Source organism: Phacochoerus africanus, chromosome 5 (genome assembly GCF_016906955.1).
Source record: "Phacochoerus africanus isolate WHEZ1 chromosome 5, ROS_Pafr_v1, whole genome shotgun sequence".
NCBI classification, from domain to species: domain Eukaryota; kingdom Metazoa; phylum Chordata; class Mammalia; order Artiodactyla; family Suidae; genus Phacochoerus; species Phacochoerus africanus.
In genome coordinates, this window is record NC_062548.1 from 131782182 (window position 1) to 132067821 (window position 285640).

Here is a 285640-nt window from a genome sequence, read left to right on the forward strand (position 1 = left end):
CCTGACAAGCTTTGTAGTTAATACACCCCCCTCCTCTGGCCACAAATAAATTACTGTTTTTTTTTTTTTTTAATGATACAAATCCAATTAAACTACTGTTTTAATCATTTCTTTCTCTTTTTTTTTTTGTTATTCTGTTAGACTGAAATCCTTCTCTTTGGGTCCCTGGTACATTCCAGTAGTCACCAATTCCACTAATCCTCTTAGCTGTGATTTTACGGATGGTATCTCTTGTATTAATAGCCCAGATGTATTATTTCTTAGAGCAGTGCTGTCCAGTAGGATTTCTGCGATGATGAAAATGCCCTCTCTGCTCTGTCCAGTACTCCAGCCACGAACCACATGTGGCTCCTGAGCCCTTAAAATGTGGCCAGTGCAACAGAATTTTTAATAGAGCTGAATCTTTAGTTTTGTTTAATTTTACTTAATTTAAATGTAAGCGGCCACATGTAGCTGATGGCTAGCATTTTGGCCAGTGCTGTCGTTTGGATCCTCTGTCTGTGCCGGGGAGAGACATAGGGTAGAAGCTGTGTCAATGAGGTGGAGCCACGGTGACTCCCGTTAGGTGTAAAGAAAGCATTGCTGATCACCAAGTATCTCTTTAAAAGGTATCAGGGTGGAGTTCCTGCTCTGGTGCAGTGGAAACGAATCTGACTAGGAACCCTGAGGTTGCGGGTTCAATCCCTGGCCTCGCTCAGTCGGTTAAGGATCTGGCATTGCCATGAGCGTGGTATAGGTTGCAGATGAGGATGGGATGTCATGTCATGATGCTGTGGCTGTGGTGTAGGTTGGCAGCTGTAGCTCCGATTAGACCCTGAGCCTGGCAGCCTCTATATGCCTCGGGCGGCCCTAAAAGCAAAACAAACAAAAAAACACATCATGCTGAATATTTCTCTGATGTGCTATCTGTGCAATTTTTAATAGCAAGCAAATAGATAAATTATGCTACATTACGGCGGAAAAGTACTATTAAATACTGTAGATGAAGCTACTTAGTGGAAAGGCTAATATCAAACACTCAAATGGGAAGTGTGGAAAGATGCACTTTAAATAATGATGGAAACATTAGACCTCATTTCCAGGGATACTGAATTTTGATCAACTCTGATGTAAATTGGCTTTCCCATGTTCCAGGGGAAAAAGCCAAATGTGAAAAATAAAAAAATGCATGTAACTGAAGTCCCTGCTATGTCCTATGGCCCATCTTGCAGGGCGGAGGGGCTGGCCTCCACTTGGTAAGGTTACAGCACAGGCGCCTCAGGGCTCACCAAGAGCCCCTCGTGCCTGGAAACGGGAGCATCCGCATCGTCCTTCTCTTTCCAGTATTGCTGTGTCCTTCGGATGCGTATCAGAGACTCAAGTAGTGGACCGTCCACATAAAGATCATGTGGGAAGTCCAGCTGAGACACACGGTGTTTGGAAGGGCCTCGCTCGCCAAGGTTCTCCACGCTTTATCCCAATCAAGTCACGTCTCTAGAAAGTGTGGACTCAACTCGTATCCACCTTCTTCACAGAAGAAAACTTCCTGTTATGCCTCAGCTTTGATCACAAGGCCCTGTAAGAAACAGACAGAAACAGAAGTTCTTATGGGATCACTGGGAAGACGCGGTCCAGAGTGTTACCTGTGATGTCTGCCAACTGGAGAAGTTCGGCTCAGGTGCCAGAGCCAGAAAATGCTCGTTTTGTGATGCACTGGAATGTTTCGTTTTGAAAGGCAATAAAGGAGTTCCCGTCGTGGCGCAGTGGTTAACGAATCCGACTAGGAACCATGCGCTTGCGGGTTCGGTCCCTGCCCTTGCTCAGTGGGTTAACGATCCGGCGTTGCCGTGAGCTGTGGTGTAGGTTGCAGACGCGGCTCGGATCCCGCGCTGCTGTGGCTCTGGCGTAGGCCGGTGGCTGCAGCTCCGATTGGACCCCTAGCCTGGGAACCTCCATATGCCGCGGGAGCGGCCCAAGAAATAGCAACAACAACAACAACAAAAAGACAAAAGACCAAAAAAAAAAAAAAAGAAAGGCAATAAAAATATGATGGGTTTCCCTCCCTGTCTCCCTCCCCAATAAACTCAGAGCTGGTTTTGTGCTTATTTGTAGTAGATTTTCTCAGCCTAAGACTTCTATTATAATTTTTTTCTTATTTTCCCTCACTCATACTTGGCCATTTGATTTTTGATGTTACCTGAATGCTTTTCTTATAGTTGTACTCTTCGTGATGCTCGGCACCGGATCCAGTTTGGCAGAGGTGACAGAGATTTTTCTCCTTGAGCAAACTCCTCCTGCAATCCTGAACTGTTTGAACAGGCTCAACTTTTCGACTTCTGTGTTTATTTCTCTTTTATCCAGTCTTGGCAAGAATCCTGCCAGGTCAGTTTAGAAAGAACCCCCATCCTCCACATATGATCAGATACCTAATTAGGCTTCTCATCCTCAACCCCTCCGCTACGCCCAGGTGATGCCTCATCCCCCCAGGCCCGCCTCCTGCATGAATCATGAATCCCGCCGGGTCGGTTTAGCCAGAATCTCCTCTGGATCCTAATGTTCCCTTTCAGTAGTTTTCCATCCGCTGACCCCTGCCCTCCGCCTTCACCATGAATTCCCACCTGCCTGTGCAGTATTCAGAACTGAGCACAGTTCTGGACTGAGGTTTCTTTCCCCCACTGCAATAGTCTTGAATAAAATCTGTTACTATTGTTTTAAACACTACAGCCCTGGGTTGTCCTTGACACAGGGTGGAATGTAAATATTCATTCATTATACAGATTCATTTCCCTTCTTTGGCCCCTCAAAAAATGGGGACACCTTCTCAGAGTTACTATTCTGAAACTCTGAGTTCACTACCAAGAGTCCATTCGGGATTTAAGGGCCAGTTGCCAAACTCCTCTTGCAAGGTGCTCCATCCGACAGCTGGCAGGTCTGTTCCCCATCACAGCGTCACTGTGGCTCATGACTCACCGGCAGAAACATTTGTCTGTGTCTTTCCAGTATTTCTCCTTGCAGGAAATAGCCCTGGAGCCCCTATCATTTGAAATGGAAACAAGGGTTCTGTAGCCCAGTTTTAGAAATTCTTCTGTTTCTTGCGTAGCTCTCCACGGTATCGGCTGAAATTCCTTTCGTACCAGAAGCCTTCATCAGAAGTTTTGGTTTCAGTAAGTATTCTTCCTTCTAGCAAACTTCAGAAGAAAAAACTTCTATGTTGGCTGAGGGTATATTTTGCTAGATTAAGTGGAAGGTAAATTTCAATATCATGCTGTTTTCTTTTCTTTTTTTTTTGTCTTTTTGCCTTTTCCAGGGCCACTCCCACTGCGTATGGAGGTTCCCAGGCTAAGGGTCCAGTCGGAGCTGTAGCTGCCAGCCTACACCACAGCCACAGCAACGAGGGATCCAAGCAGCATCTGTGACCTATACCACAGTTCATGGTAACGTCAGATCCTTAACCCACTGAATGAGGCCAGGGATCAAACCTGCAACCTCATGGTTCCTAGTTGGATTTGTTAACCACTGCGCCACGGTGGGAACTCCATGCTGCTTTATTTTCTTAGTATATATTAACTATAAACATTTCAAAAGTATAACTTAAAATACAGCAAAAAGCGTTCTCCAAAAAACATTTAGATCTGACGAAGCCCACAGATGAATCCAGGTCCCCCTGCCCCAGCCTCGTACCTCTACTCTCCAGCATTCTTACTTTGCTTAATTAATTAAATGTGAAATGTAATCTGCCTTCTAGATGATACAAAGAAAGCTTTCAACCCAAGGGTTTTAAAATTAAAATCTTTTCAGGGAGTTTAGTTTTGCAAAATGAAAGACAGCTTATGTTGCTGGCTCCCACTGGGACAATTTTCTGGATATCGTAGGAGAATCTGGTTCATAAAGTGTGGGAGAATGTTCGTCTGGTTTATTAAAGACAAATCTTAGGGGACAGAGGTGAGTATGTTTGTGCTCCCTTTAAAAATGTAGGCATTCCTTAGGAAAAACCTACCTGCCTTTCCTATGGATTTTTGAACACTTACTTGCTTTTTCATTTAATTGAAAAATAATGTACATTTTTTCTCTTTTCCATGCGCATGTTAAGTTTTTCATTTGAGGGCACTGTTATTTGATCTATACCGTAACGATATGTCTGTTGCAAGTCATATGCATACAAGGTAAGTAAAATGCTTTATTCTGTTTATATTTCAAGAAACACAGACCATATAGCCACAGGTTTTGGAGTGAGGTGACAGTCACTGGTGAAAAGTGCAGGCATCTAGAGATAGTAACACCACTTATGGTGAGCTGTCACTGTCATGCAAAGATCAGAGTTAGTGAAATCAACTACTCCCTGACAAAGCACCATGAAGACGGTTTTCTCATGTCAAGGGGAAATGCCGAAAAGAACCCTCATAAAGTTCATTCACTGATAAGAACTCTTTTACCTGCTGCCTGAAGAGTAGTCATACTGGTTTTGCAACTCAGAAGGATGATTCTTGCAGCCTCAGCAGCCAGAGGATCAACATTTGTCTCTCGGGGGTCAACAGGACCAACAAAAATGCTCACTCCAAGTTCCTTTCCTTTGACGGCTCCCGAGACGGGAGGGCGCGGACCTTGTGTGTACACACGGGTAAAGGGCAGCGTTGCGTCCGGAGCCAGCCCCACTCCTGGGACAGTCTGGGGACATCCGCAGCCATCCATTTCAGAGTTGGGGAATAACTGAGAGACCCTCTAGGCACTTCCTCATTTTACAGATGAGGAAGTGAGACCCAGGAGCGACTTCCTGGAGGTCGGTCACGCAGGTAACTCGAGACGAGGATTCCTCTTGCCTCCGCACTTTGCTCAAAGCCAAATTAACTGTAACCAGGGAATATAAAAGATGACACCACCAAGTCACCAAGGCAGAGGCCGCAAGTAAACCACAGCCGTCGAAGCCATTACTTCCAAGGCTGACGGGGAGTGTTGTTAACTCTGGTGGGGAGACTGTTAACACGTGAACCTATTTTAGTGGCACTTTATGTCTCCTCGTGCAGTATGAGTGGAATTAAGTGTTACCACCTATGAACCATTCTTGCCCCCCCCCATCAAACCTGAGTCTGATAAAGGCTCTAGATGGAACTGCCAGTTGCCGGGAAATCCAGAGGGTAGAGGAATAAGTTAAACCATCGCAGGGATGCCACTGGCCAAATCCAGAGGGGAGAATTCTAGTAGATGGTCCAGTTTCTTCAACAGTGACAAAAGAAATGAAAATAGGAAAGAAAGAAGTCAGAAAAGAGAGGAGTGTTTTTATCCACTAAACGAGACTAAGAGATATTAATCAAATGTAACACATGGACCTTGACCATCTCTTGGTTCAAACAAACAAAAGGGCTTAAAACTTTTGTAGGACAATCAAGGAAATTGGATCACTGGCAGATACTAGATGCTATTAAGGTTCTATTTTTTTTTCTTTTATGACTGTACCTGTGGCATATAGAAGTTCCCAGTTTAGGGAGCTGGAGCTGCAGCTGCAGGCCTACACCACACCCATGGCAACACCAGATCTGAGGTGCATCTGTAACCTACACCGCAGCTTTCAGCAATGCTGGATCCTTAACCCACTGAGCGAGGCCAGAGATTGAACCCACATCTTCTTGGAGACTATTTCAGGTTCTTAACCTGCTGAGCCACAGCAGGAACTCTCTAAGGTTCTACTCTTAATAATTTTAGGTGTGTGTTTTTTAGAGCTGCAAATAGGAGTATTTATGAATTAAATGATACGCCTGGGATTTGCTTTAAAAAGTCCATGTGGGGACAGGGAAGTGGATGCATAAATGAAAGATGTGACCCACGTTGATAGCTATTGAAGCTGATGGGTATCCATTGTGGTATTCTTTCTACTTGTGTGTATGTTTGAAAAATCTCCAAAATAAGAAGACTAGAAAGAAAATAAAACCAAGATAAAGAGAACATGTATAATAGACTCTACGTGTATATTATGTTGCCAAAAGATTTTATAGGATTTAAAGCATGTTTCAATCTATGATATTTCTATTTACAAGTTATCTTCCTGCATCTTTGCTGAACAGCATCCCAACACTGCCGGACAGGGCCATCTCTGTCACGTCTCTATTCTGTGCTTCTTCTTAGAACAATCCATTAGTGTGTCTGTCTCTCCCTCTGTGAGTTCCTTGAGGGCAGAGGCTATATCTTTTTTTTTTTTTTTTTTTCCTCTGGCCATACCAAGGCAGAGCATGCATAAATTCCTGGGCCAGGGATCAAACCTGCACCACAATAGTAACAACACCGGATCCTTAACCAACTGAGCTACCAGGGAACTCCTTTTAAAATTTTCTTCCCTCCTTCCCTCCTTCCTTCCTTCTTCCCCCCATCCTTCCTTCCTTCTCTTCTTTCTTTCTGCTAGATTTTTTTATATTCCTGTCCATGGTTCATAGCACAGTATTGGATTGGTACCAAATAAATAAATGAATTTTCTGGAAAAAAAAGTTTTTCTCTTTTGCCACTTTAATCAGTATTTTTATTTTATTATTTAATCAAGCTTTTATTTTTTTATGTTGAAATGCAAATATTTGTTGCTAGTGTTATTATTCTGCTGTTACTGAAAATGGGAAACGATGTTAAAAAGACTGAAAAAGGAGTTCTCTTGTGGCACAGCAGGTTAAGGATATGGTGTCGCAGCACTGGCATGAGTTCCATCCCTGGCCCAGGAACTTTCACATGCTGTGAGTGTGGCCAAAAAAAAAAGAAAAAGAAAAAATCAAAAAAGAGTAATAAAATCCCATCGATAGCTCCCACCTTCTGCCCCCATCCTTCGATTTTCTAAGCTCTCTTTATGAATTATTACTTTAAAAGAATCATTCTTGTGCATCTGCCGTGGAGATTTTCCAGATCCTCAACCTCACTTAAGCTGAGATGATTTTAAATTTCAAGATACGGGTACAAATTTTTCTAGTAACTTTTGAATATTACTTTTCATCTTTTATAAGCAAAAGTTTCCTTCACTATAGGGAACAAGAATTTATCGACCATTTATTTATCTCACTGTTCAAATAAAAGTCACATAAGACTTTGCCACACAGCTTTCTGAAACTCCGTTTCTTCCTTTCCGTGATAGAATTCAAAGCCTACTAACTTACGTCGAGAAATTGAAAGGGATGTGGCTGGTCCTCTTCCAAGATGGTCACCAGCCCTCTTCCCACCCTCTACACGCTGCTGCTCTTTCCATCAAGAGGTGGAGTCATCTCCCCTGCCACTGAAACTCCACCAGCCTTATGGCTTATATTCATCAATTAAATGTGATGAAAATGACCCGATGCCAGTTCTAGGCCACAGCCTTAAAAGGCCTGGCATCTTTTGCTTTCACCTCCCTGGAGCCTTGGACTGCAGTGTGCAATATGCTTGACTTGAGTCGAGCTCTCCTGATGAGAGAGAAGCCACGTGGGGGCCACTGGTGCCCAGGCGATGGGCAGCACCAAGGTCACGAGCGTGGCCATCTTGGATTCTTTAGCCTTTCCTGAGTCTAGCTCACACTAAGTGGATCGGAGATGAGAGATTTCCATTGAGCTGCAACTGAAGATCCACAGAATGACTTCTTTTTTTTTAATGTCTTGGCCATGACCGCAGTGTGTGGTGGTTCCAGGGCCAGGGGTCAAACCTGTACCACAGCAGCAATCTAAGCTCCAGCAGTAATAATGCCAGATCCTTAACCCACTGCACCACCTGGAAACTCCCAGAAAGGCTGTTTTAAGTGACTCATTTTAGGTGTAATTTGTGACATAGCTGTAGAAAACTGATACAAGGAGGGAAGGTGAAGTCCTTTTTCTGTGTTCAGTATTGTCTGTGTTTGAACTTGAAATGCTAGTTTCTCTGCCTATCAAAATTCTGCCCATCCGCAGAAGCTGCCCAGAGGTTCAAGTACAGGCTGTTTCCAGGTTGTTTCCTCCCCCAGGGCTAGGTTTAAAATGGGCCTGGAACACATTTGTTCCAGAAATTCGTTCATATGCCAGAAAGTAAGGAAGTGTTCAAAAAAAACGATAGGGGCACAGCCCAAGGGAACAGGTGCCAGCTTGAAGGCTCCTGATGGCCCAATCTGGGACAATTTCTCTCCAAATAATGAAAAGCAATAATAAACAATGTAAAAATAGGAAATTGGAGTTTCCCTTGTGTCTCAGCACATCACACAGCCTGACTAGTGTCCATGAGGATATGGGTTCGATTCCTGGCCTCACTCAGTGGGTTAAGGATCTGGAGTTGCCATGAGCTGTGGTGCAGGTCACAGCTGTGGCTCGGATGCTGCATTGCTGTGGCTGTGGTGTAGGCCAGCAGCTGCAGGTCCAATTTGACCCCTAGCCTGGGAACCTCCATATGCCGAGGGTGCGGCCCTAGAAAGACAAAAGACATAAATAAATAAATAAATAAATAAATAAATAGTGCAAATTATGAAGCAAATGGGGGTGAATGTTAACAGTAAGTGGATCTGAATCTGGATGAGGGTGTACAAGGGTTTCTTGAGCTGTTTTTAATTTTTGTAATTGTTTTAAGGCTAAAATTATTTCCAGATGACAAGGCTAAAATTACTTCCAGGTAACATGTTAGAAAAAGTCCTGCTAAGATATCGTGCATGAATCTACTTTTTAGTCCTCAAAGCTACCTCCCTTCTCTGAATGCCTGTGGCACTTTACTGTTGTTTTTTTAAATTATGTACAGCCTGGTATTGTTAGGGAGTTCGTTTCGGGTTGTTCTGGGCATCGAAGGCTGTACCTCCCCTTCTCAATCGCATGTCAGGGCCTCGGTATGTTCTCTTCAGCCCCCTCGTGTCCCCTGTAGAGCGCAGGCCCGGAGGAGGCTCTGCCTCGTCTGGAAAGGGCTCTCGAAGGGAAGATTTGGCTTGAAGTCTTTGCCACTCGACTGCTCTGTGAACTTGAGCAAATTAGGACATGTCTCTGTGCCTCAGGTCTCCGTGTGTGAACCGGGTGGGCTCTAGGGGATTCCTTGCTCTAAAGAACGGTTAAATATTTGGCTACATTGAAGCAGTTTTTTAAATAAATTGTTTATGATAGTCGATTTACAATAGTCCATCAATTTCTGCTGTACAGCATACACATTCTTTGTCTCACATTATCCTCCGTCATGTTCCATCATAAGTGATTGGATAGAGTTCCCTGGGTGACTGACGCAATTTTATATTCTAGAACTACCTTGTAAAAAATGAGGAATTTGAATATGAGTTTCTGTATATTAAAAAATGCTTACTAGCCTATCAGGCTGCAGCTATTAAATACAATTCATTCATTTTGGCAGTCCACAAATCTTAAAAGGGATGTTTTGAGCAAATCTCTTGAACCACACATAGATCCTTCTCTGTGTTCCATTTGGCAGTGTTTTTTCTCTGCTGTGAACACTGTGACCATTGTGGACTGAAGCCCTGAGAAAGCCGATTGCCCTGATCCCACCCACTTGAGTTGTGTTTTTCAGCAGTTGAGTTGGTTTCATGGCAATCTATCCACACTCTACTGAGCTTCCCTGTGGCTCTTGAATCACACTTGCAAGGTACACAGTTGAGGTGATTGAGCATGCCTGAGGTCCTGGGCAGTTTGGTGTTCACTTAATAATTCTTCATTTCTGACTTTAATATTGACACTGACGATTCTGAGCAAACGCCCCAAAGAAGAGTTTCAGTCTTTCTCCCTTCCTCTCGGGGCTAAAAATTGCTCCGTTTTTGGACTGAAACTATAAGAAGGCTCATTCAAATATGTATTTTGTTACTGAAAGATTAAAATGATGGACATTAAAGGAGTACCTCTTTTATTGATTAAAATAACTGGTCTCAGAGTTCCTTTCGTGGCACAGTGGAAACGAATCCAACTAGAAACCATGAGGTTGCGGGTTCGATCCCTGGCCTCGCTCAGTGGGTTAAGGATCTGGCGTTGCCGTGAGCTGTGGTGTAGGGTGCAGGCACGGCTTGGATCTGTTGTTGCTGTGGCTGTGGTGTAGGCTGTCAGCTGTAGCTCCCATTGGACCCCTAGCCTGGGAATCTCCATATGCTGTGGGTGTGGCCCTAAAAAGCAAAAAACAAAAACAAAAACAAAAAACAAAAACTTTGCCTGTTTCATATCTACCTAATCTACCATCATATTAGAGTTTCAAAAGGTATCAACTCTTTTTGAAAAAAATGACCCACTGATATAGTAACAAAATATACTCCCAAGTTTTATTTATATCTACAAGCAAAATTTAGCTAATAAAAAGTCATTGAGGAGTTCCCGTCGTGGCTCAGTGGTTAACGAATCCGACTAGGAACCATGAGGTTGCGGGTTCGGTCCCTGCCCTTGCTCAGTGGGTTAACGATCCGGCGTTGCCGTGAGCTGTGGTGTAGGTCGCAGACGCGGCTCGGATCCCGCGTTGCTGTGGCTCTGGCGTAGGCCGGTGGCTGCAGCTCCGATTGCACCCCTAGCCTGGGAACCTCCATATGCCGCGGGAGCGGCCCAAGAAATAACAAAAAGACAAAAAAAAAAAAAGTCATTGAGAAAAACAAAACAAAACAAAGGTAAAAAGTTACTGGATTGAGCATCACTCTTTCCAACTGTCAGAGCTCCTATAATGTATATGAGAATTAAGGTAAAGTGCTCAGGTCACTGAGCTAGACTCGAACGCAGTCCGGGAGGTTTGCCCTTCACAGAAACCCTGCAGGGATCTCTCTGTTATCTCTTCAGTAAACGCAAATATTTTGAGTGACTGAAGAAACACATAATAATTAACACTTAAGGAAATATTAATTTCATACACTTCATATGATTTTTTTTTCCTTCTTAGAGCTGCACCTGTGGCCTGTGGAAGTTCCCAAGCTATGGTTTGAATCAGAACTACAGCCGCCGGCCTACACCACAGCCACAGCAAAATGGGATCCGAGCTGCGTCTGCAACCTACACCACAGCTCATGGCAACGCCCGGCCCTTAACCCACTGAGCGAGGCCAGAGATCAGACCTGCGTCCTCAGGGATACTAGTCGGGCTCATTACTGCTGAGCCATAACGGAAACTTCCTTCATATGAATTTTTTTAATGGTCTTAAAAAAACTCAGTGAGCTGTTCAGTTATATAGGTAAGTTGGTTTCATCTTAATCTTGTCATCTATGGGCGTTCCTGTCCTGGCTCAGTAGTTAAGGAACCTGACTAGGATGCATGAGGCCGTGGGTTTGATCCTTGGCCTTGCTCAGTGGGTTGGGGATCCGGCGTTGCCATGAGCTGTGGTGTGGGTCACAGAGGTGGTTCAGATCTGAGTTGCTGTGGCTGTGGTGTAGGCCACACAGCTCTGATTTCACCCCTAGCTTGGGAGCCTCCATATGCCACGGGTGCAGCCCTACAAAGACAAAAGACAAACAAACAACCTTGTCATCTATGGACATTTTAAAGGCAAGAGCAGAGTTTCTAAAATTTCTAATACTGTGATCACTAATGCTGATTTTGCTCATCCATTCAGGTTGAATCAGATTTATTTAATTCTCCAAGTGGGGACGAGCGCAGTCAGTCAGAAAAGCTATGACCTCATGAGGAATATCCTTCTTTTGTGTAATTCTGTGTCACCTCTGAGCCCTAGTTTTCCTCTACTCATCACTGCCTTTCCGCTTTATATTAGTTATTTTAACTTACATGGGGTTAATGGAAAATGTCCCATGATTGACTTTGCTTTATCGTTGCTTCTTTAAGGTTGATGAGAATTTTATCTTGTGCCATAAGCACTTACAGACGCCAGAATGGCCACAGGTGAAGATACTGTTGAGAATTTCTACCTTGTTAGCAGCAGAGTGATGGCTCACTTGACTCTGTCATGGTTACTTCTCTAAATAAAAGTATAATTTCTGACTTTGTGAGTGTGATACCTTGGGGAATACATGCTTATTGAGAGCCAAATAGATTACACAGGCCATCAAATGAGACCACTACCCAAGGTCACCTTCTGCAGCAATACCATTACGGAGGAAAAGTAATATTGTGTGACATTTATATCTGTGTTATAACCCAGCGCCCACATCTTCAGAAGCAGTATTGGTTTTCTGAAACTAGTGGATTTTCAGTATGTTGGTGAGTTTATAACCCACGATTCTCCTTTTAAATCAGATGTTTATTCTCTCTAGAAATCCAAGATGTACTTCAACTTGGAAGTCCAGGGGCTTTTTATGACATTGCATACATTTTAAGGTGAAGGTCCAATTTTTTTCACGGAATTGTTTGTCTAACAAAATCTTTAGACCCCAAATCTTGACACATATTTTTATTCAGGATAGGTTTAACTTCCATAATTAATAGGCAGAAATTTGGCATTGGAAATGCTATTATATGTTTGTATAATTCAGTACTTAATTATAAGAAAGGCTTGATGACATAAATGTAACTTAGGAACAGTAAGCTTGGTTTACAACTTTAAACATTGTTCATGTATAATATGAAGTATTTTAGATTATAAAGATGCATGTGTGTTTGTTTTCTTTTTTCTGTCTTTCTTTTTTTTCTTTTTCTTTTTTTTTTTTTTTGTCTTTTGTCTGTTGTCTTTTTAGGGCCACACCAACAGCATATGGAGGTTCCCAGCCTAGGGGTTTAATCAGAGCTGTAGCTGCCAGCCTATACCACAGCCACAGCAATGCTGGATCTGAGCCACCTCTGCAACCCACACCACAGCTCATGGTAACGCCGGATCCTTAACCCACTGAGCAAGGCCAGGGATCAAACCCGAAACCTCATGGTTCCTAGTTGGATTCGTCTCTGTTGCACCACGATGGGAACTCCTTTCTTTCTTACTCTCTTTTTCTTTCCTTTTGCTTTTTAGGGCCACACCTGCAGCATATGGAAGTTCCCAGGCTAAGGGTCAAATTGGAGCTAGAGCCGCTGGCCTGTGACAAACCACGTGGGATCCGAGCCTCATCTGCGACCTATGCCACAGTTCATGGCAACACCGGGCCCTTAACCCACTGAGCGAGGCCAGGGATTGAACCTGCATCCTCATGGATACTAGTAAGGTTTATCCACCTGCTGAGCCACCACAGGAACTCCCTCATTTTTCTTTTCTAAATAAACTCATTCTTCATATGTATAAAATATAAATTTGGGGTTAGGCGTTGGGAAACTATTGGTGGATGAATTCATATTCTTATATCTTGTATGTAAATGTGGCTGATGTGATGAGCATTCAGTTGAGAACATGGTTCAAAACAATACATTAATATGCATAGGTTTTCCTCTAAGTGATGTTTATTCGATGTTCTTTATTACTCATGCTATTTACTGTAGTTGAGTCAGACTCTCCCTGTGAGTCTAGTGAAATCCAAGACTTCAGCATTACCTGCTCAGCAGGCTCTAAGAATTAAGTCTGCTTTTTCACTTTGGAAACATTAAATGTTTAAAGTCAATAAATATGCTATTATGAGTCTAGCACTGGTATTGTGAAAATAAGAAACATGAGGTAGGCCTCATATTTCTTAATGCTCTCACTTCTATTTCATAAGTCGTTGGTTTAGTAATTATATAAACAATAAAGCCCAGTCAGCTAGTTGATGGGTGCACCTTTGCACATTTATGCGGGTGTGTTCAGAATGCTTGTTGTCCTAATTCCCTTTCTTCTAACCGGGAATTTTTAAAACGTATATAACATATTTCACTGTTATCTCATTTTGTTTCTTTTATTCATTACGAGAATTTTCAATGAGGGAAATGTATATAATTTTGTTAATGATTTAATGGAAAATATTGGAAGAAAAAGATGTAAATTAGGAGAAAGCTGAAAGATAAAGTCGAGAAAGTCTTATGCAAGAAAAGTCAAAAAACTGGAAAACAGAAAAAACAAAATTAGATCAATCTAGGAAGTCCAGTATTTTCCAAATAAGAATTCCACAAAGAGAGAGAAGAGAGACAATGAAGGGGAGAAAATATCAAAGAAACAATAAAATTTTCCTGAATTAGAGCTCATGTGTTTCTAGAATGAAAGGGCCCACAAAATATCCAGCACAATGAATGGAAAAGCCCACTCTAAGACACACTGCTACAATTTCAGAATATCAAAGGGAAGAGAATATGAAGAAGCTGCCAGGGGTGGAAGGGAAAAAAAAATCGGTCATATACAAAGAAATAGGAATTAAAGTGGCATTTCTATCCTTTTTTTTTTTTTTTTAATTTTAGACCATACCAGCGACATATGGGAGTTCCCAGGCTAGGGGTCAAATTGGAGCTGTAGCCGCCGGCCTAAGCCATAGCCACAGCAATGCCAGATTTGAGCTGTCTCTGACCTACACTGCAGCTCACAGTGATGCCAGATCCTTAATCCACTGAGCAAGGCCAGGGATCGAACCCTCATCCTCATGGATACTAGTTGTGTTTATTACTTCTGCTGAGCCACAATAGTGGCATTTTGTTTTTGTTTTTGTTTTTTTGCCCTTTCTTGGGCCGCTCCCACGACATATGGAGGTTCCCAGGCTAGGGGTCGAATGGGAGCTGTAGCCACCAGCCTACGCCAGAGCCACAGCAATGCGGGATCCGAACCGCGTCTGCAACCTACACCACAGCTCACGGCAACACCGGATCCTTCACCCACTGAGCAAGGGCAGGGACCGAACCCGCAACCTCATGGTTCCTAGTCGGATTCGTTAGCCACTTCGCCAGGACGGGAACTCCAAAAGTGGCATTTCTTAATAGCATCATTGGAACTTATAAGAAGGTGGAACGATGGCTTCAAAATTCTAGGTGCAAAAGGGTCTCGATCAAAAATTCTAGACCCAGTTTTGGCAGGTGATACAGGTTGGTGCACTCATCACCCACTCCCCTCTCCTAACAGCATCCTCTGCCTTCGGCACAAGAAAGCTGAAGACCGTGTTTCCCAGGCTCTCCTGCAGTAGCAGTTCTGCAGGTTACCAAGGACCTGTCAAGCAAACTGACCTGGAAGAGATTTGGAAGATGGAGATGTGTGAAGTGGCAGCTACCTGGGGTAGGAGAGAAGTGAAAGAAATCCTTCCATGACCCCCCAACAAGAGAAAAAAAAATCTCAGGTGGCGGGCTTGCTTTCGAGTTTAGAGAGCAGCCAATCCAGAAGGCAATAGGAGACAGCAGGGTTCTAGGACATCTGGAAAGTCATAGAACTGATAGCTTAGACAATGCAAATCCCCACAGTGACAGGAGTCTTAGAGTTGTGTGGTAGGATTTCGAAAGGAATTAGTGATAGTTACCTAGAAAACTGAATGAAGAAAATGAAAAGGCAGATGTTAACTCCAGGAAACACACAAAGTAGTAGAGAAATGGAAACACAATCATAATAGACTATGTGGCTTATCTTTGAACAATATGAGGTCATAATAATGGAGACTGAATATTTATTTAACCCTAAGTAGTGACACAGTCATATTGGGCGGGTAGCATTGTAGGGAGGATGGGAAAAGAGCTGTATTCTCATCCATAGTAAGGAGGTCAATACATAATATCTAAGATAAGAAAATCGTGAAAGACCAATGTAAACGTGTTTTTTAAAGAAAATGTAGAGGACACAGCATCAAAAGAGACAGTTGTAAGAGTTGAAAATGTTGCCTATGGGAAGCAAAACAGGTGTGGAGAGAGGTGGGACATACAGTGCTCTTTGACCTTTTTCCCCCCTTTTAGGGCTGCACCTGAGGCATATGCAAGTTCCTAGCCTAGGGGTCAAATCAGAGCTGCAGCTGAGGCCCACACCACAGCCACAGCAACCCAGGATCTGAGCTGCATCTGTGATCTACCCTGCAGCTTGTGGCAATGCTGGATCCTCAATCCACTGAGCGAGGCCAGGGGTTAGACCCACATCCTCATGGAGACAACATTGGGTCCTTAACCCATTGAGCTGCAGTGGGAACTCCAGTGCTATTCGACTTTTTAACTTTTCTATGTGTGTTATTTTAAGAAAAATACAAATGAAGTGAAATTCAAAAAATAAAAGCAAGAGAAAAAGAGACTGCACTGTTCCAAGACCTCTTAATTGCTTTTTTTTTTTTCATTTTCTCCCTGGATAATTTGGTTAATATTTGTCAATAAGTACTTTTCCCCCCCATAGAACACCTTAGATACACCATTCCTTGGCAAAGACTTTACGAATGCACATTTTTTATAGGTCTAGATCTAGGTGAGCCTCTTAAAAACTGGACACTTGTCAGTGAAATCGCTTTTTTGCAAATTCTCTTCTTGGTCCAAATGTTCGATCAATTGAATGGTGTATTGGCCAATGCTGCCTCTCAAATGCAAGGCCTCATAGTTGGCAGACTTTTGATGATTGTAAGAAAACACAGTTATTAGAAACACAGGAATATTTCTATCTTTGTCTTTATGGTGCATATACAAACAACTAGAATTTACTTTGAGTATTTCATTTCAATTTCATCTGAATAACAAAATAAGTCTAGTAATGTTATTTGTCATAGTTATTAGTATTAATTAGTATTGATGAATTTAGTTAACATTTTGACATAGGAAAAGGGTTATGGATTTATTATTTGTAAATTGGAAAGACTCTCACTAAACCTAGTTAAATTACTTGTCCTGGTATAAGAGTCAGCACCTGTCAATTATTCCTGAATTTGCTTAATTAAAATGAAGTTCTTGGAGTTCCCATCGTGGGACAGCAGAAACGAATCCAACTAGGAACAATGAGGTTGGGGGTTTGATCCCTGGCCTTGCTCAGTGGGTTAAGGATCTAGTGTTGCCAGGAGCTGTGGTGTAGGTTGCAGGCATGGCTCATATCTGGCGTGGCTGTAGCTGTGGTGTAGGCGGGCAGCTGTAGCTCCAATTCGACCCCTAGCTTGGGAACCTCCATGTGCCACAGGTGGGGCCCTAAAACGCAAAAAAAAAAAAAAAAAGTTCTTAAGAAAATAAGTACCCAGAGCAATTTTTTTTTTTTTGGTCTTTATTTTTTTTTCTATGGCTGCACCTGTGGCATATGGAGGTTTCCAGACTAAGTCAAATTGGAGCTGCAGCTGCTGGCCTATGCCTCAACATAGCAACACTGGGTCCGAGTTGCATCTGTGACCTGTGCCACAGCTTGTGGCAATACTGGATCCTTAACTCACTGATGGAGGCCAGGGATCAAACCCGAGTCCTCATGGACAGACACTATGTGGTATTCTTTACTCACTGAGCCACAGTGGGAACTCCAAGAAATGGTTTTTAAATGTCAGTGTGTGCTTAAGAATTGCACATTGGTAGTGTAGTGCCTTGACCTAGAATTTATAGGGTTTTTAAAAAAATTCTGTTCGTGTTTGGGATTGTGCGGGAATCTGGACTGTAAGCAGGCGTCCTGGGCGACTGTGATTCTGGTGGACCTGTGGAAGCCACTGAGACACTGACTTGTCACGTGGTGTCAGATATACTGGAGTTGATTTTATTTTTCTTTAAATTTATTTCTCAGTGACACTTAAGCAACTCCAAAGGGAATGATTTAAACTGCTCTCTCAGCCAAGTATCTAGGGAGCAGCATCTGAATATATTTTACACAAAGAGGAATGGAGTAGCTTTATGCAATAAGATGAAGGTCTGGCTCCTGTCCTAGAATAAGGGAAGATCATTTCATTGGTTATCAGCTGGACGCTCAGAAAAAGATAAACATTTGCGGATTCAGAGATGGTATTTAAAGAAACACTGTATGGAAGTATAGAGTCTAATGCTACCTGGAATTTTCAAAATCATCAGAATAATCATATTTAAACGTGTCACAAAGCAATGTGCCACCTTATAAATTATACATTCATTTGCTTGGTTCTTATCCATGAAATTCTTAGGTAAATTACTGTTTGTCTTCCCCCCCCCCCCCCCGCATCCTTTTCCTGCTGTGTAGGTTGTAAAGTCTCAGAATAGATGCTGACAGTTGAAAAAACAAAATCATATAACTTACCATAATATATTCCAGCATGTAAGAGGAACAAAAAGTTTAAACCTAGTTCTCGTTTATTTCTGTCAGTATAAATCTCTGTTAATGCTTTCAGGTGAGACAGGCCAGGACTCTCATAAATCATTGACATTAATGCCCTCTTGAGGCTCCAGATCTTAGCCCTTGGTGTTTTTGTTTTTTTCTTTGGCTGGTTGTTTTTTTTCCTTCTTAGTTTGGAGGGAGAAGCTAAACCTCCTTTGTTGCTAATCTACACTTCTGCTTCGTACCTGTGGGAAAAGTGCCTGAGCCCACACAGTCCTCTAATAAAGCTGAGGAGGAGGAGGATGCTGATGGATGCTGGCTAGTGCTTACTGAGAGCTTACCGTCTCACAAGCACCAAGTGCTTTATGCGCATTGAGTTATTTCAATGGCACAAATCAGTATTATTCCCATTTTCTAGATGAGAAGATTGAGGGCCAGTGAGGTTAAATACCTTGCCCCCAAATCAGTCCAGTAACAGGTGGTCTCCAGACTCAGGCAGTCTGGTTCCAGGGCCCCACTTCTTTACCTGGTACTTTCTATAATCCTGCGTTTCCAGGCATCATATTTCAAATGAAGAATTTAAGAAAGGGGCTTCTGTTGGTAGTTATTTCCACCCGATCTGCCCCCTCAGTTTGGAAGTAGTAACACATTATTTATAAATTTAGTAATACTGGTTTAAGCTAATGTGGGAACATGTGTATCGCTTTCACTATAGTTTTCCCCTTAATTTTAATGTGTTATGATTTCCATAAGAACTGTCTTGGGATATACAGTATTTTGAGCCTAGGTCAGAATTTACCTACAAAAGCCCATATAAGAGAGAATAACTATTGGAGTTCCCACTGTGGCTCAGAGGTAACGAACCTGACTGGTATCCATGAGGATGTGGGTTTGATCCCTGGCCTTGTTCAGTGGGGTTACGTATCTGGCGTTGCTGTGGCTGTGGCCAGCAGCTGCAGCTCCCATTTGACACCCTGGCCTGGGAACTTCCATAGCCCAGGGTGCGGCCCTAAAAGCAAAAAAAAAAAAAAAAAGGAGAGCAAAAGCAAGAGACAATTACTAGTGGCTTTCAAATGGAAAATAAAAGATAATTTGATGAAATCGAAACCAGGCCATTATCTGCTTATAAGGACATTCCTTAGCAGGTACCTCGTGTTTAACCAGAAGAGTCGCCTGTCCAGGATAGTGAGAACTAGGTTAGATGCGGTGATGACAGACTTCATATGCAGAAACGATTCTCTTTCCTAATTCGTCACTGCTTAGGGCTGTAGCGTTGGTGTTGTAATTTGTGGGGCAAGGCCCAGTGTTTAAAATGGTAGTAACATGGGGAGGGTTTAGGCAGAAAATACCTACAGCGAAATATTTGACACATTTACCCATGAGGAGGAGAATTTGCTTAAAGTGACAGGCTTCTGAGGAACTACACGGAATTCTCGGTGGGCTGGAGACTCCCCCAAGGCTTTCTTTTGGCTTCACAACCGGCAGTGGAAGAGGTGGGGGTATAACGTCTCAGCAGCCAGACTAGACGGTTTAGAAGAGCAGCAGTATACTGAAGGAGGGGAACTCATACTTAGCGATAAGCTGGGATAACACAAATCATTCGGCAAAACTGAGCCAGGAGGCCTTCCCACACCGTGTGGTACCCTGAGTGGATGCACTGGTGCTGCCAGCGGTGTTGGTGATTATGGTGAAAACTGCAGTGCATGTTTTGGCTTACATTTAAGGTATTCCATTCTTTGGACACAAATGCCATTAGGAAAACCTAAGGAAGTGTGAGCATTTGTGCTTTGTTTTTCTATACCTAAGGGTCAGAGGGCTTCAGACGGTGTACGTATAATCAGTAAGTTCCAAGGGGGTGCTCTTTGAATTGAGATGCAAACGCCAGATACAGGAGGAAAATGCTCTTTCCCCAAGAGGCACAGACACGACACACAAACCATCACAGGTCACTGAGAATAAGAGACATTTTTGAGAAGAAAGTTGATCAGAGACGTAAGAACAGGTAGTTCTGACACCAGGGAGCACTTGGAAAGCCAGTGCACTTCTCATATTGATGAATACAAATTAGGGTTGTTTGCATCTCTTAGTCCAATAAACCTAGACTGACTATAGGCTTAGAGAGACAGGAAAAAAGTTCTAGAAGTTCTTGGGGATCCTATACTTTTAGAGGAAGAAGGCACCATTTAGTTTTTTAATCTAATGCATAGACAATGAAACGGAATATAAGTGGTGTTTGTCGTTCCGGGTCAGTCTTGGAGCCAGGACTTCAGCTGCTCCAGGCAAGTCCTATGTGTACGTTTCTTGTGTTTGTCACCTTTCGTTCAGTTTACTTTGTGATGGCCTAACTCAAGTGTGTTAGGTCTTAAAGGGTGATTTTCTGAGTTTTGTTTTCTCCGTCGCAGGCTCGGGTTAGCTTGTATGTGCTTAAAGATGCCAGCCCGTTACCAGGAGGTTGTATCATGTACACGGTGCAATGCCCTTCATCATCCACGTTCTCCCGAGATACAAGGGCACAGACTAGGCAAAATAATTGCCCCGAGAGCTCTAACTTCACAACATGTAGCCATTTTTCTGAAACAAAAGCAGCTTGGCAGATTATTCATTTCTCCTGAGTGGTGTATACAAAGTTAAAAATGAGTTGGGCAGGGGCATTTTCTCTTTGGCAGTCTTTATGCACCGTGGCCCCTCGAGGAGGGGAGACCTTGGGCACCAGGGTGAGAACAAGGACAGACAGTCGTTTTCCTATGTGTGAGCTCTGCTTAGTGCTCCTATGATTTGGTCTGGTTACAACGTGGTTGCTATGTTGAAATCTCTTTCCTGCTAGTCCCTGGCTCTAATGTTATCGTTACTAACATTAAAAAAAAATTTAGCCTATTACTAAGTCATGCGCATAGTCATTCGGTGATGCAAGATGAGCAGCTGTCATTATTTCTATTGAACAACAAGCAACTGAAGGGACAGGAAAGTTCGGCAGGTTTCTCAAGTTCACAGTTATTTGGGGGAAAGGTCAGCACGAAAATTCACGTCTTTTGACTTCCAGCCAAGTTTCTTTCTCCTGGATATATTCTCTTTAACATTTTATTTTATTTATTTATTTATTTATTTATTTATTTATTTATTTATTTATTTATTTATTTTTGTCTTTTTGCCTTTTCTAGGGCCACTTCCTGTGGCACATGGAGGTTCCCAGGCTAGGGGTTGCAATGGGAGCTGCAGCCGCTGGCCTACACCACGGGCACAGCAACTCGGGATTTGAGCCAAGTCTGCGACCTACACCACAGCTCACGGCAACGCCGGATCCCCAACCCACTGAACGAGGCCAGGGATCGAACCTGCAACCTCTCGGTTCCTAGTCGGATTCGTTAACCACTGAGCCACGACGGGAACTCCTATTCTCTTTAACATTTTAAAAAAGGCTCTCATTTGGTACTTTTCTCCGAACACTTCCCTCTCTGTTCTGTGTATACATGTTCCTATTTATTCTTTTGATTATAAGCATCATTTGCTCTTTATAGAGTGCCCTACCCCCACAGTTTGTGGCTATAGCAAGGTCTCAGTTAATGTTTGTTTTTAAGCATCAAGAACATGAGAATCACTTTTATAGGATGGATGGATGGTATCTGAGGTAGGACAGTCAGGCAACATATATAATTAATTCAGTGCTTCCCCCTTCATCACAGTTTAAGAGCTTCTGGTCTAATGAGCAGATACTGGTCAGAAGGCCTTTATCCAAACATAGGCTGTTGCCACTGAGTTATTAGCTTAACATATGGGCCTCAGTTTCTTTATTAAAAACATGAAGATGCAGTATTTTTAGTATAAGAAAAATAGTCTCCATTTTCAGAATCACATTACATTTCTTGGATGGTGATGAATATTTCCTAAGTCTTACCATATACCAAGCACAGCTCTGAGCTCTTAGGTGACTTAGGTAACATAACTCACAGAGTTGGTGCTATTATTATGTTCATTTTTACGCATGAGGAAACCGAGGTTTAGAGAGGTTAAGTAACTTGACCACAATCTTGCAGCTAATAAAAGGCAGAGACAGCCAAAAACCTAGATCTGTGTATCTCTAAAATCTGTTATTATTAATGCACTATATTTTACCTATAGCTTTACAATTCTGATGCAACTAAATTTTTCGGATGGCTGAAATCTTTCCCATTTGTAGATACTCATTTCATGCAGTCACCCCGAATCATGTATTCTATCAAGCACTATTAAAATAAAAAACCAGGAGTTCCCTGGTGGCTCGGTGGGTTAAAGATCCAGTGTTGTCACTGCTGTGGCTCAGGTCACTATTGTGGCTTGGGTTCAGTCCCTGGCTGGAAAACTTCTGCTTGCCGTCAGTTCAGCCAAAAAAAAACCCAAAAAAAAACAAAAAAGAAAAAAAAATCAGTCTTATCAAACTCATTTTTGCAGGCAATGTTTGTTCTAGACCCGAGATTGTATTTTTATGCTACTCTAGGTTGCACAATGTTCCCAACACCCACTTTTTAAGTTTTTAAAATGGCATTTTAGATTTTCCCTCGGTTTGTACACCTAATCACCTGCACGCTTTCTCTACCCATCCCCAAAGTGGAGGAAAGGGAAGAAAAGATTTTCCGACGTTATGTTAATAGAAGGCTCCAGAATACTGGGGTACTGTGTTTTAAAGAGCGGCCCACCGAGCAGGTTCCAGCTCTAATTGATTACAACTCCCATGGGCTCACTACCCCCACGGAGAATGAAGATCCTGGCTTTTTGATTCTTCTCTTATTCAGTTTGCTTGTTGGGATTACGTTAACCAAAGCACGTTAGGCAGGGAGGGATTGAACCGGTTAGTTCAACTACCTGCTTTTCAGAGAGACAACTGAGGTCCAGGGGAGGGAGGGACTGCTCAAACCTGTGCTGTCTCAGCGTCAGGAGCCTGCAGTGGGAATCGGGTAAAGGGCATGTCTCGGAGCGGATGAGGATTTCTGGACTGAGTTTAAGTGGGAGGAAGAAGAGGGCCTGGAGTTTTGAGAGGTAAACTCTTTGGCACACTCTTTGGACCCCAACCCCATCTCTGCTATTTATTAGCTGTGCTCTCTCAGGCAAGTTACTTCCCTGTTACCGCATTTCTTCAGTTGAGGGCCGTAACAGGACCCCACCCTCACCGTAATGAGTTGTTAGACCTTTAAAGCATTAAAGCTTGAGGCGAAAGTCTCCTTGACGACCATTTATTTCTACCCCAGATTTCAGACTCTTAAACCCTTGAATTTTTAGCTCGCTGGATGCTCTCCTCCAGTATTTCTGTTTGAAAACTAAACGAAGCTGACACGTGCATTTTCGAGGACCTCAATGGTTTATTTTTATGAAGTCTGGGCAAACGGATTAGACCGACACCTAACACACTACTAGACACTGAAGGTAGGTAGCAACAGCACAACTGAAGACTCTGGGAGAGCAGACGACTCAACGGTGAAGAGATGCTGAGAAACAGCGTTCGTCCTGAGTAAAGCGGGCCCCTGGTTGCAGGTGCCGGGCGGTTAAGGACACTGGCCACAGGTACAGGTGAGAACTGCCTCCCTCCCCGCGGCTGAGAGCAATCGTGGTGTGGTGTCGAGTCGGACCAGAGTGTCAGCCCTGCCAGGCCCAGGGGGGCTTGACCGAGACCGAAAGGCACAGCCGGAACTGGCCTCCAGTGTGGGCTTTTACAAGCAATCCTGAAGACAAAAGGACTTCTTATCTAGGTCACTTTCTTGGTTCGTTGCCCTCCTTCTCCCAGCACCCGGCTTTGTCTCCAACTTCCCCCAGCACTGGCTCGACGGCGCCCCGCACGTCGCCCCTTTGTCTGGCAGTCCCCTCACTCCCCTTTGTTGTCCACCGTTCCTCCCAGAGAGGGGTGGGCTGGCCACCGAGCTCCGGGAAGGAGGAGCAATAACGAGGTGAGGAGTCGCAGACCCGCACACCCGCACACCCGCACCTGGCTGGGCCGCCCGCTAGGCGCCCGCCGGACGCAGCCAGACAGGCCCTCCGCCCCTGGGCCGGGGCCCGGGCTGGGGCGGGGCGGGGCGCGGCCGGCGCCGTCTGATTGGCTGCGGGCGTCGGGGCGCCGCGCCGCGATTGGGCCGTGGGGCTGTCTGGCGCGAGGGCGCGCGAGGTGGGGAGGGGGCGGCTGGAAGCTGCTGGAAGTCAGGGGGCGGGGCGGGCGCAGGCGGTCGGGGGCGCGGGCGCGGGCGCGGGCCGGACGCGGGGGCGCGGGCGCGGAGGGAGGGCCGAGCGGGTCACCGCCCCCGGCCCCTCCCCGGCCCCGCCCCGCGCGCTCCGACCGCGGGCGGCCAGGGGGCAGGCGAGCCGGCTGCATCCCCATCCTCGGCGTCGCCGGGCTCAGGCGCGGGTGAGCGGCGCGGGCGGGCGGAGCGCCAGGCCGGCCATGGCCACCACCAGCACTACGGGCTCCACCCTGCTGCAGCCCCTCAGCAACGCCGTGCAGCTGCCCATCGACCAGGTACCCGAGGCGACCCCGCTGGCATCGTGCCCTCGCCACCCCCTCGGCGGCTGTGTGCCATCCGCGCGGAAGCCGGCACCCGGGGCGCTGACTGGGGCGGGGGCCCCGAAGGGAGGGGGCGACCCACTTGTTATTGTCCGTCCGCCGCTTTGGGCTGGCTGCCCCTCCCCAGCTGCCCACCCAGCCCCCACCCTGCGCGGCCAGCCCGGGGGGGGGGGGGCTTTGGGCACCGACGTGCGCGCGTGCATGCTTGGCCCTGCTCCCTGCCACAGCAGCGCCTGACCCGGGTAGTCGGCGATCGGAGTCCCGAAGCCGCTTCCAGTGTGTGTGGGCACTGGTGTAGACAGTGCGTGGAAGGGCTGTGCTTTGGGGGAGTCCGGGTGTCTGCACCCTGCGCGCAGGGCACCAGATGCTCCCCGGGGAGAGGAGGGATGTGCTCAGGTGGAGAGTGCGCCGGACACGCGTGTGTGGCGTGGAGGAGGCCAGCTCAGGTGGCCGACGACAGTTCCTTGGGACAGTTTGCGTTGAAGTGTGGCTTATTCTAGCGAGAGAGGCAACAGTTTGGGGGAAGGCAGAGGTTGTGAAGAAAAGTCAAAGTGAGTGGATGATCCCAGGGTTTCTACCGGAGAAAGCGGCCACCGTTTAGATGGAAGAACCCTTTTACCCGCACCCCGCCAACCAAAAGAAAAAAAAAAAAGTATTTGACACGCTATAGGGAAGAGTGGGGCATTTAAGTCCTCACTTGGAGTTGGTATGAAAGGCCTAGGGGTTGTTGAGAGGTAAACAGTATTGTGATGGGAAAAGCAGCGCCATTTTTATTCAGAAAAGAAAGTTTGGGAGTATTTTGCCCGAGTGACATTTAGGGTGGCTGTTGGTTGGGGGGGGGAGAGAATTGCTTTAGCCCCAGGCTAGAGGTCGTTCGCTGGAGATTTTGCGTAAAATTATTTCCCCCGGACTTGCTCTGGGAGTGTTTGCACGTTCCGAGGGATCCTGGTTCGCTGTGCTCTCCAACGGGTTGCTGTCCTGATGTCATCAGGGATTTCGCGCATAACCCAGGGTTCCTCTGCGTTCAGACTCTGTTTCAAAGCAGGAAGGTGGAAATGACTTCTGTACCTAACAGTATGGCACCGACTGCGTTGTGCTTCGCTATTAAGAGAGCAAAACCAAACCAAACCAAACAGACCCAAGAATGTCCAGTGAGTGTTAAAAAAGTCTGCCTCTGTTCAAATCCGAATTTCTCATATTTCAGTCATGAACTGCTCCTTCTTCGTAAATACCTTACCCCATACATTTTGAACAGTGGATGTCATGTGAATCAAGCCAATAGGTTCAAGGGCCAGTGGTGAAAGTAATTGTGCCTTATAAGAAAGCAGTCTTCTCTGTTTATGAATAAACTGATCAGAACGTAGGGTTTTTTGTCTTCTGAGCCCCTTGGACAATTCTCACCTTTCTAAGTGAAGCAATATTTGACCTTTTAGTATATTGCAGCCCTCTTTGACTTAAGTAGGTTGTTGCCAGGGGATCAGCAAATGCAGGGTAGGTACCTGTTTAAAAAAATGTTTTCTCTCTTTTTTTTTTTTTTTTTTTTTTGCTGATGAGAGCAAGGGAGGTAGGCCTGTAACTTTTCACTAACTTTAGGCAACAGGAATATGCTTTCTTCTTTCTGTTTCTTTCTCTCTTTCCCTGTCATGAAATATTTTCTCCACTGTGTAAATACCTTTTAATTTATCTAATGCTTACAACTTTAAAAGTGCTTGAGTACTGGAGTTCCTGCGGTGGCTCAGCGATGAACACACCCCACCAGCATCCATGAGGACGTGGGTTCCATCCCTGCGGGTTAAGGATGCAGCGTTGCCGTGAGCTGTGGTGTAGGTCTCAGACACAGCTCGGATCCTGCATTGCTGTGGCTCTGGAGTAGGCCAGCGGCTACAGCTCTGATTGGACCCCTAGCCTGGGATCCTTCATGTGTCGAGGGTGCAGCCCTAAAAAGACAAAAAAAAAAAAAAAGTGATTGAATACCAGTGAACCCATTTAAAAATCTCAGCCATCCAGAGCAAGTTATTTTCTGTGCTGACGTGAGCAGGAGGATCAAGGGAAGGTGACAGAACCTAAAATCTCAACTTTCCTCCTTTCCTGTCTACAGGTTTTGACTTGGTACCTGGCACCCTTCATTCTCTTGGGACTTCTCCGAATTTGCACGGCCATTTGTGCTTTGGTTGTTTTCTCTAAGCAAGTCTCAAGAATATTGCGTTAATACCACATGAGCCGTCACTTTTTATGGTGATCGTAAACTATTTCTCTAAAGCACCAGTGAATTGACTTTTTTGCTGATAAAGCTCTTGGAATAACCAAAACACATCCAGTCGAGCTGGATGTATAAGTAGTCATTGAGCCATTATTTTGAAGTTGAGCAAAATAGAAAATAATTTTGGTAACATATAAATAATTGAGTCCAAGTTGAGAGAAAGCCTAAGAATGAGTCGTAATCAAATAGTGTGATTCAACAGGAAAAAGACAAATGAGGAAATGAGAAGCGTAAAAATACCACTTGTTCGTGTGTTAATTTGGTATGTGCTAATTAACAATGTTTTGAAAATTTAGGAAATGATAAAAGCAGTTGTTTGATGTCAGAGGAAGAGAAGGATCTCAGGGCCAGGAAATGGTTTAGCTTTTTTACTAGAGTGAGTGCGGAATTTATGAGGTGAGAGAAATGATTGGTGTGTATCGAATAAAAAATGTACGTTGCAGGGTCAGGTAGGCGAGACAGGAGGAAATATTTTGCAAGAGGGCCAGGCAGGCAAAGGAGGAGCAGATCTTGCTCGCCTTAGACTCCTGGTTCTGTTCATCTCCCTGGAGAATTCCAGAGTGACCTTGAGGCCACCCTAGTATTTGTTCAGCAGGCCTCCCATTTAGATGAAATATAAAATCTGGCATTGAGTGAGGTTAAGTGTTGCTTTAAGATGGGAAACCACTTACCAGCTGCCGTTTCCCTTTCTAGGCCTTGCGTTCCAGGTGGCTGTATTTCCGGGCTGCTAGTTATCATTAATGGGATATAATTAATGCCAGGATTTGGGCTAAAGAAGCGGAGGGCCAGCGACAAGGGCCGGGTGTGTTACCAAGAAGACATCAGCTGTCATTGCATCGAATTGTATGCTTTATTAGTTGCCGAAGTGGTGAATTTTTGAAAGACCTTCCCCACTGAGTACCAAATAAGAGAGAATAATTCTATGTCCCAGATCAACCTGGCGTTTGTTTTTGTTTTCAAACCTCAACATACATGCTCTGTTGCATTTGACTTTCCCAACCCTCTGAGTTATCAGGCGGAGGGCCCCCCCCCCCCCCCGCCCGCCGTCCTCTTCTTCCTCCATCTCTTTACACTTCCTTTCCTCACAAACCCCTTTTCCTTCCTTATTTCCCATGATGCCATAATCACTCTGACCCTGGAGTAGGTTGCCGTGGCTGGCATGATTCCAGGATGGCCCACTTGGCACAGAGTCAGTGAGGCATAAGCCTGGCCTGAGCCAACAGGTCTGTGTGGGGACAGAGACCTAGTTTTAGAGATGATGTTCAGAACTTTGGGGACGAGGAGAGGGGCAAGAGGGGGACTGGAGATGCTTTGAAAAGCTTGGATGTGGGAGGAAGAGGGACCAGCTGTTGTAACAGATCCTGCAAAGTCAGCTAATAACGGACGGGTGACGCCTTCCAGTTTACAGGTGTCTTTCACGTAAGTTCTATGATTTTACTGAATCCTTACGACACCTTATGAAGTCAGGTAAAATTCAAGGCCCCCAGTATTTTAGCTTCAGGTATTAGGCATTTGAGTGAAAGGTCAATTTTAATTTATATTCTCTCTTCCTCCCCCCCCCCTTTTTTGTATTTTTAGGGCCACACGCATGGAAGTTCCCAGGCTAGGGGTCGAATTGGAGCTGCAGCTGCTGGCCTACACCACAGCCACACCAGATTCGATCCACGTCTGTGACCTACTCCCCAGCTCACGGCAACGCTGGATCCTTCACCCACTGAGCAAGGCCAGGAATCAGACTTGTACCCTCATGGATTCTCGTCGGGTTCATTACTGCTGAGCCACAATGGGAACTCCGAGTTTATGTTTTCAGTAGAGCATTGTTTTAGGCCTGGGGGGTGGGGGCCGTGTGGTTTCGGAGGACTTCGGGGGCTGGAAGGCGGAGTGGAAGAACTTGCCCCGTGCCGAGGTGTTGGTTCTCGTGGTTGGGGTGGGGAACGCCTTGTGTGTACGTTAGCCAGAGAGAAATGCAGAGGCTTATCCAATCCCGTTTCCATCTTTTTGGTCCTCTTGTTGATTCAGTTTCGGAATGTGCTCCCCCACCCCGTGCCATGTAACCAGCCAAAGAAAAGAAGGAACACATCAGGGAAGAGAGTCGTTGAAAACGTCACCTGCTTTATTCCTCGTAGAGTTGTGCCCGGGGCGAACCCCGCTTTAGCGATGAGGAAGTGGGTGCCATTCTCGGTTGTGACTTCCGGGAGAAGACGCTGAATGGCAGCAGAAGGAGCACGGCAGAGATCGGTTTTGTTGGAAAGTTGCCGTTTGAATGCTTTACATTTGGGACGTAAATATTTAACTCGTCTGTCCTTCCATCTCCTGCTACGCCCATAAGGCGCGCGGGTCCTCTGCGCGAGAGCCGTGCCGTCGAGGGGGTCGGCCGTGGAGGGTCCGTCCCTCGGGAAGGCTGTGGGCCTGAGCATCCTGCCTCCGTGTCTCAGGCGCTGTCGTTAACTCGCGTGCGATCTGGCGCTTTACATTCGTGAGTTTCCTCCTGTGTAAAATGGGGTTGCCCTGAGTTTTAAAATTCCGTGATTCTGTGTTTGCTTCCTCAAGGCGCCCCCAATTCTTTTTGGACCGAGTTGGAGAGACTCTAAGTAAGACCCCCACGCAAGGGGACATGGACTGATGCATCTTGAAGTTTCCAGCAGTAAATTGAAACGGCCTCTCTGGTTAATCGAGCATTGAGGCAGAGGACCATGTGCCCTAAATTGCTGTTGGTGTGGTTTCCCTTCACTGACAGAAGGAGCAGCACCGGGGTGGAGTGGAGAGGGCGCGGTTGGTTTCACCCAGGTTCTGCCAGCCTGGTGCTCGTTGGCAAATTACTGTCTTTTTCTTCAAGCCCCAGTTTCCTCATCCGTCAAACAAAGATAGTAAGTCGTAGCCCTTTGGGGATTATCCCGGAGGTGGTAGCAAAGTGCCTGACTCCTGCTGCCGCTGCACCGCCCGCGCCTTTCCTCCTCACGAGTGTGGAATATTGGGAACTGGTCTTCTGTTTTTCTTTTGGAGAGTGAACATCTGTTCATGTATATTCCATCTTGAATCTCCAGGACTTCCTTTTTAGGAAGGGAAATATCAGGTTCCGCCGTGTATCCCTACACGGTGATTAGACGAGGATTCAAAGCTCGTTTTGAATTTGGAGTCAAAAGTGGTTTTTCTGCTTCCTTACTGTTCACGAGTTCTTTGTCCTCTGCCTTAAAAATGCTTCCTACGTTATTACTTCCTCGATAGGTACAGAGAGCTCCCGTCTTTGTTTACTGGGGCCCATCAGGGCAGACTTTCCAGGGAAATAATCAAAACAGCTCACACACAGCTTTTGTCGGCAGTCAATTTAACAGGTGGATTCTACGATGATAGGACTTGGCAGGATTTCTTTAAAATAAAACCAGCCATAAACAGGGCCCTCAAAAGAGTGATCACGGGTCCTGTTTTGGCAAATACGCAGGGTGTGGAAAAGGGGATGGATCACTGATTGGTGAAAGCCAGAATTCGACTTCAGGAGATCTGAGCAGGCGGTGATCATGTGCTCCCCTTCTTTGCTCATCAGAATCCTCACTCTTCTTCCAAGCCGCATCCCATGCACCTTGCCTATGAATCTTTCCCTGACTCCCAGCTGATGTGACTGCAGTCTTATTTGAACCACGGAAGCATTTTGGGTTTGGCACAGTCCTGGCATGGCCATTCTGCTTAGTGTTGCCTGTAACCCTTGCGTCTCTGGGAGGAGACAGATGGAGCGAGATAACCAAGGAGACCTTAAGAACCGTTTCCCAAGATCTGGGCAGGTTTAGGGAAGTCAGCGAGGACCAGGATGGTCTCGCAGGGCCAGCGCCTCTAGGCCTGGAGCGGCAAGAGGAAGGACGGGCAGAGCCCTAAGGGGGGAGTCAGAGCCCGGTGAGGGGGGCCGTGGGGGTGCCTGCTGGAGGAGCTGTGGCCTGCGGTGAGGGACCCAGCCAGCCCGCAGTGGCCTTGAGGGAGCCAGTGACGGAGAGGGGGCATCCCCCTGCCTCCCAGCCTCTCGTTCCTGCTGGGGTCCCCTTCCCAGGGGAGGGTGATGCTGGGAGCACAGAGTCAAGTAGCCAGTGGCTCTGGAGGGTGCTCAGATCCCGAGCAGGGTGTCATGATTCCCTCGGCCTTTGCAGGGGTACTTACCCTACCTACGGCGCGCAGAGAAAACCCTGCTGTGGGGCCCCCGATGCACAGCTCATCCTGTCTCTTCTCAGCCACACGTTGGAAAAAAGGAGTTGATCCTTGCTTTTTCCATTTTCCTAATTTCTGTTCACTCTTACAACCATTGCCATCAGGGGTCTGCCTCCAATACTAGTAGCCACACGCGGAGGCAGCCTTGGAAACCTGGGATGCTCATTGGTCACTTGCTTGAAACTCCTCATGGCTTCCACCTGCCTATTGCAGTGCTTCTTAAAGTGTGGCTGTGAGTCCACTTGTATCAAAAATCATGTGGTTTTGTTGTTAAAAAAACACATTCCCAGGCTCCTCCCAGACTCACCCAAAGAGGGCCAGGGAACCTGTACTTTTGACCAGGCTCATTCTTACTGTCAGAGGCCAACAGCCTCCTGACCTCGTTGTTTCCAGGTTCTCCCTGTTATTAAAAGGTTATAAAAGTGTGGTGCATTTTAAAAAATATTTGCTTGTAACCACTTAACACATAATCTCCAAAATCGAATCCAGGGTAATTGTGCTGTTGATGAGATGGTCACAATATCTGGGAAAGAATAAAATTCAGAGTGCACGTTAGGCAGTGTGGCCCTGGGTTTCTAGTGAGGGGTGTACACGCCTCCTTGGTCCTGTCATTGCATCTCTAGGGACCCTGTGCGTGAGGTCGGGTGTAGGAAGTGTCTCAAGTCTAGGGTGAGTGAGGTCCTTCGGGAATGACGGAGGCCGGTCCTGTGCCCTGGCCTGGAGGGGGGGGGCTTAGACCCCTCGCTGCCCGCTCCTCTTCTGCGGTCCAGACCCCGCCCCCACCCTGGCCGCCCTCACACACCCACAGGCTCTCCCAGCGGGAGCAGAGAATTTCCAGAAGCCACCACGCGTGCGGAAGTGACCGGGCTGCAGTTAGTTCTGGTCTGCTGCCCCAAGTACCTGCAGAACCAGTTACTCTGAGTCCCTGCAGTAGCCGTTCCCATCTTCTAACCCCAGGGCTTTGACCAAGTGGTTTCCTCGGTCTGAAACCCCCCGCGCGCTCTTTTGGGCTGGCAGACCCGTGTTTTGCAGTATTCCGCTGAAGCCTCTACCTCCTTGGTGAGGCTTTGAAAGTTCTGTCCCTTCCTTTCTGCCACTTGGCACTCCCTTCTGGGCCCCTTGTGTGTCTAACACACGCACATACCAGGGGTCTAAGGCTGCGGGTGTCTCAGGCGAAGCCCCTTCGAGGAGCTGTTTCTCGAAGCTCTGCAGCGGTTCTGCAGTGAGGCCAGAAGGCCGCTCGGAGAGAAGACAGACAGACAGCGCTGTCCTGCTCCACCCCTGTCCTTCGCTCTGGGCTCCCCCAGCCCCTCCCGGGTCTGAAGCCAAAGTCCAGCATCCCCGGGGTCTCGTGTTCTCAGAAGGATGTGAGGGCACCTGTTGGGGGTCTGTCCGCGGGCTGCGTGGCCCCCGCGTGGATCCTCCTCGCCCTCGGAAGTAGGGGTACGAGACCTCCCCTTTGCCCTCAGTGCCCTGGCCGCCCCTGCCCCTCCCTGCCTGCCCTGCTCGGACCACACTCGCCTCCCGCCAGGCTTGCGAACTCCGGGAGCACAGGGCCTCCTGCTCCTCAGGCCTGCGACCCTCCCGCCCTGGGCCTTCGCCTTCGCTGGCGTCTGCAGCGAGCACCTGAGGGCCAGGGGTGCGGCCTGGCTCAGGGTTTGATCATCGAGTCACGCGGGGCGGGCGGGAGGCTGCCCATGGGGCCGCCTTCAGGGGCGCGAGGCCGAGCTCAGTCCTCAGCTGCGCGGCTGCTTTCCAGGGCTTGTGCAGGTGCCTTGTGCACGTCCCTCGGGGCCTTCACGTTTGCAGTGACCCATTTTACTCTGGAGTGTCTGCTGTGTCCCACGCAAGGTGCTGGATGCTCAGGATTCAAAGAAGAAAGTGGCTGGCGTTCGAGGCCATGATTCGCCCACTTTTCAAGAAGCAGCTGCAGGAGGCCGGCCCGGGCATGCTTCCTAGCGGCCTGCGCCGGGCGCCTCCGCAGGGAGCCTTTGCCTGGGACCGCTTCGCTTCTTCAGCATCTTTCATTGGCACCCACATCCTCCCAGGCTGGAAGGCAGATCCTGGGGCTGAGAAAGCAGTGGGGAGCCTTCACTGGCTGGGGTGCTCCATTGCCTTTGCAGCTCTGTCGGCCCCCAGCTCCAAGCCCCCAGACTGGGTTCCCATCACAGTGACTCCGTCTCCTGCCTCTCTCTGGTCCCCACTGTGCTTCTTGCCGGCTGTGCCGCCCGGAGGGTTGCGGTGCCTGGGCCGTGAGCTCTGTGCACAGGGCCCCACAGTGCATCTCCGTGTGTTAGAAGGAATCTCCGTAAACCTCTTCGGCTGACTTTTATTTACTTGAAAGGAGATTTGAAGAATTTCGGAGGAATGGGACTGATGATTCACGGGAGAATGAAGGTAACTGAGAGGTCCCAGCACCCTCAGCTGCGTGATGACACCGTCGTTACAGCCGCGGTGATAAGGGGCCATTGGAAAGAAGCTCCCTCAGCATCGTTCTCAAGCGGTTCAGAAAAAAGAAGCCTTCAGCACGTGGAACCGTGTCTTTATCCAGAAAGAACAAAGGGGCTGTGCTTTTAGTGCCTCGCCTCCTCCCCTGACAGCGGGGGCCTCCAGGTGGGCACCTTGCAGACGCTAGCCCACGCTCTCCAACCAGCCAATCCAGGCAGCCTGGCTTTTGGCCTGTAGCCGGTGTCACCAGTGGATCCTCCCTGGGTGGCCAGTGTCCTTGCGGAGAGAGGAAGCCAGGGGCTAGCCCAGATGGACCTCGCTCTTTTTTTTTTTTAATGTCCCTTTAATTAATTATAATTTAAAAAATTGGGGGGAGGGAGCATTCCCATTTTGGCTCTGGGTTGAGAATCCGACTAGTATCCATGAGGATTCAGGTTCAATCCCTGGCCTCACTCAGTGGTTTAAGGATCCTGTGCTGTTGTGGCTGTGGTGTAGGGCGGCAGCTACAGCTCCGATTTGATCCCTAGCCTGGGACCCTCCATATGCCGTGGGTATGGCCCTGAAAAGACAAAAAAAAAAAAAAAGTTTTTTTTTTCTTTTGGCCACACTTGTGGCATGTGGACGTTCTCATGCCAGGAATCGAACCCGTGCCACAGGAGTAACCAGAGCCACAGCAGTGACAATGCTGGATCCTCAACCCCTGAGCCACCAGGGCACTCTGGCCTCACTCTTCTAGGAAAAGCCAGACCGTAGCAGCTTGCCTTGCTCCTGTCTCCGTGTTGGACAAAGATGTCACATACTTTGCGTTTTAATCCACATCTCGGAGAAACTTTTTCAGTTTTTAGAGGTTTTCCGTGCCAAATTAGGGGTGTGTGGGAGGTCAGGGTTGTACATAACATGTACTTTTAGCTATAGTTAAGCTACTCAGTTACATGTATATTACAGTAGGTAGCTCTCCACTTAAACAAGATGCTGAATCCTTTCACTTTCTTTTTGAAGGTAAATGAGAAGTAAAACGACAACTAGGAAAGGCATTCAGGTGATTCTTACCTTGTTAAAACCAAGGCAAAAGGAGTGGTTTCAAAAGCACTCGTCCTCTGGGCGCTCATCAGCAAGTGGTGATTGAGTTGAGGGTGTCTGGCTTGTCTGGCTTAACGGTGTGGAAGTTCAGAGATGAATGGAAAGATTTGCAGTGATGGTCTCGTGATTAACCGTGTAGAAGAAGAATTGCCCAAGACCGGCAGGACATCTTGTGAATAAACTCTGGGAGTGCTTGTCTGTGGTCGGATGCCGTCACCTGGCGAGGTCACGGCCAGGTGAAGCAGTGAAGGACGGCATGGGCTCCAAGTGCCTGTGTCTGGAAGGCGCCAGGCAAGGAAACTAACCAAGTGAACGTAAGTGCAAGATGCAGCTTTCTGGTAACCATCTGATTTCTCTTTTTCTTTCTTTTTTTGTCTTTTAGGGCCAAACCCATGGCATATGGAGATTCCCAGGCTAGGGATGGAATTGGAGCTGTAGCTTCGACCTACCCCACAGCTCACAGCAATGCCAGATCCTTAGCCCACTGAGCAAGGCCAGGGATCCAACCTGCGTCTTCATGGATACTGGTCAGATTCGTTTCCTCTGAGCCGCAACGGGAACTCAACCATCTGATTTTTCAAGGGAAGCTGGAATCCTGGATTTGTTTTTGTGTGTGTGTGTTAAAATTCGTGGTTTTTAAAAATTTGGCCGAAACGTTTTTAAGTTTTCTTTCTTTGAGCTCAAACAACACAGCAATACCAGGTTTAGCTTATTGGCCATTAGGAGGTAGGCCCTTTCTGTTACAGTTGATGCAGTCGGTCCGGACTGAAGGATGCTGTCCTGTTCCGAGACATCAAAGGAGCCTCAACCAACCAGATTCTAACCATGGCAGGACCGCCAGGACTGTGAAGGCTTGGCGACCATGTCATGGGAGAGTTGAAGAGGTCATTCTTAAACTTCACCCCCTAGTAATTTCATCCTTAAATCGGCGCACCAAACTTCAGGTTCAATTTTGTCTGCCTGCCTCGTATCCTGTGGAGAGGATTGTATCTCCGAAATAATCTTGAACATTAATGTCCCACTCAGGTGGGGAGGTTGCATTTTCACACTACTTGCATTTTATTCTTTTTGCAGACCCAGTATTACAATTGCTGACAGGCCTAAGTGGTCCAGCCTACTCTATGGGGTGGGACATTAAAAAAAAAAGTTTAGCTGTGGTGGAGAATAAAGTCATACTTGGAAAGGTCTTGATTACCTAATAAGCTCCTACCATATTTTTCACTTTTTTTTTTAAGTGTACGTTGAGTTTTGGCCAGCATATTTTCTCTTGAGACAACTCTTGGGGCTTTGAAGTTTAAGCTTAATCTACAGTGAGTTTCACCGTGAGTGTCAGCATGCCTTTTCTAATACTGGGACTGGCACAGCTGTTCGTGTTAGCTGCTTACCAAGAATAGAAGTGACAAAGATTTTTAGTGTCTGCATAGAGCCGAGAGGACAGAGGCAGAGGGCAGGGCAGAGGTACCCTTGGCTGGTATCCAGGGTCTTTGGGGGTGGTTGAGGGTGTGAGATAATCCTCCTGGTGTGAAATGTGGTCCCTGAACCATCCCCACAGTATGAGGCTGTTACGTCTTCTCCTTTTGCTCCTGGAAAATATTTTTAAAGCCACACAGGAAAGGAAAATCTTGGTGTGTTTGGCATCACAACAGTAAGCTTCAGCCTTTCATGAGATTTGAATGGAAATTCTGATAAACTAATCAAGAGTGAAGCTTAGAACTTTGGGTATTGAACTGTGTATTTGTGACAATTTTCCGTATGGACGGGAAGGATTTGTTTCTAAAGGGTTAGGTGTCTTTTTTTAAGGCCTAAGACATATAAATTAATGGAGAAATAGGTATGCTGTTCCAAGAAGGCTGTTGGCATAGACTCAGGATGAGCACGTAGGAGCATGAAATAATTTATAAAGGCGCTTTGTTAGGAATGTGGCATTTGGTAGGAAACACATGAGTCAATCAAAAACAACAACAACAACAACAACAACAACAACAACAACAACCACCCCTGCTTGGACTATTAAAGACAAAAGGATGTTGGGACCATTTCAGCAACGACAAAGTAAATTAGAATAATGCCAGAAGGATGGTCTTGGAGTGTTTTCCTTTTTGTACGGAAAAGCAAACATTTTATTGAAAGCAAGAACTTCTGGAAAATGATGAACCTATTCCCCATTCTGCCCCCCCCTCAGATTTGGTAAATGTACGATAGTGGTGTTTCAGCTGCTGTAAAACGAAGGAGAGTGGCAGTGCAGGCTGGTGCCCTGGCCAGGCTGGTGACGTGGGCTAGCAGGTGGCTGGGTTGTCTTTGTGGTGTACGGGAACCGTGTGCAGCGGGCAGGGCGCAGCAAGGGGGAACCACATGTGTTGTGTCTTTGGTGTAAGTTGTATGTCGGGGAAGGTGCGTTAGATCAAAATTAAGAACCTTCTGTGGAACTGGGACCCGAGTAAACTGGGTAGTAGCAGTGTGGAGACGGGCCTGTGACAGGCAGAATTGGAGAGCTTTAGTCTATGGTGAGTGTTGTTCCTTTTTTTTTTTTTTAGAGTTGCACCTGCAGCATATGGAGGTTCCCAGGCTAGGGATCGAATTGGAGCTGCAGCTGCCGGCCTACACCACAGCCACAGCCATGCCAGATCCGAGCTGCGTCTGCAGCCTACGCCTCCGCTTGTGGCAACACCGGATCCTTAACCCACTGAGCGAGGCCAGGGATCAAACCGCATCCTGATGGACCCTTGTTGGGTCCTTAACCTGCTGAGCCACAACGGGAACTCCGAGTGTTGTTACTTGTAGAATATTTCTGTAAAAGGAAGTCGCTGGGTTGTTGGTATGGATTTTGATGTCAGGAATTTCCATCTTGGCAGGAAAGATGGAAAAGGGTAAGAGGCATCATTGTCCCTCCAGCACGCGATACAGGCCAGGGGATTCCTTAGGCGCTGAGAGATGCAGAGATGAGCTGGTCTGGCTCCTGAACTTCTGGTCTCGTGGCAGGAGACAGTGTGGTGAGCCTGTGCGGTGTGTCGAGGCTGCCAGAAGAGAGATGCTGGACTGCGTTTGGGTGAGGCTTCTGCAGGTGTCCCGACACCAACCCAGGGGCTCTGCGATCGTAGAAGACCCGTTTTCTCACCCAACAGGTCTGACATAAATGGTCCGGGTTGGTGGATAGTTCGCTCCACCTGGTCGTCCGGAGACCAGAGTCCCTTCCAACAAGTCAGTTCTGCCGCCGGGGCCTCGCGGCCTGATCAGGGGGAGGCTGGTTTGCCGAGGGCAGTGGTCCTTAGACATGAGTTTGCGTGAGAACCCCTGCGGCGGTGGCTAAAAGCCGCATTGCAGGGCCCTGCAGCCAGAGTTTCTGATTCCGAAGGCCAAGTTTGCAAGGGCGACAGCTTCAGAGTTTGCCGCAGTTCCTGCTGCTGGTCTGGCGACTGTACCTTGAGAACTCGGAGGGTTCCAGTCGCCCATCAGACCAGGAGGGGAAGGAGCCCCAGACGCAGGCCACAGTATGGGCCGGAGGCGGTCAGATACGCATCCCTTTGACTCCCGTTCCTCTTGCTCGAGCTCTGTCACGTGCCCCAGGTCCCAGCCAGGAGATGGGTGGGGGGGGGCTAGTAAATGTCCCCCACCTGGGGGACAGCAGGGCTGGCGCCACCACCCCGGAATCGCTTAGGGAACAACAAGTGCAACTCAGGGTTGGCCTGGTCGGGGCGAGGTCACATTGGAGCCCAAATCTTGAAGGATAAATTTTCCTGGCATCCCAGAGCAAAGTGCAGCTTGTTGTTAAGGAAACAGTGTTTGCGGCGGAAAGCAGGGCAGGCTCACCCGTTGATTGACGGGCAGGCTTTGTGCGAGGCCTCCAGTTGGAGATTAGTGTCTAGATGGGCAAGGCCTGGTGATGCAGCTGGCTAAGAATCGAGCAGTTAAGACCTTGGGCTCATGGAGTGTCCTGGTGGTTCAGTGGGTCAAGGGTCTGGCGTTATCAGTGTTGAGGCGCTGGTTACGGCTGTGGTGCGGGTTCAATCCCTGGCCCAGGAACTTCCACGTGCCAAGGGTGTGGCCGCAAAGAAATGGTTAAAAAGGACTGTGGGTTCGGGAGTCAGCTTAGGCGCTGTGAGCGGCTGGCGCCTGCTTTGTGTGCCGTGCAGGGCCTGGTGCCGAGGAAGCCCCGTAAACAGCAGCCGTCGTGGTGCGGGCACCCCGGGGAAACAGCTCGTGTGAACCGGAATCTTCTCCGGGAGGCTCTGGTGAGGGCTTTTCTGGCGTCTGTGAACATCCGGGCGATGGAGAGCTTGCTCCCTGTCTGGGGCAGTGGGTTCGGTCCCCGGACCGCCGTCCCGGTTAGAGAGTTTGTCATCTTGGGGCTCGTGGACAGAGTCTGGAATGAGCCACCTCTTCACGGCCACCTTCTGGAGCGTCGAGACGTTTCCTCCCGCCTCCCTGTGGCTGGCCCCTGAACAAGGGCGCTGTGGTCAATCTGGTGTGCAGTCCCCTTCTGCTGTGGAACCCGGGGGCCCGGGAGGGAACGTTCTGGCTCTCCTGGGATGGGTAGGCCTGCCCCTGAAAGCCCTCTGGCCCAGCTGGCCCTCTTCAGCGGGCTGCAGCGCTGGCATGCTTGTCTGCAGGTTTCTGGCTTTTGTGCCTCTGTTACTTGCTGGTATGTATGAAAAGTCAGAATAAACTTGCTGACTTAGTAATAAGCATGTTCGTTGAGACCCTGATAAAGGCACCAAACCTTCTTTCCACTCTGGGCACGCGTTGTGCGCCTGGCTGCTGGTGTTCAGGTGTGAGAAAAAGAGCGTCGCTGAGGAAGGTGGAGGAAGTGCTGGGGTGCCTGAGCTAAGGTTGCCTTGAAGTGGGGTCCCTCACGTCACAATTTTGGTTGATGCCTGATGGCTGTTTTTGGTTTTTTGGTTTGTTTGTTGTCTTTTTGCTATTTCTTGGGCCGCTCCCGCGGCATATGGAGGTTCCCAGGCTAGGGGTTGAACCGGAGCTGCAGCCACCGGCCTACGCCAGAGCCACAGCAACGCGGGATCCGAGCCACGTCTGCAACCTACACCACAGCTCCCGGCAACGCCGGATCCTTAACCCACTGAGCAAGGGCAGGGACCGAACCCGCAACCTCATGGTTCCTAGTCGGATTCGTTAACCACTGCGCCACGAGGGGAACTCTTTTTTTTTTTTTTTTTTTGCTTTTTAAGGCCACACCCTCGGCATGTGGAAGTTTCCGGGTTAGGGATTGAATTGGAGCTGCAGCCGCAGGCCTGCATCACGGCCACAGCCACGCGGGATCCGAACCACATCTGTGACCTACACCACAGCTCGTGGCAACACCGGATCCTTGACCACTGAGCGAGGCCAGGGATCAAACCTGTGCTCTTATGGATGCCAGTCAGATTCGTTTCTGCTGAGCCGCAACAGCAACTTCTGGCTGACTGTTAAAAATCAACAGTGAATTAAAGCTGAATACTACCCAGGCAGATCTCAAAAATGTCTTTGTCTTCAGCTCTTGAAACTGGTTGATGGTGTCCTGTAGTCATTTCTGCAAACATTTGTTCCCTCTGTAGACTCAAAACTATAGGAGTTCTCAAAACATTCTTATAAAGACTGTGGATTTTACAGTTAATCCGTGAGAAGAAAGCACGTTTTGGAAAACCCGGTTCTCTGACACTTGCCTTTCCTTCCACGTCCCTTATATAAATATATCCCTTATTTATTATGTATTTATGATTCGTTATGGGTGTTACTGTGTGTGAGTTCAGGGTTCTTTCTCCTTGTAAAATTGAGATGGTAGAGCTGCTTATTCTGGGTTTAATTCATTTGTGCACGATGTTTAGACTTCCCAAATAGAGCTTTTTCATTAAAAAAGGTCTTTTTCATGATTTAAAAGGAACTAGATAACTAAAACTCAAATACAGATCTTAAAGTTTATTTTGTTTTGTTAGCATACTAAACAATTTTACAAATACTAGAATTATAAAATAATCTCTTATTGACTTCTAAAAAAATTCTAAACACTTTCCTCAAAGGATGTAGTGTTCTTTAAGTTGTCGTGTAAGTGAACTTTTTCTCACACTCACATGAGCTCGTTGCTTTCCTGTTCACCGTCTTCATAGTCCTACCAGCATTTTACTCTTGTGATAACAAGCGTGGATTTCTATCTCGACTGATCGAATATGAATCCGTAAGCCGCATAATACGATTTGACAGCAAGTTAAATGTCGAGGGTTTATCTATATATGTTTGAAAGTTAATGTTCATCAGTGGACAGTAAATATGAGCGACATGCACTGTTGATATTTTTGGTGTCATTTTGCTGGTTAGAAATGACAGTAGGGTGGAAGACCAAAATGTAAGACTGGAAACCATAAAACTCCAAGAGAAAACAGAGGCAGAACATTCTTTGACATAAATTATCACAATCTTTGTTTGAATATGTCTCCCAAGGCAAAGGAAACAAAAGCAACGATAATCAAATGGGACCTAATTAAACTTAAAAGCTTTTGCACAGCAAACTATCAACAAAACGAAAAGACAACCCATTGCATGAGAGAGAATATTTGCAAATGATATGACAAATAGGGAATTAATATCAAAATATATAAACAGCTCATACATCTCATTATATAAAACCCCCAATCAACCCAAATAAAAAAGGAACAGAGACCTGAATAGACATTTTCCCAAAGACAACATACAGACGGCCAGCAGGCACATGAAAAGATGCTCAGCCTCTCTCATCATTGGAGAATACAGGTGTCATCACTTCACACCTGTCAGAATGGCCATCATGAAAAGGACCGCAAATAATAACAAGTGTTGGTGAGGATATGGAGAAAGGGGAACGCTCTTACCCTGTTGGTGGGAATGTAAATCGGTGCGCCCACTATGGAAGCCAGGATGGTGGTTCCTCAGAATCTGAAAGTAGAACTACCTCATGACCCAGCAATTCCATTCCTTCATATATATGTACACAGAAAACAGATACACTAATTTGAAAAGATATGTGCACCCCTATGTTCACAGCAGCATTATTTAGTAATTTGAAGAGACACGTGCACCTCAGTGTTCAGTAGCAGCTTTATGGAAGCAACCTAGGTGTCCATCAACAGGTGGATGGATAAAGAAGAGGATACACACACACACACACACACACACACAGGACTATTACTCTGTCATAAAAAAGAATGGAATTTCTGCCATTTGCAACAACACAGATGGACTTGGAGGGTGTTATGCTTGGTGGAATAAAACAGAAAGACAAATACTATATATTACCACTTGTGTGTGGAATCTGAAAGATGAAACAAACATATGAACATAACGACACAGCACCAAACTTACCAAAAACAAACTAGTGATTACCAGTGGGGGGAGGGGAGCGGGAAGGGACAGGAGAGGGTCCGAGTTAAGAGGTACGAACTGCTATGTATACAGTGAATGAGCTGCAAGGAGGTATTGCACAGCACAGGGAATAGAGCCAACATTGTATAGTAACCTTAGAGTATAACCCATAAAAGTACTGAGTCATTGTGTTTTATACCTGAAAGTAACATTGTAAGTTAACGATAATAATAAAAAAGAAGTGACAAGTTAGTCTGTGTTGCATGATGAAATTGAGGTGATGACAAATACAAGGATGCCAGAAATGGCCAGGAAAAAGGCATTAGGCCTTTTGTTTTTTACTGACCAGTGTCAAAAGCAAAGCAAAACGGTGGATTTGGGCCAAATAATAGGATGTAAGCAAACTTGAGTTCATCTGTAACTTGAAAAATAGGTGAAATTAGGTAATTCTTTTTTGCCTCCCGTCTTTGGGAGCTGACTCTTCTCCTTTTATAACATGTGTATGTGTTTCCAGTGTCATAGGTGTTTTCACTGATGTATTATGGACCTTAATAGGGAATTGAATTTAGTGTGTGTTTTCTATCCAAATGAAAAAATGTTACATACTCATGATATAAAATGTATAAAATACAAAAAGGTATGAGATGAAAATTGAAAAATCACTCATTATTCTTCAAATCAGAAGAATAACACCCCCCCACTAAGGTTTTTTTTTTTTTTGTCTTTTGTCCTTTTTAGGGCCACACCTGCAGCATGTGGAGGTTCCCAGGCTAGGGGTCAAATTGGAGCTGTAGCCACCAGTCTATGCCAGAGCCACAGCAATGCCAGATCCGAGCCACATCTGCGACCTACATCACAGCTCACAGCAACTCCGTATCCTTAACCCACTGATCGAGGCCAGGGATTGAACCTGCAACCTCGTGGTTCCTAGTCGGATTTGTTTCTGCTGCGCCACAAGGGGCACTCCCCCCCCCCCTTTTTTTTTTTAGTGTGTGTGTATTTAAACACAATTAGGTGCATAGTGAATATAAGATTTTTGTAACATTTTGTTTTACTTCTGAGTTTATTAAATTGATTTCCAAAACCTATATAATGTTCCATCATTTGGACCTGTCATAGTTAATTATTCCTCTATTGTGTACAATTTTGGTGCTGTCATGATTTTGCAATAAGCTTCTGGCACGTTTTCTTTGGGAAAAGAAGTTTCTTGAGTGTGAAACAGTATATCCACAATCACTGGTTTTGAAGCAGTTGTTAAAACTTCTGCTTTTGCCCTTGAATTATTCCAGTTTATTTTCTCCTTTAATATTTTCAATTGCTTCTGCTCTGTGTTTCTTCATACTTGCATGCTTTAGAAGTTACATGGGCTCGTTCTTCAGGGCTCGGATGTTTTATGTGTCGCAAAGTCACGGGTACCCCCCCAGCTTGGCTGGGCGTCAGCTCGGGACCAGTGGATGTGCTTGCTCTCCCGCCTTTAGCAAATGCTGGAAGGATGACGAACATGCCATCCTGACCAGGCAGAGCCTCCTTTTATCCCTGCCTCTGGCTGTGGCTGCGTGAAGGCCCTTCTGCATTATTTCCCCAGTTAGAGACTGCTCTTCCGTCGCAAGCATCTGTTGGATGTTTGCATTGCATAGGAGTTTATGATGATTATGTTTCTAACTCTAAGAAAAATGATACTAAATTAATTTTAAGCCTCCACACCATTGGGAAGCCTGCCAGCGGTTTTGTGTGAAACAAATCAATTACTTAAAAGCACTTCTGGAATTTCACTGTTAGGTGCACCCTCCTCAGAGCATTTGTTCTCCTGGCAGCCTTGTTTCGCGGTTCCGGTGGGTACGTGAAGGGGGTTAGGCTCACCGTTAGGGATGCTGGAGGCTTGGCATCTGCCACCTACACACGCTGAGGGGGCTCTCCACCTGCCCGCCTCGTGCTCCGAGGTCACCCGAGCCACTGCCAGGGTCACAGTTGATGGAGCAGACACTCCCATTTTCCCTTCCTCCTTTCGAAGCCCTTCTGTGGGTCCCTGAGAATGACAGGGACGCGCCACTCCCCCAATCTCTCTGCTTGTCGGTGAGGGAGAAACCAAAAATCGTCACGTGACTTTAGGAAATACGTTGACTAGGAGGTGACGGCAGGCATCCCGAGCAGGTCACCTGTCAGAGCCCCGCTCGGGGGCCTCTGGGGCCTTCTCTCCTCACTTCGAGTGGCCCGCAAGTCCTGCCATGATTCGGCCCTGCCGACCCCTCTACCCTCACTTCCTGCAGCGTTTTCTCCTCTACTTTGTCTGCAGGGCCTCCTCGCCCCTGCGGCCTTTGCGCGAGTCCCCGCTTCCCGGATGCCTGTCTCCTCCGCCCCTCGGCCCAGCTCCCTGCTCAGGGCCCGCTAAGGAGGCCTGCTCGGCTCTCCCCAGCCCAGAGGAGACCCTCCTCTCATCTTGCTTTCTGTCCGTCTGAATTTTTAAAATATTCACCTTACATTCTTTTATACATTTTGACATTTTTAAATTTAGTGTTACCTCTTGCGCTCACCAAACCGTCATCTCCATGAGAGCAGGGACTTTAATTTTTCCCAGTGATTAATGCCTGGTACTTGGAACAGTGCCTGGCACATAGCAGGTACTCAGTACGTATTTGTCTGTTGTATTGATGAACCATCAACCTGATGATTACAGGTATTTTATTTATTTGGTTTTGCTTTTTAGGACTGCATTTGTGGCATATGGAGGTTCCCAGGCTAGGGATCGAATTGGAGCTGTCGCTGCCAGCCTCGGCCAGAGCTACAGCAACGCCAGATCCGAGCTGCATCTGCAACCTACACCACAGGTCCCAGCAACGCCGGATCCTTAACCCACTGAGCGAGGCCAGGGATCGAACCCACAACCTCACCGTTCCTGAGCCACGACGGGAACTCCGATTATAGGTATTTTTTAGATTTCATTTCCTAAAGCTAACTGAATACAATTTACGCAGCAAATGACAGGACAAATGTCCTGTTTCTGTGTCCTTTTTGGAACGTCAGTTTAATACAATATCAGTTGGGGAACTTCTTTTTCTCTTCTTGGGAGACAGTAGTTTCAAAGGATGAGTGCGCCACGCTTTAGGGAGGAACCCTGGAACTAGTCACTGACCCTTGCCTCTCTCCGCCAAGGCTGACTGTGGCTCGAGAGGATTTTTCATGACGAGAACCCTGAACCTCCGATGTGACCATTGTCGCTGTTCTATGCATGAGGGAGCAGAGGCTTCTCCAGCTCAGAGAGATTAAAAAGTAAAGACTGGGAGTTCCCGTCGTGGCGCAGTGGTTAACGAATCCGACTAGGAACCATGAGGTTGCGGGTTCGGTCCCTGCCCTTGCTCAGTGGATTAACGATCCGGCGTTGCCCTGAGCTGTGGTGCAGATTGCAGACGTGGCTCGGATCCTGCGTTGCTGTGGCTCTGGCGTAGGCTGGTGGCTACGGCTCCGATTCGACCCCTGGCCTGGGAACCTCCATATGCCGCGGGAGCTGCCCAAGAAATGGCAAAAAGACAAAAAAAAAAAAAAAAAAGACTGGGGAAATTGCCATTGAAAATACAGGGGAGTCGCTTTCTTGACATGGCTGAGTATGAGCAGCAAGGGAATGTTTTAGGGCAGCGTGTGTGCATGGTCACAGAATTTCAGGAGCGCGGCAGGTGTCACGAGAAGCAGTCGTGGCTGTTTCCTGTCTACCTGCCCCGTTCGGCGTGCTGGAATCCAGGTTCCTTGTCATCCTCAGCGTTGGGTTGGTTTGAGCCGTTGCTCTGCCCTGACAGCGCGGTCACATACTCTTCTGCCTGCGTGTGGTGACAAGGCGAAGCTTGTAATGACATCGGGGGCTCCTTTCCGCGCTGGCAGATCCTCCCTCTTTCAACTCGGACAGCGACAGCCTGTCTCCTCCTTTACCCTGGGGCTTCCCTGGGCTTCGCTTGCTGGTGGAAACGTCATCTGGCAAGTTCTGAAGGTCGGGTTTGGTCGCCACATCCTGGGGGGAGCCAGTGCGGCCTCCCATGGGCGGAGGTGGGGATGGGGGGTGGCCAGCCCAGAGGTCCCCTGCCTCCCCGCGAGGGACGGCCACCAGAGCACGTGCCAGCGGACCCAGGACTCCGTCTTGGGGTCCAGAGTTAGCACTTGTGTCTTGGAACATATGAAGGTTCTGAACTCCCACTTCCTCGTTTTTCCATCGGGATGACAGTGGCTGTTTTCCAGGTTACCGAGCATTATTCGGTGCATGGCGGATTTAAGACACCTGGCACATTCTCACTGCTCAACAAGGGCATTTCGGAGCTCGGCCAGATTGTGTGACACCCCCTCCAGGTGGCGAGCGCCCTCCCTGTGCCGGGCACCTCCGTTCCTCCTCGTCGCTTGCGTCCGCTGCTCCTCCTGAGCGCACCCGGGAGCCCTGGCTGCAGTCGGGCTGCCCGGTGCCTCCAGGGCCTCCCAGCCGGTGGGCGGCTGGACGTGGACGAGAACTCAGAGCTGGTGACGCCTGTGCGTGTGGTCCTCCCCTCGGCGTGCGCACGTGCAGATGCGTGCCCTTGCTAGGCAGTTACTTCGGAGATGGAGGGGGATTAACCATGCCCAGCACTGTCTGTGAAATAGATGAGCAGCAAGGACCTCCTGAATAGCACAGGGAACTGTTCTCAATATTTGGTAGTAACCTATAAGGAAAAAGTCTGGAATATATATATATACACATATGTATGTATGTATATAAAGCTGAATCACTGTGCTGTACATCTGAAGCGTGCACAATACTGGAAATCAACTGTACTTCAATAAAACTGTAAACAAAAGTATATTATGGAAAGGGTTTTTTTTGTGGATTTACCTGTTAGAAGGTAACTTTTTTAGAAGTATGCATTTGTTTGGCAAATCACTTCTACTGGGACGCAGGATGGAACCCTTCAAAACTGGTCATTTTCACTGGCAGTTAAATAGGGAAGAGAAAAATTTTCTTTGTTTTGTAGGCTGGGGAGCACAAGATTTTCATGGTCACTGTTGCTCTTTTGGGAGGAAAACACTTCCAAAGACTTAGTTTTAGGCAGAGAAATAGTCAACTTTTAAGACTGTTTACAAAAAAAAAATTTTTTTGTCCTTTAAATTTGCTATTACCAATTTTTCTTTAAACTTTTTTATCACTAAAATTCACAATACTTGCCCATTGTGGAAATTTGGAAAGTGTATTGCTAACTTAAAATTTGAATTCCCTGTCCTGAGGGACAGCGTCTGCCTTTGGAGAATTTCTTTCTCTCCTGGGTCAGGGTCTCCGGAGCCGCCTCCTTTCTGTCTCCAGTTGGCGTCACTGCGGAGTTTTCCTTCCGCAGCTTCCTCTCACTGCATCTCTAGCCAAGTGCATTGTTTCTTGAATCCTTGGCATCTTTCTTGGTGTAGACTTTTTGCTGAAGCACATCTCCAGGTAACTTCTAAGAAAGCGGACCTGGGAAAAGTGAGTTTTCTGTGTCTTCATGTATTTGACATTATCTTCATACAACTTTAGGTTGAAAACAACTTTCCCTTATAACTTGGCAGGCATCGTGTATTCTTTCTCAGCGCTCAGTGATGTTGATGCGAAGCCTGATGCTGGCCTAGTTCTTGTAACCATGACGTTGACTGATTTTCTTGACGATTCGCAGGAGCTTCCATTTTCCCAGTTCGCATTATCTCTGTGTGGCTACTTGGTAAGTCTCTTCACAGCACGACTCCTGTTCTCTAGTTCTGAGAGTCCCTCTGGAATTACCTCTTAAATAACTTCTTCCCAAACTTTTCTTGTTGCTGTCATCATTTTCCTTTTGGGACTCCTTTTAAAAAATTATTTATTTATTTATTTATCTTTTTACAGCTGCAGGGCTGCATGAGCGGCATATGGAAGTTCCCAGGTTAGGTGTCAAATCAGAGCTGTAGCCGCCCGCCCACACCACAGCCACAGCAATGGCAGATCTGAGCCCCATCTGTGACCTGTGCCACAGCTCACGGCAACGCCAGATCCTTAAGCCAATGAGCGAGGCCAGGGATTGAACCTGCATCCTGGTGGAGACTCTGTTGGGTCCTTAGCCTGTTGAGCCACAAGGGGAACTCCCTTTCTGGAACTCTCACTTGTTAGATGTTGGCATCTTGGATGAGTTCTGTCTCTCTTGCTACCTGTGTCTTTGGAGACGTCCCTCACCTTTTTATTCCAACCTGTGATGGATTTTATTTTCCAGAGATGGTCACAGCATTCTGGTACCTGTCACTCCCTATCACGAGATGGAATTAGTTCCCTTCCCCTTGCACTGGACAGGTTTGCGAGTGCTCCAGCCCGCAGTCTAGTGGAAGTGGTCCTGTGTGCTCCTGGGGCTTAGGGCACTAAAGGGCTGCGGCTCCCATTGCTGTGGGCGTGCGTGGCTCTCCTCCTGTCTCTCAGAATGCTTGTCCTTGGAACCCAGTTGCCACGTGAGGAAGCCGATGGCACACAGGCCATGTGACGGTGTCTTGGGCTGCAGCCCCAGCCAGTTTGAGAGCGAGTGGGCCATTAGCTATTTACAGTTTCTGGCCGATGCCAAGCCGAGCAGAGAGGACCTCCCTGGCCCGTCAAGCTCAAATTGCAGATTCAAGAGCAAAAGACGTGTTAGTGTTTTAAGTCACCAAGTTCAAGGGTAGTTTTTATGTCATCACCTTTCTCACTTTGGCGGCCCTGTCTTTTAAGATGTTTGCAGAAGTATAACTTAAACACCCGGGTCTGAACTGTACGGTGGGATCGGTTTTGGCGAATGGTCTGCACTTCATCAGGGCGTGAGGGGCCCTTGCGGGTGGTCTCGTAGCCAGAGTGGCGGGTGTTGGGTCGAAAGAGATGGGCAGACATTCAGTGGCAATAGAAATAGGATAGGAAGCCATTGAATTTTTTAAGAAGAACTTTTAATTTCACAGCAGCATTAATTTCCGGAGTTGTGAGACTAGTGCGGAAAGTTTCCACATAACTCCCGTTGGGTTTTTCCTGTCGGTAGCGTGTTACGTGGGTGTGGCCCGTTATCACCGTGAGCAGCCGGTGTTGAGACTTCAGTGTGAACTAAACTCTTTGTTTAGTGGTTTACACTACTCTTCAGTGTAAACCAAACGCTTTGTTTGGATGTCCTTAGTTTTACTCAGGTGTAAGGTCTGTGTTAATTGACTCGGCTGCAGAACAAAATACTGGAGCCTGAGTGACTTTAACAGCATTTATTTCTCAAGGTTCTGGAGGCTGAAGTTCAAGATGAGGGTGCCAGCGTGGTCTGGTTCTGGCGCGGCCCCTCTCTTTGGCTGGCAGATGGCCGACCTTTTGCTGTGTGTTCTTAGGATCTTTCCTTGGGGTGTGCGTGCGTGTGCGTGTGCGTGTGTGTGTGTGTGTGTCTGGGGATGGAGGCGGAGGGCGTAGAGAGCGGGCAGGAGCTTCCTCTGTGGTCTCTTTTCTTATAAGGGCACCAGTCCCATCTTGGGGGTTCCACCCTCCTGCCTTGCTAACCTCCCAAGGCTCCGTCTCCAAATGCCATCACGTTAGGGCTTGGGGCTTCGGCAGTGAACTGGGGGATGGGCGTCCCTGACAAGGGCCTTCTTGGGACCGAGGATCCTGTGTGGGATGTTCCCTGTCACGTCGTGTTCCCCGGGGCTCCTCCAGCCTGACGGTTCCTCCTCTTGCCCCGCTTTGGATGAGCTGAGCGCTGTGAGAGCGTCCGGGTCTTGGCAGGCCTTGCAGGGGGTTTGTCTGATGTCCTCCGGGTGAGTCCGCCGGCGGGGATCTGGGAGGAAGAGCGCAGGGGCCCCGTGTCGTTTCCATCACATTGTGCCCGGGGCCCGCACTTTGCACCTGACTGGTCCCGGTGGATGTCAGCCCGGTGACCCGGCCGAGGCGTTGCCTGGCCTGCGGGGGCCTCTCCACGAGGTGCTCGAAGGCGGCCGTCTGACAGATGCACAGAGGAAGGAGCTCGTCTGGTCGCCTCTTAGGAAGGGCTTGTTGGTATGTGGAGGCCGAGAGGAGAGCCCGGAGGAGCGGAGCACGGTGGCGACACTGCGGTGGGGATGAGAGCACCGGCTCTGCCCAGCTCTGCTGCGGTGACCTCCCGAGGGACCGAGAGGGAGGAGTGGGTGCGGCGTCCCGCGTGGGTGGCCTGAGCAGCGGCGAAGATGCTGCAGGCGCCGGGGGAGACGTGGCTTTGGGAGCGAGGGAAGGAAGGGCTGAGCGGTGCCTCTGGCCGAGTGAGTCCGGGGAGCCGGTTAGACTTGAGGAGAAGCGCGGAGTCGGCGTGGATGGCGGGTCTGGAGCTCAGGAGGCAGGGCAGGGCTCGGGATTCCATCAAGAATTCCCTTGTGCTTTCAGACCGAGCATTGGGTTTGATGGAATAAAGAGCCCCTGGTAGTCTCATCAAAGTGATGAGAAAAAAGAAGAGCAAACACATGGCCTTTCTGAGAGGACTGGGAATGAAAAGAAGAAAACAGGTGATTTTGGTCCGCATCTGGGACCCTGGGGCCCCGCGGGTACAGCCAGCTCCGCAGGGGAAAGTCACAGTTTGATTGGGACGTCTTGCAGCTATTGGAGAAAGACCTGGGGAGCTTTTTGAGTGTTTTCCCTGAGAAACTGTGTACATATATTTTGGGGGGCCTCAAAGACAGCCAGCGTGTCAGTGCATTGCATTTTCTCCTTCTCGGAGGGGGGGCCAGCCCGGAGGGGGAGGCTCCCGCAGGCTGGATTTCCATGTGGCTGCCGCCGTGGCGCCTGATCTCTCCGGCAGGACGCCGGCCCTGGTGCCCTTCCGCCTCCTCCTGCTCGCGCTCCCTCCTCTGTGGCCGGCAGGGGTGATGGGCACACCTGCCCTGGTTCCCCTCCGGGGGATGGTGGCAGGGGTGATGGGCACACCTGCCCTGGTTCCCCTCCGGGGGATGGTGGCGGGGGTGATGGGCACACCTGCCCTGGTTCCCCTCCGGGGGATGGTGGTGAGAGGGCGGCAGAGGGATTTACATTATTCAGCGCTGTAACAGGACTTTGTAAAGATGTTTGACAGTCACACAGTACATTATGTTACACTTGGCCCGTGGGATTGATGACGTAAGTTGACGTGGTCCTAGAACTTGGTGCATTATCTGAGAAGATGGAGTAAGGAAGAAATATTGGGGGGTTTATTGTTGCTTCTTTCCTCTCCAGTGTTCTTGTTTTAGAGCCTTTTTGTACCAGGACCTCTGCCCTTCTCGGGGCGGCAGGGGGGCGGTTTATACAGATTAGATTGGCAGGATGTGGGAGCCCTCACACACTCTTCCAGCTTCAGGAGACCCTTGCCAAGCCCCTGGGTGCCCCCTGAAAACTCGTCCGGGAGAGGAGTGGTGTCTGGAAAAGTGGCTTTATCATTTCCTTTCTTTTCTTCATAGTGTTTTATTCACAGATGCATGTGTCTGCCACAGTTTAGCTTTGCTCAGTTTTTGACTTTTTTTTTTTGTTTTTTAGGGCCACACCTGTGGCATATGGACGTTCCCAGGCTAGGGGTCGAATCGGAGCTGTAGCCGCCGGCCTATACCACAGCCACAGCAACACGGGATCTGAGCCACATCTGTGACCTACACCACAGCTCCCAGCAACGTTGGATCCTTAACCCACTGAGTGAGACCAGGGATCAAACCCACTTCCTCATGGATACTAGTTGGGTTTGTTAGCTGCTGAGCTACAATGGGAATTCCTGTTTTGACTTTGGACCTTTATTGAAACGATTCATGCAGTATGTTTTCTTCTGAGTCCTGCCTTTCCATCAGGATCATGTTTGGCAGGTGTAGTTATTCATGTGGCCGTAGCTGCAGTTCTTACGTTTTCCCTCTTTCTTGTGTGAATACGCTGTAAGTTGTTTGTGTTCTGTCTGAGGAGGTTTGCGTGGTTTCTGGGTTTTTACTGTGTAAACAGTGATACAGTGAAGTTCTCGTTCACATGTCCTTGTCACGTATGCAAGAGTTTATATCAGTTTGTCCCTAGGGGTGGAATTACAGTCTCGGAGAACAAATCTTTAACTCACTAAGTAATGCCAAGCTGTCTGTAAAGTGGTGGCACCACTGCGCCCTCCCACCAGCGTGGTTTAAGGTTCTTTTATTCCTCGTCCTCACGGGCATCCGGTTCCCACGGTTACCAGGCTGATAACGTCTGGCCAGTTTCATGACATGAAAAGGTGTTTTGTGATTTTAACCCTCATTTTTCCTGAGCGGACGAGGTGAGTGTGTTTTCACATAGCTCCTGGCTGTTTGTATCTCCGCTTCTGTGAAATCCTTAGTCCTGTCTTTTGCCTATTTTAAAATGGAGGAGTTTGTCTTTCTTACCTTGATTTTTTGGAGGTTCTCTCTCTCTGGGATTTGAATTCTTTCTCCGTTATCTGTGTTGTCAAATCTCTTCTCCCAGTGTCTAGCTGGAGTTTCCATTTTCTTTGTGGTATCTTTTGATCAAAAAACTTCTTGATGATTTATTTATTTTAAAAAGTAACTTTAGGGAGTTGCCTGTTGTGGCACAGAGGAAGCGAATCTGACTAGCATCCATGAGGACGCAGGTTCCACCCCTGGCCTCGCTCAGTGGGTTAAGGATCCAGCATTGCCTTGAGCTGTGGTGTAGGGCACAGACATGGCTCAGATCCCGCATTGTTGTGGCTGTGGTGTGGGCGGGCAGATGCAGCTCTGATTTAACCCTAGCCTGTGAACTTCCATGTGCTGCAACTACGGCTCTAAAAAGCAAAATAAATAAATAAAAATGAAAAGTAATTTCAGAAGTTCTATTGTGGCTCAGTGGTAATGAACCAGCTAGCGTCCATGAGGACTCAGGCTGGATCCCTGGCCTCGCGCCGTGGGTCAGGGTTCTGGCGTTGCTCTGAGCTGCTGTGTGGGTCTCAGACGTGGCTCCGATCCCGCTTTGTTGTGGCTGTGGTGTGGGCGGGCAGCTGCAGATCCGATTTGACCCCGAGCCTGGGAACCTCCATTTGCTACACATATGGCCCTAAACAGACAAACAAAAAGGAATTTAAAAAATTTCAAAAAGTTGTGATAACACACGCAATTTACCACGTTAACCACTTCAAAGTGTGTGGCGCAGCAGCGTTAAATGTACTCCCATGCTCATCTCCACGGCTTCTCATCTCCTAGAGTGAGGACCGTGTGTATGAAGCAGCTATTTCTGCTCTCCCCCAGCTCCTGGTAACCACTGTCTTATTCTCTGTTTCCATGAGTTTGACTGTTCTAGAGACTTCGAGTAAGTGGAGCTCCCAGGTGGGCAGACCCAACCAGCTAAAGGATCAAAAGTGTGTCCAGTGTGGTTCGTTTTGGGGGGTACAGTTCATCATCTAGACGTGTAGACGGAGGTGATTCTTATTTTCACGTTGAGAAACGATGGCACACCGGGGTCTCGCGTGCCAGAGGTCAGTGGGTCTGGCCTGGAGCAGGTGTTGTGCGTGGGGTCAGTAGGTAAGAAGGAGCCGCTTCCTTCGGGTCCGCAGCTGTCAGTTCTCATGTGCTCGGTCCATTCGCGGGAGCTGGGCCTGTTTCCGGGCGCTCTGTTGTGTGTGGTTCTCAGCCGACTGGTTGCATCTCTGCTGCTTTTCTCTTTGGGGGGGATGCCTTTATCACAGTCCTTCTCGAACGTGACGAGTTTAACTTTTATTCGTAAAAACGTACATGTGCCCCACCTCAAGACAGACCTCTTTGCTGTGAGTCATAATTGCCGCTTCGACGGCTTAATTATGGTGACTTTCTTTATCAGCCGTGCAGTGCTGCCTAGGCTCTACCTCGGAGTGGGTGTAAATATTTGATAATCTGCGAGGTACAGATGGCCTTCCAGCTGTGGCCTCCTTCCTTGCCTGAGAGCAGAAGCTCATTAGGAGTTTGCTGGGGGAGCCAGTGCGTCAGGGTGGCAGGGAGTCTGACCTCCGAGGATACCCCCGAGACAGGGCCCACGTGCATCTCTCGTGATTGGCCGACCACGTGTCACCATAGAGTTTGGAGGTCAGATACTTGCTGTGATTTAGATCCGAGAATTACTTTTGAGGTCACCCTTAAAATTAAAATGACATGAAGCAGTAGGAAGAAGAGATGACACATAAATTTAGAATAATATGGTGATTGAAATAAGATAAAACAAAATATGGGCTTCCCATACTTTGGTGGCTTAGTGGGTTAAGAGTCCAGCTGGTATCCATTAGGACGCAGGTTTGATCCCTGTCCTTGCTCAGTGGGTTAAGGATCCAGCATTGCTGAGAGCAGATGCGGTTCGGATCCAGCATTTCCGTGGCTGTGGTGTAGACCTGCAGCTGCAGCTCTGACTCGACCCCCAGCCTGGGGCCTTCTATATGCTGCGGGCCCTTGAGATAATGTGGTGTTTAAATGCTGCTGGCGAAGTATTCCAGCAGCAAGGTGTGCAGATCCCAAGCTAATTGTTGAAGGTTAATACTGGTTTTTGTTGACATGGTCCTTATTGAAAAGTGTACTAATTTTGGTGGGAGGCAATATAATTTCAAAATTAAATCAACATGTTTGTAGTTAGTATTGAACTGAAATCTTATGATAGTGAGGCAGCCCAGGAGAAAAGTGAATTTTTTTGCATCATTTGTATAGTTAATAGAATGGCTGAAATTGACTTTTTTTTTTTTTTTTTTAGAGTGAGTGCTTTTTATCCAGTAGCACCTAGGCCCCTGAATATGAATGCTTTCAAGTTAAATCACTCTTCTTTTTTTTTTCTTTTTTTCTTTTTATGGCTGTACCTGCAGCACATGGAAGTTCCTGGGCTAGGGGTCAAATTGGAGCTGCAGCGGCAGGCCTATGCCACAGCCATGGCAACACTGGATCCAAGCTGCATCTGCGACCTACCTTGCAGCTTGTGGCAACGCCAGCTCCTTAACCTACTGAGCGAGGCCAGGGATTGAACCCGCATCCTCCCAGACACTACGTTGGATTCTTAACCCGCTGAGCCACAATGGGAACTCCTAAACCACTCTTCTTATTTGGACTAAAGCTTCTGACAGTCATAACAGAAATGAGTGAACAAATGAGTGAGTGATCATTAGCAAATATACTGAGTAAGTAAACAGACTTACAAGGTGGTTTTAGACCGTGCTGAGTACTGTCAAGTCAGTGAGATGAGGATGCTGCTTCGGCGTGTGAGAGGGGCTGCTTCGCTTTGGAGGTTGGGCTGTCTGGGTTCTGATGTGGCGGGAGGAGTCTGCCTTTTGCGCATCCCAGGTGTGGCGGTGGGGCCTTGAGGTGAGTCTGGTGCGTGAGTGGAGGTCACTGGGGTTGAAAGGTCGTCCGTGAGAGGAAGAGCCGTAGATGAAGCGAGACAGGGGGCCTGGGTCTGAGGGCAGAGGAAGGAGTTAAGACTTTATGTTACTCATGATGGGCGGCCTGCTAGGGCGTCGCAGGGCTAAGGACTGGGGCCGCAGGACGGACTGGGGCGTGCGGCTCAGCTTGGAGAGGCAGCGGCGGGAAGCAGGGGCCCTCGCCGGCTTGGCCGTCCAGGCAGGAAGAGGCGGCTGCAGGGGAGATGGAGACTGGGCCGTGCGTGGCACGTGTGATGTGGAGACGGAGCTCCCAGGACGTAGGAATGGATTCCCCGTGGAAGCCAAGAGGTGGGTGGTTGCTGGGTGTTGGCTTGAGCACCTGAGTTCCTGCTGGTGCATCTGCAGTTTGAGGGGGAAGCTGGTGGTGGGGGGAGCCTTGGGGCTGCGGGGAGTTTCAGATCCTCACTGCTCGGGGAGGGGGTGGACGGGGCAGTTGAATAAAGGCGTCTGAAGCTCAGTGGAAGGCCGAGAGACTCTAACTACAAGTCTGGTGTCAGCCGCCTGGACAGGAACTCCTGGGAGATGGCGGAGCCTTCAGTTTGTCCTTTCGTTGGGGAAGTTGGACGGGTTGAGCTTTCCTCCTCTCCGAACAGCAGGCATTTACTGAGCACAGAAGCTGTCTGTGAGAAACTGGAAGTGATGGCAGTTTTCGCTCAAATTCTTTTAGCCTTTAGACCATGAAAGTGATGGATGGGAGGAGATAGAGGCGGTTAAGTGCCCACATCGTATTCCTTCCGCAGTGACTCGTCAGGTGCTGCTCCACACGGCAGGATGTGCAACTGAAAGGAAATATCCTTCCAGAAGTAAAGATAAGCTCAGTCAGCTTGTAAGGTTTTCATTAAAATGATGATGGCCGAACGATGGTCAGTGTGAGTTTATTTTTATTTAAAAAAATGTAAACAGCTTTATCGAGGTACAGTTGGCACACAATGCACTGCCCATTTTAAAAGTGTAGACTTGGATGCTTTGACCATCTGTCCAAAGAACTACTACTGCGGTAAAGACGGGGCGCTTGGCCCTGACCCCGAGAGGCCCCTGGTGTCCCCTAGTAGCGCCTCCTTCTGGCCCCTCCCGGCCCCGCACCCCCAGGCAACCACTGATGTGCTTTTTGTCACTATGGGTTAGTTTGCATTTTCTAGAAATTTATATAAATAGAATTGTACTCTTTTTGTCTGAGTTCTTTTACGCAGTTTCATTATTTTGAGATTCATCTATGGTGTGTGTGTCACCATCGTTCATTCCTTTTTCTTGCTGAGTAACGAACGTCCTGTTGTGTGGCCAGAGGAGGATTTGTTTATTCAGTCATTGTGAGTTTAGGCTCCTCTGGCTTTTTCCTTTCAGCTAGTGTCCTGATGTGCTAGTGTTATTGGTAACCGCCTAGGAGATAAACACTGAGGTACACACACACACACACACACACACACACTCACTCTAAATGCTAAGAGGGGCGGGGGTCCATCGCTTTTATCTTTATACCCTCTTTATGCCGTTTGGGGATCAGTTCCTTGTCATTTGTCAGAGTGCATGTGACAGCGGTATGGGTAGGAAGCAGACCAGCCCCCCTTTTTTGTGTCTGTGCTCTGGCTGATATTTGTGTGTGGTGAGTTTATTTTATCTGGATTAAACGTATTTCCGGAGACTGCCGTTACTTGAGCTTCGTAATTTAGCAGCTGTGGGTGCAGTTGATGGAGCCCCCTTTACCCTCACAGGCCAAGAGAAATAAAGTCCTTCCTGGTTCCTGGGCGGCGTAGAGAGACGGCAAAGCCTGAAATGGACTGGGCGCCCGTCAGCCTGGAGGGTGGGCGAAACGTGCTTTCAGTGCCCTGACGTCCCGAGGAAGTGACTCTGCTTCTGTGTCGGTGCCTTTGAACAGGGACTGCCTGGGGGTTTGTGTGCACGATCCGAGAACACCCTTCAGGATCTGTCCGTTACAAAAGCCCCGGGAGTCTGGCCGTTTTCGAGGACCTTAAATTTGGCACAGAGTAGGAGGGTTTGGGACACCTGGGTGCCTGCCTTGGGCTCCCTGTGCTGTTGTCTGTTATTTTAAGCTTGAAAGCGTTGCTTGTGGCAGTGGCCGAATCACATTTGAAAATGCTTGCATCCTTTGAGACCTGGGTGCCACTTTCTGAAATTTAGTGGGATGCAGCCAGCAACGCAGATTCCGTGTAGGGAGGTGAGGTAATTTATAGGCTTTAATTCTGGTGCTCGGTTTTTGGTTTGGAAACTGGAAAAGAAGCATGAATTACTTTTAAAACCTTTGTTTGGGGGATAGATGATAAAGGTCCATGTGCAAAAGAAAAAGCTGGTCGGGGGTGTGCAGTGACGGGGCGCACGTCTCCGTCCCTGTTACCGGGGTGGCCTTCCGGAGACCCGTGCACGACCCTTCCCCAAAGCCAGTTTTTTCCTGTGCTGGCGCCCAGCCCCCGCACTTCCCGGCCAGCCGGCAGCGTGCCCTGGGGCGCTTCACTAGGTCTCCCTGGGAGCATGAGCGACTGGGAGCCGTGTCCCATTTTCAAGCGAGGGCTCTTTAGAAACAAGAGTGCCTTTTCCCTGTGCCCCTGTTTCCTTCCAGACGGCCGGCTGCAGTCATGACGGGGTTCTGGATGGTGACCCCTGCAAATGAATGGAGCCAGCACCCCTAAATCACCCGCCCAGGAAGGCTGCCCACTGACCACAATATCTGCCCTGGACTACTCCCAAACCCTGGTTTTGTGGGGGCCATTACATATTTTTTTGTGTGTCTGTTTATTACAGCACCTAGTCTTACCACAGTATTATATGCAGTTTAACAAAATATTGAAAAGCTGGAATTTCTGCCCTCGCACAGTGGGTTAAGAACCCAACTGCAGTGGCTTGGGTTGCTGTGGAGGTGCGGGTTTGATCCCTGGCCCAGGGCAGTGGGTTAAAGGATCTGGCGTGGCTGCAGCTGTGATGTAGGTTGCAGCTGCAGTTCAGATTCCATCCCTGGCCCAGGAACTTCCACATGCCGAGGGCGTGGCCATAAAAAAATAAAATAGAAGCCAACATCTCTCTAAGCACCCAGAGCAAGACACAGATCACAGCCAGCCCCCCCCCCCCCCCCGCCCCCGAGCCCCCAGCTGCCCCTCGTGGTAGCGGGTCCCTTCCTTCCTCGCGACGGCTGTGCCGACCGCCATGGTCAGCGTTTCACGTCCTCAGCAGTTTTCCCTCTCCGCAGCATCCCCAGCCGAAACGGTTTCCTGCCTGCTCTGCTCGGGGGAGCTTTTTAGGAACATAGGTGTATACGCTCTGCGTGCTCTTCTGCAGGAATTCACGCGGTGGCTTCTTTATACAGCGCGCTGCGTTGAGTTTAATCCGTGTGTTGTAAGAAGCTGTGATGTGTCATTTCGTCGTTCCGGGTAGCTTCCTGTTGGAGGAATCCATCCCAGCATCTTTTACCACTTTCCCAGGAATGACGGGCTTTTCCCCAGCATTTGGTTTCTATAAACAACGCCGTCCTGAACATTCTTGTGTGTCCCCTGGTCCCAGGTTCGCCTCCCTGGAGTGGAGGGACCGTTCCCAGGGTGCGAGCATCTTTCGTCCTGTAAGAAAACGCAGCGCCGTTTCCCCACGTGCCTGTGTCCGCGCGTTCGCGAGGTCCCCTGGCTCCACAGCCGTGTTCACCTCGGTGCTGTCAGACCTCAGAAATGCTGGCAGTCCGGCGGCTGTGTGATGGTACCGGACATGGATTTAACGGGTATTAGCTCCCAAAGATGTAAAGCGTGACTCTTTGCCTTGCCTTTGGGCCCCTTTATATCTACTTGACTTGAGGTTGGTTGACGAGGACGCATTTCCCAAACATAGAACCTGGGAGTTTGGCCTGGGGAATTAAAAAGAAAAAAAAAAAAAAGAGAATCCAAGGTCCTGTTTCAGACCAAGGGACTAAACGTTCTGGACTAGTATCCAAGACTCCATTTCTGAGCATCTGTGCAGGTGGCTGTTCCCCAGTCGGGCTCACCCAGGTGGGGTCCAGCACGGTGCTGAGGTGGCTGAAGCTGGTTGTATCTGTGGGGCCTTGAGAACCCCTTTGATCCTTGACCACAGGGCGGGCCACGTGTCTCTTTCCCCAGCCCCAACTCCCAGAGGCCCCCCAAAGGCTGCCTCCTTCCCTGGGGAGCTGCTGGCCAGGAAGGTAAATATGCTATCCAGAAGCCACTTATACCAGTTGAAAAGTAACATTAGACATAATTTTTACTCCATCGCTAGAGATATGGAGGCAGCAGTTGATTTCGGGGGTGCTTCTGTTAATTTGTTGAGCATCTCACTTCGTCTTGAGCTGCTTTGAGATTTAAGGGTTTTTTTTTTTGTTTAATCTAAACTTATTATAAGTCAACTGTTGGCTTATGATAGATGGCTTAGTTCTGATGCAGAGGTAATGAACCAGCTGTTAAATGGCCTGGGTGGCAGCATTTACTTAATTTTTTTCCTAAGAGGTGCAGCTGTTGATCTGGAGTGTCTGCAGGAGATGAGCTGAGAGTTCCTCCTTAAAAGCTTTCGCAAATTTATGTTGTAGTTATTCATAATTTCTTTGCATATCCTTAAAAATAAGTGCATCTTAGAGTTCCCGTTGTGGCTCAGTGGTTAATGAACCCAACTAGCATCCATGAGGATGCAGGTTCCATCCCTGGCCTCGCTCAGTGGGTTAAGGATCTGGCGTTGTCGTGAGCTGTGGTGTAAGTGGCAGATGCGGCTTGGCTCCCACGTTGCTGTGGCTGTGGCGTAGGCCGGCAGCTGCAGCTCAGATTCCACCCCTGGCCTGGGAACCTCCATGGGCCATGGTTGCGACCCTAAAAAGACAAAAAAATGAATAAATAAAGTGCATCTTGTGGCTGTTTCTTGGGAGGGGCATAAACGCCCGAGTGGTAGGCTTTCAACCTGAGCATCTGGGCACTGGCTTAACTGTGAGATTGACCACATTATATGGTGCTGAAAATGCTTCTCTCACCACCTCATGTTAAATGTACTCCTGAAAGCACCCTCTGGTGTGTCTACAGTTGGTTTTATAGGTACTTGTATGTGCAGCTTTTCCGAAAAGGCTGCTTTTGTGTAAGACGAGATGTGTACTAGGTGAGCCTTAAATTAGCTGAGGGTGTTCACCCTTGCTTCTTTCTCCCTCCTCCGCCTCGCCTGCTCTCCCACCCCTCCCCTCCCACATTGCTGGGGGCTGTTTCTTTGAAGGCACCTCAGGTCATAGGTACAGCTGTCTGTTCAACAAAACTGTGTTAAAAAAAAAAAGCATCAAGATGTTGGTCTAAATTTCTTTCCTTTTAGAAGAAAGCTTGACCTGTAACACGTGAAAACAAATGCGTATTTTTTTGTGTGTCTTAGGTATGGGAAGTAGCTATTGACGTTTAGTTAAATAGGATGGTGTATTTTGCAGACGGAAAATTCTCTGTATAGCCTTGTGGTAGCCATCAGGTTGGACCTTCAGACATTTTCTGGAAGTAGGGAGGCAGCTATTGAACAGCCTGGCATCAGATGTGGGTTTGAGGCTCAGGCCTCAGTGTTCTTGTCAGGGACCTGGAGGAGGTTGAGTCCTGGGGCAGGTAGCACCTTGACTGCAGGGTTAGAGCAGAGAAGCCCTGTGAGGCCGTGCAGTTACCTGGCGCAGGGTGGGGGGCCTCGCCTTGCAGCTCTGTTTCTTCTTTCTGGCTCCCCTCCCTCTCAGGTCTTCACGTGCCTCCCCCACCCTCCCCCACCCATGGAAGAATGACCGAACTGCGGTTTCAGTTTGGGCAGGTGTTACTTTTAAGACCCCTCAAAGCGGTCACTTGAGCATCTGGGTGTGGATGCATATTCTGTCCCCTGTGCAAAGGAGCAGGGGGATTCCCACCTGGAGGTCCTGCAGATTTTTTGCTTAATATGAAACGTGCTGCTCCCTCCTCCTAGCGTTCTCGCCCTTGTCCGACCACCCGAAGCCTTCTCCTTTGTGGCCCAGGTACCGGGGGTGCCTTCAGGTGCCCCCCGCCCACCGCCCCGGGTTGGGGTGATTAATTACACTCTGCTCCCCGGCTCCTCTGCAGGCACCGCAGTTGTGCTGCGTGCGCTCCTGCATCTGTGTGTCCCCTGCACGGCCACGAGCGGGCATTCGTCTCCGGCTGTGTTAATTTGGTCCCCTGGGCACTGGGCCTCAGCCTCGTCTGTAAAACGTGGCTCTCCGCCCCGGACGGGGCTCCTCAGCTGTTCTCGCCAAGCTCGCTCATAAAGGTGCAGTTGCCACGTTAGGTAGTTGGTTTTGGACCTTGTGCCCTCTGACCCAACAGTGACCGTGGCCTTCAGAGCCTCCTCGTGCCCCACTCGCCTACCGTATACCCATTCTTGCTGCTGTCACTTGGCCCGGACGTGACTTGCAGTCTGGAGGATTCCGCCCCAGCCGGCCTGTCCCCCCCGTGCATCACTCACAGAGGCACCAAAGCCCCACTGCCCCCCAGACGGCTTCTGCGTCTTCGCATCTGTGCCCTGGGCGCTGAAACCAGCCGCTTCACGGAGGGGTCCCCCTCTCCGGGGCCCCCAGTGATTGCTGTCACCATCCCCGCACGACCTGTGGCCTTTGCCGCCTTCCCATGCCCTCATCCAGTGGCCAGTCTGGACGGTTCAAAGACTGGGTCCTTTGCTCTCGGTACCCCTGTACCTCCAGGCCCCCTTTCTCAAGGCCTGTGGGGCAGCAGCCCCCAGCCTCCTTGTTCTGATTCATCCTTTGCTGAAGCAAAGGGTCGCGTCACTTCCTCCTGTTAAAATCCTTGGGTGTTTTCTCATTGAGACCACCTGGGACCCTGTAGGGCCCCCAAAGCCCGTCTGTGTCCCCACGTCTTGCCTGTAGGAATGAGGCCTCCTTCAGCCCTGAGCTCCATCCAAAGGTCGAGAGCAGACCGTCGCTGATCCGGGAAGGGAGGGGAGCAGAGACCTGGGGAGCCGGCAGGAACGATGGTGCAGCTTTGGGGCAGGGGCCTGGCTCCGCCTCGAGGGATGCCCATAAGGGTGTCTTTGAGCCCTTCTGCGGCACCGAAAGCCTCAGCACATGGAAACTGCTAAGTATTTGAGGAAGGCTTTTCATTCCAGAGAGGGAAGGTCCCCGTGTGACAGTCTCAAGGAGCACCCGAGCCCGTCCTGGGGCCACAGAAGGCCAGCTTTGAAGAAGGATGCAAACTTCCACCTCCCTTGAGCCTGATGTGTGGCCCTGTTTCCTAAGACCCCTCCCCGTCCTCCTCCAGGAAGGCGCAGGCTCTAGGGCATTGGCCCGCTGCGGCCGCCTTTGCCTGGCAGAACCACGGAAGCATCTCCTTTCTGCTTCGCCCCAAAGTAGCAACGTCCGCCTTTCTGTCGGCAGCGGCGGCCAGAGGCCTAGTGTTGGCAACATCCTCACTTGCGGCCCGACTCTAAATGCCTCAGCAGAACAGAGGAAGCCCCCCCAACCCGGCCTCACCTCCCCAGGCCCCCCCACCCCCACCCCCCGGCTGCTTTGCATTTTCAAGCCTCAGTGCGTCCTTCACATTGGCTTGTTTTTGGTTTTGTTTTCATGTTGCTTAAAATGCCTTTGCTCTGATTTTCCAACAGTGTGGTTCTCATACCTTGGGGATTGTTGGGCCTGAGTGTGTTTGGATCATCGAGCGTGGCGCAGTCCTCAAGGTTTTGGTGCAGTGCCTGGCGTGAGATCTGGTCTCCTTTTCTTTATCTGTAAAATGACGACTTTGAAATGGATGTTTTCAAAGATCCAAAATTCTCTTTGTTGGTGGTTCTAGAATGCTCCTTCTTCATCTTCTCTCTCTCTCTCTCTTTTTTTTTTTTTTTGCTTTTTAGGACTGCACCTGCAGCATGTGGATGTTCCCAGGGTAGGGGTCAAATTGGAGCTATAGCTGCTGGCCTGCCCCACAGCCGCAGCAACACCAGATCCGAGCCACATCTGTGACCTACACCACAGCTCACGACAACACCAGATCCTTAACCCGCTGTTCGAAGCCGGGGATTGAACCCACACCCTCATGGATGCTCGTTGGATTTGTTTCCACAGAGCCACAGAGGGAACTCCCTAGAATGCTTCTACAGTAACTCATGCTTTGTTTGCGTTTAGACAGATGTGGGGGGGGGGGCGCCTCCTCAGATTGTTGTGGAGATCAGCTGCCATTAGGAGTTTTCTGTCACCTGCTCTGTGACCGGCACCCCTTCCTGCTCTTTCCTTGGGGGCATCCTCAAGGCCCTGTCCGTATAGCCTTTAGAAACTGAGTTGAAGTGCCTTGTGTATGTGTTTGATTTTTTTTTTCATTAGACTTTAAAATCATGCAGAGCTAGCACAGATCTAGTGCCTCTTGATTTTCCATGTTTCGCCCAGAGTGGATGTCCCATACAGTTTTTTAAAGAGATATTTGAAAGAAGCCTTTTAGGCGATGAGAAGCTTTGTAGGTATGTGTAGTTATTAATATCGGTATGCGTCTTTCTGATATGTGTAACTTTCTGCTTAATCAAGAAAGTATTGCTGCACCCCTTTAGGAGAGAAAAAGTGCTCAGAACCTGTTCGAATGACGCTTTGCTTGCATCGAGTCTAACCGTTTCTAAGCACAATGGTCTCTCAGACAATGTACAACAATGTTCAGCTGTTTTTCTCCTTGTGGAGCAAGAAAAAGCACGCAGTTGTCTGTGTCTTAGGCAGAGATATCTCTGTGGATCTGTGGCAGCCTCGACATGTAGATGGCGTGATTTGTTCATAATTTCGGTGCCTGAAACAGTGTTGTTGTTGGTGGGTGTTTCTTACAAGTTCCTAAAGTCCAATGGATTTTTCTTTTATTTGTGGATTTTGAAGACGTATGTTCCTTAACACTCTCTAAGAAACTGCTTCATAAGAGATGGACGTGGCAATTTTTCTTGAGTCTTGAGAGACCATGGGAGTCTTATTCGTAGTCTTTTATCACTTTGGGAGGGCCCAGGAATGTCGAGGGAGAGACAGAGCAGCAGCACTGTTACCAGCCAGCCAGCCCTTCCTGCGAAGCGAGAGTGGTGGCGAGTCCTGGGGACATTTAAGAATGGCCGGGGTGGGGGGGGGGGCGGGGGCAGGGGGGTGGGCATGGGGGGCTGCTTGGCTGAATGCCTTCCCTTGAGGCTTTCTGGAAGCTGCTTTCTCCCATTTATCCGCTGGCCTCTGGGTCCAGTCCTTGAGGCCCCAGAGCTGAGACCTTAGGTGCCCACGTTCAGTGATGGCTTTAGACCAGCAGCAGCCCCGTGACTCCCCACGGGGGTCGGCTCCAGAACTCCAGAGCGAAGAGGGTGTGTTCCACAGACTCCCGGGGATCTTTTTTCTTTTTCTTTCTTTTTTCTTTTTTGGCCTCCTCGAGGCATATGGAGCTCCTGGGCCAGGGATCAGTTCCAAGCCACAGTGGCAGCAATGCCCTATCCTTTAACCCACTGTGCTGGTCTGGGGCTCGAACCTACGTCCTGGCTCTACAGAGCTGCTGCCGATCCTGTTGCGCCACAGCGGGAGCTCCCATTCTCAGGGGTCTTGACCACACCTGGATTCAAGGATTTCTGGAGAAATGCGGAGCTCTTTGTTCTACCAGTTACAGGGTCTTCCTGGTCATTAAAATAAGTTCTCTTTCCCTCCATCCACAGGGTTCCTGTGGGCTTGCCCTTTCCGTGTCTGCATCCCTGTGTCTTCCAGACTCTTCCAGGGGCCTCTCCAGGCCTCTTCCCACGCTGGGCACCAGCCTCCCTGCCAAGTGTAGCCCTAGCATGGGCCTTTGCATTGGCCCTTCACTTTGGACTTGAACTTGTCGTCCCTGGGAAGAGGCCCTCCCGAGTTTCGTTTTTGTCTCTTTAGTAAACTGGAAGATCTTAATTTTGCATAATCTTGGCGTTTTTGTCCTGAGAACGTAAATGTGACATCAAATGAAAAAGTCAAGTCTGGGAGTTCCCGTCGTGGTTCAGTTGTTAATGAACCTGACTAGCATCCATGAGGATGCAGGTTCGATTCCTGGCCTCACTCAGTGAGTTAAGGATCCGGCGTTGCCGTGAGCTGTGGTGTAGGTCGAAGAGGTGGCTCGGATCCCGAGTTGCTGCGGCTGTGGTGTAGGCCGGCAGCTACAACTCTGATTCGATCCCTAGCTTGGGAACCTCCATATGCCGCAGGTGCAGCCCTAAAAAGACAAAAGGCAAAAAAATTTAAAAAAAGAGAAAAAGTCAAGTCTGTGTCGCTAATATGAAATTTTAATTTTTCTTTACAGGTCAACTTTGTAGTGTGCCAACTCTTTGCCTTGCTAGCAGCCATTTGGTTTCGAACTTACCTACATTCAAGCAAAACTAGCTCTTGTATAAGACATGTCGTTGCTACCCTTCTGGGCCTTTATCTTGCACTTTTTTGCTTTGGATGGTAAGTAATTATTTTGATCATGTTATTTAATGAAGACTTTGGTCGTCTTTGTGAATTGACGTGTAGAAAGATCCATTATGTAGGGTGGTGTTCTTCTATTTACCTGTAAAGTTGTGTATTTTTTAGCTTTGGCAGAAAAAATAGTGGAGAGTGGGTTCTGTCTCTTCAGTCTGGGCTCAGAGGGCAACTTCCTATTTCGAAGTTATGAAGAAGGACAGATGAAGGAAAAAGACATAGAGACATTTTATTCCCTCGTGAGAAACTCTTCTGCATATTTTGAGAATCTTTTATGCCAAGACAAAACAACCAAACCAACACTGACAATAGTTTTCTTCCTTCTATGCAAGTGGCTCTTAAGAGTCTCGTAAAGCCCATTAATAGAACTCTGTCACCCATTTTTAGGTTTGTCATTAGCCAAAAGAGGCTTTTTGTTTGGTTGGTTTTGGTGGGGAGGAACTGATGGTAGAAGGCCTGTATTTATGGTCCTTCAGATGCTCTGTGCGTGTGTGTTCCCTTCACTTTCTTACTTGGAAGGACTCTGGGTGGAGACAGGAACATGGAGCTTCCTGTCCGCCCCAGGTGACACTGGTCGTGTGTGACGGAGGAAACCAGGAGAGGAACGCAGAGCCTTGGTGGAGCAGCACTCCGTGGAAGAGAGTCCCTGTGATTTTTCCTGAATTTGCCTTCTTTTTTATTTTTATCGTTTTTTTTTTTTTTGCTTTTTAGGGCTGCACCTGCAGCATATGGAAGTTCCCAGGCTAGGGTCTAATCAGAGCTACAGCTGCTGGCTTATATCACAGGCACAGCAACACGGGAGCTGAGCCGTATCTGCGATCTACACCAGAGCTCACGGCAATGCCAAATCCCTGACCCACTGAGCGAGGCCAGGGATCGAACCTGCATCCTCATGGATGCTAGGCGGATCTGTTTTGGCTGAGCCGCAGAGGGAACTCCCTGAATTTTCCTTCGTAAATGAGAGCCTGTGCTGCTTGCTCGTTTGCTGTATGTTTACACACACGCTTTCTAGGTTTGCTCTTCTGCAGGCTTGTTTGAGATGAAAATTCTCTTCAAGGATGGAGGTGCAGTCACTTGATCTGCGGTTTCGTTGTTTTTGTTGTGGGTTGTAGACTGCTGGACTTCGATAATGCCTCTGTGTTTGTTCTAGGAGGTGTTTTTAATTCCTGGGAGGGTTGAAAGACACGGCTATTTCTTAGTAGAGTTTTCGCCTCTGGCCGTTGCCCCTGTTTCGTAGAAACTCATGAAAAATCAGCGAGGGATAATTTACTCAGTGTCTGTGACCAGTCCCTCTGCGAGGCGCTGCCCGTGGAAGGTGTGTGCAGTTCTGAGGTTGAGACGTGCTCTCTCACGTCAGGCGTCATGGCTGTTCCACTTCCTTGATCGCGTCCAATTTATGTCAGCAAAGTTTCTTAGGTTTCTCAGCTGATCCTACTTAAACTTCTGGTAAATCCTGCATGGGGGTAGTGTGTGTGTGTGTGTGTGTGTGTGTGTGTGTGTGTGTGTTTACATTATGGAACTTTTATGATATAAAAATACAGAAAATAATATAATGGGCTCTCCCATATATGTTATCCAGTCTCAACAGTGATTAAAATTTCACTGATCTGATTTTATTCTTTCCCCAACTTATTTTTCTGGGGTATTTTCAGGCCTGTCCTGGTCTGCACGTTTCATCATGAAACTCAGTGTTCCATGTGCATCTCAGCAGCATGTTTTAAGGAGGGGCCGGGGGAAGCTTGTCCTTCAGAGTGGCCAACTCCAGGGACGTGCCTGGCATCGCGGTGCATGTGCGCAGCCTGGAGGGTTGGGATGTGAGTGGCGGTGCCCGGCCCTGGACGCGGAGCCCCGCAGAGCCGAGGTCTTTACTGAGAGCTGCTTTCTTGCTGTGAAACCTGCTCGGATGCTTTGTAACATTGTCCCCAGGAACTGACCTTAATGTTAGGCGGTCCTAAGTATTTCAGAATACATGTGATGACCAAGATGTTTGTAAAAAACAGAGTTCTCTATTTCTTCTTCTTTTTTTTTTTGTCTTTTTAGGTCCGCACCTGTAGCATACGGAAGTTCCCAGGCAAGGGGTTGAATCGGAGCTGTAGCCACAACACCTACACCACAGCTCGTGGCAACGCTGGATCCTTCACCCACTGAACAGAGCCTCATGGACGAAGGTTTGTTATTCCTTTCGTTGGGAAAAGAGATTGAGCCTGGGTGCCAGGTGAGAGAGGACTCCCGGCAGATCGGAATAAGGGCGGGAGTAGAGTAGCCTTCGGGTTTGCATTTTAGCCCTTTGCTTTTTTAGGCTCAGGGGCAGCCCTGCCTCCTGGATTTCGATGCTGTCTCTTTTGGAGGACGTATGAGTTAGTGAGTTGTCTAAGTATAATTGAGTATTTTACCTCCTGGTATGGGGATCTCAGCTTTTTTCTGGAATCATCATCTGTGAGCCTCTTTTAACTGAGAATTAGTTGACACTTTCAGTTACTCATTTAGCTCTTTGACAGCCGTGCAGGGTCATGGCCCGGAGCTTTGACTCTGACGTCAGACAGACCTGGCTGCTTCTGTGGGTGACGTGCCGCTCAGGCTCTGTCCGTCCCTTTTCTCATCTGTAAAATGGAGCCCATGGGGGTCGTGGTGACCGAGAGACGCCACACCGCAGCCGCCGCCAGCTCCGGGTGAGCACGGAAAGCTAGTTACTCGGGGTCAAAACCAGTATCATGTTCATGGTCTGTCGTTGCCATCAACCAGCCGGTGGTCCAGATTAGAGGGTTTTATGTGGACCCTGTGTCTCTTCCTCAGTTTATCAGACAGAATTAGTCTCTTCAGGTGCAGGTCTTTGCCTCGACAGCTGGAAGTTCTCTGAGGACAGAGACGGTGTCCAGTGTAGGGTCTTTCAGAAAGTGGACGTGCAGAAAAGACAGTGAAACCATCGAGGACGTGTTTCTCAACCTTTTTAAAGCTCTTTTTGGCTAGAAATAGCTTTTATACCTGCCTCTAGGGATTCGAAGTTCAAAATACGTAACAGGTGATTATCTAAAATCAAACTGAGGTCTGGGGAGTGAGGGGTTGCTTTGTGTTCAGTGCGTGCAGGCAGCTTGAGAGGTTGAGACGCAGGGTCCGGGGTGTCGCCCCATCCCACCCAGGAAGAACCAGCCCGGGGATAAGTTGCCTGGAAGGAAGCACTTGAGTTTCAAGGTCACTCAGGGTACTAACTGGGTGTGTGACTTTAGGGCTTCGTTTCCCCAGCTCTAAAATGATGAGGGTTGAATGACCACAGACATTTCAGATAACTTCTTGCTTGCATTTTTGCTTCGCTAATAATACTTAGTATTCGAGAGCTTACTGTGCGCCAGGTAACCCCATCAACACTTTGCACATATTATCTTTGAATCCTAAAAAATACAAGGTGACTACCATGTATTTATTATGCTCCTTTGACCAATAAGGGTGAGTCGGTAGCTGCTTACACGCAGTAATGAGGAAACCCATCCGTGCTGATGGGACATCAAGCCCCTTGCCGTGTGTCGTGGACAGGTCACGGGGACCGAGGGGAGTGCAGGCTACCTGTACGGATAAGCTGTCATATCATCGCAAGAGCAAAGGCTTGTGGCCAGTTGCAGCGTGGCATGTCATACTTGGAAGCTTGCTAAGCTTGTCGTCTGAAGGCGACGCCTGCAGGGGGCATTTCAAGGGGATCCGAGGAACCGCATCTCTGTTGGGAACAGAAGTCGCTCGTGTTCCAAGGAAATCTGCTCAGTAGGAAAGGAAAGCTATTTCCCCAAGAATCTTCACACTTGCTTTGTTCATTCAAGATGGGTATCTTTAATGAGTTCTCCCGTCAATTAATAAAACTCATACAGGTGTCTGGCCGTCTGCTGCAGCATTTTTACTTGGTCTGTTCGTGCTGGCAGCACATAGGACGTGGGTAATTCCCTTAAAAAGTGTGTGTTTTCACCACACTTTCTTAGCTTCTTTCTGTTTCAGTTTGTACTCATATGTGTTTTTCTGCTTCCTCCTGGCCCTCTGGTTATGTCGTAGTATTCCTGGATGAAGTCGTTTCCCTGTGTGTGTGTGTGTGTGTGTGTGTATTACAGGAAGAGACAGACAGACGGACTGACAGTGGCCTCTATACAGTGGGTGAAATGAGTTTCTTCTGTGGGCCTGCCTCGGAGCCTGCTTCTTTTTTGTAATATTTTGAAGGAAATTTAAAAAAATTTAAGTAACTTTTCCAGAGAGGAGGTGCCTGTTATCCTTGATGATTAGGTTAAAAAGTAATTGTAATTATAGCTTAAATTGTATACAATGATTGAAAATTTTTTTCATAAATTATTCATGCCAATCAAAAGAAAGAAAACAGAAAGTGTGTGTGCACGTGTGTGCGTGCATGCCTGTGTGTGTGTGTGCGTGTGTGTGTGCCTGCACGTGTGTGTAATCTTAGGGACAATTTGGATTGATTTTAAAATCAGAATCCGAGTCATGTTTTGCCTGAATTTTGTGAAATGAATGACACATCAGTTCTCTTGTTTAATGGTGGATTTCTACGTTAGAACATTAGAAGATGCTGTATCATCATGGTGAGAATGCTTGGTAGGCAGATTACTGCAAGTTCAGGGTTGACTCGACTTGTATAAGAAAGCTTATTATTTATTTATTTATTTATTTGTCTTTTTAGGGCCACACCTGTGGCATATGGAGGTTCCCAGGCTAGGGGTCTAACCGGAGCTGCAGCTGCCGGCCCACACCACAGCCACAGCAATGCCGGATCCGAGCCATATCTTGGACCACACCACGGCTATGGCAAGGCCGGATCCTCAACCCACTGAGCGAGGCCAGGGATCGAACCCGCAACTTCACGGTTCCTAGTCGGATTCGTTTCCGCTGCGCCACGACGGGAACTCCAGGAAGCTTATTTGACTTGAGCCATCATGTTTTCCGAATAAATAAATTTGGGTGTGTCCTCTCTAGTTAACTCTAGTGTTTCGTGGGTTTGGTTGTTGCGTAAGTGGTGCTTGACGTGATGAAGCCAGATAGAAAGCTGTACTGGAGAAGGTTTTTGGGTAAACAAACAACTAACGGTCTGTCAGGACTGTTCTGAAATCCAGGCTTATTTCCCCTTCCACCCTGGCGCCTAAGTTACAGAGAAAGCTGTGATTCCCGAGCCTCCGAAGCCCACGGAGCTTTTGTTAGAGCCGGGAAATGTGGTTCCTGGGCGCCAAGTGTGGCTTGTGGGGTTTTGTCTTATTTTTTCCAGCTCTTAAGGGGCCAGTGGCTGCGACTCCCTCTCCGGGGTATGGCAGAACTGTAGACACTGGAGGTTTGGTTCCTCGTTTGTATCTGGGGATGCTGTGCGTTTGGCAGCAGCCCTTTCCAGCCTCAGCTGCTCCGGCCTGATGTTTGTGAGCGGCCTCCCTAACGGTGCTCTTCTTTTCACAGGTATGCCTTACACTTTCTTGTACAAAGTGGAATTTCCTACTGTATCATGATCATCATAGGCGTGGAGAACATGCACACGTAAGTGTTCCCGGTCCTCGCGCGGAGTGTGCGTGCCAGCACAAGAGCGTCGGGTCCACGTAGAATTTTGTTACGTTAAGACTTTCGCCACACGATGATCCTTTTTTCCAAGAACTGTCACACACACAGGTTGCATCGTCGTCTTTTTCCCCAGAGCAGCGTTTCTCAGCCTCAGCACCGCTGACCTTTCAGGCTGGGTCATTCTTTGGCGCGCGGGACAGTCCTGCGCTGTAGGGCGTTGAGCGGCGTCCCTGGCCGCCGCCCACTCGATGCTAGTGGAGCCTCCTCCCCAAGTTGGGACAACCATGGATGCTTCCAGACCTTGTCATATGTCCTGGGGGGAGGGCAGCGTGGAGCCACAGCTCCAGGTAAGGCCCACGGGCTTTGTCCCAGCGGGGCAGCGTGGAGAGGTGGAGAGAGGCAAAGAGGCGGGAGCGAGACGTCGAGGCAGTTTGGAAGGACTCTGTGACCGACGGGAGTGCGAGTGGAGGAAAGGCGTCAAGGGCGACTCCAGGTCCCTGCTTTGAGCCGTCAGGTGCACGGAGGCACCCTTTCCTGAGCGGGGAGCCCTGCGGGTGGGGAGCATGCGTAGGTGGGGAGCATTTCAGGCAGGTGTATGTTCCCCTGAAGCCGCGCTTGTGATGTGGCAGACCGAGTGCTGTCTGAGCGAGCGCATGTGGACGTCAGGGGATCTGTGAGACGTTTGCTGGATGTTGGGGAGCTGGCGTCGAGGTCGGGGCCAGAGGTAGACACGGGGAGGTAGAGGTGTGATGCTTACTTGGCTGCACCCCCAGGGCCGGGGTGGACCCCCAGGTCCCACTGGGGGTATTCTCTAGTGTCTGTGATGGAACACGTGCTGGGTGTCTGAATTCTGACGTATGTGTGGCTGTGAGAGTTCTGCATAAGGAATTCTGACCCTGTGGTTGATGGATGAGCTTTTTTTCCAAATCTCCTTCTGTTTTGCATCTTCAGGGTTTAACTCTTTGGTCATCCTCTCTGTTTGATGCGCTGTCTTCCTTCAATTTCTTTCTTTTTTTTTTTTGGCTACCCCCGTAGCATATGGAAGTTCACAGGCCGAGGACTGAATCAGAGCCTCAGCTGTGACCTGTGCTGCAGCTGCAGCAACACTGGGGCCTTAACCCACTGTGCTGGGCTGGGGGTCAAACCTACACCACTGCAGAGACAAGGCCAGATCCTTAAGCCACTGTGCCACTGCCGGAACCATTTCCCTAAGTCTCTGTGTGTGCCACCTGCGCTGGTTTTCCCTCCGTCTGTACCCCGACACTCCAGGGTCTTGGTGTTTGATTTTAATTGGTATAAGGGGCGTAAGATATTTTGAGGGTGTTGCATTCGATGCAGTTTTTATACCATCATGACCCTGTTTATAAAATCTTAACAGATGACAGGTTCAAAGCGATACTGTATTTAGTATCTGAAAAAAGAGAGTTATATGTTTTGAATCTGGATAAAAGAAGGAAAACCTGGTTAGATTGCAGAAAACAGGGGACTTGTCTATCACTGCGTAAACCAAAGTCCTATCCTGCTTTTAAGTGCGCAGGAGAGTAAATTCGTATTTCGTCAGAGGAAATTGTCTCTTTTTCTGAGAGGCAGTGGCAGTCTGTGAAGTTCACTTTTAAAACTCGAGCTGCTGGCCAGTACGGAGCCCTTAGCCCCGTGGGGCGGGTCGGTTTAAGGTAACGTCTAAGCGCAGTTGTTCAGTCTCTCCGCCACGTTGCACCTGCTCGCCAGCCTCGGGCGGCCAGTGGCCGCTGTACTGACAGTGCAGCCCGAGACCGTTCTGTCGTTACCCAGAGTTCTGTTGGATCGTGCAGCTTTGGGGACACAGAGCCGGATGTGGGTAGCTTGGGTACCCGTTTACAGTAAGTGACCAGGAGGAAGAGGCTGCTTGCATACATGCTGCTGCTATTTCGAGTCTGACCCTCTGGCCAGAGCAGGCCAGGATAATGGGTTTGCCATGTCAGTTGCTGGTGTTGGCAATAAAGAGGGAGGGGAGTGATTAATTCAGAAAGTGCTATTTTAATCTCTTTTGGCGCTCTTCAATTTCACTTTATACCCGTATATGTTCTTCTGTTTTGACTTTTTTCTTTCTTGCGGGTTTTTTGTTTTGTTCTTGTTTTTTTAGCCTTGTTGTTATTCGTATATGCTGTTTTCCCTTTTCACTTAGGCTTTTACGTTATTTAAAATGTTTAATGGGTCTGAACTTAAGAATTTCATTCAAACCTACTGGATGGGGCTTACAGTGTTCCTGTGCCGTCTAAAGTTAGATACAGTTCTGTTTATTTCTTTCAGTCTAGTTTAGCATGATATGTATGATAAGTTTCTTTGGACAACAAGAGTTTAAATTTTTTTTTTTTTTTTGCTTTATAGGGCTGCACCCGAGGCATGTGGAGGTTTCCAGGCTAGGGGTCCAATCAGAGCTGTAGCCACCGGCCTACACCATAGCCAAGCAATGTAGGATCCAAGCCACGTCTGCCACCTACACCACGGCTCATGGCAATGCTGGATCCTTAACCCACTGAGCAAGGCCAGGATTCAACCCTCAATCTCTTGGGAACTCCAAGAGTTTAAATCTTTTAAATGAAGGATTTGCACTCCCTGAACACTTAACGGTTTAAAAATTCTTTAATATCTTTGTTTTACAACCTTCGTAAGCTGTTCCTAATGCGGTTTTTGTACTCCCTGTAACATCTTCTTTTATAAATTACAATATTTTAATATAAACTTCATTTTGTAACCTCCTTTATTGAACAGTTATATGTATGCTGTGTGATTTTGATCCATACTTGGATAATTTAGTGCTTTTCTAGTCTATGTTTTCACATAAGCTTTGAGGAAGTTTTTGAGGGAAAAAATGGAAAACTTTAAGTGATCCGGACAAAAAGAAAAAGTGTATTTAAGGATAGAATGTCCTCTGCAGCACCATATACAACAGCCAAGACGTGGGAACAACCTAAATGTCCATCGACAGAGGAGTGGCTCAAGAAGATGTGGTCCATACACACAATGGAATATTACTCAGCCACTAAAAAGAACGAAGTAACGGCATTCGCAGCAATGTGGATGGGCCTAGAAATTGTCATGCTAAGTGAAGTCAGTCAGACAGTGAGACACCAACATCATATGCTATTACTTAGAATCTAAAAAAAGGACACAGTGAACTTCTTTGCAGAGCAGATACTGACCCACAGACTTTGAAAAACTTACGGCTTCCAAATGAGATGGGTTGGGGGTATGGGGATGGGCTGGGGGTTTGGGATGGAAATGCTGTAAATCTGGGTCGTGAGGATCGTTGTACAACTATAAATGTACTAAAATTCATTGAGTAATAAACAAAAGCATAGCATGTCCTATATATTAGGATACTGATCTGCTTTCATTGACATGGGGAGAATTTAGCTTCCGCAGGTTTGCCCAGTGTTTCTGAGAGCAGGGGCTGGCCAAGTGTCTGTGAAGGACCAGAGAGCGAGTATGTAAGACTCTGCAGGACACTGAGTCTCTGCCACCGCTTTTCTCAGCTTTGTCCTTGTGCTCATGGACAGTGTGTGCTTCCATCAGACTTCATTCACCAGAAAAGCTGGGGTACCAAGCACCCTCCTGCCACAGGGACTGCAAAGGAGTATACACACTTCGTAGAAGTTTCAGAAGTAAGTGAAGGTTTGCCGCGTGGTGATTGGAACCTGCTGTCGCTCAGATGATGGATTGTGTGGGCCTTGCTTATTAATGATTTTCTGTGGATTGTTCCGAAGCGGGTAGTTTCTACAAAGCTGGTTGAAGTGTTTGCCTTCTTGGCGTGGTTTTGCATGAAAGGGAAGTGAGGTGCTGCTCAGCATTTAATGTGATGCTGAAACCTGTCTTACTCAAAAAATTATAAAGGGGACCGTAAAATCACAGGATAGAAGAACAGTTATACAAAAGTTAGTTTGCTTTCTCTGTGTGAGAAATGAGCAGTCAAAAAGTGAAATTTTTAAAAATCCATTTACAGTGCATCAGAAAAGGATAATGTGCTTAGGAATAAATTTCTTAAAAGAAGTGCAAGGCGTCTAAACGGAAACTAAAAATCTTTGCTGACAAAAATGAGAGAGGAGCTGAGGCACGGAGAGAGACAGCACTTCTATGGGCTGGAAGACTCAGTGCCGTTGGGCCGGCTGTTCTGCCCAGAGCTGGGAGCCAGGGCCGCGTCTGTCACACTGTGGCAGGCTTTTGGTTGCAGACTGACTGTAGGTAGGCATCCACTAAAACTCATTCGGTTGTACACGGAAATGAGGGGGTTTTATGGCATGTACGTTTTACTTCACTGCAACAACTGAAAAGATAAAGCCATAAAGGGAAGCGTGAGAACGAAGATCCATCATAAAGTAGCAGCTTTTTTGTTGGTTGGTTGGTTGGTTTGTTTTGTCTTTTTGCCTTTTCCAGGGCCACTCCCGGTGCATATGGTTCCCAGGCTAGGGGTCTCATTGGAGCTGTAGCAGCTGGCCTACACCACAGCCACAGCCACATGGGAGCCGAGCCACATCTGCGACCTATACCACAGCTCACGGCAATGCCGGATCCTCAACCCACTGAGCGAGGCCAGGGATCGAACTTGCAACCTCATAGTTCCTGGTCGGATTCATTAACCGATGAGCCACGACAGGAACTCCCAAAGTAGCAGCTTTTTGAAAGTAGATTCCAGGGTTTCGTATGGTTTCTCATTTAGGCAAATTTATAGATGTTCGGATGCGCCCATGCTTTTGAGTTTAGTTCTGGTAATGAAGGGTCCAAAGGAACATGGAACACGTACGGTGCCCTCACAGGAGGCACGTCGGGGTGTTGGGGGGAGACGTGAGGCTGTCCTTAAACACAGAGGGGGGTGTCTGTGCTGCTCTTTGGAGTCCTGAGATGGAGCTGGTACCCGGGAAGTGAAATAAGAAGATGCACACCTTTGGCCCAAGGAAGGATGTCTCGGTTATAGTGAGAGGCTGAGGGATGTCCTGTCCTTTGACCTCACGGGCCGCGCATCCAGCGACAGCAGGCATGTCTTGCCTGTTTTGTTTTCTGCATGTGGGACTTGACCTTGGAGGTAGTTTGTGCCCAGCAAATCTCTGCCGAGTGGTGAAGGAGTGGGCACCCAGCTTCTTCAGGGCGCCGAGCAGCCCCCAGGGGTCTTGCCTCCGGGTCTCCTTTGCCTTCTGTGGGTGTCCCCTCGGGGCTGCCCTGGCAGAGTTTGGGGATCGGCCACTGGAGCGGCCCTGTTCTCTCAACTAAGCATCCACTGGGCTTTGCCTGCATCTCTGTTCCCAGGGGGAGGGGGCTGTGGGGGGACAGAGGGTGTGGGAAGGGTGGGGATGTGAGCGCCGTGCCCACTTACGTTGGAAGGGGAGGGAGGGAGAGGTGTGTTTCAGGCACAGCCGGCTGGGATTGGGAAGGCGGGTCCCCCGCAGAAGGTGGCAGTGAGGCCGGGCTCTGCTCTTCTGATGGCCTCAATAGGCTTTTGTGGACCAGCATGGGAACCCAAGCGTCCTTCGCGTTTGTTTGTTAACTTTTCTCTGGGAAAACTTGTTTCGAGTTCCAAAAAACAGTCCCAGAGTTTGGAATACAGCACAGGGTGCTGCCCGTATTTAAATATAAACAGCAGAAGCGAGGGATGGTTAACTGGTTAACATGTGAAAGCCGTTCGCCTGAAGTTAAGCCAAAGTGTTTGTTTATAACCTGGCCAGTAATTTTTAAGGAAACAGGTGACCTAAAGAAACAAGTAAAGAGGTAGATATTTACAGGATGACTGCCTTTGTCTAAAGGGTTGCCCAGCTCTGTATGGGATTTTATTGTAAAAACTATAGGAAAGTGATTTGAAGCCTGTCGCCACATGGCTTAACTCCCTACCAATTTGAACAAACGTTTCTCGTGTGCCGGAGTGTTTCCAGAAACTCAGAGACGGTGGAGGGGTGTGGGCCTTACCCTCTGAAGCGCACTCCTTGTCAGAGACCTTAAGACAGTCAGTCGTGCAACAGGTATCTGTTACATGATGCTGGGATCCAGTGATGGGTCCTAAGCCGTGTCTGTCTCTGCAGGACACTTGGCAACCAGGTACCAATCGCGCTGGGATCGCTGTTACAAAAGAGGCTGCACTCAGGGCTGAGGGAGCACAAGGCAGGAGCGACCAGCTCAGAAAGGAGTGAAAAAGAAAGTGTGTCCACGTGAGCCATTTTAACGAGGTGCTCTGCAGAATGAAACAGCTGAAAACCGACTGCAGATGTTTGGTGTTAAGTAGAATTATGCTACAATAGATTTTTAAATATTGGGAAATACTAAAAACCATTTTCTTCCGAATCTTCTTGTATGGGTGATAAAAGTGAACAGCAGGCCTAGGGCCCGAGAAAAGATCAAATTCAAACTCCAGCTTCCCTGCCCCCAAGTGGCCTTCGTGATTGATGGGATGTGGTTTGGGGGCAGATGTCTTTGGGCTGGAATTCAGGTTCTGCTCAATTTTCCTTAGCTTTGGGACCGTAGCCAGGTCCCTTTACCTTTTGGAGGCTAAGCTGCATTAAAGCCAGTGACTCAGCTGCAGAGCCTGGGGGTGCCCAGGTAAGCTTTTGTTTGCATAAAGGGTTCGGCTTCCAAGAAGAGATGTTAGGGGTGAAATGCCCTCAAAAGTTCTTCTTAGTCACCAGGTATTTTGCTGGGTTTCGCTGCACCGCTGGTGTCACGTCAGAGCATGCGGGAGGTGCTCGTGCGGTGGCTGTAATGCATTTTGTCTCCTCTCCAGACCGTGAACCCCTCGGCAGGGTCACGCCTTATTTTCCAGTCTCCTTGTCGAGCGCAGAGCCTAGCGGCTCAGGAAGAGAGGCCTCTGTTCTGTTGCCTTTTTGGGGCTCTGGTTGGGTTGGGCGTTTCCGAGCAGATGGTGGTCCTTTGTGCACCGGGCCTTGAATGGCACGCTTGATGGGTTGACTGGCAGCCTGTGGTGTTTCCTGCCTCCCTGCCTGCTTGTCATCCCCGGAGGCTTGCTGTAGCGCAGCGGCCCTGGGGACTGGGGGGAGGTTGGGGAGGGACAGGGTGGTTTTAGCTGATGTGACTTTATCTCCGCCCTTCGTGACCTTGAGGACCTGGTAGGACCAGGATCCGTCCTCGCCTGTTACCTGCTGGTACGAGCAGGACTCCTGCCACGTGGATTCCTAGCTAGAAAGATCCCGAGGAATGGCTTGAACTCTGCCAGGAAGGAGCGGTCACCTTGGAGATGGCACGTGGCAGGCAGAAGCCTCACATCGCTTAAAGATTTGTCCTAGTGACGTTCCTTGGCAGTGGTCAGCGGCTCAGCAGGAGCTCTGCGGGGGAACCTCAGTGGGGGCAGCCCCTGAGCCCAAGGGAGGGAACAAAACATGGCAAGAGGGAGACTGGACTCTTCCATCTTTTTCCTTTTCTGCTCTCGATGGACCTTGCTTGAAAGCCTTGCAGTGACTAAGAGTGAAGGCACAAGCCCTTTGGGTATTGCTCTGCTCTGCTGAGCTAAAAATTGCATTTCAACTGGAAAACCGTAAGTAGTGCTAAGATGGATTGTTTACATTATCTTCTCCTTGTGACAGTTTTTTTTAATTACTCAATGAATTTTCTTACATTTACTGTTGTACAACGATCATGACACCCCAATTTTATAGCATTTCCATCCCAAATCCCCAGCGCATCCCCCTCCCCACACTCCCACCTGTCTCATTTGGAAACCGTAAGTTTTTCAAAGTCTCTGAGTCAGTATGTCCTGCAAAGAAGCTCATTGTGTCCTTTTTTTTAGATTCTACATGTAAGCGATAGCTTTTGATGTTGGTGTCTCAGCATCTAACTTCACTTAGCATGATAATTCCTAGGTCAATCCATGTTGCTGCAAATGCAGTTATTTCTTCCCTTTTAATGGCTGAGTAACATTCCATCGTGTATATGTGCCACATCTTCTTTATCCACTCCCCTGCCAATGGACATTTAGGTTGTTTCCATGTCTTGACTATTGTGTATAGTGCTGCAGTGAACATTGGAGTACATCTGTTTTTTCAAGTCATGGTTTTCTCTGGATAGATGTCCAGGGGTGGGATTGCTGGATCAAATGGTAGTTCTCTATTTAGTTTTCTGAGGCATCTCCGTACTGTTTTCCACAGTGGTTGCACCAATTTACATTCCCACCAACAGTGTAATAGGGTTCCTCTTTCTCCACAGCCTCGCCAGCATCTGTTGTTTGTAGACTTTTTGATGATGGCCATTCTGGCCAGTGTAAGGTGGTACCTTGCCGGCGTCCAGCCCCAGCAGCCAGGAGACGACGAACAGGAGGAAGGGCTACAAAAGGCACGGAAAGAATTGGAGCCAACTCCTCAGCTACGTGCTGAGATGAGCCGATGTATTAAGTGACGAGCATCAGCTTTTATACCGTTTTACAAACAAGTCTTATGTAAGATTTGACATTAATGCTTGATTTAAAGCCCCTACTGTTCCCTCCACCCGAGATGAAAAAAGAGATTAGTCAGAACATGTTCCTTCAGTTTCAGATTTTTCTTTAAGATTACAAACTTAAAATTTCACATTGTATTTTTCTTAATAGGTCAGTAACAGTTAGTAAGCTATTCTATTCTATATTAAGAACAAAGCTGTAATAGGTGATAGACTGTGGTACCTAACATTCTTTAGCTAAAGGCATATGTGGTTATCAGAAACGCATGAGAGCCTTAGTCTCATGACATTCTTGGGGCTGCGGTTTATTTGGCGCCAGCAAGCTAAGCATGTAACCTATGGTCCTGGTTTACGTAAGCTCTTTATATAAGCTATTTGTCTAAACCACCAATTCCAATAGGGAGGAGTATTATTCCTAAGAATTGCCAAGTGCCCCCCCCCTCAAGGGATGATAAAAATTACAGGTGACACTGTTATTTAATAGAAAATATATCTGTTGTAGGGAAGGGCAATTTGTAGGCCACGTACAGCACTTATACCAGCCCCGGGCTTCTTCCCAATGTGAAGGGACTGAAGTCGTAAAAGTTTCCCTTGTATGCTTTTATAAAATAGGTGCCATAAATTATTACTCCAAAACAAAGGATTTTTCCAATACACTGTTTTAGTGACTTCACTCTGTTTTGGTCCTGGTGTTTACGTACCCAGGGCAAATCCCTAGCTATAAAGAAACTGTGAATCAAAGATGGAAAGAGAAGGGTAAGCAGAGAGAAGTAAATCAACATGTTTTTAGGGGGTATCATTTTTCTCTTCCAGGAAACTGATGTTTTTCAGGGAATTGCTCTGCAGTTCTTCTTCCTTCTTCAGCCTGTCTGTAGCTCTGCTAACCAGACAAGCTTCACGCAGGTGCTGACTGTGGCTTTGCTTTCTTTGCTGGAGCAGCCTTGTGGCTCCCGACAGTACCTCATCGTGGTTTTGATATGCATTTCTCTAATAATGAGTGATATTGAATATCTTTCATGTGTTTTTTGGCCATCTGTATGTCTTCTTTGGAGAATTGTCTGTTTAGATCTTCTGGCCACTCTTTGATGGGCTTGTTTGTTTTTCTGGTATTGAGCTATAGGAGGTGTTTATAAATTTTGGAGATCAATCGCTCATCAGTCGCTTCATTTGCAAAGATTTTCTCCCATTCTGTGGGTTGTCTTTTCATTTTGTTTAGGGTTTCCTTTGCTGTGCAGAAACTCCTAAGTTTAATTAAGCTCTTGGATTGGAAGAGTCAATATTATCAAAATGACCATGCTACCCAAGGCGATCTATAGATTCAATGCAATCCCTATCAAATTACCAAGGACATTTTTCACAAAACTCGAACAAAATATTTTGAAGTTTGTTTGGAAGCACAAAAGACCCAGAAGAGAGCTAAAGCCATCCTGAGAAAGAAATATGGAGCTGAAGGAATCAGGCTCCCTGACTTCAGACTATACTACAAAGCTGCAGTCATCAAAACCCTACAGCACTGGCACAAAGACAGAGCTAAATATCAGTGGAACAGGATAGAAAGCCCAGAATTAAGCCCACGCACCTGCAGTCAACTAATCTATGACAAAGGTGACAAGAATATACAATGGAGAAAAGACAGCCCCTTCAGTAAGTGCCACTGGGAAAACTGGACTGCCGCATGTAAAAGAATAAAGTTAGAACACTTCCTAACACCATACATAAAAATAAATTCAAAATGGATTAGAGACCTAAATATAAGACCAGATACTATAAAAACTCTTAGAGGAAAACATAGGCCAAACATTCTCTGACATAAACCACAGTAATACCTTCTCAAATTCACCTCTTAGAGTAATGACAATAAAGACAAAAATAAACAAATGTCAAGCTTATCCTTATGACAGCTAATGTCTCAGTAATTATTGCATACCTGTCATTGTGCAGAGCTTATGGGTTGTCATGAAATCCTAGCAGCAGCCCTGGAGGTGGATCTGGTCGATCTGTGACCCCAGAGGCAGGTTAGTGAAGTGGTGGATCTGGGGGTATAACCGGGTGTGTCTGATTGCACCCAGTGGCTAAGCTTTTTGTTTCTGCCCTTTACTACTTCTCAGCACTAAGTTGCTATGATTATGAGAACGAGTCATTAAAAAGAAAAACCCTAAATTGATTGAGGAGAGGTAATAGGAGCCGACAGGGTCCTGACTGAACAAAGGCAAGGGTTTGTATGTGTTGGTTACTCTTCCTTAGAGCAAAGATGCTGATATTTTGATCCAAAAGGATGTAGCGGGCCTTTAGACATATTGTGCTTAGGGCCTGACGTTTTAAAATATTCTCAGTTACCATAGGAAGGAAAGCCTGTTGCTTGGTGAAAGGTGGTAAGACGCCCAGGCCTGTTGGATTCTGAAGAATCTTCGGGGCATAGCATCCATCGAATCCTGCCCTCGGGGAAGGGTCCCATTCAGATGCCTTTACACTGTCACGTCACTGTCATGTCTCTTTGGGAGGCATCTGAAGTCTACATTTTGTTTCCACTCGTAAACCGAAGCTCTGTTAAGGATCCATGAGCAAGTCAGGGGAGCCCTTTCCCCTTGGATGAAGGGTTTCCATAGGAAGTAGGAAGCTCACCTTCATGTGGGGCTGTGACAGCGTGAACGCACATCCCTCGGTGAGTAGAGCTGTCACTTGGGGAGTTGCTGTCATGTCTGAATGTGTTCAAGTAAGCGGAGATTTGCACAGGGGACTCGGGTGCTGGGGTTCTGCCAGGTCAGGTCTGTCTGAAATGCCGATTTCACAGCTAATTCTCCAAATGACTCAATTAAAAACCAGAAGGGAGTTTTGAAGATATTGTCCAATTAGATGATATGTCTTTCTTGTTTTGAAAATAGCAATTCATATATTAATAATGATAACCAGATCGTTGCAGGAATGAACAAGAAGTCATTTGCAGATTTGCAGAAATCCTTCTCACTGGCAAAGCACAAGGACTCATCTTTTTGTTTTGGGCGCCTCTGGAAGCTCATCTTTTACAAGATCCTAGTCCCTGATAGGGTGTCGAAAGAAACCTTGAGAACGCGGGCAACCTTCGTTAGAGCGCGGAACCAAATCATTCCATCATGTGTCATAACAGCGTGCTGTTCCGCAAAACGTGTGGTCCATGCTGAAGTTTGGTGAGAGAAAACTCTCGCATGAATGGACTTTTTTTTGACGTTTAGGTAGGAAATGCGGAAATTGCTTTGGAACACGAGCGCTTGCCCAATGCTGCATGTGGTGCATTGTAGTAAATATGTAGACCCGACATGGGCAAGTTTTTGGTTTTGTTTTGCTTTTTAGGGCTGCACCTGCGGTATGTGAACGTTCCCAGCTAGGAGTCGAATCGGACCTGCGGCTGCTGGCCTGCACTGCAACCGCAGCAACGCAGGATTCAGGCACAGCTGTCTGCAATGCCGGATCCTTAACCCACTGAGCGAGGCCAGGGGTCGAACCTGAATCCTCGTGGATCCTAGTCAGGTTCAGTACCACTGAGCCATGACGGGAACTCCAGTGACACGGCATGGGCAGGTTTTGTCTTTATCGTGTCAGAAACAGTGCGATTTAAGTGTTTGCACTTGGACTTTGGAATTGAAGTGGTGGAGTGACTTCCGTGTGCTGTCACTTTTTTGCTTGCTCTTGATAAGTATCCCATTTGACTGTCCCTGCAACCCCGTGTAGGGGTGTCATTATCCACCGTACGGAGGAGGAAACAGAAACAGTCGTTCCGAAAGATGAAGTCACATGAACAAGGTCACACAGCCAGGAATGACCTGCCCTGGAAGCCAGTGACTTTCATTTCTGTTGTCATTGCTGACTTACTGAGATTCTTTATGTATTTTTTTTTTTTAATTGGAGAAACAGAAAGAGATTCTCGCCTGCTGACCAGAGAGCATAGACAGCCTGGTTTGTTTTTTGGAAGATTAGCAAGCACGATGGAGACATATTGTGACTGGCTTTTTCTTAGTCTTCATTAGAATGCAGTGTTGGGATCTTTGAAAAAGCTTCTCCCCTTTAGAGGAACATCTGAATAATAGTGGTTTTTGTCTCTAATCTTCCTTTATTTGAAATTATTCAGACTTTAACAAGTTTCATGCTTGAGGTTGATGTTTATTAAAATACATAATAAATAGAGGTTTTAAAGTCCTATTTTAATATCACTTGACTAAAAAGAGAATTTTAAAAATTCTTTTTGATAATTTGTGTAGGGGAAAAAATACTGACTCGTCCTCCTTGCTGTTGCTGGCTTGTTAAGCAGTCCTTATGTACAGCCGGGCACTTTGCTGAAGAAATATCAGAGCAGGTGAGCCTCGGCATCTGTTCTCACAGTGAAAATTGAGCTTTTGTTCATACTTAATGAAGTCCAGAAGAAAGATGGAATCGCCAGTGTTTTCTTGGCTTGGAAATGAAATTGACCTTGGGGTACGACAGCGTACATGCCTCAGCATGACTAGTTTAGGAGGAAGATAGCAGGCAGGACTGGGATGGGCGGGCACTATTTGCCTTTCAAAGTTTTCAAAAGTCCTGTATAGAACTCATATGCTTGCAGCACAGTTTCCTTTCAAAACATGAGTGATTAGAGAGCTATTATTTAGAATAGCATGCAGAACTTTTTTCCTTAAACAGAAGAGCTTTAAAATGTTTAGAGAACACGGAGTTCCCTCATGGATCAGTGGGTTAAGGATCCAGTTTTGTCACTGCTGTGGTTCTGGTTACAGTGGTAGCGTGGGTTCGATCCCTGGCCCGGGAACTTCCACGTGCTGCGAGAGTAGCCTAAAAATAAATAAATAAATAAAATGTTTAAAGAGCAGACTTAAGGACTTGAAAATTAAATCCAACAAGAGAAAACGATAAAAGTTAAGAAATGAATAGGGTAAAACCTTAATGAATTTTGAATTTATTCAAAATTCAAGTTGAATAGACAACTTGAATTAGAAATAGATTAGATTTAATAGCTAAATGGCCAGTAGTGGTTAACATTTATTAAAGACAAATTCTGTGTCAAATACACGTTCAAAGCTGAAGTGTGTCCACATTTGATCCTTCCAGCTGCCTGTGCTGTAACACTGCACCTCAGCCTTGCACTAGATAAAAGGAGACCCAGCGACCTGGATGCGTTTCTCAGGTTTATACAGCTGGTCCTCAGCAGGCTCAGAGTTTGAAACCGCATCTGTTCAGTGCCAGAGCCTTTGCAGCAGCCACTGAACTCGCCCCCCCCCCAGCCTTACCAACATGTGGCTTTTCAGTAGAAGTGTTGTGTCCCATCCATTTTATTTTAGGCTTGCTTCTTTCATTGTTAATTGGTGTGTATGCAAGTAATATAAATTAATATTTTCATTTCTAAATTTTTTTACAGTGAATATAAATTAATCTTAGTTTGAATGTTGAATTGGAAGGCTGAAGTTCTTAATTCTGATTCTTGGGCTAGTTTCTTAATTTATCTAGACGTCACTTGGTACCTCCTGTTAAATGTAAGAACCAAAAGTTAATCAGTGATTCCTAACCATTTTTCCTACCCCCAACACACCCAATAGTACATACTGTTTATTAGCAATAGTATATATCTATATCTATCTATATATATATACACACACAATTTTTTTTTTTTTTTTGACTGAACCTGTGACATAGGGAAGTTCCCAGGCCAGGGATTGAATCCAAGTCATGGCTGCAACCTATGCCACAGCTGCAGCAACGCCAGATCCTTAACCCACTGTGCGGGGCTGGGGATTGAACCCGCATCTCAGCCGTGCCCTGAGCTGCTGCAGAGACCACATTGGATCCGTAACCTGTTGTGCCGCAGCAGGAACTCCAGTAATAGTGTTCTCTAGAGCAGTAATTCTTGCTTTCAGGTAAAGGGTTATATCAGAATTTGGGGGAACGGAGTAGTGACTCTGATAAATGATAAAGAAAACCAAAACAGAAAGCGTGCACTTGGCGCATTTGGTATCTTATATTTAATGTTTGTGCCTGCTAATGTGTCAGGTGGAAGTTCTCCTGCCTGCCCAGACTTCTTTTCCAATCTTGGCCTCTCTGGCTTCTGTCTCTTGTCCCTCCAAAGTGCCATCAGCTACCATCCTGTACCTCAGCAGTTTGCGCAGTATGGTCCAGAGACACTGGGAGTTCCTGAGGGCCCTTTAAGAGGCGGTCAAAGCAAAACCATTTTCATAATAACGCTTAGATATGATTTGCCTTTTTCATTTTCCTTCTCTCGTGGGTGCACAGTGGGGCTTTCCAGAGGCTATGTGATGTGTGGTATTGCAGTAGAATTTGAGAATTCAGCTGTCTTCGTCAAAGTCAGACATTAAAGGATTTGCAAAAGCATAGAAATAGTGTCACTCTTCTCAGGAATTGTTTTGGTTTTGGCAGACATACTTATTTTTCACAAAAATGTTTCATAAAAACCTAAGGTAGCAGGCTTCTTGTTGTTTTTCCTGAATTGACAAATATTTTTTAAATTCTCAATTTTGTTCTCACATGGTGAATATGCAGGGCTCTTCTTTAAGTGGGCCAGGCGTCTTTGGTTTCGTCAGTAATTTTGAAGCCCATAGAGCATCCTGGCTCCAGAGCCTTGAGGACAGCTGGTCTGGAATTCTCTCCCGGCTTTTGTAGCTAACTTTTTGGACCACCCAGCCAGCCCTGTCATCAGGGCTTATGCTTGTGCCCTCGTTGACCTCGTCTGCTGCCGCTCTGCCTCTGAAATCTACCAGCAGGGCCCGCAGCCTTCTGTCCCTGAGCCTCCTGCCCCCTCCGTGCACGACTGGGTGGCTGCCGGGTGGTTCAGTGAACGCTGGGCTGAGAGCCTGGAACCCGTGCTCGCAGGGATTTGACTTCCAGGGTCGCTGTGCCTCCGTCTCCTGGTCCGTGTCTTCCTGACCTCGCTCTTCTGCGGCCCATCGTCCCGCCCTTCTCGCCCACACTCTCAGGCAGGTGTCCAGGCTGCGCTGGACACAGGTCCCTCCTGTGCTTGGGCAGCTGAGCGTGGGGGAAGTGCCACGTGGTGGGTCTGGGCTACTGCCGATTCACAGACGCCTTCGCTGAAGCCGTCAGCTCTCTTGAAAATGAGTTTAGTTGACGTTTTCAAACGCCTTTTCCCATTCTTTGCAAAGAGAGTGTAAATCTTAGCTGCTTGTAAATCCACTCGGCGAATCTGGAGACACTTTGCAGATGATACACATTCGTCGTTATGAGTTTAGGATGAAGATAAAGATGCTTCTTGGGAGGTGATCCTTCAGGATGCAGGGTAAGGTGTTTGGAGGTGACACAAAGGAGCCAGAGGAGGAGGGGCAGCTCCCCTGGCAGCAGGAGACGCCAGGCGCGGTCCGAACTGTCCACCCCCGCAGGGATGGTGCTGCCCCTTCTCGGTCCTGCCTGATGCCACCGGGGCCCGCGTGTCCAACGCCAGGAGCATCCTGGGCCTCCGACCTCGTCCTCTCCCCTGCCCCACCTAAACCGCAGAGCCGGGTCACTGGCCAAATCCTCCCCCCTCCCGTCTTCTCGCCTGAACTGGCCGTCCCTGGGTCCCTCAGGACCTGCCTGCTTTAGGCCTCTTGGGTTGTTTGTGGCTTAGACATCTGGAAGGCGTTTTAAACTGTGCCTGTCCGAAAGAGAAAGACAGACACCGTATGGTATCACTTACCTGTGGAATCTAAAATAGGGCGCAGATGCACTTCCCTACGAAACAGAAACAGGCGCTCAGACGTAGAAGAGAGACTTGTGGCTGCCGGGGGCAGGCGGGGGGCGGGGGGAGAGAAGGCCTGAGAGTTTGGGATTAGCAGATGCAGACGAGTATATAGGATGGACAGACAGGAAGGCCCCATGCCTACGGAGCACAGGGAACTGTGTTCAGTATCCTGTGATTAAACCATAATGGAAAAGCACATAAAAATGTGTATGTAGGTCTCTCTGAGGCACTTGGTTGTGGAGCAGAAATGAACACAACATTGTAAATCATAAAATTAAACAAACAAATAAAAACCACCCCGCGCCTGCTCTGCCAAGCACGCAGCCGCAGTGATGGTCAGCTGGCACTGCTTCCGACGGCCTGTTTAATCCGATGACGTCGTGAACTGCAACCCATAGATCTCACATCTTGGTGTCAACTCTGCAAGGCTTTGCATTGTGAAGGAGAAAATAATCTTAATACCCACAGCCGCTCCTCAATTTTACTTGTATGTTGGAGTCCACTTTGGAAATTTGCTTTAAAAAGCATAGTTAAGTGACTTCATGATGGTGCAGAGCTGGGCGTGGGAGCAGAATGAGAATTGTTATAGACGGAACAATAGCAGGGCGGTGTGGGGGGTGTCTTTTCTGTTATCTGTAAACTGAGTGAGACCGGGAAAGAATTGAGTGGCTTTGTGTATCCATGTCGCTGTGTCTGTGTCTGGTCGGGTGAGTACAGCTAAGCTCCTTTCCCTTTCTCCATGAATAAGGCTTTGTTAACGCGGCAAACACAGCCCCCCACGACTCCTTCTTTGTGTGGCTGGGAGACCTCTTTGTTCCAGCAGAGAGAGCAAGCACCTGGCTGGAGCGCCAGGGTGGAAACCCAGGGACCTGCCTTTGGAGAGGGGCACTTTGATTGCAGAACAGAGACTACCTGCAGGCCTCTAGGAGGAGACTGAGAGTGTGTGCTGGGCGCCAGACACCAGAATCTGGTGTCTCTCTGTCCAGGGAACCGCCCAAGGTGGCATCCTGGGGAGGTGGCTGTTGACCCCACAGACAGGAGCAGCACAGCGGTGATGGGGAATAAAAGGGGGGCCTCTGGATCTTGTAGGAAGATGGCATGGCTGTCTTTGGCTGGTGCCACAGCTGGCATTTTTTGTTTGTTTTCCTTTTCAGGGCTGCGCCTGTGGCGTATGGACGTTCCCTGGCTGGGGTCCAATGGGAGCTACAGCTTTCGGCCTGCACCACAGCCACAGCCACGCCAGATCCGAGCCACGTCTGCAACCTACACCAAAGCTCACGGCACCGCCGGGTCCTTAACCCACTGAGCAAGGCCAGGGAGCGAACCCACATCCTCATGGATACTAGTCAAGTTCTTAACCTGCTGAGACACAATGGGAACTCCTAAAGCAGCTGGTTTTTAAGAAGGGTTTTAAGATTCTTCTGTGAGAGCAACAAACCCAGAGCTGGTTCTGGATCTCTTCTAGAACTCTAATTTACCTCCTACAGAGATCATCTTCTCTGCCGGCCTGCAGAAGCCGCTTTTAATGGACGCAACTTGCCGCTTTTGAGTATGAAAAGGTCCCCAGATTCTCCCCCCAGACCAGCGATAAAACTGGACCAACTGGTCAAGACCATTTTAGGGCTCTGGAAATTGACCAGCAGCAAACAACAGTTAGGGAGGCATTCATCCCGAAGGAAACGGGTGACCATGGAGTGAGAACATGCGGGATCTTTGTGGTCCTGCCTGGGTCTCCTCCACTCCTCGTTCCCTGGCAGGGCAGCTCTGCTGGGGCAGGGCTGTTCGGCAACCAGCAGCTTTGAGTGACTCGATTGGAGGGAAGGGCAGAAAACCCAGAACGCCCCCGGCTCTGCTGTCCTGAGGACGTGGTCTGTCCACCAGCAGCGACATCCTGAGGGCCAGAGCCCTGTAAAGGGGCTCGAGTCAACCTCGACCCACCCCTGGCCGACTGGAGACTCAGCGGAGGCCTGAGGGGGCGGGGAAGCCCGACGGGCGTGGAAACTGCTGGACAGTTGACTGAGCTCCCGGCCCCACACATACAGCCCTTGGCAGAGGGCAGAAGCCTTCCTGGCTGGAGGTGTTTGAGCACAAGCTCTGCCTCGCCCTTGGCTGACCCCTGAGGTTACGGGCACAGGGGTGACTCCCAGAGGGAGGCTGAAAAGTAGAACCAAGAGTTTAAAAAACCAAGCGGAGAGGCCAGCTGCCGTCTGCCGTGGGTGAGTTGTCCCTGATAAACACACAGCACAGCCATGCTCAAGAGAAGACAGCCAAAGTGAGTATTACTTAACACGTCTGGTTTTAAACAAAAAAATATGAGAAATGGGGAAAAAAAACAATCAATTGAAAATGGACTCTCAATGGATCCTGATGTTGAATTCGCTAATGACCTCAAAGCAGCTACTACAAATATACTCGAAGAATTAAAAGAAGATAGGAAATATCAATAAAGAAATAGAAACTGGAGCTCCCGTCGTGGCTCAGCGGTCACAAACCTGACTGGTATCCATGAGGATGCGGGTTCAGTCCCTCGCCCAGCTCAGTGGGTTAAGGATCCAGCGTTGCTGTGAGCTACAGTGTAGGTTGCAGACGTGGCTGGGATCTGGCATGGCTGTGGCTGTGGTGCAGGCTGGCAACTGTAGTTCTGATTTGACCCCTAGCCTGGGAACCTCCAGACGCTATGGGTATGGCCAAAAAGAACCAGCGAAAGTCGTCCATTGGAAAAGTAGAGAACCAGAAAGATCGACTAGGTTAGTTATTGCTGTTAGGTATTGGTGGTGGCCAAAGAAAGAATCCTTGAACTTCAGCAGCTATTAGTCTGTAGAACAGATGTAAGAAATAGCAAAGAAAGACACGCCTCAAAGACCCGTGGGATGACACCAGGTACAGCGACCTGTGGGTGACGGACGAGGAGAGCTCCAGAGAAGTCGAGAGAAAGGGACGGAAAAGGTACTCAAAAAACGATGGCCAGTAAAACCCCACATCTGATGAGAAACATTCATCTCGAGGCCCACCAAGCCCAACAGACCCCACGAAGGATAGACAAACAGGTGGTCTTTGACATACGTAGTAGTCGATTTATTGAAAGAAAGCAAAGATAATGAGAAGATCTTTTTTCTCTCTTTTTTTTTTTTCCCTGTCTTTTTAGGGCCGGACCCACAGCATATGGAGGTTCCCAGGCTAGGGGTTTATTTGGAGATGCAGCTGCCGGCCTACATACACCACAGCCACAGCAACGCCTGATCCGAGCCACATCTGTGACCTACATCACAGCTCACGGCAACGCCAGATCCTTAACCTACTGAGTGAGGCCAGGGATCGAACCCACAACTTCAGGGTTCCTAGTCGGATTTGCTTCTGCTGCGCCACGATGGGAATTCCCATCTTTTTTTTTAAATTAAAAAAAAACTTTTTTTTGTCTTTTTAGGGCCGCACCTGTGGCACATGGAAGTTCCCAGGCTAGAGGTCGAATCAGAGCTATAGCTGCCAGCCTACACCACAGCCACAGCAATGCTGGATCCAAGCCACGTCTGTGACCTACACCACAGCTCATGGCAACGCCAGATCCTGAACCCACTGAGCAAGGCCAGGGATCGAACCTACGTCCTCAAGGGTACTAGTCAGATTCGTTTCTGCTGAGCCATGGTGGCAACTCTTTAATTTATTATAGTTGATTTACAGTGTTCTGCCAATTTCTGCTATACCACAGAGTGACCCAGTTATACGAATATATACATTCTTTTTCTCACATTTGCCCCCATCACGTTCCATCACGAGGTGATTAGATACAGTTCCCTGTGCTGTACGGCAGGAGACAATGAGACCATCTCAAAGGCAGAAAGGGAAAAACAGCCCATTGCCGGAGAGGGAGGCCAGAGCGGTCATCACCAGAAACAGTGGAGGCCAGTGGAAAGCAGAATCAGAACGCGGAAGGAGAGAATGTTCCACCGCAAGCTCTGCCTAGCAGAGTTAGCCTTCAGGAATGAAGGTGACGTAAAGGCGCTGCTGGGTAAACAAAGACCAGCCGTGTCGGGAAGTCTAAAGGAAGTCCTTTGGGTCGAGGGTAGGGCACACCAGATGGGAACTTGAATCCAGAGGCAGGAATGAAGAGCTCCAGGAATGGTAAATACGGGGCAAATATAAAAAGTGGTGTACGCATGTATTTTCTCTTTTCTAAATTTATTTAAAGGACAGATGGCTGCATAAGGTAATAATTATAACACTAACGTATGAGGATTATAACGTACAGATGTCAAACCTATGATAATGACAGCACAAGGGATGAGGGAGAAGGTAGAGCTGTATTGGATCGAACTTGCTACATTTGATCAGAATTAAGTCCGCATCAATCTGAAAGAGATGCATGTGGTAATCCCTAGAGCAAGCACTGGGAAAATAACTAAAAATATGTATGTAGAGTGAAGAAAATCGACAGAGGAATTAAAATAGCACACTGCCAGGTTGTTGTTTTTTTTAATATGAAAGAAAGCAGTAAAGGAGGGACAAAAAGACTTGAGACGTACCTGAAACAAAGAGCAGAGTAGCAGGTGTACATTTAACCCTCCGTAATTACATACGTGTGGATATATAAAAGGTCTAACCATGTGCTTTCTATAAGAGGCACTCTTTATTGTTTTTTTTAATTTTAATTTTTAATTTTTTATTTGTGAAGCCTTTATATTGTTACTTTGGCAGTTCTTCCTAAACTGAGCTTTTTTTGGTGGGAGTTGACAAGCCTATCTTAAATCTATATGAATATACCAAGGACCATTAATAACCAAAACAGCTTTGAAAAAGAACAACAAAGTTGGCTTTATACTCTCCTCTTGTGCTGCAGTAATAAAGATGCTGTGGTAATGACATAAGGACACACGTAAATCATTTAGACAAAATGAGAGTCTAGAAATAAACCTTACGCTGTGGTCGCTTGATTTTTGACCAAAGTGCCAAAGCCATTCAGCTGGAAGGCTGGCCTTTCCAGCAGGTGGTGCAGGGCCATTGGTTTGTGTGAAGAAATGAGCCTCAACCTTACCTCACACCACGCACAACCCAAGCCCAATGTGTATCGTAGACATAAGTGTGACAGCTAAAACTCTGAAACTTTGGACGAAAACAGGAGAGATTGTTTATGGAAGAATTTTTAAAGACTTAGGCAAAGACTTCTTAGATATGACGCCCAAAGAATGGTCCATAAAGAATAAATGGATTAGTTGTATTTCATCAGAATTTAAAACCTTTGTTCTTCAAAAGCCATTAAGAAATGAAAAGGCATTAGCAATGGGGTCCTGCCGTGTAGCACTGGGAACTGTCTAATCACTAATGATGGAGCATGATAATGTGAGAAAAAAGAATGTGTGCATGTTTGTGTAACTAGGTCACCATGCTGTACAGTAGGAAAAAAATTGTATTGGGGAAATAACAATTAAAAAATAAAAGAACAACAACAGCAACAAAAAGATGCAAAAAAAAAGAAAGAAAAGAAAAGGCGCTCCTCTGGGCGAAGACATTTGCAGAACATGTATTTGATGCAGGACTTGTATCTGGAATATGTAAAGAAATTGTATAATTTAATAATAAGCCAGGCAACCCAGTTTAAAAACGGGGAATGTGGGGCTTTGCTCAGCAAGTGCTCGTTCAGTCCCCAAGTACCTTCTCTGAGCCACGGTCCGGTCTAGGTTGGGGGGGAGTGCCGTGAACAAGACTGAAGGGCTGCCTTCCTGGAGTTCAAGTCCATGTGGGGGGAGACAGGCGATAGACAGGGCAACAGAATATTCATGACAATTTCAGACAGTGAGATGAAAGAGCACCGTGCAGTTTTAGATGAGTTGACAATTAAATGATGCAGATGAGCCAGTTATTCTTGAACCAGAGGGAGACCCGGGGAGGCAGATGGCAGAGCCTGGGCCAGGCTCCCAGGAGTCGGTGTTGGGTGTGTTCAGAGCCAGGAGAGCTCCGGTCTTGCTGTGCCTGGGGGCCCTGGTCTCCAGTGGGGCAGGATGACCTCGGGGAGGCTGGGCCTGGTTGTAGCTGGAGGTGCGGTGGGTGCCCATTTTGTGACAGCGGGACCCTGAGCGCCGTGTGTGGGTAGGATGGTGAGAGGGTAGGACGTCCCAGTCCTGCCGCCACATCAGACGGGAGAGGTGGGGAGCCGGGAGGGGAGCAGTGGGGACGGGGAGGTGGTGGGTGCGGGGTCTGTTTGGCAGGAAGATTGGTGGTGGAGCGTGGCCTGAGCCGAGGAGTCGTGTCCTGGCGGGAGCAGCTGCTGGGCTGGGTTAGGTATGAGACGGGGCCGGGGAGACGCTCACACCGAGTGCTTGCTTTGCTGGATGCAGCTTGAGAGGCCTCAGTGGGTGTTCGTGTTGGGCGGGCAGTCAGACCAGTCTGGTGTTCAGGCTCGCGAGCCTTAGAGTTAAATGAAGTCATCTCAGAAAAAACCATAAATGTAAAGACAAGAGGCCGGAGGCTCCGACTTACAACTTTCCAGGATCACCAGCCAGTAAGAGGCCCAGCCAGCTCTCCAGCCCGGGCAGTGCTCCACCCCAGCATCCGCGTCTGTGTTTCCTTGATACACGTATTGACAAACCTGAAGGTTTTTTTCCCCCGCCCAAGGCACGCAGAAGTTCCTCGGCCAGGGATTGAACCCGTGCCACAGCAGCGACCTGAGGTGTTGCAGTGACAGTGCTGGATCCTTAACCCTCTGCAGCACAGGGAACTCCTACAAACCTGACTTTTTCTTCTTAGTTCCTGTCATCAGTGTGTTATGAGAGATTTGCTTAGTTTCTCCTTGGAAGTCCTAGCACTTCGTTTGTCTCTGCTGTCTGAGCTCAGAAGGGCCTTCCTCCTGCTGGGTCCCTGCTCTTCTGACCCGCAGCGCTTCTCTTTTACCATCCGTCACATGCCGGGACTAGTCTTTAGTATTTGCCTGAGAACCATTTCATCGTCATACTCTCTGCTTCAAAGTCTTTGCATGCCTCCAGGAGAATAGCCAGAATACCCATTCCAGAACCTCCTGGCCCTTTAGAATACTTTGGACCAGATTTTACCAGCTGGGCTCCTTTCCTGTTGTTTCTCCCAGTTTTCGCTTGGTAGGTGGCATGCTGGCCACTCTGGGCATTCAGCCTGACTGTGAGGTGGCATCTTCTCTGTGTCACCCCTGTTTCGTGTTTACGGCTACATCAACGGTGCTGTCGTCCTGGAAGGAGCCCGTGGTAACCACCCCCGCTCCCCACCCCTGGGCCTGTGACGTGACCTCTCACCCTGCTTCTGTTCTGCCACTTTACAGAACGCCGTCTCGTGGTCAAGCTCAGTGCCAGGCTCTGATACTCAGATGCCTGGACTCTTCAAGGAGCTCGGTCTGGTGCCGGCTGCGGACAGCGAAGGGAACAGTTTTTACAAAAGGAGATAAAGATGCTCTAAATAGGCCTCGTGAGACGGTGGCTGGCATTTCGATAGCTAGTCCTGAACTCCCAGCCTTGTCACTCATGATTGGCTGCCAGACGGTGTGACTAACATGCCTGGCTTGATGTCAGGTTCTTAAAACGGAGGAGCTGTATCTTACTGTTCTTTCTGTTCCCTCTAAAAAAGGCAAGTCTGTTGAGTCAAAGTGACATCTTTAGCAAACCAACTCTAGGAAGAGATGAGACACGTGATCTTAAAATGTGAAGGATGTGGCTGCATGGAATTGTTAGGGCGTGTTTATAAGAGGGTGTGTTTATAAATGGGGTAATTGTGGAAGGAACCTCTAAACTTGGTTCTTTTTTGTTTTGTTTAGGCCGCGCCCACGGCAGACGGACGTTCCCGGGCCAGGGATTGGAACCTATGCCACGGCAGTGACCCAAGCTGCCACATCAACAATGCCACTGCGCCGCAAGAGAACTCCTAAACTTGGGTCTTAAAGATGTCACGTGACTAGATAGTCGATAGTCACCTATTGATTTCCTGAGAACAAACCTAACCTTTAGTTGTGATACTTTAGCAGAAACAGTATATCTTAGAATGTGTTACAGTATACAAAGTAAAAAGAACAAGAAATATTAAGTATTACATGTATTAAAACTCCATTAAATTTATAACCAGACTATTAGAATAAGATTCAGATACTATCAAAGAGATTTTAGAAAACTGGTGTTTTGGTGATGGTTGTAAAACTAAGTTTTGAGACTTCAGGTAATTGTAGCAGATTAAACACACATGTGAGAGTTCCCGTTGCGGATCAGCAGTAATGAACCCAACTAGTATCCATGAGGATGTGGGTTCAATCTCTGGCTTCGCTCATTGGGTCAAGGATCTGGTGTTGCCGTGAGCTGGTGGTATAGGTTGCAGACGTGACTCAGATCCCACGTTGCTGTGGCTGTGGTGTAGACCTGTGGCTGCAGCTCCGATTTGACCCCTAGCCTGGGAACTTCCATATGCCGCAGTTACAGCCCTAAAAAGACAAACAAACGCAAAAACCCATTTGTATCTGAAACTCCACTAAAATGGCAGTGAAACGTCAGAGAGGTGTAAGCTCAAGGAGGGGACCAGAGTGTCAGCAGAAGTGGAAACTAAGTGCCCTCAAGGCTGGCACTGCGGAGGACAAGTCTGTCTGACCTGGGAGCTGAGGCCTGAAGGCCTCGGGGGAGCAGAGCCCGTGGGGAGCTGGGGGGCTGCAGACAGTTCTGTCGCGGTGACCCGTGTCGGACCCTCGGACTTTAAAACTCTGTGCACGTGTTCCTTTGAGCCGAGCGCGCTTTGGGGCGCTCGCCTCCCAGTAACCGCCTGCGCTCCTAGGGCGCCTCCTCCTCCTGCAGATGCCGTCCTGTAGAAAATAAATTCTGTTCGCACATTAGGTTGCCACTTAATGAAAACTGGCAGACTTGATCAACCGTAAATTTTTAAATAGGAAACCTGGGTAATTTTTAGGCGGTCGTCGTTCCAGGTCTTTGCTGACGTCATCAGATCTAAGGTCCTGAAAGACACCCAGAAATAGCGCATTCATGTTCCTTTCACTTCATCCACTCCTAGGTCAGCAGACTCTCATTATGCCTGATAATGGTGTTCGCGTTCACTTGACTCTTGTGTTCTTAGTGCAGAAAGTTTTCCCGTGTTCATATATAGCATTTTAGCCAAATGTGATCAGTTAATGTATCTGATTAGGTAATGTGAGTATTTTGTAGTTCTCTGGTTGTTGTCAAGATCTCTTTTTAAGAGCCCATAAATTATTTATTAAATACTTTTCAAACTATGTTTCTCATTAGTGCCATCTTTGGAGTTAAATCTAATGTTCACCCCTCTCCAAATATTTACTGCTTATTGTAATGCTCGGCTTATATTTATTGCTATTTAAATAGATTAAAACAGAAATGGCTATGACTAAGTGAATTATAGTTTTGATTATTTAATTTGAAATAGTATATTCTAGAAGTGGAAATGTCTATTTGTGGTAGAAATTTGCAATAGATTTTAAAAGGAATGAGTGCAGAGAAGAAGTGTTTGCTTAGAGATGTTTGTTTTTTATTATTTATTTATTTATTTACTTATTTTGCTTTTTAGGGCCGTGCCCGCAGCATATGGAGGTTCCCAGGCGGGGTCGAATCGGAGCTGTAGCCGCCAGCCTACACCACAGCCACAGCACCGCAGGATCTGAGCCGCGTCTGCGACCCACACCACAGCTCATGGCAACACCGGACCCTTAACCCACCGAGCAAGGCCAGGGATTGAACCCTCCACGTCATGGTTCCTAGTCGGATTCGTTTCTGCTGCGCCACGATGGGAACTCCCAAGATGTTTGTTTCTCAAACTGAGTGGAGTCTCTCGTCAAAACTACGGAGTAAAACCTGTGACGGGCAGGATGATGTGCCAAGAAGTGGAGATAAGGTCTGGAGATGGCAACTTGAAGAAAACTTGACCCCTGACTTAAAGGCTGTAGTGACCCCCCCGTCGGTTTTCACCCGCGCTTACCTTCTGTCTCTCAGCTTTGAGGTTTCCACTTAGCTGTGCCGAAGACAGAGGGAGGGGAGCCAGGGAAGACCCACGCCGGGTTGGCAGAAATGCTTATAAAAGGACACAGTGACCTTTGAAGTGAAACGGAGCCCATTTCAGCAAACCCTGAGCAGCCTGGGGCGACGCGGGTGGCGACGAACGCGTCCTCCCCCAAACGGCTGGAATTGCCGTGATCAGCCGTGTGCAGGTGGGATGGGTGATCTCCACGCTGCCAGGTTTACCCAAGCTCTAGCACCGGTCTCGTTCTTTTGGGGTTTTTTGTTCTTCTTTTTTGGAGTTCCCGGGCCAGGCATCTGATCTGAGCCGCAGTTGCGACGCACACCACCGCTGTGCAACACTGCATCCTTAACCCCCTGTGTGCCAGGCAGGGGACTGAACCTGCGTCCCAGCACTCCAGAGAGGCTGCCGATCCCATTGCGCCACGGCGGGAACTCCTGTCGTGTTCTAGTTTTATCCATCTTAAATAATTATTTATTTCTCAAGTCATCACAGTAGAGCCTGTGTGAGTGTGCCGCATTCGTCCAGTGGAACCAAAAAAAGGACTTCGTTTTCAGGGTTTTTTTTTTTTAAAAAAAAAACAGATTCTGGGGCAACAGAAGTTCTTGAAGAGATTTGGATTTTGTTCTAAGTGTGGTAGGTAGCTGTTGGCAAGCCCTGAGCACGCTGGATGCCGTGTGTATACCAGACTCAGGAGGCAGAGGGTGCAGTGGGGCTGGGCAGGTGTTCCTACCGTGGTCCAGGCCTGGACCTGCTCCCCGCGGGGTGGCTCGGTCTCGGGGGTGGGGCTGGGGGGTATGTTGATGAGAGATTTGGATGCGGATGTGGATCACACATGATGTGACGTATGAAGGTGGGTTTGAAGTGTCGGCTGTGGGAGGTGAGTCCTGGAGATACATCAGAAGTGATTTAGTTTTTTGGGCAGAGCCACTGGGTGGAAGATGATGCCGTTTACAAAAATGGAGGAGACGAGGTGGCGGGATTGTCCGTGTGGGATCCGAATTTCTCTTTTGAACGTGAGAAATTCGAGATGCTCGTTATGCATCCAAGGAGCGATGGTAGCCTTGCTGGTTGGATGTTTGGATTTGGGGGTTGGGAGACATGTCTAACCTAGACAGGGAAAATCTGAGGGTGGTCGGTAGGCAGTAGATGCTGAGAATCACGGCAAGGAATGAAATCCTTTTGGAAATAGGTGTGAATGGGGAAGAGAACTGAACCCCAGGGCCCCAGCTCTCTCAAGGCCTCTGCAGAGCAGATTGTAAAGTGTGTTTGTCCCCAAATAACTTTTAAATGAACTTTATTTAGGTGTAATTTACCTAAAGCAAAATAGAACCACCGGTTCAGCGCGTTCGGACTGGTGTGTAGACCTGTGTGAACTACCATCTGAATCCAGGTAGGGTCGCCTCCTTCATCCCGTTTCTTCCAGCCCAGCCCCCTGCACCCAGTCATCTGCTTTCTGTCACCATCGATTCGTTTGCCTGTTGTAGAATTTCACAGAAAGTAAACCATGTAGTAAGGAATCTTTTGTGTCTAGCTTTTTTTTTTTTTTTTAAATGGCTGGACCCACAATATATGGAAATTCCCTGGCCAGGGATTGAATCCAAGCTCTAGCTGCCAGCTATACCTCAACGACGGCAATGCTGGATCCTTTAATCCACGCTGCAGGGCTGGGAATCAAACCCTCCTCTCCACAGCAACCCGAGCCCCTGCAGTTGGGTTCCTAACCCATCGTGCCACAGCGGGAACTCTGTGTCTGGCTTTTAAATTCATTTTCCTGTCCTCAGGTTTATCCATGTCACTGTGTTTATCAATAGTTGGTTCCTTTTCTTGCTGACGAGGCTTCCGTTGTGTGACTGGACCAGAGTTTTGTATCCTTTAGCCTGTTTATTAATAGTCATTTGGATTGTTTCAAAATTAGGATTATTTTGAGTAAAACTTCTAAAACATTCTTGAACGAGTCTGTTTATGGATGTATGTCTTATTTTCTCTCTTTAAAAAATGTATGTTGTTGAAGTATAGTTGATTTACAGTGTTAATTTTTGGTTTATGGCAGGATGACTCAGTTCTACGTGTCTAACAGATACATCGGCTAACCCCCAACTCCCTCTCCATCCCTCGCCCCCCCTCCCCTGCAATCGTAAGCGTGCTTTCTCTATCTGCATGTTTCCCTTTCATAGATAAGTTCATTTCATCTTCGTTTCTCTTATCTAAATGCCCAGAGGGGAATTGCTGGGACATAGGGGAAGAGAATGTTTAGCCACATAAGAAACTGCCAGACGTTTCCAAAGTGGTCATACCGAGTTTTTACACTCCTCCAGGCAATGTGCGAGAGTACCAGTTGCTCCATATTCTCCTCCACACCGGTTTTTGTCTCTCTTTTCAATCTTGGTCATTGTAATGTGAGCACAGCAGTATCTCACTATGATTTTAATGTAGATTTCTCATAACTGATGACGTCAGGCATCTTTTCTTGCATTTTAGACCAATTGTGCATCTTCTTCCTTGGGACACGTTTTTTGGAATCTTGACTTGAATTTTATCACTGTCTTACCATTCATTCTTTTTATGTTCTAGATATAAGTCCTTTCTTGGGTGTATGAATTGTGGGTATTTTCTCCCAATCTGAGACTTGCCTCTTTATCCTCTCAGTGGAGACACTTGACAAACAGAACATTTAAGTTGTGCTGACGTCTGTCTAACAATAAACTTTAGAGCTTTTTGTGTCTTTTCCTGCCCTAAGTTTATGGATGTTTTCTTCTAGGAGTTTCACAGTTGGAGCTTTGCTGCTTAGGTCTATGGGCCATGCCGAGTGAGTTTGTGTCTTGTGAGGGAAGGGTTGAAATTTTTTTCTGCATATGTGTCTGTTTGTCCCAGCACTGTTTGTTCATATGCATCTTTTTTTTTTTGTCTTTTTGCCTTTTTCTAGGGCCACTTACCACGGCATATGGAGGTTCTCAGGCCAGGGGTTGAATCGGAGCTGTAGCCACTGGCCTACGCCAGAGCCACAGCAACACGGGATCCGAGCCGCGTCTGCGAGCCACACCACAGCTCACGGCAACGCTGGATCCTCAACCCACTGAGCAAGGCCAGGGATTGAACCTGCAACCTCATGGTTCCCAGTCGGACTCATTAACCACTGTGCCACGACGGGAACTCCACATGCGTCTTTTCTGTTTTGAATTGCAGTTCACAGTATGTGAGCGGCTCCATCTCTAGGCTCTTTATTTGTTCCCTGATCTGCGTATCTAACTGTCCAGCTGTGCACTCAGCTCTCACATCTGAATACTGCTTTTCCTTGATTTTTTTCTCCCTTCGCTTACACACTTTTCATTTTATGGTGTTCCATGTAGTGTAAAAGTTGCTTCAAAAATTATGTAGAAATTCAAAGACTACCGATTGAAAGAGAAGAGCCAATTTCAAGGACTTCGGGCTCCCCGATATCAAGTCTAAGTGTAAACAGAAAGAATAGACAGTAGGGAAGGCAAAATAAGGAGAAAGTTGGAGTTCCTGCTGTGGCACAGTTGGTTAAGAATCCAGCTGCAGTGGCTCGGGTTGCTGCTGAGGCGAGGGTTTGATCCCTGGCCCGGAGCAGTGGTTAAAGGAGCCCACTGCAGCTAAGATTCAGTCCTTGGCATGGGAACTTCCATGTTTTATGAATGTGACCATTAAAAAAAGAAAGAAAGAAATTACAGTTATTGCTCAGACGTGCAGGCCGTTCCTGAATTTTAGCTGCACCCAGAGCCATCTGAACTCCAGCCCCTTGGAAAGTGAACCGTTTAATTTCATTTCCGCTCATCCAAACAAATACCCGTTTATTCGTTTTTGTCTTTTGTCCCATCAGGATTTGGAGCCCTTTGGTCATGGTGCCTGTTTTCCTCGTTTGGGAAGAATTCTTTTGCAGTTCCCAGCATTTCTGGCCCACTAATTCCCATGGGTTCCTGAGCACTTTGGTTTTCCCTGAACAATTTCCACTTCTTACCTAATTTCTAGAGAATGGGTATTTTAGAAGTGGCTTCTCTTTTTAAAGTGGAGGCAGTCACTCAACGTTTCCATTTTAATGAATAAGAAAAAGGTTCTCTCTGGGACTCTTCAAATGTTGCCGATTTAATTTCATTCTGAGTAATAATAGGAACAGGATGCTTTTCAGAGCTGCGGAGAGCAGACATCCCAGCTCATCGTGGTCTAAGGGTAGAACAGTACAGAAACATTTGCCTCTCAGAGCAGGAAGTCTGGAGGCAAGGCAGCTCATTTTGGTTAACTCAGTGACTCCCGGTTTGAATGAGGGCACCCAAAAGTTCTATTTTTTGTTTTATTTAAATAGCTTTTCTTTCACCATCTCAGCATATTTTCTGGAGGCCAGCTCCTTTTCTAAGCTCTAAAAGTGGCTGCCAGGCTTGTTGATGAGACGGTAGCAGGGGTTAGGCTGTAAGAAGGAGAAAGCCTTTCCTGAAGCTCTGCTGTGTTTCCTTGACCAGACCTACATTTTACGCCCTCCTGTGAACCAGTCCGTTGCAGGGAGGAGGCGGCCACAGTGATTGAGTTACATAGTTAAGATCCCGTGTGTCTGCCTCCAAAGGCAGAGAACCAGGGTTTGGAAGTCGAGTAAGTTTTTAAAGATCACATAGTCAGGAAGAGTGAAACGTGATGGGGCCGTTATCTAAGTCTAGGTGAGGTCTGTCTGGATTTTATGTGCATGTGTATTTTTCTATTTAAGGATATTCAGTGAAACTCATTCACCGATCACAGCACTTGCAAGAAAATCATGCACAACTGTCACATTTAGAATGGATGGACAGCAGGGTCCTACTGTGTAGCACAGGGGACTGCATCCAGGCTCCTGGGATAGACCATGGTCAAAAATAACATAAAAAAGAATGTGTGTGTGTGTATATATAGAGAGAGTCATATACGTATGACTGAGTCGCTTAGCTGTACAGCAGAAATTGGCACAACATTGTACACCAACTGTACTTTTAAAAAAAGAGTATCACCCAAGTGCGTATTGGCTTCTATGTCTGCTCTGTTGACGGGTGAACTTGAGAAATCAGAGACTCTCCCCACCGCCCTCCCCTGCAGCCTCACTCAGAGAAAAGATAACTGAAATTTGGGGGACATTGGCATCAGGCAGCCACCCGCCAGTGCCAACAAAGAAGCAGGTTTCTCTTGCCCGGCAGTGCTGGTCTTCACCTGTTAGCTCGCTGCCTCGTGGAGGCGAGGTGGTTGCGGCAGCGGCCCCTGGATCCACATTCTGGGCAGGAGTTCACACCACGCCAGCTGTCTCTGTCCCCTCCTTTTCTCTGATCCTCAGAGCGCTTTCCTCAGAGTTACATGACAGACGCATATGCCTCATCTCTGGTTGCAGTTCACACGTGATGGGACAGAATTAGCCCACAAATTCTGTCCAGGTCCAGAAAGAAGTTGCTCACACCATGAGCAAAGACAGTTCCCGCACGGAAGTCTGTTGATGATTTTGTTTGCCTTAGTAAGTTGAAAGTGCAGCAGTAAAGATAGATGCCGTCACTTCAGTCTGTTTGTCCATAACGTGAGCAACTTCTTTGCTGGACTGAGTGCTAGTTGCTGAATCCTGGAAGAATGAGGGTTCCTCTTTTTTTGTTGTTGTTTTTCTTGCTATTTACAGTGTAGTGGCCGCAGGTCATGACCTCCTTTGTAAACTGTAACAGGTATGTATCAGCCTTCTCTTCCTTCCTTCCTTCTCATTCAGGCCAGTAAACTTTTTCCATAAAGGGCCAGATGGTAAGTAGGCGAGGCTTTGAGGGCCGTGCGGGTGCGTTTAGAAGTCTTCAGCTCAGCTTCTTCTCAGGAAAAAGCGGCCCTAGACATTATGTGTATAAACGGGCATGGGTGGGGTCAAATGAAATTTCATTTACAAAAGCAGACCCAGGGGCAAGGTTTGCCCTGCAGGCTTTAGTTTGATGATCCCTGGTTTAAAGAATTTATAGTGTTTACCAGTTTTCAAGGTGTCAGTACTTCCACCTTGGTGGACTTAAAGCTACTAACCTGACACCCCCGCATGTGGAATTGGGAGGGAAGGCTCATGGCTCACCGTTATATATTGTTTCTGCTGCACAAATTCAGAGAACGTAAATCACCTCAAGAGCTGAGAAAATAAGGGAGTTCCCTGGTGGTCTAGTGGATAGGATTTGGCATGTTCACTGCTACGGCCTGGGTTCAGTCCCGGGTCTGGGAACTAAGATGCCACATCAGCTGCTGTGTGCTGCATCCAAACGATGAGGATGATGACAACAATAAGCGTAGAAAATTAGCAAAAGTCAAGAAGTAACTGGGGAGTGATGAGTTTTGAACATTTAATACCTTTGTAATGTAATTTACTTTCCCACCTGAAAAACTTTCGTATGCTTTCCTCCATGAATTTCTAGTGTTTCAAGGCTGACAAAGTACTGAATGTTGTGATAGTTCTTTTTAACCTTAAGAAAGCATCCTTTCCCTTCATTTTTCTAAGAGGTCAAATTTGTTTTGTGGAAACATGATTGGATTTTATTAAGTACTTTTTTATATGTCCGTTATAACTTTTTTTTTCGGTTTGACTTACCACCATGGTGATGCATATTGCTAGTAGTCTCCCTATATTGAATCACTCTTGCAGTTATCAAGCCCTACTTCATCAAAGTATCTCTCTCTCTCTCTTTTTTTTTTTTGTCTTTTTTAGGGCTGCACCCATAGCATATGGAAGTTCCCAGGCTATGGGTCGAACTGGAACTGTAGCTGCTTGCCTACACCACAGCCACAGCAACACCAGATCCGAGCCGCATCTGTGACCTACACCACAACTCTCAGCAACACCAGATCCTTAACCCACTGAGTTAAGGATACTAGTCGGGTTCGTTACTGCTGAGCCATGATGGGAACTCCATTGAGGTATCTTGTTTTAAATTGCAGTTCGTTTTAGTGTGCTAAACTCTTATTCAGGAATTATTTTAATTATCTAGTGCAGCATGACAAACCACCCCAGATTTAGTGGCTTAATAACAACTTATCATTGTTTTTCATGATTCTTTGTGTTGCATTGACTCAGCTGGACCACTTTTGCCTGGGCTCTCATGGTTGTTAGTAAGTTTTGGCTGGAACTGCCGTTATTTGAAAGCATGACCACTGGACATTCAGGAGCATTTCCCTCTAAGGCAGGCAGTGATGTTAGCTCTTGGCTGGGAGCTCAGCTGGGATTATTGCCTGGAGCGCCTACGCATGGCATCTTCATGTGGGCGCGGCCAGCTCACAGTCGATGGCTGGGCTCGGAGAATGTGTGCTGGAGGCAAGCATTCCAAGAAACCTAGGAGGAAGCAGCAGCAAGACTTGCTGTGACTTAGCCTTGACGTTCAGGAGGCCATTTTCACTGTATTTTGTTGGCACGCCCAGTTGTGAAGTCCAGCTCAGGCTCAGGGGGGGGGAGGAGGAGGGCATTCCGTCTCTTGATGTGCAGATGTACAGAGCTGCCTGGGCAAGGGGAGGGCTGTTCCTGGGGGCAGAGACCCTCGGAGGCAGTCTCTCCCTCCACAACTCACATGCATTCATCCCACAGAAAAAATTCACACACTCTGCCGCCAAGATCCCCAGAATCTCACCTCATTATGGCGTCAGGCTCAAGAGGTCTGTCTTGTCACCTAAGGTCGAGTATGGATGAGGCTTCTTGGATGTGGTTCCTAAAGTACAGTTCTTCTCTAGCTGAGGACCAGTAAGCTAAAGAGGCAAGTTTGGGGGCCCCCGGGGTGCTCAGATACAGTGTTGAGCAGGGACAGGGTAACTCTGTTAGACCTTTTTGTTCAGCTAGGACAGGGAGGCCGGTCACTCAGCCATCCCCAGCCCGTAGCGACTGTGAAACCAGACAGACAGCTGTTATCTCTTCCTTGATTAGGGCCCAGACCTAGTCTCTGCATGTGGTTCTTTGTGGCTCTTGGCTTTACCCTCTGGGCTCTTGATTCCACACCTTGAGTGGCCTTTCCTTTTTCATAAGAAATAGCCAGATCTTGCAGTCAAAGAGTTTTTTTGAGCCTGCTGCTTAACCGTAGACAGTTGGGACCCAAGGATCTGTTTTCCTTTTGAACTGTTTCTCTCTTTGAGTCCAATCTCATATAATTCCCTTAAAAATGATGTGGGCTTCCTATGTATCTAATTATAAATCTCTTGCATTAGACAAAAGCCGCACCCACAGATCTCTTTGGGACAGTCTCTCTCTCTCTCGTAAATTGGTTGGCTGTGCTCACAGCACGTGGGAGTCCTGGGGCCAGGGATCGAACCTGAGCCATAGCAGTGACAAGGCTGTGAAGTTATGCTACAGGCCCTGAGGAAAGTGCCCGTCTTATTTTTATTTTCTTCTGAAAGTGCTGTGGGACAGTATCCTTAAGCTTCTAAAAAATGTTCTTGTCCAGCAGATAAGAGTCTAAGAGGCTAAGAGATATTTTTAAGGTTCTCAGAAATTCTCTATTTAATCTGAGAGATTCAATAAATATGTGCCCTTAAATCTTTGTGGGGTGTCACCAAGGATACTCCTGACTTGGAGTTCCCTTAGGCAGTGGCTCAGGTCTCTGCCATGGCTCAGGTTTGATCCCTGGCCTGGGAACTTCCACATGCCACGGACATGGCCAGAAATGTTTATTTATTTATATGTTTTTATTTTTATTTACTTATTTTATTTATGTTTATTTTATAATGATTTTTATTTTTTCTACTAGAGCCGGGTTACAGTGTTCTGTCAATTTGCTGCTGCACAGCAAGGTGACCCAGTCACACATACACGTATACATTCTTTTTTCTCACATTCTCAGGCTCCATCACAAGTGACCAGACATAGTTCCCAGGGCTACACAGCAGGACCTCATTGCTTATCCATTCCAAAGGCAATAGTTTGCATCTGTTAATTTTAAAAAAGGGCAAGAAAAGGGTCCTTTCGACTTCATCTTTATCCTGATTATTTTAAGAATGTTTTGCCAGCAGAGAAGACCGTGCTGAGCCCTTTCCGTATTTTCTTAGCTCTCTTCAAACCCTGCACACTTTGCCTTTTCAGCTCGTCACTCCTCAGACCTTTGCTGTATGCGCCCGAGAGACACTTGCGGGCGCTTTGACTGGGTCTACTTCTCACGTTCCACGTCCCGGTGGGCAGCAGGGACCCCAGTTTCTGCCTCTGTCTCCAGTTCCACTTTGCTTCCTGCCCTTCAGGGGGGCACCATTTAGCAAATCCCTCCAGACCTTTCTTGCTGCCACCTGCTACCTGTCCTAAAGCCAGTGAGTGTGTCTTCGCTTCGTCCTGAGGTGGCGCCCTGCTTTCCCTTACCCATTTCTATCGCGAGACTCCATCAGAATGCAGGGGCTTAAGATGCTTGTGATCCTGTGGGTCAGGAATCCAGGAACGGGTCAACTGAATTGATATCTCGTAGTCACCTGCCAGCAGCTTCTGCCCGTGACACAGCTGAAGACCAGTGCTCCCTGGCACTTTTCCCTCTGACGCCCCTTCTTCCAGAGCCTCTGTGCGGGGTTCTTGGGACGGTCGTGCTGCTTTCCTGTCAAACATCTTCCAAAAGGCAGGACCTAGAAACCTCCGGGCTAATGACAGGCGACGCCTGAACTGGCAGAGTGTTCCTTCTGCCGTAGGCACCCGGCCAGCGCAGTCAGGGGCCGGCCCAGACTCGGCGTGGTTAGGAAGTGGGTAGAGGAAGAGACTCTTCTTCTGGACCAGGGAACAGCAGGTGCAGAAGAACACAGGAACTGGGACGTTCCTGCAGCCTTTGGAAAGTGCAGTCTGTCCCGTGGTTTTTAAAGTTCCGCCGTTTGCTCTGTCAGTGCTTTGCGTGCGAGGATGCCGTAGCTGTCAGGAATAAACGCTGTCATCATTGGAAGGAGGGAGTTCCTGCTGTGGCCCAGCGGGTCAGGAATCTGACTGCTGTGGCTCAGGTCACTGAGGAGGTGCAGATTCAATCCCTTGCCCGCCGCCGTGGCTTAAAGGATCCGGTGTTGCCGCTGCAGCTTGGATTCAGTCCCTGGCCTGGGAATTTCTATAGGCTGAGGATGCAACCATTAAAAAAAGAGAAGAAAAAAATCATTTGAAGTAGGAAGGTTTCCTCCTTTTTTCGTTGAAATTACCTATTTGTCTAAAGTTTGAAAGGACCCCTTCATAAAGCCACCTGAATTGCCTACACGAGCAGTTTAAGATTGTAACTTAGCCAAATACATTGGTTTTTTTCTCTTGATTTCTTCCGTATTATATATGTTTAGAAAGTCCTTTACACATTGGAGAATGTTGAATACTTACCCACAGCCCCTGTGTGTTTTGGTTTTATCTTGTATGTATAATTCTTGTATCTATCTTGCTTAGACGGAGGGAGCGCTCCTTTCGCCCCCACCCAAACTGTTAAATTGTTAACCGGTTAGGTGATAGTCCAGCCATTCCTGCTGATTTGCCTTGCAGCCTTCATCTTCTGCAGCATTGTATGTTCTAGAGTCGGCTTCTGGGTTTCTGTTCTCGTCTATTGATATATAGATTCTTTCTCCCACTCCATGTTTTTAGGCATCTTAAGACGGAAACTGTGACTGAATGTTTATGGTTATAAAATGTGGGCACGTGCCGCTTGATCCACAGTTTATGATTTTATGTGATTGAGGACACGTTTTTAAAATCCTACTAAGACCATGTTTAAGGTATATGTTAGCCAGATTTTCTCATGCCAGATTTTGTTTTCTGGAGAGAAGGAAGAATGAGTAACAGGTCCCAGTACTCGCCATATTCAGGTTTATGCTGTGAACTCGACTTTGAGTTATTTAATTTGGCGTACGGAGGTTTTTCAGGAGGAAAAAAAAATGAGGAAAGTAGGAACTAGATGCATTTACCATCGGAGATGGTACAGAATTCCAGGGCACTGAAGCAGACGCTAGTAAAGAGTTTTTGTAATTTATTAAAGACAGCTGTTTGCGGAGCAGATCTAGTAATGTTGCATTTTCAAACAGTATCTGTAGTTAACAAGTGAGTTCAAAATGTATTGTTTGACAAGTAAATCTTTTGATCGCCCTAACCCGGCTTATTTTTGCTCTGCAGATACTGCTTCGTGTTTGCGCTGGGATACCTCACGCTGTGCCAGGTCACGAGAGTCTACATCTTTGACTACGGACAGTATTCTGCGGATTTTTCGGGGTAAGAGGAAAACGCCAGCAGCCTGTTTGTTCTAACATGTTGGTTAAAGGACAAACTACAGTTGCATTTCGTAGTTCAAATGAAAAGCTCTCTTCGTTGACAAGTCTCTTATGAATTTAGCATTTTTCTTCTTGTAAAGCGGTCTTTTATAGTGCTATTATGTAAAGTCACAGAAATAACCTGCTTTTTTTAAATTGACTTATGTGAAATTCCTAAATCTATGGATATTTGTTGTATGGCATTCTGTTATTGGAAGCATTTTCTAATTCTGTTAGAAATGTCTGCAGTCACTTATCACTATTGAAAATCAGCCTCCTTGAGCCAGTGTCCTTGTTAGTCACCCTCCCTCTCTGTCCCCCCCTTCCCCTCCCCTCCCCTCCCTCCTTCCCCCGCCTTCCTCCCCCCCCCCACCCCGCCTTCCTTCTCTTCTGTGGAATCTCTCTTGTACAATTGGTTCACCAGCCTCTGGGGAACATCTAATTTCTCGTTCTTGCTTCTTAGCCTGTGGGACTTTCTTTGGACTTGAGGTCCTTAGGCCAATAGCTTCATCAGTCTGAATGTCCTGGAGGAGGCACTAGAACATGTGTTTTCACTCTGTGCACTTCACTTTTAAAAGGAATGTTTTACTTATGTTAAGTATTCTACTGAGTGGTCGAAATAACTTTTCTGGCTCTTATTCCTTCAAAGGAGATTTTAGTCCCTCCTTGGTACTGGATGCGTATTTTTCCTGTCACAAAACCGAGTGTCTTTTATGAGATAAATGCGGCCCAGGTCCTCATGAATGAACTTGCTCATCGCCTTTATAAAGCAACACCTGCCAGCACCTGGGTACCGGGCGGGGACCCTGTCGTCTTCATGTCAGCCTGACAGCTTTCTCGATGCAGCAAGATACAGAGGAACTGCTTTTAGATCCGTCTTGAGTCACCTGGCCAAGATAAATAATGACCAGTAAATCCTTATTTAAGGATAAGTAAATGGATAAAAACAAAACAAAGTCAATCATGGCATCTCTGAAAAAAAAAAAAAAGTTCAACAATAAAAAAAAGGACCAGTTATATGAGCTTAGAGAAAAATCACTGTTATGAAACGAGAATTTTTAAAAGATGAAATCTTTTTCTCCTTAATGAGATCAAAGTGGCTTTTACTTTTATTAAACTAAGATTGTAAAAATAGGCTTGGATGAAAGGAGATTGCATCCAAAAGAACAAACAAAACCAAGCCAAACAAAATTGATTTAATACACCAAAAAGACTAGTTGGACTGGAGTTCCTTGGTGGCTTAACAGGTTAAGGATCTGTGTTGTCACTGCTGCATTTCAGGTCGCTGCTGTGGCTTCGGTTCCATCCCTTGCCTGGAAACTTGTGCATGCTGCAGGTGTGGCCAAAAAAAAGGTAGTCAAATTAGCAATATATTGAATAGAATTGAGAAGTACATCTGGAATTCAGACAAGGAGCATAAAGGCTGGCACTGTAGTTTATAAATATCAGGAATTCTTGGCGGAAGAGAGCTATTGAGTAGACTCAGTAAATACATTGGGCCACCTTGAAAATCTTGGTGGACTTGAAGAGGGAAGCCAGGTCACATGTTGTCATCCCAGGATAATGACAGGAGAAACTAGCTGCTTATACTTTTGAACCCCCAGTTTGAATAAGCCGTTTCACATAGCGGAATTGAATTTAGTGGTGTGGATTGGTACAAGTTCGGACACGTGAAGCCCAGAGTGTGCTGGAGCCTCGTAACGCTTCTTCCTTTCAGTCTCGGTCGTTTTCTTTTTCATTGCCCTTATCTGCTTTGCTCAACTCTTGCCACTCTCTAGCTACAATGGGCTGACTACGCTTCACACGACAGAATTTCAGTGACATTACCTGATGAAGGTCTCTCGCTTACGGTACAGCCACTGAGGAGGAGACCTCTGCTCAGCACAGTCAATCTTTCAGGGACCCAGGCTCCTTTCTTGCGGCCCCACCTCCTTCGGGGTTCCGGAATCCTCTTGATGAAGTTGGTGGAGGGGCGTGTGTGTGGGGTGAGCTGAGCAAAGAGAGTGCGTCTGCTTGCCACTTTTTCTCCCATTCCACTGGAAAAAGTAGTCACCTGACCCCGCAATTTAGCGGATAATTTACCTTGCGAACAGAAGGCGTGTGATGTGGCTTAAGTGTTTTACCGCAATTAAAATTCTCATTTACGTATTTGAATATAATTTAAAATGTTGAAGTATTTCGAAGAACAACAACATAGCATTTTAAAGATGGACAACCTGATACAAAACCCCCAGTTTAACATGTAATTGTTATCCCTTGGGGGGAAACATGTGACCGTTATCCGTGAACTGATACAGATTAGACAGAGGCAGATCGAGTTGAGGGGACCACCCTGGCCAAGCCAAGTTAAAGGGCACCCGTCTTGTTGTTGTTGTCGTTTAAATGGGCGCAGAAGAGAAGCCTTGAGCGTGTTACGTGAGCACAAAGGATCCTGACTTGGTCCTGATGAAGGTAAGTACGACAGCCACCCGGATGCTGGCTCTCAAGGAGGGAGAACTGCCCGAAGAGACCCATCCTTTGTGCTAAGCTGTCCCGTTGCCCCAAAGTTAGAAGGGCAGGAAGTGAAGCCAGGCTTGCTGAGGAATCACCTGCGAGCTCTTTTGTCCTGGGCGGTGTTAGTTGTGGGACACTGATATTGTGTGTGCGTAGATGGATAGATACAGACACCCTTAAAATGTCGATTAGATAAAAGAGACTTTGCCTCTTAATAGAAGCTGCTTCTTGCAGAAAGGTTGAAAAGCTGGGTTATTAGCTTTCATGTTGGACTCAGAAAATAGGTAGAAGAGAAGTATAAAACAATCAAATAGCTTTCCTTTATGTCGATAGCCAGTTAGAAAATGTAATTGAAAAAGGATGCTAATTTCAAAAGCAGTAAAACCATGAACAATCTAGGAATACATGTAAGAAGAAATGCAGAAAACTGCACAGACAACTCTGCAACTTTACAGTAGGATCTGAAAGAAGATGAACTGGAGAAACAGCTTGCTTATTCTGAGTAACAGTCGGTATTATAAAGATGATCCTTCTTCTCTAGTTAGTCTGTAGATGTCATGTGGGTCAGGTTGGGGTTTTGAAGGAAATTGAACAGATTGAAACGTTCCTCTAGAAGTGTTTGAGAGAAGCAAATTTAATATAAAAACCTACTACCTTTGGTAAGATAGCGTGACTTAAATATTATAAGACTGGCTGAGACATAGACAAATCCAAGAAGCTCATAGAGGGAAACGAGCCTGTGGGTCTGGGAAATAGATGTACAGAATGCAGGTGGGGGATCGGTGGAAAGCCCTCTCAGTTATTTGGTAAATGGTATTGAGACAGCAAAGGAGAGGCAGATGCTTGCCTGCCTGTAGAAGGGAGCAGAAACAGAGTTTCCTGCGGGGAGGAAGGAAGATAATGAGTTCTGATTGGAATATGCTGATTTCTTCAGAGCTGAAGGGCTGCTTCATGCATCCTCCCCAAAAGATCTCTGTGACATATTGTCATTCAAATCAAGAGTATGTTTTAGAGCCAACCAGATAGTATCAAGGTTCAGTGAGAATTTTATCCCCGGAAGCCTCCGGGTGTTCATTCAGCCGAGGTTTTCTGAGCACGTGCAGTACTGTGTGTTCCTCCTGGCACTAAGGACAGTTGCAGGTGACATTAGTATAAGGACGGAGAGACGGCCCAGTCTGGAAGCTTCCTCCCATCTCTGTGCTCCCTGAGCCAAGCCCTGGAAGGACCCTGCTGCTTTTTACCAGCCTCTTCTCTGCTCTGCCCCTAAACTAGTTGTAAATAGGGTTGGCGTAAATTATTCAGCTGATAAGCCCTCCTGTTCCCTTTATCCTGTTTCATCCTGGGGGGGTGTCCAGACACCTTGACCTACATTCGTTCAGAGGCACCATCGGCCCAGCCGCCACCCTTGAAGTTCAAGTAACCCGGGGGAAGCAGGCATGGCTCTGTGATGGCTTTGCTTTGTCTGTTCCTCACCCCGCTTGAGCCCTTTCCCCTGATTCATGTTCGTTCACCAAGCGCTGTGGTCGAGTGATATTTATCAGGAATCTGCAGTGTCCTCTTAGACTCTGGAAAGCAGCTCACTGGCTCTGGGGGCCGAGTGCCGGGCGCCCCTCCCCGCGCAGCCCGGCTCCTCCGAGGATGCGGTGGCACCTGCCTTCGGGCTCCCGCTCTCGCCCACCTGACTCTGCACCGGGCACACCCTTCCCACCCGACCCGAAGGTCTCCAGTCCAGCCACTGTTAAAGGCCCAGATGAAATGACTCCGGGTTGAGGTGTTTCCTCCTCGGTCTTCCTTTTCTTTTGTCTTTTTGTCTTTTTAGGGCCACACCCGCAGCATATGGAGGGTCCCAGGCTAGGGGTCCAGTCAGTGCTGTAGCCACTGGCCTACACCACAGCCACAGCAACGCCCAGATCTGAGCTGCCTCTGCGACCTACACCGCAGCTCACGGCAATGCCGGATCCTTAATCCACTGAGCGAGGCCAGGGATCAAACCCACAACCGCATGGTTCCTAGTCGGATTCGTTAACCACTGAGCCACGACGGGAACTCCGGTTTTCCTCTGTGAAGTCATGTCTCCTTTCTTTACACATTTCTTCAGCGGTCTCTTTGGCAATGAAGGCTCTTTTCTGTGGCGATTTACAGACCCGTTTAGGTCCCGTGCTGGTGAGGAAGCACCTCGGAGTCCGCCCTTTACGGTTCGTTAGTGTGACGGCCCCTTGTCTTTTGCCGAGTTGCCCTCCTGTGTTTATTATCGAAGGCTTGGGAAGGTCCCCGGTTGTGCAGGGGGTTAGGAATCCTGAGCTGTCGCTGCAGTGGCTCGGGTCGTGGCTGTGGCACCGGTTCGTTCCCTGGCCCGGGAACTTCTGCTCCGGGTGCGGCCAAAGTTAGTAAATAAATGCAGGAAGGTTTTTTCCGACTTGTGTCTGAGATGGTTCCTGGTGTTTGACCCATCGCTCTTTTCTTGAATCCACGCGGAGGCTGTGTTGGTGGGTGATAATGCGGTGGGAGAGTTGAGTAGTTGGTACGCCGTGGGGTCGGGACAGGGCCTGGCTGCTGCCTTGGGCCGCTGTCTGGTCCCCGCATCCCCGCCCGGGCTGTCGTGGGCGCCTCACGCGGACCTTGTTGACGCCCCTTCCCGGGGGGCTGCTGCAGTCCTCCTCAGCCTGCTCCATCCTGTGCTCAGTTCCTCTGGTCGAAAACCTCGGTGGCCTCAGCTCTCCCAGCCTGCATCCGATCCCGTGTCAGACCCTCAAATCCTGCTGTCTTCTCCACCAGCCGGTGGTTGTCACACGGCCGGGGCTGCCACCCTGCTCCGAGCCCCCAGCCCCACCCGCCTCTGGGCGCCGCCGCACGGTCTCTTCCCCCCAGAGCCAGAATTTCTCCATGGAAAACCAAACCAGTTCTCTCTCTGCCTGTCGCCCTCCTGTGGTGCCCGGGCTCCCTCAGGTCACAGCCCGTGTCCTCACAGCACCTGCTGGATCTGACCCGCTGCCGGTCTGCCCTCCAGCTCTTTTCCTGTCCCTATGCCCGCAGTCACATCGGCATCCTGGCCAGCCTGCCCCCAGGCCAGGCACCCTCCACCAGCGGGCAGGTGGACCTGCTTTCCTTTCTTCCTGGAAGATCCTTCCCCCAGGTCCCCAGGGCTGGTTCCCTGATGCAGGTTCTCGGTTCAGTGTCACCCGCTGGGCGAGGCCAGGCCTCGCCTGCACCCTGGCGCTCCCTCTCCCCACCCCACTTGGTTCCTGCTCAGCACGGATCGCCATCTGCCCTACGACGTACTTACCTGTTCGTTCATTTCCTACCCACCCCTTCCCTATGCAGAGCAGAGCAGCTGCTGTCCTGCTCAGGGCTGCGTTTCCAGCCCAGTGCATTGCAGGTTTCAGATGAGAGGGCAAAGTGAATGAATGGGGGAGGGCGAGGCAGCCTTTCTGTTCTCTCTCACTGTGCGTTCCTTTGGCCCTAGGTCTGTGGGTTTATTGGTTTTAGCGGGTTTGCTGTTTGTAGAGGAGCGCGCACCTGTGTGCTTAGAGACGCCTCGGGGAGGGAAGTCGCAGCTGCTCTGCTGTCGGGGCACCTGTACCCTGACGGCACACTCACCTTTTACCTGTTGGCTGCTTTACCTCTTGGTTGCTTTGTGGCATTCACATACGGGTGTGTCTGGAGTTGAGCTGTCTCCCGGAGATAATGGAACAGTCCAGAGAGTTGGTGGTTCTTTTTTAGCAATCGGTCTCTCAGAACGTTTAACTAGAGCTTTCCTGTATGGTGGAACTAAATTCTATTATTCTCATTCTTTGTAGAGAAAAAAAAAATGCATGCAAACGTTTTAAAACACAACAAAAAAAGTTCATTTGTATCTTTTTAAAAAAGTTTAAGAACGCTAGAGTTTTTTTAGTTCTTCACATCTGGTCAGTATTTTTAAAAAGATTACCTGAAACTATTTCCTCTGTAAGATTCCATATTTTTCTGCATTCCTAGCACTGAGAGAAGATACCCGTAGTTCTACCTAAATCTAGTGACGTCGTCACACAGTGGGTGCGGGCGGCTGCACCCAGGCCCTGACCTCCTCTGCATCTCGAAGCCTCCGCCCAGCAAACAGGAGAGTCTTTCTGATTCATGCCATGTTATCTCAGACTTTCTAGGACGGGGGCAGCGATTAGATAGTCGAAGCTCCACCAGGTGCAAAGCAAACAGGTAGCTGAAGTGTCACTAAAGGTGTAAGGGGTGTTGAGGGAGTCACTTGAATTGTCGCCATCCAGGTATTTATGACTAAGACGCGCTCGTCAGAAGACCCACTGCAGCCAATCTGGGGATCGCTTTTGCTTGGAAGCGTTTTTTTGCCTCTGTGCCCCGGGTTCTGTGCAGTGGGTGAGGCTGCCTCCTGGCCACGTGCGCGCCTGTGTTGGACTCATCTGTCCCTTTTCCCCTCCGTCGCTGTGCTCAGCCCTCCGTGGTCCCCGTCCCTGCCCGCACCCGCCCTGCTGTACTTTTCTGCTTTCATCCGTAAAGCGCTCCTGCGAAGTCACTCTAACAGCTCTGTCTTCTGTCATTTTATTCTCTCATTCGCCACCCCCGACGCCACCCGTGACAGGTTGGACCCGGGGCGGTGGAGTAGCCACGCCTTTAACACCAAAGGAAATGTTCGGGGTTGTGATCATCCGCAGACGGGAAAGTGACGTGAGGCTTTTTGCAAACCAGTCCGAACTCTGAGCCCAAGTACGTGCCAAGAACACCCCTGATGCCCCTGACGGTGCCTGACGGCGCCTGGCGGTGCCGGGTAGACAAGGCTGTTAGGTAGTCCGTGGATTTGGGGGTGGCAGAAAAATAAAGGAATCATCACAGAACCGTCTGGTGACGGTTTTCCAGCACAGATGAGACTGGATGGGTGGGAGGGATGTAATCAGCCTACAAAAGAGGCAGCGGATCCTGACTGCACCCTCAGGAGACTCGGCTCATTCGGTATTTTTAGCAATACTTACTCAGCGCATGTCCTGATCCGGGCGCTGTGCTGGGTGCTGGCGAGTCCGTGGTGGAAAAGACAGTTAGCGCCTTATCTCATGGGCCTTCTAGAAAGGAAAGACAGATTTTCAACACTGCTGTAACTGGATAAGTGAAATACCACGAATGTGAACAGTTCTTTGAAGGAGCTGAGATGAAGTGGAGGGCGTGTGTCACATTTGGGCAGAGCTGGCTTCCTGGGGTCCAGCTGCACCCTCCCCGGCACAAGGCGACTGTTAAGCTGAGACCTGAAGCAGGGGACGGGCCATCCTGGCACAGCAGCTCTGGGAAGCGAAGTGTCGGTGGAGGGAGCGACTCTTGGGGAGGGTCTGGAGCATTTGTTTCTGCCCCCGCCTTCTTTCCATCTCTGTTAGCGAGCTTCATTCTTGGATCCAGTAGTACAGCCTCACACCCCCTGGCCCCCCAGGAGACCACACCTGAGAGGTAGAAATTGCAGGAGCCACCAGGTAGCTGCGGGCACAGGAAGGGCATGCGCCCCAAAAGCATACACCTGCCTTTTTGAACATCTTTTGTGTGTTGGCCTAACAGTTTAGTTTGTCACTGAGTTGGTAAAATAAACCTAGTAATTATTTTATCAGTTGTTTTTTATCATGTTTCAAGGTGATGTGAGAGTTAAAATTTAGGGCTGAAATGTATTTATTTTTAAAAATTTTACTGAAATAGTTGATTTAAAATGTATTAATTTCTGCAAAGTGATTCAGTAATACATATATTTGTATTCTTTTTTTTTTTTTTTGTCTTTTTAGGGCCACACCTGCGGCATGTGGATATTTCCAGGCTAGGGGTCGAATTGGAACTGTAGCCGCCAGCCTACACCACAGCCACAGCAACACGGGATCCAAGCCACGAATGCGACCTACACCACAGCTCACAGCAACACCAGATCCTTAACCCACTGAGCGAAGCCAGGGATCAAACCTGTGTCCTTCATGGATGCTAGTCGGGTTCGTTTCCCCTGAAGCACGATGGGAACGCCTGTATTCTTTTTCATATTCTTTCCCATTGTGGTTTATCATAGGGTATTGATTGTAGTTCCCTGTGCTAGATAGTAGGGGCTTGTTTATCCAGCCTATATATGCTAGGCTGTGTCTGCTAACCCCAAACTCCCAATCCTTCCTCCACCCCCTTTCCCCTTTGGTAACTGTCAGGTGGTTTTCTCTGTCTGTGAGTCTGTTTCTGAGTCTGTTTCTGTTTTGCAAGTAAGTTCATTTGTATCATGTTTTAGATTCCATATATAAATGGTATCATATGGTGTTTGTCTTTCCCTGTCTGCCTTACTTCATTTAGTGTGATAATCTCTAGGTCCGTCCATATTGCTGCAGATGGCATTACTTCATTCTTTTTTATGGCTGAGTAGTATTCCAGTGTGTATATATGTGTGCGTGTGTGTGTATACACACCACATCTTCTTTATCCATTCTTCTGTCGACGGACACTTGGGTGGCTTCCATGTCTTGGCTGTTGTGAATAGTGCTGCTGTGAACATAGGGGTGCCCATATCTTTTCGAATTACACTTTTGTCCGGATGTGTGCCCAGGAATGGGATTGCTAGATCATATGGCAGCTCCGTTTGTAGTTTTCTGTGGCACCTCCATACTGTTCTCCATAGTGGCTGCACCAACTTACATTCCGACCCACAGTGTAGGAGGGTTCCCTGCAGGGTATATAATATATAATTCTTTTTTGAGCTAAACTCTGAAGATAATTAGGCAGGGTGAGAAAAATGATTCTTTTCCCTCAGGGAAGTAGAAATTATAAGGCATTTTTATAACCCCGAAAGTTGGTGAAAGAGCTTGCAAAGTTGCAATGGCAACCGAGTGTTTAAAGCAGCCTGGGGCTAGGGTGGCTGGGGAATAACTTCCTGAGAGCGAGTGGTGTAAGCGGAAGAACTGACTCGGAAGGGCACCCAGGAGGAATCTCCTCCCTCTCCTCCTCTGCGTTGAAGAGCCCTGTCATCTGACAGTTTTTTTAATGAGATCCTGCCTGGGACGTGAGGGGATGAGCTCTAAGTTCCCGGGGGCCCAGGTCTGTGCATCTCCCTGCCGGCAGTTGGACCGTTTAAGACAAACCCTTGGTGGCGTTGCCGACGTGGTGAGAGATCACCTCCCGTCTTTACCTGTGGAAAGATGCTGGCGTTTTATGGAAAGTGGCCGCCTGTGCTCTGAGCCCTGGGGGAGGTGAGAACACAGGGTCTTTGCCGTGGGTCCGAGCCCCGCTGCTCCCCCCCGGCAGGCAGAGTTCAAGGTCTCCTGGAGCCAACGCACATCACTGAGATGCCACAGGTATCATCGAGGACCTTAGGGGTGATACTAATCCAGACATTTATACCAATGTCTGTAAGGATGTAGCCTGGAGGTTTCTTCCATGCATTTCCTTTTCCTCCCCGAGCTGTCCGTTCCCTTAGAGATGCTGAAACACGGGGAACGATTGCCCTTTTCTCCCTGTGACACAGGTTTGAAGTCCTCTCTCTGTAGAGGGTGCCCTGCGCCCTGGTCTGTGAGCCCGAGGCGAAGCTTCCGGGCGTTTTAACAGCCCCCCAGCTGCCCCCCTTGGCTGGGCTTCTGGAATAGGGACCTGGGCACCGTCCTGTATCTTTTTCTCATTTCCTTCTTTCTGTCTTGCTCCCCCGTTCTCACCCACACGCCTTTAATTTCCTACTGAGTCCTCCTTTCCCAGGCAACTTACTTTCCTTGAACCTTAGCCCTGAGGTAAAAGGCAGCCCAGCAGCCGAAAGGCCCTAAGGCAGCATCAGGAGCTGGGCCGGGTCTGGTGCCTGCGTGCTGCCCAGTGCTGGCCTCGGGGTCCAGGGGCAGCGTCACTGTCACTGCTCACCTGGGGTCTCCTTCAGAGGAGGAGCCTTTTCCTCCCCTCTCTTCCCTCCTTCCCCCCCTTCCCTCCCCTCCTTCCTTCAGAGGAGGCCCAGATTCCTGGACCCACCCCAGACACAGCAGCCCCCGAGTTCTCTTTGAAATCCCCTGGGGTCTTTTTTTAATGTTAAAAAATGTCAGGATTTTGTAGTCAGGTAAGCAGAATAAATTCTATTTTAAATTTCTTCTTTGAAAATATTTATCTTTTTATTTTGTCACAGCCCAATGATGATAATTACCCAGAAGATCACTAGTTTGGCTTGTGAAATCCACGATGGTAAGAATTTGGAAATTGATTTATCGGCACTGAAAACAGTTTTATTCCGACAATCTTTGGTTTGAGATGCTACTGTTACCTTTCTGCTAGTAGAACAAGGAAGGGGACGGAGGTAAGATAGGGGAAGGTGTTTAACTCTGCTGAAGGTTGTTCAAGCCTCATCATTTTCCTTCGCTGTTTATTTCTTTTTCAAAAAAAATTTGATTTCTTTCTTTTTTTTTTTTGCAGCCGTGTCTGCAGCATTTGGAAATTCCCAGGCCAGGGATCACACCCACACCGCAGTAGTGACCTGAGCCACTGCAATGACGATGCTAGATCCTTAACTGGCTTTGCCACACGGGAGCTTCCTACACTGTTTATTCTTAATTTTGCTTTCAGTTCAGTGACAAAAGCAAAGGAAAACAGTGTGATTCACATAACCCACATTAATGGCAAGTTTACTTATTTATTTATTTCCTTTTTAGGGCCGTACCCACGGCCTGTGGAAGTTCCCAGGCTAGGGGTTGAAGGGGAGCTGTAGCCACCAGCCTACACCACAGCCACAGCAATGCCAGATCTGAGCTGTGCCTGTGACTTACACCACAGCTCAGGGCAATGCCAGATCCTTAACCCACTGAGCGAGGCCAGGGATCGAACCACAACCTCATGGATACTAGTCAGATTCCTTTCCTCCATTCGTGGCAACTTAAACTATAAAGGAAGTAGACCTTTGGTATAGGTCAAGTTTTACTCATCCCTGCTTCATTTCTGTGTTGCATTTTCATTAGAACTTAGTTCCCCCCCTGCCCGCCTCCCTTGTACTTACACACACACACACACACACACACACATTTACACGGCCTTTCAGTATCAATATTATATATTCCCATTCCATGCCTCTGATGCATGAACACCTTGCCATGGCAAATGCTAACAGTCCAGACTCTGGCTTCTTCAAAGACGGAAGGAGCACGCTCTGCAGAGAGAGAGTCATTCGTTGGTAGCCTAGCTGGGTCTCCAGCCTCGCTGGAGCCATCACCCGCCCTGGGGCATCTGCTCAGGAACACCTGCAAGGACCCTTGAAATGCGTTGCTGCTTTTCTTTTTAATTTCATTGACGTCGAGTTGATTTGCAGTATTGTGTCTGCTGTACAGCAAAGTGGGCCCCGTGGTACACACACACCTCCATCCTTTTTCAGATTCTTTCCCCTGGAGGTTATCAGCCTCTTGAGTAGAGTTCCCTCTGCCGGACAGCAGCTCCCTGCTGGCCATCCATTCCATGTACAATTGCCTGCATGTGCCAGCCCCGAACCGCGATGTTGCTTCTTAACTTAGACCTCCCTCTGGTCTTTCCGTTGGGTTTCAGATTTAGTCAGGGGATGTGTAATCACAGGTAAGGTTCTCCTGTTTGAGGACAAGGTAAAGAAGTGGATAGAGCTGGTCTGTGGGGTACAGTTTCATTCACCAGTGTCCCGGAGGAGTGCGGATTCACCCCTCGCTTTCTGCTGAGCGTTGAATCCATACCACCGAGCTTAGTCATCGGGGTCATCCCATAATGTTTTAATGCCTCCTTTTGAAAGTCATCCCATGTGCCATTAAATATGCTGGCATCGGGGAATTTTTAAATGGAATGATGATTTCCTTTAGAAACGGGTCACGTTAGTTCTGTGGCGCGTGTTATTTGTCTTACACCGAGCCAGAGGTGTTGGGTTACGTGATGGCCCTGTCCCATGACTGAGCCTTTGTTGTCCTGAGAAAGCAGGGGGCCGGTGACACCAAACCGATCTACCACAGTTGTGCTTGCAGCATGAATTTCAGATGACGAAAGCGATGCGAGTGTGGATGGGAAAAGCACTCTTCCTGAGAGAAGTGAGCGTTGATCGCCTGCCTGTTTCTGTTTCTCAGGGATGTTTCGGAAGAACGAAGAGCTGACGCCCTCACAGAGAGGCTTGGCAGTGAGGTGCGTGCCGTTAAGTTGTCTCCTGCCGTCGTTGGCGCTGTCCCTGCCGGGGACACCCGGTTACTTGTGGCCAAGCCTCGCTCGTCCTCCTCCGAGAGGCTTGGTCCATGAAAACCAAACCTTCCTCCCTGTCCACACCTCTGGCCACCAAATCTGGCTGGGCCGGGGCCAGGCACCCCTTCCTAAGGCTTCACATCACACAGCGTCGCCTCCTTGTACCACGAAGCTGCCCGTGAACGTTTCTGTCTCTGCCACAAGGCTCTGCATCCCTGAAGATACAGGAAGGGCACACGGTCTTTGCTCATTCCAGGGAGTAATCGCAGTTGCCGTCTGTAGACCAATAACCTGATGGCAGGTGCTGGGCTTAGACGGCAGGTTGGCCTAGCACACAGGTGCCACGTGCCACGTTTTGAAATAACGAAGAGCCAGCAAGAGCTTCTCGGTATTTGAGGAATTCTTTCCCTCCGCTTCATTTATTGCAGGTCCTCCGCTGATTCGTCTAAGGAATAGCTTCATTTCTTGGCAGGGCCTGTCTCCACCTCATAGAGTTGAGATGCTCGTGTTATTTCAAGAAAACCTTCCTGTGAAACACCTCGTTTCCTGTTCATCTGGAGCTAATACCTGCTGGTTGCCAGAAGAATGGGATTGTTTGTGTGGCAGGCAGGCCTACCCTAGGTGCTCCCCTTTTATCCCAGGCAGAATGTCTTGAAAATCTTCTCATTTTCCCCATCTTTAAAATTACTCTGTTTTGATATTCGATATAGTCAGTCTTTTTTTTATTTTATTTTACAGCTGCACCTGCAGCATCTGGAAATTCTTGGCCCAGGGATTGCATCAACACTGGATCCTTTAACCCACTGGGCCAGGCTGGGGATCAAACCCATGCCTCCACAGTGACCCAAGCCACTGCAGTCAGGTCCTTAACCCACTGTGACGTAGCAGGAACTCCTAGTCAGTCTTTATATATTGATAAATATACACTTGAGTATACTTAGTTGATGAGGGTTAACTTGACCTGGGCCCCGGGACCTCTGCGAGTCCTTGGTCCGTCCCAGAAACCACTTGTTAATCAGCGCTCAGCCCCTGCCTCCCCCCCCCCCCCCCCCCGGCAAAACTCCAAACTGAGTTCAAGTCAACGCTGTGCCTCCGGAACAGCGGAAGAGCAAGGACGGTGGGAGAAATCCCGCGCCTCCCTTTGTTCTGCCACCTCCGGGCCTCGCCACCCACCCGCACCCTGACGGCTTTGCTCCTTCCTCCACGGCACCCAGGGGTACCCACCCCGGGCCAGGCTGAGGCTGGCTTCCCTCCCGCGTGCAGCCCAGTGGCTTCTTTCTCTCGCGAGGACCGTGCGGCTTCAGTTGCCCGGCCGGTGCCTCGTCCCCCGTCACCGTCTCCCTCTCTGCTGGGTCTTTCCCACCAACTGGGGGAGAAGCCCTTGGTGAGCTCAGGGCTTGGGCGGGCCTCGCTGCCCCACAGGAAGAGCCCCTGCAGGACGCCTGCTCCCTCCCCTTCCCTCCTTCCTCCTGCCCTGTCGCATTGCTGCCCCTGCGGGCCTGCTGCCAGGTCGCCCTTCCTCTGGGCAGATTGCATCGTCAGCCTCAGGTTGCAGGTGGCTTGACCTCAGCGCCCAGCCCTCTGGTCCCCATGGCTCTGGGGGTCCTGGGCCCAGGGTGCTTCTGAGGTCCTGCTACCGCCCCTCTGCCTCTCCCCGTTGCTGAATCCCCCGCCTCACCGCTGACATGTGCTGTGCCCCAGAGCACATCCTGGAACTTTCCCATCTTCTCCAGGTGGTCACATGCCTCCGTTGGCTTTCAGTGCCATCTCCATACTCGAAGTCACCTAGATTGTTGACCCCAGTCCACCCTCTCTCCTGAGCTCCAGCCTCGTCCATCCGTCCACCTGCCCTTTGAGCAGCTCGGTGTGGCTGAAGCATCTCCAGTGGAACCTGCTCAGGGTAGAGCTGAGCTGTTTCCCTCCTCCCGCTCCCAACCCACCCATCGCCCGTGCTTACCACCCCTCAGGTGCAGAAACTTAGGCAAATTCCCCTCTTCTTCCTGCAAACCTGCTTCCCCAGCAAGTCAAGTGAACCCTTCTTTTGAAACCTGTCTCCCATCCGATGGTGACGTGGGACTGTCTCTACCCTGACTGGGCCCTCGCACCGTCCTGCTGATGCGGCCCCCTCCTGGCCCTGTTTGCCACGTGGTCCACGGTCAGAGCTTTTCCAGCCGGGCTCTGTGTTCCCTCCTGGCCTCCAGGTCTACTGTCCACCTGTCAGCCAAAGGCTCTTTTGCTGTGTGCTGAGACTGAGAAGCCCTGACCTGAGGTGACGCCCGGTTAATATCAAATAAATATTTTTGGAGTGAAAGATGGAATCTTTCATGTCCTGACATAACTAGAGTATAAGGGATTATGCTCAGTTCTCCTTCGCCTGGCACATGGTCTCATTATCTGCTTCTTTCCTAAAATGACTTGTCATTTGATATATCAGTTGAGCCAGAAATGACTCCAGTGAATTTCCCAGTTCAGAATGATCTCCTGTCCTTGCACCTTGTGATACATAGTTTGACCGGGTAAGGTTCAGCTGCGCCGTGAGAACCTGGCTTTGCCTTGGCCTCAGAGTAAGTGGTGCTGAAAGTGGGGCTCTTGGCGGCTCCGTGGTCCCTGGATGCTTGTCCCGGGGTTGGCGGCGGGGAGAAGGCCGCCTGTTTCAGCGCTGCCTGGAAAGAACCACAAGAGAAGATCTGCCAGAAATGTTTTGCTCTCAATGTGTTGAGCCCTCAAGGAAAAAAAAAAAAATGCGAGGTTCAAAACACTTTTAATTGTAAAAAAAATAATTCAGGAAAAAATATAAAGGGAGTTGGCTAAGTGGTGACTTAGCTAAGTGTCAGGTAGTCCAGAAGCACTGGTTCCTATTCGTGTGTGTGTTTTTTTTTTCCTTTTATAGAACTAGGTGTCGGGGGGTTCTGTCGACTACTCTGGGCCATGGAGAGTGTTGGTGCTATTCTAGGCAACCCCTTATTGTATTAGGAAGACGGGAGCTGTACCGTGTTCAGGACCTGGCTTACTGTCCCCAAGTGTCATCATTCTTTTATTTATGGTGGTGTATTGTTGTCAGTGGATGGCAGGCTTGACACATGGAGCTCTTTTTAAAAAATGAAAAACAGGCGTTCCCTTGGGGCTCAGCAGGTTCAGGATATGGCATTGTCACCACTGTGGCTCAGGTCACTGCTGTGGCAGCGTAGGTTCGATCCCTGGCCCAGGAACTTCCACCTGCTGCAAGTGCAGCCGAATGAATAATAATTAAAAAAACAAAAAACAAAAACAACCACACACTGCAGATGCATTTACCTGAGAACATGGATGGTGTGCCTAGTGGCCCATGCTCCCGACCGTTTTTCACCCGTTTCCCTGCGTGGAGAACTGGAGTGCTGGATAAAACTTTAGGCGCCACCCGCCACTGGGACTGACCTGAGAGCGGCTGAATTAAATGTCGCGAGCCGTCCAGATCCCTTCCTCTCCCGCGGTCCATCCGCTCCATCAGCAGAGCCCACGGCTGTGCTGCCAGAATGGATGCGGACCCTGCTCCCTGGCCGCCGTCCCCTCCCCTGGAGATCCAGTCGCCTCCTGGCTGGTCTCCCCACCTCCACCCTCTCTGTCACACAGGGGCTTAGCGGGCTTCTTGTGAGACTCAGGTATTTTTAAACTCTGCCGGAGTCGTTGCTCCCATTCAGAATAAACTCCGAAGTCCCCGCCGGGGCTTGTAAGGCTTGTGAGGTGTTGGCTCAGCTCCGCTCTCTGAGGCCCTCCTGCCCCTTCCCCGGGGTCCCCTCCGCTCCAGCCACTCGGGCCCCCCCCCGGCTCTTGGGAGGACCCCATCTCAGGAATTTCACTCTCACTGTTCCCTCTGCCTGGACCCCTCGTCCTGGACTTTCCCACGACTCGCTCCCTCAGGCCTTAAGCATCTCCTGGTGGGAGAGGCTTCCTTGGCTTATCAGTATAACAAGACCCCCCCGGGCCCTGTGGCTCGTGGCACCTCTGAGAGTATCTCGTGTATTTCCTCGTTTTGTGCAGCGGCTCTCAGCCTGGGAGCCCAGCATCCTTCTGTTTTGTTTACTGTGGTGTCCCCAGACTCTGGAGCGTGAGCGCGTGTGTGGCTGTCGGCACACATGCGGGTGTGTTCGGTGAGTGAGCGAGCTCCTGCCAAGAAGAGATGCCTCTTGCCACCCAGTCTTGCCCACTTGGCTTCGTTTGGCCCTGAGGAGCTAGGCAGGAGCCCTTCGGAGGTGCTTGTGAAGATGCGCAGGGAAACGCTTGCATCCGGAAGTCCTGCTGGGCAGGCCTTCATCCCGAACCCTTAAGTGCTCCTTGTGTGGCTGCCCGGTCCTGGCAGGTTTTCTGGACGCGTGGGCTCCGGCTCTCAGGTTGCGTGTCTCTTCGTTGCAGGCGCATGCCCAGCCTCCTGGAGTACTTGAGTTACACCTGCAACTTCATGGGCATCCTGGCCGGCCCGCTCTGCTCTTACAAAGACTACATCACGTTCATCGAAGGCCGCTCGTACCACGCCGCGCCGTCGGGCGAGAGTGGAAAGGAGGGCATCCAGGGCGAAAGGACGGAGCCGTCTCCAAACGTAAGATCGGGGATTCATCTGGAACCTCTAGAGCAGGAACTGATTAGCCTCATCTCCTTAACAATTCTGACTTTTTCAAGTTTCAAGTCTCCCCATCTTTTTCTTTAAAAATATCTTTTGCGGTAAATGACTTTTCACACAGTACGTAGTCGCGATGCCTCGAAGTACAATCGTGATAAAAGAATGAAGATAGGAGTCCTGTCGTGGCGCAGCGGTTAACGAATCCAACTAGGAACCGTGAGGTTGCAGGTTCGATCCCTGGCCTTGGTCAGTGGGTTAAGGATCTGGCATTGCTGTGAGCTGTGGTGTAGGTCGCAGACACGGCTCGGATCCCTCGTGGCTGTGGCTCTGGTGTAGCCCAGCAGCTACAGCTCCGATTAGACGCCTAGCCTGGGAACCTCCTTATGCCGTGGGTGCGGCCCTAGAAAAGGCAAAAAGACCAGAAAAAAAAAAAAAAGAAGTTTACTGAAGAAACTGTGCTGGGTTCCTTAGTGAGAGTCATGTTTTTAGTTCTGGAATTTTGTTTGTTTGTTGCTTTTTTTATGGCTACACCCATAGCATATGGAAGTTCCTGGGCTAAGGGTCGAATAGGAGTCACAGCCAAGGCCACAGCCACAGCCACACAAGATCTGAGCCGAATCTGCGACCTACACTGCAGCTTGCGGCAACACTGGATCCTTAACGCACCAAGCGAGGTCAGGGATCAAACCCAAATGCTCTCGGAGACTACATTGGGCTCTTAACCCACTGAGCCACGGCAGGAACTCCAGTGGTTATGGAGTATTTTACAAGAAAGCCCGTCGCGTGGAGCTGACCAAGCCTAATTTTCCAGGCTTTTCCCGTACCTATTCTGTTCATCCCAGCACGGTGAGACTGTTCTTTCCCTCTCCTCATCCTCATCACTGCCGGTGAAATCTTATTCCTCTTTAAAAGCCTGCTTCAAATATTACCTTTTCTGTAAAACCCTGTCTACTTTTTACAATAAAGCGATAGCGGTGGTGGGCGCTTTGAAAGCACCTTCAGCCCTTCAGACAGTGTCGGATGCTTTACTCGCCCCCTTCGCAGAAGAGCGCCCGGAGGCTCAGGGGCAGGCAGATCTCTTCCACTGTCTCGTGTCTCCAGACGGACCACTTAACGCTTTCGAGGCCTCACTGCCGTGGGAGGATGTCAGGGTAACTACGGACAGCTCTGATATTCCAGAAGTTACCGTGAGCTGTGGTATGGGTTGCAGATGCGGCTTGGATCCTGCGTGGCTGTGGCTGTGATGTAGGCCAGCAGCTACAGCTTCGATGTGACCCCTAGCCTGGGAACTTCCATATGCTATGGGGTGTGGCCCTAAAAAGAAGAAGAAAAAAAAAAAGATACAGACTTGCCTGCTGAACCAAGGACCAGGATAATAGGAGGTTAAATGCGGTGAAAGTGTATTCTTCTCTCACGTGGCGGCTCAAGCATGGTCCGTGGATAATGTGGCAGCACCGTGGGTTGGGGATCCAAGCGCTCCCCAGGGTGTTTTGCCACCCTCAGGGTGTTTCCCCCCTCCTCGTGGTCTAGATGGCCCTCCACTGACCTTGTCCTTGTTACCTGTGACCACATAGCTACCACACTCAGCCCCAAAGGAGTCTGTGACGTGTGGGCTTTCGCTAGACTTCAGCACCTGCCCAGACAGAAATCCCACTGCTGCAGAAGGTGGGCAGGAGGGCTCCTGGGCACCAGGGCCTCCCGTGACGTCTGTAGGTCTTGAGCTGTTGGCTTGCTTGCTTCCTTCTTTCTTCTTCCTTCTTTCCCTCCTCCCTCCTTCCCTCCCTCCCTCCTTATTTCTTTTCTTTTTTTCTTTCCTTTTTTGGCTGCCCTGCTGCATACAGAGTTCCCAGGCCAGGGATCAGATCTAAGCTGCAGTTGCAACCTTTGCTGCAACTGTGGCAACGCTGGATCCCTGACCCACCGTGCCAGGCTGGGCATCAAACCTGCATCCCATATCTCCAGCGAGCAGATCCTGTTGTGCCACGGCGGGAACTCCCTGTTTGGTTTCTTAAGTGAGGCTTCTCCCATCTCCTGCATGGGGTGGTCAGACCTGAGTGCTGGTCTCTGGAGCCGGCCATGGGGTGGGGGTTGGGGGCTGAGGATGTCACCCCTCGGGCTGTATCACCCATCGTCTCCACATTCATTCCAGCACTTCCCCAGCCCCACTCTGGCTCTGTGTCGCTAAGCCTGGCTCCTCCCTGGTGAGGCTTCCCTGAGAATCGACTTAAGGCCTCTTGCCAGCATGCTGGAGGGGTGTCTCCTCTACTGAGCACAGAGGCCTCGGGAGCCGGGGTGACGCCTGGCTTCCCAGATTCAGCCACCCCCGCCCCCGCCACCGCCCCTTCTTCAAGGCCCTGATCTTGCATTGGCTGAGCCTTTTTTTTTTTGTCGTTGGTGTGCATGCTACCTGGTAGTTGAGATCGGGTATATGTTACTTTAAACTTTTTTAAAACTGAGACCTGGAAATGAGTGGGCATAGTCTAATGGCCGCAGTATTTCTCATTTTGTTACTAAGACGATGTACCCAATTTTTCGGTTAATATATGAGGCCATTGGGTTCATCTCACTCCATTTATAATTAACAGTTTTTCTCTAATTACCTGCTTCAAATCCCTTTCTGTTCAAGTGTGTAAGTTAGATATTTTGGAGGTGGGGGCGAAGAAGAGGTAGCCTGACTTTCCTGGAGGATTTGAACGAGGACCAGGAAAATCAGAATAAGAACAATTGCAGCAAAGAGTCCTTGACCCTCCAGAGCCTCCCGACAGGAGCAGTGGAGAATAAAGCAAGCTTTTTGGAAGGTTCAGGAATCCACGTGTGCGCTGGCTCTTGCCCTGAGCCTTTCTTTAGGCCTCATTACAGAAAGTGTTAGAGACGGCGATTCGTCTGCAAATTACTGTAGTTAATTTTGACTCTTATTACTGGGCGGGACAGGACGGCCACATACTTTGTTCCATCCTTTCACCTGGATCCAGCCTCTTCTTTCGTTCACGTGTTTCTTTGCCTTCATGGCCCGTATACTCTCCTCTAAGTCGAATCGGATTGAAATCGTCTACCTACTGAAAAGACAAAAACACCATGAGCTGGGCTCTGTCAGGGTCGTTTAAGCTGAGCGGAATGTGGTTCGTGAGCCTTTGCTTCCAGCAGGATCTGTAACGCAAATCTTTGCTTCGTCTCAGGTGTGTTGCTCGTTCGGCTTGATCCTCTTGACCAAAAATGCATTAAAGAACTCCACCGTGTCTAGACATGTGAAAGCTACTATAGAAATCGTATCCATGCAATACTTCAAATTTGGAAACGAGAAAAAAGCTCAATGGGAAAAAAAAGCTCTGTGTGTGTGTGTGCATGTTTAATCCACAACCGAAACCTACGCATGGTAGTGTTTTTGCACAGTCACACCTACACGAACACACCTGTGTCTGCTTCTAGATGGTTATTAACATGCCGAACGTCCTGAAAACACACGTTTGGGTTCCTGGCGTGATTTGAGCGGCAGCCCAGAGGCAGCCGATAGAGGTCGGGCTGGACGGTGAGACGGTGGCGACGGGAAATGCGGGGCCCCGCGCCGCTCCTGACTTCAGGAAGGGCCCCCTGGCAGCACCAGTGAGAGGAGCTGGAGGCGTGGGACTGAGGTCACGCGGTCTCGTCTCGTTTTCAGGCGGCAGTGGTCCAGAAGCTCCTCATGTGCGGCCTGTCCCTGCTCTTCCACCTGACCGTCTGCAGGCGGCTGCCCGTGGAGTACAACATCGACGCGCATTTTCAGGCCACGGCGTCGTGGCCCACCAGGGTTCTCTATCTCTACGTCTCCCTTCTGGCTGCCAGACCCAAGTACTATTTCGCGTGGACGTTAGGTGAGCAACGTGTGCACAGCCCTCTCCTTAAGAGGGGGACGTGTGGCTTAGCCTGCAGGGAGCCGGGAGAGCGCCCTCTTGAGGACATGTGGTTCAAGACCCGCGCGAAGAACGAGGGTCCCGTAGAAGCAGAAGAAGAACGCGTCCCGGTTCATCGCCCACGTGGGAAAGCCCTTGGGCTCCCCTGAAAACCGGATGCGGCCCATTTTGCTTTAATGAGCCTAAGTCTGCTCTGACAGTTTAGGAATAAAAGATAGTAGTATGTCATCATAGTTAAGAATAAAAGATCACAGGATACGTCTTTTGGTCGAACGGGGTAGTTTGTTAATAGGTTCTTAATAGTTTTTTTTTTTCTTTGTGTACCACAGCTGACGCTATCAATAATGCTGCAGGCTTTGGTTTCCGAGGCTACGACAAGAATGGAGCAGCTCGTTGGGATTTAATTTCCAATCTGAGAATTCAGCAAATAGAGGTTAGTACATCAGTAAGAAGTTAGTTGCCAAACGATACTTTCAGTGCTGTATTTTGCTTTCGTAGGTTATGACGTGATGTCCCGGGTGGTACTGGAAGATCTGTAATAATCTCTTTCGTTCCTTCAGCCGCTATGTGTTGGGGGTCCACCGTGTGCCTCAGGCACTGGGGATCCAGCAAATAAGATCGGTCCAGTCTGGACCCTCATGGGGCTCACGGGGTTAGAGAGAGAGCAGTTGTGATCAGAGAGGCGGAGGGTGTTTATAAGCTAGGAACCCAGTTGAGTCTAGGTGCTCAGGGAAGGGGTCCTGAAGGAAATAATGTCCTCAGCAGAGTCTTAGTTTAGGTAGGAGGCAGCCGGGTACCTCAACTAGCGGGGCGTGGCCCGAGGGAGGGCGTGGCCTGAGGGAGGGGGCGTGGCTCTTGGTCCGGAGCGCGGGGAGGGGTGACTGACGTGGCGGAGAAACAGAGGCCGCGTGGGGCAGGGTTGGAGGCCCTGCGAAGGGTTCTGAACTCCCCTGCAGAGCCATGGGGCTTTGCAGGTGGGTTCCGTGCAGGCAGGTAAGGTGATCACCTGGTGGGTTAGGAGGGTGGGGCTACGTCAGGGAGAAGGCCTTGCCCTCGTGGGACGGTGATCTGTTAGGCAAGGGTTGTGTTAAACCAGCGTGACCGGGACCTCGACCAGGGCAGTGACAGCGGGGCTGGAGGGAGGGAAACGCGCTGGAGAACTGTTTCAGAGACCCAGTGGGAGCTAGGGATGCACTGGAATCAGCAGGAGAATGAGAGGAGTCACGCTCAGATGTCTGATTTAAGCAACTAGATTCACGTGGTACCTTTTTTCTCCGGGGTAAGGAACAGGGAATAGGGCAAGTTTGAAGAGAAAGATAATGTGTTCAAATTTCAGGGTTTTTTTTTTTTTTTTATCTTGTCTAGGGCCGCTTCCCACAGCGTATGGAGGTTCCCAGGCTAGGGGTCTAATTGGAGCTGTAGCTGCTGGGCTACACCAGAGCCACAGCCACGAGGGATCCGAGCCACACCTGTGACCCACACCACAGCTCACGGCAATGCCAGATCCTTAACCCACTGAGCAAGGCCAGGGATCGAACCTGCAACCTCATGGTTCCTAGTTGGATTTGTTAACCACTGCGCCACGACAGGAACTCCTCAAATTTCAGGTTTAACTGAGTTGTCCAGCAGGCCAGTGAATGGTGAAATATTAGCTGAAACATCTGAGTCTGAGATTGTAATTTGGGAAATATCAACAGTCAGCATTTCTGGTTTTGTTTTTTTATTTATTTTTAGGGCCACACCAGCAACATATGGAAATTCCCAGGCTAGGGGTCGAATAGGAGCAACAACTGCCAGCCACAGCCACAGCCGCAACCACACCAGATCCAAGCCACATCTGTACCCACGCCCCAGCTCACAGCCATGCCAGATCCTTAACCCACCGAGCAAGGCCAGGGAGTGAATCCGCAACCTCATGGATACTGGTTGGGTTTGTTGCCACCAAGCCACTCCAGCATTTGGGTTTGGGAAGAAGCCATGAGGGTGCCCAGGAGGGTCACTGAGCGAGTGGAAGACAGGTGTCCCCGTACTTCCTTCCCGGCCGGGCGAAGGAAGGCGTGCAGGAGGGGTGGCGGAGAGAAGAGGAAAAGCCGCTGTGGAGATGTGGCCCTGCGAGCCCACGGAAAGGGCTGTTCCCACCGGGAGGCGCTCCCGGAACTCTGGGTGAAACGGTGATGGGAACAGCCCGTGAACGGATGGGGCTGGACCCGCTGCTGAGCCTTGGCATCACCGAAAGCAGGATGAGGGCATTAAACTCCTGCGGATGTGGCACCACGGGCAACACAGGCCTGCTCGGGTCTCTAGATCTTTCTCCATTGAGAAGGAGTATGGAGTCTAGGGAGGCGAGTTAAACACCAGGCCCAATGGTGGGAAATTCTGAGGACGGATGATCCAATTTTCTCCAACAAACATGTGGCCTGGGAAAGAGGGGGGCAGTGAAGGATTATGACAGGTGACAAGGGACTTCAGCCCGACGTACTTCATGGACCGGTTTGGATCCCGACTGCGTCGGTCAGCTGGGAAAACCATGCTTTTAAACCAGAGTGCGGATTAGATGATGCAAAGGAATTATTAATTGTGTTTTAGGTCTGATCATAGTTTTGTAAAGGTCTTTATTTATTGAACCCACACCCTGAACTATTTACCGGTGAAATAAGATCTCTGGTGTTTGCTCTGAAGTACTCTTGACAGTGTCAGAAATAGCAGGGGAGGGAGACGCGGAGGGAGGATGGTGGAGGCTGGGTGGTGAAGGTCTGGCCGCGTTTCTCACCTTTCACTCGTTCCTCTCAGCCCAGGGGCCTCTGAGGCTTTTTTCCTAACAGCCTCCGTGAAAGTTTAATGCCACAGATAGACTGTTTATCTGTTTATGTCAAATACGTACACGTGTGCTTTGCGCATAAAAAGAGTAAGACTTTTTTGCCTCCTGAGAGCCAGTTTTCACCCGCTGATATTGACAAGAGGGCCAAGTAATGAGCCGGAGACTGAACTGGTGGATAAAGTGCGGAGCTGGGGAGGGCGGTGACCCGGGGAAGGAGCAGAGGCCCGGAACCCAGAGCTGCCCCAAGAGCTGGGGTGGTGTTTGTGGGGGGCTGGAGCGAGGCGCCGGAAAGGGAGGGGGGTGTGCAGACCACTCCCGGGGGACCAGGTCCAGGGAGGGGATGGCTGGAGAGCCAAAAACATGGGGGGGGGGAACAGAGAGGCTGCACGCTATGGGGTGTCCAGTCCCGTCCCCCGTGAACGGCCACGGAGAGGTCATTCTCCTGCCCCGTCAGGGATGTCTTGGCGGCAATTCCATGGCAACCCCTGTAAACATTAACACACAGGAAAAAAACGCCGAGAATACATTTACCTCTCGCATGTTCCCTGCAATACACAAGCTCCTTTTGAAGAGGGATGTCAGTCTGGTTCCAGAAGCAGCATCAAGGAAAGCAGGATCACACACCGTCATAGTCAGGCGGTGTGTATTGAGCGAGGTTAAGTGGTGCGTAGAGCTAAAGCTGCTTTATTTCGTGGGCCCAAGTAAAAAGTTCCTTTGTTTTTTTTTTCAGATGTCAACAAGTTTCAAGATGTTTCTTGATAACTGGAACATTCAGACGGCTCTTTGGCTCAAAAGGTAGGCGCCTTCCAGAACCACCAGCAGCCGTGCTTTGCCTCCAGAGCTGGAGCATCAGCGAGTTCACGTTCTTTTTTTTTTTTTCTTGTCTTTTTTTGCTATTTCTTGGGCCGCTCCCGAGGCATGTGGAGGTTCCCAGGCTAGGGGTCTAATCGGAGCCGTAGCCACCAGCCTACGCCAGAGGACAGCAACGCGGGATCCGAGCCGCGTCTGCAACCTACACCACAGCTCTCGGCAACGCCAGATGGTTAATCCACTGAGCAAGGGCAGGGACCAAACCTGCAACCTCATGGTTCCTCGTCAGATTCGTTAACCACTGCGCCACGACGGGAACTCCGAGTTCACGTTCTTGAGTCAATTGAATTCATGCTGTGACCTTGTGTTAAGTGGGCCACACGGCCAGCATCCTCCCGAGCAGGTGCTCCCCAACCTGAGAACCGTCAGGCTTGCGTCATGTCACTGACCTCTCAGCCCGCTGTTGGAGGCTCCCGCCACGGCCTGAGATCACCAGTATGTCCATCCGTGGGAGATTTGGTCCAGTAAATGGCTACACAACCACTATATGTGTGCCCTGGGTTTCCACAGCGGTTCCAGTTGGGAAATAATTCAGTAACAACAGGCTTTTGTATGGTGAGCCCAGGATGCTCAGGTGAACAAGATGCATAGACCCAGCCTCTGCAGTCTGAGTTCACGGTCCTGTTAGAAACAGGGCCAAAAAAATTTTTTTTCAGTGTTATTGGAGTCCAGTCGACTTACAGCGTTGTTAGTTTCAGGTGTACAGCCAAGCGCATCAGTCGCACACAGACCTGTCTACACGGGCAGGTCACGGTGGTGAGGGTGAGAGCGAGTGCGAAGGGTCGGGGCACAGATTGGAAGGATACTCTTGTGCTGAGGCTCATGTTCAGGACGGGGTTACGTGGACAGCCCAGGCAGAGAAATGCTTACAAACGATGAAGTCAGGGAGTTCCCTGGTGGCTCAGCCGGTTAGGGGTCTCTCATTGTCACTGCTGCAGCATGGATTCGATCCCTGGTCCTGGAACTCCCACGTGCCAGGGGTGTGTCCAAGAAGAAAAACAAAAACAGCGCACCGGGCCGAAACTCCAGTGGTTCTGTCTCCTTGTTCCCAGTGGGACACTGCCCTGTGATGGCAGGGCTCGAAGCACCCTTCTCCGTAAAACAGCCTTCTTTTGTAACGTCTTTTATTTATGACAAGTTCAATATCTTTCCCCCTTAAAATGTCCAAAATATATTTTCATCTCATGTTGCCTTGGAGTCTCCCCAGTGACTGCCTGTTTTCTGAGCTGTTGTGTTATTTGTTCTTGTCGTTATATTTTAAATGTGATACCTTAAGAAAATCTTATTTTCATCTGAGTTCTCAGCATGTGACAGGAAAACCTTAAACACAGCCTGCTTCCCAGGAGAATCTTGTTAGATCCATTGAAAGTTGAAAATGTTACCAAAGAAAATAAAACCATGTAAAAATAACCTTTTTATTTGTTAAACTTTCTCTGTACATAGAATAGATTCCCAGACGCTGGAAACAAACATTTTAGCAATGGCATGTACCCGTCAAAGATGGAGATTAAATCTCTTTTCATAAAGCTGCTACTTAATAACCATAATCTCCCTGAGGCCACAGAGCAGGTTGATGCCTAAGATAAGTTGTGCCTGTTTTCCTGGATTCCAACAGTAATGAAAGAATGATCACCGTGGGCTTTCGTGGCTCTAAGCGCTCCTGTTTTCATGGTTGACAGGGTGTGTTATGAACGCGTCTCCATGAGTCCCACCATCCAGACGTTTATCCTGTCTGCCATTTGGCACGGCGTGTACCCCGGCTATTACCTGACCTTTCTCACGGGCACCGTGATGACATTGGCAGCACGAGCTGTGAGTATGGAGAACTGCTTTCATCAGGGGCATAAAGGGCCGAGTAAGAGGGGGAGAAAAACACAGGAGTTCCCTGGTGGCTCAGCAGGTTAGGGATCCGGCATTGTCACTGCTCTGGCTCTGGTTACAGCCAGATCAAATCCCTCATGGCATGGCTTTGATCCCTGGCCCAGGAACTTCCACATGCTGTGGGCATGGCAAAAAAAATTAAATAAGAAAAAAACTTTTAAAGGCTGAGTAAGCCTCTTAGCGGCGGCCTTGCGTCTACAGCCCAGTCAGTGCTTCGGCCCAGCTGGAGGGCAGGGTGTGCCTGGCACACGTGTGAGCCGAGCTGCCTCACCAGCTCCACACGCTTGGTTCATCTGAGAGGAAGCCCTGGCCCACAGACCCCCCCCCCGCCAGTGTATTCCTTACCATCCATGAGAATCTTCTGGAGGATTGCTCAACACTGAGTTAAATGGAGAGGATCAGGCGGCAGGTTTACTTGAGAAACGTTTCCTGAGAGCTGCAGCTCTTGAGTCCTCTTTCAGATGCAGAGGGACATGTGGCCAGGCCTGGGTAACAGGGGCTGGCTGTGCCCAGGGGTGGCCGCCCCGAGGTGCAGGTCCCGGGTCTTTGGAGCAGTTGCCTGGTTGAGACCTGGTTCCAGGATTTGGGAAGCAGTGGAGCAATTAGGTTGGTGACGGGTGAGCAAAGAAGAAGGGCAGTTTCGTGCAAGTCCTTGAAAGCCAATCAGAGGAGAGCGGTACGACTGGACCCGTGTTGGCAGGGCCTCATCAGGGCACAGGCGAGGTGGCTTCCTCTACCAAACCAGCACATGTGTACTTTCTCATTGGGTTTAAGGTGCCTTGGGGGCGTACGAGGTCAAAGGCAGCCAGTAGTGACTAGAGGTTCTCTTCTGTGGTCTGTGGCCTCGTGGGGGCTTCAGGGGTGTGTATGAGCGCAGGTATCGGGCGTGGGGGGCGAGGGGGGTACCTCCCCTCCAGGGCGTGTGCTTGGGTCCCTTCACTCTGTAGGGAGTAGGTACCGAGGGTGTCTGGAGGGAAGAGAAGCCCCTGGGCTGTGCCGACTAGAGGTGGCCTCCGTGGGAGCGTGTGCTTGGCTCCGGGCTTTGAAAGTTTTCAGTAGTGAGTGGCGTGTCGGCGGGAGGAAACCACGGTCTGGGTGTGGAAATGCCACGAGCCGCCCCCCCGCTGGAAGGAGTGTGCTGTACCGGGGAAGAGGCAAATCCGGTTGAAGCAGAGGCTGCATAGATGCCCAGAGGGTGGGTCATTCTGGAAAGGCAAACAGGAGAGGTGGGGTGCGGCGAGGAAGAGGCCAAGGACCGAGGACCGCAAACAGCAGGCCCGGCGGAGCCTGACCCTCGCTGTGTCCGCCCATCGGCGAGTCGGGGAGGGGCTGCTGCGAGCCGGGCCTCCGGAGGGGGCCTTAGCCCTGTGGCCGGGAGGGAGGGCGGAAGCTCGTGCGGCCGGGAGGCAGGCCCGGCGGGGTCGGAGCCCGGCCTGCGGTCCGGTCCTGCCGCGGCGCGTGCGCGTCTCCGGGTCGCACCAGGTGGTCACCACCCGCGTGGCATCTCGGAGCGGGGCTGCTTCCGCCAGAAACGTGTCCGATGAGAAAAAGCAGCAGCCCAGAGGAAGAAAGCAGTGCTTGGTTAAGGTCGCACAGTTCCAAACTGAGGTGTGTGGACTGTTTTAGAAGCTAAAAAATTTTAAAACAGTCCTTATTAGAAAGTACGTTTTTTCCTGAGAAGCCTTTCCCAGTTTCCGCTTATGATTGAATGCCGTGTTTAATTGCCATTTATTTTAATAAGCGCTGTTTGACCTGGGCTCGGGGTTGACAGCTGCCTGTCACGCTTGCAGAGATTATTAGCGCCCCTCTAGCCCGCTGAGCTAACTGGGCACAGGTGCCGAGATGGGAGAAGAGGAAGCATGGCTCGTTTCATAGTAGTGAAAAAATGGATCGGCAAGTGGACCTTGTGTACATGTAGGTAGACCTCACAAACACTGTGGATTCGGTTCCCAACCACGGCAATAAAGTGGAATTGCAATAAAGCGAGTCACACACGTCTTGGTTTCCCGGTTGATACAAAAGATGTGTTTAGCCTACTCTGTAGTCTCTTAGGTGTGCAACAGCACTAGGTCTAAACATACATACCTTAATTTAAAAATATGTTATTGCTGGAGTTCCCGTCATGGCTCACTGGTTAACGCATCCGACTAGGAACCATGAAGTTGCAGGTTTGATACCTGGCCTCGATCAGTGGGTTAAGGATCCGGCGTGGCCCTGAGCTGTGGTGTAGGTTGCAGATGCAGCTCGGGATCTGTGTTGCTGTGGCTCTGGCGTAGGCTGGCAGCTATAGCTCTGATTTGACCCCTGGCCTGGGAACCTCCATATGCTGCTGGTGCAGCCCTAGAAAAGGCAAAAAGACCAAAAAAAAAGTTATTGCTAAAAAATGCTGTCATCTCAGTCTTCAGCAAGTCACAGTAGCAACATTAGAGGTCAGTGATGACACATCACCATGACAAATATGATAATAATGAAAACGTTTGAAAAATTGCCGGAAATGTAGCGTCGGGTCATGAAACAAGCAAATGCTGTGGGAGAAACGGGTGCCGATAGACTTGCTGGAGGAGGTCGCCATCCACCTTCGATTTATAAAAAATACGGTGTCCACGAAGGCCGGGAAAGTGAAACCCAATAGAATGAACGTGCCTGTGCTCCAGCGTGCCACGTGTGGTGTCAGGCACGCTAGGCGGTGTTATTTTTAACGTCTAAGGGAAACTTTCCGTTTTCATCGAACTTCAAATCCACAGAAGAGTCGCAAAGAACGCCCGCCTGTCCTGTGCCCAGATTCAGAGATTGGCATACACGCCCTGGTTTTGATTCGTGCACGTGTTAGGTTTTTCTCAACCAGCTTTTCCCACGGAGCTAGTACCATTGCAGAGGCCCACCCGCAGCGTACGAGAGTTTCATGCTTTCCGCATCCTTGAAGCGCTTGATGTCGTCAGCGTAATTTTTAAAGCAGTGTTAGAGATAAATATTTTTGTTTCTTTATTTCAGGTGAGAAATAACTTTAGACATTACTTCATCCAACCTCCCCAGCTTAAATTATTGTATGATATCATAACGTGGATAGTCACTCAAATAGCAATAAGTTACACAGTTGTGCCATTTGTACTTCTGTCTATAAAACCATCCTTCATGTTTTACAGGTAAGTGTAACTCTGAAAAACATACCTTTGGAAATTCTTTTTCAAAGAAAGCTTCTTGCTCTTGGGCAGAAAAGAGAAAGGGCGCCATCATCTGTCTCCTGCAGTGAAGTGCCTTACCAGTTGCTTTAGTATCATGAACCCAGCAAGTGCAGGGTTTGTGTGGACCGAGTCCCGTCACTCAGACCTGGGGCGAGAGTGTGACTTAGAGGAGGAATGTCAGCCGGGTAGCCGCTGCTGCCAGTCTCCCAGAGGTTTCACCGCAAAGTAGAGCTCTTTCGGCTGCCCTTTGTGTGTTAACTAGATTATTGTGGGTATTTGACAAGATCTCCATAGACTGACTCATTCTCTTGTACATTCGAAACTAATATGCTGTTATCAGTCAGTTATATCTCAATTAAAAAGAGAAACATTAGGCTAGCTCTGGTCCACAGGCAGTAGTTGGCTCACTCCTGCCCTAGAGCCACAATCTAGCCGTTTATGTGTGAAAGCGGAGGCAGGGGCAGGCGTCAAACTTAGCCCCTGATGGTCACAAGTGACAGTTGATAAATTCATGGACCAAGAGTTCAGGCCGTTAGCCTGCTGACTCCAAAAAGAAAGGAGAACTTAAAGATGAACAATAGGAGTTCCCTCTGTGGCTCAGCAGGTTAGGGATTGGGTGTTGTCTCTGCAGTGGCTTGGATGGCTTCGGAGGCACAGGTTCGATGCCCGGCCCAGCACAGTGGGTTAAGGATCCAGGTGGTGTAGGTCGAAAATGCAGCTCGGAGTCAGTCCCTGGCCCAAGAGCTGCTACGTGCTGCAGGTGCGGCAAAAAAAAAAAAAAAAAAGACAATAAAGTATATGCTGAAGCAGTTTTTTATAAAAAAATATAGCTTGATCTTGACCTGGAATGATTAATTCTCTTAAATTCTTCAATCAAGAGATAATCAATTACTTATATCTCCTTTATTGGTTCCCTTTTCACCCTTTATGTGTCTCACTGGTGCCTTGTCATCTCTACATTATCGAATTGCTGTTTTAATTCCACATTTGTTTATCTGTCTCCTCTCCCTCCCCCACCAAACTCCACTCCCCCATGTTAGATAGGGATATCTTTGCGAGCAAAAACTTTATAGCTACACACATTCTTCGTTACCCTAGCGTTTAGAATGACAGCACAGAGTGTGGGGTCAAAAGTCACTGAGCAGAATGTGACGCTGATCGTACAGGCAGACATAGGCAACTCCAGCTAAAACGTCCATTTTACCAGAATTGTTTTATATGTTTCAATGTGATTGAGCTATGGATCAGATTTCCTGTCTCAGGTATTTTGTTCACAGGTACTTGAACGCACAGCTGTAGAAACAGTAGGTCACATCTGGTGCATATTTAATGTGAAGCCTGATACTTTTAATAATGTGACCTTCGTGCCTTGACAGTAACCTTCAGGAGGCGATACTGCATATCTGTTGCTCACCTCATTGGCACATTTGTAACTTAATTGGAGACAGCTAATAGCAGGCAGGCTAATACCCGCCTTTTCTACCCGTGTTCTCTTAGTTTGCTCATTTTTTGATTCTGTGGATTTCAGAGATTTTTTTTCAGATCTCTGCAGCTATTAAAAAATACCTTTTTGCTTTTGCTCTGTTCAGTCCTGGCCTTATGACCCTTCCAGAGGAATGTAGTATGATATCTAGTATCATGCTTCTAAGTGGCCTGGGTTTATACAGTGCTTCATAAATGCCCACAGGTACACATTGCGACTAAAAGAATAAATATATGCATCCCAGGTGGGGCTTGTGACATTCTGACTAACGTCAAATTAAGACTGGTCACTGATCAGAATTTAATAAAGTAAACTTTCCCCTTTTCCTTTTAGCTCCTGGTATTACAGCCTTCACTCCCTTGGTATCTTAGTATTATTGCTGTTGCCGGTGAAAAAAACTCCAAGAGGAACGAATACGCATGAAGATGCTCAGCTGTCACGATCCAAAAAATTGGATGAAGGAGAAAATTCTTTGGGACAGAACAGTTTCTCCACGACAAACAGTGTTTGCAGTCAGAGCCAGGAAATAGCCTCTAGACATTCATCATTAAAGCACTGATGGGGAAAACACTCTGACGGCTATTTTTCGTATGTTAACAGAAACCAATCTTAGCACCTTTCAAGGGGTTTGTGTCTGTTTGGAAAGAGAGCACGTGGGGCGGGGGGGGGGGGTGGAATCAGACAGTTCTGGGTAGGGAATTCCCTGTTGACCAGATTGGAAGTGGAGGGAAATACTCCTCCCCGCTCGTCCCTGGGGGCCGCGCCTTACACAAATATTTCCATTATTGCAGTGGGCACTCGGGACCTCACCATCCGTCCGTAGGGTTGTACAGGTGCCCTGTTGCTGAATGTATGTTGCGTATCCCACGGCACTGAAGAGGAGGGCGAACAGCTGTCAGTCCACGTGATTGAGAAAAATTAACTTTTCCAAATGAATGTCTTGCCTTAAACCCTCTATTTCCTAAAATATTGTTCCTAAATGGTATTTTCACGTGTCCTATTGTATGAACACTATTTCTCTGTTCTTTGTCGCGTGCTGCCCAGGAATCCTGGAGGAATTGGAACAGGATACTTCAGAATGTGGGTACTTTAACATGCAATAAACATCTCAGTATTTGAAGGGATTTCTGAAAGTATCTCGGATGAGAACAGGATGTGGTGAAACTGTAAACAGTCACGGATGCCAAATGATAGGCAGTTTATTTTCCTGGAGCGTTTAATTACCCTGTGTCCGTCTGAAGGCCCTTCAAGGAAGGATTTCTTAAACGTAATTACAGCTGGTAATGTGATATTTTAAGCTTATTTTCCTTAAAAAAAAAAGAGAGAGAGAGAGAGAGAGAAGACAACAAAGGAAAGAAGGAAGGCATGAATGAAGAAAGCCCAGCGTGGACCAGAGTTCGAGCTGGTGGTGGCTGTGACAGGTACACAGAGGTGTGCCGTGCAGGTGACAGGTGCCCAGCAGAAGGGCTTTTCACCCCTATTTATTGGAGTTCTTTGTGATTCTGTAAGACATACATGTTGAATGACTTCTTAATATGTTGGACTTTTCAAAGAAATTTATCAAGCGTAAATTATATGGAATTATAAAAGTATTACGAAAATTAAAGTGGGAGATTACACGAAGGTTTTGAAAGAGAGCTCATTAAGGTTCCTCTCCAGCTAATCACTTTTTAAATCTTTGACAGTTTAATTCAGAGAATAATCTAGTTTCCAAACTCTTAACATACCACATCAAAACTTGGCCATTAACTCTTGTTCATGAGTTTCAGATTCTTTAAGAAGAAAAATGCGCTTTGCTCTTATGGGTCATCCTGGCCATGATAAATTTCACCTAGAATTGCTAGGTGTCTTCTTTGATCCCACAGTCTTGTGAAGCTTAAGTAGCTGAAAGCAGAAGAGTGGGAGGCAGGCGATGCCCGCGTGGCATCAGGCTGAGGCCCTGGGTGATGAATCACGGGCCCTTGGGGAGAAGGATGGGCCGGGCTTCCGACTGCACTTTCCTGTGACCCATCCTTTTGTGGAATTTGTTTTCTTTTTGCCTTAAATTTGTTAATGAAATGCAAATTGTCTGTCTGTGGGGAGTCTCTCTTTTTTTCCCTGTCATTAATAAATTTGCAAATGAAGTTAAAGACAGAACAGTTCTCTGACTTCAGCTATGTAGTGTGTAAAGACGAAAGGAAAAGCAGATATACTTGGCACTTCTGAGGTCTAACCAGCAAAAGTATCGGGGTATCTCCCTAGAACTTTGGAAGTAGCCTAGTCTTTGTTTATGTGAAATGTGTTTATTTTTCTAAAAGTACATCTTTTCCACCTGAGCATGTTAGCCACGCCCTCTTACCTCCGGGGAAAGGCTGGATTGCCACATAAATTTTTTTCTATTTTCCCAGGCATTGAAGTGAAGCTACCTGCGGAATGCGAGAGGTTAGAAAAGAGTAATCCCAGAAGGTACCTACCCCGCCCCCCAGGGTCCCCCCCCTCAGTTTCATTAGTGCTGCAGGGGAACCTCATGACTCTTAAGCAAAAGGAAGTAAGCTTAGAGCCTAAAAGACATGTCTAGGCATGTCAGAAGTGAAAACAAGAAGATGAAATACCTTTTTTTTGTTGTTCAGCCTATCTAGCTATTAACAAATAATCATGATTCATTTCCATTACCTGACTCGATTTCATGTCTCAGCCTATAAGCCTAATATCACCGTTAGCTATTTTTGGCTCAATGACTGTAAATGGAGCCCTGTCATCTAGAAAGCAGGACAATTGAGGAATTTTCCAATTACTTGAAGAGAAAACATTATCAGTACAGTTTGGCTGATTTCCACTCCCCCCAGGGATTGTCTAGGTTTGGTTTTTGTTTGTTCGCTTTATTTGGGGGGCGGGTATAAAAGGAATTTTGAAGGGCTTTTCTTTCATCTTGCGATTAAACATACTTTATGTCATCTGGGAGAAAAACTAAAGAAATGGTTCTAGTTCTCGGCTTTTTGCTTTTTCTCCCCAAGAAGACTTTTTGTGCTCTGTCAATTGAATAGATCTACTTGGAGTGTTCGAAGGATTAATACCTTACTTCGAGGTGCAGTAGAAGACTTGAAAACTGGTGTTATGTCTACTATGTCAGGTTCCAAGGGATTCGTTGCAATGTGTGTTTGCTTTTTGAATCAACAGGATAGGATTCTGTGCCTATGTGTGTTCTCTCTCCACACATGATTTACTTGTCATGAAATCACTCCAGAGGTGGTCGGCCAACGTCATGTTTATAGTCTTGGTTATGCGACTCAGGGACAAAAATGAACAAAATAATGATTTTTCCCTTACTTTTATGTTTTGAAATTAGAAACACTTCATCTATTTTGATGTATCTCGCCTGTCACCATTTTGCAACTGGCTCATTCTTGCTTTTTAAATCAGCATTTTTAAATTGGAACTCAGGGTAATTGAGGAAATTTATTTAGCTTCTAAAATACCCAGCCTCATCGCAGGAGGTTTATTTGGCTTCAGAAATGTCAGCCACCCTGTACTTTTTGGTTAAAAAGTCTTTTTGCTCCTGATCCCCCACCACGTGTGATGTTCGCACGCAGGATTTCCACGGGCACCCAGTGTGAGAAAAATGAGCCGTGAAAAGAAAGATTTTAAAAAGCAGGGAGTCCCCATTGTGGCTCAGTGGTTAAGGAACCTGACTAGTATCCATGAGGACGAGGGTTCCCTCCCTGGCCTCCCTCAGTGGGTTAAGGATCTGGTGTTGCCGTGAGCTGCGGTGGCGGCTGCAGACGTGGCTTGGATCCCGCGTTGCTATGGCTGTGGTGTAGACCAGCAGCTGCAACTCCAGTTCGACCCTTAGCCTTGGGAGCTCCATATGCCGAGGGTTCGGCCCTCAAGAGAAAAAAAGCAAGCGAGGGTGCCCACGTGGAAGGACCCACTGTCCTGGGGGCAGCCCTGGATGTTCCTGTGGCTCTGTCGTTAGTGAGCCTCGTGACGTGGACAAGTCACCGGTCCTCCAAAGCTCCTTAATCAGCCCAGAGCCTTGGTTCCCAAAGTTTACGACCAGTTGTGTTGGTAACGGGTGGGAAACGCTGCGAGACTCCGTAAGTGTCTCGCGCCGGGGGCACCGAACGTCACGATTGTCCTCAGAGTCGTTTCCTCTTTGCCCCTTGAGCTCGCAGCCCCTTCTTGTTACACGATGAGGCAGCAGAGGACAACCTTTCAATCCATTCAAGTGGAAGGCACGGCAACATGGCATTTCCTCTGAACGTGGCCCTTAAAGTGAATCTTTCGTGGTGAAGTCCTCTCCGCTGCGGAACATATGTTCTCCTCTTGCTTTCTCTGCTGTTTTGGTTTCTGTTTGTGCTGTGTGTGCAATCAATGAAGATAGATGCTAGAAACCATTTCATATGAATTACCAACTTTCCCGAACAGGTTTACCACCTGTATGATTTCTCAAATATTATTTACTTCAAAGATATTTAAAGAATATTTAATTTCGTTACAGCCTAGTGTAAACCACAGGAAAAAAAGCACTTGAAAGTAATTACAAACTTTATACTTTTATGCGAGGATAAGATGACACTTAGGACAAAAATCTTCGCTCTTTAAAATTTATACCTTGTACATTTTTATTTGTGTATCCATGGATGACTCTGGATGCTTGTGCTTTTTTGTTTATTTTGTTTGTTTGTTTGTTTTGTTTGTTTGTTTTTTGCCTTTTCTAGGGCTGCACCAGCGGCATATGGAGGTTCCCAGGCTAAGGTCTAATCGGAGCCGTAGCCGCCGACCTACACCCCAGCTCATGGCAACGCCGGATCCTTAACCCACGGAGCGAGGCCAGGGACCGAACCCGCAACCTCATGGTTCCTAGTCGGATTCGTTAACCACTGCGCCATGACAGGAACTCCTTGTTTGTTTATTTTGAATTGTCCAAAATTACGTATGGATTTGAAGGGTTCCATATACAGTTGAAAGAAAACATTACTCGAGAGAATAATTGTTTCAGAACGGCTTCTCTTATTACTGTGTCCATGAAGGATTTGTCTGGAATTTGAGATGGAAACCAGTGTTTTGTGCAGTTTTTATTCAGCCACTAATAGTCCATCCTGGCTGAAGTTGAACACATCGGATTTAACATAGGTGCAGAATTCTCAGTAACACTGTGAAATGGAATCTTAACTGCACTCAAGTACCTTAAAAAACTGCACTTGACTCAGTGTACGTTTAATGGATGGCTGATGGCTTGTACACTTGAGTTAGATGCCAAAAGTTCTGCTTTCTACAACCCTTTCGGGTAAAAGTGTGTTCGTATCAATGCACCCGCCTTACACCGAAGGGAAAGAGTTACATTAAAAGAAAGAAACTCCACTCTAAACGGTGGATTCGAAAGACTAGGATGCACAGGGTCTCTGTGTTTTGCTGCAGCACCAGGCAGTCAAGTCTATTTAGAGCAACGCATTACAGAAGACTCTTTGAGACACGATGCTCCACCTTGTTGGCATTTGGTAGGACTGCTCTTAGCATCAAGGACTAAACTGCTTTTTGAGGCTCTTGTAAGAGGATGCAGCCAATTACATTTTACTTGGTGGGCTGCTTCATAATGTTTTTATGTATTTTAAAATAGTATTTATTTGAATAGGTTTGTAACAGTCTGCAACCCCCCGAAAAGAACTAACAAGCTCTGTGGGTCATGGATTGGGAAAACTTGCAGAAGTGGAGCCTAAAGACACATTTTAATGCCAACTAATGTGTCTTGCCGGTAAACCTGCTAACTGTCTTCTTTCAGTACACTTTTTATAAAGCAAAAACAACAAAACAAAGAGCCCCAAGACCGTCCGTTCTGTAGAGAGGAGCACGAAGGATCCATACGCAGCACCGGCTAAAGCTGCTGACCCAGTGGAGCCATCTCTCTCCAGTCCCGTTTTATCACATGTCTGCTGTAAAAGGAAAGGGACTGGAGTTCCTGCTGTGGCTCAGCAGGTATCCATGAGGATGTGGGTTTGATCCCTGGCCTTGCTCAGTGGGTGAGCTGTGGTGTAGGCCGGCAGCTGAAGCTCCAATTGGACCCCCAACCTGGGAACGTCCATGTGCCATGGGTGTGGCCCTAAAAGCAAAAAAAAAAAAAAAAAAAAGGAAAGAAGGAAGAAAGGGAAATACAGCGAAAGACCAAAAGTGACTGAGCGGCGTCGGCAGAATGACTAACCATTTTCTTAGTACCACGTTTGAAGTCGAAGAGGTGACTGGCCTTTTGCTGGAGTCATAAATGACGGCGTTCTGCCTGGTCTCTATTTTGGGGTAACAGCTTGGAGCAGGCGATTGGGTGATGATACCCCTTTGTCTTTCCTTCTTAAAGGGCAAGGGCGTGTCAAGCGTTTGACAGACTTGATTTCAAATATGCCTTTTTAAAGTATTTTTGATTCTGTGTCTACGGGATCGGTCAACCAGGCGCATTTGCTCTGACTTTTTGAGCAAGGAGACAGGAATCCAACACGCAAGCCACACATGCTCTAAGCTGCTCCCCTCCACCTGCTGTCACCGGGACGCAGCTGCCCCCTCTCCGAGCCAGAGGGAAGGACGCAGAGCAATAAGAGGGACAGTAAGAGCAATTCCAGTGAAACGAGGAGGGTTCTCCACCCAGAGGGAAGAGCTGTGCTTTCACTCCTGCCTTCTTTTCCAGGTTGCACCTTGACCTCTGCCTAGGAGCTGAACCTCGTTACCCAAACACGACACGAGGAAGCTCCCAACTCCAGGCAGTGTTTCCCATCCTCGTTTGCCTTCCCTGGGGGACCAGAACGCAGTGTTCTGTGCTTTTTGTTTTTATTATTCCAAAATATTTTTTAAAGGAGTGTTACTTTTCGACAGATCCATGAATGAGTTCCCATCGTGTGGTAAGCTGAAACCACCACTGTGTCAGTTACACGGTGCCGTGAAACGTGGACAACCACCCATTTCTATTCTGTGTCCTCAGAGCTGCCCCGGTGGCTTATTGCTGGGTTTTCATGATGTTTTTAATTGAACGTATAAATGTTTTTCTTTTCTAATGTGTGTCCTTAAAAATGATTAAATGGTAGTTAAAAATATACACGTGTGTGTTTGCTGATTTCAGAGGCTTCAAATGCCAGCTCTAGAACTGAGTATCAGGCCTCTCATGAAAAATAATCTTTTGGGTTTTTTTTAATTGAAGGACTCTTCGACTGGGTGGTAATATTCTCAGGAGTCACTGACTGTTTAACTGGTTAAAAATTATTTAAAAGAGGAGTTCCCACCCTGGTGCAATGGCTTGCAGTGTCTTTGGTCCCTGCGGAGTTGAGGGTTCAATCCCCTGCACGGTGCAGTGGGTTAAAGGATCCGGCATTGCCGCAGCTGTAGCTCAGACTCAGTCCCTGGCCCAGGAACTTCCATATGCCATGGCTGGGGCTATAAAGTAAAAAAAAAGAAAGAAAATTTAAAAGAAAGTATTGTCACATTATACACACTTTAGGAGACAATTAAAACAACCATAGGTTAGTATATAGTATCTTGACGTCTCTCTTAAAACAGACGGATAAAGTGGGGAAGATGCTGGCTGGCCTTAGTTACAGAGAGGAGCTGGCCCTTCCGGTCCTGCTGTTGGCACTTCTGCTGCGCTCATATGTGGGTCTGGTCTTTGCCTTTGAGAAGCAGAGTGCTGGGACTCCCACTCGGTTCTGGACAGTGATCTCAAACCTAAGGGCGCTGTGCAGTGTACTTCCAGGCCCTTCCAGACGCTGTCAAGAACAGCTGTGGGGGAAACATCTTCTGTTAATGAACACATACGGTCATCCAGAGATGCAAGGCTGAATACCTAGGACTGAGGCCTGGGTAAGTTTTGGTGCTTTCTTACTGGAAGGCCTTAGACTCGACGGCCCATTTAAAGGACCCCGTCTGAAGGTCGGGACTGGGCTGACACTGAGCCATGACCCAGAGCGGCAGGGACACAGCACCGGAGCGGCCTGCCAGCCCAGCCCGCACGTGCATTTGTCTGACCGGCGTGACAGCACAGGTAACCGATTGGCTTCACGCTGGGGAAGGCTGGAAGCTGATGACAGGGCTCCTGCTGTGCACAGATGAGCATCCTGATGGGTTTCTTCCCCCTCTCACTTCTTTATTCCACAGTGATTCAGTGAGTTCCAACCCAGTGTGCTGAGGAAAGAATAAGTCATGGCCCTTGGCTTTAAGGAGCTAATAGTAAGTGGTTCCCATGCAGTAAGGTAAGTCTATCTCAGAAGCGAGCCAGCGGCCTCTGGCCTCCGGGAGCCCAGGAGGAAGCTGCCATGGGTGTGCAGAGGAGGTGGCGCCTGGGTTTTACTGGGCTGAGAAAGAGGTGCGAGGGGGGTTAGAGGAAGAAAGAAAAGCATACTCAGGAATTGTGTTTACACAAATAGAATTAAAAAAACAGGAGTTAAGCAGGTTTCAATCTACTATGTACTAACTATTTGGCGATAACTTGCCTTCCCCCAATTAGTAAAAGGATTAATAGGAAAAAATTGAGTTTAGCCAATGTTTAAAACATAAGACTTTACAGGGCGTTCCCACTGTGGCCCAGCAGGAAGGAACCCTACGAGTATCCATGAGGATTCAGGTTCCATCCCTGGCCTCGCTCAGTGGGTTAAGGATCCAGCGTTGCCGTGAGCTGTGGTGTAGGTCACAGATGCGGCTCGGATCCCACGTTGCTGTGGCTGTGGCATAGGCCAGCAGCTGCAGCTCGGATTTGACCCCCAGCCTGGGAACCTCCATATACCACAGATGTGGCCCTAAAAAGAAAAAAAAAAGACTTTACATAACATTTTAAGCATGTAGTCAGTTTAACAGGCACCCAGACCGAACAGATGTTTTTGCTCTGCACGTTAGGTTTACAGTTTTGGTTTGTTTGTTTTTTTTCCATAAGAAAGGTCATTGCACCTAAGGCCAGCCTACCTGCCCAACCTTTCCCCTCCCCCTCCCTCCTCAGAAGTCACAACCATGTCAATGGGCAGCTCTTCACCTGGTCCCCTTCTTTCTTCTAAACTCTGCTATGTGATGTAAAAATTACTGTGGGAGTTCCCGCTGTGGCACAGGAGGTTAAGGGGCTGGTGTGGTCTCTGCAGTGGCTTTGGTGGCTGTGGAGGGCCTGTGCAGTGGGTTAAGGATCTGGTGTTGCTGCAGCTGTGGCATGGGTTGCAGCTGTGGCTCAGATTTGATCCCTGGTCCGGGAATTTCCATATGCTATGGGTGCCGCCAAAAAAATTTAAAGATAAGACATAATGTTTTGTTCTATTTCCTATAGCTTTCTCGTGTTTGTAGCAAGATGGGTGGTGTTGGCTCAGTCTGCTTGTTGCTGGAGCCAAATGTCAGCTCAAATTTTTTTTTGACCACACCTCCGGCATATGGAAGTTCCTGGGCCCGGGATCAAACCCGAGCCTCAGCAGGGAACCGAGCCACCGCAAAGACAATGCCAGAGCCTTCATCCGCTGCACCGCAGCAGGAACTCCTCAGCGCAGGAGTTAAAATACAGCCTTTCTCTTTACTGGTAAGATCTTTTCTTCTGTTGTGGCTCTTGCATTTTTCACGTGGGCTTTGTTTGGGGTCTTCTCTTGGGCACTACCTCCCAAGTGATGCCAGTGGTGGCTGTTAGCACAGGCTGAGATGCCCACCTGCCGAAGGGCAGGTCCAGGTCCACGACCAGGGCAGAGCTGGACATGCTGTGTAAGGAGAGGGAATGCGCTTCCCGGCCTGCCATCCCTTTTTGCAGGGTGAGCAGCCTTATAAAAACAGGCCTCAGGGCTGAGCTGAGCTGCCACCTGATTATAGCCATTGGGTTGGGGGGGGAGTCGGCTGCCCAGAACCCCAAGGCCAGGGACCCTGGAGACCATCAGGCCCCTCCAGTTGGCTTGCGGGGGGGTGCCGGTCCCATGGAAAGTGGGGTTCCTCCTTATCTCTCCATGCTTTTTCAGTGCATGAGTCATTAGCCTCAAGAAGCGGCCATGAGGAAAGTACAGGAGACAAAGAAACAAGCCCTGGGAACCCATCCTACGATCCTCAGCCTTTACATTAAAGCTTCTAGAAAGAGTGGTCAGCACAGCAGCTCTGCTTCCTCGGTTGTCCCCCAGGCGCTGCTCAGCCACTTCTCAAAGGGTCATTTGGGCCTGTGTCCCTAAAAGGGATGGTTCGTTTTCCATGTTTTTAGGGCTGCGCCCGCAGCACATGGAGGTTCCCAGGCTAGGGGTCAAATCGGAGCTGTAGCCACCCCAGATCCAAGCCACATCTGCCACCTACAGCACAGCTCACGGTAACGCCGGATCCTCAACCCACCGAGCGAGGCCAGGGATGGAACCCATGTCCTCGTGGATACCAGGCAGGTTCTTACCCTGCTGAGCCAGCACAGGACCTCCTCCGGTTTCGTGTCCTTCAGGCTCTGCAGCTTTGGGCTCTGGTGGCCACCCTCCTCTTGAGAGTCTCCTCTCCGCTTCTGAGGCACTTCCTGCTTGGCTTCTCCTGCCTCTGGACGGTCACCGTCAGCCGAGACCCCCGGCCGCACTCTCGTCTGCACTCCTGGTTCCTCTGTGCGGGTCCGTCCTCCAGCCCAGACCTCTGTCTCCTACCTGCCCCCTCCAACCCCCAAGGCCGGCCAAACCTCTCCACCGAAAATCAGCATCGCCTCCAACTCAGAACATCCAAACCTGTCGTCGCGTTCCATCACCCCCCAAAATGTGTCATTTCTCTTGGAGGGCTCCTGTCACTAGATGTCCCGAATATTTCCCACGTGACCCAAGTCAGAAGCCTGTGCACCACCTTTCTGCTTCCTTACCCAGCATCCCCTGTCCTCAGCCTGGACTCTTGTCTCCCAGACAGTGACGCCCCCGCCCCCGCCTCCCCACTTCCCACCTGGTTTAGAGTGTCGCCCTCCCAACAGGTCCTGCGTCCTCCGGGCACGTCTTCCTCCAAATCACCCTGAATGCCGCCTGGAGTCATCCTTCTCAAGTCGACACATTGGCTCTTATTTTCCTGCTTCAAAGGGAAAGTGTGTAGCAAGGCTCTGATGCTAAATTCAAGCTCTTCGGGATGTGGCATCAAGAACGTTCCACGATCTGTCCCTTGCTCACCCTTCATCGCGCGCCTCTCTCCTGATTTACACCCCACCCCGGACACAAACGGCCCTAGGTTGGGGCTGTCTCCCCCGAATTCCTGTGGAAATCCTAGCCTAACCCCAAGGGGATGGTATTTGGAGGTGGGGTTTGGGGGAAGTGATCACGACGAGGTCCTCACGAATGGGACTCGGCGCCCCCATAGAAGACCCCGGAGAGCTCCCTCGGTCCCCCCACCCCGTGAGGATACAGCAAATAGTTGGCCCGCCGGCAGCCTGGGGAGGTCCCTCACTGAATCTGACGATGCTGGCACCCTGGCCTTGAACTTGCACCCCCGGGGATGGTGAGAAATAAACGTCTGTGGTTTAGAAGCCACCCAGCCTGTGGCGCTTTGTCACAGCGTCTGCTCTGACTCAGGATCCTCATGCTCCAGCCGCGGTGGCGCATTCCTTCCCCCGGCCTCTCCCCAGCCTCCAACCTGCTGCCCCTTTACCCCGAATTCCCATCCACACATCAGGCCCTGCCTCGCCCCTGCTACTCCGCCTGGGCCCCTGGAGACAGGCTCGAGTCAGGGGCTGTCTGGGAGCTCGTGCTGCGCACCAGGCACGGCGGTGGATGCCGAGCACCGGACACGAGACGATTTCCTCCAGGCGGCCCCTTCCTGAACCTTCCCCTCACGGGTTCTTTCTTCTCACAGCGACCTTGCCCTCCCCATGCGGGGCTGTAATTGCTGACATAGAGATTCATTGAACGTTGCACAGCCACAGAAGGAGGCAGGATGATGAATGCAGAACCACACACAGATCATGGGTTATCTGACGTCTACTCCAGAAGGCCAAACCAGTGCCTTCAGCCATGGAACTGCCCTCTCCGGGGGCCTCGTGACTGTCCCAACTTGTGGTTGATAACACGGGGAGATTCTCAAAGTCTCCCCATTTCGGGATAGAGACGCTTACTTACTAGGTCAAGACGCTTAAGTCCAGGAGGCCACATTTAAGGCACAAGGACCACGTCATCTTAGATGTGGGTATAAACAGAATCATTCAGGAAATTAATCATCACTGTATATTTTCTAAACGGAAGCGACCTCTGCGTCTGAGCACACCTAGGTCTCTTTTCATACCAAGCAACAAAGTTTTGTGGAATTTGATTAATTTTAGAAAATTTGCAGTATGGCAGAAACAAACAAACAAAACCCCTTAACACTAAGACCAAAGATGTTAGGTAGACAAGATTAAATATTTTCCATCCAGGAGTTCCCGTCGTGGCGCAGTGGTTAAGGAATCCGACTAGGAACCATGAGGTTGCGGGTTCGGTCCCTGCCCTTGCTCAGTGGGTTAACGATCTGGCGTTGCCGTGAGCTGTGGTGTAGGTTGCAGACGTGGCTCGGATCCCGCGTTGCTGTGGCTCTGGCGTAGGCCGGTGGCTGCAGCTCCGATTCAACCCCTAGCCTGGGAACCTCCATGTGCCGCGGGAGCGGCCCAAGAAATAGCAACAACAACAACAAAAAGACAAAAGACAAAAAAAAAAATTTCCATCCAAACCTTCAGATTAGGATTATTGTATCCACACCCACACTAACGGCCTGCCCTCTCCCTGCTCCTCATATTAGGCACAACATAGCTAATAATGTGATAATAATAAAAGGTCAAACGAAACCCTCGTTCTGTCACAGATACTAATTTCAGTATTTTGGTATATTTCTTTCTGGTCCTTTTTTTCCCCCTATTGATAGAGATGTATTTTAAAAAATAATCTTGTAAGGTTCATTTCTCTCTCTCTCTCTCTCTCTCTCACACACACACACACACACACACGTATATGCATAGTTTGGCCACGCCCGAGGTATGCAGAGGTTTGCTGTGCCACAGCAGTCCCACTGCCGGATCTTTAACCCACTAGGTCACCAGGGAACTCCATTTTTCACTGATATTTTGTACCTCTCTTCCCTTATTTCACCTAAATAAGTTCCTTAGAGGGACAATAGCGAGAGGAAGAGAGAAATTAAGGATGTAAATAATATGCAGATTCAATAAGCCACATCTTCCCTGACCCCTAGTCCAACCATAAAAGCAGAAAAATCAGGTTCCAGCTTCCATGTATAAAATGTATTTGAAGCACGAAGAGAATGAGTCACCTCAGCTTCTCTCCCTTTATCCTGGGGCACAGGATTTTCCTGAAAGTAATTTTCTTCTTTCGGGGACACATGAGGCTGCATGCAGATACACCTAATTTCAAAATATTTTATTGATTTTCATCAAGAACAGAAAGGCAGGCAACGGAGAGATGCAAGATAGACCCACTACAGGGAGACAGCCCCGACGAGTGTCATCCGCCCCGACTCGGGCTGCTCGGGAGAAGTGGCCTGAAAATGAAGAACTAAGGCATGTCCCTGCCAGGAGTCACGTGCTCCTGATGTTTTATTCCATGAGGAATCTGGACCCATAAACTGCAGTGCGAGCCGGTGTTTTTAGTACATGACCGCGGTGCTCTGTCTTCAGGGAGCGCCCTGTAGGAGTGGCTGCACTGTTTCAACTTTGTGCTGCCATGTGCTGACTTCACGGAGGTGAGCGTCCCGCCTAGAGCCGTGGCATTTCAATGCATTTGTTTGCCCCATCAGCACTGAAAATGGAAAGCCTCCCGCTCCGTACAGTCCTGCTTCCTCTCCCTCCCCAGCTCCCCAAACCTGCCGCCATCCTGGGACCTCGGGGCATGGGTAGGAAAGGGCCCCCGATTCCTCACACTCTTTCTGCCACCTTTTGCTCTAATGAAAACCCAGGTCTCCCCCTGCAGACCTCACAAGTGGGAGCTGGCTTCCATGTGCCATCCCTGGGCTTGGAGGTGGGGCAGGTGCCCTGCCTCCTCCTCACTGTCACATGCAAGTTGTCCCCACTTTCTCCCTGAAATTCCAGGGGTTAGAAGCGCATGCCGTCCCTCTTTGTGGCCGTTACCCATAGACTTCCCTGGGTCGCTCCTTACTAGAAAACGCTCGAACCTGGTTATCGTCACTCTCCAACACGCCCCTCGATGGTTTCAATACCCCTAGAGGAGAACCCGCCGGTCCTCTGCCTCCCGGGTCCCTGACCTGCTGCCTCCAGTGATCTTGGCCCCCATTCTTCTCAGGCCAGCTGGAGACGTGCCTTAGACCTTGTTGTCACCAATGGTCCCGATGTCAAGGGCTCCGCTCCCAACCGCCTCCCAACTCTCTCTCTTCCTTTAGTACACAGACCCCATCCACGTCTTTGACGCCATGAGACTCTGATATTCCAGAGAGCTTAGCCCACATCCTTCCTTCCCCCTCACCCTGCTTAGACCCTGCTCTGCAGTTAGTTTGTGGCAATGCTACAGCGACAGCACTATAGCACTGCTACAAGCTTCTGTCCTAAAAGCACAAAGGATTCTGATGAATTCTATATGGTGTGATTCAGCAAAGAAGACAAATGAACTAGGAGTTCCCGTCGTGGCTCAGTGGTTAGCGAATCCCACGAGGAACCATGAGGTTGCGGGTTTGATCTGTGGGCTCACTCAGTGGGTTAAAGATCCGGCGTTGCCGTGAGCTGTGGTGTAGGTTGCAGATGCGGCTTGGATCCCGTGTTGCTGTGGCTCTGGCGTAGGCGGGCGGATACTGCTGCCCTTGGACTTCTAGCCTGGGACCCTCCATATGCAGTGGGTGCAGCCCTAGAAAAGACAAAAAGACAAAAAAAAAGAAAAGAAAAAAAGAAAAGTAAAGTGAACTATGTTGCACTGGTAATTGTAAGTGCTGGATCGCTGCAAATACATGTTCTAAAACTGGGGGTTCTCATTGTGGAGCAGCAGGTTAAGAACCCAACAGCGTCCGTGAGGATGGGGGTTTGATCTGTGGCCTCACTCGGTGGGTTAAGGATCCCGCGTTGCCGCAAGCTGGAGTGTAGATCCCAGATGTGGCTTGGATCTGGTGTTGCTGTGGCTCTGGTGTAGGCTGCAGCCGCAGCTCCGATTCTACCCCCAGCCTAGGAACTTCCATGTGCCACAGGTGCGGCCGTGAAAAGACAAAAAGAAAAAAGAAATAAATGAAACATTTATGAAACATATGCAATAGTTTATATGAAATATATGAAGATAACAGAGATAATATAAGCTAGTTTATATAAAATACTTTCTATAACAAACCTTTCATTTTAGAATAGTTTTAGACTTACAGAATAGGTATGAGGAGCGCAGGGTTCCCCCGTACCCCTCACAACGTTGGAGTTGTTGACATCGCCACGTCTTCGCTAGCGTGGCACATTGGCCACGATAATAACCCAACGCTGAGTCAGGCCACCCCTTAGTCTGACTTCCTCAGCCTTAGTTTTCCTCACGCCCTTTTCGGTCCCAGGATCGCATGTGGGACACATGGCATTTAACAAAAATAACTTACAGATAATATAAGCTAGCTTATATGAAATACTTTCTATAATAAACATCTCCGTTGGCTCCGCCTGCCGGTGAGATTCTCAGACTTCTCTTGCTTTTGATGACCGCGACAGCTGGCAGGACCGCTGGTCAGGTCTTGCAGGATGTCTCCCCACTGGGAATCGGCCCGATGTCCTTCTCTTGAATGCGTTTTGATCGGAGAGAACTTCCTTTCCGAGCAGGTGCGGATCTTCTGCTTACAGGTTCATCTGCCTAATGACTGGAAGAACCTTTCACGGATGAGCTTCCGCTCCCCGTTACAGACCTTCTCGGTCTGCCACCTTCCGTCTTCCGTGCGCATCTTGTTCCAAGTACACCCAGAACCGGCCTTTCTTTCCACGCACGACTAGTGCCCCCGTCCACGCCAGCACCTTTCACCTGTGTCACCACAAAAGCCTCCGAAATGGTTTCCTTTGTCGCCCCCTTGTAACCCCAGAAGGTCTCTTTTTCACACAGAAGGTAGGAGGAATTTTCTAAAACCCATCAGTCGCCTCTCTCCTCTGTCAAAACCCTATCCCACCTGCAGTAAAAATTGCACCTTCAGAGGAGGCCCCGCCCACCCTGGCCTGGGGGCGGAGCATCTCCCAGCCTCCACTCCCGCATCCCTTCTGCTCCAGCCTCCCCCTGGCCCCCCGCTGTTCTCTGACACTCCCGGAAGGTCCCCACCTCTGAGACTGCATACCTATTGCCCCCTTTGCTCGAACCGCTCTTCCTCCAAACGCTCCCCGCCCCTCTGCCTGGTCTCTGCGCCTGCGCCGTCTTAACAAGCGCGTCCCTTTCTCCGCGGCACCTGCTGCTGTCTGCCGACTGTAGCCCTCGTTGGCTTTCTGTCTCCCCAACTGGAATATGAGCTCCATGAGGGGAGATGGCTGAGCACACAGTAAGCGTTTGAAAAATATTGGTCGAATGAGTGAAGCTTCTTCACTCATTCAAGAGGCATCTGGCACATAACAGGGTCTCATGAATTTGCATGAGTCGAATGAATGAGTGCATGGAGTCTGATTCCACAACTGCGAGCTTCTGCTGATATTCCTGGCATATCCCTAAGTAGATACCCTGTAGCTTCCTCATTATTTTCTTGTGCAGTTTCCTGATACGTCTTCAAGGGATTCTGCTAGCTGGGGTTACCAAAGTTTGTACTGACTGCACGTTGCTCCAGGCTTCGTTTCAGATATCTCCATATGCGGCTATTTGACTGGTATTATCCACTTTTCCTTACGCCGCTCCCATACTCTACTCTGGTTATACAACTATATTAGTCTTTTGTCTTTTGTCTTTTTAGGGCTGCATCCACGGCGTATGAAGGTTCCCAGGCCAGGAGTTGCATTAGAGCTGTAGCTGCCAGCCTACACCACAGCCACAGCAACTCGGGATCCGAGCGGCATCTGCCACCTACACCACAGCTCACAGCAACGTCGGATCCTTAACCCCCTGAGAGAGGCCAGGGATCAAACCCGTGTCCTCATGGATACTAGTCAGGTTCATTAACCACTGAGCCACCATGGGAACTCCTGAGTGATTTTCTGACTACACCTTACTCACGTTCCTGCTTCAAATTCTTGTGCCTGCTGGGAGAAGCAGCTCCAATCTCATCTTGATAAAGTCTTCCTGGCTTCCTCCAAGCGTAATTATCTCTTCCTTTTCACAGCATATATCAAAATATCCAGAGTGGAACATGAAGGGGGGAAGAAGGTGAGAAAGCACAGAGCAGAGAGTAAGAGACAGAAAAGTCTAGCATATGAGTGATTAGAATCCCATGAAAGGAGAAGGTTAGAGAAAGTTTGATATTGATGAAAAGTGTCCATTATGTGAACCCTAAGGGGGATAAACGGTGGAACTTCAAAGGGCCAAGAAGGGTAACCCTAGAAAATATTACAACTTCTTATAAAGGGATAGTAATTTAAACAGTGTTGCATTGGCCCAAGAAGACACAAATGTGTAAATAAATGAAGTTAAAGTCAGTTTAACTCAGTAAAGGGAGCTCCCCTTGCAGCACAGAGGAAATGAGTCTGACTAGGATCCATGAGGATGAGGGTTTAATCTCTGGCCTTGCTCAGTGGGAGGGGGATGTGGTGTTGCCCTGAGCTGTGGTGTAGGTTGCAGATGCAGCTTGGATCCTGTGTGGCTGTGGCTGTGGCGTAGGCTGGCAGCTGTAGCTCTGATTCAACCCCTAGCCTGGGAACTGCTATATGCCGTGGGTGTGGCCCTAAAAAGAAGAAAAAAAAAAATTAACTCAGTAAAGAACCACTTGGTAGGCAATTTAGAAGTGGAGGAGAAAAGATGGAATACTTCATAAGAAACATATGGAGGAGCCGCTCTCTTTACGTTAAACGTTGGTTTTAAAGAAAGATAGAGGAGATATGATTATCAAGTAGAATCATTAGTAACAGTGTAGTTTAATGCTATGGTAAATGATGTGCCAACCTATACTTCTAAGGTATCTTTAGCAAGCAGAAACTGAGAATTTAAAATACAAAAAAAAAGAACACTAAATTTCATGATGAAGATAGGAGACAGGTACAATTTCAAAATGCGTACCAATCAGCAGATCTGAATAGTTTTCTGGCACAATAAAATTAAACATTAATTCATGGTCTCATACAACTGAAGGGATTAAAAAAATCAACCAGTGGATCTAATGCAACATTAACTCTCTGGAACAGCTCTTGCTTCCTTTTATGGGACTCTGTCCTGATGAGAGGACTTTGACTCCGGAGGCTGACAGGGAGTCCAGGTGCCAACTTAGCGGGACCAAGATGCTGAGATCCTGGAAGTGGAGAGAGTTCCAACATTTCCAGAAGGAAACAAAGCACCGAACCTCTTAATGTTGCCCCCCAAAATCCTTTTGCTATAAACCTCTAAATGAGTGCGGTTGCACATCAATCTTGACTAGGATTTCCTGAGCAGGTAAGGCCAGTTCCTGCCCCCGAGTCACTCTTGCTCCCCTGACCCCTGCTCCCCCTCCTCGTTTCTTAGAGGGCATTCCTGGCCCCACTAGTCCCCAGGGACCCCTCAGTCTTCTGAGGCACCATGTCCTTGGGGCTTAGCCTATGCCGCCTGGATCTGATACTATTTTCTGTGAGCACATTACCCATCTCGCTAACTAGACTGTACTCTCACGTACCCGGGCTGCGAATCTTCAGTCTCTGTTAGCAGCTAAGAGTTGGAGGCTTGAAGGAGCATGAGAGAGCTTAAAACAGCTGTGCAAGGCAGTGGCTTGGCAACATGAACTGCTGGCTGGCTCGTTTGGCTTATGTTGAGCTTGCCATCCACTAAAACCCAAAGTCTTTTTCATTTGGACTGACAGTGACTCCGTTCTCACGCCTTCTCTTTCCTCTACCTCTTTGTCTGCTTCTTTTCCCACCATCCCCTGCCCTCCCCCTGAAGACAGTGTTTTGCATTTGCCCCCCCTTCCATCGCCCCTCAATTCTCTTCTTCACTTTTTCCTGTAGTATGTTCCTTTTCTTTCAAATGCTACCCCATCTAGAAAATTGTTCTGCCTGTGTTTTACGTAGCAGGAACCTGCTGCTTAAAGGGGTCAGGAAGGCAGCTGGCGGAAGATAGTCATGAGAAATGAAAGTGACAACCATCACTTGTCAAGGCCAAAAATGACATCTCAGGGACATCCCTGTCACCCCTCCCCTTTGCAAAAATAAATGTTTACGGAGGAGTTCCCATCATGGCTCTGCGGTTAATGAATCTGACTAGTATCCATGAGGACGCAGGTTCGATCTCTGGCCTCGCTCAGTGGGTTAGGGATCTGGTGTTGCTGTGAGCTGTGGTGTAGGTCACAGAAGCAGCTGGGATCTGACGTTGCTGTGAGCTGTGGTGTAGGCTGTGATGTGGCTTGGATCTGCATTGCTGTGGCTGTGGCGTAGGCCAGTAGCTGCAGCAGCTCCAATTCAACCCCTCGCCTGGGACCCTCCACATGCCATGGGTGTGACCCTAAAAAAAAAAAAATTAGTGTTTAAAATACAAACCTTGGTCAATAAAGTTTTTGTTTCCAATCTCTGTGGAAGAAGTCAGGGAACTCTGAGTGGTGAATTAGGGGAGAGAGCTCCTCTTCAAATGTTTCTGTATTTTCCAAATACTTTTTAGTGAACACACATCCCTTTTACAGTCAGAGAAAAACGTTTTTTAAAGACGGTGTGTAAAACATCTTAAGGTTTCCATGGAGAATCTGATGGGCATTACAATTGAAACCATGTAAGAAAGATCGGCCTGCTGAAACCTTCCGGCCAATATGCTGATACTGCTGAACAAGACGAAAGCACGGTGAAAATTACAGTTTTGATGGGGAGAGTGGTGAGGGATGGAAAGATAACTCATATTTTTCCTTCTACATAATACCACATGACGAGGAGAAAAGCCAGACTCTTGAAGTGATTTGAGCGATTCTGCTGAAGCAAGAAACTCTTAGGAGGAATTCGCCAGAAAGATTTAGACGAGATGCATAAACCACAAAAAGACCAAGGGAAGTGGAGAGAATGATACGTTTGAAACAAAACTGAGGAGAAAACATTTCAGTTCTATTTTGCACCAGTCAGGAGTTCCCATTGTGGCGACGTGGAAATGAATCCGACTAGGAACCCCGAGGTTTCGGGCTTGATCCTTGGCCTCGCTCAATGGGTTGAGGATCTGGCATTGCCATGAGCCGTGGTGTAGATCAGAGATGTGGCTCGGATCCTGCGTTGCTGTGGCTGTGGTGTAGGCAGGCAGCTGCAGCTCTGATTCGACCCCTAGCCTGGGAACCTCCACATGCAGCAGGTGTGGCCCTGAAAAGCAAAACAAGAAGACAACAGTCACAGTGTGGCCAGATGAGTGTTTGAGTGGTTCCCTGATGGCTCTGCAAGTTAAGGGTCTGGCACTGTCACTGCTGTCACCTCAGTGGCAAGAGTTTGATCCCTGACCCTGGAATGTCCTGGGGCTGCGGGCGGGGCCAAGGAGAGAAAAAACAAGTTGAACGTTGAGCCCATAAATATGAGAGGAGTCAGCAGGCTTTGGCAGGAAATATTTTATTATCACAGCAGATATAATTGACTAATTGTTACCATTATGTGACTGGAGGAGAGTGGGTTACAGCCGGATTAAAAAGCAGCTTTCTTTTTTCTCCTTCTTGCTCCTGTCAATGCCGCCTGTCTCTTTCTTGCTTCCTGGACAAAATTTGCAAACTATCATTTTTATAGTTTTTCCTCACCATTCTTGGATCATTGATGGTTAGCACGTCCCTTTTGGTCATTAGAAATTCTTTTTTTTTTTTTTTGCCTTTTTGCTATTTCTTGGGCCTCTCCTGCGGCATATGGAAGTTCCCAGGATAGGGGTTGAATCGGAGCTGTAGCCACCGGCCTACACCAGAGCCACAGCAACGCGGGATCCGAGCCGCGTCTGCAACCTACACCACAGCTCAGGGCAACGCCGGATCGTTGACCCACTGAGCAAGGGCAGGGACCGAACCTGCAACCTCATGGTTCCTCGTCGGATTCGTTAACCACTGCGCCACGACGGGAACTCCAGAAATTCTCATTTTAGTGCTGCCATGCTTGGCCTGAGTCAAAGCCCTGAAGCTGTGGTTTCTCCCTTCCCCAGCTGAGACCTGCAGTGAGGGTCCCTGGGTCCCAAAGCTGTTCGCCGCTCCAGGGCTTCCCCCGCTTCTTAACTGTCCTTGAACCTGCCCCTGCTCTTACCCTGTAGTCACACGTTTGCTCGAGGAAAGCCGGTGTCTAGGAGCTTCTTTCCCGGCTGTCATCTGGACTGCTTTAAAAGTGTTCTTCAGAGGACAATCTGAACAGTCTTCAGGGATTTTTTATCCGGGGTGTTGAGAAGAAGTGGGGAGGGGGTTTGGGTAGATTGTCCTGTCAGTGGCCAGTTGCCCTGTCAGTGTCTGGGATGGAATGTCCCACTCCTAGACGGAGAACCCCCCAGCTGCGGGACGGTGATGCTTGGGACCACCCAAGCTGGGGGACCACCCAAGCTGGAGGACCATAGCTTCCTGTCCCAGCTCGCCCCTTACTTGCGGTTGCGTTCCTAGTGTCCCCAAGGGAGGCCCGCTGAGGGTGCTGGCTCACCGCCGCTCAGCATTGCTCCCGCCTGGTGGGCGCCAGGCGGCCTAAAGCCAGTCTCCTGGGCTTGCGGTGCATGGGCGGGTTCATCAACCAGGTGGTGCTGCTGGAGTTACAGAAATTACGGGGTGAAGGTGTGAAGGGGGGTGGGGTGGGGTGGAAAGAGGACGGTCGCAGGAGCAGCTCTTCTCAAAACGGTCCTCTAGAGGGAAGGACTGGGGGACGCAGGAACCCTGCCTCCCTGAGACATCATTTCGCAGCTGCCGCACTTGCGTGAGATCTGTCGGTGCTCGGCCTCTGGTACACACTCCCTGTTTTCTGTTTGTGTCCACACACTCATCAAGAAAGCCAGTCAGCATCCCTAGAGAAGGGCAAGTTTGTGCTCAAGAGTAGCTCAGAAGGTCAAAAATCTCAGACAGGCTTGCTTAGAACAGCATCCAGATTTTCCCTGGGTGGGAAATTTCTCTGGGTGGGAATCCTGGAAGCAAATTTAATCACTGGGATGACAGTGCACCTTTTTCACGCATGGTGCCCCAGAAGGGGTCAAGAAGTCTAGTAAGTTTCGTTTCATGTTTAATATTTTTGCTTGTGGATTCTTTTTTTTTTTTTCTTCTATACCTGTGGCAATATGGAAGTTCCCTGGCCAGGGGCTGAACCTGAGCCACAGCTGTGACCTATGCCACAGCTTTGGCAATACTGGATCCTTAACCTGCTGTGCCACAGAGGGAACTCCTGCTTGGAGACTCTGAACCACTTTTGTGTTATAGTCCTTTCTGGCAGTCCGGTAAGACTTTTGATTGCCTCCTCAGGATGTGTTTAAATAGAAAAAAATAAAATAAATATGATTACAAAAGATGCCAGGAATACTAAAATGCACTCATTAAAATATTAAAAAAAGGGGGGGGACCCAAATTGAGCAAAAAAGAAAGCCTGTCAAATGCCTTGCTGACTCTTTAGATGGTTCCTTATGATTAAAGCACCAGCTCCCATCCTGGGGCTACAGATCCCTGTGAAATTACAGATTCTAATTCCCATGTTGCTTTCACAACCAGTGGTTATGGAAAGGCCACCTGCTGTCCTGTGCAGGTCCTCAAAAAACTGTTTGACATTGAAAAGGGATATTCATGTTTGAAATCACTGATTTGGACACAATGGGACAAAAGTCAAACTTGAGAAAGGTGTTTCATCGAAATCAGCTGGGAAGATATTTTAAAAATCCCCAACGAGTCAAATTTTGATTTTTAAAAAGATCTACAGATGACTTTGATGTGCCACGTCTGTGCACCATTACAAAGCACCTCCCAGTGGATCCATCTGGCAACTCATGGAAAAAGCCAATGAGGAGCATGGCTCCATCAGATGTGGTGTGGCACGCAGGAGACAATGAGAGGGCACCCCAAAGTGTGTGATGGAGCTGTAAGTGCTGCCGTTTCTTCCCTAAAGACTTGCCAAGGCCATGCACTGCTCTAAACAGGGCGAGGGAAGTTGGCCTGGAATAAGGATGGAGTGAATTTTATTGTAGGGGAGAGAGAAGCAAACAGGTTCAATGTGTTTGAACCCACATATTTTGGGCACCTACTGTGTCCTAGGACTGAGGAGTAAGAAGATGAACACAGAAGGTGGAATGAAGAACTCTGCTTGAGTCATGCAGAAAGCTGCATAAGAGGGGGCTTCTTAGGCTGCAATCCCCCAAAAACAAATGGAATGCATCTGTTGGACTTAACGGCCAAGAGGCAGGGAAGACTGTCCAGGGGAGAAGGGAAAACACTTTGGGAACAAAATGGAGGCGAGAAAGCGTGACCCAGTGTCCCAGGAACGGAACTGGCCAGCCTGCGGGTGGGGGCAGGATGGGAGGAGAGTGGCAGACAGCACAGTAGCAAGAAGTCTGGCAGGGGCCAGCTGCCGAGGAGCCTCGCGTGTTAAGGACAATTTGGGACTTTGTTCTATGGGAATGGAAGGCTGCTGACAAAGACGTGACATGATCCTCTATATCCCTGAGAAGCAGTTAGTGGGGAACCAGCAGAGACAGGGAGAGTAGTTGGGGTCAGTCCTGGTGGGGAGCTTTGAGGCCTTAAAGAGCTCAGGGGTAATGCAAGTGGCTAGAGTCAGGTGGTGGGCCGGTTGGGTGACAGGAGGGAGGCAGAGGGGAAGAAGCGCGTGACCTCCCAATTCTGGTCTTGGTGGATGGGGGCATGAGACAGGTGCCCTCACAATGTCAGCGCAGGAGGATCACGCTAGATCAGGAAGCGGATGAATCCAGCCTTGAGCAGAACTTTGGAAACATCAACCAATGTAAGGGAGGCGAAATCTGAGAGGAGCCCTGGAGAACTGGGAGGAAGCCAGAAGAATCAGAGTCACAGAAGCCCAGGGAGGGAAGGGAATCGGAAGGAAACCGACTGGACAAGCTGTCAATCACATTTGGTCGCAGGAGGTTAGGGGTCCCTTCTGCCGAGTCTGCTGGGGAGTGAGGAAGCAAGGGGGGCGGCGGGCTCTCCGGATCAGGAGTAGGGGTCCCGCAGGCGTTCTCTTTTCTGGGTTCAGGAGGGAGGGATTTGAGCTGGCCTCCGTTTGCGATGTCGTCGCAGTATCTTTTGAAGTTATACTTGTGGTTTATTTCTCCGCAGAAGCTTTGACGATACTGTCACATGAACAGGGATTACAAACTCACCATAATAAGAAGCGAGACACTGACAATGAACAAAATATCGCCTGGGGCCTTTGTCAAAACACCCCTGTTTGGAAGTTAGAGAGAAGGTGGGGAGCGTGGCAGGCCCGGATGCCTTGCTTTAGCGGCACCTGCCCGCCTCGCCCACTGACTCGGGCGGGCGCCGCCGGCCCCCGGCAGCCCCGCCTTCCTGGGGCTTCACCCGCGACCCTCAGGGGGCGTGGCCACCCACCGCCCCGCCCGCCGCCCGAGTCACGTGACCTGTCAGTTCTGGGTGATGGAGGAAAATGGCCGCCGGGTGTGGTGAGGGCGACGCGCTGAGAGCCGAGGTCCTTTCCTTTCCCGGGTTCTGACAGCGCCTGCGGCAAATCGGGCCCTTTCCGCAAGGGCGTGGGCGCCGACCTGGGGCCGGGCTGGGAGACGGAGAGTGTGGCGGTCGGCGAGGAGAAGCCGCGGCCGGTGGGTAGGGGGCGAGGCCAGTGGGGAAGGGGCCGCGGCGGGGTGTGTAGGAGGACGAGGCCGTGGATGGAGGGACGGCGGCCCGGCAGGGAGGGAGCAAGGGCCGGGCGAGCCCGGGTGTGGGCAGGCGGCCGCGGCCAGGCGAGGTGGGGGCGAGGCCCGGGAGCGAGGGGCTGGGCAGGGAGAGGCGAGGCCGGGTAGGGGCGCGCGGCCAGGGCCGGGGGGCCGGGGGCCGGCTTTGCGGGGGAGTCCGCGGTGGCTGGCGCGCGGGGAAGGTCTCAGACTTGCTGTCTCAGGTAGTCTCTCCCCCGGCTGCGATGGGGGATGTTAGGGAAACAGGTGTTGTGTTTGTTCTTCGGAGCAGCCTCAGGCACACCCACCAGGTCGAAAATCCCCTTAGCTGGTACCGCCGAGACGGGCGTTCGAGGTTTCTTTCCCAAGGGCCAGGTGGTTGCTTTTTCTCCCTTTGCTTTCGTTTTGGGCTCCATTATTCCATTGTCCTGTGCAGGCCGTTATACGGGCAAAGTATCAGCAAGCTATTGATTTACCATACTTCCACGGTTTATTTATAGGGACGCGGTTTCTTTGTCAGCCAGCGATGTTGGATTGTTCTTCTTTGAACGTGTTTTGACATAGAGAAAGGCTTAAACCAATGAAGATTTATTATTATTATTTATTTATGGAGCCATCTTTGCGGGCCGCTAGGGGCACTGGTTAAAAATGTAGCTTTCTTAGCCTTACCCTCCGAATTCCCATTCACGGGGCCTGGGGTGTGGCTCGGGACTCTCGCTTTCAGATGGGTGATTCTGATAGGTTTTATCCCTGCCTCCACTTTGTCAATACTGAGCATCAGACATTCGGGTTTTTGTTTGTTTGTTTGTTTGTTTTTTGTTTGTTTGAAGCACCTTAGGAGTTCTGATGCAGAACCACGGTTGAGAAATGCAGAGGGAAGGTTGTGTTCTTTGTTCTCTGGCTTTACTAGCAAGGCAACTTTCATCAAAATCATTTCGGGGTGCTTGTTAACATGTCCGTGCCCCACATCTACTGAATAGATTTTCTGGGGGAGAAGCCCAAGGAGTCTGAATCTTCACAAGCTTCCTGAGTCACTTTGATGCGCACACGTTTGGGAATCTTTTTTTTGGCACTCTGTGAATGATTTCCAGATCTGCTTTTCCACATACTGGGTGGATTCTCTAACTCAGGCTTTTGGGGGGCACCTTAAATTCAGCCTGGCCTCATTCACCCAGCGAGAATGGTGGGGAAGGCAGGGACCATCAATAACCCAGCCCGGGAAATCCTGACTTCCTCCTGACTTCACTTTTGTTGTTGTTAATGGCGGCACCATCTGTCCGTCACCTGTGCTTGGTGTCATCGTTGACCTGTTCTTTTATCTCAGGTCACATGATTTTTAGTTTCTACATCCAGAACCTCTCTGCTGGATATTTCGGGAGGTCACGGGTCCAACATGGGGAGTTTTATACTGTTTAAGTTCGTGTCTCGCATTTCTTCTCCATCACTACCACCTGTCCCCTCTCCTGTGGGCTGTTTTGGGGGCTCCCTGATGTATCCAGGGTGCCCATTCTGGACCGCATGCTCCACTGGGGTGAAACTTTCCCTCGGATCGTGACAGTGTACCACCCCCTCTCCCTGCTTTCACTCAAGAACTCTGTTTCTCTGCTACTGTATTCGTCAGGGCTGTTGAGAAGGCAAGGAACGGAGACTTGCTCCTTTAGCTCAGGGCAGAGGAGATTTACAGGGCGAGAGAATCAGCAGGAAATCGGGGAGGTAAGGCACCTCCGCCTTCCGTGTCCCTCTCAGGGGCCACATTCGTTTTCTCACTTGATAGGAGTCTTTTTCTCTGTGAAATCTATTGCGTCCTCTCTCTGCTGACTCAACACGGGCTGTCTCCAAGCTGTATCATTTTGCATGTGACCCGTAATGACTGGGTCTCTGGTTTTCTAATTTCCAGTTCTAGAGAGAGGAATCTGACCAGTTTGTCTTTTTGAGCAGTCACATGAACTCATAAGCTCATCCCTGGTGACGATGGCAGAGAACCTGGCTGTTGAGGGTAGCAGGAGGTATGGGCAGGCCAAGTCCTGTAGGAGAAGCGTCCTTGGTACTCCGATTCGGGTATTCCGTTTGACAGTTATCTGTGATGGCTTTAGACTGGTAATAGGTGCTGGGGATATAAGAACTAAAGAGAGACAGCTTTTATCCTTGAAGAGATTACACATCTGATCACCCTCATTTGCCAGTCCTAGCCTTCGTTTTTTACTTATACACCCCAGACGTGCTGTTCATTGTTTCCTGGACATACGCTGTGTAGTTCCTCGGTCAGCATTCTCTTTGTTTTCGTGCTGCTCTTTTTGCCTCGTATGTCCTTCATTCCTTTCCCACCCATTGGATCCATTCTTACAGGACCACCTCGGAGTCATACGCCCATGATGGTCCAGTGCGAGTAAGAACTTCTGTTCAGGGCTGTCTTAGCACTTTGGGTTTCTCCAGTGCTGTTTTACCTTCAGTTATGATTTGGATTTATCTTGCTGCTACAGCATTTGCTTTTTTGAATTGTGTTGGGCAAGTTACTTGTGTATGAAACCTATTTTCTCACCCGTAGCGTGAGAACTAATACTTAAGGTTAATGGAAAGTCAAATAAGGTAGTTGATGTAAAAGCATCTCCGACATGTAGGTGCTGTTTTCGCAGTGAAGCTCTCTCATGTCTCCTGATGGATAGTGAGCTTACTGAAGGCTTGGTAGGGACCCACCAAAGGCTGTTGTGGGCCCAGGAAGTATTTGCAGATCAGATGAGATCTTGCCCCTGGGCTTCCTTCGTTCACATGATGTCTTCTGAGCCTGTCCTATGTTCCTGGAAATGTTTCAGGCATGGGGGAAACAGGGGTGACCAAACCAGACATAACTTCCTACCTGGGGACAGTCACTGCAGTAAAGGGCAGTGAATCTTTAACGGGACTGCTCTGGAGGAGTGGGGGGTGGGGGGAAGGAGGAGGAGGAGGTGGTGGGAGAGGAGGACCTAAGCGGGTCCCAGAGGGAGTGGGCAGCAGGGAAACCTCCCTGGGTCGGGGGGGAGGGGGTGACTTTGAAATTGAGACCTCTGGACTGTCTGCTGGTGGGTTGGGCAGCCCTGTCCGCTGGGAGGAGGGGAAGATCCTGGTCTTTGTGAGGACGAAGGGGGGATGATGGGAAGGCGGGTGGGCTGTGGGGATGAGGGACTTTGTCTTAAGGTCGGGGAGAGTGGAACCTGTTTCAGGGACTCATTTACGGGGGAAAGCAGCGCTGATCAGAAGGAAAGCCTCTGAAGGAGGATCGGCGAGAGCTGGCCTTCAAAGGACAGTCTGATTTACTGGGCAGACTGATGATCAAACTCATGATTTGTCTTGTTAGAAGCCTGGCTGATGGGAGTCATTTTATAACTGTCCGCTGTGGCAGACGGTTCTCTGTTGTTAAGCTAATACCTGTGATGTGGCCTGATCAAATTCAGTCCAGGAAGCATTTATCCATTCTTTCATGTGCACAAGAAACTATTTTAGGTGCTTCTGAAGCTGCGAAGGTAAGACTCGTGGAATTCTTCCCGTTAAGAAACAGTGGTAAAGCAGGATGGATGGATGAATGCAGAGGTGACCAGAATTCCCGGCGTTTCATGTTGAATGACCAGCAAAGCCTACTCTAGTATCCACCCCCCCCCAAGTACACAAAGTGGAGAATCCTGTCATGAACCCAAAGAACCCAACCCCACCTCCAGCCAATAATTCCGGTGTTTTATCAGCTTTATTTCAGTGGTTTCTCTCTTCCCTCTTTTCTCCTCCAGAACTTTAAAGAGCCCTGAGCCTCTGCAGGGCAAGAATAGCGTCTTTTTCGGCTTGTCGGTGATAACCTGAAGCACAGTGCACTGCAAATTACAGGCTTCCAACAAACCGTGATTAGAGCCAACGGTTACTCGGTTACAGCTGGGTAGATTACATGCACTTGCTCAGAATTACGTGACAAGCCACCTTTCCTTAATAGATGTGTTTAAAGGATATTTTCCGGGTAGCTTAGGGCAAAGAAACTTCCATTTATAATTGAATTTCTTTATTTCTTTATTACTATTCTATACCATTTCTGCTTAATCTTAGTCTAAAGAAATCTAAGTCCAAAGTCTTCAGCGTAGTCACTGTCTTTGAGTGGTAACTGTTTTAAGTTTCATGTATCTCAGGTGATGCACACACATACAATCCACATAACTGATTGGGGGAAAGAAGTAACTAGATTTGGAAATTGAAGATTTTCAATTTCTGTTTTTTTTAAACAACTGAGGTCAATGTTTATAGCTACTTTTCTTTCCTATGCGCATTCCAGTCTTATGTGATATTGTAATGAGGAAAAATGCTTGACCCAAATAAGGGCTTTGTCAGACATTTGTGTGTGTGTGTGTTTACATTTTTTATTTTGCAAACTTACGGAAGACTTGTAAGAATAGTACAAAGAACTCTCTTCTATGCCTTAATCAGATTCGCCGTTTTTTTTTTGTTTTTTTTTTGTCTTTTGTCTTTTTTGTTGTTGTTGCTATTTCTTGGGCCGCTCCCGCGGCATATGGAGGTTCCCAGGCTAGGGGTCAAATCGGAGCTGTAGCCACCGGCCTACACCAGAGCCACAGCAACGCGGGATCCGAGCCGCGTCTGCAACCTACACCACAGCTCACGGCAACACCGGATCGTTAACCCACTGAGCAAGGGCAGGGACCAAACCCGCAACCTCATGGTTCCTAGTCGGATTCGTTAACCACTGCGCCACGACGGGAACTCCAGATTCGCCAAGTGTTAAGTTAAAATTTAGGGTACACGTAGGCTATGTAGTTATGTTCCAGTTAACTCCATATCCATTTATTGGCAGTGTAACCAAGCTTTTATTTAGTTGCTGAGGATGAAAAGATGAATAAGACCTGTTCTTGTTTTCAAGGACTTCACAGGAAATTCATCATTGTGCTGCATTATCCTAAGCGTCATCCTCTGAGTATCCATCACACGAGGTGTCCTGGGTGAAGGTGTCCAGGGCAGGACAGGATCAGAGAAGGAAGGAGGAGGGAGGTTCCACAAGCTGGGTTTTGAAGCAGAGTTTCTGTTTGTTAGAAAGTTAAAGTGGGGCCAGGCATTCCAGGTGGGTGGATCAGGGCAGGTGTGCTCATTCATTCTTAGACAATGGGTATCCGCCGGGTGCCAGGCACTGTTTTGTATGCTGGGGACTCGGCAGCGAACAGAACACAAATAGTCCCTCCTCTCATTGAGCTGCGTTTTTGAGGTGGGCTGGGGAATGATGAGGCGGACAAAAACATTGAAAAATGAAAGAGTTGTTGAGTGATGCTGCGTGTTACATGGAAGACGAAAGCGGGGTTATGGAATGGGGAGTGATAGCCGGGTGATGGCTGTTTTGCGAGCAGTGGTCAGGGAAGCTCTGATCAGGTGACCTTTGAGCAGAGACCCTGTGCGGCCAGAGCAAAGTGAAGGAGAAAGAGTGGTGGGAGGTGAAGAAGGGGTGGAACAGCTTGCGAGGGGCCTTTTAGGCTGTAGCAAGGATCTGGGATTTTATCTTGAGAGAGAGGACACCTGCTGGGAGTTTGGAGCCTGGGATGGCCAAGATGAGACGTGGCGACGGGGGAGAGAAGACTGCGGAGGTGGCAGGGACAGCCACGCAGCCCGGAGGTGTGAGCACAGAGGAGGCTCTGGGAGCTGCACCCTGAGGCACTGCCGCCAGAGGCTGAAATGAGAAGAGGAGCGGGGAGGCTGGGGTCAGGAGGGCCTGGGCAGAGGCCACATTCAGAATGTACTATGTCCTCACTGGAGAGTACAGAAAGCAGTGCTGAGCAGCGCAGTTGCTGCTGTTGTTTGGTGTAGTTTGTTTGTGGCTTTTTTTTTTTTTGTCTTTTTGCCTTTTCTAGGGCCACTCCCAAGGCATATGGAGGTTCCCAGGCTAGGGGTCTAATCGGAGCCGTAGCCACTGGCCTATGCCACAGCCACAGCAACGCAGGATCCGAGCCGCGTCTGAAACCTACACCACAGCTCACGGTAACGCCGGATCCTCAACTCAGTGAGCAAGGCTGGGGACCGAACCCGCAACCTCATGGTTCCTAGTCAGATTCATTAATCACTGCGCCACAAGGGGAACTGCTGGTGTAGTCTGTGAAAGGAGGAAAGTTACAGTGTACGTCTGTTCACCACTTAGCCTTTTTGGAAAGCATTTCGAATATACCAAAATCGTATTAGCCTACTAAATTTGTTCATAAGTTCTAAAAATGAGCTTATTGCAAAATAAAGATTTTTTCTAACCCTGATATTGGCTGTAGCTGCCTTTTCAAAAAAAATGTCAAGATACTGATTTTCTTGCTACTTGTTCAGTAACAATCCTTTATTCCCATTAGACAAAAAAATGCTGTGGACCATAGATTGAATTGGAAGGCACATTCATTCATGAAGCAAACATAGTGTGCGGAGTTGGATATTTGGTATAAAACAAAAGACAATAGTTCTTTCTCTTATAAAGCTTAGTGGGAGAGGCAGCTATTAGATAGGTAAATAAGTAAATTAGGAGTTTGGAAAAGTACTGTGAAGGAAGTAAATAAGGATCCCACAAAGGAAACCAAAAGAATCCCATGGCAGAGAATAATCCAAGTCCGAGGAATCCACTAAGGCTAGTTAAGAAGTGCCCCTATTTTGTTATTATGTAAAATAGCCAATAGTTACTGAGTTTGTATGTATCTGGCCCTATCTGAATCTCTTTGCATATATCTGTGCAGTTACTTAAAGATGGTGAAATTTGGCACCGAGTTCAAGAAACTAGCCCCAGATGATAAACTATTAAGCAGTAAAGTCAGGAGTCAGACCTAGGCAGCCCGGCTGGAGCTGGAAACGTGGATGTGAGTGGGGAAGTGGGTTTGGGTGGAGGGGATGAGGGTCGGGGAGGAGAGAAAGAGGTGAAGCCGGAGTGGTGAGAGGGGCCGGTTCTGAAGGACCCGCCCTCACCGTCATCATCAAGGGTCGACTTTGTCACTGCACGGGGCAAAGGCTTTCACGGGAATTACAGATTCGAATCTTTCCAATGACTTTAAGGCTTTAAAAGACTTAAGGGCTTTAATTCCTCGAATATCTTACGAGTAATAAAGCCGTCATCTGCTCTTCTTCCATCAAGAAATATTGGGGAATGAACAGACGGGTTTTAAGAGGAGTATTTTAGATCCCCCTTGCTTCAATGTGGCAGTCGTACTGGACGGGAGAAAGACGGGAGGGAGGAGATTCAGGTTGGGACACTGTCCGCGTGAATGCAGGATGCGACTAAAGTGGAGCACTGCCGGTGGGCATGTGGGCGTCACTGTCCTGTCTTCACAGTGTTTCTGTAAGTCTAGAACTGTTGTAATGAAAATTTTATCTGAACAGCCACAAAAGTTGGGGCACTCTCACCTTGATCTGTGGTGCCATTTTGGGGACGGGTACCTAGAGCACAACCGTTCCTCTCTTGTGGAGGCAGCATCAGGACGGTTTAACCTTCCGGACAGCCCTTTCCCAGCTCCGATTATGTACTCGAAGTGGGCACCTGACCCAGCCTGCGCCATCAGAGCCCTTTACTGGGACTTTGGGTTTGGGAACAAGCGTTTTATTTTTTAGTTAGTTTTTTTTCTTTTATTTTTCCTCTTTTCTTGCTTTCTCTAGTTTTTGAAACTGTCATGTTTGAAGCTAAAGAGCTATGCAACCATATTCCCAGCTGTGTAGAAGTTGGTAGCCTAAGCCGGTAGAGAAGGAGAATTCTACTCACCTGCGAGGTCCAGTGGCACCCACCTTTCCCACAGTGCGTTTCTGGGAAATGAACTAGAATCCTTAGCATTTTCAAATTGGTTTTCCATAAGCTAGCTTATATTCTTCTCCTGTAGTCCTGGAAGTCTTGACTGGCATAGACGGTGAAGCCCTGACACTAAGGCACTGTGAGTGGGGTGGGCTGATCTCAGACGTTTGGAGGTAAATTGGGCAGAACATGGTGACCGTTCTGCTGGAGGGAGCAGCAGGTGGCTTGGTAGGGTGGCTTCGAGAAAGGTGTTCGCTTGGAGGGAGCCAACTGAGCAAAGGCAGGTGTGTGGAGCAACAGGGCAGGTAGGACAGCTTCGAGGAAGTGAGGGAGAGAGCCCTGTGTGTGTCTGGTTAAGAGACGTTGAGGCGGACGGAAGAGCCAGCGCGGAGGCCTGGAGATGGCCCAGTGCCTGGCGGGTTCTCGCAGGCGATGTGGGGGAGGGAGAGGGGTGGGAGATGAGTTCAGAGGTCACTTAGCGTCCTCTAGGCCAAGGTGAAACATCTGATTTGACCTTGAGGGCTTTGGGAAGCCACTGGAGGGCTTTGAGCAAGGAGGGGTGGCATCTGACTCCGCACTGCGCAAGGTGCGAGTCTCTGGCCAGCATCTGCAGCAGCAGCATCTGCAGCAGCAGCAGCAGCAGCAGCACCTGGGAGCTTGTTGAAGCGCCGATTCAGGGGCCGCACCAGGACCTACCTGTCCGTATCTCTGAGGGGAGGGCCCAGGCGTCTTGTGTTATAAGCTCTCGAGGTGATTCTGATGTATGTTATGATTTAAGAAGCTCTCGTCCGACGTTTCCATTTTCGAAAGATCACTGTGGGTGCCTGTGGAGGATGGACTGTGGGGAAGGCAGGATGGCAGAAGGGAGAACGGCTGGGATCTAGTGAGAGGTCACGGCGCCTGGACCACGGGGGTTGAGATGGAGGTGGTGAGTAGTACTCAGAGTGACATTTACTTTGTAGGTAGAACCGGGGGACTTGCTAATAGATTGTAGAGTGTGAGAGGAGGAGCCAAGTCACGGACACCCCTAGGTTTTGGCCTTGGAAGACTGGAGCCGGAGTGGCCATCTACTGAGATGGGGAAGACAGCAGGAGGAGTCTCTCTTATTTGTGGGCGGTGATGGAGAGGCGGGCTTGCGGGGGGTGGATCTGGAGGTTGGATGAGTTAAGAGTGAGATGAGTGTGAGTCTTGGGAAGAGAGGGCTGGGCATTTTGATAGCTGAGCTATGGGGCCTTGTTTTCACTCCTGCCAGTGGAGGTCTCATTTGTACAAGTTCAAGGTTAAGAAAGATGCTGGCGTTAGTAGTAACTGCATTTGTAGTTTGTTTTTGTTTTTTTTTCCAAACTGCAATTTATTTGTATTTTATCTAATCTGCTTTCACAGGTATTGGAATAAAGATAACCGTAGCTTCCTGTCAAAATGTCAGTTCTGATATCACAGAGTGTAATAAATTATGTCGAAGAAGAAAACATTCCTGCTTTGAAAGCACTTCTTGAAAAATGCAAAGATGTGGATGAGAGAAATGAGGTAAGACCGAGTTTCTAAAATTAAATTCTTTTTTTAAATAAATATTTGTTGACTACCTGCTTTGTACAAGGCATCGTGCTAAGGATAAAGGTGAGTAAATAAGAAATATGCAGTTCTCACCCTCAGTAATATAGACATAATTTCTTATTGTTAAAAGTACTTTGAATTCTGTATTTTTGGAATACATTTGAATTTACGTAAATGATTGAATATTGACCTCATGACTGAGACTTATGTTTTTTCCTAGCTAGAATAATCAGTATTCAAAAAGGTTAGTTACTAAAATCAAAAGTGTTTCTAGGAAGCTTTAGAAGAGCTTCTAGACACAATCTTCTTATAAACAGATTAACCAAAAAAAAAAAGAAATAGATTAGCCAAACAAAATTAGGACTTTTTGAAACATTTTCTTTCTTGGAGCCTCAACTCTCTTTCTGAGTTGTTCATTCCACACACCTGGGGATTTTAAAGACCCGACCCCTTTGAGAGACAGTTAAATGGGTCATGGGTTCTGTTGAATAAGACAAGACAGTGTATGTATATTTACCATTTTCATTAACTCGAATTAGATATTTCAGTTCAACAGTACAAGCAAAGTGCTGATTATTTCATCATGAGCAGCCCAGTGGCAACATTTTAGGGACTAATAGACTTTTTGTATGTATTTTTTAAGTGGCAAAGTATTTATGCTTTATAAAACATGAGGAAAATAATCCACTTTCTTAGAACTGTATTTTCAATAAGTGTAATTTTCTTCTTGCCTGTGAATAAGATGCATGAGTGAGGTTAGTTTTACACAGATGTATGCGTGTGCGTATGTGTGCACAGATGTGTATCTGTGCGAGACATGCAAGGAGTTTTAGTTATGACTTTTTTATAGTGGGGAAAAAAGCCCATAACATAAAATTTACCATCTTGACCATTTTTAAGTGTACAGTTCAGGGGTGTTCAGTAGTGTTAAGAAATTCATGGTTATAAAACATCTGCAGAACTTTTTCGAATTGGAAACTCCATAACCCTTGAGCAGCAACTCCCTGTTCCGCCCTCCTCCCAGGCCCTGCTAACCCCCGTTCTCCTTTGGGTTTCTATGAATTGACTGCTCTGGGCACCTCACATAAGGGGACGCATCCGGCGTTTGTCTTTTAGGGACGGGCTCATTTGATTTGGTGTGATGTTGGCGAGATTCACCCATGCTGTAGCGTTTGTGACAAGGTTTCCTTCCTATGAAAGCCGACTGGCCTCCAGGGTGTGTTTAGACCACGTTGTGTGTCTCCTCCTCTCCACTGATGGACGTTTGCGTGGTTTCCTCCTTTTGGCTGTTGTGAACGGCGTTGCTGTGACCATGGCAGGCAGCTATTGTGTGTTTTTAAAGCTACTGAATCAACAGTTATTACTTTGTTATGGTTTTTTTTTTGTCTTTTTTGTCTTTTTGCTATTTCTTGGGCCGCTCCCGCGGCATATGGAGGTTCCCAGGCTAGGGGTCCAATCGGAGCTGTAGCTGCTGGCCTACGCCAGAGCCACAGCAACGCGGGATCCGAGCCGCATCTGCAACCTACACCACAGCTCTTGGCAACGCCGGATCGTTAACCCACTGAGCAAGGGCAGGGACCGAACCCGCAACCTCATGGTTCCTAGTCGGATTCGTTAACCACTGTGCCACGACGGGAACTCCTGTTATGGTTATTTTTGACATGGGATACCCGATTTTATTACATGGTAACTGTTAATAAAGAATCGTGATACACAAATTTTATTACCGTAATACAATTATGATAGCTAATGTTTTTACTGAATATTTATCTAAATATCATAATGGTTCTGGATGTTTAGCTCATTTAATTTGCATAGCAACCCCATAAAGAATTATACTCTAATTTATCTTGACTTACAGAAAAATGGCTTAATTCCTTAGTGTCCTAGCCAAGATATTTTCTGGTGAAATCCAGATTGAGCCCTGTTCTATTTGACTTCAGATAAACCATGATCCGTTGATGCTCTTTTGCCTTTCTTTGAGTCTTCAGAATAAGTTCATCTAATGATAAGATCTATATTTTTCAATGATTCTATATGGAACAAAGAGTATTTTGGTTAGCTGACATAATTGTTCCATTCTGTGATTATGAATAGTCAATAATTGTAAATGAATGAGATAAAATTTGTAATTGGAGATTGTTCATTTTTATAAAAGAACTACTTATGGAAGTATTTTATTAGCATATATTAGCATATTTGGAATAATAAAATGATAGTTTAAAAAGATGAAGTTTTACTTCATAGACATTTTCTTTGGGAATATTGAGAAAGTAGCTTCACTTGGAAGGAAAAAACAGCACCTCGATAAGCGTAAAATTGTATTCATCTTATGCACATAATGGATGACGTGTCCTTGGTGTAGAGCTTAACTTAGCATCAGGCATGAGGCAGCATTTAATGAATATTTACATCCAGCGTAGAGTTCTGTATTATATCAATTAAAATTAGACTTTTAAAATAATATTTTGAAACAACCCAGGATTGTTCAATGATGGCTCAGTGTGAAGGTTGCAGAGAAAGTAGCTTTCTCAAGGCACTTTTTTAGCATTTGGCTTCTGTAACTTCTGATAAAATTTAATTCTTTTTTTTTTTTGTCTTTTGTCTTGTTGTTGTTGTTGTTGTTGCTATTTCTTGGGCCGCTCCCGCGGCATATGGAGGTTCCCAGGCTAGGGGTCCAGTCGGAGCTGTAGCCACCGGCCTACGCCAGAGCCACAGCAACGCGGGATTCGAGCCTCGTCTGCAACCTACACCACAGCTCACGGCAACGCTGGATCCTCAACCCACTGAGCAAGGGCAGGGACCGAACCCGCAACCTCATGGTTCCTAGTCGGATTCGTTAACCACTGCGCCACGACGGGAACTCCAAAATTTGATTCTTAAAGAATTCTAAAAAGGTCCCTTCTTTCTTGCCTTTAAAAAGTAAAGTACTTAATTACTTCATGTTAATGTGTTTTGGTTATCAGTGTCCAAAAGAGTTCTTAAACGTTACATCAATTAAATAAAGTAATTTGGGGAAAATTGCCTGATGCTGTGCTTCGTATATAATCAGCTGCACTTAGTAAATTTCCTCCTTTCTTTTTTTCTACTTTATTTGTAAGCTAGATAAATCTCTTGGCCTCTGAATTATTGATGGCAGGTCTTTGCCCTTTGTAGAGTAGTGAAGGCTTTAATTTAACTGTATTTTTGAAAAGAGCAAAAAGTCACTCTCAATTCTCCTTAATACAAGGGAATAGTGTTGAGGTTGGATATTATTCTCCTGTCTAAGAAAATGAAATGGAAAGTTAAATTCAAGAGATGAATTTTGTTATGTGCTTATAAATAGACCCTGAGGGAAATTTCAAAGGAGAATTTTATTTATTTGTATTTCTTTTTTCTTATCTTATTTACTTACTTATTAATTTTGGGGGGGGCTAAACCCACAGTGTATGGAAGTTCTCAGGCTAGGGGTCAAATCAGAGCTGTAGCTGCCAGCCTACATCACAGCCACAGCAACATGGGGTCCGAGGCATGTCTGTGACCTATGCCGCAGCTCACGGCAGCGCTGAATCCTTAACCCACTGAGCAAGACCAGGGATCGAACCTGCATCCTCATGGTTACTAGTCGGGCTCTTAACCATTGAGGAGCTTCCTCAAAGGAGAATTTTTAAATGTTTTAGTTTCATTTCAGTTATTTAAAGAAGTCTGTTTCCTCTGAAGGCAGTGGTTACTTTAAGTACACCTGAATAAATAAAAGTGGGACTACCCTAGGAATTGGGAAGAGCAAAGAGATGCTGAGTAGATGTTTTCACATTGTAGCTTCTGGGAAGCTGAGATGAAATATGGTACCTGTTGTGGGGAACTTCAGTTTGTGTGCAGTGTTCTGTCTTGGTGCGGTTTTTTGTTTGTTTTTTGCCTTTTGTCCTTTTTAGGGCCGCACGCACGGCACATGGAGGTTCCCAGGCTAGGGGTCTAATCAGAACTGTAGCTGCCAGCCTCTACTGCAGCCACAGCAACGCTGGATCTGAGCTGCGTTTTCGACCTGCACCACAGCTCACAGCAACACTGGATCCTTAACCCACTGAGCAAGGCCAGGGATCGAACTTGCAACCTCATGGTTCCTAGTTGGATTCGTTTCCACTGCGCCACGACGGGAACTCCTGTTTTGGTTTATTTTGGTTTGAGGTTGTTATCAGTTAGAGTAGGGGTTCTGCGATGGTGTAGTTTTGGGGAAGAAGTGGGCAGGGGATCTGCTGGGATGTGGGGAGGGGGGCGGTTAGGGAGGAAGGGGCCTGTAGTGCTTCATGTTGCGGTGAAAGCACATGTGCCTGTTTCTAAGGCACTCTGTATCTCACAGCTGTACTTACTAGGCTGGCTAAGCAAGAAGTAGTAGAAGAAATAAGATAGGTTTTGTGATAAGGCACAACTTTTAAGGTAAATATCCTTCTATCTTTTGAGATTTAATGAAACTTAATGGAAACCTTTCCCGAACATCACTTCTCTGTTTGGATAGTGTAGCTCCCAAAATAGTGGCTTACTCAAACTAAGGATTATTTTTCTCATAAAATGACAAGCTGGAGGAGCCATTCCAAGGATGCAGTGGTGGCTTCAGAATATCTTCCAGGTCCCTTCCGGCCACTCCTCGTGCGTGCTGCTTACTTTCAGCAGCTGTCTCGCTACAGCTCCTGCACTGTGCCCATAGATCAGGCAGGCGAGAAAAGGGCACAGGCCAACTGAGTTAGTCTAATTGTTGAGCTTCCCTGGGAGACCTGGCCAGAGTGGTGCCCCAGGATTATTTCCAGCTGCGAGTCAGGCTGAACAGTGGAGGTTTTTTAACTGAGCACACTGCTATCTCCAGCAAAATCTTGTGGCTCTAGATAATGAATGGGTCCAGACAACTAATAGTTTCTGCAGGAGAAAGTTTTGACTATTCAGGTCTTTCATTTGGCTTGTTTCTAGTTAACGGAGTTCATGCCATCTTTCTTAGTTGTATTCTAGTTTTTCGTACACATCTTATTATTTTCCCCTCATGCTCTGAAAGCACCCATCTTTGTGAACTCTGAAATGTGACTGTGACCCCAGAAAAGAAACAGAAAGTCCCTGAGTCTTTGGAATTACAATTTGGAAAACTGATGTACAATTCATGTATCCTTAGGGCCATAGATTCAGTGAATTGGCTTTCATTTATATGTTAGACCAGTGACTTTAATATCTCACTTTTTATCCCAGTTATTAGAAGGGAGAAAGATGCTCTGGAAAGCAAGTCAGAGACATTAGAGCTGACCTGGGCAAGCCTGGCGTAATCGTTGCTGTCTGTAATTATGACTCAGAGTCACAAGCGTAATGTTGAAGGTCGTCTGTATAAGAAGTAGCAAGGTTATCATAAAAGCCATACTCAGACTTAATGTTTAAAGGATGAACGTTTCACCTGGAAAGTCTGTCTATGCATAATATCTCATTCCCTCATGACCCTGGTTGAATGACGTGTGACCACCACATATAATTTAGCATCCGTCGTTGTAGAAGAGTGCCTGTGTTTACTTCTGTTTACCTTTGTACTTGAACTCGGTATTTGTGTCTCTCTTTACTTGTATTCTTGTAGTAGCATCTGTTCTCTTTTGTCTTGTTGTAATGACTTGCTTGTTTGCGTTTTGCCACTGGTAGATTTTTAAATTCTTTCAGACTTGGCTCACCCATTTACTCAGTATTCGAGGATCTGGGTGGCAGTCACTGCCCCTCACGCTAGGGATACAGCATTAAAGAAACCAAACATGCTTCCCACAGTCAAGCTCTTTAGGGCCTTTAGGGGAAACGGAGTAATCCGTTGTTAATCCCACAAGTAAACGTGTAATTGCAAACAAGGGTTGGTATAGTAAATGAAATTAGAGGGAGCGGGGCTTCCCTGAGGCCTTGGCGTTTGACCCAGGAGTTGTCCAGGGGGTGGTCGTTAGTTGGGTGGGGTAGAGGGAAGACTGAGGGCCCAGGGGTAGGAGAGGGCTTGAAGGCACGTTGGTGAGGAGGGCGTGGCATGGCACAGACGAGGCTTCCAGGTGGGCCTGCTGTGGTCTCCATCATGGAGATTTTTATAGGGCACAGGCCTCGTAAGGATTCTGTCACTTACCTAAAAAAGAGTGGAAATAATGTCATTTGGAGCAACATGGATGGACCTAGACATTGCCATACTAAGTGCAGTTAAGTCAGATTGAGAAAGACAAGTATCATATGGTATCACTTATATGTCGATGCTAATAAAATGATGCAAAAGAATGTGTTTTATAAAACAGAAACACACTCACACATTTCCAAATCAAATTTCGGGTTAGCAAAGGGGAAGCCAGGAGGGAGGGCGGGATAAATTGGGAGGGCGGGGTTGACACATACACGTCAGTGTGTGTAAAGTATCCTAACGAGACCTACTGAAGAGCGCAGGGAGGGCGACTCCAGGTTCCGTGAAGTCCTGTGTGGGAAAAAGGAATGGGTGTGTGTCTATGGATAACTGAGTCGCTTCACTGTACACCCGCAACGACTACAGCATTGCAAATCAGCGATACTCCAAAAAATAGAAAACAAGACAAAAAAACTGAGAAGGGCAGTAGAAAACCATTGCGGATTTTAGGCAGTGGAATGGTCCCAGATGAGCATTTAAAAAAAATCCCAGGTATTTCCCCCCACACTGATAGACATTGAGTAAGTAGGTATGTAAATAAATACTTGTCTAATTGAACCGAATATTTGGTGTGGTTTTTTTCTCAGGTACCTTAGTATGTTTTAGCACCCGCAGTACTGTCTGCTAACCCAGTGCTTCTGACCTGGTTCGTATCACACACTTACAGAAAATGGTCCTGCGCGTACTGCACTTGAGATGGATGAGGCTTGCAGCTGGCGGGAACTTGGCCCAGGGTCCAGATGCCCGGGCCCTGCCCCCGTCTCAGGGCTGAGGGAGCACTGCTCCTGCTGCTGGGACTCATTCTGAGCACACAGGCTGGGCAGCTCCATGTAGCTGCTGGGAGATTTAGTTTAATGAATTCAGGTTATAAGGGAAGCTGTGCAAATTTAATATTTAATATATACAACACCTATATTGTTTTAATTTTCTCCTTCTAGTCCTGATAAAACATCTTATATATGTAATAAAACGTCATATTCTAACTGTATCGTTAGAGAATTTGGTTACGATAGATATTCTAGGATTTTTATAGACTTCGTGGTAGTTACTTTTTGGTGCCTGGAATTATTTGTGTTTACTTATTTTAAATAAAATTGAAGTGCCAAAAACAGACGACTGATTCTCTCATTAAAAAGTTTTATTTTCTCTTCGGCTTTTACATTCTTAATAAACTGAAAACTTAAGAGTTCAAATGTGTTTCTAAATGAATGATATATTGTAAATAGCGCTTAACATCATGAAAACGTAAGTGTGGTGTGTTTAACTGGTGTTTCAGCTAAAGTGCAGCTTCCTGACAAGTTCTCTGTGCTTTCCTATCTCTAGTGCGGCCAGACTCCGCTGATGATAGCTGCTGAACAAGGCAATCTGGAGATAGTGAAGGAATTAATCAAGAATGGAGCTAATTGCAACCTGGAAGATTTGGTAGATACTGAACTAATTTACTCACGTGTCTTTTTTGTTTTCCTTTGCTGTTGGTTTTTAAGAAGGGATGCAAAAGTAATAGATGATGGGCTGTCCTTTGTTGTACCTCAGCTTTGCCAGATAATCGCGAAGTCAGTTTTTTTTAATCCAAGAGAAATTTTTGCTTTCAATGAAAGGTCCCAGCTCTTCATGTTTTTTATGTGTAAGTGGCACGGACTGAATGAGGAGCGCATGCAGGTAAAAGTAATGCCTACCTAGAAGATCGCCGCGCCCGAGTCATATTGTTAAATAACTTCCCATAAAGGTATCTTATTACTGTAAATGTCACTGTGTGAGCTAAGCCAGAGAGATGTGGTCTCTCCTGATAAATCACTCTTCCCTTTCCTCTTACTTTCTCTGTTTCCTAGCAGTTGTTTTTCAGGGTCACACAGTTGGTTTTTTGGTTGGGTTGTTTGTTTTTATGATTCAAATGGATGATATTGATGGTTTCAGTTGAATGATCATTTCAATTAAATTACAGTACGTTCATGAATAAAAGTTAGGGTAGGATACTTGTAACTTTTATTTAAAAAATAAAGGAGAATTGTTCTTTATCACATAGTTTCTAAACTCATTATATGGAATCGCTTTAACTTAATGGTTTGTAAATGTGCTCTTAAATCTGACCCCGGGCTCTTTAATTTCAGTTTGTAGTAATGGTTGCCGACCACAGGGATTGGCTTTGAGGTGTGGACAGTCGTCTTTTGGCCTTTTTAAAAAACGCCATACGTGATTAGAAATCCAGTGAAAAGACTGAACAAGCAGTTGTGAAACCGTTTCTGCCCCATTGTAGTCATACATGTAGACAGACACATTTTTAACAAAGCATATGCTTGTGCGTGTTATTTTAGAGTGGTTTAGAGTGGGTCAAAGCGTGTCAGTTTGGTAGGATCATCTGGTATGTAAATTCAGATTTAATTTCCTCACTTGGAGGGTTATTTTTGGTTTTGCGGTGATAGCGCTTGTGTTTGTGTGTTCAAGGACAACTGGACAGCCCTTATATCCGCATCCAAAGAAGGACACCTGCCCATCGTGGAAGAGCTGCTTAAATGCGGGGCGGCCTTGGAGCACCGTGACATGGTATGTGGTTCTCCTCGTGCCGTTGGCTGGATTCGTGTGCACGTGACAGGCAGGCGTGACGTCTTGTACTTTGTGTGGGAAGTGATATAATAATGTTTTTAGGATTTGGGACTGGGCGTTGACATACCCTCGAGAATGTTTTAAAACCCAGATGATGTAAGGTACCTCTTGTAGAACATTCTTATTCTTGGCATTTTCTGTTTATTTCAGAGTTTAAAATTCTGCGTACCGTCAGACACTTCATCACCCTTTGTAATGCATCAGTGGTTTAGGACTTCTGAGAGGTTTGTTCCCTTGAAGAAGAGCTTTGAGAGGAACATCATGTAGTTTTAAAAATATTTTCGGTTGTTTAAAGTGATGATTTTGGAGTTCCCGTCGTGGCGCAGTGGTTAACGAATCCGACTAGGAACCATGAGGTTGCGGGTTCGGTCCCTGCCCTTGCTCCGTGGGTTAATGATCCGGCGTTGCCGCAAGCTGTGGTGTAGGTCGCAGACGCGGCTCGGATCCCGCGTTGCTGTGTCTCTGGCGTAGGCCGGTGGCTACAGCTCCGATTGGACCCCTAGCCTGGGAACCTCCATATGCCGCGGGAGCGGCCCAAAGAAATAGCCAAAAGACAAAAAAATTAAAAAAAAATAAAGTGATGATTTTCAGAATAACATTTATAAATTTATTTTAAAATGTAATTATATTCAGATATGCCACCTGTGCTAGCAAGGTATGATTCCTAATTGTCTTAACTCTTATTTGATCGTGGCATCTGCTTAAGCATAAAGGTAAAGAAAGGGCTCATTTCTGGCTTATTCATTCTGAGAATGGCTCAGCCTTTTTGAAAGTTAATTTTAATAGGGAGAAAAGAAGGACTTGAACCGCCTTGATATGTGGCAGATGTATTACTTTGCTTATTAAAATGGTGGCGTCTGTAAGACTCGAGTACCACTCGGACATACACTGGTGTATGCAAGACGCGGCCAGCTCTTGGCTCTTTCACGACCTTGACACTTTTGAGGACGACTTGTTTGGCATTTTTAGACCTTCTCTCAATTTGGATTTGCCTGATGTTTCTCCTGATTAGGCGGAGGCTGTGCTTTTGGGGAAGGAGGTGCTCTGTCCTGCTCAGGGTGCCACATCTGGGGATGTAATAGCAGAATGCATCCCTGGTGACATGTGCTGGCGAAGGTGACAACTGTCAGGTTTACCCACTGTCAGAGTACTGTTTTCCCTCTGCAGTTAACGAATACATGTTTGGGGGAAGATCCGTTGAGACCATATCAATATCTGTTTTCGACTAAACTTTCATTCATTTATTTTAGCATCTGTCAGTGCGTCTTGCATATAGCAGTTATGACTGTGGTGTTATACTGGTGATTTTTCTATTTTGATCATTCCATCTACATTTATTAATTGGAATTTTCCTGTAAAGACGAGTTCTCTCTCTCTATAGAACTATGATTTAGCACCTCCTTACTTTCCGTCATTACAGGATGCTTCAGGCTCAGGTTCAGCTTGTGTTTTCACTGCCTCGTTTCCTTGATCATCAGCCCTGGAGTCAGTCAGTTTTCCAAGGAACCCTGGTTCCTTTTATTCGAAAATGGCATTTAGAAACCAGTAATTTAGGTGTTCGGTGTGCTTATTGCTGGTGGGATGTCACTCCTTGTAGCCCTTCTCAGTGGACGGATGTGGGAAATACATGTCTGTATATTAACTCTGGCATATGCATAGCTCCATTCTGTATGTATCTGTGTGTGTGCAGTATAGATCTTAAAAGAGACCAGGTTGATACTGTGAGCCCAATCTGCTGTCGCATCCTTTTTTTCTTAAATTTGTAACTCTCCTCTGACTGTGAGAAATCTGGCTCTCACTATGTACGTAATGTATTTTCTTATCATTCAATTCTAATACACAAATAGGTTCAGAATTTCTAATCCGTACCCCAGAAGAAACAGAGTTGCTACCAAGTGCGGTGTTTGGGCACAGTTCTTTTCGTCTTTAGGGTACAGAATTCAGTTAAAATGTTGCTCTCCAAAGTTACCGAGGTCAGTGTCTAAGTGATTAGGTGATTCATTTGGAATATAATTCCTTTGTCCCAGTCTGTATTATGTCTTTCCTCTCCACATTCAAGTCGAGTTTTAGAAACATTTACACTCAGTAGAATTTACTCGCCGGTGGCGGCGTATAGTTGGAGGGGTTCTGCCAAGTGCCTGGGGTCGAATGCCCATCACCACCGTCCCTTGCAGAGCAGTTCCATGGCTTCAGCAGGTCCCTCCTGCTGCTCCTTTGTAATCAGACCCTCCGCCCACTCCCCGCCCATGGCCATCACTGATCAGGTCTGTTTTCCCTTTCTATAATTTTGCCTTTTCCAGATTAGGGAAAGTATTTGTTTATCTGGTTTTTAGTGATGATGAAACAGAATCAGAAGGATTAAGTGATTTATATTCTTAGGACCAAATGTGGAATGGTCCAAACACTGATTTTAAAAAGCAAACAAGGAGTTCCTGTCATGGTGCAGTGGAAATGAATCCGACTAGGAACCGTGAGGTTGCAGGACCGATCCCTGGCCTCACTCAGTGGGTTAAGGATCCACTGTTGCTGTGGCTGTGGTGTAGGCCGGCCGCTGTCGCTGCAATTTGACCCCTAGCCTGGGATCCTCCACATGCTGAGGGGTGCAGACCTAAAATGTCAAAAAAAAAAAAGGCAAACAAAACATTCATTTCTTAATATAAGTGGATTATATTTGTCTCTTTTATTGAATTGCATTACAGTTAAAGAGAAAATTGCTAAAACAAAAAATATTGCTCCTGTAGCTTGGAAGACAAGGAAAAGTGTCGTGCTGGGAATTCACACCCGAAAGCGGCGCCCGCTCCTGGGGGCCGTGATCTGCCATCCCGCACTTCCTTGTAGCTTCCTCTCCGTCGGCCGTAGCAAGAGATTCTCTAACCGCCCGAGTGTACAGGGTGTGTTTGGATGCAGGAGTTGAGTCGGATTGCGGGAAACCTTCTCTGGGAAAAGTCTAGACTCACGTAAGGAGGAGAGAATCTGGGGACGTGGAATGTTTTCTGAAGAAAAATATTTAAACAGCCGACGTAAGCCTTGGGAATTTGGAAGAGTCCAACATGACTCTTCCCCATTTCAATTTCCAAAGTATAATACCAGCTTTGGGGTAGTCATTTCCGGACTTAAGAGATGCGCCTTTTTTCAGCTACTCTCGTGTGTTCCTCTGGGGCGCTCGGGTGTTTAAAACCACATGGTAGTGATTTCTGAAAACAATGGTTTTATAAAGAAGATTCACAAAAGGAGCTTCACTGAGGACGTGTTCGTGGTTGGAGACATCTAGTGTTTTATTTCCCTCTCTCCGCCTTTCTTCTCCTTTAGGGAGGCTGGACAGCGCTCATGTGGGCCTGCTATAAAGGCCGAACCGGAGTGGTCGAGGTGCTGCTGTCCCACGGCGCCAATCCCAGTGTGACTGGTCTGGTAGGTGATGACACAGTGGTGACAAGGTCGCCTGTAGATGGGGGTCATTTCCTCAGGGAGTGCTTTCGGCTGCTGTGCTTCAGACTTCCTCAACGCGGTCTAGATGTGAGGTCTCAATCGGCTTTATTCACTGTGGAGACGTGTAAGATAATAAGGCAGAATGTTATTTCAAAACGCAATGAAATTTTTTTTCACAAGCAAACTTATTTCTCAGTTTTTATCAACCAAAAGGCAACTCCTAGAGCTTAAATGTTACTTATAACCATGTAGCATTTCGAAAGGAGATTTTGAAATCCTTACGTCGTCTCACCTGTTTTCTGTGGGTCTGCATTCTTAAGCTCAATTTTTTTTTTTAAAGAAAAGGGACATTTACCAAGTAGTTATGTCACTTTTCTATACATTCTTATGGGGGGTATTATGTGCATTGTTGCTTTGCTTGAGACTTGATCTCAGACTGCAGATTAAGATACTGTTTTGCTGATGGGGCTTCCTTTCACGGGGTATATGTATGTCAGGTCACCACATTGTACACTTGAAATATGGTACAATTTTATTTCGGATTTATTCCTCGGTGAGGCTGAAAAAAAGGAACAACTTTATTCAAGTTGATGGAAGGGTTTAGAAAGAAAGGTTTCACATTCTTTTTATTAGTTAGTCTTAGCTGTTGGCTAGATAATTACAGGAAATGTGTTGAAGCTACAAAAATAAATGTGTTCCTGGGAGTTCCTGTCGTGGCGCAGTGGTTAACAAATCCGACTGGGAACCATGGGGTTGCGGGTTCGATCCCTGGCCTTGCCTAGTGGGTTGGGGATCTGGCGTTGCTGTGAGCTGTGGTGTAGGTCACAGACTCGGCTCGGATCCCGCGTTGCTGTGGCTGTGGCGTAGGCAGGTGGCTGCAGCTCCAGTTAGACCCCTAGCCTGGAAACCTCCACGTGCCGTGGGAGGAGGCTCTAGAAGAGGCAAAAAAGGCAAAAAGGCAAAAAAAAAGTGTCCCTAATATGTATGTATTTAAGGTTGAGTGCACCGTAGGTCCCAGTTACGTGTTAGGAGTACCATGTGTGTTTTTCAAGTGGAGAACCGTCTGTAACTTGATTTTTTAAAATATTACTTTGTATTACTCCCTTTGTTTCTCTTCTTAGCAAATGTGTGCTGTAATAAATATCCACCTAAAAGACTTTCCCTCCCCCCTCCCTCTCCCCTCCCTCCCTCCTCCCCCCCCACCTGCCTGTCTCCCAGCAGTACAGCGTGTACCCCATCATCTGGGCGGCAGGAAGAGGCCATGCAGATATAGTGCATCTTTTACTGCAGAATGGTGCTAAAGTCAACTGCTCTGATAAGGTAGGTCAGCAGGACCTTTTCCGGCTTCGCTTCACTCCGGGTGTCTAACCTACACGTATTTTCACTTGACCTCGCGAGGCTGCTCTGACACGTCGTACATGTGTATCTGTTAATATATTTTAGGTAGCGGTACCTCCCGTAGATGCCTCCTCAGAGGTGCTGAATGCGTCCTAAGCGTCCTTCTACTGTTTCTTGTATCACTTCCTCATTCTCGAGAACACAGAGTTGATTCCCTATCGTCATTTTCTGAAGTTTTCGGTTGCACCTCTTTTTTCTACTTTCTGTCCTATATATATTCCCTGTATAAAAAACATTGCCAAACTACTTTTTTAAATTCATACCTAAAATCCTGAGGACGCCCATCCCTCTCATCACGTAAAGGTAGTCCCTGCCTCCCTTTCTATCCTGTCTTCTGCCAGCCGTCCCCCCAAACTCCCCTGCACGCCAGACCACCGAGTGATGCGGGTGCTGCGTCCATCACTTGTTAACCCCCCCGCGCCTGGCACGTGCCCTCTCGTCGCGTGCAGGGCCCTCTCCCCATCGGATTTAGCCTCTGTTCCTCCTTCACACTCAGCTCATGTGCTCTCAGCTCCAGAAAGCGCCCCAGGATTTTGTTACATTCGTTTTTTTTAAATCCTTAATGCCTCACACATTTAATAAGGACGTTGTGTCACTCTTTCTTGCCTTCGGAGAGCTTTGATGGCGTCTACGTTTCCAGGCAAAGCCCATACTTTCCGTTGGACCCCAGGCTGTCCTCCCAGGTTCACGTCTTGCCGCCCCTCTCCTTCTGCATCAAGCTTTTGGATACAGAAGCTTATTCACCCTCTGTGGACATTTATCCGTTTCTGTGAAGTATGCGCCCTGCCGGGAGTGTTATGACCTCCTCTGCCTGATGAGTTCCTGTTTATTGTTTCAAGGCTCAGTTGAGATGTTTTCTTCTTTGTTACGTCCCCATAACTTACCCCGTCACCTTAGATGCCCCTTCTTTTTGCACTTCATCATTCTCCGTACATAGCTTCATTGGAGCGCACCTGTTCTTTTGGTCAAGGCTCTTCTGGAAAGTGGGCATTCATTAAACGTGCATTTCAGTCTGCAGTCTCCCACGTAGTTAAACGTCACTGTAAGTGTTCGTTTGTCACTTGGTTGCCAGACTCCCCAACGATAAAGCGTGATTTATATTCTCTGCTGTCTTCTGAATCATGTTCCAGCAGAATGTGCTTTTCAGAACAGTTTTTAGGCTGAGGTTAGCTTGTCAAGTGTAAAGGCCGACCTGGAGCGGTGGGTAAGAGCACAGCCTGAAGCCAGGCTCGTGGAGTTCATGGGTTTTGCAGCACCTCTTAGTAGATGTGGAGCCTGTAACTAATTTCTAGGGAATTGGTTGCTGATCTGCGAAACCGTGATATTGTGATTTGTACTTGTTCTCGTGATAAAGATTCCATGAGTTAACCCGTGTCAAGTAGTTGGAACTGTATTTGGCCCTTAGTTGTTACAGTTTTTAACTGTAGTCAAACTATTGGACTTTAAACTGTGTTTCACAAGATATGGAAGCAAAGCTGGTTGGAAATTAGAGACTGTTTGACTTTTTGATGGAAAAATTGATTATAAAAGTTAAAATTGATTAAAATACATTTCATGCATGCAGTGATGAATTGTTACTTCAGGAGAAATACAGTGGGGAAAATATGATTTAAGATACAGGGTTAAAATTGTGATTCGTGTAAACAGTAATCTAAGAATACTCCAAAGTATGATTTTTTTTCAAAATTTGTGTTGAGACCTGGTTTCTCTTAATGTGCCTTTGATGATTTTAAATTTATTATTTCTTTTTATAGTATGGAACCACCCCTTTGGTTTGGGCTGCACGAAAGGGTCATTTGGAATGTGTAAAACATTTATTGGCCATGGGAGCTGATGTTGATCAAGAAGGAGCTGTAAGTATCTTTTCTATCTTTACTGCAGGTGGTAGAGAGAGATTTTTAAAACAGAGAATATTTTTTTCTTAGTATATGCCTAGAAAAAGCTCTCCCTATAGTTCTCAAATGATACTTAGAAAGACAAATATCTTCTTTCGCCTTTCCTGGTAACTGTATGTATAGATATTATATATTATGAATATGTGCTTTTAAGGATTTATTGTTAATGCACATACCTTTGGGAGGAATATCTTTTAGTAATCTTAGGATAAATTAAAATACTCCCCAAATCAAATAATTTGAAATATCATTGTGGAAAATATTTCTGTTCTGTTAAAATATGTTTTTTTTTAAATTTTTAAAATAATATCATAATTTAAAAAATATTTTTAGCTGTCACTCTAATAGAAAGATTTAAAAATTTTAAAAATCACTGGCCAATAATCTCTTCAGGAGAAATAAAATGGGAAAGATGATTAACTAGAAAGCTCAAAGGTGGTTTCATGAGTCTAACTGGCTAGCAGTTGTGAATCCCGTATTGAGTGCCTGCTGTGTACCCAGCCCTGTGCCAGATGTGCTAGGGATTCTGCGGAAGCCCGTCCAGTTGCTTTTCTTTTGAGCTTGTAAGAATGTAGTTACAGGGGATGACACTTAAGCTCAAGAAACGATAAAGACTTCTGTTGACACCCGTCAGTATCACATTTTGGGAGGCCGTCATAAAGGATTCTGAGCCGAGTCGCTGCCTGTCTTTGCCTGCAGTGTAACAAAAGTGAGCTCTAAAGCATGCTTGACTTCCTAGCATAACACCACCCACCTGCTCCTGTTTTCCGTGTGGGCAGAAGCTTCTAGTTGCTGACCTTTCGAGGGTTTATACTAGTTCAGGGCTGTGGAGAGAGCAGGAACCTTGCTTAGCCCTGGAAGGCATACCTTTCACCTGCCTCCTTTGTGGACAGTTGAGCAAGTGGCCGAGAGGCTTGTCTCCGTGATTACTGACTGCTAAAGAATCTGAAAAGGTTACATTTTTTATTTTATGTATGTTTTTATTTTTTGGCCATGCCTGCCGCATGTGGAAATTACTGGGTCAGGAATCGAACTCCCTCCCCAAGCAGTGACAATGTCAGATCCTTAACCCGCTAGGCCACCAGGGAACTCCAGGCTGTGTTATTTTAGTATCAAGAGAAATATGCCTTAGTTTTTGGTGCTGATATACTAACTGAAATATTTCTATAGGGAAATTATATGATACATCAAAATAGATCAAAGTCTCAAGAATAAGTTTTAATATTTCTTTCACAGTGAGTGTTTTTAAAAGAATCACTAAGACAGTTTTGAGAATGTGGTTTCTAGATCACTGTGGAAGACAGAAGAATATATGTTACTTTTCCTGGAATATTCTAAGCTTATTAATTCATTGTTTTACTTTGGTTTTTCCTATGCATTTCATTATGGATAATTCTTTGAAGTCTAATTGACTTCAGATTATTTAATTTAGAGTGTGTTTAAATTTTTATTAGAGTGCAGTTGATTTGCATTGTTGGGTGGGCTGTGTTTAATCTCGGGGATCGTCCTTTCAGCTATTTTCGATGTTGCTGCGTTAGTGAGAGGGTTTGTTCAGTGTAAATGAGTCTAGTTTCAAGGCGCATGTAAAGAATTGAATGTCATAACGGTCCCATTGACCAAAGAGAATGAATGTATCTTCAAAAATGGAAAATATGCTTCCTGTCTACTTTCAGTATGTTTCTGGTTATTTATGTTGCATTTTGTTACCAGAAGTAACTGTTAGTCACAGGCCTCCTATTCGAAAACGTCAGATCTTTGGTTATGACATAAATTCTCTTTTTTTAAAGTTATTAATTTCTTGGGCTTTTTTTGGGGTTGGTTTTTCAGAATTCAATGACTGCGCTTATTGTAGCAGTCAAAGGAGGCTACACGCAGTCCGTGAGGGAGATTTTGAAGAGGAGCCCAAATGTAAATTTGACAGATAAGGACGGGAACACAGCTCTGATGATCGCGTCGAAGGAGGGCCACACGGACATTGTACAGGACCTGCTTGACGCGGGAACGTATGTGAATATACCTGATCGGGTAGGTCACCGTTTCAGAATTTGTCTTCCAGTGGTGACACCGATGGAGGGTGACCTCACGTCGCATCACCTTTCGGGATTCTTCATGCATGACACACATTTGAAGGTTTTGTTATGTCTACCGGTAGAACTGATAAGTAAAAAAACTCGTCAATCTTTATAAAAGGAGTTTTAACGTTTTCTTTCCAAATAATATGGTTATTGGAAATGTCCTCTTGAGGAGTTCCCATCATGGCGCAGTGGAAACGAATCTGACTAGGAACCGTGAGGCTGCGGGTTCGATCGCTGGCCTCGCTCATTGGGTTAAGGATCCCGTGTGACTGTGGCTGTGGTGTAGGCCGGCAGCTACAGCTCTGATTCAGCCCCTAGCCTGGGAACCTCCATATGCCGCAGGTGCAGCCCTAAAAGCAAAAACCAAGTAAACGAAATGAAAATGTCCTACTGAAACAGCCCTTCCTGTAGGTGTCCTTCATGGCTGGTGTTACTCGTCGTTCCAGTGCTTCAGATACCACCTTTATACTTAGGATTTTCAAGTTTTTAAAGTTGTATCTCTTGCCATAACCTTTTCTCAGACGTCCTCACTCATATGTCCAGCTCTGCTCGAACCCTGCGCTCGAATGTGTAATGGGCTTCGTGTGGCGCAGCGCACCTCATGGGTGCTTCATCCCAGGGCTGCTTTTCCCTCCGTCTTTCCGTCTCGGACAGCAGCACAGCATCTCCCCTGTTGTGAAAGCCCGCAGTCCTGCACAGTCGTCTTTTTTTTTAAAAATTATCGCAGCATAGTGGATTTACACTGTGCCTTAATCTTGATGTCTCTCTTTTCCTCACCTTCCACATCCACGCCTTCAGCAGGTTCCCCTGGCTCTACGTCCAAACCGCACCCTCTATCTGTCCACTTGCCTTCGTTTCCAAGTCCACCTCCCATCATTACAGCAGTGCTGCCTTAACCAGGTCTCCTCGTGTTCGCTAGTTCGCAGCGTGATCCGTAGAGCAGCGCATCCCCCGTGTGCTCCAAGACTGCCTCTGTATCCCGGGATGCGTGCTCCCTCTTTGGTTTATAAGCACCTCTCGATTTAGTCTGGCCTCACGCTTTGTCCTCACTTGTGCCTCTCTCTCCCGTTTCAGTAGTTCGCAGCATTTTAACCTCTTCCTTCCCCTTCTTGACCACAGCTGGGCTCGTCGCCGCCACAGGCCGCCTGCAGCTGTGCTCTGCCTGGAATGCTGATCTTTATGTGGCTGGCTCCTCCTTGTCCTTCCCATCTCAGCCTAAATGTCACCTCCTCAGAAAGGTCTTCTCCAGCTACCCAGTCTGCCCCATCACTTTCTGTTACATCACTGCATTTTATTTGCATGCCAGTTAGCCGATTTTTTCTTTGTGTCTGTCGTCTGTCGGTCTCCGGGACTGTGGATTTTCCCAGAGCTGGGTGGGAGCTTGTCCACCTTATTTCCCGGTGCCTGGAGTAATAGTCCATGGCGCAAACACTTAGACCCTTTTATTCATTTTCTAGTCTGGACCCACATTAATGCTAACGTTCTCAGCTAAAGGGTGTCTGCTGGGGGTTTAGGTACACTTTGAACGTGGAAGTTAAGATACTTCAGCATGGTGTCAGACTCGGTCATCCTCAAGGACCTGCACCTTGCTCTCCAGCCCGCTGGGGCCCCCTTAGGATTGAGACGAGCTGTAGGTGATGGAATCACCCGACCCAAACCCATGCGACTGGTCTGTGATTCAGCAGTTAAACAAAGGCCATTTGCAGCATTTGAAACACGGGGAGATATAATTACTAGTGATTATTGCTTGGTGAATGTAATTTCAGGGCAGAGATGTCCTTACGAGGTAATGAGCTTCATCTAAGCCTTGCACTGGGGAATGAGTCAGTCTGGTGCACTGTTGGCCTGTAGTGCCAAGTCCATAGGATATAGATGCTATTCTGGGAACCACCCTTCTCCCTTAATTAAATGTGGTTATAAACCCACAGATGGCTCTAGCTTTACAGCTCCTTTTTTTAGAATCCATGGCTTTTGTCATCTAGCATCATTCCAAGGGATTTGTGTTATGTAATTTCCAAATGCCCATCTGGTTCATTGACAGCCATGGGTCCTCTTATTCAATTTACATTTGAAATGAGAGGTTACCTGCAAAGAGAATGGCTTATTCTGGGTGACTTATCCTTTTAAACTTTTTGTCCGGAAATCTCAGGTATAAATGTCCTCATTTTGAAGTATGAAGTCTTCTGTCCCTTATTCTGAAGGCTGTTCATATTGGTAACTAAAAACTTGCTATTATTTAGAGAGAGTGTTTTTCCCCAAGGATTTTTCAGGAAAAAAATCTATTGATATTAACACGTGGATAATCTTGGCTTCAAAACAGTGGTTTTTGTTTTCATCATCCCTTCACCTTGGTTTTTGTCTTTTCAGAGTGGAGACACTGTGTTAATTGGCGCGGTCAGAGGTGGTCACGTGGAAATCGTTCGAGCGCTTCTCCAAAAATATGCCGATATAGACATCAGGGGACAGGTGCGTGTGAAGACAGTGCTATTTCCTGTGGAGCTAAGCTTATAAACCCTCATATATGTAATGTTGTTTCACCGCCGTTATCATGGAATTTCTGTATTCGCGTCAAGTTAGACAGAAGTAAACCATAAAGAAGCTCAGGTTTTTCAAATACACCTCCTTTCCTTATATCTAAAGAAACATCTAAATTCAGTCCTGAAGTGGGTGGTTTGTGCTGTGGAGACAGTCGGTGGCACGCTGAGTGTACGCATCCTGTTTTCTTCAGCAGCCCCCTCTGTTTGCCTTCTTCATCCGTACATTTTCCTTCTATTCCTGTTGTTTTATCTTTCTTCCCCTTTTCCCCCATTCTGTTAGCCTTTCCCAGGACCACTTGGTTGTGCCTGTGAACTTTGCTGAAGGCAGTCAGAGCTCATAGAGCTGTAAAGGTTACCGATTTTAGGTTAAAAGCGTCTCTGAAGTTGTGAATTTATCCGATATGTCAAGAGCTTTAGATTAAAAAGAAAAAAATCTTGCTTAACAGCCCATTTTGTGGTTGGACAGTCTACGTTTCTGCTCAGTCTTTTCCTTGCATTTAGCTTGTATCCAAATCCATTTTTCAATCAAAACAATAAGTATTGTACCAAATGCCATGAGCCTTGCCTGTAAGAACCGTATATTTTAGTTAGGAAGGTTTTAGTTTGTTTCGTTTATATTTATTCTTAAGTTTTAATGTGCCCATGGAAAGTGATGCCGCTTTGGAATGAGGTAGCATGCGATTGATCTCCTAGTGAAAGGTTCCAGTGTACGAGACTTGAGGTGGGGAAAGCAGGCCTTAAGAAAGCTTTCGAAGGAAGGGCGCATTTGAGCTAAGTTTGAAAAACAGGTTGGGATTAGGGAGAGAAAAGGAAGGCTGGGTAATCCCGGCAAGGGTAGTGGAAGAACGGGATGAGAAAGCTCAGGAAAAGTGGACGGTGAAAGATTGTACCCCCCAGCTGGTGAATAAACCAGGTTGTCACTGGGACCGTGGGCAGCGTGGGACGAGAGGTGGAGGCAGAAAGGGAAGTAGGGCCAGAGGGGCGTGGGTGCCTCGCGTAGAAGGTTCGGAAGCTGGCGTGCAGTTCTGAGAAGGGGACTCCGGCGAGGAAGCCTTGGTGCAGGAGACCTTGTGTGGCAGCAGCAGAGTCATTCGCCCTCTCTTGGGTGTTAAATCATCTTTTCGCTAAAAGTGGGTCACAGGAGCCCCTGTGTAGACTTTCATCTAACTCCTGTGTCGGTCAATTCTGGTTTCCTATGTTTTAGTCAGTCCCCCCCCCCCCCCCCCCGCCCCTGCCCCAGCTCTGTTTTCAAAGTCCATATAGATCGATTTTTGGTTTAAAACTAGAATTTTGAAGAATCTGATGAAGATCAGTATATGGTACGGGGAGGAGATTAAGAAAGCTGGAAATGCTAAAACGGTTCACCTTGTGTTTGTGTAGTATTTCTCATGCATTATCTTTGAAAAGATTGGGCAGACGAACAGCCAAAAGCCAGGGGTCCGAATATTTACCTGATTTATCAGAGGATGCAAAGCTTGGGTACTGATGACTTCCGACAGGGCAGGGTCCTGAAATCTGATCGCGTTCCAGAAACACAGCTCACTTATCAACTGTGGGGGGTCGCTGCTTTTTGAGTCGGGAAATATTAGGTGTTCCTAGGCTTCTTCCATAAAGAATTTCTCACAAGTAAATGCAAGAGAGAATAAAGATTCCTATTTTCTCTCATGCTGCTGCTTGGTAAGATCTATTCATACTTTAATAGAAGTGTTAATAGTATTATTTTATATTTCTAAGTAGCTGTTTCTAACATATTGTATATGAAGTGATTGTTGGTTTTTTTAATTATATAGGACAATAAAACTGCTTTGTATTGGGCTGTGGAGAAAGGAAATGCGACAATGGTGAGAGATATCCTGCAGTGCAACCCCGACACTGAAATATGCACGAAGGTATACACTTCTCTCTTGTCTCAGCAATACCGAGCGCGAAATACTAACACTGCTTCTTATTTTCAGTTTTTACAGTGGTTTGATACTGGAATTATACTGGTTTTACGGTAAAGTTCTGTATTGAATTGAAGAGTAACTTTGTATCCTTTCAGGAGTGAGGTGTTCCCAGGAGAATGCATTGTGTAATTTGTTATTTTAGTTGAATACTTGCAGGAAGTATGGTATCAGCTCTTCATAAATTCTGGACAGATCATTCCCCCAGGAATATTTCAGGCTCCCGTGGCTTGGAAGGCAGACCACGTTTCCTTTTGAAAGGTCCCTGTGAGTGACTCCCCAGGCCAACCACTTGAGTTTATTTTACTCAAATCATGTGGAAAGTGTAAAACTGTTAAGACTCGGGTCATTATATTTGACGTCATGTGAAATAGTTCTCCAAGGGAGAATGTATTTGGAATTCTGGACTGAAATGAATAAAGCAAACTTATGAAATCACCCATAAAACACTCTTACTTCATTTGCTGTCGATTTTGGAGCAGCATTTTCTAAACCAGTGATGATAACCTCAGTGCCCTCGGGAAGAGCGTTTCCGGGGGTATCTTCTGGTTTACAGGTGGTGGCTCCTGGGTAATCTTTTTTCTTTTTCTTTTGGACCATGTGGTCCCATGTGGTTTCTGAGCAACATTTGCTTTTTTCCTAATTCAGAGCTGAACTGTGGTTTCTTCTTATTCCTCTTAATTTGATTTCGAAAGCAATTGTGAACTCCTGGGAGGTTTTGCCAAGGCATGCCGCTTGTACGAGCCCGTTTGCCGTGTTGTAGACAGAGGTGCTGGTGTAGACATCTGACAGGTCCAGATGCTGGCTCGCCTGGACGTTCAAGGCTGGGGGCTGCGGTGGTTGGTGGGGAGAAGGAGAGACAGGGCAATAGCCTCTGGAGGAGCTGCCCGGATGGCGGAGGATGGCGGATGGTGTGGGGACCTGGGAATGGCAGGAGCAGCGAGCCCAGGGCAGAAACGACTGATGAGTGATGGGCACATCCCGTGCCCCTGAGTGAGATAAAAGTATTGTGATAGAAATGATTGGCTGGGAAAGGAAAGGCACTTGCTTGTTAGTTTTTCAACTATGTTTTCTTGAGAACGTTTTCAATATAGACTTCTCAGATATTTGAATTCTTGACATGTGTGTTTATGTGGCTTAAAACAATGAGGAATAAAGATGTTAAGCCAGCAACACCTTCTTATCTGTGCCCACAGGATGGTGAAACACCTCTTATAAAGGCTACCAAGATGAGAAATATTGAAGTGGTGGAGCTGCTGCTAGATAAAGGAGCTAAAGTGTCTGCTGTGGATAAGGTAAGCATCCAGGCGGGGAGTGTTTTTCAGAGGGCTGTTGGTGGCCTCGTGGGGGCCCGATTTTACTTCGCGGAGGGAGAGGTTTCTTGCTGGGGATACCCGTGTGGGATTTGGATGCCGTGGTATCTTGATAGTGTGCTGAGGAGTGGGCGGCTCCGCGTGCTGTGAAAGCGGCGGCTCTAGCTGACCTGCCAAGGCTCACAGCGGCTACAGGGAGCTGCACTGACCACACGCAAGGAGGCTGTCCCGGGTGGGGGGCTTGTTGCGGAGAAAGGGGCTGGAGAAGATACGCTCAAAGCCGCCTGGCGCTCACGTTCACTGGTGGGGTGGGGGGGGACAGTGTTCTGCCGTATGTCCTCCTCTTCGTCCTTTTATTGAAATGTTCATGGGAGTTCCCGTCACGGCTCAGCGGTAATGAACCCGACTCGTATCCGTGAGGATGCAGGTTTGATCCCTGACCTTGCTTAGTGAGTTAAGGATCTGGCACTGCCGTGAGCTGTGGTGTAGGTCGCAGATGTGGCTCGGATCTGGCGTGGCTGTGGCTGTGGTGTAGGCTGGCAGCTGTAGCTCTGATTCGACCCCTAACCTGGGAACCTCCATATGCTGCACGTGCTGCCCTGAAAATTCATATAATTCATGCGTTCTCTGCAAAATGTGAAAAGTTCAGATTTTCTGTGATTTTATAGAAACATGAAAATTGTACATTCCATGTGTAAACAACGTGACCGGTCGGGTTTCCTGCCCCTGTGTTGCAGAAAGGAGACACTCCTTTGCACATTGCTATTCGTGGCAGGAGCCGGAAGCTGGCGGAGCTTCTTTTAAGAAACCCCAAAGACGGCAGGTTACTTTACAGGCCCAACAAAGCCGGCGAGACGCCCTACAACATTGACTGCAGCCATCAGAAAAGTATTTTAACTCAAATATTTGGAGCCAGTAAGTATGGGTTTTGTATCTGAGATTTTAAGAAGTGACTGTCTATGAAGAAATTGAGACCAACAGCAATTTGGCATGTATCGCTTAACTGGAGCTAATGCAAGTTGGGGAAGTTATTATTTTACTGTGGAAAAATAGCTTCTGACTGTCCGAAGCTCTCTTGCATTGTACTCTGGCATTCTGAATTAAGCGCATTCAGAGTCAACAGTCAGCTTTTAAGACCTCCAAAAATCTTGCTGCTTTTCTAAAAATCTTTTCCCTTGTTATTCTCACAGGTATATTTTTATCAAAACGTGCTCTCTCTTCCGAGCAGGCCTCAAGCACTTCAGTTTTCTTTGCTTGTGCTGTGCTCTCTCTGTCCTGTGAATGTTCTGGTTAAAATCTCCTCTCTCCAAGGCTGGAGTCACTTGTCTCCTTCTCAGTGATATTTTAATTGATCAGCCTCACCAGATAAAATGTTTGCTTCAGGAGTTCCCTCTGTGGCTCAGTGGTAAGAACTCGACTAGCACCCATGAGGATGTGGGTTCAATCCCTGGCCTTGCTTAGTGGGTTAAGGATCCAGCATTGCCATGATCTGTGGTGTAGGTGGCAGATGTTTTTGGCTCAGATCTGGCTGTGGCTGTGGTGTAGGCCGGCAGGTCTAGCTCCAATTCAACACCTAGCCTGGGAACTCCCATATGTCATGGGTTCGACCCTAAAAACAAAACAAAACAAAATTTGCTTCATTTGCATACTTAAGCACTTGTGTTTGTTTTTCCCTTTTTAAAACTTATTATATGTGGCCTTTTATTTTGTTTCTTTTAGAATTTTCTCCTTTCCAGATTTCAGGTTCTTCGGGACAGGGGCTGTTTCTTCTTACCTTACGGCCTCTGCAACATCTAGCAGAGCCTGTTGAATATTGTACTAAAATAGTTTTTGATTGAAAAGGATACACATGAGAATGTAATCATTTGTATGTGGTCTTTTGAAACACGGAACAATTTTCTACTAGAATTTTTTAAAAAGAGACATTTTGGTCTCAGAAACCAGCAGGCGATAATAGAATCCTGTCACTTCTCAGTTTAGCTGTTTACTTACATCTTGTTTTTAAGTCTGATTCTATTGCATTATAAGTTTTTATATTTTAAAATATTTTTTTCTGAGGATAATAACACACACTTTTTTTCCTGAAAATACAATAACACGCGTTACATTTTAAGAATGAAGACACAAATATAGTAGAAAGTGCAAATGTCCCATTGTCTCTTATCTCCCAATTTGTCGTTGTTTGAATGATTTACCAGGATTTTCTTTACATTTCTAAAGATGTTTTGTACTATTTATATAGCCTTAAAAAAAAGTGAGTGATACCATATAAAATTTTTAAATAATGAGCTATACCATTTTTAAATTGTTGCATAATCTTTCATTCTAAATTCTAATGGTACATTCAGTTCTTTATTGATGAATATTTGGTCTACTATTAAAAGCTGGTGCTGCAGTGAAAATCTTTGTGCACATATCCATTAACACTCATTTTTAGGATTATTTTCTTAAAATAATCTAAACTAAACTCCCAAAAGTAGAGTCGGCAAGTCAGCGGCTGTTCATTGTTTTGATAGACTTCATCCAAAATGGTTGCAACAATTTTTTCCTCCTTGGATCATGTATGATAGCGCAGTTCCTTGTAACCTTACCAACGCTGGATATTTCCAGCTTCCTTAATCTTTGCCAATCAGACCACTAAGGAAACATTTCATTTTAATTTGCATTGTGAAATTATTATGATTAAAACAGAAAAATTGAGATCTTTTAATATGTTCATGTATTTTTGCTGTTTTCCTCTTTGTATCCTTTGCCTGCTTTTTTCTTGAGTTTTTAATATTAAAAAAATAATTTTTGTGACTTTACATATTGAAGATATTGATCGAGGGTCCAGCCTACATGTTGTGCCTGTCTCCCTGGCTTATTCTTTATTTATGGGGATGGGTTTTTAAAATTCCCTCTCCCAAGGTTATATAAATTTGTGGTTTATTTGTTGGTCTTTTCCTGCACTCTGGCTTTAGTATTATATTGAGAAAGGCCTTTTCCACACAAAAATGTTAAGAGGTTTTTTTCTTGTATTTTCTTCTAGTACTTTTAGAGTTTTATTCTCTGGATTTAATTTGTTAATGTTTCAGAAATTTATTTGGTTAAAGCCTAAGACGTAGAGTTTGAACTTCATTTTGAGAATAGGTGGCTTACTTCTCCCAACACCACTTATTAATATATCCTTTCCCCACTGATTGCAAATGCCACTCACGTCACTATCCTGTGCAAGTTCTGTAATGTTCTAGTTATTGCAGCTTTAAAATGTATTTTGATTCTTCTTCAGAGACAACCACTTTTGGTAGTCTTAAAATTTTTTCGTAATGCTTCTTATATGCGCTTCCTGATTTTTCACAGTAGTCTCATGGATTTTTCTTGGAATTGCTTTAAAGTGGTAGATTAATTTGGGGACAATTCCTCTTTTTAAGTCATTGAGCCTTCCTGCCTGGAACTGCAGCCCGTCTCCTTTTCTCTGGTTGTCTATTAGGCCTTCACTGACGTGGTAGAGCCCCTTTATGTAGGCACTGCACACTGAGTTGATTCCTATGGGCTAGTTTCTGTTTTCATCATTTTATTGATGCTAAACCAATACCTTATTCCACATTTTAGCATCTCTGAAATTGGAATATGTCTTATGATTGACGGATAAGAAAGCATTATGTCATAATTTGGCAGCATTTTTTTTCTTTCTTAGTTGTATGTAATAATGATGCATTTTATAATTATAGGTATCTTAAGTTCAATGAAATATGGTATTAACTTAGGAATCTCTGAAAATATTTTACACAGGTCTAACCATTTACAAAAGTTTTTTTTTAAAGATGCTATTTATTTATGTATGTCTTTTTAGGGCTATACTCACGGCACATGGAGGTTCCCAGGCTAGGGGTCAGATTGGAGCTGTAGCTGCTGGCCTACACCACAGCCACAGCAACGCCAGATCCAAGCTGCGTCTGTGACCTGTATGTACCACAGCTCACGGCAATGCTGGATCCTTAGCCCACTGAGTGAGGCCAGGGATTGAACCTGCGTCCTCATGGATACTAGTCAGATTCATTTCCACTGAGCCACGACGGGAACGCCAAGGTTGTTTCCCTCTAACCAAATAAACAAAAAATGAGGATTGGTGTTCCTTTCTAATAGTAATGCCTTTTTTTTTTTAATGTAAGGATACGGTGTGTTTATAATTGCAGGACACTTGTCTCCCACCGAAACAGATGGTGACATGCTTGGGTATGATTTATACAGCAGTGCCCTGGCCGACATTCTCAGTGAACCCACCATGCAGCCGCCCATTTGTGTGGGGCTGTATGCGCAGTGGGGAAGCGGGAAGTCCTTCTTACTCAAGAAACTGGAAGGTAAAGGGATGTTTGTAGAAAGTCTGTATGTTTAACGAAGTTTTCTCCTGGGCATTTTTTTTAAGTAAAGAAAAACAGAACCGTGTATCGAGGTATTCGTTGCTCCTCCACACAGTCGGTCGTTAGAGTCCTCGTTCTGAAACCAAGATCCAGTTGTGTTCAACATCCTAAAGCTCCCTGGGACCGGATTTCTGCACGTCCTGTTTATAGTCGTCCTGTCCAGGGCCCTTCGCAGACGCGTCACGTTGCTTGGTCACGCCTGCCAGTGGCACCTCTGCACGCTCAGTGCTGTAGTTGCAGGGGGCCGCTTGCTCATTTTCCTGAGTGGCTCCTCTACGAGGAGCTTTCTGGACCCCCCCCCCCCCCCACCTCCCACCGAACACCCACTCCTTGTGCTTGGCAAAATACGCATTCTTCAAGAACAGGTTTCAGTGTTGCCTGTAACATTTTTCCTAAGTTCTGTAGTAAGAATGACTGTTTAGGGCTGGTCTGGGCTCAGCACCCGTTTTAAGAGCAGTGATCCTCCCGTGTCTTTGGAGGCAGAGCGGTGCAGGGGAGCAGAGGTGAACGGCGGTGATACGCAGCTTGAAAACACACAGCCAAGTCATAGTTTTTAGTTTTACACGTGGAGTGTATAGTACAAACCACGAACACAAGTGCCACCGAGATCTTGCCCAGTGGGAATGTATGAGAGAGGACCCTGTGGGTCTTTCGGGTGAAGCAGGAGAGCAGGTGAGCCAAGGGCCAAGGGTAGGTGTGCCCCTGGGCCTGGGAAGCTTCTCAGAGGAGAAGTTGGCTTAGAATGGTGGAGTGGCAGCCTTCTAAAGGGGCAGGTGCCCAGTAAAGCTTTATGTTGAAAGCGTGAAATTTTCCAATTGAAATTGTACATCTTAAAACACATTGTTTTTGCATTAATTTCTCTTTCAGATGAAATGAAAACGTTCGCAGGACAACAGATTGAACCTCTTTTTCAATTTTCATGGCTTATCGTATTTCTGACTCTCCTCCTTTGTGGAGGCCTTGGTTTGTTGTTTGCTTTTACAGTGGACCCAAATCTTGGAATAGCAGTGTCCTTGAGCTTCCTGGCTCTCTTATATATATTTTTTGGTAAGTTGTTGCCTTTTATCTCTTTAAAAAACGTAGAGAATGTCAAAACTCATTGTTTTACTTAAAATTTTATCTATGTCTGTCTCCTAAAGTCTGTAAATGATTTTTATCATTAGGTGGGAAAATTGACCTTTTCGCTGTTGACAGGTTGGCCTGGAGGAACATTGTCCCCAGCCAGGCTGGAAGAGCTTTAAAAACTAGCGTCGTTAACTAGCGTTTAAAAACTTGTCGGTATTGAAGCAGAACTCCGATTTATTATGCTTTCCCTTTTATATGTGGAGTAGTGATTTCTGTTGAGGTCTTTTTGACAGGAAGTCTTCATGGCCGTCAGGGCCTGCTCTTGAGCATGTTGATCACGACTGTAACTTTTTTTTTTTTTTCTTTTGTCTTTTTAGGGCCACACCCATGGCACATGGAGATTCCCAGGCGATAACCACTGAGCCACGATGGGAACTCCAGTGTGATGTTTATTTTGTCTAAGATCAAAATAATAAGTGTGCACATCTATATCTATATCTGTATCTATGATCCCTGTTCTTGTCATTGTCTGCATTTGTAAGTAAGGAAATAGGTTTCCTCTTGGAGGAATTGGTGACTTCAATAGTTGCAAATAGTGATAAACCCAAAGTCATTAACATTCGCATCTGAACCAAGTAATATATTTCTGTTTAAGGCCTTATCCTTCTGGTTGTTTTTCTTATGTCATACTTTAGTTTACTTTCCATTTTTCACAAACCTGATGTGTTAAATAACTGAGGAATTCTTTGAGGAGTAGTTAGGAAACAGCATGAACGTTATGTAAGCCTGCCTGTCACTGCTTGACACTTGACTCTTTGGAGAAAAGAGGCTGCTTGAGTGATGATTGTTAGAGTAACTCTTTCGTAACTGTGAATTTCAGTTGTCATTTACTTTGGTGGACGGAGGGAAGGAGAGAGTTGGAATTGGGCCTGGGTCCTCAGTACTAGGTTGGCAAGACACATTGGCTATTTGGAGCTCCTCCTCAAACTGATGTTTGTGAATCCACCCGAGCTGCCAGAGCAAACCACGAAGGCTTTACCTGTGCGGTGAGTGGGTCCCTTTGACAGAAGTAACTTTTGATAAGATGAAGCACATTGAAGCTTATAACACATCATTTCTCAATGTACCTTCCAAAAAACACTGGTTCGTTGAACGTTTTAATGTGAGAAATAAACGTGCTCTAGACAAATTTTGGTATCTGCCTCTTGCATATTAAAGGATCAGAGACACCTTTCCATAAAGAAATCTGTTCGACTCCGATTTACCAGGTTTATTTGGGCATAAACCCCGCTCCTCCCCCATGACACCTGTTTTCATGCTTCAGACCCATTTGAGGAGTGCTGGGTCCTGGACGGAGTCCTGCCACCTCTCTACATTAACGTGTGACCTTGGCAACTCAGCTCATCCTTTGAGGGCCTTTTTCTCACCTGTGGAAACATTTACCTGCTTATCTAAAATTATTATTAATATCAAGTAGGAAGCGTGTGGGAAAAAAGTTCAGAAAATTCTGAAAAAAAAAAAAAACAAAAACTGAAAGCAAAAGAAATTCAATAGAAATTAGTAAAATAATAAAATAGATACCAAAAGGTTAAGAATTTAAAAATTGTCAGATAAAATATATGTGAGTTAAGCTGAAAATAAATAGAAGAACATTAAAACTGTAATATAAGAGAGAAAAATAAAAGTAAAAGCTTACAAGCAATTGGCATATAGGATTAAGTATTAATGGAGTTCCCATGGTGGCTCAGCAGAAACGAATCTGACTAGGAACCATGAGGATGCAGATTCAATCCCTGGCCTCACTCAGTGGGTTGAGGATCCGGCGTTGCTGTGAGCTGTGGTGTAGGTCACAGATGCGGCTCGGATCTCATGTTGCTGTAGCTGTGGCGTAGGCCAGCAGCTACAGCTCTGATTCGACCCCTAGCCTGGGAACCTCCATATGCTGCAGGTGTGGCCCTAAAAAGACAAGAAAAAAAAAAAGGATTAAGTGTTAAGAAAAAGATATAAATGAGAAATTAAAATGAAAAAGGTAAAGAGAAAAAGATTAGAATAAAAGAATTGGGGGAAATATTTTTACAGAAAATAAAAACATTTTAAATTACTGAGATGGTGTTTTTTAGAAGTTACAGCAGTTAAAACAGCATTAATCTGGGAATTCCCGTTGTGGCACAGCAGAAACTGTGCCACAACTAGCTAGGATCCATGAGGATGTGGGTTCCATCCCTGGCCTAGCTCCATGGGTTAGGGATCCAGCATTGCTGTGAGCTGCGATGTAGGTTGAAGATGTGGCTTGGATCTGGAGTTGCTGTGGCTCTGGCAGCTATAGATCCGATTCGACCCCTAGCCTAGGAACCTCCATATGCCATAGGCGTGGCCCTAAATAAAGCAAACAAACAAATCTGAAACACAGCATTAATCAAAACCACACATACACATAGTACATTGAGATCCTAGATTTTTTTTTTTTTTTTTTGCATTTAAGGGCTGCACGCACAGCATATGAAGTTCCCAGGCTAGGGGGCAAATGGAAGCTATAGCTGCCAGCCTAAACCACAGCCACAGCAATGTGGGCTCTGAGCCGCCTTTTTGACCTCCACCACAGCTCATGGCAACACCGGATCCTAAACCCCCTGAGTGAGGCCAGGGATTGAACCCACGTCCTCATGGACACTAGTTGGGTTTGTAACCTGCTGAGTCACAGTGGGAACTCTCTGGTTGTAGTTTTGAAAGCGATACTTATCTACTGGATTGGCACGAGAGTTTGATTTAGGGAAAGGGGTGGAAAGGAACTAATGCAGAAATAGGATTCATTCAGAGACTCAAGAATGAATAACTCAGCCATGAGACAGAAAATCTGGGAAAAGAGTATTTTACAGCGTCTCTCTGAATTCCTGATAGATGTTTAAGCTATAAATAAGTCATAATAAGCTTGAGTTTTTAAATGGCTTTCTGTTCTTAATCATGATAATATTTTCCTCAAGATTCTAATCTCTTCCAATAAGGAAGGTTAGAGGACTTGCTTGTGCAGCTCTTTTTGGCTGCGATGTGGGGCCGCCTTTGATCGTCGCATCATGAGATCTGCTGAGATCTGGGATTCCCGGTCTGAGCCTCGTCATACCCCTTTCCCTTTCTGCCTTTAGTCGGAATTACTTCGTGTAACTCTGTTCCATTTGACGTTATCGTTTCTGAGAAAAGTATGTAAGAGGTTAGGAATGGGAGGCGCCTAACTAGAGCACCTGCCTGCCTTAGAGTTTTGGAAACCCTGTTTTGAAAGAGACGTGAAGAAAATACAGGATAAAGGATACAGAGAGAACCTGTGTTGAGGTGGTTCTTTAGACGGCTAACATTTTGTTTTCCTCTCCTCCAGGTTTCTGTTCACAGATTACAACAGGCTGTCCAGTGTAGGCGGAGAAACTTCAATGGCTGAGATGATTGCCACCCTCTCGGATGCTTGTGAAAGAGAGTTCGGCTTTTTGGCCACCAGGCTTTTTCGAGTCTTTAAGACCGAAGATACGCAGGGTAGGACCCGCGTCTGTTTGTGTGTGTGCAGTGGTTGAGGATGGGATGAATGAAACGCGTGAGACCCGTGGACAGACATCAGATGTCGCGTGTGCTGCCACCGAAACGATTGGGATTTCCTGGGTGCGTGATACTTATTAAATCCTGTTAAAACCATTGGTTACGTTACAGGTAAGAAGAAATGGAAGAAAACGTGTTGCCTCCCGTCTTTCGTCATCTTCCTTTTCATCTTTGGCTGCATCATTGCCGGGATCACCCTCCTGGCCATCTTCAGAGTTGACCCCAAACACCTGACAGTGAATGCGGTCCTCATAGCGATTGCTTCGATAGTGGGCTTGGCCGTCGTGCTGAACTGTCGGACGTGGTGGCAGGTGCTGGACTCGCTCCTGAATTCGCAAAGGAAGCGCCTCCACAGCGCTGCCTCCAAGCTGCACAAACTGAAGAGCGAAGGATTCATGAAAGTAAGCGTCACTGATTATTAGAAACAGCTCTGGGGTGAATGAGCTCCCCGTTCCAGGGCCTGGGGCTCCAGGGCATCTGCTCTCTGCCTGTCATGGTGTTGCATTTGTGTTTAGCTTTATGCCACGTTTTTCCCGTGGGCATGCATACATGAAGTGGGAGAAGTTATCTTAGTAACATATTTTTATAAAGTAGACCTTGATAAGATACTCAAAGGCGTTAGCAGATTACTCCCCAGGTGGTAACTACTGCCTCCTGATGTAGGTTCTTCTAGAGCCTGCCAGAGTAAGAAGAGTGAACCACCACGTGCAAGATGGGATGGTACTTTTAGAATGAAAAGGACGTTATACAATTATCTGTAGCCTCTCCCTGTGCGCAAGGTCCCTTGATCAGGGAGCCAGCTGTGTGTGGGGTTTGGGCCACTGGGATTTGCCTTCGGTCCGTCTCCTGCCATTCAAAGCACGTGATCTTGGCAAGGAGGTCAGTCGGCCGCGTTTGCCCTTTTCAAGCGGACATGACCGCGTCTCCGCCACTGTAAGGAGCGCTCTCATGTAGGTGAAGTGACCTTGTCAGTGGTGAGGCATCCGCTTCAGTTCAGCCTGGAACCGCCGCTGGCAGCGAGGCCTTTGGCTTTCTTCTGGGGCTCTTAAAGAAGGGTGCGGAACGTTCCCGTGTCTTCAGTGCTGTCTCCCTTTCCTTGCGCAGGTTCTTAAGTGTGAAGTGGAGTTGATGGCCAGGATGGCCAAGACCATTGACAGCTTCACTCAGAATCAGACAAGGCTGGTGGTCATCATCGACGGATTAGATGCCTGTGAGCAGGACAAGGTTCTCCAGATGCTGGACACCGTACGTCTCCACTGTCTTCAGGCTTGTAATTGTCACGTGTGGGGCAGCGGAGAGGGTGACTTCCTGAGTCTCCCCGGCAGCATTTGAATGATGCTTTTCTTGTGTAAAAATGACCACATTTTATGCAGAAACAGAGCAAGTTTCATCACCCGGCGATTTAAAGAATTCTGGCTTGTGGCAGAGAGAGGCGGAAGATGGACAGAGTGTCTACAAGTGTCTCTGGGTTTCTTTACAAGCAGCTCTGGTTAGAATAGCGATCAGGGTGGGAACTGCAGAATTGGTGGTTTGGGGTAAAGTGGGCACAGCAGCAAGGAACGTTGCAAGCAGCAGTGTGGCACCGTGGGCAAAGACCCGTGTGTTCAGAACATCAGATAGATTCTCTCTCACCCTTACTCTTCCCGAGTGTCTCAAAACAAGGCAGGATCCATTGTTTTCTCTGGAGGTTTTCTCTCTGCCAAATGTTGAAAAATTGTCAGATGGCGAAAAGCCAGATTGAGACTTCAACACAGTTTATTTTCATTTAGAATAATATTTTGAGGAAAAGGAAACGTTATTTTAAAAACACGGTCATGAAAGGATTTCCCAGATCTTGCAGAGATGTTTTGCTCCTTCGGATGATTTAAACTTTATATCCTGAACATACGTCTCTTTGACCACAGGTCCGAGTTCTGTTTTCCAAAGGCCCATTCATTGCCATCTTTGCCAGTGACCCGCATATCATCATAAAGGCCATTAACCAGAACCTCAACAGCGTGCTCCGTGACTCCAACATCAACGGCCACGACTACATGCGCAACATAGTTCACCTGCCCGTCTTCCTCAACAGCCGCGGACTAAGCGGTGCCAGGAAGTTCCTTGTAACCTCAGCCACAAACGGGGATGTTCCTTGCTCGGACAGCGCAGGTAATGTCGTTCCGTAGTTTTTGACGGTAAACCTCCTTTTGCCTTGAAAAATACTCTTATTTCCCTCCTCTTAGAATGTCATTTACAACAGTGTTAGTGCACATGGTGCTTTCTTGATAAGTTCCCTTTTTGGAGGATTTTCTTTTTCCCACCGTCGTTGGTGTACAGTGTTCTGTCAGTGTCTGCTGTACAGCACAGCGACCCAGGGCACACACGTGTGTACATTATTTTCCTCGCGTTATCCTCCATCGTAGGTGACTAGGTAGAGTGCAGGATCTCATTGCTTATTCACTGCAAATGTAACCCCAGACTCCCGGCCCACCCCACTCCCTCCCCCTCGGCACCCACACGTCTGTTCTCCAAGTCCACGCGTTTCTTGTCTGTGCAAAGGTTCATTTGTGCCGTGTGTTAGGTTCCAGATCGAAGTGCTATCATATGGTATTTTTCTCTCTTTCTTTGACATACCTCACCAAGTCTTGATAAACTCTTTCAGGGGTGCAGGAAGATGCTGACAGGAGAGTTTCGCAGAACAGCCTCGGAGAGATGACGAAACTGGGTAGCAAGACGGCCCTCAATAGACGGGTAGGACGCCCTTTGTTTTGAGCCATGTGTCTGTGTTGCTGTTGGGCAAACAAAGCTTAATTTTCTGTAAATGCTGCGTTAAGCCCGTCAAGTAAATTTTGTCCTTGGATTTCCTTTCCGCTTCAGGTGGCTTTTCAGAGCATGCCTGAACCTAGAGCCGTAATAACTGTACATCATAGAGGAGTCCTTGCCCCCCCCAACCTGCTCTCAGCCCGGGCGCCGCTCCAGGCCCCAGACCAGCTGAATCAGAACCTGAGAGCGAGCGTAAAGCTCCCCAGATGAGTTCACCGAGGGTAGAGAGCCACTGGGTTCCTCCCAGGTCAGGGGTGTTCATTGCGGGGGCCCACTGCCCCCATCGCCGTGAGGGAGAGACGCTCGTGCGAGCCAAGTCCTTGCTTTCTCTGGCTGTTGGCCTCCCTCCTCCCCTGATGTTGGCAAGCTTCCACTGGCGGGAAGGTCACGGCGATCGTGCCACGTAAGGATGGCTCTGCTGGGCGAGCGTGGGCACTGGCCCCCCACCCCCGCCCGTTTCTTAACATGTCCAAAAAATGTGTCTTCGGTGAGGTTTAGATTTTAAGCCTCTACCAAATACCAGTATGGATGCCAAGTTAGCGTTGGGAATGACGGTCAGTGACTCTAAATTAAGAGGGGGCGTGCCCGCTCGCTTTGAACGGGAGTCTGCGCTGCGGGCTCCCCTGTGATGGCATCCACGGTCTTGGTTTCACGACGTTAGACGGGAGCCACCTCTGTTGTGCCTGTTCGTCCTTGGATGAGGTGGGCCTCCCTGTCCCCCACCCCCACCCCTCGCCAGGAGAGTGCCTTCAACTCTGCGGCACACGTGAGCGTGGTCAGACAGCTGCGCCCTTCAGATAGCTGGCACACATTTTCCAATGATCGAAATGTCAAAAGGCTGGATCCCTAAATCTAGACGAGGGGTTATTTGCTTTATTAGTTTAGGGTTCCTGTGCATACTGAGCTCCCCTAAGAGTTTGAATTGTATTTTCTTTACTCAGTTCTGCTCGTTTACAATCTTCAAGGCAGAGCTTTCTTTGTACATCACGATCGCTCTGAAGCTGAGCCGTAGCATTTGATGCAGTTGCTGCTCATATCACTTGTAACTACTGGGTGACATACTTGGCCTTGGGGAGTAATCCTTCTTTGTATTACCATGTAATCTTCCGCTTTGACTAGAGTTTCGGATTGTTTTTGTTGTCGTCGTAAACACATGTAAACTTCTCGGAAAGCTGAAGTTCTTGGGCTCGAAGGCTGGGCTCGTTCTCACTGACCTCGCACTGTTCCAGGATACGTACCGGCGCCGGCAGGTGCAGAGAACCATCACCCGGCAGATGTCCTTCGACCTGACGAAACTGCTGGTGACGGAGGACTGGTTCAGTGACATAAGTCCTCAGACCATGCGAAGATTGCTTAATATTGTTTCTGTGACAGGTGACTTTTGTTTTCTTACTCTTGTGTGGTAGGTAATAAGCTTTAATATTAACACGGCAATTCCGTTTCAGAGACAAAAGGATGTGTGTACTCTGTTTGTATGTTTGCACCGCTCCATATCGGATTTATTTGCATTAAGTGTGTCAGTAAAACCAGTATTAGCTTTGACAGTGAAAAATCGACTGTAAGTTGTCTTATTTTAAAACGTGATGATTTAAAATTTTTAAAACTTCATCTCAGGTTTGATTTCTTTCTTGGTATGACATTAATAAGTTGTATAACGGAGTATATTTAACTTGTAGTTTAAAATGGCGAAATTCAGGTTGTACGTGCTTTCATTCCCGTATATGTAAAAATGTATAATATTATCTGTTGAAACTATATGAATGGTTGCTGCTGTTAGGACCGTTAGGTGATGGATGGAACTAGTATCAGAAAATAATTTGGGATGTAGTATATAAAGTATTGGTGAATATTTAAGTGGTTTCCTACTTTAAATATGTACTTTATTTTATCAAATGTTCTTTATTTAGAACTTGTTTTATTGGATTATTTTGGAGGATAGTATTACAAAATAACCTTGGACGCATTCATTGGGCAAAATTTTTTCTTGTTATTGCTGTATTTCTTTTTCTTCCTTTTTTCTTTCTTTCTTTCTTTTTTTTTTTTTTTTGTCTTTTTGCCATTTCTTGGGCCGCACCCATGGCATATGGAGGTTCCCAGGCTAGGGGTCGAATCGGAGCTGTAGCCGCCGGCCTAGGCCAGAGCCACAGCAACGCGGGATCCGAGCTGAGTCTGCAACCTACACCATAGCTCACAGCAACGCCGGATCCTTAACCCACTGAGCAAGGCCAGGGATGGAACCCAAAACCTCATGGTTCCTAGTCGGATTCGTTAACCACTGCGCCACGACGGGCACTCCTACTGCTTTATCCCTGAACTGTATAATATGCTAGAACACTTGGGATACTTGCCTTATTTTTATCCACTCACACTTTTAAAACCAGCCGTCAGTTCTCCCCATTTCCTAGCCTCATGAATTCATGGCCGCAGTAGCTGTTCTTTTGTTCGAATGTCCCGACTTTCTTCCCTTCCCTTGCTCTGGCCCCCCTCGCCAGGCTGACCTGTACTCATCCTGCATGGCTCAGTTCTAGTGGTTACATGCCTTTTTTGTTTCTTTGTTTTTACGGCTGTACTGCAGCCTGTAGAAGTTCCTGGGCTGGGGACTGAATGGGAGCTGCAGCTGCCAGCCCTGCACCAGAGCCGCCACAATGGCAGGTTGCAGCTGTGGCAATGCTGGATCCTTAACCCACTGAGCCAGGCCAGGGGTTGCACCCGCATCCTCACGGACACCGTCTTGGCCTCTTAACCCGCTGCTCCACATGGTGAATTCCTAGTGGTTACATCCTCAAGGGAACCTTCCCTCGACTGCAGCTTCTGGATTTGATGTGCAGTTGCTCTTCTCCCACAACGACGTGAGTAGATCTCACAGTAGTGTAGCTGGCTTATCCTCCAGCTCCTCCTGCTGCTTGTAGGGTGGTGAGTAAGTCCTCCATCTCTGACACTAGTGACTAACCTACTGAACGAGTGAGTTTTAAAAACCCGACAGAGCAACTGTAGTTAGATTAGAAGACTTCACACAAATTGTTATTAAATTAATAGTTTGGGGATCATGCCATCATGTGATGAAAATGAATACATACCTTGTTTTAACCGATGTCTCCAATTGAGTTCTAAAAGTTTTTTCACCAGTTTTTCCATCTTTAAAGGTTCGAGAAGTATATTGTCAGTGTTGCAAGTGCATTTTAATGCCTTGCTTCTGGTTGCCTCTCCTTTTCTGCTTTTGGTTTTGTGTCCGCCCGTGCACACTCCCCGGAGAGCCGTCTCCTCCCACCACAACCCGTGGCTCATGCGCTGCGCGCTCCGTGGGACGTGTCTTCGTGGCCCCCTGGAGCGCGCGCTTCGTGGGGACCGGCTCCGCATCAGTTCTGTTGAGCTTTTGGCTCCGACGTTCGTTTCATATATTCACATGTTCGGCTTTTGCAGGGAGTTTTTGTAGCTCTCAAGTGCACGTGACTGTGGCTCACTTGGACTGAAGGTTAAGACCCTGTCGCTGGTGTAGCAGACCAGATTCCACCAGATTCCAGGGAAAAAGGAACGCAGTGATGATCGTGTGGTTCGCACACAGAAGCAGATTTGTTGAGGGACCCAGGGTCTGAGGCTATGGGCAGAAGTGGATGGGCAGTTACCTATGGACATGTGTTCCTGTCGGGAAAGGGAGGGTTTGTATTCGAGCGAGAACGGAGGTCTCTTAGTCTAGGCAGGAACTAAACTGATCGTGCTGAAGACAGACAGACAGTGTTTGGAACTAGAAGGCAATGATACCGGCAGTTCAGAATCCCAGTGAATCAAGGGAAAATTGTGGAAGCAACGAGGCAGATGGTCTCTTCTGAAAGTTCAAGGATTGCACCTGCCCTGACGGGGGCATGCCCAGAGGCTGTTGGCGTCCGAAGAAAACCCCAGTGGCAGAGAGCATTTCAAAATGAATGTGAACAGAATGCAGAAGGGCACTATCGGTCACTTGATAGGGTACTTGTGCAGGCCACCTTAGAACATAAAAATGAAGGAGAGTGGGTTTGCGCCTTTACCCCAACGTACCAAGCATGGGCCAGCGTATCGGGGTTTGTTCGGGCCCATCAGGGCGTGGGGCCCATCGTGGGCGCACTGCTGTCCTGCCGTGCGATCGTGGGCAGTGTCGAGACTGCCTGCCGTGCAGTTCCGAAAGGTTCTTGCCTGCGTAAGTGTCACCAAAGCAGTTAGAGCACAATGGCAGATCACAAGAAATTACCACAGAATTCCACAGAATTGTGTTTAAGCCCTGAGTTTTCCAGGATAGCTCTTTGAATTAAAGAAGCCATATAAATACTAGGTTTGAATTTGTAGTATAAATTCAACGGCAAATTTTAAAAGATTTAAAGTTAAATTATCTGTGAATGTACGAAATATCTGACTTAATATAACATCACACGCCTATTAATTTTAAAATGCTTTGCGTTCTCTCAAGGGCGATTACTGAGAGCTAATCAGATAAGTTTCAACTGGGACAGGCTGGCTAGCTGGATCAACCTTACCGAGCAGTGGCCGTACCGAACTTCATGGCTCATATTATACTTGGAGGAGACGGAAGGTGTTCCAGATCAAATGACATTAAAACCCATCTATGAAAGGTACTTTGACCTCTTTACATTTAACTTTACGTTGGAACGAGTTGACTTTTCAGAAAACAGTGAATGCCTAGGAAGGCAAGACGAATGCAAAATAGTAATGTGTATAAAATGTAGTTCTGGTTTCAACCAATCATTTTCATTAATTCCGTTTTAATTTCAGAGTTGTATTAGCACAGATGCTTATCCCATCATGTAGCACTTAAAGCTTTGTTTGGATATATTCATCCTTTCTCGGTGTGACCTTTATGATTAAAAAAAGGTTTAATTAATAGACCTCTTAGCTTTATGTATTTATATATCCAAAATGCAAACCTTAAAACATTATTACTTATTTCCACTTTACTTTTTATTCCAAGTGTCGTCGTAGAATATTACTAAGAAGGAAACGAAAGTTTTCTAAATCATGAATGCAGGTGTTTTCACGGCTTTGTATCTGAAGGATTTGGGGAACTGTGAATACCGGCTGGAAAACCTTCTTTGCATTAAACAATAAAGGAATTTACTGTTCTTTTATAGTCAGTCAAAGTGTTTTTAAAATCTGTTTCTGATAAAGAAACTGATTAATTTTTTTCTGGAAAGACATACAGTTAAGGCTCAGTGAAACGTCGTGTATGTCAGGTTTTAAGAGTTACCACTGTCTTGTCAAATTCACAAACAAAATTAGAATCCTTTGTGTTTAGCAGAACATTTACTGCCTTCAGAATTTTCAATTACAACTCTAAATAAAAATTTCTCGTAGAAAAAAGATAATACAAGGAAACTATACAATTTTATAAAATTTGGTATAATTGGAACTATTATTTTGAACATGTAGATGAAATATGAACTCTAACAAGCCATTCAGTGTAGAGTTCATATCTTAAAACATTTTTTTTAACTTTTTTATTTTAGCTTGTTGCTCTTACATTGCTGGCCGAGGGGTGGGGGGGGCATCAGTGATTTCCTGCTCTTCATACCTTAGATAGTTCCATTGTGAGAACGGCGAATCGGTGCTGGTCTGCCTTTTTTTTTTTTTTTGTCTTTTTAGGGCTGCACCCGTAGCATATGGAGGTTCCCAGGCTAGGGGTTGATTTGGAGCTGTAGCCATCTGCCTACACCAGAGCCACAGCAACATGGGATCCAAGCCACATCTGTGACCTATACCACAGCTCATGGCAATGCCGGATCCTTAACCCACTGAGTGAGACCAGGGATCGAACCCCAGTCCTCATGAATGCTAATCCAGTTCATTAACTACTGAGCCACGACGGGAACTCCATATATTAAAACGTTTAAGCTTACAAATGATTTTCCTTTAAGAGTATTGTCAGCATGTGGTTTTCATTATTTTCCAGTCTCCATTTTTTCACGCACATATCCTATCTAGTATTTTCTAGGTAAATAGCTGAGTTTAGGATGGAGATGGTTGTGGCATTGGTCTACGGCTTGAGCTCTTGTAGGTCTTGCTGTAAATTATGGTAAATTAAATCCGCTCACGCTGTGTGGGCTCCGTCAAGTAGGTGTCCCAGTAGGTGGCAGTGGCACACAGCTACCAGAGGCCTGGAGGGCAGTGTCACTGAAGGGCACCTGCTCTTCGATATTTTAGAGGTCATTGTTTTATTATGAGATACGTGATTAGTTTTCCCCTGGGTTGTGTAGTAAAATACTGTTTTATTTCACGGGTAAGCGTTTGCAGCCTGACACGGGTGCTGTATAATAATGACTGTTTTACTAGATGAGCAGAGGTTTTGGTTTCGGTCCAGAACAGGATGCACGTCAGTCTCTTCCCTTCCTCGAGTTGAATTTACTGCTTAGGCGTTTACCGTGTCTCAGCAGGACAGGAACCTCCATTAGTTTTCCGCATTTTAAGGCCTGTGTGCTCAGAGGTCCAAGCACTGGGCCCCCTGCATAGTCTGTGAAGAGGGTGAGACTTGGGGAGAGGAAGCCCGTGTTCTCAGAAAATAGAGGCAGGGTAGATGCGAAAATAAACAAAAGATTTTTAAAGCTCTCAGAAAAGCTCATGATTTTTTTCACAAGCGTCTGCTGCTTATAGGCCCTGCTGCTCGATGTCGGAGCCGTAACGATGCCCAAGTGAATGGATGTTTCCTTTTCGTCCCCGGGTCCCGCATGCGGACACTTCCTCTGAACATACGCTGCTGCGGTCACAGCACAGTGCTTAGATGAGGGTATTCGTTGTGGCCTTATCTGTAGCAGCACAGCTTAAATGCACGTCTGTGGGAGCACTGGTTGAAGAACTTACGGCACATCTACCGTAGTGGAGTATTTGGTGCCTGTAGAAAATGAGCAAAAACGTTGGTTTGATGTGGAGGCATTTCCAGAATAACACACAGTGCGAGAGTATATGACATACCTGTGTTTGTCTAAGAAAGAAGAGGGAATGAGAACATCTGTGTGTAAATATATAGATATGTATTGTTTTTTGTAAAAATAAGAAGCAAACCCACCGGAAGGGTAAACCAGACGCTGATGAAAATGTTGATCTAAAGAGGGTGCTTCGTTGGGGAATGAGCTGTCTCCGTATGGACATTTTTATGTCGTTTGCCTTTTCTGTGATATTCAAAAAATAAAATTAAAAAGGATGGGAGAAAGCGAACTGTAATATTGAATATGGACCGAAAAAAATGTTCCTAATGGTAAATGAAATTGATGATATAATCACACAGAAAAAATTAATTCTGATACCTTTGAAGCCCGCTCTCTGACTCTGCATTCTTCGTAGAATACGCTGAGGACAAAATGAACTGCAAAGCAATCTTGAGCTTAGAAGGTTTGTTCTTGGGAATAGTATTGTTATTATACTCGTGAAATCCTTTTGCCTGTATCATAGGATAAAGTAAATAAATTAATAGATAGTAAAGAGAATGAATAAATATTTTGCTTATGAGCAAAGGGGGATACAAATATTGAATGCAAGAAATTAGGAAGAGCACTATGGCATTAGATTGGATTTGGAGATATTAAATATTAACTCATAATTTAAAATGAGATTTTCCCCCAGCTTTGTCCACCCAAATCGTGAGCACATCTGATGCCTAAATCTTGGATTCTGATTGGGATGTCTTGAAGAAATGGCTAATTCCACATCTAAGGCAGGGAAAGCTTAAGGGGAGCCAGCGTTGTTGTGCCAGAAATCAAAGAAGGACACGTCCAAAGACGGTGGAGTCTGCGCAGGCCTTAGCCTAGCGAAGCGCCTTTCGAATTGGGCCTGTTTGAGAATCACAGGGGAAAATGATAGTAATGGACTATAACACATCAAAAAAAATTCCATGAGTCCATCGGAACACTTAGAGGAGAGAAAAAAGGAATATGTATTTTTAATCACTAGAGAATGCCAGCAAGTAAAAATGAGTGAAATAGAAAAATTATCATTTGGTTAAATCCCCAGTGTAATGATTGATTTGAGCAAGGGTCATCGGTGGTTACAGGAACCACTGGGGGAAGTTTTCGGGGAACACGAGGTGCACATGATTGCAAATATCGCTCCTCAGTTACATGTACTTACCAAGAAGAAACGCCCTTGCAGGACAGTGACCCAGCTGCCACCGCACTCTTAGTCAGATCGTCAAGGCTGGTGGTGGGATGCACACGTCACAGGCCTCTAGATACAATGCGGTGGAAGGGGCCACATCACCTACGTGGTGGTGTGGCCAGCAGCGTTTTACCGCGATTCTAATTTCGAGGAAACAGCTGAAGCCAGAATGTGGAACATTCTGCAGGACACCTGGCTTGGATTCCGTATTGGCCACTGGGGGAGACGAAGCCAGTGCGTTGCTGTGACCGGAATCTGTGTCAGTAGAAAGGCAGAGCTCGGAGGGGCATTTCGCAGGCGTTTGTGGAATTGGAGTTTTTGAGTTGATGTTAATTTCCATAGATATGCTGAGAGTGTTTGGGGGAGATTTATGCTGAAGTATTTAGGTGTAAAATACCCATTTAGATGGTTTGGCAAAAGAAAAGTGTAGTGTGTGTGTAGATGTGTGTATGCGTGTAAGTGTACATGTGCAAGTGTAAGTGTGTGCAAGGGTGTGTGCAATACCCATGGATGTGTGTGCATTCTGAGTGTGTATACACGTCCATGTGCAGGTAGGGAGGAGGGAGATAGCGGCTGTATCAGGATGTATGATAGCAGTTTGTGCGTCTAGGTGGGTGTATTTGAGTGTCAGCGTCCTGTTCTTTCAACTTTCCTGTGAGTTAAAAATTTTTAAAGAAATTTTGAAGCAGGGGAAGAGACCCAGTGAATAATTAGAACCTAGGATGATGAATGCCAGGAGCTGAGCAAATAAAGAGAGGTGGGCACAAATGTGAAACACCTGGGTCTCATTAAAATTTTTCCTCTTCCCATTCCTTTTGTCCTCCATAGTGATGGTTCAGTAAATATTTGCTGTTTTGTTAACGTTTTTACTTACGGACCTATTTAAAGAATTTAAATGAAATAAATCTAAGAGCTGTACTCCTCAGTGCGCTCACGTGATTTCAGCAACCTTTACCCACGTGGCACGTGTAATCGAGAATCATTCTGTGTGTCACATAGCCCCATTGAAAGCTTTAGAAAGAAACTTGCCATTTTGTTTCATGGTGGCGGGGTGACTCACAAACCAGTTTCTCAATGGATCCAAGTGTCAGCTCATACCTCTAAAAGGCATGGGACAAGTAGTCGCGGGAGGCGTCGTGTTCGTTAGGGTTTTAAGAGCTGCAGAACAGCCGAGGAGCCAAGTCAGCCAACGCAGGTCCTGTAGCAAGTGAAATGGGCAGTCCATCCATGAGGTCGAGTATGATTAGAATCTGCAACTCTCAGGTTAATGACATTATATATTCATGAATATATATATGAATATGTATATATTTTATTAACCTGAGTCATATTTATTATTAATTATAGAGTTCTATATATGTATGTGTGTGTTGAAGTGAAATCATACATATTTTTAAAAATTTAAAAATCCAGTTTCTAATTTCTTTCCAGAGAATTTATCTTATTCGTCTGATGTTGTTAAACTGTATAGAGAATTCTGAGCATGTTTTTATGAAAATGAGCTTTAATTTATCATTTGCAGTACTTTAAATTAGAAAGTAAAGGTTTCAGAGTTTTCTATTTATTTTTATTTTTTTGTCTTTTTGCCTTTTCTAGGGCCGCTCCCGCGGCATATGGAGGTTCCCAGGCTAGGGGTCCAATCGGAGCTGTAGCCACTCGCCTAGGCCAGAGCCACAGCAACGCGGGATCCGAGCCATGTCTGCGACCCACAGCTCATGGCAACGCCGGATCGTTAACCCATGGAGCAAGGCCAGGGATCGAACCCGCACCTCATGGTTCCTAGTCAGATTCGTTAACCACTGCGCCACGACGGGAACTCCTCTATTTAATTTTTTGATGGGATGGTGGCAGGAAGACAAAAGATATAAAAAGGATGAGGAGTCCTTCCTTTTGGATATTATCTCTTGAGTATAACACGTCTTCCTGAAATCTTGCCTCCTCTTTTCTTAGAGAAGCCAAGATGAGTTAGGTATTAGAGATCTAATGGCCTCTCTTGATTTTTGTCTGTTTAGTTAATTTTCTCTATTTAATGTGTCTTTCGTGTGAGTTTCTAACTGTGGGTCAGGGCTTATATTTTGCTCTTTCGGCTTTGACGTGTTCCGGGGCTGGCTGAGGAGGTGGGTCCATAGAGGAACAGGTCAAAAGGCAGCTCATGTCCTTGAGGAGCTCACATGCTCGTGTCTACACACACGTCCATCTGCCTTTCTTTTGCCAGACTCTGTGAACGTGTATTTCACACTTAAATACTTCAGCATGAATCTCCTCAAAACACCGCACACACACACACACACACACACACACACACACACACACACTCTCTTACTGTTCCTAAACCATCAGTAAATTACAAACAACGTCTTGTGTCCCTAAATACTGGCATGTCGAGAACCTTATATTCTGAGTAAAGATAAAACAGACGTACTTGAAACAATTGGAAGAAAGTTAAAATGTGATGATGGCTCAGCCAGTTAGCCAGTTAACAAGTTTTATCAACCTCAGGCTAAAACATGGCCTTCTGGATGATGGGAAGCTTTTCAGGCTAAAACTGCTATTCTTTGCTGATAGACAATTACTTGACCTTTTAAAACTTTCACCCTAATTTCCAGCATTTGACCCTCAAGTTTATAGGACTTCCTCATGTTCAAGGAAATTTTTAAAAATTTATATTCTTAATGAAAATATATGTTACAGACAAAAGAGAATATATCACCTGCAGTTTAAAGGTAATAGGAACTTTTCGCCCTGTTTATTAAATAGAAGATTTGCCAAAGAAATGTTGAGGGAGAGTATTTTTAATCATATGATAAAAATACATTGAATTTTGTAGAGGGAATATTTTATTTTGTTCAAATAAACATCAAGTATTATATATAGGAGGTATAATGAGAACTTTGTCTTGCCATTAGATTAATCTGCTATTTTAGACTTCCGCTCTTGGTGGGCCTGCCATCCATGAATGGATTCAGGGCGATTTTGAGATGCCTTTTTTCTTTTGAAGAAATAAGTGTGTCCTTTATGCCTGCAGGACTTACAAAGACTATTTTGTAGCTGGTCTGAGGAAGAGAAAGAGACAACGTTGTAAGAATCTTTGAGAATTTGTTAAGGAGTTGACTTAAAATAATTGAATTTAAGATGATTTTGGATGAAAAACTATAGGAAGACAATTTGATCAACATATTGAAAAATCGTATATTGGAATATGTGAGGGTAATTTAGATGACTTTCTGTGTAACCATAGTTGAGTTCTTTGATGCTATTGCTTGTCATTTGAATAATAAAAAGTTTTATTTACAGCAGACAAAAAGCAGCAGTATATAATTGATATTCATTTATTTTATTAAAGAAATCTGATTTGGTAAAAACAATCAGAAAATAGTATTTTTAACGCTAGTAGTAAAATTTTTTGATTCCATAAAAAGCCTCATTTATTTTTATAGCAATTTGATGACACATCTGCCTGCTTTATTCATCTGAAAAAGAAAATGTTGGTTCTTGGTGTTTGGTAAAATTGCTTTGTTAAATTATTTTCTAAATTGTTCAACTTTTAACAAATGACATTTGATACTAACACTGGAAAGCAATTTTAGCTAATTAAGTAGATCCCTCTATAAACCATTGGAACATCAAGATGACATACTGTTCATTCAAGATTATTTTAATTGGTACAATTATTGTAATTTTCTTGCAATTATGTGTTGAGCTAAAAGCTTTTGTCTAGATCATTTGAGGTTTTTTTTTTTTTAACATACATTTAGTAAGAAGAAAGGGAGTAGAATAAAAACTGTAAAGATTTGCTGTCTACTTCTATTATAGAGTCTTAGGCACCATTGAGATATTTTAGTATAAAACTTTATTCTGCCATTTTTCAGTAAGCATTTTAGGCAATGATAGAGGTTTTTAAATGATCAATTTAAGTAGTTTTCATGAAGATAATGTTTCAAATTTCTGTTTTGACACCACTCAACCAATCTTTTGCTTGGATGATATGGTCAGAATTAGTTCTGTGAGAAGGATGATGCCATACTTTGTTTTGGTACTTTATTTTGATTTTTTCTTTCAAACAGTGGAATAAGTTTTGAGCGAGTCTCAGAATGGGAGCCATTTTCTGTTTTACTGAAATGACTATTTGTTGAACACTATAGATATCTAATTTATAACGTCCTAAATTCATTATCTTTAAAGTATTCAAGTGGTAGTATTTTCGACATTTTTCATAGTAAGGCATCATATTGTAGGATGATCCTTCCTGATAGGCAGCCAAGGTTTTCACAAGCATGGCGGTCCTCCGTGAATATGAGAAAGCTGAGGATTGAGTAGCATCATCTACGGTCTTGTTGTGTCTGGTAGAAAACTAGTTGGTCGTTCTTAACAACTGCAAGAATTTATTGACCTTTCCCTGCATGTCTCTCCTGTTGTTATAGTTTCATGAGATTATTTTATTCTTTATTTTCTAACAAAACGGTGGATTTATAAGCCTACTTTTCGGGTCATTTTTTCAGTTGCCTTTTTTTCCTCTGGACTTGCCAACTGCATGGCCTGTCGTCCTCCTCCCACCTTTAAACCCCTGCTGGAGAGGGAAGGAAAGGTGGTTTCCATAGCATCACGCACTCCTAGGTGTAGAGAGCAACTCCCGACTGGCCTGTAGAGTGATACGGAATTTGATTTATGAGTGTAACTTGGGAATGATGGTCCTCTTGTTTGAAATTGGGCTCTAAGGTAATGAGAAATCGTTGGTGAATATTCTCTATGCAGGAATCAGGCTTGCATGGCATTCCAAACCATCTCAGCAGGGCTTTCCAGCTCCTTCGCCCTCCTGCCTTTTACCTTTGCCACCTGTATTTCTCTCTGGCCCATCCTTCCCCTCCCACCTCATTCTTCCCACCTTATTCTCACCTTAAATGTCACTAGGAAGCCATTTGTCTCCAAGATTTTATTAGATGTGTTCATTATAGATGGATATGTTACTTCAGAACACTTACTGTAGTTAAGTGTTCTTTTATAAATATTTGCATTGTCATTTATTTAATTTTTTTTCCTGAACCAGACCGGTAACTTCGTGAAATGTAACTTCCTTAAGCTTTGCTGACTTCCTTGTTTCTAGACATTGTTGGCACGGAGTAGGCAGTAGTGGGTGCTGTGAAGGAATAAAGAAATACGATGGTGACATTTGCATTGAGGAAAGCTGAGGCCCCGGGGGAGGTGGGGGGGGGGGTAAACGAGAAGCCACATTTTATCTTGAAAAGAATACTATCCATACAGATGCTTCCTTCTTTGGTTCTAAATGCAGGTAGACATTTTTCTTTGTTATACCAGTAGGTCCCCCGGTAAGGCACAGAGAAAGTTCTCAGTACCCAGAGGTTGAATGGTGATTACATATTTCAGCTGACGCCTCGTAGATGCTGCCTCATGTCAGGTGATAGGAAGATGGAAGCAATATCTGCATAGACATTTCCCTTTAACGTTGAGATCGGTGGCATTTCTAAGGTGTCTTGCGTTTATTATCATTTTGTGAATGCCATCGTTCGGAGTTGCTTCCTGCTGCCACCCTTTTGTTTTTTGCTCTGTCGTCCACACCCGTGGCCTATGGAAGTTCCTGGGCCAGGGATCATTTCCTAGCCTCATATGCGACCCGCGCCACAGCTGCGGCAGTGTGGGATCCTTCACCCACTGCGCTGGTCCAGGGATCAAACCAGCAACGCCACAGAGACAGCACCGGATCTTTAGCCCCCTGACCCATAGCAGGAACTCCTTGGCACACTCGGAGCTGGGTCTGCCTCCCCCTGCAGTTTCTCCTTACAGGCTGTTGTCAGTATTGTTTGAAAAGCTCCTGTGGCTTAGCCGGACTCTGTTTTTGTGATGCTAAACGTACAGATTTTATTATATGCTGGACGCATATTAATTAAAACCCTGGCTGGTAATACTTGAGCCCTCCCTGTATGCCGCACATTGCACTTACCTAGATGACTCGTTTACCACTCGTAGCTCTGGGAGGCGGAGAGTGTGGGTAACCTAGGGCCGCCCAGCTGCAGCTGTGGGGGCTTCCCAGGCCTATTTCTGGAAGCCAGGAGGCTATAAGTACAGAGCTAGATAGACACTGGGTCTGAGAGAGTAGAAATGCAGAACCAAACTGATTTTATTTCCAGATATATTTTATTCATTTTCAAAGGAATATTTAGAATCATTTATTGTGTATCAACGGGAACATTATAGTAGATAGAAGTTTTTCTAGAGGATGGAAATTATCTTTTTCATTAAAGAAAATGCGAACTTCTTACCATCTTATCAAAAACCCCAAATCAGTGCTTTTATTCAGATCTAATTGTGTCTACTAACTGCAGTAGGTTTTGTATGGAAAAGTTTAAAAAAAAAATCAGTTGTGATATTTAGCACTTAAAGCAGCTGGTGCATCTGTGGGTTTAAGCCTTTTTACCATTTTTATATACCCTAAGTGGCTGTAATTTTTTTTCTTGGTAGCTTTTTTAGGAGCTTTTCTTTTGCTTTCAAAAGGATAAAATTGATTTTTAAAATATTTTCTCATTTAAACTCATGATGCCACTTTCAGTATTTTATGCCAATAAAGAGCAAAGAATTTTAAATGTTCCAAAGTTGTGTTTCTAACTTCAACATGAAAAATTCAAATTTGTATATATATGTATGTATATATGTATACATTTATTTATTTTTGTCTTTCTGTCTTTTCTAGGGCCGCACCTGAGGCATGTGGAGATTCCCAGGCTAGGGGTCGAATCGGAGCTGTAGCCACCAGCCTACACCACAGCCACGCCAGATCCGGGCCGCATCTGCGACCCACACCGCAGCTCACGGCAAGGCTGGATCCTTAACCCACTGAGCAAGGCCAGGGATCGAACCTGCAACCTCATGGTTCCTGGTCGGATTCGTTAACCACTGCGCCACGATGGGAACTTCAAAAAATTCAAATATATTAACTAAAAATATTTAAGAATAGTGCTAGCAAAACCCGTTTTTCTAAAATGTCTTAATATGTAAAATAAAAAATATTACTACTTATGCAAGTTTACAGTTTATTTTCTAATACAGTAAGCAAATATGACTTTCGAAGATCTTATATTTGCCTTCCAAATTTAAATATACCATTAGAGGTCAGCTAGAGATCAATTTTTTCCAAAATTATTTTTTTCAACAGAGGTTTGTAATTTCAGAATTTCAAATCAAAATATTTTTAAGACTCTTCAAAATAAAACAATAAACAAAAGTACTGTCTAATAAAAATGCCAGCTAATGGAAATGCTAAGCCATTGTCAAGTGCTGGTGTAAAACTGCGAGGCCGCGGCCACTGTTTGCAATGACCAAGGAGTCCACCAGGGGGAGTATTTTACCAGCGACATTGTTGGCACCATGTGCCAAGAATTAAGAGAGAATGCGTTTTGCCTTCCCTTTTCCATGGCAGAAAAACAAAACATTGAGGTTAATAAATATTTTAAACTCGAAAGTTCAACTTTCACTCTTATTAAAGAGTGTGGTTTCACAGGATATTGTTTTTGTTTTGTTTTTGTTTTTGTTTTTGATATTTAGGGCCGACCTCGCAGTATGTGGAAGTTCTCAGGCTAGGAGCAGAATTGGAGCTACAGCCACCGGCCTGCACTACAGGCACAGTAACGCTGGATTCAAGCTGCGTCTGCGACCTACACCACAGCTCACAGCATTGCCGGATCCTTAACCCACTGAGCAAGGCCAGGGATCGAACCCGCAACCTCATGGTACCTAGTCAGGTTCGTTTCCGCTGCGCCATGCTGGGAACTCCGGTTTCGTGGCACATTTGTAAGCACTGAGAATCACGATCATAAACAAGTGAATGGTTATCTGATAGTATGGTACAGATTTAAGTTCAGGTAGTATTTCTTTCTCCTAAAATCCTTTAAATTGACTATTGGGAAAAGGGTAGATATAAAGAAAGAAGAGTTGTTTTTTCTAATTGACCTGCTTACAAATTTATGTTTATATTTTATTTATTTATTTTTTGTCTTTTTGCCTTTTCTAGGGCCGCTCCCGCAACATATGGAGGTTCCCAGGCTAGGGGTCGAATCGGAGCTGCAGCCACTGGCCTACGCCAGAGCCACAGCAACGAGGGATCCGAGCCGCGTCTGCAACCTACACCCCAGCTCACGGCAACGCCGGATCCTTAACCCACTGAGCAAGGGCAGGGACCGAACCCGCAACCTCATGGTTCCCAGTCGGATTCGTTAACCACTGCGCCACGACGGGAACTCCCATGTTTATGTTTTAAAGTAGTAAATCCTAAACAGTGTCAATCTTGGGTTCTGTGCCGATTGAACATTAAACCTTTAAAATAACTTATGTAATAAAAGATTTGCTTTAACCTTAGGCGTATTTCTAGGCGGGCTTTGAGCTCGGAGCACCCATTCTTTGCTTGCCATTTCGAGTGTTATTGCAAAACATCTGCTTCCTATATATGGTTAGCGTAACACTTGTTCTGAGATTTCTTAAAGGCAGCAAGTACATGATCATCTCACCACTTCCTGGCGCCTGCCGGTGTTGTTAGTGTCCTTCACAGAGCTGCGTGAACTGGTCTTGTTTAGTTACTTGTGTCGGGCTATTTTAGAGTATCATATGATCGTATAAACTCTTGATATAAAGCAGTGGGTTTTGCTTTTTTATGAAAGATACTGTCTTCCTATTGCATCCGTTGTAAAGTGTGGTGCCCTCTTTACCTCTTTACTGGAATTTTCTCTGTTAGCCTCGCTTGAAATGATCCTTCTGTCGTTGAATTGTTGCCATCCATTCACTTACATGGACCTCGTGGGGTCAGCGTCCTACTGCATGCAGCACACTGTTTTTCAGGCTCTTCCTCCCTAGGGGAAACCTTTTTGCAAATTCAGTCTTATGCAGAATCCCAATAAATAAAGCAGAATGAATATAAATTACATTCCCTGATAAATTCAGTTAGGTCAATGAGCTGCTCTGAGCAAGTTGAACGCTGGAGTCTTACATCGATTTAAACACCTATTTGTGTCTGTACTTAGTTTTGGTAATGTAAGATGAAGCAAGTTCTTGATCATGAGTAGATGCAAATGTCACCAATTTTTAAACGTGCTTTGCGGTGGCAGGATCTTTTCAATGAATCTGATCCAGAAACTTGAAAGTTTGATTGGAGATTGTGCTTCTTAGGGGCTCACCAATATAATCTTACCATTGTTCGTATTCTTAAAAATAATAGCTGAAGTGTTGGGTGCTCCTTCTTTGACTGGGTCCTGCCGACCAGGTCACCTCATGAGTTATTGCTGTTCTCTTACCAGTTTCTGTGTTCTGTGCTCAGGCACATGCGGGTGGAGTAGAGTCCTTGCCTCATTTTGTGAACAGAAAAGTGCTAGTCTGGATTTTTAAAAATGAAGGAATTTAAATACATACATGCAGATGGAGAGAAACTTTATTTCAAAATGCAAAAAAAGTGAAACAAACAAACAAAAGCCCGGGACAACCTGCTAACCCAGGCTCATATGTTGGTCTTCTTCAGTGTGTTGACATTTGATATGTAACAGCATTCTATTTATTATAATTATAAGGAGTTAAAAACATGTAAATCATTAGCATGAGAATTGTGAGCCCTGCCTGTGGCCCTGGGTTTGAGCCAGTGCAGGAAACAGCGTACAGGACTGCACGCTAATCAGGCAGACATGGGCTCCAGCTCTGCCCCAGGAACAGACAGGCCATGTCAGGACGAGTGCCTAATCTCTTGAGCCTTGGGTTCCTCATTTGAAAAATGGAAATAGGAGTTCCCGTCGTGGTGCAGTGGTTAACGAATCCGACTGGGAACCATGAGGTTGCGGGTTCGGTCCCTGCCCTTGCTCAGTGGGTTAAGGGTCCGGCGTTGCCGTGAGCTGGGGTGTAGGTCGCAGACGCGGCTCGGATCCCTCGTTGCTGTGGGTCTGGCGTAGGCCGGTGGCTACAGCTCCGATTCAACCCCTAGCCTGGGAACCTCCATATGCCGCAGGAGCGGCCCAAGAAATAGCAAAAAGACAAAAAAAAAAAAGGAAATAATGCCTCATGGACTGTTGGGAGATAGAAATTAGATAAACTAGGTGAAACATCTGGCTCAAAGAATGGCAGACAGTTGGTATTCAACAATATTAGTTCTTTATTTTAAACTAGTTCTCTTTCAATTCTTTATAACATTTAAATATCTTTTTTTGTCAGATTTATTGTAAGGCATTGCCCAGAACATTTTTCTTAATACACAGGAATCAAGGCAGCGTTGCCATTGAGCCTAAGCAGATACTTTCTTAGTTACTTCTTTGGGCTTTCATGTTTTACCTTTCCTGCTGATCCTTTCTCATCCCTGTAGTTACCAAAATTGCAGCCTTATAGCCAAGTAAGGTCATGCTCGGGTGTCTCATTTTTATAGCAAAACTCAAGGGAGCTGGGGCGAGGAAGGGGCATCTTGTGTGGGCGGGTACTTCCTTCATGGCTTTGGGAGAATGAGCATCTCCCAGAGATTCCTTCAAAGCCTCTAGAGGGCCTAGATCTTAGACGTTGCCTTTGAAATAAGGAAGCTAGAATCTGGAGCGCTAAAGGACTGGTCCCAGATCACACACAGTTAACAAGTGATCCAGCCTTTAAATACGTTTTTATGCCTTAAAAACAAAAACAAAAACAAACAAAAAACCTCATTGCTTTTAGTTTTAGTTGTCAAACATTATATATAGCCTTATTCTAAGTTATCTGAGTTCGTCAGCTCTGGATGTAAGGAAAGTCATTTCAGTAAACACTGTCTTTTTGTTTCAGAATACAGCCAAGTTGCATTTCATGCAGGTGTTGTATCCCTAGAAATCACTGCCTTCATTAGAACGTCATTTAATGGGCAACATCTAACGTGTAAATTCGTAGTAAGTTTATGTAATGGCTTCAAAGGGAGATTCCCCCCCGCCCCCAACTTTGATGATACTGTGTTTTCTAGCCAGTCGAACAACTTCATTTCTCTTTGAGTGTCGAAATAATTTCAGTGCTTTTTAGAAAACTTACAAATGATGAGATTTTTAGGATCAGAACATTTTCCTCCTATTATTCCTGCCGCCAAGGTCACATCTTGTGCTGCCCAGATGAAGCTCAGCCGAAGGCCGACTGCAGATATGCAAATTGTGTCTAATACCTGGTATTCAATGTTTGCACATGGAATGCTTTTTTATTCTTTAACTCTTAGGCCTGCGTGTTTCCTCCGTTAATGTGAAAGAGCCATCGTGGGCCCTCCTGTTCTGGCCCAGTAGATTGTCTTGGACATGCACACTCTCAGTGGGAAAGAAGTTTTTGCAAATGTAGCGTAAGCTCTTTTTGTAAGTAAAAGAGTAATATTGTTTAGCTCTGCCAGTGACTCCTTGCGGCAGCTTAGACAAATACGTTCATGGTTTGCCGCATCGAAGCCTAACTGGATCATCCTTAAACCCGTAAGTCAAGCACATTAAATACCAGAAATCAGAATATGAAACGAATCCCACAGCATTCTAGTTGTGGCATGTGTGTGCAAGGAAGCACTTGCGCCAGGAGGACGTGTCCCGGAGGAACACGGTGTGGTTTCACGGAGGGCCTCCCTGCCGGGGAGCTGGGCTGGGAGACGGAGGGGGAGTGGGCATTGACCGAGGCGGGATGGAACGGGAGCGCACGATGAGCTCCTGCGGCGTCCGGGAGTTTGGGTTGTCTGTCCTCCGCAGGCAGCAATAGACTTAACAGTGGATTTCGTTTTATCCTTTGTTTCTGACCTTCTGGCTGCCGTGCCGAGTGGCTGTTTTCTGTCTGGGTGTCCCCTCTGTCTTCCAGGATCTCCAGAGTGCTCTGTGCATGGAGAGAATGTAACAAATGGGCACTCACTGATAGGGAGGATTTGAGAGTCTCCTGGAAGTTAAATTAATTTCAGAGTAATAAAATTCTGAGGCAGTTGAGTTTTCACTTTTAGAAATTTTACAGAGAATTTGTCTTAGTTTTTCTAAATGACTTTTATTTGTTCCATCATAGCTGGTTCACAGAGTTCTGTCAATTTTCTACTATACAGCAAGGGGACCCAGTCACACATACATATATACATTCTTTTTTTAAATTTTATCTTAATTTTCACCCTCTTATGATTAAACAATGGCATTATTAGGGAGCTACTTTTAGACAAAATATGGAAAATAATGCCTTCTTCATAAACTATGCTCTTCCAACCTATTTATATTTTGATTTAAAGTAGAATTTTTTCCATGTAATTTAAAACCTTTGTTTGAATAGACGTGGTATGAATGGCTTATGTAATTTTTGCCAGGGAATTAATATGGACTTTCTGTAAACCACTCTCGCTTATAAGCACAACACTTTTAACTTATACTGATGTTGGCATTAAGAAGTACTGCTAGACTGGTAGCATAGAAAGAAATTGCATTTAAACTTACCAGGAGATCACTGATGCCTGAGGTTTTATAATGCTTTCTGTGGGCCATTTAACTGCTGGCAACTTTAATTCACATGATTCACAATACTGGAAATTTAAATTCCCTCCTCAATGAGAAGTGAAGTTACTTAAATTCTTTAAATACTAACCTTTGGAAAAATATCTGAAAAATAAAGGCACATATGATTTTGGTGGCTGACTGCCAAAAGATTATCATTTACATAAATATCTCTTGCAGTAGAAGAGTTTAATGTATTGAGCTCAAAAGGTTAGAATAGAGACTTCAATCTGGAAACCAGCAGCAGACTGTTGGCTTGTGAACAGCTCTATTATTCATCGCGTGGCGAACACTATTCACGTTCAGGCTTAAGCAGAGCTGGCATTCAGATTCTCTTAACTTGGTTCATGTGATTCGTCAGCTGTGTGTTTTTATCTAAATCTTTCTAGCTTCTCTTCTTCATATTTTATGTTGAACTCCTGAAATAGACCATGTACCTTTTTAACTGTTGAAGCTCTGAGATCCTGGCCACTTCTGCTGAGTATTCTGTGCACCCATTCTCCAAGTTTCCTCTTGCATTTTAAATATACTTAATAGGCAGTTTAAACGCCCATTTAATTTATTAAGAAGTAATCCCATTTCCGAGGGCTTTTCAGTTCTGTGCACGTGTGCATGAATCCATAAAAGGACTTCCTCAAATTCATTAGGACAAACTTGCTGTCCTTATTTTCTCACCGGTACCGTATCCAGAGTTCCCTGCTTGCTGATTTTCGTTCTCTGGTTTTACCCTTAGACGACTTTTAATAAATGGCTACTAGCCAAGTATTGGGCCTGAGTAGTAAAGTGCCAGTCCCAGAGAACTAATGGAATTATCACGAAAAGAGTAAGATCCCATTTCACTTTTTTTGAAGGGCATGAGAGTCTTACCGCTTCTCTGAAATTAGACTCGGTATAATCTCACAGATACTGTTCTTGACCAGTTGGGAATGGAGTGTTTTGACAATGTCACCCACTTTAGTGAGTTTAAAACATATTTATGAGGTATAATTGACGTACAATAAATTGCCATATTTAAGTTGTACAGTTCCTGAAGTTGTGATGTGTGTGCATGTGTTATATACGTGGAGAGAGAGAGAGACACCAGCAAATGGTCACCACCCTCGGGAGAGCGCGCACCTCACTTCCAAGTGTCTCCTATTCCTTTGAAATCCCTCCCTTTTTATCTTCCCCACATCCCTGACTTCACGGGGAACCTTAGCCTCTTTCTGTCACTACAGATTGGCTTACATTTTTGTAGTTTTATATAAATGAAAAAAATACAACTCTATATTCTTTATTTACTATATTCTTTCACTCAGCATATACCGTATTCTTTCACTCAGCGTAATTTACTGAGATTTATCCATGTTGCATAGATAAATAACTTCATTCCTTTGTATTGCTAAGTAGTCTGCCGTCATATGGACACGTGGCATGTTATTGATCGCCTGGTTGTCAGTGGACACTTGGGTTACAGCCAGTTTTCTCATCCACCTCGTCTTTTAAGCGCTCTTTCTTATTTCCGTTCCCTTGTCTTACTGCCTCTGATCAGGGCGTGGCCTGGCATGTAGTAGCTTGCACCTGATGAAATTGTCAGTATTTGATGATTCTGACCTGTAAAAATGGCAGTTTCACGTAGTTCAACGTAGAAGCGCTTAGTAGGTGTTTTTTGTGCGTGTCACTTGTTTTTACGTTTAAGACGCCTACCTGATAGAGAATGACGTACGTATATAAATTCAACTATGTAAAAAATTCTGCAGAATGAAAGATGAGACTAAGTGACCCTATATTAGTAGTTATTGTGTCTGATTGGTAAAAGTATGTGGGTTTTTTTTTTTTTTGCATTTCTGTTTTATATATATGCTTCTATAGTCAGTTTTTACTTTCACAGTAGCAAATAAAACCTTTTTGAAAAAGAAAAATCTGGGCTTTTTCTAGTTTGTGTAACTTATTTAGAAATTATGCTTCACTTCTGCATTTCTTTGCAAAGGCAAGAACCATGGAATCTTAGAATAAACCTGGATTTTAGAGCCAGTCAGATTCTCTGAGTGTGTGACTTCGGCTGTTTAATTTGTCCGAGGCCACCATTCTCGTGTGTGAAACGGTGACTCGGTTCGTCTTCACTGAGAAGTAGTCGCCACCGTGTGATATACCTGGAACAGGGGCTGCTTTCCTTCCTCTGTCTTCCCAGCCCAAATCCTGCCTCTGCTTGAAGGCAGTATAATTCTGACCTCAGTGCTGGTAACTAGACTACTTCTCTTGTTTCTTTTTCTTTTCTTTAAAAAAAACCTATGAGAACAAGGTGTGTAATGTGTTCGTTATTTTTATAAATAACAAATATTAAGTTACATGCAGACTTTGTCTTTCTAGTAGTGACATTAAAGGCCATTTCCATTTGTGTCTTCTTTGAAGAATATCAAAGAATATTCCAACAACTAAAGATGTTGAGCCACTGCTTGAAATAGATGGAGATATAAGAAATTTTGAAGTGTTTCTGTCTTCAAGGACCCCAGTTCTTGTGGCTCGAGATGTGAAAACCTTTTTGCCATGCACCGTAAATCTAGACCCCAAACTCCGGGAAATTATTGCAGGTGGGTACTAGTTGTAATTTTTCTTCTCTAAAGTACTAAAAAATGTCCTTCTCTAAACTGCTAAAAAAAGAAAAGTTCAAAAAAATTAGCTGTATAAATTTCTCCTGCTCCATGAAAAACCAAGGAATACTGAACCAAGCCCTTGCACAGGAGAATGAATGAAACGGAGGATCGCGACATCCTTTTGGGACCGCGAGGAACGTGCTCTTTGTTCAATTGACCTTACCCTGCGCTTCCCAGTTGACACGGCTGAGCATTTTGGGGAGTCAGATTCCTTGTAATATATAGTCACCGCTGTAAGATGTCTGTCCATTGTAACTTTTTTGTCACTAGTCTTCTGTCTTTAACAGAGATCTCTATCCATAAGCTTAAGGAAATCTCTATTACTTTTTAAATTTTAAGCTACATCGGGGCTGGACCTTGAGGACAGTGACCTGAAGATTTGGGAAGACACTGTGTCCTTTAGGCGCTGCCACAAGGACGCAAAACCTCTGTCCAGACACCCTGTCTTTTGTATGACACAGGTGCTGCTGACCCACCTCTGCATTTTCCAGGAATTAGGAAGAGAGAGCCTCGCCTCCTACATACGGCTGCCATCAGACGTGCATTGTGTGGCTGTGGACTTGTTCGTTGTTGCTTAGAGGCGGATGAGTCCTAACGTTTGCAAGCCTCCAGTCTCAGCTAACACTGTATTTACTACCTGAGAGTGATTTATTAATAATTAGCAAAACCTTATCAACCCTAAGAATTGTTAGCGTAGCACAAACAAATACCTTAGAAAGTCAGAAAAAAATGTATCGTTCTGGTAACTGAAGAGAAGAATCTAGAGGTTGGTGACTTGTCAGATGGTGCAGAAGGCTTTTATGCAGCATCGTCGGGTGTCTTTTATTTACTCCGGTGTCCAAGCAGTGTGCAGGATTCTGCGTCTGCTTCCGCAGGCCGGTTGGAGCCCCTGGAAAGAGTGATAAAGTCATGTTTCTAGCTGGCGACCAGCGGAGGATGTGGTAATCGGACTGCTTCCTAATGTGCTCTTTTCTTTGGCCTTCTGGGGTATCGTTTCATCTTTCAGATGTTCGTGCTGCCAGAGAGCAGATTAATATCGGGGGGCTTGCGTATCCCCCGCTTCCATTACACGAGGCTCCTCCTCGGCCGCCCTCAGGCTACAGTCAGCCTCCGTCTGTCTGCTCTTCTTCCACGTCCTTCAATGGACCCTTTGCGGGTGGGGTTGTGTCACCGCAGCCTCACAGCAGCTATTACAGCGGCATGACGGGACCCCAGCACCCGTTCTACAACAGGGTAAGTAGGCAGGGGCTGGGAATCTGAAATTTTAAGAATTTGTTCCAGGAAGTATCAGAAACTGTACTTTAGCTTTAAGAGACAAAATGGTGTGCAGTTTGAATGCCATAGATAGGATTTTTCAAAAATCAGAAGAATTTTGAATTTTAGCAGGTTCTAGATCTCAGCTGAATTTGCAAATTAGAGATGCTTTTTGCCCTTGTTTGTTACCTTGATAAGAAGTTGAACTCTGCAGGGTCAGCAGTGACTCTCCTTTGCTGCGAAGGGGTCTGTTTTTCTATTTGTTCACAAACAAATGTTCCAATTGTTATATCTTGTATAATGATTTATATTGGCAGGCATTTAAAAACAATGAGAAGTTTCTACAGTAGCTCAGTAAACCTGTATTTGATATGTGCTATAGCTTTTAAATGTGAGATAATGATGGGAAGTACTGCTTGGAGGACTCAGATGCTACTGCCAAGTGATAGCGCTATAGCTCATTTCCAGAGTTTTGTTTCAACTTACCTTCAGTCATGTATCATTATTTACTTAGTATAAATATGATGATTTTCTCCCTCAAAGGATGATAGCACAATTAATTATCAGCGGTATTCAGACCCTATCAAGGTTAGAAGGTACAAGCCAGCCTCATGTTAATGAGGATAATTTTTCCTACAGGAAAACGGAGCACTAATCCTAGTATTATACTTTCTGGAACTCTAAGATACGTTGCAATTTCTTTATTTTCGTTGTTTCCTTCTTTAGTCTAATTCGAGAAAGCATGAAGGCTAGCATTCAGAGAAGCCAACTGCATGCCTAAATACATTTCATATGAGCTAGGAAGATAGAGAAATTTAGAATAAATGTGGCAAAGAAGGAATTCTAGAATTTAAATTTTCACTTTTTCAGAAATGTTGGCCAGCTGGCCATGTAAGTTATTGGGTGTATACCGCTTATATGAGTGTTGTTTCATTCTTTGACTCAGATAAGGAGAAAAAGGTGGAACAGTAACATTTTATAATGTATTTCATCCTTGTAAACTTTAACTGGGTGTCGGCAGTGTGAAATGCAGGTTTTTATTTTATTAGTCTTAAAATCTGCTGTGATTTTATATAAAATGGCTCAATTGATCATTAGATGACAGGTGAAGTTTTGAGACCAAGAAGTTTAAAAAAATACTGCCGTGCCGTCTAGTTGGAGACCTGTGTTCAACTAGTTTTACGTGAATAACAACGATGTGATGCTTTAAGGGCGTTTTGTTACTTTTAAAGCATTCAACAATTGCTCGTGTTTTTAAATCTAGTTATTTTTTGCTCCAGTTATTTGACGTTTTTAGTCTGAAAGTTAAAAGCAGAAAAAGTTTCTTAAAATGGCAGAAGTTGAAAAGGTAAGGGAAGATGTTACATCAGTGTAGTGAAGTTTAGTGTGTTTTAATCTTTATTTTTAGCCCATGTAATCTGATAGCTCCTGTTTATATGAAGCTGGTTACAAATAAATGCTATAGCCCTCGATCTCCTTTGAACAGTGGATTCCCCAGTTTAAAAATGCCTTTGCCGATTTAGGAGACAGAGTAAACTCCAGCACATAGAATATGAAGTAAAGTCTAGGAACTTAGAGTAACAGTATTCCTGGAGTCCATGCTAGGGGGTTCTCATATAATTGAGATTTTCTGGTCGCCCTTAAGGCTAATCTTGTTTTGGTAAAGAGTAGTATTCTGTGGAAGTTCTATTCTGCTTTTTTGAAATGAGATTGTGAGTTAATATTTGTAAATCACTCAGAACCTGACACATGGTAAACCCATAAAAATGTTAAGTGTAAAGAGAAACTCTTGTGTCAAGTCGTAAGGTACAAAACTTTAGTTGCTTTTAAAAAAGCTTGCATTAAATCAGCAATGTGAGATTGTAAATCATACGTTTCATGTTTGGGTTTGATATCTTACAGAATATGAGTGAGGCTGTTTTCGTTTGTTTTGTCACTTGCATGAAAAACTTGGAGTTGTGTTTTGTTGGTTAGTCTCATTTGATGAATCTCATTCCACTTTGATTTCTGTAATTGTTTACCCCCTTCTTTTGTTGCGTGTTTTTCCATAGCCATTCTTTGCCCCATACCTTTACACGCCACGGTACTACCCTGGCAGTTCCCACCATCTCATCTCACGTCCATCAGTAAAAACGAATTTGCCCAGAGATCAGAGCAATGGCCTAGTAAGTATGAAAAAGGGTAACTAAAGCATTACTCCAATAAGAAACACAGTCAGCATTAGAAGTTTGGTTGTTTCCTTTCTGGAGTGAAAGCACAACTTATTTTATAAAGAGTTCTAAGAAACATAAGCTATTACTAACCCACAATGTGTTTTGTTTTTCATTTCTGGCAAAGAGCTACGGAAGGAAAGTCACTAGCAGCCTCAGGGAATAAATGATGAGTTATTGATGCTCAGTTTCCGGCCTGTAGGGTATTGTCTGTCGGCAGACTTTTCAAACGAAGCCGTTATATCTGTTAGTTTCTAATTTCTTTTCAAAGGACACACACATACATGGTATCTGTATGTATATGAATGCGAGCACGATGGCATGAAAATGAGGGGGTCTAGGGAGAGACTATTTGGATCTAATAGCAGACATTAAACAGGGTAAGAGAATTCTTCAAGTTACTGTTACTTCGAATCAAAACCAAAATGCCTTTGTGCCCGCGGTTGTAGGTGTTCCTGACGATCAGCTGAGCTTAGCGGTTTTAAAAAGAGATTCCTGATAGTACGTTTTTTAAGTCCGGAGGCCGAACCTATAGAACGTAGGCCGTTACTGACGTTTTAAGATGCTGGCGTTGAAGGGGAGCTCCGCTCACGGCCAGGCTCCCGGGGTCCATCGTCGCGCTCCTGCGTCCTCCTCGTCTGGCTCAGGCCTTCACTTTCACCCCCACTCTCGTTTTGTGTTGTTAGGAGGTTATCAAGGAGGACGCTGCTGAGGGGCTTCCTTCACCCACAGACTCCTCGAGGGTAACGGAGTAGTCTCGTGGTGTGGAACGCGAGCGTCTCGCCGCTTGTGCAGCAGTCACGACGGTCTTCAATCGTGGTGACGGCAGCTCACTAACTGCATCCGTGGTGTGGCGGGCCGCTGCTGTAGAGTAGCTGAATACTAATGCCTAGAGTTCATGGATTAATTAAACAGCTCCTGTTTAACTTTGCCCTCCATCTCCTCCTGCTTTTCCCCCTTTTCAATGACATGGGTTGGGTGTTTTTGCCGTCTAGGAAGGAAGGCGTTTTTCCAGCAGTCCGCAGGAGCAGTCACTTGGTGGTGTTTGTTCCTTAACGGTGGACTTGACTTTCACATGTGCCAGTTTTTCTTAAACCTGCAGCTGGTACCATACATGCAGAATGCATACGTTTTCTTTTTTTTTTTTTTTTCACAAAATACCCCAAATCAGCACTGAGACTACAGAAAGACGTTCTGAATGGATGCTTAGTGACTCGTGTTTAATCCCGGTGCCCATGCCTAGTGCGAATTCGGGACTGCTACAGTACTGCTGTCCTGTATCCGCATACAGCTGACCCTTGAAGAACGTGGGGGTTAGGGCACTGCCCCTGCTAGCAGCCCCGAATCCTAACAGTCACGAACAGAGCCTGTACCTTAGTCAGCCCTCCAGTGTAAGCGGCTCCTCCTTGTCTGTGATGCCGCAGCTACAGATTCAACCAACCACAGGTCGGGTGTTCCTGTGTATTTACTTCTGAAAAAAAACTGCGTAAAAGTGACCCTGCATAATTCAGACCTGTGTTGTTCAAGGGCCAACTGTATTTATCTCCAGTTTCTGGAAATAAAGTTTCCAGATAAACAGAGTTCGTTTAGCGCGTAGTGGGAATTATTTAAAATTCTTTCCCCGAACACTTTAGGGTAGGTTTCTATAAAAAACCAACTTTTGTAGGACGTCACTTTGTGATATCACTCAAGGCTTTGTATTTAATGAGAAATACATTTAATGTGATGAGCCTTTAAATCTTCATGCATTCAATCAGTGTGGAATTTAAGAGGCCAGTTTGTATTTTAATGTTTCTTAAATATTTATATCAGAATGTTATGCCCGTGTAAACATGGTCAGTTTCATGTGGCGTAGGAGTTAAGAATTAATTTGGTGAAATATTGCATCCTGTAATTTTTATCTTAAAGCGTGCATATGAGTAGGTAATCATTTTTTAACTTTACTTTTCTTTGAGTTAATGTTAGTGAGATAGAAAGAACCATTTTGGTGTTTCCATTGAGGGGCTGATGATTCATTTGGAGTCGTTAATGTTTTAGCTGAAGTGTCAGAGTGCCTTTGGTTATCCACAAATGATAGACATAATAAACCATAGTAATTCGGTTTGGGTGTTAGAGGAATCTTTTTTCTTTTTCTTTTTCTTTTTTCTTTTTTTTTTGTCTTTTTAGGGCCGCACCCATGGCATTTGGAGGTTCCCTGGTTAGGCGTCAAATTGGAGCTACAGCTGCCAGCTTACACCACAGCCATAGATAGCAACACCAGATCTGAGCTGTGTCTGTGACCGACACCACAGGTCAGGACAACACCGGATCCTCAACCCACTGAGCAAGGCCAGGGATCGAACCTGCGTCCTCATTTCCACTGAGCCACAATGGGAACTCCTAGAGGAATCTTTAATCCATGGTTCATTGCCACCACAAGCAAAAATGACTTTTAGTTCAGTCAGGGAGCCTTTAATAGATCATCGATTCATGCATGCGATCCAATTCTCTGAGCTAAAATTTCTCAGCAAACTTTTGATGAAAATGAGATACTGCGAAGAATTTGAGGGTCTTAATGACAGAGGCTCACTGAAATGGTAGCTGTTCCACGCGTAAGAATGTAGACACACCCTTGTGATTAAAAGGTGGCTGTCATTTCAGGAACCAGTGAAGGAGCATCAGGCAAATTTTAAAATGAGTTTTTGAGGAAGGGGAAATAAGGCAACTCCTAAGATGTGTTTAGAAGGCCAATAACAGTGAGTTAAAATACTCTGAATATATCAGTGCCTTCGCTGAGTAAAATAACCATACTCTTTGCTCTTCTTTCAGTATTAAAAGATAGTTTTGCGCTCTGCGTAATCAATAATAGTTGCTTCCCGAGCCTTCTTTTGCTTTTAAGAAATTAGCAATGACAGTAGCATGTAAAATTTCTTTTCTAGTAGGCGAGTTCAAGTGGACACTGAGTTCAAAGCCGTATTAGAAGCCGTGGTGGAAGTGTCTGTACACAGGAACGCTGTGTGGGCTCCTCATATAAACCTGAGCCGACACAGCAGCAGTTAATGTGAAAAGTCCGTAGCCCTTTGTGGCTCTTTTGGTTTTCAGTCCTGTAGCGGAAACCTCCGTATAATTTCTGCGGTAACAAGACAGCAGATTGAGTCCATCTCCGCTCACTCAGCCGTGCGGAGGCAACACTTCATGGCAAGAGCTTCTTATAGATAAGTCAGGAGCTCCACACACCTTTTTGGACACCTCGTCTTTAGGACACAAAAGAATGAGTTACACACACACAGAGACACACACACACACATCACAAAAGCCAAGACCACAGAAAGTTAACCAACTCGCTATGGTCTTTTCCATATAGGTGGCCCCATCTTGTTTTATCCTAAGGGATATCTCACGAGCCTTTATAAATTAGATCCTTGCGAAAATAGCTGGGTTCTCTGACATTAAGGGCCCTTGTAATGATCATGACTTGTGGGGTCCAGCCAAGGACTAATCAGAGAAGTTAGAGATGCGTCTGGGTGTTTCTCCGTCTTCCAGGCGGGGTGTCACAGCGAAGCCTCTGTGCTAGCTCTTTCCCCTGTAATTTTACAATAGAGAAAATATATGCCAAATCTTGTAAAACTAAAAAAAACCCATTGGACCCAAGGTATGATCCCCCAGATGTTAGAGCGAGAAAGGACGAGTGTTTTCAAGCTTTCAAAGCAGAGAAGCCCTTTTTAAGAAGTGAACTCTTCACCAGAACCCTAGTGTATATAAACCAGTAAAAATAAAAGACTGTGGCCCCACTTTGGAGTTGCCTTTTCTCTGCAGGGTTCTCAGAGAGCTCCAGGACCCCTGGTCTGGTCCAGGGCCATCTGTGGGACTCCCCGAGGCTCACAGGAGGGAGCGCTGGGTGTAGACCTCAATCCATGGGGCTGTTAGCGTGCAGCCTGCCTCACCCCTGCTGCCCTCTCTGCCCTGTCAGTCCTGAGCCCCACTGGGTCAGGTGCTTGGTCTTTCAAGTTCAACAGACCCTGGCAATTAGCTTTTTGCCTTGGAGAAAGCACTTACCTCTCTGATATTCCACTTCTTCATCTGGAAAAAAGCTGACCTACCTCATAGGTCTGATTTAAGGAGAGCTCCACCTTCATGTACTCGAAGTACTTAATAATTATCATTATTACGACTCTCCTAAAGGCCGGATTCCACAGAGCTGTATTTAAAGAGTCAGAAACTAAAACTGTTTTGTATAAATAACCTTTTCAGTAGGGGGGGGAGTGTGCAAATACCCCCGTCAGTTTACACTAACTCAGTCTTATCTGTTGATGCTTCTCTGGCCCGAAGGCTGTCAGTTGAGTTGTTTTCTAGAACTTAGAAGGATTTCCAGGTTATCTGAATGTTCCAAATACTTTACAGTTTTGAAAGCTTCCCCGGGGAATTTTACTCGGTGCCTTTACCTTCTTTCAGTCCAGATCCCACCAAGAAGTAGGGGCGTTCAGGTCATTCTGTGACCGTGCACAGAGGCCCCACCAAGGAGGGTCTGTCTCTAGCCCCGTCCCCTCAGAGGCGCTGTTAAGGTCTTTCAAAGAGTTGCTTTTACGAGTGTTGTATTCAGTTTCTATTTAAAAAAAAATTTTTTTTGTCTTTTTTTTTTTTTTTTTTTTTTTTTAGGGCTGCACCAGCAGCATATGGAGGTTCCCAGGCTCGGGGTCGAATCGGAGCTGGCTCTGCCGGCCTACACCACAGCCACGGCAACTCGGGGTCCAAGCCGCATATGCCACCTACCCCACAGCTCATGGCAATGCTGGACCCTTAACCCACTGAGCGAGGCCAGGGATCGAACCTGCGTCCTCATGGATGCCAGTTGGGTTTGTTATAACTGAGCCATGATGGGAACTCCCCAGTTCAGTCTTTCATTTAAGGTATGAGCGGCTCATGGTGGTACCCGTGTTTCCTTGAAAAGCAGTTTCTCAGAGGAAGGCGAGGTGAGTGTTTCTTCGTCCCCTTGTCCTTCCTCGACTCACGTGGCTGGAGCACCTCGGAGCCTGCGTGATCGCTGGCTGGTTTGGGGATGTCCTGAGGCGCTATTCCAGTGGATGAAACTGTCAGGCCTCTTCCCTCATGGAGCTGCCGGGCGGGAACCATCAGTGCCACCAAGCCATTCTTTCTGCACCTGCTCTGTCTCAGGGTTTTCGTGACACGTTTAGGGAGCTTCATTTAGATCGTCTTCCTATCTTGCTGAAGAGGCATGAAAGTAATTAGCACAAAGTTTCCCTGCAAAGAACTTTAGAATCACGCAGGTGTTGTGGAATACGGCCTCCTGCTCTCCAGCGCGGTGGTCCTTTGGCTTTTGGAGATTGATGACGATTTACTGAGTTACTGCAAGTGTGAAAGTGAAGGTCATGGTTTTCATTGAACTGAATCCAATTGGTAGAGTGACCAAAGTGAAAAAAAAAAAAAAAAAAGAAAGATGGGACTCCACTGTAGGTCATTTTTGTTTCCACCACTGGCTTAGAACTTAAAACCTGTTTTCAAACGAGCAACATGTCCCCATCAAGCTGTCTCTCATTGTTCAGGAGCAGACTGGGACGAGAAGGCGAAAGAGTCCGTGGGTAAGGCAGGGCGTGCGTCGGGGCCCATTCAGATGGCAGGCTCAGGCCGGGTACTCTTACACTTTCTCTCAGGAGGCCCGCTTATGCTTTCTAAAGCATTGTAGAAATGCATTTTTATTTTTTCAAAATTCTTTCTTTTTTATTCAAGTCTAGTTGGTTTATAATGTGCCAATTTCTGCTGTAGAGCGCGGTGACTCAGCTCTATCTATATTTGTATATAAAATCTATATTTGCGTGTACACACGTATACATTCCTTTTTTAATGTTATTTTCTATCATGGTCTATTCCAGGAGGTTGGATATAGTTCCCTCTGCTAAACAGCAGGGGGTGCATTTTTCCATTTGGGAAAGCGTTAGCTTATTTTTTCTTCAGTAGTAAAATGAAAAATTGTATTCACTTCCAGCTCTAAGTTTTTGTGCCAGGCTTCAGCTCAAGAAATCTTTTAAAACTATAACTAAATTGATTGGGAGGTAATTGAAGAAATGTGATATTGCAGTAGTGAGATCATTGAAATCCTAGAGTATAGGCAAAAGTTTAAAAATAACAACATCGTATCTGGTACTTGTGTTTTTTAAGATTGCCCTTTAAATGTGGTGTTAGGTAAACCTCATTTGTCAAACTTGGACCGCATTATTATTTCTCATGTCGTTGGAAGAGGAAGGTCCATCTTCCAGCTAGGAAACAATAACTTTCTTTTGTGTTTTGGGTATCCTGTAGTAAACTATGATTTCGTTAGCACTCCTTTCTGATACTTTTCTCAGGTCTCCACAGGTATACATAGGAACTTCCTAAAAACCAACTTATAACAAATAAGGTTGATATGTCAACTTGAAAACAAGGTTCTCATGAAATACTCCAGATAATGAGTACGTAAAAAAACAAAGCAAAGCATTGTAAATGGACTTTGACTCAATGTTGTCAGTTATCTCTAGGTTATTTTAACTATTTTAAGAATATCTACCACCAACCTCATCTGCACAGAAAACGATTAATAGTTGGAGGTTTTCAGTCAGATTTAAAAATTAATTTAAAACTTATGTAGCAGGAATATTGACTTTTCGTAGCAAATTTGATTTACCTGGTTTTCTTGTTGAATGTAGGGCCCATGATTTATTCTTTTACTAGAAAGAATATCAAGTTTGAGAGTACAGGTTTAAAATTACCAAGCCCATGTTAATGAAATCAAACTGCCACGTGTGTGTTTGCGAGTGTTCCTTGCTTTGTGTTGCTGTAGAGGTGGTGTGTTCACAGTTAGAGAAGAATGAGAGGAATGATGAACGTGCTGCCTGTGTTTATTATATGTATGTAGTTGATGTTTCACTTTAAGCTCGTGTCCTTCATTCTGTTTTATTCCTTCCTTAAAGCCGTGTGACTCTGGGTTTAACAAACAGAGACAGGTACCGAAACTTTCAGTGCAATCTTACTTTTCTTACCTTAGACTTAGAAGCAATCATTGGCACCCTCATGCTGGGCTGTTTATAAATCCGTGCTCATTTCCGTGCCTTGCGTTTGTTCTAATAGCTGCTTTCAGCCTTTGCATGGCTCTTCACTTCTGCCTAATCAATTCTAAGCTTATTTAATGAATTTACCAAAGATGATCATGTTCCAGAGTGTAGTTTTAATCTACTTACAATATAAAATCATAGAGTTTCATCAAAGTAATTTAAATCTGTCTCGTGAGCTGTGGTTGTACGTGGAGGAATTCTAATTTTTGTGAATTTTGAAGTTTACGTTTAACACTTTAAACAGACGAGCATTTGCATTCAGTTTTCTGTTTTAGAAGAAAACATTAAAGATAAATTGTGATGCATACTGAAATGATCGTTTTTGGTCACAGGTAAATTTCAAGTGAGAATGCATGACGAGCTCCTAAATGTTACCATTCTGTCCACGTAGTATAATTACTTTTCCACTAAAGAATTTATATACTGAATTATTGAAAAGGTTTTTTCCTTATCACTTTTGTACTTTTTCTCCATCTTTTAATGAGATTTCCATCCAAAGGTCATTATTTTCCTTCCTAAGATTCATTTGATTTCAAAATAATTTTATTATATATGGTTACTTTTGAAAAGACCTGGCAGGTGGTTACCATTTCTCTTTTATGCAAAGAAGCATATTGTAATGTATTTTCATTTGTTGATAACTTGTCCTTCATGTTGATAAAACCCAGCTCACAAGTAATCAGTAGTCAGACTCTAGCGTTGATAGAATTACAGGGGTTTTATATTCATATGCGTGTCTGTCTTGTCTTATAAAACTTCAAAAAATCATTTAGAGATAATATATATTTTTTCTGCATAATTCCTATTGAGGAGCAAAGTATATTTTAAAATGATAAAATAATAAAGTTTTAAGGGATCATGAAAGTAAAGTAATGTGGAGTTTCTTGTTTTAAAAGAAAAGAGTGAGAAAAAATAAAGGGAACGAGTAGTATCGTCATTAACGTGTCTTTGTGCAGAATTCTCAGATGCCCTTTAAGATAGATGCCCGTGACATTTTACACCCCCCGCCCCCACGTAGACACAGCTCATCTGCTTCATGTCTGTTTCTCTCCTGTCCTTTGTAGCACAATCAGAAGGAGTTTCTTGTGTGATTTAAAATTTTTAAACTTTAAAATAGTTTTAGACTTAAAAGGTACACCAATTGTATTCCCTTAATATTCATGTCTTTCCTAACCGGGGCACATTTCTCAAAAGCAGACATTAGAATCGCTACAATACTCTCAAGTTACTGCGGACTTTGTTATAAGTTTTTCCACTGAGGTCATCTTTCTGGTCCAGGAGCCAGTCCAGTTGTATTCTGTTATTTCTCCTTAGAGTTCCCCAGTCTGTGGCAATTCCTCAGTCTTCCCTGGTCTCTTATGACCTTAAAACTTTTGAAGAATACAGATCTTTCATAGCCTGTCCTTCTCTTCGAGTTTGTTTGCAGTTTCCTCATGATTAGAAGGAGATTATTCATATTTGGCAAGAGACCCACAGCAGTGACGCTGCGTCCTTCCCAGGGCATCATACGCAGGGTCTTTGAGGCCTGTACCTTCCCAATGGTCATGCCAACCTCGGGCACTTGGTTAAGGTGGCATCTACCAGATTTCAGCACTGTAAGGTTTTACTTTTTCCTTGGCAATGAGTACACATCTGGAGGAGAGACTGCAACTCTGCAAATATCCTTTTTCTCCTTGTACCGTTGTGGGTCAGTGTTAGCGTCCATCAGTGCATCTTGCGTACAGCCGTATTCTGTTTCCCTCGTCTTTATGTGTTAATTAGAATTCTGCAAGTTAAAGCTGTCCCTTGTTCCCCACTTATTTCCACCTTTTTTTTTTTGAATCAGACTGGACTCGTGGGCATTTTATTCTATGAACTGTAATTCAGTCTAGTCATTGTTTATTTTTGGTGATCAGACTGTTCACTTGTGGTTTTCTAGTCAAGGAGGTGTAAGCCGGTGTAGGTGTGTCCAGAGAGAAGTGCTAGCATGGGCGGTAAGAGCATGTGAAAGACAGCGTTAAAGGCCATTTAAAGGGTAAGCAGTGTTCGGGATAAAAAAGAGTGGCGTGCAGATGCGTGCTCTCACGTGGATGAGCCCGAAAGGCGTTATGCTTAGTGAAAGAAGGTAGTTCCAGATACTGTGTGTTTCCATTACACCAAGTGCCCAGAACAGGCAAATCCATGGAGACAGAAAGTAGACTGGTGGCTGCAGGGGTTGGAACTGGGTGTCAGAGGGAGAAGAATGACTGCGGGTGGCACCGGGTTCGTTTTAGGGGCACGAAAGTGTCCTAGAGTTGAGGGTGGTGAGCCTTTCCCTCCTATGTAAATGTACTGAAAGTCACTGAAGGGTCTCGAAGGGCACACTTTAAGTGGGAGCACTGCATGGTATGTGAATTATATCTCAAATAAACCTATTTAAAAGGAAACAAAAATAAAACAAATACTCTTATTCCACATTCATAGAAAGTATTTTGAGTTTCCATGGTGAGTAGTGGATAACTAACCCTTTGACCATTGGCTGTACTCCTCCAGGCAGAAAACATAGCTGTGTACAGAAATATGAGAATTAAATTATGGAAACACTAGTATTTTGCGTTTAATGTTTTTGAAATAATGGAACCTCAGACCATATAATATATTGGCATATTTTAAATTTATATTTAATTAAAAACAAACTATACGTGTGTTTGGTGCAGTGTATTCCAACTCATTATAAATTTTTATGGGACTGTCTTATACTTGTAAACTTGCTAAGACTCCCTCTCGTAAAATTGCTACCCCACCTGTTCAATCTGATTTCATACCCTAGCTATATTTATATGTAATATAGATATCTTCTGGGTATGTACTAGGTGTGTATATTTATTTATTAGTTCCTATTAGAGTATTATGTTATGCTGTCCTGTTGCAATAATGTTTAACAAGTTGCCAACAGGAAGTTTTGGCTGTTACTTTTGTCCTGAGAACGGGATTAATTGTAGTTATCATATTAAGACTAGATTGAATGGTGAGCAAGACAGACCGTTTGGAACATAATCCTCTACGCTAGTTGGTTTGTCTTCTCTTTACTTTGGTTCTAGTTTTCACAGACTCTTTAAAAATAGACAGTTGTGGTGGAGTTCCCGTCGTGGCGCAGTGGTTAACGAATCCGACTAGGAACCATGAGGTTGCGGGTTTGGTCCCTGCCCTTGCTCAGTGGGTTAAGGATGCGGCGTTGCCGTGAGCTGTGGGGTAGGTCGCAGACGGGGCTCGGACTCAGAGTTGCTCTGTCTCTGGTGTAGGCCGGTGGCTACAGCTCCGATTGGACCCCTAACCTGGGAACATCCAGGGAGCAGCCCTAGAAAAGGCAAAAAGACCAAAAAAAAAAAAAATAGACAGTTGTAGCAAAGAAGACAGGAAGTTGTAAGACCGGATAAGTTAGGGTTCAGATCCAGATCTACCAATAATTAGCTATTTATTCTGTGACTCTGAAGCCAAAACTTACCTCTCTGGACCCCAGTGTCCACATCTGTTGTCCCAGAGACTCATAGAGAATTAGCCACAGAGACACACTTCTTTAGTAGGGCACCACTTAGAGAAAATGTTTTTCTTCTAAGTAAATGCTAGATTTATTATTTTGCATTTTCTTTTAAATGAGACCGAATTTTCATGGATTTACTTCCACATGTGTTAAGCAGAAATAGCATTGTTTTATATTTACACGGTCATGGTCGAGACTCTTGAGGGGAGATTTTAGATGCTTGGACATAAACTAGGATGAAGATCTGAGCACTGCAGCCGTTGGATTCCATCAGGACGGTCTGTACAGACCTCTAAAGCTGCTTCGTGGGGCACGTCGCAAGGACCGCCTAGGTTTTCCTCTCGTATTTCTGCGACGGAGGCACCCGTGATCCCCCTTCCTTTCCCTTCGGACCCTCCTGTCCTGTGTTACTAAGGGCTGTGCCCTTCTCTCCTGAGCTTAGGCTTGAGGTTATAGGCTCTCTTGAGGTTGGTCTTGGCTCACAGAATGTTCTGTCTTCTGAGAAGAGTGTTTCGGTCAGGCTATATCTGCCGTAGTAAAAGATGCTCCCGAAGGGGTACCAGTAGCTAAATCTATTCCCCGATGGCCTTTCCCCATGCTGCACACATCCGCTGTCTTTACCCTCATGTGAAAACACATCACTAACCCGAGCACTTCACAGTGTACTTCGTGAGTGTTTCTTTGTGACGTGAGTGCGTACATCTGGCAGGAAGCGCTATTCATACATGATCTTTCCACGACTTATCTAGGGATCGGGCCCGGCTCCAGGAGCCGTATCCCTGAATGCAATGAACGTGGATGCCGTCTGTGAGAAGCTGAAGCAAATAGAAGGGCTGGACCAGAGCCTGCTGCCTCAGTACTGCGCAACCATCAAAAAGGTGACGGGCCCGGGCCTGCGGACCCAGGCGGGGCTGAGGGCGCGGAGGTGGGCTCGGTGGACCGCGAGTAGAGGGCTGTGTCGCAGTGTTAACTTTCAGATGACCTCAGACGAGCAGAAAATGCTGCAACGAGGAAGGCAGAGCCCTGAGGGGTCTCACATTTAGAGGAACCGTAACTCGTTATTTCCAACACGCAGCAGAGAACATGAGGAGGCCTTTTCTTTTACGTTGTATTCCCTTTTTGTACGTAATTATATAGAACATAATTAGATGGTTTTTAATTGATGTATTTCCTTTCACGTCCCCTTCGACGAGGCCGCAGAGGCTCGGGTTTGCCCGGCGAGCACATTTGAGGAAGTGCACGTCTTTCTTGACCTCGTTGTGCAGTCCCGGGCGCTGCCGCAAACCTGGGAGTTGGAGGGAGGCTTCGTGTGTATGAGACCAAGTCCCAGGTTGGATAGGCTGTGTCTGCACCAAGTTAGACTCTTTCCGTCCGAGATTTCGTGAAGTAGGACATGAACCGCAAGCCCCTGTTCGTTACATGCTTTAGAGAATGGCATCTAAAAAGATGGGCAAACATACCGTGACACTCATCTTAACCGGCGCTTGGTCCGCACGGCTGCAGATAATGCCAGCTTTCTTATGCATCGAGTTGGTGGCAGCCTGTTTGCAGCGCGTCGGGCACCGCCTTTCCAAGGCACGAGGTGGCTGGGTTGGCATCAGGGGAGGGGAAGGCCTCCAGCGTGAGTCCTTTGTGGGGATTTTGTTTCCCGCCAGACAGTGTCTTCTCCCCACTCAGCTCTTGACTGCCGGGCCCTGGCTGCTTGAAACCTGGCACCTGGTTTCTCCAGTGCTGGAAGCTTCCTGGCATTTCTGCCACAGGCCCTCAGTCACAGCCTTGCTGTGACCTTCTGCGGGCTTAGCCCTTAGCCTAGCACTCCAGGTGTTCCGTAGTTTTACCGTAGTTAATAAAGTCAGGTTTGGGGTTTCGTGAGGGACGCTACTATTAACAAAGCAAATTCCATCATTTCTTACTTGGGAGAGGCCAGCATGACAGAGACCCAGTAGTGATAAGATCATTTTTTGGTGCATTTGCTAGACTGGGAAACTGGTGGGTGGACATTCCTGAGGGCTGAAGTTAGCTGCTGCAGCTGATACACAAGTTCGTCGGAGCTCATGGCTTCCCTCAGGACTTTCTCAGCGACCAGCGCGCGGACAGACGTCTTGGTCCCTCCCAGCTGTCGCCTCCATGGCCGTGTTTTATGGCTGAGAGGAGAAAAGCTGACAGTTTTGCGGTTGCTCATGGAAGTAGTTTCGGAAGTAGCGGGGGCGCTGGCTCGTGGCCTGTCCCTCAAGGATGATTTCCGTCCCTTGGGCACCTCAGACTGGGGTGGAGCCTCTCTGGTGGCTCGCTCCTGGCTCGGTGGCCTCAAGGCGAGTGTACTCCGTCCATCGCTAACGGTGCGGGCGTCTCACCTGTCCTTTGTCTTTGTCCTTGTATCAGGCGAACATAAATGGCCGTGTGTTAGCTCAGTGTAACATTGATGAACTGAAGAAGGAAATGAACATGAATTTTGGAGACTGGCATCTTTTCAGAAGCACAGTAAGATATTTTATATTTGTGGAATAATTTACAGCATTGTGTAAAACACGTACCAGCGAGTGCTGGCCTAAACTGATAGTTTCCTGTATTTTAAAAAACATGTCAAAATTGTATTTTACACGTATGTGTACAACTCTTGTATTTGCTGTCATGCAGAATATACGCAGCAGCACCAGCAACCTTTGCCTTTGAGGCAAATTCACTTGGAAATGTGGGCGAGAGGCCACCTGCCAACGCTTCATGCTGCCACTGACCACAGCCCTCTCCTTGACCTCAGCCAGGCAGGCCCCTCTGTGCTTCTCGGCCTCGACGCCCGTGTCTGTCCTTGTTGGCCCTGCGTGGCCCAGTTGTGGCAGGAATCCTGTGAAGTCAGTTTAGAGAGCATCTCACCTTCAGTGTCTGGTCGTCCTTGGTGTCTGACCGGATTCCTCATCCCCACCACCGCCAGTGGCGTCCTAGCCCCCGCCGCCCCCCGCTCGCCCCGTCAGGTCGGTTCAGCCAGAATCCCCCCTTGCCCTTGTCCACCGACGCCACCTCGCTCCTTGGCTGTAAATGGCCATGTGTCCACGCTGTGTTTGGAACTGAGCCCAGTGTCCCCCACTGCAGGAGGTCCTGGGTAAAGTCTGCTTTTACCGCTTGAGCTGCTGTCGGGCTCTGGTTCTCTTTGACACACGGCAGTTACATGAGGCTCTGTTCTGAAGCTGAATCTTAAAGAAGTAACATAACGGCCAAATCAGAGAACAACGCATGTGATGGTGGTGGCCAACCCGGTTGCCCTTCCGCATCTGCAGGGATTGGTTCCGGGACCACCGTGGTTGCCAAAATCTTTGGATGCCCAAGTCCCCTGTGTAGTATGTCATGGTATTTACATATAAGCCACACACGTCCTCCCGTGTACTATAAATCCTAAGTTACTTACAATGCCTCATACGATGCAGACGCTGTGTAAATAGTTGCCAGTACATGGCAGGTTCAAGTGTTGCTTTCTGAACCTTTCTGGAATTCTTTTTCTGAATGGTTTCAATCTGGGATTGGTTGAATACGCGGGCGTGGAACCTCTGGATTCCGCAGGCCGACTCTGCTTCTCTGGTACCCATGATCCTTGCATGTCCGAGGTCAGTCCCCTGAACCCCTACCGTCGGCCCTCTGCATCCGAGGTTCCTCTGCATCCGAGGATTCCGCCAGCCCGGACCCCCTACTAAATCCGCAGCCTATGACTCTGGCAAGACGTCTGCATGTAAGCGGACCTGTGCGGTTGGGCCCTGTGTTGTTCAGGGGTCAGCTGTACAAGTTAGCATGAGAGATGAGCAGGTCTACAGCAGATTTATTTGACATTCACCTATAGGAAATATGCCTTCTCATTTCCAGGGTAATAACTTTGTGTTTTAGTTTAAAAATAATGTCTAAAGCCTCTGCAAGGTGATTTGTCTGTCTGTGTGGGCAGTAATGGCATAATTTTTCTGTTAAGGTGATAGAAATGAGAAATGCAGAAAACCAGGTGGTCCCCGAAGACCCGCGTTTGCTGAGTGAAAACAGCAGCAGCGCAGCTGCTCACGGCGAGTCTGCTCGGCGCGCGTCGCACAGCGAGTTGCCGCACACCGAGCTTTCCAGCCAGGCTCCCTACACCCTCAACTTCAGCTTTGAAGAGCTGAACACGCTCGGGCTGGACGAAGGGGCTGCGCGTCACAGTAACCTCAGCTGGCAGGTACTTGTCACGGGTCACCTTTCATGGCCCTGGAGGCGGTAGACAGCATCGAACTCGCCCGGGTCGGGTCGGGTGGGCGCGTTCAGACAGTCAAGCGGATCTGATCTTGTTGCGTGTTGCATACCTGTGGGAACAGGGTGAAGCGGGGGCTCCCTGTTCTCCGGGGGCTGTGCTCTTTGGAGAGGCCAGGCGGTGAACAGAGAGAAGACGGTTGTCTAAGAATTGATGAGAACTGCGAAGACGGTCAAGCAGGGTCGTGGCCTTGACGGTGGACGGGAACTGGGCTTACGGGGCGGGGGAGCTGAGTTCAGTCTTTCCCTTGCTCCTTTCTTGTTAAATTCATTTACCATTGGCTAAAATACACCTTTATTGGGAAATCAGCTGCGCGTTACCCCTTGGCGCACCACCTAGACGCACTGTTGGTGGACAGGCATTTTCTTTCTATAATCCGCTGTTGGGTATGGGCGAGTTCTTTCTTTGGCTGTTCCTAGAAGGGGGAGGACAGCCAAGGGTCAGGAATGAAAACAACAGTGAGAGAACGTGAGAAGGAGTACGAGGAGGGCAAGAAGGAGCTAAGCTAGGAGCCAAGCAGAGCAGGCTTCAGGAGGGAAAGACGGGAGGAAAAGCAGCGAGGAGCAACCGAGCGCTCCACGCAAAGGGAAGAGCAGGACCTGCTTCATTTGGCTTGGTAGTAAAAATAGACAGTTTTTTGTTTTATTACCTTTCTCTGCATACTACCGATCTTCTTTTAAGTTGGGAAACCATCGCATTATTCTCTAGTAACCAAGACAGTTTTTCTTATTTTACAGTAAGTTAAGTCCACCCTTGACCTTTCCATCTCCGGTGCAGTAATTCCTTTCTCTTCCGTGGGATTCCTTTTAACGTTTCCTCGGAGATCCTCCTCCTCCTCGTCCACACTTGGTATTCACCACCGTGACCTGGAAGCTCTCCCAGCCTTCCTGTCAGTGCAGCAGTCCTCAGACTTTTGTTAAATCTCAGAATCTTTTTTTTTTTTGTCTTTTGGTTATTTCTTGGGCCGCTCCCGTGGCATATGGAGGTTCCCAGGCTAGGGGTCGAATCGGAGCCGTAGCCACCAGCCTACACCAGAGCCACAGCAATGCAGGATCCGAGCCGCGTCTGCAACCTACACCACAGCTCACGGCAATGCCAGATTGTTAACCCACTGAGCAAGGGCCAGGGACCGAACCTGCAACCTCATGGTTCCTAGTCGGATTCGTTAACCACTGCACCACAACGGGAACTCCTAAATCTCAGAATCTTTTTACGCTCTTAAAAATTATGGAGGACCCCGGAGAGGTTTTGTTTACCTGTCTATATTTATTGGACATAAAAACCGAGAAACTTAAATATGTATGAATTAAAAATGAACCAGTAACATCTTACCATAAATAACTCTTTAAATGAAAAATGACAGTGGTTTCCAAACCAAAACATATTTGCTGGCAGTGCTGTGGTTTTGCAGCTCTCTTGACGCCTGGCTTGACAGAGGCCACTGGATGCTCAGACCCGCTTCCGCCTCCGCCTTCAGGCTCTGGGGACGGAGCCTCTGGAGGCTCCAGTGCACACGTTATGAGAGAGCAAAGGCAGAGACGCTTCCTCGGCTCAGGAAGACAGTTCCGAGCGGAGGGAGGGGCGGGGGTGCCCTGAGCGGGGCCCGCGCTGCCCTTGAGAGCCCCCGGCCCTGGCACTGCCCTTCCAGTTAGGGCTCAGGGAGCCTCCTCGGGCAGCCGGGTCTCTTTTCTTCTGCTTTTTGCTGCTTTTCAGCCTTTGTTCTTGGCCCTTCTTAAGCTTCCTTGACACTTTTTCTTCCGTGTCCTTCCTCTTTTTCCTCCTCTTTACTCTTCACCCCTCATTTATCCACTTTTCTGGGACCTAAAACTGTTCTGACCCTAAAGCTTCACAATGGAAATCAAACCTTAAGGAGTGTTTTCTCTGTTTACTTGGACCTAACGATTGGCCTCCTGGCTTCTGTTTCTGTTCGTTTGGATCCTGTGTTTGTCATTTTATCTTTTCCATTGTACTCTATACTTTCCTTTTAAATTCTTTGTGTGTGTGTGCTCGCGTGTGTGTGGGTGCGCGTTTGAGTGTATTTTTTTTTCTCTGAATTGAAAGTTGACAGAAGCTTCATGGTATACAAGTTGAGAATTTTTTTTTAACCAACAGTGAAGACTTGAGTATTTTATTTTTCACATCTGTCTTAACTCTCATCTTCTTTTCTCTTTTCTAAGAGGAATTTTTAAATTTTATCCATGAAGATAACTTTTGTCTTAAATACATTTAAAAGTTTGAAGTTATAAAAACAAGTCCTAAGATTATATGTTAACATATAACCTTTAACTACAGTTGTAAATATTAAAAGTAAACTAATTCTATTAAAATTTGTATAAAGCCAGTTTCTAATATCAGTAAAATTATTCATTCGTAGGTTCACAGCTTTTAAACTGTATTATGCGGAATTCTTTGAAAAGAACTTGTTATTTTACGGACTTTAAAAATTCTTACAGTACATATGTATTTCTTAAGCTAATGTTTATTATGCCTTTTTTTTTGGTGTGTTTGAATTCTTAAATTATTATTATTCTTTTGTCTTCACAGTCACAGACTCGCAGAACCCCCAGTCTTTCGAGTCTCAATTCCCAGGATTCCAGTATTGAAATTTCAAAGCTTACTGATAAGGTGCAGGCCGAGTATAGAGATGCCTATAGGGAGTACATTGCTCAGATGTCTCAGTTAGAGGGGGGCACAGGGTCTGCAACAGTGAGCGGCAGGTCTTCTCCGCATGGCACGTACTACATGGGCCCGAGTTCATCAGGGGGCTCCATCCACTCTAACCTGGAGCCAGAAAAAGGGAAGGATAGTGAGCCAAAGCAAGATGATGGCAGGAAGGCCTTTCTCATGAAGAGGGGCGACGTTACAGATTACTCATCGTCGGGCGTCTCCACGAACGACGCCTCACCCCTGGACCCTATCACTGAAGAAGATGAAAAATCTGATCAGTCGGGCAGTAAGCTGCTCCCAGGCAAGAAATCCTCAGAAAGGTCCAGTCTCTTCCAGACGGACTTGAAGCTGAAGGGAGGTGGCCTGCGCTATCAGAAACTTCCCAGTGATGAAGATGAATCTGGGACCGAAGAGTCAGACAACACCCCTCTGCTCAAAGACGACAAAGACAAAAAGGCCGAGGGGAAAGCAGAGAGGGTGTTGAAGTCTCCGGAGCACAGCACGGAGCCCATCAGGACCTTCATCAAGGCGAAGGAGTACTTATCAGACGCCCTGCTTGACAAGAAGGACTCGTCTGATTCAGGCGTGAGATCCAGCGAGAGCTCCCCCAACCACTCCCTTCACAACGAAGCCGCGGACGACTCCCGCCTTGAAAAGGCCAATCTCATAGAGCTGGAGGACGATGGCCACAGCGCCAAGCGGGGAATACCGCACAGCCTGAGTGGCCTGCAGGATCCGATTGTGGCGCGGATGTCCATTTGCTCCGAAGACAAGAAAAGCCCTTCCGAATGCAGCTTGATAGCCAGCAGCCCCGAGGAGAACTGGCCGGCGTGCCAGAAAGCCTACAATCTCAATCGCACACCCAGCACCGTGACTCTGAACAACAACAGTGCGCCAGCTAATAGAGCCAACCAGAATTTTGATGAAATGGAGGGAATTAGGGAGACGTCCCAAGTCCTTCTGAGGTCTGGCTCCAGTTCCCACTCATCCGCCATTCAGAACGAGAACCTGAAAAGCATGGCGCATAAGCGAAGCCAGCGTTCAAGTTACACGAGGCTCTCCAAAGAGTCTTCAGAGCTCCACGCAGTAGCCTCTTCTGATAGCACAGGCTTTGGAGAAGAAAGAGAAAGCATTCTTTAAGAAAGACAAGCGCAAGTCGAATAGTCTTACTTTACCCCTCTGTCAAGATTGAGCTGCGTTTTATAGTGAGTCCGTCCAGGCTCGTCCTCCTTGTACATTTCGCTCACAAATCACGAATGGATGAGAAGGCCTTTGGTAAAAGAGACAAGTGCTGTGCATCGGAGGGACGTATTCAAAAGGATGGTTCGTCTGTCCGCCTCCATTGTCTCTGCAATTAGAAGCTGAAAACCCCACTACTGCTATCACACCTTTCATTGGCATATAAGTCCAAGACAAGACCAGAGCAGAGAGATAGGTCAGAAGTCGTCTGTCTATTAAATATAAAGGGGTTAACTTGCCAACAGAGGTAAAAGGCCAGAGAGCCCTTTTGCAGAACGTCCATTCATTAAATATTTGAGGGAGGACATGATCGATGCTAAATGAACCAGAAGCACAGCTCGCTCGCTCTTAAGGGGTAATAGGCAAGAGTTTACAGATCACTAGAGACGAACGGTTAATGCTTTGTGAGTAGAGAACCAGAGTTCTATATAATAGACAGATTGCTTCAAAGAGTTGTAAAATTTTAAGTAGAAAATGTAAAGAGGGCTTTAAAAATTGCCAGGAGAGCAAGTCCGCAGTGCCCAGAGTAGAGCCACAGTACCCGGGCCACTGTGAGCTGCTGGGAGCATGGCCCTTTGGGTGGGGCCCGTAACCTCCCCCTGACCTGCACCCCCTTCTCCCTAAATCCCAGACCTGGCTTCAGGTACCATCCATCTGCCCCTAGACCCACCCACGTTTACCCTATGACCCATCTAAACTGGGCGCTCAGCTTTCCTTCGTGAGCCCAGCAGTGAGAGGAGAAAATGAATTCTTTCCCTGGAGAGTCGGGGAGCCGTGGCGAGCAGTGATAGGCACTGAGAGTCTTCGTGGGGGAAGAGACGGGGGCCAGGAGGAACCGTGTACCTCGGGAGGTCGGCGGTTGTTGACAGATGACAAGGAAACATCTGATGAGGTGAAATGAAACCACTGCCTTCTCCTCCAGCGCAGAGCTCATCTGCTTCATCTGTTCCTAAATTAGTTCTGCGGGAAGATCATGAGAAATACTTTTAGGAAAAATGTTTAAAAACATATAGCAAAGCAAAGGCGAAAAGAAGATAAATCGGGTGTGACTTTTCATGTATTGGTAGCATTAAGAGAACAAGCACATTTAAGTATCGTGTGGACTGGAAGTGCACCTGTCATCGTGCGTGGACATGTTTTTGGTCTTTTTTAACGTGGCTCATCGATGTAGAAGGATTTTGGCCGTGTACCTCCAGTCCCAGAGAAGATTGTAGCTGGTGAGATCGTAGCTGAGCAGCTACTTACATTGAGTGGTCCATTTTCAATGTTTTGCACTTAATTAATACGCTAAGTATTTATTTACTCGGCCAGTCATCGCATTAAAAGTTGCTCTTTTGCATTTTCTTGCCTTGATGTTTGAGTGTAATCTAGCATTTTCATGAAGTGTTTATTTCGCATGACGTTAACCCATTTTAACTAATTTTTTAAAAGCCAGAATGTTATTATTATATATTGAAATGTTAACATTTTACTATTTATGGTGTTTATTAGTTCGCAATATTGTGTAATTAGTCGTTATTTCAGGGGAAATATTTTGTTCCTTAGCAGGTGCGTAGATTTAGCTTAATATCATTGTAGTATGTTCTTTATTCTCTTTGTGAAGTTAATACCAGCATATTAAGTGTACAAATAGATTTAGAAGACAATAAAAAGATTGCATGCTACTCTGACTCATGAATTTTTATTCACTGTAGGGATGATAATTCACATTTTGGTTAAAAATAAAAAAGGAATGTGTGTGTGTGTGTTGTCACATGTCTGAAGTTCATTGAAGACGGTCAGGTTCACGAGCAGTCGTGCAGCTGGCAGGAGTGTTCCCAGCTGCTCTCACTGGTCCTTTTGGCAGAGCTCGGCTCTTAGGTTCCAGGGCCTGAATGGTGCTTTTGTGGCACTTTCATGCCCCACAGCACCGCTCTGTACCCTGCCTTTCTGTAGCTACCAGAAGTAGGTTTTCCACATCTTGGGAAGATATCCTTGTAATTATTGTATGACCTTTCTGGAAAAATTTGCTTTTTCATACCGTTGTAGACATTAACAAACCGGATGAGTTATTGAGTCACACCGTCATCCCCTTGAATCCTGTGTGTGTGTGTCTAATAGTTAAAATACACAGCTCAGCCCGACTCTCACAGATGCAAAACTCTTCTTTAAGCTGGGTGAAAAACGATAGGGAAGAAAGCCGACGTTCTACATTTGTGAGCCCCTTAGATTCTGCCTCAGGATCTTGCTGTGTTTTGGAAACCATTTGACCTCTCTGTTAAGCCACAGATGGTTCTGTTCCTGCAGCACAGCATTAAGCCAGATCCATTCACCTTGGACTTAGGGCTTCTGGAGTGGTACCCAAGAATATAGCCTTTCTGCAGGAGAGACTCAAAATGAAGAGAAGCCGGCGCTCTCTCCATTGGTACAACTTTCACGATGCTGAGTGTTTAAGGGCCAGCTTTCAAATTCTGGGAAATTTAAGCTTTCACAACCGAACCAACATGTATAGTATTAACAGGAAAATCTGGTTTTGTCTTGTATTTGTCTGTTTTCTATACCAGTCAGAATAATTTTAATTGCCTAGCTAAATTTTAGAAACTTATTTACTGAAATTCTTAAGGTGAGAACTCTAGATCATTCGCGTGTTAAAGTTCTGAGTGAACTATATTTGTAATCATGATTTTTTTTTTCTTACAAATACTAACATTAGAAAAATTTTTGAATGAAATTAAGTCTTTTATTCTTCTGGCTAAGATACTAAATTTAAAAGGTCTTAAGAGTACATACTCTTTGGTTATACCAGGAATTCTCAGCCTATTTAGAAGTATCGTAGAGTTTAAAAATCCCTGAGTTCCTGGCTAGCTCTTGAGCAAATCAGCCTAACTACCAGGAAAAGAGGCCTAGATGGCACATTCCCCTTTACCTCAGGGAAGAGTGACCTTGAGGGAATAAGCAGGAAGAAAGGAAGATACAATAAAATTAACTTCTTTGACAAACCCGTGAGACTGAGTATCTTGGCTCCTTCCCTCCTGCCTTTCTAGAATGATGCTGACAATTGGCAGAAGGGAAGAAACAGCCGGGGAGGCTCTTTTGCTTGGGGTGGGGGTGGGGCTTGGCTGGCCTGGGTGGGCCCTCTGAGATTACTTGCATTTTTAGCTTCCAGGTTGTGAGGCCCCCCCCCCCCGCACCCCCTTCCCTACCTCAGAATTTTAAGCAAAGGCCGTAATTACACAAATAAATGGAACCATAGAAAGAAGCTGATAGATACCCACGAGCCTGCGCTTGGGTGATCTTGAAATGGCTCTTCACTTCGGAAAGGTTGAGAATCCTTGGTTGAGACTGATGAATTAGATGGAGAATGTAAAATCTTACGTATTTTAAACCCTTTCCTGCCTAGGAAGAAAATGCTGCCCTTGAGCTAGATAGATCTTCAGAGGAGCCTGTTTAAAATAAGGTATGTAAAAAATATTAGTTTTCCAAGTCCATTCCTTTTAAGCCGCTGTTCCAACAGTCCTCACCAATTAGAGAATGCATATTCTCACCACTTTAAGAAACAGAGGTGGTAAAGGCTGACATGATTGCTAGAGGCCACCCACTCGGCCAGAGCTTCTTACAGAAAATTCTCAGTAAAGCACAGCCGTGGTCCACACGCAAGTCTGTGCGGGTGTGGGGGGGCGGGGGCGGCGAGAGGGCTAAAAGGGCTTCCAGCCCTTGGAGCAGAAACCTCTGAAGCGGGCCTAGCTGGAGGCGTGATGGGCTCTTCCCTGAAGTTCCACTTACAGCCCTGCATTAAGAAAAGAATTTGTGGCGTTCCCGTCATGGCTCAGTGGTTAACGAATCTGACTGGGAACCATGAGGTTGCAGGTTCGATCCCTGGCTTCGCTCAGTGGGTTGGGGATCCAGCGTTGCCCCGTGAGCTGTGGTGTGGGTCGCAGAGGCGGCTCGGATCCTGCGTTGCTGTGGCTCTGGTGTAGGCCGGCAGCTACAGCTCCGATTAGACCCCTAGCCTGGGAACCTCCATATGCCACAGGAGTGGCCCTAGAAAAGGCAAAAGGACAAAATAATAATAATAATAAATAAAATAAAATACAAAATTTGTAAGAAGAAAAGTATTAGCTAAGGAAGCAGAACAGTTATTTCCAGGCTCTTAGTAGGATGACTCTAGAAGCCAATACAAATACCAGTGATTTGACCTAATTGGACTGAGGACCAACCAAAACTGGCCAAAAATGTGAGTTATAATAATACTGCGCAGGAAAGGCAGGGACTGCGTTTAAACACGCAGACTGTTCTGACAGTGTCGGCGCAGGATGGCTGGTGGTCATTTGTTGACCAAGAATACACTTAGGTCTTCCGTTTCCGGGGTCACCAGGCTTCACGTGGTGTTATTTACGTCGGGGGAATGGATACCACGACCCTATCTTAGTTTCGCCAGATTTAACAAAACGCAAAACAGCATATCAAACAATGTTGGAACTTGAGTAAAGTTTTACCTTAAAAAAGAATATAGCACTACATGCTCCATATTACTCAAATTAAGGAGTTGTCTGAAATAAGGTCGTCTTGCTTGCCCACTGTCATTTTTGAATTTTAATATATTTTACACTTACTTACCTCATTTTCTTTCAAGGCAACAGGGTTCTAGACCTTAGTCCCCACCCATAGCCCACTCCTCGTGACAGTGGCCACCTCTCACAGTTGGCTTCCTCACCAAACATAAGGGGCAAAGAAGATGCTACCTACCGGTCCGTAACCCCGCTATCCGGTCGATTGAAGACGATTGATCTGTTCACCTTTGCCTGTTTGCTCACTAAGAGTGGTTGTGAAACTTGAATTCATTTTAACGAAATGTTCCATTTATGAAATTTTAGATAAAAGCCCAAATGTATAGAAAAAGCATGTAAACAAACTCCACAACCTGACATTTCTTATCTTATAGCACCTTCTTGGTCAAGTTGTCTAATAAAAAGTTAGATTGACGGAGTTCCCTTGGTGGCGCAGCGGGTTAAAGATCCGGCATTGTCACTGCTGTGGCGAGGGTCGTGGCTGTGGCCTAGGTTTAATCCCTGGCCCTAGAACTTCCACGTGCCTTGGCAGAGCCAAAAAAAAAAAATTTAGATTGTTATTTTCAAAATTGTCATAGTTATCGATGCTTGCCCTTTTCAGCTTTGTTTCTGAGAATTTATAGAGTGCATATTGTTATCCTTAATGCAAATTAAAACTGTTATTTTTAAAGAATTGTTTTCTTTTTGAATTCTTTGTGGTTCCCCCCTCCCCCGGGGTTTTTTACCTGAGTTCTTTTCTTCTCACTCTTTTTGTGTCCTGGGTTTTTGTTTCTGGTTTGTTTTGGTTGCCTTACATTCATCTCGTTTTACTCCTGAGAGTGCTGGAATGGGAAGGACCCTCAGGAGAGCTCTTAGGCCCAATCCTGGCTTCCGGCAGCCGTGGAGGGTCAGTCAGCACTTAAGTGAGAGAACGCGGTGCACGCAGGTGCCGCGGTTGAATTCTGTGCGTTTGCGCCGTCGTCCTCCACAGGCCCCAGCCTCCGCTGGCACCTTCCACCCACCTGCTAACTGGCCCCGAAAGCTTTTCCGTTTCTGACTCTGGGAGTCGTTCAGCGCGTGCTGTCATGTTTTGTTAAAATCCCTCAGGGACGAATATCCACAGCCCACCTTGCTAAGTTCTCTCGCCTCAAAGTGCTGGCTCCATGCTTTACCTCATGGATGTATTTCAGAGTCCCCCCCCCTGTGCCTCAGGTCCTTTGCTTAGTGCTTCATGGAGATGTTGCCTTATAAATATAATTATAGAGTCACATGAAGTGGTTCAGTTCTACACTTCACTTCAGGATATTGAACCTATTTCTGGTGTAGCGTAGCTGTGGCGAGCCTGTTTCCCTGAGCCCAGACCGAGCCCATTTTGACTTCCAGAAAATCTGACACGAAGGTTTTCCCCTTTCTCTAGCTCAGCGTCTAGCAGGGTTTGTTACTGCTTTCGCTGACCGCCCCTCAGGGCTGTCTCTCACTCCTCATCTCAGGTTGACCACGCTGATACGCTTGGACGGGAATACTCGTGTTATACTGGGATCCCATTCTCAGTATGCTGTGCATGCCTGGGCCATTGTGTGTTGATTAAAAAGCTCTTTATTAAGGTAGGCTGACCACTAACCGCAACCTCAAAATCTCATTGACTTAATACATTCGAAGTTTCTTTCTCATTCCTGTAACTGAACCTCAACATTACCTAAGTTGATAAATTTTCAGGGACCCACCCACTTCATCTGGTGGCTCCACCAGCCTCCGAGGCTTCAGAGTCCTCTCCTCTGCTCGCTCCTCTGTGTTCTGTTGATACATAGGGAGTTGAGAGGGTGGAGGACCACACATAGGGATGAATTTTGTATCGTCCAGGCCTGGAAGTGGTGTCTGCCCACTCCATTGCCCTTCCTAAGTCACCTGGTCGTGCTGAACTGCAAGGGACCTGGGAATTCGGGGACCTGTATGCCCTGGAGGAAGAGCGAACATTCTGGTAGCACACAGGCATCTTCCCACACAGGGCCTTGACATGGATGATCCATCCATGGCAGAGTCAAGGCTGCAGCTCATCTGGTTTTCAACTTTAGCAGCAGAATTTTTTTTTTTTTTTAATGACGTCTCTCTAAAATTTTGCCGTGCATGCAGTTTTCATTCTGGTAGGGAAGTCTGTTAAAATCATAACATCTAACTTGGAAGATTTTAGGATTTTAGGGGAAGGTAGTTTTCACTTAGTCAGTTCTCATATATCTGAGAAACTTCCAAGTTTCTTTCTTTTTTGTCTTTTCAGGGCCTCACCTGCAGCATATGCAAGTTCCCAGGCTAGTGGGCGAATCGGAATGTAGCTGCCAGCCTACACCACAGCCACAGCAACCCCAGATCTGAGTAGCATCTGTGACCTACAGATCCTTAACTCGCTGAGCGAGGCCAGGGATCGAACCCATGTCCTCATGGACGCTAGTCGGGTTCATTACCATTAAGCCACATTGGGAACTCCCACAGGTTTCTAATATGGAACAGGTTGCGGGGAGAATTAAGCAAGATGAAGGATGGGAAAAAGAGTAAATATTCTCAACCCTCTGGAGTCCTTTTTCTATCCCCAGACTCTCAGACCAGCCGGAATCTGATTATAAATACAGTCTTTCTGTTGCATCTATTCTTTCGCCTTTCTTTCTCCTGGGACAGTGACAACAGGGACTCTTGGTGGCTTTCCTTGTGCCTGGCAGACATGGCAGGATGTGGTCCTGGGAGGCTCTGGCTCCCAGTGCGGGGATCGGTAGTTGAAGAGGAGCCAAACCTAGCCGTGGCACAGTGGGGTTGGCGGCGTCTCTGCAGCAGGCCCGGCACAGTTTGCGTAGGTGCCAGCGGCGGCGGGGATCTTATCCCCAGCCCGGGAACTCCGTATGCCCCGGGGTGGCCAGAAAAGGGAAAAAAGAGAGCGAGTGAGAGGCTAAACTTACATCAGTGGCCACTCCTCTGGGAAGTATGTCTCCCCTCCCAGAAGGCAGAAAATCAGACTTCAGGTTTACCACCTTGCTTTTAAAGCAGCGCGTCTGCAGTAACTCTACTGCCCACGTCTCAGTTTCTTCCCTTGACATTTTGTCAGTCCCGAGATGCGTGGTTTTCTGGAGTCTCTTACCATCGCTGGCATCCACGGCAGCATTTGCCCCTCGGTACAGCGGAGGGAGTCTTGCTTGGAGTGGTGAAACATGGTGTTATTTTAACACACGGCAAGGCCATGTTGAGCTGTATCTTTAGCAATTGTCGTGGACTCGTGGTGGTATATTCAACGGATCCTCAAATTCAACATTTTATGTTGAATATTTCTTTTAAAAGTTATTGTGTATTCATTTTGGATAAAGTATTGTTATGCATTTATTCTAATGAAAATAGTTTAACATTTATGGAGCACATTATGTGTCCAACATTGTTCTAAGATCTCTATGTGTGTTAGCTAATTTAGTCTGCACAATAACCTCATGAATTAATTACTGTTATCCTTAGCTCTCAGATGACACAGAGATTAAGTAATTCCCTACGGTCACGCAGCTACTAAGTGGCAGCGCCCGGATTCAGGCCCAGGCACTGGAGCTCCAGAACATCCGTGCTCTGTATTACATTTATCTTTATTTTCTTTAGCTACATAGGGGTGAGTCAGTTCTTAGGTTTTTTTCCAGCATTTACTTTATTTTTTTTCTGGGCCACTCCCGCAGCGTGTGGAAGTTACAGGCCAGGGATTGAACCTGTGCCAGATCCTTAGCCTGCTGAGCCACTGGGGAACTCCCCAAGACACAGTTTCATTATAGCTTTATTTGCTATATCATCATCGTCTCCTTGTTTTAAAATAGGGTTTAGGGTTTAAGAAAAAAGCCTTTTGTTTTTAAAATTTTTTTTCATTATAGCTGGTTTACAGTGTTCTGTCAGTTTTCTACTGTACAGCACGGTGACCCAGTTACACATACATGTGTACATTCTTTCTTGTCACATTGTCAGGCTCCATCATAAGTGACCAGACGTAGTTCCCAGCGCTACACAGCAGGATCTCATTGCTAATCCACTCCAAGGGCAATAGTCTGCATCTGTGAACCCCAAGTTCCCAGTCCATCCACTCCCTCCCCCTCCCCCTTGGCAACCACAAGTCTGTTCTCCAAATCCATGAGTTTCCTTTCTGTGGAAAGGTTCCTTTGTGCCGTGTATTAGATCCAGATATAAGTGATATCACATGGTATTTGTCTTTCTCTTTGTGACATTCTTCACTCAGGATGAGAGTCTCTAGTTCCATCCATGTTGCTGCAAAGGAAAAAAGTCTTTTAACAACTCCATTGTGGCTCAGTTGGTTAAGAACCAGACATAGTGTCCATGAGGATGCCAGCTCAGTCCATGGTCTTGCTAAGTGGGTTAAGGATTTGGTGTTGCCACAAGCTGCAGTGTAGGTCACAGATGTGGCTTGGATCCGGTGTTGCTGTGGCTGTCATGTAGGCTGGCAACTGAAGCTCCATATCAAACCTTAGCCCGGGAACTTCCATATGCCGCAGGCACATCTGTGAAAAGAAAAGTCTAGAGCCCGTGTAAATTATATTTATAGGGAAAAATCATTTTTTTAAACATCAAATATCTTTGTTCCTATAGTTATTTTGGAACAATGTTCAATTTTTGCTTAATAATCTAATAACTTCTTTTTAGTGTCCTTTATCCCATTATTATTCATGGATTAGGCCATGACATTAAAGTTTGTACATAAATTGGATATATTCACTCTATTTGCAGTCCTATCGTCTTTCCTATAGTGGCCGTTCTGTGGTCGGCGTTAGACTGTATCACCATGGGCGGTGCTTGGTGTTAGGTTACAATCTGAAATAGCACTGTACGTGTTTTCTTTGTATTCTATTATTGAACAGTGTTAATGCTTAGTAAATATGAATAGATGAGTAATATATGTACTTACAAAGTCATGACTGCAGCAGAGTTTTGTTTTTTGTTGTTTGTTTTTTTAATGATTCTAGTTGCTGTCTTCTAATAAGAAAAGGAAAGAAAATAGGCAAAATAGGACCCTTCGTCTTTCACGATGACTAGTTGCTAAAGGTAAGACACCAGCAGACACATCAGTGATAGCGGATAGACAGTGGATTGAGCTGGTGGTGGGTGACAGTTTGGTTTTATGTAATGATCTGCCTAGTAATTCGAGTGCTTACTTAATCCAGACACTATTAGAAGCATTTCACATGGATTAACTCACTAAATCCCAACAAGCCTGTAAAACAAATACTGTCACTCTCCCTGGTTTGTAGATAAGGGGGCCGAGACCCAGAAACATACACCTTTTCCATAACAGCCATCCACGAGGTGTTTATCACTCGCTCCTAAGACTCTTGGCATTATCAGCATCATCTTCATTCTGAGAAAACTAAAGACTTGGGAGTCTGAGACCTCTCCCCACCCCGCCCAAGGTCGCTGAGCTAGGAAACAGAACAAAGGCACCAACCCTCCTTTGCTGACTCCAAGTCTGGTGATTTGCCCACCGCGGTGCCTGATTCCCTCAGCCCGGTACCCATCACGCTGTCTTCCGTGGGTCTCTGTGCCTCGGTTCCCACGCTGCGTTGTTGTAGAAAATGTGCGTGGTGAGTGTTGAACACATCTGAGTCGTCGCGCTCTGCCCAGTGAGTCCCGGCTTTTCCCACCGAAGCCCGGTCTCCTTCCTCCGTCCTTCCCCTGAACCCTGCACCCTCGATGCTGAAGGAGTCCGGATCCGTGGGCCCCCTGGGCCTCTCAGTCCTTGTGCATCTCGGAACCCGTCGCCTGGCTGGCCACCCCGTCCTCACTGACCGGGTCTCCTGCACTGAGCTCGTCCATTAGGATGAACGGAACCAACGCGAAGTATTTACACTGGTGCTGGCGGGGGAGGGAGAGAGTGTGTGTGTGCACGTGCATGTGTGTGTTTAAATGTGACTTCGGCACATGGCTGATCTGATCAATCCCGTCCCTGAAGTGGTGAGTCAGTCACTGCGGGTGACATGAGGACGGAGTCTCGGGCGGCCTGGGTCTGCTGTTTCTCCGCTGGCCATTACGAGTGGGCTTTCGTTTCTTCGTCTATTAGAAGCCCTCAGTGTCTGGCACGGCTTCTCCAGTGCTTATTACATGTCAGTCACTTGCAAACAGTCGCTCCCTGTCTTTGCAATAATCTGGAGATGCAGGTATTTTGCCTGTCTCACAAATGGCAAACCAGAGCTGAGAGAAGGGAAAAACCTTGCCCCATGTCTCACAGCCTTTCCATGTTGGAGCAGAAGCTTGAGCCCAGCTCTGACACCAAAGCCGACTCACGTATTCCCAGCCACGCCTTCCTCTCCAAGGACGATGTCCACGTGGTTTGCAGCCCCCCAGGTGGTGGCCAAGGGGCTCCTGAGCGCAGAGGAAGAGGAAAGCCTGACGGCCACTTAGGCCCGCCGCCCGGCGCTCACAGCTGAGCATGTTGCAAAGTGGTCATGTTGTGACAGGTACCTTTGTGCTGCATCGAGTGGTTTGCCTTCATCCCACTTTCAGCTTCATTTTATCTTTGTCTTGGCTCCGGCCGCCGTAACAAAGCACCATAGACTGACCGTAGGCTCATAAACAGCGGAGATCTGTGTCTCACGGTTCTGGAGCTTGGAAGTCCAAGATCAGGGTACCAGCCTCTTGTCGCTGCACCCTCATCACGAGAAACCAGGTGTGCTTCCCTCCAGGACCTCCAGGTGCCGTTCAGACCTCAAAGCAGCCAGCGCACCTCCTAGAATTCAGTCTTCAGACCCTGTCCTCTCCCCGGGGACGGAGAGTGGGACCGGAAGTTCCAGGCTTCTAATCGTGGTTTGGTCTTTCTTCTGAGCAGCCCCAGCCTGACGCTTATCCGGGCGCCACCAAGAGGCACCCTTAGAACAAAAGACTGTCTGATCACCCAGGGAAGTCCCGAGGAGTTTAGGGGCTCTGTGTCAGGAACGTGGGCCAAAGATCCTATTTCTGTTTCTCACTGTGTCACACTAATAAAGCACATATCAATGAGCCACAGCAACTTGAAGAAGTAGGAGCAGCCAGTATCTTAGAAGTCCTTCGTGTGTCTCTTCTGGAAGTACCTGCAGACACCACTCTCTTGCCTTTTGTGACCGTCCCTTCCTTGCGTACCCTTACGTGTTTCCGTCTTATGCGTGTGCCCACGAACAAGTGTACCTGGTCTGGACCTCATGTCAATGAAGTCATACTGCCAGTGTTTATCCTTGACGTGCTTCTTTCATGAAACACCGTGAGGCTTATCCCTGGGGACGAACGTAGGTGTCATTCAGGACTTTTCACTGCAGAATAGTATTCCGTCCTATAACTAGGTATCTCATATCTATCTTGCTGCATGTTGTTTTCAACGTGATTGCAAAGTTTGCCTGGGTATGTGTTACCCATCTCCTGTTGTACACGTGCAAGAGTTTGGACTTTTTACCACACATGTCTGGATGTGAGGTTTTTTTTAATAAGGATTTTTATTTTTTTCTATTTTAGTTGGTTTATAGTGTTCTGTCAGTTTACTGCTGTACAGCAAAGTGACCCAGTCTCTCTCTCACACACACACACACACAGATGAGAGTTATTTTTAAAAACATGTATTTTCGTGACCAGAAGAAAACTGGAGAAATTCAAGACTCCTTTGGTTTATTCTACTGCCACACCTCCCTGGAGGCAAGTCGGCGTCTAGACTGCAGCGACAATCATGAGACCTTAACCACAGCACCAGGGGCAGGGAGTGGGTGACCGCTGTACACCCTAGACACTGCCATTTGGAAACAGACTAAAACCAGGACCTTGGACTCTGGAATGAGGCAAGGAGGCAACAGCGGTGACCCCGGGCACTGACGTGATGGGCGGGGGGGAGGTGGCAGGAGACCGCGCATGCGCCCAGCCAGCCCCAGGATCCCGCCCTCCCGCGCCTCCAGCACCAGCCGACGGCGTCCACCAGATGTCGGCCTCCGCCTCACGTACAGTCTGTCCAACACGAAGTTCAAACCCATCCTCCCAGTAACCCGCCCCCCCCGCCCCGCTGGGTGCTCCTTCTTGTCAGTGGTGCCATCGTTGCTTCCACTACTCGGGCTCCGAAACCAGTTGCCTTTGCTTCCTCTCTCTCCCACTCCCTCGTCCCATCAGCCGCCAGGCGCCTACCTCTGCCCTTAAGATCCCTCCGCCTCGCATCTCGCCGCCACCGTCACCTGCCTCCCGCCTCTTCCCCTCTTCAGTCCAGTGTGTGCGCAGATGCCAGAGGAGCCTCGCAAAGCCCCGCGTTCGGGTCCCGCGCACCAGTGGTGATGACGCCGCCATCGCACAGCGTATCCGAGCCTAGCAACCTTGGATGGACCTTCAAGGGTCTTCAAAATCTGGTCCCAGTTTATTCCTGTGCAAATTGATGTCTAAGCTAAAGCCGTCCACTTAACCGAATTTGTCCTCAATATTACAAAGATCTTCAGGAAACGCAATTCACAGATGGTCCTGATTTGGTGAACTTGTCCCCACTTCCATCCAATCCCAACTACATGCTCTTTTCTTCCTCATGGGTCGTACTTTCTCGGCACAGTATCTCCTGGAATTGCCTGGGTTGTCTTTTAAAACTTAGACACTGATCACAGCCCAGGGGAACGTCCTTTTGTATCTTCGTGCGCAGCCACCACCGTCTGCAAGGCCCTGGGCCGAGGGTCCGACTTGAACGTGCTGCGTAGCAGGTTAATAGAATTTATTACTTAAAGAGCTGCAATAGGTTGAAAGATAATTGACTCTCAAACACTTGAGGAAAAATGTAATGAATGATAAGTGATTAAGAATGTTATTGTATCATTTACATGCAAGAGTCCTGAGCTTAGCAACACGCAGAAGCATAAAGCTTTCCACAGAGACCTTCAAAGTTTCAGGTCTAACACCCTTCATTTGTAAACTAAAAACCGGGCTCTGTTTTCCAGCATGTTGCAACTTGTTTTGACTTGCAGCAGCGTTAATCTCAACATTGTCTGAGTTAATCTCCTTCTAGCAGCCTTGAAAAGTAGAAGAATGTATTATTATGCATTGGCTTAAAAGAAAGTACCATTATTTGGAGCAAAGGATGTCAAAGATTAAGGGAGGTCAAAGTTTCACATAAAATGTAAATGTATACAGAGGGATTTGACTGGAATGAAATGACATCAAAAGTGAGGTGTGGCCTTGAAAATTCAACAAGGCATAGAAGACATCAGTAACCAACCAAGTAACATCACGACTGTGGAAAAAAGGCAGAGCTCTGATTCCAGCAGCGTGCCCAGGGCTGGGAAAAGAGGTAACTTCTGAGAGCAAACCGTGTATTCTGCAGGACAACCTGAACACAAGTAGGACTCGGAAATCTGTGCCATGAATTTGAGTGACGAGTCGAGAAGCCAGAGGCTTAGCGTTTGTTCCAGTTTTTCAAAGGAAACTGGACAAAAAGAGCGGATTTGAGGAAAACAGTAATTGGCGATGAAAGGTAGTGTTTTCTCAGTGACCCAGAAACCAAGTGTCAAAGTTTGCCCTGGAAAATTACACCCTTCCCAATATGCCCCAGAGCACACATGTCAGAATCAGAAGGAAAAACACTGTGCTTTGTCCCTTTGCCATGGGTGGAACTGTTCCAACCTGGGGGTCAAAGGTCCGTCCGTCTTGTCACACACATGCTGAGGGGCCCCAGGACCCTCACAAAGCGGGGGGTTGAGCAGGGTCCTCATTACGACCGGGACCCAACTGAAGGGGAGCTTTTGGGGAGACAGCTTCTGACCAAAATCTCTTACCGGATTTATCACTTAGCCTTTCCCTTGGGATGGTCTGTGGAAGGCTGCTTTGGCGAGGATGTTAGCAGGTGTTACACGAAAAACTGGATTTGTGGTCCGTTCAGTTTAGAAGCGCCACTCCAGTAAGTGTCGTTTTGTTTTGTTTTGGTTTTTCTTTCGTTGGCCATCCCCACAGCATGGGGAAGTTCCCAGGCCAGGGATAGAATCTGAGCTCCAGCTGGGACCTATATCACAGCTGTGGTAAAGCCGGATCCTTAACCCACTGTGCCACAGTGGGAACTCCTCTAATCATTTTTTTGGTTACATAATTTATTAGACTTATCCATGTATATCGTGAACCTCCAAGACGGGAAAATGATGTGCAGTCTCTTCCAAATAGACCCCACCCCAAATCCTTTCCCCCTGAGCAACGCGTGGACAGTATTCCCTGGAATGTCCCATAAAGGCCCTTGTTTAATTAAGGCCTTTCCTCCAAAGGGCTTTTTGAAAATATCAATAAAGCAAATCCATCGCAGAGCACATTCAAAAAATGATGAGGTTCCTGTTTTAATGAGTTGAGAGGAAGAGGGCCACTCAAGGCAGGTCTTTATTTTTCATTTACTTATTTATTTATTTTTGAGCCACGCCCATGGTTTGCAGAAGTGCCTGGGCCAAGGATCGAACCCAAGCCACAGCAGTGACAATGCCAAATCCTTAACCACTAGGCTACCCGGGAACTCCCCAAGGCTGGTCTTTAGAGTGTAAGATGCTCAGTGGGGTAAGTCTGAGTACTTGCACTTTCTGTGAACTGGTTCCTTCACTACCAGCTAAGACAGAGAGAATGAACGCAGGCATCTCTCTTCTCCATCCTGTTGTGTCAACCTGCAAGGACCAGAAGCTCAGGAAGCGGGGGTGACAGCAGAGCAGAGGGCTCAACAAATGCTGTAAACCGGAAACCCAAGGGAGGCTGGTGACTTAGTGGCGAAACAAGCCATATCCTGGGTGCCTGCCAACGGCCAGAAGGAGAATAGCGTTGACCTACAGGGCCCTCCAACACCCCTACAGGCTCTGGGAGCCCAGGGTCGCCCCCTGGAGGCAGAGGGGAAAGTGGGAGGAGAAATGGAAGGTTGTCCAGTGTTCCTAAGACCATCTAAAGCCCCTTCCCCTTTTGTTCCCTCAAACATTTTTGAGGAAACGTTCAAGCCAGGTGATTTCCAAGTTCCTTGCCACCAGTAAAAGGGAAGCTAGATGTGACTGAGTTGTCGGCGGAACAGAGTACCGAACATGCAGATTGATAAAGAACTGCCACGTCCTTTCTAGCATAGAATTTGGGAGCTAAAAGACTCATTGACAGTGCTCTATCAAAACAACTTCCAATTCCATCTACTTATTTATGTGAGTGAGAAACTTATTTAGGTTTCTTGGCACATAAATCTCTACAAATAAAAATACTGGGATGAAAATTCAAGCTGAACTCTGGCTCGTTCTATACAAAAGGAATATTCATCCATGGATACTCAAGGTACTTGAAAAACCATCTTACCTGTCTCCTTAAGAAATGTATTTCCTGGGAGTTCCCGTCGTGGCGCAGTGGTTAACGAATCCAACTAGGAACCATGAGGTTGCGGGTTCGGTCCCTGCCCTTGCTCAGTGGGTTAAGGGTCCGGCGTTGCCATGAGCTGTGGTGTAGGTTGCAGACGCGGCTCGGATCCCGCGTTGCTGTGGCTCTGGCGTAGGCCGGGGGCTACAGCTCCGATTGGACCCCTAACCTGGGAACCTCCATATGCCGCGGGAGCGGCCCAAGAAATAGCAAAAAGACAAAAAAAAAAGAAAAAAAAAGAAAAAAAAAGAAATGTATTTCCTGTAAAACAGGATCTTAATGTTTATTAAGATGTCTAAGTGTCGAATAATGATTTGTGATAACTGGAAACAGAAATGTTTATAACTTCAATTTGTATATATAGGTGAGCGTTTACGTAGGTGTGTACATGCTCTTTTTGCAGAAAGGCATGGTAAGGTAACAAATAATTTTGAAAGGCAAACGTACATTGGAATAAAATTGTGCCAGGGAAGTGGAATAGAAATGCTAGTTCTGGAGAGAAAGAAACAATGTGACCATTTTGACTTCTCAAGAAGAAATGCTTCTTGTCTATTAAACATGGGTGGTGATGGCGGCTGATACTCCAGGAGATGAACTCCCGAGAGGAATGTAATCCGTTTGTATCAAAATGTATTTTGTAGCCCTTTCAATTTACAACAACAATTTCAGATGACAGTTGAAAACTGTATGAGCAGATACATGGTTTTTCAAAATCCTTTGAGGAGGTTAAGCAAAAAAAACATTATGATCTTAATTATGTGATGTCTTACCTTTTCAGACCATGTTCAGGTTATCAACTGCTACGTAAGAAATTGTCCCAAACTGACTGGCAAAAACACCAACAGTTATATATTATAAATATAAACCTCAGCGTCGTGGGGTGGCCTGGGCTCAGCCGGGTGTTCCCACTTAGGGTCTTGCATGCACTTGGTCAAATGGAGGCAGGGGCTGGAGGCCTCTCAAACGCTTTCTCACGCACATGTCTGGTGGGTGACTGCTGTCAGCTGGGACAGCATCTGCAGGTGGCACTGCCAGCATGTTCTTTCTTGGCAGCTTGGGCTTCCTCACAAAATGGCAGCTACACACCAATAGTGAATGTCCTGAGACCGAGAGAGAAAGTGTGAGAGAGAGAAAGAGAGAGGGAACCGGACAGAAGTTGTATCTCCTTTTATTTATTTATTTATTTTTGTCTTTTGTCTTTTTAGGGCCGGGAGATTCCCAGGCTAGGGGTCCAATCAGAGCTGTAGCCACTAGCCTACACCACAGCCACAGCAACGCGAGATCTGAGCCACTTCTGCAACCTACACCACAGCTCACGGCAACGCCGGATCCTTAACCCACTGAGCAAGGCCAGGGATCGAACCTGCAACCTCATGGTTGCTAGTCAGGTTCGTTTCCACTGTGCCATGATGGGAACTCCTGTGTCTCCTTTTATGACCCAGCCGTGGCAGCCACAAAATCCAGCCCAGGTTCAGGGAGTCAGGACTCCACCTCTTGTTACCTGAGTGACAAGGTTCTAGAAGAGCCTCTGGGCCCAGAAATGTCGCAACTGTTTTTGGAAAACACAAACTGTCTCAGATCACTTCGGGAATAAGGAAAACAAACACATACTCTCCTATGAGTCCATCATGGCCGAAAATGGATGGGAAAACACCTGTCGCGTGCTGGATGCATCCCAGCCTGACTCGGAAGAGCTGTTCCTCTTCCAGGGCAGGAGACGAATTAAAGACAGCATGGTGGGGCTGAAAGCATCCCAGTTTGCTTCTGGTGAGACTGAGAGCTGGTTAGTGCATGCACCTGCCCACACCCCTGGGGTGGCAGCACCCGGGGTGAAGAGCTCGCAGCCTCACGCCTCTTCCAGGGGCTCCACGGAGATGCTGCTGTGTGGTCAGTGTGGGGCAGGAAGCTGTCCTGGTTGAAAATAGTTGAAATCCAGTCGATATTTTTCCTCAACTCTGAAGCCTCCGACATACTTTTGATACGTACTTGCCTCCATACCCCGCCTCCCCCGAAGGATTTTCTTTATCGAGAAATGTCAGTTAAAATGTTCACCCTCACTGTAGTGAAAAAGATGTAAAAACTAGAAATAGCTCTCTTTTCAGACACTGTCACTATCTCTCTCTTGCATATGGCTTCCAGTGAGATTTTCTCCCCTCCTATTTCACTGGTGGTTTGGCTATGGAATCTCAGAAAACTTGGGCTCTTGCCTCTAACTAAGAATGTAAAGGCCTTACCCAGAAAATGTTGCAGTGTATAAAAATCTTCAATATATACTATTTTCAGATTGCGTGTCAACGTGTGATAGGATTCAAGTCCCTCGTCTTTCACTAGATGCTACGCGAAAGCTCCCCGCTTCCCGTGTGCAAACGCGTGGAGGTGGCCCACGGGGCCACTTTCCACATTTCTGGAACTTTGGTCCTTTCATTGACTTCAGCCAGTCACTCGGACTTGAAGGGAAACATGTTCAGTGACGAGACTGAGGAACATTATCGAGTGTGTGTTTCCAGGAATCAAATTATTTCTCCCGAGACGAGCTGCCTTCATATTGTAGCCGGGCAAGGAGAAGAAAGAACTGCATTTTTTATCCTTGGCTCTCATACCTCGCCATTGCCTTCATCAATGGAATAATCATTTCAAGTCCAAACTAGTTGATAGCACGATTATCTATCTATCTATCTATCTAGTCTTTCGGATATGCCACAATTATCCCTCCCATTGTAGAAGTGAAAAGATTATTCCCCCCTTTTCAAGGTGCTTCTTGTAGCCAGGTATTGAATCAGGTGGGAGTGGTATTTGGGAAAAGTCCAAGGACCTGGGGCGTGACGATGCTCTGGGATGTGATGACTTAAGACGCTCGTTTTTTCGTGAGTTCAAAAGCCAAGTTAATGGTGACCTTGTTCTTACGTTTAAAACAAATTGTCTATAACTAAAAAAGATGGCTGGACATCTTATCAGCTGGAGGAAATGCCAGCATAGGTCCTAAAGAGTTTTAGTGACACAGCAAGATACGCCTGGAGGAGTCGCCCAGCCAAAATTATCGCTGCCATTTCCACCAAATGTTTGAAAGAGCATCTAACGAGGTCCTCCCTGTGGGACCCCTGGATTCCAGCTTCTGCTCAGACAAGGGGTGTCTCCCTTTTCACCAGCAGCAAAGGAGTCAGGACACCCAGGCTGGCCCGGATCCCACCCGATCCCACACGCCAATGTTCTTACTGAAACAACCTACACAAATTGTGTTGCGACCTCCACGATGGCACAGTGATCCGCCTCCTGGTGTTCACCGCCCGCGTCGCTGTGGTCCCCCTGCTTGGACCGGGCTGGTCTGTGTGACCGTAGGTGGTGGTACCACGTCTGGGACCTGGCGACGAAAGACTGCAGCTTTTGTCCTGGATGTTCTCGGTCTCCCTCTGGGAGAAGCAGCTGCCCTATTGTGAGCAGCCCCATGGAGAGGGTCCCCCCGTGTCCCGCCCCCCACCCCAGCCAACAGCTGGAGAGGAACAGAGGCGACCACATGAGGGAGCCTGGAAACTGGGCTGTGGTCAGCCTTGAGTCTAGAGATCTTTTTCATTAACCTTTTTTTAAATTATTTTTTTTGACCCTGCCTGTGGCATCTGGAAGTTCCCCAGCCAGGGATCGAAGCTGCATGGCAGCAGTGACCTAAGCCACTGTGGTGACAGTGCCAGATCCTTAACCTGCTGCCCCACAAGGGGACTCCCGAGTCCAGAGATCTTGGTCCAGGACCACCCAGCAGAGCCCCTCCCGGCTCCTGACCTCAGAATCCCTGCAAGATAAGACGCATCTGCTGTCCTAAGCACTGCTACATTTTGGGGTGCTTAGTTATGCAGCAGTATAGGGATAACACATAATGGAGATTCTGTTTTATTTATTTTATTTTTTCACTTTTTAGGGCCGCACCTGCAGCATATGGAGATTCCCAGGCGAGAGGTCTAATCGGAGCTACAGCCGCTGGCCTTCACCACAGCCACAGCAGTGCCAGATCTGTACCGCATCTGCGACCTACACCACAGCTCATGGCAACGCCGGATCCTTAACCCACTGAGCGAGGCCAGGGATCGAACCCTCAGCCTCATGGTTCCTAGTCGGATTCGCTTCCGCTGCGCCACTACGGGAACTCCAAGATTCTGTTTTAAATCCAAGACTTGGTGAGCCTTCGGAGCATCTCCTCTGGGCTACCGGGTTTCCGTGTTGTACAGGGAGGTCAAGGGGTTGGGCAGAGTGTACCAGTCAGAGTCCGGGCTGGTACTTTCAAAGCGAGAATCCTATTGTTGTCTTTTTTTTTTTTTTTTTTTTTTGCCATTTCTTGGGCTGATCCCGCGGCATATGGAGGTTCCCAGGCTAGGGGTCGAATCGGAGCTGCAGCCCCCGGCCTACGCCAGAGCCACAGCAACGTGGGACCTGAGCCGTGTCTGCAACCTACACCACAGCTCACGGCAACGCCAGATCGTTAACCCACTGAGCAAGGGCAGGGACCGAACCCGCAACCTCATGGTTCCTAGTCGGGTTCGTTAGCCACTGCGCCAGGACGGGAACTCCGAGAATCCTATTGTTAACAAGGTGTAAAGTGGTAACTAAGTAACAGATAAACACAAAAAGATCTCTAGGGAGGTATCACAGAGGTCGGGACGCAGGGAGCCTGTCCCCTCCCCCGCCCCAGGCCTTCCAGAAGCAGCAGCTCCTGTACACGTGGGATGGGTGGCTGCCCTCTCTCAGCCCCTCCCAGTCACCCCGCCCTGAGCCTGGGCCAGGCCACAGAGCCCCCACCCCAAGAGGATGGAGCAGAGACAGTGAGCGAGTTCCCCGCTCGTCCCCAGCCTCTCTCACGCTTCCCTGCTTTATTTCTTTTATAGCACCTGCCACCCTGACATGGAAGGCTGTTTACTTGTGTATGTCTGCCTCTCAGTGCTGGAACCCCAGCTCAGGACAGGGGTTCTTGTGTCCGCGGCACCTAGCACAACAGCCTGTGGGCTGTTTCCAATCACTTATTATTTAAAACAAAACAGAACAAAACAACAGTGCCAAATCTATTAACTTGGGAACAGATATTATGTCATATTTTTATGAGAATGCCTTTGGGATGGATTCCTAGGAGTGGGATGGCTGCATGAAAGGTTAAATGAATGTATAATTTTGCTAGATATTGTCCAAATCCTCTACATAGGGGTTGTACCGTCTCATTATCAACACTGTACAAGGTTCGTCAACATAGTACATGCTCACTTTCGGACTTTGGTCCATCTGCTAGGGGAGAACTGGAACCTCATGTGGTTTCCATTTGTATTTATTGTGAATTGACTATCTTTTTGTAGGTCTAAAGGCCACTGTGTTCCTTCATCTGCGAAATCTCTGTCTTGTGTCGTTGAACTTTGTCTTCTCAAGTTTAGGACGTATATGTGTGTAGACGTCAGCTTGACTGAGGGCTTGCCTACGATGTAGACTGTCAAATGGTCAAGTTGAAGTTGCTCGCTCACTGTGCCACACTCCCCTCCATTGCTGTGACCGTCGGTAAAGTCAGAACTTTGTGTTGGATCCTCTCATTCCATCCTGCTTTGCCTTCATAGTTGTGATATCCGTATCTCTTCATGGCTATGTTCTGGGTGATTTCCTCAAACATGCCTCCCAGTTCATTAATTCCCTCTCTAGCAGCTTAAATTGTTTTCTTATTGTGGAAAAATACATACGTACTAAGTACATTCACATTGCTGTGCAGCCATCAGTACCAGCCATCGTCAGAACTCTTTTTGGAGTTCCCATCACAGCTTGGTGGCTAACGAACCTGACTAGCATCCATGAGGACATGGGTTTGATCCCTGGCCTTGCTCAGTGGGTTAAGGATCTGGCGTTGCCATGAGCTGGGGTGTAGGCTGCAGATGCGGCTCAGATCCCACGTTGCTGTGGCTGTGGCATAGGCCAGCAACTACAGCTCTGCTTCGAGGACCCCAACCTGGAAATTTCTATATGCTGTGAGTGTGGCCCTAAAAAGACAAAAACAAACAAGCAAACAAACAAACAAAAAACAAAACAAAAAACAGAAGACAAATGAAAAAACTTTAGAACTCTTTATCTTGCAAAACTGAAACTTTGTGCCCATTAAACAATAACTCTCTCTTTTCCCCTCCCCCTGGCCCCTGGCACCCACCCGTCGATGGTCTGCCTCTATGATTTTGACTGAGAGCTGCATGTACATGGACTCATATAGCACTTGTCTTTCTGTGATTGGCTTATTTCACTTAACATAATGTCCTCGAAGCTCATCCTGTTGCAGCGTATGTCAGAATTTCCTTCCTTCTTAAGGCTGAATAACATTTCATTGTATGTATAGACATTTTGCTTTCCATTTCATCTGTTGATGGACACAGATGGGTTGCTTCCAAGTTTTGGTTTTTGTGAATAATACTACTGTGAATATGGGCATGCAAATATCTCTGAGATCCTGCTTTAATTCTTTTGGATCTATACCCAGACATGGAACTGCTGAGTCATATGGTAATTCTATTTTCTAATTTTTTGAGGAGCTTCCATACTGTTTTCCACAGCAGCTGTATCCTTTTATGTTATCACTAACAGTGAAAGAATTACAATATCTTTACATCTTCCCAAACACTTGCAATTTTCTGGGATTTTTTTTTTTTGATAGCAGCCATCCTAATAGATGTGAATTGATATCTCATTGTGATTGTGATTTGCATTTCTCTAATGATGAGTGGTAATCAAGTTTCGTTTGCCATTTATACATTGTCTTTGGATAAATGCATATTCAAGTCCTTTGCCCATTTTTTTAAATCATTTATTTATATATATACATATATATATATATATATATTTTTTTTTTTTCCTGCTGTACAGCATGGTGACCCAGTGTACATGTATACATTCTTTTTTCTCACATTATGTGTTCCATCATAAATGACTAGGCAGAGTTCCCAGTGCTATACAGCACGGTCCCATTGCTAATCCATCCCAAAGTCAACATTATCCATCTAATTATCCCAAGCTCCCGGTCCCTCCCAATCCCTCCCCTTCCCCCTTGGCAACCACAAATCTATTCTCCAAGTCCATGATTGTCTTTTCTGTGGCCATATGTTAGATTCCAGATATAAGTGATGTCATGTGGTATTTGTCTTTCTCTTTCTGACTTACTTCACTCAGGATGAGAGTCTCTAGTTCCATCCATGTTGCTGCAAATGGCATTATTTTGTTCTTTTTTATGGCCAAGTAGTATTCCATTGTGTATATATACCACATCTTCCTAATCCAATCATCTATCGGTGGACATGTGAGTTGTTTCCACTGTGAATAGAATGGCTATTGTGAATAGTCCTTTGCCCATTTTTTAATTGGGTTGTTTGTTGTTGTTGACTTTTAGGACTCCTTCATATATTTTGGATATTAATCCCTTGTCAGATACATGATTTGCAAAATATTTTCTCCCACTCAGTAGGTTACTTTTTCACTCTGTTGATAGTGCCTACTGATGCAAAAAGCTTTACCTTTTCATGAAGTCCAGTTTGTCTATTTTTATTTATTTTGTGCCTGTGCCTTTGGTGTCATGGCCAAGAAATCATTACTACATGCAGTGTAGTAAAGTATTTTCTTCTAAAATTTTATAGTTTTAGCTCTTATGTTTCTGTCTTTAATGCATTTTAAGTTAATTTTTGCATATGGTGTTAGGGTCCACTGTCATTCTTTTGCATGTGAATATCCACTTTCCCCAGCACCTTTTGTTGTAAAGCCTGTCATTTCTCCCACTGAACGGTCTTGGCATCCTTGTTGAAAATCACTTGACCTTGTATTCAAGGGTTTATTTCTGGGTTCTCTAGTCTATTCCATTAACCATTATGCCTGTACTCATGCCCAAACCACACTGTTTTGATGACTGTAGCTTTATAGTGCATTTTGAAGTCAGGAACTGTTAAGTTCTGTTCTTCTTTTTCAAGATTGTTTTAGCTAGGAATCCCTTACGATTCCATATGAATTTTAAAATAGTTTTTTCTATTTCTGCAAAAGTACTATTGTGAGTTGACAAAGATTGCATTGCATCTGCAGACTGCTTTGGGTGGCACTGTCATTTTAGCAATATTAAGTTCTCTAATTCATGAGCATGGAACAGCTTTCCATTTTTTTTTATGTCTTCTTTCATTTCTTCAGCAGTGTTTTGTACTTTTAACTGTACAAGTCTTTAGCTTCCTTGGGTAGCTTAATTTCTAAGTATTTTTTTCTTTTTTGATGTTATTGTAAATGTAATTATTTTCTTAATTTCTTTTTGGGATTGCTCATTCTTAGCATATAGAATTGTTCCGGTGGTTTTTAATCTGGGTTTTAACTTTTGCATTCAGTTTTTAATTTCAATAAATAGATCTTGTAATTTTATTATGTTTTCAATTAGTTCTTTGATTTTTAGAATCACTTTCATCGTCCTTATCCTTTATCGTTCTTCGGTTCCTAATTTTTCTTTTCACTGTATCTACTGATTTTTGTCTCATAGTAAATTGTTTTCCAGTGGTTTAGTTTTTTTAATTGTATACTTACAATTAAGTTACAGTAAGCCATTACATATGAGAATTTTGTGCTGTCTGTAAGGTGAGCTTTCCTCTCCAGAGAAGTCTGGCATTTGCTATTGCCAAACATCCCAGGGGCACCACCCACCAGGACCCCATTTTTATGTTAATGTATCAGGATTAGAATGTCTCAGGCTAACTGGGTAGTATATGTCTGAACTTGCATCCCCACTAGCGCAGATATATGGCAATGTATTTTTCTTTTGAGGGCCGCATTAAGGAAGTTTCCAAGCTGGGGGTTGAATAAGAGCTACAGTTGCCAGCCTATGCCACAGCCGCAGCAATGCCCGGTCAGATCTGCGTCTGTGACCTGCACCACAGCTCACAGCCATGCTGGGTCCTTCACCTACTGAGCGAGGCCGGGGATGGAATCCACGTCCTCATGGATACCAGTTGGGTTTGTTACCACTGAGCCACAATGGGAATTTCTGGCATTGTGTTTTCAAGAGAGCTGTTTTTTTTCTTGGCTGGTCTTAGACCGATAGACTTTCTTATGATCTTCCTGGGCTAGTGAGTAATTTTTTTCCCCCATCTATACTTTAGCTAAGATTGCAGGCTTTCAAGGGTCCTGCACAGTGGTCTCTGCTACAGTGTCCTGCTTTGCATGGTTTCAAAACCATGCTGAGGCTGGTGGGGCTCACCCCCGTCCCTTAGGCCCCTCGGGAGATGCACACTTCCCTGGTTCTGATTCCTTGCACCCTCCTCTGTCCTCCTTGGGGTCCCCGACATCCGTGCAACCTCAGGCTGGGACTCCAGCAGGGCCTGCTTCAGTGGTGGCATGAAGGCCTCTTGCTAAACTCCTCAACAAATCTTGCCGCCTCTGTCTCAGATTATCTTTGGGATAAAATCGAAAGACAGTCAAAGCCTGGGCAGAGCCAGCGTTCAGAAGGACACTGAGCCTGGAGGCGTCTTTCAGCCACAGGGCACACATCAGAAAGAGCAGGGGGTGTGGCCAGCCAGGCTATTTGACTAGGCAGGCCTGGAGCTGGGGGCTCACCCTGTGGAGAGCGAGCCCCATAAATAATCACCCTTGAGTTAAAACAAAAAAAAGCTCACAGAACGTCTTTGTATTGACAAGGCTCTTTCCTATGAGGCTCAGAAGCCCCTTCTGCGCTCCAGGAGGACACTGGGCTGAGTGGTTCTGCCCCTGACTGTCCTGCACCCTTTGTGCTCACTTACCTCGCATGGCTGAGTCCGATGTCTGTAGGAGAGACTACATATCTGCTTCTCCGAGGATTCGTCCATGGCTTTGAGGACTAAACTTAATGTAAATTGACCTGCACATTTGTTGTTTGAGGTTCGTGTGACCTTAATTCCAAAATCAGACAAGGACTGCAAAAGATACCGACGCTGCATTTCATTCTCCAGGATTCCAAGTAGAAGTTCCTTGGTAGCCTAGTGGTTAAATTATCAGGCGTTGTCCCTGCTGTGGCACAGGCTGGATCCCTGGCCTGGGAACTTCCACATGTCACAGGTATGGACAAAAACCAAAACAAAACAAAAAACAAAACCCAAGTAAAATACGGGCTAACAGAACCTACTAGTGCATAGAAAAAGTAATACATTGTGTTCAGGAAGGTAAGGATTTATAACAAAAACACAAGGGTAGTTCACATCAGAAAAAAATCAGTGTCATGCACTAGAGAAAGAGAATCAATAGATACAGTAAAACTATTCTGCAAACCACTCCTGAATTATGATTTTCAATTCTCAAACAAAACAAAACATACAAACCCTAAGAATGGAAGGGTTCTTCCTAAAATTAATAAAGATAATAACAAAAATCCTAGAGCCGGGTCGGGTATAACAGAGAGAATCTGACCTATTCTCAGTAAGGTCTGGGATAACACAAGATGCCCGTCCCAAGCTCTCATTGCTTTAACAGGATGTTCACCAGGAGGTCCTGGTGAAGCTGTCCGGAAAAAAATTCATCCAAAAATTAGGGAAAGAAAAAAGAAGGGAAAACGTTCTGGCTCGCATTGGACTTCACAATTCCGTTTTCTCCACAGTCTGGATGTAATCTCTTTGAGGCCGGGGAACACGGCTGAGGCTTTTATGACAACCCAGGAGAGCACCTGGTGTAGAGCAAGTTAGTAATAGATGTGAGTTTGCAAAAGGGGATCCTATCCAAGTTATGAAGTAGTAAAGATGAAAGAAGAGTCGCATGTGGAAACGACTGTACACATGCGTGCCAGAGAAAGAAGCTTTCATGACATCCTCCTTCATTTTCACAACGCTGTATCTATCTCCCTGGCGTTTTTCTCCCCTCACACTCCAGCGGGTTAACTCGGGTTCCAAGCCCCGACCCACCAGGATCCCCGCTCTCGAGCCGCCTTCCTCGCGCTGGCCAGCAGGTGGCGCCCGGCCTCCACCGGTCGGACCTCGAAGGGCCGCCTGGCTCCGCAGCGAGAAGTCCCCTCCGAAGGGAGCCTCTTTTTCTTGCCGCTGCTGCTACTCTATCGTCCAAAACTTGCAAATGGTCCCGGGCTCCCAGTGACAGTGCCGGTGTTGAAAGGGCCCACCCCGCCCATACAGGCAGCAAAGCCACGGAGCCCTTGGTCAAGATCCTCCGCCCGGGTCGGATGCCCTCGCGCATCCAGCCGACCTCGCACTGGTCACCGAGGCTGGCGACGGGGGCGGGGGACATGGGGCTGGCGTCCGCCCTGCCCGCCGTCCCCGAAGGAAAGGACGAGGGTGGGCAGCGACCTGACCTTGCGCTTCCCGCCCTCGCCCCCCACCGGGTCCAGCCCCGCGCAGGGTGGCGCGTCGCGCAGGGGGCGGGAGGAGCTGAGCACGTGTGGACAGACGTCAGCTGACAGGCCTGGAGGGCAGCAGGGTCGGGAGGACCGGCTCCGCCCCGTTGTTGCAGCCAGAGCTCACGTCCTTGCGGGTATGATTATAAACAACAACGACGACCCTGCGTACTGCTCCTGAAGCAAGGCACAGGCTCACGTGCGGAGTAGGATGCCATCCCAGGCCTGGATGACGTCCAGGACGCGGATGGTGGGCAGGGCTGCCCTGGGCGGCTGCACGACCCCCGCCCTGAAGGAAGGAGGGCCTGGGGGCCAGGACGGCTGCCGAGGATGCAGGAACCCGGCAAGGTTCGAGCCGAGATTCCCCGGCGGCCTCTCACCCCAACCTCCGCCCCCGCCCCTCGCTCCGTGGTGATGGATTCCGTGGCAGGGCCGGAAACGCCGCAGCCGTCAGGGCAGACTCGGTGGCGCCACCCAAACACCTGCTTGGCTGGGCCTGAGAAAGTGGCCCCAGGTGAGCACCCATCCTCACCGGCCTATCCACTTCCTTCTCCAGCTCCCGTCCACCTCCCACCAGGCTTCTAGAACCTCCCCCCTCACAGGACGTGTCTTCCAATTTGAGCGTCTAATATAAATGTACCTAGACATGTGGCTTTTAAACACGCATCTATATTAACCGGATATTTTAAGGCAGGGTCCCAGTATCACCACGGGAGGGCTGCAGTGCATAGAGCGCGCTGACACTGTCCCCGTGACTCCCAGTGTCCTTCCCTGGGCTGGCCAGCGGCACAGTCAAGGGCGAATGCACAGGCACCCGTCTTGGAAAGCCGGCGGGGTCCCAGCCCTCCTCCCGAGGCTGGGTGTGCTGCAGGTGGAACAAACACAGGGGAAGCCAGGGCTGTGAGCTCAGGGCCTGATGACACCTGAAGTCCCAGGGCAAACAGTCACCAGCAGCAGACCCTAACACTGAGGGCTTTCTGCCCTTCCTCTAAATCTTGAAATCATGTTCCCCATTCCCTGGAGCTCTTCCTCTTCTGGTGAACAGCAGTTTCCTTTACTCCAGAAGCGTTTTAACATCTCTGCAGCCAGGTAGCCCTTCCAGAGCCCACATGTAATTTGAATGATCCCACTCCCAGGAGCCACCGCCACAGCAACTCCTTGCTTGGCAACTCAAAACTCAAAACACAGGCAGGACTGAGAGAAACTTCTGGGTTTAGGACTTTCCAGCCCATCAGCTCTCCCAAAAAGCAGCAGCAGCCCTTTGCCCCAAAGTGCTCCTTCTGACCACACATCTGATAAGGGGCTTCTCTGCACACAGGTTCCAAGACTTGGGGGGGGGGGGAGGGAAAGGGGTGAGGGGTTAAATAAAATGGCCAGACAGAGAAGGAGAGCATCTTAAAAATCATTCGGAATTCAGGTGTTGATTTCAGACATGTTTTTATTATAATCTTATACAGTCTACATAAATTTGAACTTGTATTTATTTGGGTTCAGTTATAACATAGCATGATAAAAATCAAAGCACTGGTCCTCTGAAATAAAGCAGGCAATCACCATTCAATAAACACACTTGATTTATTTTGTATAAAAGGGTTAAGTTTACAACTAAACTTTTATAAAAAGTTTAGCATGAATAAGTACATCATTACACTTTGATGCAGAAATTGACATCTCTGCCGCTGTACAAGGAAACTCTAAGGAAAGAGTTCACGAGGTTTCACTCAATATATATATATATTTATATATAAATATATACACAGCATTCAGTAGGCTTGCGTCAAAAAGGTAATTTCTGACCGAAAGACTTCATGTAAGTAACTGAATACTGGATCCTTCTGGTATTCACGCTCCACCTTTGAAAAAAGGCAAAGTCTGCTTAAATTGGGCAATTCCTTGTGATTTTAACGTTTTTCGCTCCCCATGGTGGGAATAGTATATAAAGAAAACCTTCCAACTGCAGAAAGGGCATTTAAAAGTCTTTTTCATAAATAACTAGTACACAGTCCAGGTCAGAGAACACTGGGCAAGTCGACCGTTCTTAGTTTTCCTTCCATTTTTTTTTTTTTTAAAGGTCCATTTGACTTGTCCTCCTTGGGAAATGGTTGAAAAATAAGTTCAGCGCCTTAAAAGAGCCTGTGGATTTGTTGCTGTTGTTGTGCAAAGGGGGTGGTGGGGGGGGAAAGAGTCATGAACACCTGCAAAAGATCGAGAGAGAAAGGATTGTTTAGGAGATTTTAACCTAAGGGCAGAGGCGGGCAGACTGGCGCCAGGAGGAAGCCGCAGTTTGAACATTTAACCAAACACTCAAACATTGGGCAAACCCTGGCGTCCACAGATGCAAGACACACACTCGGCCTCGACAGCGCAAATTAAACATTAAAATAGCAGAGACTCAGGCGAAAAACTTCCCAATGCAATCTCCTATTTGGATCTCCAGCGGCAGGGCTCATAGGCGCCAGTCTGCTTCTTGTAACAATTATTTGATTGAAAACAGCCCTTTAGTTAACAGATTGGGAAGTCGGAATCCCACATCACAGGGGCTGAGGCACAGGGCAGCAATGCTTGGCTAGCCTGGTCCCAGAGGGCTGGAGTTTTCGGGAGGGAGGATCCCGATGGAATTTGCGGTGATAAGATTAATTACACGGGGGTTAGTACCTCGTAGTACCAGAGCATGAGCAGAAAACAGCCCAGGCATGATACGGGCACATAAAAACCGGGACACAGTTTCCTCTGCCACCTTCCATAGTTACTGACATTTTTTTTTTTTTTTTTAAGGACAATCTTCCATGATTTTGAGTAACAGGAGCCAGATGCCTCTTCACATCTAGTACACGTAAACAATGTACTACGTGTAATACAACCAAGTACACGTTCATCTACCAAACCCAACATTTTACAGATTCGCAAGTACACGCGCGCGCGCGCGCGCACACACAGCCCGAGTGCCGGTTCACCGACCGGAGGCACAAGCAAACACTCACCATTTATTCAGCCACAGAGCGCTTTGCTGTCACTTGACATTAACTCAGAAGGGAATTCAGAAGCCTACGAGAGAAAGGGGATAAAAGGCTCGACGTTAGACAACTTCAGGAGAAAGGGCTTTTTTTTTTCCTTTTCTTTTTTTTTTCCAAGTAGCCCATAGAACAGCAAGTTCCAGTAAAGACGTTTACGCTAATTGCAGACTCAAAGATTGATGCGTTAACCTCTCAGAACTAACCTATCAGCAATTTCCCGCATAACTCAATCTACAGCAGATTTGTAAAAAAAAACAAAAAACAAAAAACAAAAAAACCCCTAATAACAATGAAGTTAATTAGCTCATTTGTGAGTCACCGACTGCGGCCGGCGGTCTCGACAATGGGTCGGCCAGTGGCAGCCCAGGCATCGCCCGGCTGCGCGGCCGCGAGCGGGGCACCGGGAACAGGTCTTACCTGCAAGGACAGGATGCTGATGTCCGTATTTAGGGTGGTCAGCGGCGTCCTGGATGCCTGGCTCTGCCCGGGTCGCTGGTGGTGCAGGCTGACAATAGTGGGGTGCGAGTCCAGGGCGATCTGCAGGTCCAAGATGTAGTCGATGACGTGCTGCAGGATTTCCATCTTGCTCACCTTCTTGTTCTGAGGGATGCTGGGCACCAGCTCCTTGAGCTTGGAGTAGCAGTCGTTCATGTTGTACAGCAGGCTCATCGGGTCGTCCACCGGGGTTTTGCTCCGGGAGATGCCCAGGCTGTGGTCCGAAAGGCTGTTTTTCCTAACGGACCTCACTGGACTGAAGGCTTTCATGCTGACCGCAGGAAAGAAGAGACCGGGAGGAGGGAGCGGGCTGCCCCGGAGCTCAGGACGCCGCCGCTGCCGCCGCTGCCGCCGCCTCCGCCGCCTGCAGAGCTTCCTGCGCTCGGCACCAGGCTCGGCTCAGAACGAAGCACGGAGCCCGGCCCGGCGGCTTTTATCAGCGCTCGCCGGGGCCACACGATCCGGCTTCCTTGCGTCCCCATTGGTGGAGGGCGGCGCGTCCATCAGGCCGGGCGGGCACCCCCATTGGCCGGCGCGGGCGCGGGGCGAGCGCTCGGTCCTTCCGCGTTCGCAGCCAATCCCCGCGGCGCGAGCCCAGCTGGGGTGGTAAATAGAGTACAGTAAGCGCCGGGCCGGAGGGGAGCGCAGGGGAAGGGGAGGGCTGGGAGGGAGAGAAG

The 285640-nt window shown here is 46.9% G+C and overlaps 3 protein-coding genes and 1 long non-coding RNA gene across 15 annotated transcripts in view; 3 read left to right on the forward strand and 1 right to left on the reverse strand.

Annotated features, from left to right (window-relative positions):
- Window positions 1-24176: 24176 nt before the first annotated feature.
- Window positions 24177-140687, forward strand: MBOAT2 (membrane bound O-acyltransferase domain containing 2). 5 transcript variants are annotated; one of them, XM_047782686.1, is made up of 13 exons: window positions 24177-24349; window positions 65236-65381; window positions 70824-70901; window positions 108074-108169; window positions 118805-118860; window positions 120744-120798; window positions 125242-125425; window positions 129102-129294; window positions 129663-129766; window positions 132882-132946; window positions 134701-134833; window positions 137894-138045; window positions 139901-140687. In XM_047782686.1, the coding sequence occupies exons 1-13, from the start codon at window positions 24275-24277 to the stop codon at window positions 140124-140126; spliced, it is 1563 nt and encodes a 520-aa protein (XP_047638642.1). In that variant the 5' UTR covers window positions 24177-24274; the 3' UTR covers window positions 140127-140687. The 5 variants fall into 5 exon arrangements, with proteins under 5 accessions (XP_047638642.1, XP_047638643.1, XP_047638645.1 ...); XM_047782689.1 differs by lacking the exon at window positions 65236-65381 and having other exon boundaries at window positions 24251-24349; XM_047782687.1 differs by lacking the exons at window positions 118805-118860; window positions 120744-120798.
- Window positions 140688-164052: 23365 nt separating this feature from the next.
- Window positions 164053-259467, forward strand: KIDINS220 (kinase D interacting substrate 220). 8 transcript variants are annotated; one of them, XM_047782691.1, is made up of 32 exons: window positions 164053-164238; window positions 173450-173593; window positions 181089-181187; window positions 182208-182306; window positions 185676-185774; window positions 187011-187112; window positions 188945-189043; window positions 190913-191110; window positions 193528-193626; window positions 195488-195586; window positions 196837-196935; window positions 197691-197868; window positions 201129-201293; window positions 202221-202400; window positions 203299-203464; window positions 205786-205937; window positions 206109-206398; window positions 207102-207242; window positions 207902-208145; window positions 208639-208727; window positions 210029-210173; window positions 213238-213400; window positions 231797-231975; window positions 233045-233271; window positions 235344-235457; window positions 236189-236245; window positions 242444-242476; window positions 246833-246961; window positions 248466-248564; window positions 250033-250269; window positions 252886-257683; window positions 258860-259467. In XM_047782691.1, the coding sequence occupies exons 2-31, from the start codon at window positions 173486-173488 to the stop codon at window positions 254146-254148; spliced, it is 5352 nt and encodes a 1783-aa protein (XP_047638647.1). In that variant the 5' UTR covers window positions 164053-164238; window positions 173450-173485; the 3' UTR covers window positions 254149-257683; window positions 258860-259467. The 8 variants fall into 8 exon arrangements, with proteins under 8 accessions (XP_047638647.1, XP_047638648.1, XP_047638649.1 ...); XM_047782692.1 differs by having other exon boundaries at window positions 187014-187112; XM_047782693.1 differs by lacking the exon at window positions 236189-236245.
- A 23407-nt stretch (window positions 259468-282874) lies between these two features.
- ID2 (inhibitor of DNA binding 2) lies at window positions 282875-285381 on the reverse strand. The gene is made up of 3 exons (XM_047782700.1): window positions 284886-285381; window positions 284436-284499; window positions 282875-283649 (listed from the first exon to the last, which is right to left on the reverse strand). The coding sequence occupies exons 1-2, from the start codon at window positions 285231-285233 to the stop codon at window positions 284443-284445; spliced, it is 405 nt and encodes a 134-aa protein (XP_047638656.1). The 5' UTR covers window positions 285234-285381; the 3' UTR covers window positions 282875-283649; window positions 284436-284442.
- Window positions 285382-285529: 148 nt separating this feature from the next.
- LOC125128364 (uncharacterized) overlaps window positions 285530-285640 on the forward strand; it is a 1767-nt gene continuing 1656 nt past the window's right edge. Inside the window, exon 1 of the long non-coding RNA XR_007135209.1 lies at window positions 285530-285583. This is a non-coding gene — a long non-coding RNA (uncharacterized LOC125128364). The remainder of the gene's footprint in view (window positions 285584-285640) is intronic.

What these genes read in the sequence shown, in the direction of transcription:
- MBOAT2 (XM_047782686.1), top strand. Translation starts at nt 24,275, where the DNA reads ATGGCCACCACCAGCACTACGGGCTCCACCCTGCTGCAGCCCCTCAGC. An exon ending in TATTCTGCGGATTTTTCGGG is followed by an intron (nt 108,170 to 118,804) that starts GTAAGAGGAAAA and finishes ATTTTGTCACAG; the next exon opens with CCCAATGATGATAATTACCC. An exon ending in GGCTTGTGAAATCCACGATG is followed by an intron (nt 118,861 to 120,743) that starts GTAAGAATTTGG and finishes TCTGTTTCTCAG; the next exon opens with GGATGTTTCGGAAGAACGAA.
- KIDINS220 (XM_047782691.1), top strand. Translation starts at nt 173,486, where the DNA reads ATGTCAGTTCTGATATCACAGAGTGTAATAAATTATGTCGAAGAAGAA. An exon ending in TTCTCCAGATGCTGGACACC is followed by an intron (nt 207,243 to 207,901) that starts GTACGTCTCCAC and finishes CTTTGACCACAG; the next exon opens with GTCCGAGTTCTGTTTTCCAA. An exon ending in ACTCCGGGAAATTATTGCAG is followed by an intron (nt 231,976 to 233,044) that starts GTGGGTACTAGT and finishes TTCATCTTTCAG; the next exon opens with ATGTTCGTGCTGCCAGAGAG.
- ID2 (XM_047782700.1), bottom strand. Translation starts at nt 285,233, where the DNA reads ATGAAAGCCTTCAGTCCAGTGAGGTCCGTTAGGAAAAACAGCCTTTCG. An exon ending in TCAGCATCCTGTCCTTGCAG is followed by an intron (nt 284,500 to 284,885) that starts GTAAGACCTGTT and finishes TTTCTCTCGTAG; the next exon opens with GCTTCTGAATTCCCTTCTGA.